This window comes from Xyrauchen texanus, chromosome 17, assembly GCF_025860055.1.
Source record: "Xyrauchen texanus isolate HMW12.3.18 chromosome 17, RBS_HiC_50CHRs, whole genome shotgun sequence".
NCBI lineage: Eukaryota > Metazoa > Chordata > Actinopteri > Cypriniformes > Catostomidae > Xyrauchen > Xyrauchen texanus.
In genome coordinates this window covers 28044061-28274135 of record NC_068292.1, presented here as the reverse complement: position 1 = coordinate 28274135, position 230075 = coordinate 28044061, and the positions used below count along the sequence as shown (strand labels likewise).

General features: G+C 37.7%; 12 protein-coding genes, 1 long non-coding RNA gene and 1 pseudogene across 19 annotated transcripts; 7 read left to right on the top strand and 7 right to left on the bottom strand.

Moving 5' to 3' along the window:
- Nucleotides 1-24829: 24829 nt before the first annotated feature.
- Nucleotides 24830-27227, bottom strand: LOC127657947 (induced myeloid leukemia cell differentiation protein Mcl-1 homolog). Its single transcript, XM_052146971.1, has 3 exons — nucleotides 26732-27227; nucleotides 26049-26299; nucleotides 24830-25823 (listed from the first exon to the last, which is right to left on the bottom strand). Exons 1-3 carry the CDS (start codon nucleotides 27120-27122, stop codon nucleotides 25707-25709), a joined length of 759 nt encoding a protein of 252 aa, XP_052002931.1. The 5' UTR covers nucleotides 27123-27227; the 3' UTR covers nucleotides 24830-25706.
- Nucleotides 27228-28015: 788 nt separating this feature from the next.
- Nucleotides 28016-35611, bottom strand: LOC127657874 (alpha-endosulfine-like). Its single transcript, XM_052146827.1, has 3 exons — nucleotides 35463-35611; nucleotides 33198-33311; nucleotides 28016-31534 (listed from the first exon to the last, which is right to left on the bottom strand). Exons 1-3 carry the CDS (start codon nucleotides 35517-35519, stop codon nucleotides 31361-31363), a joined length of 345 nt encoding a protein of 114 aa, XP_052002787.1. The 5' UTR covers nucleotides 35520-35611; the 3' UTR covers nucleotides 28016-31360.
- Nucleotides 35612-36984: 1373 nt separating this feature from the next.
- On the top strand, nucleotides 36985-41884 carry hormad1 (HORMA domain containing 1). The gene is made up of 14 exons (XM_052147608.1): nucleotides 36985-37017; nucleotides 37139-37283; nucleotides 37374-37434; nucleotides 38705-38741; nucleotides 38878-38898; nucleotides 39169-39195; nucleotides 39347-39414; nucleotides 39634-39785; nucleotides 40068-40225; nucleotides 40356-40445; nucleotides 40928-40979; nucleotides 41090-41152; nucleotides 41256-41338; nucleotides 41763-41884. The coding sequence occupies exons 1-14, from the start codon at nucleotides 36985-36987 to the stop codon at nucleotides 41841-41843; spliced, it is 1071 nt and encodes a 356-aa protein (XP_052003568.1). The 3' UTR covers nucleotides 41844-41884.
- A 22263-nt stretch (nucleotides 41885-64147) lies between these two features.
- Nucleotides 64148-68824, top strand: LOC127658484 (hepatocyte nuclear factor 6-like). Its single transcript, XM_052147804.1, has 2 exons — nucleotides 64148-65192; nucleotides 68514-68824. The coding sequence occupies exons 1-2, from the start codon at nucleotides 64148-64150 to the stop codon at nucleotides 68822-68824; spliced, it is 1356 nt and encodes a 451-aa protein (XP_052003764.1).
- A 3525-nt stretch (nucleotides 68825-72349) lies between these two features.
- On the bottom strand, nucleotides 72350-78072 carry ctss2.1 (cathepsin S, ortholog2, tandem duplicate 1). Of its 2 annotated transcripts, XM_052146589.1 has the most exons (9): nucleotides 77942-78072; nucleotides 77578-77691; nucleotides 76533-76658; nucleotides 76193-76315; nucleotides 75733-75885; nucleotides 73945-74169; nucleotides 73285-73450; nucleotides 73026-73128; nucleotides 72350-72821 (listed from the first exon to the last, which is right to left on the bottom strand). In XM_052146589.1, the coding sequence occupies exons 3-9, from the start codon at nucleotides 76650-76652 to the stop codon at nucleotides 72722-72724; spliced, it is 990 nt and encodes a 329-aa protein (XP_052002549.1). In that variant the 5' UTR covers nucleotides 76653-76658; nucleotides 77578-77691; nucleotides 77942-78072; the 3' UTR covers nucleotides 72350-72721. The 2 variants fall into 2 exon arrangements, with proteins under 2 accessions (XP_052002549.1, XP_052002548.1); XM_052146588.1 differs by lacking the exon at nucleotides 77578-77691 and having other exon boundaries at nucleotides 77942-78071.
- A 2803-nt stretch (nucleotides 78073-80875) lies between these two features.
- On the bottom strand, nucleotides 80876-87925 carry ctsk (cathepsin K). The gene is made up of 8 exons (XM_052146587.1): nucleotides 87777-87925; nucleotides 87228-87368; nucleotides 86634-86756; nucleotides 85999-86151; nucleotides 84469-84687; nucleotides 83965-84130; nucleotides 82099-82207; nucleotides 80876-81597 (listed from the first exon to the last, which is right to left on the bottom strand). The coding sequence occupies exons 2-8, from the start codon at nucleotides 87360-87362 to the stop codon at nucleotides 81498-81500; spliced, it is 1005 nt and encodes a 334-aa protein (XP_052002547.1). The 5' UTR covers nucleotides 87363-87368; nucleotides 87777-87925; the 3' UTR covers nucleotides 80876-81497.
- A 9513-nt stretch (nucleotides 87926-97438) lies between these two features.
- Nucleotides 97439-113701, top strand: lingo4b (leucine rich repeat and Ig domain containing 4b). 3 transcript variants are annotated; one of them, XM_052147349.1, is made up of 3 exons: nucleotides 97439-97834; nucleotides 107743-107858; nucleotides 110630-113701. In XM_052147349.1, exon 3 carries the CDS (start codon nucleotides 110642-110644, stop codon nucleotides 112454-112456), a length of 1815 nt encoding a protein of 604 aa, XP_052003309.1. In that variant the 5' UTR covers nucleotides 97439-97834; nucleotides 107743-107858; nucleotides 110630-110641; the 3' UTR covers nucleotides 112457-113701. The 3 variants fall into 3 exon arrangements, with proteins under 3 accessions (XP_052003309.1, XP_052003307.1, XP_052003308.1); XM_052147347.1 differs by having other exon boundaries at nucleotides 97439-97838; XM_052147348.1 differs by lacking the exon at nucleotides 97439-97834 and adding an exon at nucleotides 106448-106569.
- Nucleotides 113702-117968: 4267 nt separating this feature from the next.
- LOC127658478 (semaphorin-7A-like) lies at nucleotides 117969-144153 on the top strand. The gene is made up of 14 exons (XM_052147797.1): nucleotides 117969-118172; nucleotides 121726-121865; nucleotides 124029-124091; nucleotides 124814-124909; nucleotides 126421-126517; nucleotides 127880-127987; nucleotides 128513-128652; nucleotides 128751-128929; nucleotides 129177-129285; nucleotides 130496-130697; nucleotides 130804-130919; nucleotides 131120-131292; nucleotides 131416-131471; nucleotides 132966-144153. The coding sequence occupies exons 1-14, from the start codon at nucleotides 118076-118078 to the stop codon at nucleotides 133310-133312; spliced, it is 1923 nt and encodes a 640-aa protein (XP_052003757.1). The 5' UTR covers nucleotides 117969-118075; the 3' UTR covers nucleotides 133313-144153.
- A 9323-nt stretch (nucleotides 144154-153476) lies between these two features.
- On the top strand, nucleotides 153477-175174 carry tlr18 (toll-like receptor 18). The gene is made up of 7 exons (XM_052146517.1): nucleotides 153477-153647; nucleotides 155782-155859; nucleotides 156456-157427; nucleotides 158626-159796; nucleotides 161268-161747; nucleotides 174588-174734; nucleotides 174829-175174. The coding sequence occupies exons 2-7, from the start codon at nucleotides 155792-155794 to the stop codon at nucleotides 174976-174978; spliced, it is 2988 nt and encodes a 995-aa protein (XP_052002477.1). The 5' UTR covers nucleotides 153477-153647; nucleotides 155782-155791; the 3' UTR covers nucleotides 174979-175174.
- LOC127657909 (uncharacterized) lies at nucleotides 165432-166359 on the bottom strand. The gene is made up of 3 exons (XR_007972335.1): nucleotides 166085-166359; nucleotides 165691-165757; nucleotides 165432-165575 (listed from the first exon to the last, which is right to left on the bottom strand). It is a non-coding gene; the product is annotated as an uncharacterized LOC127657909 (long non-coding RNA).
- A 205-nt stretch (nucleotides 175175-175379) lies between the features above and the next one.
- LOC127657662 (methyltransferase-like protein 25B) lies at nucleotides 175380-179582 on the bottom strand (annotated as a pseudogene).
- A 216-nt stretch (nucleotides 179583-179798) lies between these two features.
- LOC127658429 (interferon-stimulated 20 kDa exonuclease-like 2) lies at nucleotides 179799-192003 on the top strand. Of its 2 annotated transcripts, XM_052147717.1 has the most exons (5): nucleotides 179799-179928; nucleotides 187457-187558; nucleotides 187638-188211; nucleotides 188758-188958; nucleotides 189584-192003. In XM_052147717.1, exons 3-5 carry the CDS (start codon nucleotides 187870-187872, stop codon nucleotides 189692-189694), a joined length of 654 nt encoding a protein of 217 aa, XP_052003677.1. In that variant the 5' UTR covers nucleotides 179799-179928; nucleotides 187457-187558; nucleotides 187638-187869; the 3' UTR covers nucleotides 189695-192003. The 2 variants fall into 2 exon arrangements, with proteins under 2 accessions (XP_052003677.1, XP_052003676.1); XM_052147716.1 differs by having other exon boundaries at nucleotides 187457-188211.
- A 1254-nt stretch (nucleotides 192004-193257) lies between these two features.
- On the top strand, nucleotides 193258-218102 carry LOC127658007 (brevican core protein-like). 3 transcript variants are annotated; one of them, XM_052147069.1, is made up of 14 exons: nucleotides 193258-193414; nucleotides 201143-201225; nucleotides 201563-201940; nucleotides 203141-203315; nucleotides 203510-203637; nucleotides 204118-204411; nucleotides 204736-205740; nucleotides 211606-212364; nucleotides 213791-213898; nucleotides 214077-214235; nucleotides 214890-214972; nucleotides 215494-215638; nucleotides 215716-215901; nucleotides 216369-218102. In XM_052147069.1, the coding sequence occupies exons 1-14, from the start codon at nucleotides 193410-193412 to the stop codon at nucleotides 216485-216487; spliced, it is 3627 nt and encodes a 1208-aa protein (XP_052003029.1). In that variant the 5' UTR covers nucleotides 193258-193409; the 3' UTR covers nucleotides 216488-218102. The 3 variants fall into 3 exon arrangements, with proteins under 3 accessions (XP_052003029.1, XP_052003027.1, XP_052003028.1); XM_052147067.1 differs by having other exon boundaries at nucleotides 211606-212592; nucleotides 216369-218101; XM_052147068.1 differs by having other exon boundaries at nucleotides 211606-212592; nucleotides 215719-215901; nucleotides 216369-218100.
- Nucleotides 218103-219012: 910 nt separating this feature from the next.
- On the bottom strand, nucleotides 219013-222611 carry hapln2 (hyaluronan and proteoglycan link protein 2). The gene is made up of 6 exons (XM_052147538.1): nucleotides 222480-222611; nucleotides 222281-222378; nucleotides 221768-222127; nucleotides 221010-221126; nucleotides 220589-220771; nucleotides 219013-219290 (listed from the first exon to the last, which is right to left on the bottom strand). Exons 2-6 carry the CDS (start codon nucleotides 222357-222359, stop codon nucleotides 219013-219015), a joined length of 1017 nt encoding a protein of 338 aa, XP_052003498.1. The 5' UTR covers nucleotides 222360-222378; nucleotides 222480-222611.
- Nucleotides 222612-230075: the final 7464 nt, after the last annotated feature.

The following is a 230075-nucleotide window of genomic DNA, read 5'->3' as shown; positions in this document are numbered from 1 at the left end:
TGGCTTATCCTTTGGGCCCACCACCCATTGGAGAAACCGCAGGAGTTGGGTGCGCTTCCATATGGGTGACAGTGAAGGCCGGGGGTCTCGACGGACCAGACCTGGGCAGCAAAGGTTGGCTCTCGGGACATGAAACGTCACCTAGCTGAGGGGGAAGGAGCCGGAACTGGTAAGGGAGGTGGAGCGCTACCAGTTGGATCTGGTGGGGCTTACCTCGATGCACAGTCTTGGCTTTAGATCTGTAATCCTGGATAGACCCATGGACTCTATTCTTCTCTGGAGTTTCCCAGGGTGTGAGGTGACGGGCGGGTGTGGGGATACTCCTGAGTCCCCGGCTGAGTGCCGCTACGTTGGAGTTTATCCCGGTGGATGAGAGGGTCGCCTCCCTACGCCTACGGGTTGTGGGGGGGAACTCTGACTATTGTCTGTACATATGCACCGAACAACAGTTTAGAGTATTCAGCCTTCTTGGAGACCCTTAATGGAGTCCTGAATAGGGCCCCAGTAGGCCACTCCATAGTGATGCTGGGTGACTTCAACGTGCACGTGGGAAATGACAGGGACACCTGGAGAGGCGTGATTGAGAGGAACGTTTGGCTGAACACGATTGGATGTTTGTTGTTAGACTTCTGTGCTAGTCATGGATTATCTATAACAAACACCATGTTCGCACATAAGGATGCTCATAAGTGTATGTTGTACCAGAGCACCCTTAGGCCGAAGGTCGATGATCGATTTTGTAATCATGTCGTCGGATATGAGGCCATATGTTTTGGACACACGGGTGAAAAGAGGGGCGGAGCTGTCAACTGATCTCTATCTGGTGGTGAATTGGTGGTGGGCAAAGATTCTGGACAGACCTAGGAAGCCCAAGCGAGACGTGCAGGTGAACTGGGAACGTTTGGATGAGGCCCCTGTCCGAGAGATCTTCAACTCATACCTTCGGCTGAGCTTTTCAGGCATCCCTGTGGAGGTTGGGGACATTAAACCAGAGTGGGCAATGTTCAAAGCTTCCATTGCCAAAGCCGCGGTGGAGAGCTGCGGCCTCAAGGTCTTAGGTGCCTCAAGGGGTGGTAACCCTTGAACACCGTGGTGGACACTGGTGGTCAGGAAAGCCATCCGACTGAAGAAAGAGGCCTTCTGGGATATGTTGTCCCAGAGGTCTCCGGAGGCAGTTGCAGGGTACTGACAGGCCCGAAGGGTTGCGGCCTCTGCCATGAGGGAGGCAAAGCAGTGGGTGTGGGAAAAGTTCAAAGAAGCCATGGAGAAGGACTTTCGGTCCGCACCAAAATGCTTCTGGAAAACCGTTCGCCACCTTAGGAGGTGCTGTAAGATCCAAGCTGTATACAGCAAAAATGGGATGCTGTTGACCTCAACCGAGGAGGTTATTGGGCGGTGGAAGGAACACTTTGAAGAACTCCTAAATCCCAACACTATGCACTATGCTAGAGGCAAAGCCGGAGGCTGATGGGGGATCAGATTCAATTTCCCTGGGGGAGGTCACTGAGGTAGTCAAACAACTCCGCAGTGGCAAAGCCCCGGGGATTGATAATATTCGACCAGAAATGCTGAAAGTTTTGGATGTGGATGGGGTGTCATGGATGACACACCTCTTCAACATTGCGTGGAAGTCAGGGACAGTGCCTAAGGAGTGGCAGAATGGGGTGTTGGTTCCCCTCTTCAAAAGGGGGGATCTCACTGGATCGCTTGGCAGTTGAGTGTGGTATTGCCCCAAGTGAAGGAGTTCAAGTACCTCGGGGTCTTGTTCATGAGGGAGGGGACAATGGAGCGGGAGTTTGGCCGGAGAATCGGGGCAGCGGGGTGGTATTGCACTCGCTCTATCGCACAGTTGTCATGACAAGTGAGCTGAGCCGGAAGGCAAAGCTCTCGATCTACCGGTCAATTTTCGTAATCATGAAGGCTGGGTCATGACCGAAAGAACTAGGTCGTGAGTACAAGCGGCCGAAATGGGTTTCCTCAGAAGGGTGGCGGGCTTCTCCCTTAGAGATAGGGTGAGGAACTCAGTCATCCGTGAGGAGCTCGGAGAGCCGCTGCTTCTTTGCATCAAAAGGAGCCAGTTGAGGTGGTTTGGGCATCTGGTAAGGATGCCCGAGCCAGTTGAGGTGGTTTGGGCATCTGGTAAGGATGCCCTCTGAGTGCCTCCCTAGGGAGGTGTTTCAGGCACGTCCAGCTGGGAGGAGGCCTCGGGGAAGATCCAGAACTAGGTGGAGGGATTACATCTCCACACTGGCATGGGAACGCCTCAGGGTCCCCCAGTCAGAGCTGGTTAATGTGGCTCGGGATAGGGAAGTTTGGAGCTCCCTGCTGGAGCTGCTGCCCCCACAACCTGACTTCGGATAAGCGGTTGAAGATGAATGGATGGATTGTCTGGCTTTTTTATCATTTTTTAAGGGGTTGTGTGTGGATGGATCCTTTGAGAAAGTGTGGGATGTGCAAAGCGCTGGCTGGGGAGGCATGGCCTGGTGCTCCATGTCAGGCTGATGCTGGGTAAGGGGAGGTGTCATCCTCTCCTGCCCTTACAGAATTACCGGTAGGGGATTTCCCACTGTAGCAGTCACAGACACAGGACACTCGCACGAAAGAAGATATAACCTTTTTTTGGTACCAAAGAGCGGTCTGGAATTGTTATTCCAGGTGTCTCATCATAATCCGTAACTTGGCACAGGGGAAAACCCTAAGCCTTCGTATGGCCCGTATCTATTGGCCAGGCATTCACAGGTATGTTTGTCGGTGGTGAGCAGCATGCCGTGAATTTCAGCTGGTGAATCCGACACCCGCTCCAAAAGTGCCATTGCGCCACCTCTCGTTGATTGCCCTTCTAACAAATTGGAATGAACCTCAACGGGCCATTGAGCTAGTCCTGGTGGATTATGCAACACAATATCCAGAAGCAGTGCCTCTGGGCAACATCTCAGCATGTACTGTAGTGTTGTGGAGGCACTCTTCAGAATTATCTCTCGAGTGGGGATTTCAAAAGAAATCCTCAGTAATCAGGGCACTGCTTTTATGTCATGTACACTACGCGAGCTGTACGAATTATTGGGTATTAAATTGATTCCAACAAGCGCGTACCATGCACAAATAGACATTCAAACGATTTAATAAGACCTTAAAGAATATGATTCGTAAGTTCACCAAGGGTGGTGAGGGTATGTGGAGGCGAGGGCTTGGTCGATCGTTTGTCTGGCGAGAGGAAGCGGTAAGGGTTTACACCTGAGATGAATTTTTGATAATTGCTGTTTCTATGTTCGCAGTGATAGAAGGGGGGAAATAAAAAGGGGCCAGACCTCAGAGTGAGGGAGAGAGAGCCCAGCTGACAAGCAACGTGTGTGCTGGCTGCTGCCATTTCCATTAGAGAAACCTTTGAGTGATTTATCTGAAGCTACACTGTTGCACATTCAAGCAAACGTGTTTGTGTTAATAATACATTTATCTTTGAGTTGTATTTGCTGTGTACCGCTTCCCCTTTCCTTGAACTTGTTACAGTGACAAAAATGTGAGTGGCTGAATGATGAAAAGGCTGAAAATTTGTTCAAATTATAGTTTTGTTTTGTTTTATTTTTTTCATTTTCAGCAAATGTATAGTATCCTGAGACCCCCCACAAAAAACACTAATATCAATATTGTGTTTGGTGCATTTTATGGTGTCTTTTGTAGGGGTAGTCAGAATCCAGTTTGTATGAAAATTATGGAATGCTTGTCCATTCAGAAATCAAATTTTAGGTTTTGTGATAATTTTATTCTTCCACACACATCCCTTATTTTTCAAAGAAATATGTTCTTTAACATTTTCACCCATAGTGTCACCTAATAGGTGAAAATATACTTACTAAGACCTGATATACCTAACAAAGGAAATCAATGTTTGTTGAAAATATATAAAATACTAATAATTACAAAATGATACACTTTTTTTTTTTCATTACATAAAATGTGCTGAATTGTAATGCACGGTCAAACTCCCAAATATTTGTCTTTTCTGAAAAGCCCAGGGTGTCCTCTTTAAAGGAATAGTTCACCCAAAAATGAACATCCTCGTTTACTCACCCTCAGACCATCACAGATGTGTATGACTTTCTTTCTTCTGCTGAACAAAGATATTTTGAGGACAATCTCAGCTCTGTAGGTCCATACAGTGCAAGTCGACAGGGTCCAAAACTTTGGGACTTATAAAGCATATGATAAGACAGCATAAAAGTAATCAATATGACTCCAGTGATTTAATCCATGTTTTCAGAAGAGATATGATATGGTGTGGGTTAGAAGCCAATACATATTTAAGTCATTTTTTACTTTAAATCTCCACTTTCAGACAGACCTCCTAAGTGCTCTTCTTTCCTAAGAGTGTTTTGTCGCTTTGTATTATTAGTGCATATCGCCACCAACTGGTCAGATAGGAGAATCTATAGTTAAAAAATTACTTTTTTTTTTTTTTTTTTTTTCTCCCCACACCTAACATTGTTGCTTCTCAAGACATTTTATGCTGCCTTTATGTGCTTTGTGGAGCGTCAATGTTTTGGTCACCATTCACTTGCATTGTATAGCTTAACAGAGTTCAGATATTATTATTAAAATATTTGTTTGTGTTCAGCAAAAGAAAGAAAGCCATTCACATGTGGGATGGCATGATGTTGAATAAATGACATTTTCATTTCTTTAAGATACACTAGGATTTACAATGGTACCTCTACAGATAACAAAAATAATTGGGTCTCAGGAGGGTTTTAGTGAAATAAATAAAAAGCACAATGATCTATGCCTTGACATACCAGAGAATCGTCTGATGGACTCGTTTCAAGACAAAAAAAAAAAAAAAATCAGGGTGACAGGACACATTCTTACTGCTAAAGTGTCCAAGCGTCATAAATGTATAAATATGCCAATGCAAGCCGCGCGCGCAGGTCATATTTCATCACTCACGTTGTAAAATCCTCCATATGTGGTCTTTTAGAACTCATCCTCCTCCTCTGCATCCAGCAGTCTGGGGAACCAGTCAGTTCTTCGGGGAGCACTGCTGAAAGCGGGACTCATTCTGGCATATAAATGTATTCCAGAATCAGCTACGTATCAATAATAAAATGAATATCATGAAAAGTTAATATAGACTAAAAAAATAAAAATCCAACCTGTTTCGTAGCAGCATAAACCCAAACAAATATTATTTTTTTTAATCTTAAATTCGGAACGCACTGTTGATTTTCTAAATATTATTGGAGAGATCATAAGGATCATCAGGATAAATGCATGACAGCCGAATAAATATCAGACTTGCTAGTCTAATGGGCATCGAATGAGTAATCAATGTGGGGATCTAGTTCATATCAAACTAGTAGAACTGCGAGGAGATTCATCGCACGGCCGCCAGATGGAGACACGAGTTCATTCAGTCTTGAATGACTTCTACACTAAAGCACCCCGTGTTAGGAAATAATTTTTCAAGTTCATCGTTATCTGTCGGACAGCCCATCGAAATGACCAATAAAATGATCAAGGAGGCCTATAAAATTTGAATAACTAATTTGCTTGCTAAATTTTATGGTTGGCAGGCAGTAACCATTTGCTAATAACAAACATGCTAATTTAGACTCAGCACTTCTCTAAAAATGAAATCACAAAGAAACCCATACAGCATCCAGCAGGAAACAATGACATTTTAATGTAAGAAAAAGTTCGTGAGATGTTTTTTCCTGCGAATTTAAATTCCAAGCAAAGTTAAATGGAAATTATGTTTCGTTTTGACATGCCATGAATAGGTGGTATTCTTTTGGTGTAGTAAAAGAACTATGATGTCAGAAAAGATACTTTAGTGAGGAAAAAAGTGTCTTTTATTTCAGAAATGCAAGCATCAACAATTAATTAAGGGAGACTGATTGTTTGTTTAGCAGAACTGTGGAGGAAGGGCTGCTCATTCATTAATATCTTAAAAATGGGTTGTTCACTGCAAAATAATATAATTGTCTAAATGAGTATTTTTGTCTTGTTTTCTGCTAAAAAAAAATATTTAAACATTCTTAAAACACGATTTGTTGACTTGAGAATCAAAATTATATTAGATATGTTTCCTTGTTTTCAGAGAAATGGAACTAAACAAAGTAATATTTATGCTTATAACTAGAAAAAAAATAAATTGATTTTTCTCACCCAATTGGAAAATAGTTGTTCTTGTTTTCATCATAAACCCCCCCCCCCCCAAAATTGTGCTAGATTTCTCTGAAAGCAAGACTTAATATCTTATGCCATTCTGCTTCTAAAGTTTTTATTTGTATTAGAAACTATTTTTTTTTATTTTTTTTTTTATGTTTATGGACCACCGCTGAGAAGAATGTAGAATGATGCAAGTTTGAGGCCAGTGATTTTAAATTGGCCTTGGTACTGCTCCAATTATTTATGGGAAATTGATTTCAGGGTACTTTTTTTTATCTTTGTGGACTTGTGGGAGAATGCCAGGCTGGGTGTATAACAACAGCAAAAGTTTGTAAAAGTCCATGAGGGGAACCTTGAGACCGACAAAGGAAATTTTCAATAATTTTACTGAGCAGTTGAATAACACCAAGTATGTCAAACTATGTTATCTTTGGATGAGAAACAAGGTAATCATCACAGGGTTAAAATTGAAATGTACCTTAAACATGTATTGTGTTTTAGCAATGAATTAAAATTCCAGTTTTAGGAAGAATTCCCCAAAAAGGTAAATATCACATGAATTCCAAGGTCCCATATTTGTTTTCACTTTCCTGCTGTGGGAAAGGATAAGGATTTGCCACCCATGCAGATATATATCTCTCTCTCTCTCTCTCTCTCTCTCTCTCTCTCTCTCACACACACACACACACACACACACACACACACACACACACACACACAGAGAGAGAGAGAGAGAAGTGGTAAAATGGGATTTCTCTGTTCAAAATTCCCTTGATGTTCAGTGAAAAAGTAAAGAATAGTTGTTACAGGGATTTTCAAAGAATACTTAATTCTGTATTCTCTTTTGCAATGGAGCCAAGGGTATTTTTTTATTATTATTTTTTATTTTATTTCTTATTTACCAAAGACAATAGGTTTTCTTTGCTTGGAAGTAAATGAAGTACTGACAGAATGCAGTTGTCCACGGAACAAAGGTGTACTGTGTGCTTTGTGCAAACATTATATGCCATTCCTTCTCAACAAATTTACATTCATTTGAAAACCAAAAGTAAAACATTTAGACACACCCCCACTTCGTATTCTTTACTCTCCTGTCCCGAACTGAAATTGCCAACATGGTCTGTCATAGTATTTTCACAAGAAATTATACCTACATTTTGCAAATGTTTAAAAGTGACAAGGAAAGTGCACTATCAAAGTGTATTGGGAGTAAAAGTAATGTGGCATCCCAAAAATAAGTTAAATGTATGGTTTAAATACTTTGAATACTTGAAGGTTTAAACTCTCTTAGTGTTCTAATCTAAACCATAAGGCATTTAGATTTGTTCTGAATGAATATAGTTAGTCAAACATTACCGGTTTATTACCTTGATTAACAGAGAATGCATACTTTTATATCCTCCCACACTGATGCTTATTCACAGTAGAGGCATGTTTGCATATTTCAAAGCAGAATAAGGAAGATGCTATTTCCGGGACACTCCCCCAAAGTTCAATAGACTCTACATTAACATACAGTTCTGTAAATATAAGGCAGATATAATCCTTCTGCGTCAGATTACAACATTTCTCAGAACAAGATCGTAGAACATACCATTCTAAAATTATATTCACAACTAGTTGAAGATTCTTAAATTGCTGTATGGAGAATGAGCAGGTTTCAGCTTTAAGTAAGAATGTTGATGTTGGAGCCATGCCCTCAAAGAGAGCTTTGTGTTTGGAATGGTATTTGGTTTCTATTTTCTTTGATGTCTGGTTTTACTCTCCCGGTCTCTCTCTTTCTCCCTCCTGCTGTCTTGCTATGTCTTTGGAATACAAAAACATCTGTGAAACTAAGAAGGGACACTCTCATTCACAGAAGAAATAGAAGCGTACCCTAACAATGTTGCATTATATTGCTGTGTACAGAATAAATTGTGTTTGTGGTTTTGTGGCACAGAGCTCAAAAAGGCTCTATAGTGGGCAGTATAATTGGTACCATATGAAGTACGTAGTTGTTTGGGCCCCTCTGAACACAGACATTATTATGAGAGCTACAGTGGAAGATGATCTCATAGCTCAGGAATGTGAAAATACACTGTTGCCGGTAATCAAGCTTTGGGGGGGTGTTACATATCTGTTCCAACTCAAAAAAAGCCTAGACTGGAATACGGATTAGACGCTACTGAAATTTAACAGAGATGAGATGAGACAGCACACAATAAAACAGATTAAGACAAAATTAGATTATAGGAAAAGAAAGAAGATAAGTTCAGAGGAGATGTGATGAAAATCAAAAATCTCCAGACTTAAGAAACGGATTAAAAAAGTGTTTCCATACAAAAATGTGTAACGTAATCAAAGGGTGTGAGACTGAGAGGATCATTGTTTTTAAAGAGTGGAACACAATGGACATTACACAAGTCCAGTCTCATTTCAAGGTATTTAAGTTACGTAACATTGATGAGTCTATACATTTAGTGTGTTGTTGTCTAGTTTTGGTTCAGCCTGTCTCTCCCTTTTACATGCTTCTATCTCAAAAGCATTACATCTGTGCATTACATAAGGCCAGGGATCCTGTTTGAGCATGTTGAGAGACCCATGTTTTGACCTCAGAACAGAATGTTTTTGCCTGAAACATGGTGACGTACCATCTCAGACCTGCAGCCCCCACTCGCATCATGACCTAATTTTGTCCTGAAACACAGCAGAATTTACCATTGTCTAAAATCCATTCTTGTCAATTCAATTAAGATTAAAATCAAGAGTGCATCAGTGTCTTAGTCACTTCTGTCTATTCATAACAGAAAATGTAATGGAAAAAAACAGACATGAATTATGGATGCATTTGTGGAATAGTTATATTTGGGTAATATATATATACAACTTTAATGGAAGACTGGCCGCAATTGCTTTTGTATTTATTGGTTTATGTTTTTGAACACAGTATTAGCTATACATTGTAACAATATACAAAATAATAAAAGGAATATTAACAAAAACTAGACTTCATAGGTGGAAGTGACATGTTAATAGTTAACTAATCATTATTGGTTTTTATGAGAATAATTTACTTGCTATTTGTTATTATCTGATAATGGCTTCTTAACCACACAGTTAGAAGGATTTGCGTATGTCCATATAGCATCCAACATTTACATCCATCAAGTCAAACTAGATAGGAAAAAGTTTATCAAAATAATTTTGTTAACTTGACAAGCCCTTGTCTGAAAGCTTAAATTTATTTAGAAAAATGTGAAGTTTCATAGGCCCGAGAGTCAGACAGACAGAAAGTCAAACAAAGTCAGACAGTGTATGACTAAGTTGGTGCTTTGTCATTACTTGGGTCTGTCTGGATGCTAGGTGTTACAACAGGGTGTTCAGGGCTGCTTTCCCAAAAGCATTGGAAGTTTAAGTTGATCTCAGAGACCACTGGCGCCAATGGTTTCTACGGTATACTTAGGCTTACGATGCTTTTGGGAAATGCAACCCAGGCTGGCTGCTAAGCATTTCTAGGGTGTTCTGGCTGTTTAGCAGGTGTTGTAGTGGTGTTCAGGGTGTTTACTAGGCACTGAAGGAGTATTTTATCAGGTTGCTAGGCATTGCTAGTGTGTTCAGACTGATTGCAAGGATGATGGATGGATGGATGGATGGATGGAGATGTGTTTAAGGCCTTGCGCATGTGCAGACTGACCTCACAGTGAATTCAGAAACAGTAGGTTGCCAGTGTTTTTGAACGTAAGAGTACATTGGAGTGGTGGTGGCGTAGTGGGCTAAAGCACATAACTGTTAATCAGAAGGTCGCTGGTTCAATTCCTACAAACACCACCACTGTGTCCTGAGCAAGGCTCTTAACTCCAGGTTGCTCCGAGGGGGATTGTACCTGTAATAAGTGCACTGTAAGTCACTTTGGATAAAAGCACCTGCCAAATGCATAAATGTAAATGAGTACATGTGAGCTCCAGCTTCATGGTGACATAGGGATGCCAAAAATTAGTTGTTTTTAGCTGTAAAGGATGTAATACAGTGAGGAGTAGGTTTGGGGGAAGAGTAACTCTCTACCCCTAAACCTGTCAGTGGAGTAAAAATTTAATCTTATATGGAAAACCTAATCCCAGAATCACGGTTATCATTCATTATGTGATTGCGAATACTCCCTGGTTTCAATGCTGCCACAACACGCTTTCACATGCTTTGTGGTCGCACCACAGGAGAAGGTAAACATATGCCAGATTGCCAGGGTACTGGAACATTCTGAAGCAACATGGCAACTTCCTGTGTGAGAGGTTTGACAGTTGAAGTTTGAAATTGAAGAAATTGTGAAAGAGGCTAGTTTGAACATTTCATCAATGGAAGCGATTTGTTTAGGGGGTTTTCAATTGTCTGTCAGAGGGAAACTGCAAGTCTGATCAGTTAGAAAAGACAACCCAATGTCAGAACAGTTTCAAGGTCTGTGCCAAGTTTGGTGGATGTAGCTTAAAGGATATGCGAGGAGATAAAATTTATATTTTATTGTCTTGGTTTAGGGATTTTTGTGAAAAGCTGTAAACTCACTTATCAACATAAACATCATGTATAAATCCTCATGTAATGACTCTCTTAAGTGTGAAAAAAGTGTCATAAATCAGTTTAAAAGTGTCAACATCACAGAGTGTAAAACATAGCAGGTACAGGAGTAAACACCACAGCAGGTGGAATCTGGCATATGTGACTGAATGGTGGGCAGTAAAACTGAAATGCAGGTGGTTCTATGACTGCAAGAGATATCGCATACAAACATTCACAATATGCACACCCAGTTATAACAATATAGCCTCTACTCTATATGTCAAGCACATACAAACACACATAACCTGCCTTTTGTGCAAATGTTAATGTTGCCTAAACAGTGAATTTCTTTAAAAGCTATAAGCAAGAGTACATTTTACTGTTGAAATGGTTTGTAGTTGGTTATTTAATTTATTTAAAATTTGCTTTAGTCCATCCTCACTATTTAGCAGTCCAGGTATAGGAGTGCAAGTACTCGCATTGAAAAATACAGAGTAGTTTAAAGGGTGTGGAATACATTCCTACCATAGTACCAACAGGAAGGCACTAAGCAGCTATATTTTTAGGCAGTCATAGCCACACACACCTGATGTTTGTCAACAAACAACACCCATCTTTTAAGAACTATGGAAAGAATTTAGAGTAACTAAAGTTAATCTTTATACATGCTTCTACTTCCTGTCATACCTTTTGAAATAAACAAACTCTGATACACCTTTTAGAGTTTATTTGCACTTTGTAATGACTAATAACGATCTGCAGATAACTTTCTAGATGATAGTCAGAATTTAACTTGTTTTTTCTTCTGTGATACAGAGGATCCAAAATGTGTCAATACTTGAATGTATACCAATAAACATGTATATCCATATGTACCATAAGGGAATATTCTGTCATAATTTACACTAAACTAGTATGATTTTCTTTTGTTCTATGGAACACAAAACAAGTCAACAAGATCAATGCCAAGTTTCAGTGACATCAAAACATCAGGGCGTCACTAACGAGGAATAGATTTAAAACAATACCCTCTGGTATCTTCCTTCTATACAAACACAACAAGCTGTGTCATGTAGAAGAGTGCTGTAGGCGACATTACAGAAACTGTACTAAAGCAATGTCGCTATGTTGTCAGAGCGGGCTCTAAAACCCCAGGACTGTTCTCAATGCACTGAGATTTTGAGACGTATAAGGTGAGAATGATAACAAACCCCATGAAAATGTGTTTCTGAGTCCAGCATGGGAAATGAGATCAGCTGAAATAGGAGTCGGCCATGAGAACAGAACAGTGACAAGTTCTCATGTGTCTATAGTTGCACCATTTCACTGTCAAGGTCGAGGTCAATGTCCTATCAGAGTATTATAAAATAAACGTTATTTTGATGTTACTTTTGATGTCCACTTCAGTGGTCACAGGGATTGAGTCCATAGCATATAATCCTATTTTGTGTTTTGTTTTGTTTTTTACAGCATGAATAAAAGGGGGGGTTGAACTGTCCTGTGAAGTATTTAAAAAATTTAAAAACTATTTTCTAAGCTGTAAAACATAACACATACTGCATATCTGAAAACATCCCCTCCATTTTTTTGGTAACACATTTAGGGAGGTACTTTGGTAAGTGTACACAAAAGCTCTCGAACTATGAAAATTCTGCCTCTTGAATCTGATTTGCCTATATGGAATTTGAGACTGGTAATCCAACACAGTACTCAAGCTGAAAAGGTGGATAAGGAAGAAAAAGTTGAGCTGAAACGGTTGAATATGTCAAATAAGACCACAAGGAATTTGTTGAGAAACTAGAACACAGAATAGAGTGACAACACATATATGCTGCTTCACTGCAAAATGAGAAAAACAGAGGAGATATTAGAACCTGTATTAGCAGGTTTTTGGAGTGTAAAAATCCCCACAACATTTACAAGAAATATAATCATAGCAATACTATATAACGACCCCATACACACTGTCTCGGTGCTGTAACAGCAAAAAGTTAAACACTCTAAATAGCTTGCATATTAAAAACAACACAGTCATACAGATGAGTAAAAACAAATAAACAAACAAAAAAACAATCAGATCTAGAATTGTCACAAAAGTATGCAGAAGTTTGTGTCTGTATACACATTTAACATGAGGAAAATTGCTATAATCTTTAATGGGGGTTCTTGTACTGTTTTTTGGAGCATCATATTGTTTGTTTGGAGCCTGCAGCAGCACAGAATCCTTTATTCAGCAGAAAAATTATTCAGCATATGCAAAACAACTTACAGACAAGGTGAAATTGGCTTGACCCCTCTATTTATCATGTCTTTTTGCATGTGCAAAACATTTTATCATGTGCATGAAATATACACTCACCTAAAGGATTATTAGGAACACCATACTAATACTGTGTTTGACCCCCTTTCGCCTTCAGAACTGCCTTAATTCTACGTGGCATTGATTCAACAAAGTGCTGAAAGCATTCTTTAGAAATGTTGGCCCATATTGATAGGATAGCATCTTGCAGTTGATGGAGATTTGTGGGATGCACATCCAGGGCACGAAGCTCCCGTTCCACCACATCCCAAAGATGCTCTATTGGGTTGAGATCTGGTGACTGTGGGGGCCATTTTAGTACAGTGAACTCATTGTCATGTTCAAGAAACCAACTTGAAATGATTCGAGCTTTGTGACATGGTGCATTATCCTGCTGGAAGTAGCCATCAGAGGATGGGTACATGGTGGCCATAAAGGGATGGACATGGTCAGAAACAATGCTCAGGTAGGCCGTGGCATTTAAACGATGCCCAATTGGCACTAGGGGGCCTAAAGTGTGCCAAGAAAACATCCCCCACACCATTACACCACCACCACCAGCCTGCACAGTGGTAACAAGGCATGATGGATCCATGTTCTCATTCTGTTTACGCCAAATTCTGACTCTACCATCTGAATGTCTCAACAGAAATCAAGACTCATCAGACCAGGCAACATTTTTCCAGTCTTCAACTGTAAAATTTTGGTGAGCTCTTGCAAATTGTAGCCTCTTTTTCCTATTTGTAGTGAAGATGAGTGATACCCGGTGGGGTCTTCTGCTGTTGTAGCCCATTCGCCTCAAGGTTGTGCATGTTGTGGCTTCACAAATGCTTTGCTGCATACCTCGGTTGTAACGAGTGGTTATTTCAGGCGAAGTTGCTCTTCTATCAGCTTGAATCAGTCGGCCCATTATCCTCTGACCTCTAGCATCAACAAGGCATTTTCGCCCACAGGACTGCCGCATACTGGATGTTTTTCCCTTTTCACACCATTCTTTGTAAACCCTAGAAATGGTTGTGCGTGAAAATCCCAGTAACTGAGCAGATTGTGAAATACTCAGACTGGCCCGTCTGGCACCAACAACCATCCACGCTCAAAATTGCTTAAATCACCTTTCTTTCCCATTCTGACATTCAGTTTGGAGTTCAGGAGATTGTCTTGACCAGGACCACACCCCTAAATGCATTGAAGCAACTGCCATGTGATTGGTTGATTAGATAATTGCATTAATGAGAAATTGAACAGGTGTTCCTAATAATCCTTTAGGTGAGTGTAGAATTCCTAAATTAAAGACTTCATTCAGCAGAGAAAGTTCAATTATTTTCTACATTTCTTTACAAGCAAGTCATCTTACTCAGAACAAGACATTTGTTGTTGTCTCTTTTTTGGTCCATCACATTTTGCATTTTGACTGCATGCATGGATATTTTGTCACATTGGAAAAGAATGCTAAAACACATGTCTGTTTGCATGTGCAAACATTTTATCATGTGCATGAAACATAGAATCCCTGTCTTTTGACCAGTGGGGATTTCTTTAAGACTGCAAGGGAAGCTCAGCTTCCCCTATAATATCAAAAAAATAATGGTCAAATATGTACTATTGTGTAAACAATTTATTGACTAAAAATGCGTTAGAACACGTTCATCTCGAAGACGAGTTCGTTCAGAATCAGCTACATTACATATAGCAGGTCGGCTGACTCGATTTACTTCTCATACATTCCCGTAGCATCAGTGCATTTCCCTGTTGAAGCCGAAGCGTCCATTGACTTCAATGGGGCTGCTCTGAACAGTTTTTTCAGTGCTCCGAAAATAGACGGTCATTGGATAAATGCTGCGATTATGTCCCGCCCACGGACGCTCAGCGTCTCTGGGGGTGAATGAGGAGTGGGCTGGCCCGGACTCGGGCTTCAGCGTGATGATTGGAGGATCTGTCGAAAGACTGCATCTCCTTTTGATTGACAGCGAATCTCTACTAAAAGAAGTCACTGAAGCTATTTCAAGCTCAGTCCCATCGTGGATTTCTCAAGTGTAGTCGAAAGACAAACTGCTGCAACATATTTCTTTATATTTGTTTGGCGAAATTGCTAGTCAATTTGCATAATACATTTCACACAATTATACACCACATTCCTTGTTTCAGTTTTACCAAGTTTAATATATTTTGTTTTAGAGCGTTCGTTCGTTCGTTCATTCATTCATTCATACAGTAGGCTAGGCTAGCGTCGTATGGGTGAAACTGCGCACGATGGCAGACGGTGCTAATATTGTCGACCTGATTTTGGCGAAGCCATTTGAAAGTCTTCCTTACAAGGAAAAAATTAGAATTAAATAGCAGGGCAGATCAACACCTAAGATTGATTTAGTGCAAAAAATAGGGTAAATAAGTTTATAATGTAGGCCGAAAATGAGCTTCCCTTCTTTGAAAGACCAGCAGCCGCCACTGCTTTTGACGATAGATTCGGCAGACAGTTTAATTGCTTTCTGCACTTCTTCACAAGCACACTATCTTACCCAAACCGGAACAAGTATGCTGCAGAGCAAGACATTTGTTGTTGCCTCTTTTTCTAACATTGCATTTGGGCTACATGCATTGAAATTTTGTGACATTGAAAAATTATGCTAAAAAGCACACAGACATATCTGCTTGAAGAAACAACAAACATTTTATTTTTCTCACAGATGTAAATAATTCCAAATGATATGCTGGGAATTCCTGGTTTCAAATTGCTTCCTGGAGGTAACTGGGCATGTTGTTTGGCTCTTACCGTTTCCTTGTACACAGATATTCCTAAACGTTTTATGGACTGCAAATACAATCAAACATCTCTCAATTTTGCTTGTGTTAAACACGATAATTGAACATATGAAGCTTGTATAAGATTAAACTTTTTTTTAAAGCACATTTTCTATTTCTCTTTTTTCATGTGACAGTATGTGGCAAAATGCTAAAAGGAGAACCCTTTAAACCTCAAAAAATTCCCAAAAGGACTGTATTTTTTGTTTCCTCTTCTAACATGATCTCATCCTGTAAAATAAATAAATAATAATATACATCATGAGTGTGAGCTGTCATTTATGAGTTTCTTTCTGTCACGTTTCCTCCCTTTGTTAATTACAAACACTCTACTTGCATTCAAAGCAAATATTTAATCATATGAGGTCAAGAAAGAAAAATATACATATGATAACATCTTTACATATATATATATATATATATAGCGTTTCCTGTGAGAGTATGTATGATCCTATTGTCCTTTGACTTAGAGCAGCATTTATTGATAAGTCTTGTACTAAATCAGTATACAGTCTATTTATTAAATATTCCATTCTTATTGGAGAGTTTAGGAAGAAGAATTAGCTCATGGGTCAAAGTACTGCCTCTAAACTTCAACTTGTAATGTATAGTGTAGTGACAATAAAAATACACACTCACAATAGAACTTTAAGACCTTGTCAGATCACAAGAGTGCCAAATGTAGGCTGACATCATCTCTGATCTCACAATTTAATAAGGGACTGTGATGAGGAGGAGGAGGGCGGGGCCGTGACTATGCACACCTGCTCTAGCTCTCTAATTGCCGCATTCCACTGCACTTATCTCTTTCATGGGCTGATTAGTCCAATTAGGGACTGGGCATGTGAAGTCACGTCACGGCCCGGCCCTCCTCGTAGTCACAGGGACTTATCAACACGTGTTTAAACCCTGCAACAGATTAATGAGTAAGTGCCTGAATTTTTATTTACAACAGTATAGGCTAAAAAAAGTATTGGCAGTGGCCACATAGAGCTTTAATCAGCTTTAGTCATTCAAATATAAGACGAGCTTTGATAGCCAACTTTATGAATAAATATTTATATATACACTGTAAACATTGTTTATTACATTATACTGTATGTAAACGCTAGTAGTGTAAATAACTTGTACTTCATTACTATGTTTTGGGGGAATAAGGCCTACTCTTACTCTATTATACATATCCAAGTTAAAAAACACTTTATTTCCTCAGCGTATATTTTTAAAGCCAGAAATGTTTAATATTGCTTTTACTTTTGGCTAGATACTTGGGTAGACTTCAAATGTATTCTGATTTTGAAATAGGTACCCAAACAAAAGAGTAAAATATGATAATATTAGCCGAATACAATTTCTCTTTTTTTACACGCATAATATTAATTATTCATAGCCTGCAAGTCCTTTTTTCTGACACATTTGGTTAAGATCTGATCAAAGAGTATTTTCTGGTAAAGGGCAGTGGTTAAAAAAGTATCAGGAAGTCAATTATCCCTTCCCACAATCTCATTCAAATAAGTGAAAGTCAATAGTGAACTCATGAAAGCTATTTAGACTTGCATTATTAGCATTGATTATTTAGCAGTTTAGGATAGGCTATATGGTAAATACACAGCAGACTTAAAAATTATGTACAATACAACCTACGACATGAATTATAAATGCTTGGAAAAAAAAATATTTTCATACATTTCATAACTGATACATAAAGAAAAAGACATTAAAACATTAAAAAAGGTGTATGTAAAGGTCATTGTGGATGTTTAAGTAAGTGATTGTGATTTTCTGATTAACAAGCCCACCTATCAAACAATCCTGGTTGATAACTCCTCTACACATCACTGATAATAAACGCTGCACCTCGGATACCAACTTTTCTCTTGGAACGGGAGATTGAGGATGCTACAGTACATAAGGAACAAATACAAATGCTCCTTTATTCCAGAGTACATTAGATTGATCACTGAAAGAATGTTTGTTCTTGTTTTTTTCGAATTAGGTAGTTGACGCATGATGTGTCCATGTAATCTATTCCACATCGTAGGCCACATAAGAATATAAGCCATCATTTCCATAAATAAATCAGGAGAAGTGTACAGTATGTCTTAGGTCCAGTAGCTGGTCACCATTTCTTTTATCACTTATTTATATAATATGAAAGTTAAAAATATGCTACATGCATAATAATTAGAAAAGAAAAATATTGCTTACAATAAATTAGAGTACAGAAGTACATGTCGGCGTTCCAAAGGTATGTCAAATATGATTGATGATGATGATTCTTTGTTGCTATTCTTATGAATGCCTTTATTTTGTAACAGGTCTTAAATGTTTTATTTTGTCCTCTAGTTGTGACTATGTAGAACAAGAATACTATATAAACACATTTATGAGAAATGTATTATAACAAAGTGTTATTATGCAGATTATGATTATGAAATGTACATAATTTCTCTGAGATTTTAAAAGTTAGAAAAGCATTTTCTAACATGTAATGTAATGGTAAAATGTAAACATGTAATATTTTGTTTGTAAAACTGCATGAGGTGAAAGTTCAGAAAAAAACACTTTAGCAATTTACACAAACCTCAACTATTACAAATACAGAAAGTATAACAAACTATTTTAACTGGCTCTTTCACTGCTAGGTTTAACTTAAGAGAAGGTTCCAATTCCTGCCTGTATAAAAATACATTTGAACCTGATGATGAGCAAATGTCATGCAGTATGACTTGCTTCATCAATGAGCTATACCAGCACAATTTCCATGGTCAACATGTTTCACCATGAAAGACAAAGAAAGCTAGACCAGCACTAAACAAGTACTAACCAGCCTAAACCAGCCTGGACCAGCAAATAAATGAATGGTGGCATAAACAGGGATGCCAAGAAACCATCCATCCATCAATCCATCTTCTATTTCTGCTTGTCCTATGTAGGGACCCGGGTAGTGCTGGAGCCTATGCCAGATATCTCAGGCTGAAGGCAGATAAACAGCCTGGACAGGTGGCCTGTCCATCATAGTCAAGAAACAGGATAGGCTAAATTTATTGATATGGTGTATGCCAACTGACTGCTAATACTCATGTTGAGTCTTACCTCATGCAATGTGTACATAAAACAAAGCCAAGAACACTTAGTGCAAGAAACACAAGTCAGGCGACTCCAGTGACTCATTTTTTTGGTAAACAGGTGACTGATATAAACCATTAGGAACTGATTACAATTCAATCCAGAAGACATATTTAACACATAAAATCACTAAAACATAAAACAATTACAGTTACCTGAGGTGTTAGAAACTGAAACACATTTTCTGACTTCAGGGCTGTTTTATGACAGAATGTGGAAGTGACACTATTTTTCCTCATGGAATCATATGGGGGAAAGGTCATAGACTTCATTCTGCAACTGTCCGCAAGGACTAGCAGATGTAGTACACTTTCAACTACTAGTCTACCAGAACATAAAACCTAAAGACTATGGACAAAATAATAATAAATAGTAATAAAGGAAACAAAGATAAGTCCTAAAATCAAAACTTAGCACTGGATCTTTTTATGTTTATGGCATATGTTAGGTTAGATCTGAGACCTACTGTAAGCAGGATCAAACAGTTAAATGATAAGGACATTGATCGAGCAGGGACAATAGCTTCTTTCGCAAAACATCCGATGGGACCATTTGGACAATCATTTATAGCCACAGCTTTAACCAGTACAATCAAAGATAGAGCAAGATCCAAAAGTCAAACACTGAAAAGTCATCATACTGAAAAGGAAGGATTGATAATCTGCTGTAGTTTTAGGATTTTTTTGAAAAATGTTAAACAATGAAATATTATGAATTAAAATGAAAAGAAATACGTGAAAGTCTGCACTATTTATAAATCACTGATCAAATAAACAAATTTGTAACATTGACCATGTTGACTCCTTTGTACAAAAAGGGTCAGATTTCCTTGCTTCCATTGAAACACAGGATGATATTTTGAACATCATAACATGGATAATCAGGTCTTTGCCAGCTTGAATGCATGTTGTCATTAAAGGAAACAGGAGACATTCCAGAGACTTAAAAATATTTGTTTTTATCCAAACGTTCATGCTGATAATATCAATTGTAATGAAAACATTTGTATATTTTAGAAGAAGGCAGTTCTGTGGACAGAAATGCCTTGTTGATGAGAGTGGTCAACAGAGAATGGCCAGACTGTTTCAAACTGACAAAATCTAAGGTAACTCAGATAAACGCTCTGTAAAATTGTGGTGAGATGAATAGCATGTCTGAATTTTATTCTGAGATGCAGGTTGGCATTGTTTTGGTGGCATGAGGGGGACCTACGCAATATTAGGCAGGTGATTTAAATGTTGTAGCTGATCAATATATGAGCAATTAATCTGCAATTCTTTTTTTAAGAGGCATGTTAATTTTATTTTTTACTTGTATTTGTTTATATTTATATACACTACCGGTCAAATGTTTTGAAACGCTTATTCTTTACTATTATTCTAAAATGTGATAAATTATAATAAAGTCATCAATTATGTTGTGACTAAACTAAATCCAAAATAAATCAAAACTGTGTTATATTTTAGTATCTTCAATGTAGTCACCCTTTGCCTAGAATTTGCAGACATGTACTCTTGACACTTTCTCAACCAACTTCTTGAGGTATCACCCTGGGATACTTTTTAAACAGTATTTAAAAGGCATTTATCTATTTGTGGCACTTATTGGCTGCTTTTCTTTATTATTTGGTCAAAGTCATAAATTTCAAAAACTTTTTTTTATTAAATTTGAGTTTTATAAACTAAATAAATGAATATGGTGTCACAATGATATTTTTGTCTACAAAACTAATTTAAAACATTTAAGCATATGCCTTTAGATCAAAACATTTCAGTCAAGTGTTTCAAAACATTTGACCGGTAGCATGTGTATAAATTCTGGTCAATTTTGTTTTCATTGATTTTTTTTGTAAATAAACATTTACACAAAGTTATTTGGGTAATTGACATGCAATTTTAAGCATTGTCATCAGTGTCCTGCTGTGTAACACTTTCTTCTTATAACTATTTTAAACAACCTTTTATGATCTTGTATAGCTATATACATATATACACATATATAATATATTGTTATTATATTTTTTTCCCACAACCTCACGTTAACTAAGACAATAGTTTATTTGCACTTCTGGAAAAAAGTTGATTAAGATCTTTAAAATGTTTTGAAGAAATGTTGACTTGACCTAAAATACACACTTTTGTTTGTACTTTCATGTACATTTTAAATATCTGTATGTTGGAAAAGAAAGTTTTCAGATATGTTATTTGTCTGAAATATAAATGTCTTATTTTAATGCTTTCTCTAAAAAATACACTCATCACATGCACAATGGTTTAATATGTTTTAAAGTTATGACAATTTTTGCACTGGTGGGGCCCGTTGTCGTGACTAGCATTCAAAAGAAATGTATTTTTGTTCCAACACAAAATCTGAAATATAGCCAGAAAATTTAATAAATGATCCGGTGTAATGTGTTTGGTGGGCCGCAATGGGCCATAAAGTCCAAGGCCACTTTTAGTCCCAGTGCGCCCCCGTTTGATAGTGCACTAGACACTGTAGAACAGCAGAAGATCCTGCAACCCTGAAGAGAATCTACACTGTCATTAGCCCATTTAATCCCACCAAATGGGGTGAAAGGGGTGTAAAAGTTGTTGATTTATTTTACACGTAGTTGTCAATTGTAAATGACAGTGCAGACTTTTTTCACATGAGTGGTGCAAATAGTCACATTACCAGAGCTACTTAATTCCACTGTGCTCCTCTAAACATTATGTCTGTTAATACACACCAACTCTTTTGGTAAGGTAGGTTGTGTGTAAATGACTGAAAAACAATAAATACATCTGAATGAAGCATATTTTGTCCACTCATGAGATATTGCAATTAACTACAAGAAAGCATGTGATTAATCACAATTAAATATTTAAACCGTTGACAACCCTATGAATAATTTCAGTCTGTACCAGTCTCACTTGTTTTTTGGGTTGTTTTTCATGAAGCTTCAGGTTTTTCTACTGTAGCAAAGACTGTAAAGATTAAGACACGTGTCACATGGCTTTACCTGTATTCCACAGAGTTTAACAGCCATGTGCTGCCTGGCTCAGGTAACCACAGCAGGTGCTGCTACAGTGAGCTGGAGGATCAGGTGAGGCCCTGTGTTTGTCATTACCATAATCCTCATTAGACCCCACGGATGGCCTGTAACAAGACACAATGCCAACTGAGCAAACAAGAACACTCACACAAATATTGTTGAGCCTAGCCAGAAAACCAACAACAGGCTACTTCCAAATGAGGGGACTCATTCAAAGCTTTTCAGGACAGGTTTGTTTGCTTATGGATCCCCTATTCAAATAGGCCCAAATTGTCAGGTTTTCAAATAATTCCCCTTTAAAGTAGACCAAATTGTTGACAGTTCCAAGGAATATCCTAGTTTATTTTTATTTTAAATAAATAGTTTGTTCAAAAATGAAAATTCTCTCATCATTTTCTCACCCTAATGCCATCCCAGATGTGTATGATTTTTTCTTCTGCAGAACACAAATAAAGATATTTAGAAGTATATTTCAATACTGTAGATCCTCAAAAATCAAAGTGAATGGTGGCCAGAACTCTGAAGTTACAAATATCAAATAAAGGCATCATGAAAGTAATCCATATCATATAAAGAGAATAGTAAAGTATTAGCTAGAGTATTATCTTTTTAGAAGTTATGGTGGTGTTAATCGTTTTAGCTTCTGTTATTAATTTCTTAACTTTTATGTGATGTTTGGACCTTCAGATTTCTGGCTACCATTCACTTGCTTTGTGAGGAACTACAGAGCTGAGATATTCTTCTAAAAAAATCTTCATTTGTGTTCTGAAGAAGAATGAAAGTCATACACATCTGGGATGGCTGAAGAGTGAGTAAATTATAAGAATTTTCATTTTGGGGTGAACTATCTCATTACAGAAGTTAATAATTACTGTTAAAAGATGTTTTGACCAGCAAATTTCTGGTTTCAGGAGTTTATTGCATTCGGTTGTATAATATAGCGATGCTAATGAAACAAACTCTTAATGATCCTTTCTACCATTTCAAAGAAAACATCACAGCATTGCGCACACCTGTTCTAGGAGTGATGAACCATGACACAAATTACATTTTTCAAATAGACAGATCATGATGACACCCCTTTGGTCTCTTTCTATTGAGGAAACAAAGAATATTCTCTGACAGAGGTCAATAGATGTCCGTAAGATCGAATAACTGTCTTCTCACTGAACTCTCACCTGAGATCCATAGTCTGGTTCAAGGTTCATCAAACACCTGCAAGGAAACTTTCAATCAACACACTTTTAAACTTACCTTTCCTTATCAAGGGTATGACACACACATTTGCAAAGCTCTCAAAAGCCATTTCCGGAATGTCCATGCATTATGAATCCCTTTTTAACTATGGAAATTAAAATTCTCAACTTTTTATTGAGATGTAGAAGTTCAAGTAAGTGAACAAGCCTTTAACATGTTTTGTGGAAAACAAATTTAGGTTTAACATTGTTTGGCCAGGAATAACATGGGCTCACAAAAGTTCAAATGTGTGCTGGAGTTTATTATCAAGAGAAAAACTAATTGCTGTATTCATGAAAAATATATTTGGGGGAAATAAGTTTATAATAAGGTATTAACATTCACAGTTAAAGATATCATTCACGTTTTTTCAGGGAACACAAATTATTTTAAGTTAGAAAAAAAGAAGAAACTAGTAGTTAGGAAGAATGCTATTCATATGAAAGTTTCGTAAATCCAGCCCCAGAACACTCTCGTTTGAAATTTGGAAAAGGTGCCTTTACTGTATATCCAAAGGTCTAATATGATGGTGGAAAGAACTGTCAGAAACTGCTGCTAAGGTTTCATTATGCCTCATGTGATCTTAAAAATAGGTCCATTCAGCATTAAAAGGTGAGACGTGTTAAAGAAGTGCAATGTCAGTTAAATAAATCACATGATTCCATAGTGTGACAGTCATGTTTTCAAAAGCTATGCCCTCCACGTTACACCAAGGGAAAACTGGCACATTCAGCACCTTCAGGCAAACTGTGTCAAACAGAGAGATTAAGAAATCAATTGAGAAACTTCCCCTTTAAAGGAAAGAACAGAAATTGATGATAAATACTGAGGTTACATTTACTACGTAATGTTTCCTGTAGATTAGTAACAATACTGTCTATCTCCAGTATCAAATGTTCTTTCCTTTCTAATCAAGAGAACAAATGTTACACCTCAGATGTGTGTTTGTAAGGTGTATGACATTCACATTTTGTGCTTGTGTTCTTCACAAAATAAAACTCTTTTTGGGACAAGAACAGATTATGGAAAGGGGACAGTCTTAAATTGACAGCAGTTGAGAAGTTTGGTTTTTAACATTAATTATAGTTATATATTCTTGTGATGACTGGGAATTGACAGAAGGGTGGGTGTCGTTTGAATATTTATAATAAAGTGTTAATATCCTTAGGTTCCTTGGGTGGAGAGTGAATCAGCAATATGTGACTGAGTAACACAATACACTCTTTGAAATAAGATACGTACATTTTCCCACTCACCAAATGCCATTCACAAACATCAATGAAAGACCGTCAAACCTCCTAAAATGGCCGCAGAGCATAGTGCCACTTCCTTTTTCTAAAGGATGGGAACCTGCTTTTAGTGAAATGGCAGTTTACACAGGAAGCTTTAGAAAGATCCCAGAGAAGCTTTGGGCTAGAAAAACTTTAAAGCTATGATTAATGGGCCACATTAACACAATTTATACACTCTGTCTTGCCACACATTAAACTGTGCACTAGAGTGGCTAAACTGAAAAGTATATAGATTAAAATTCCATGTGGCAAAGGATTAACTGTAATCTTCATCTAAGGAATTAACCCAAAACACCAAAATTACAATTAAACAGAGCAGATTCCATTGTTCTGAAAAGACTTAAATGCTACAGGTATCAGCTGCTTAAGTTTAATGTGCATTATGCAGTGAACAGAATATTCAGAGGTATAGTGATGTATAGTAGCATTTTAAATGCAAAAAAAAAAAAAGTGCATCCAGAATGTCAAATCCCTGCTAAATAAAAAGTTTAGCAGCCTTGCGTGGTTCTCAGTTGCCATAATTGTCCCACATTACTTTTTTTTTTTTTTTTGACAGAAAAGCTTGAAGGACTCAAAACAAAAATCACCACATTCAGATTACAAGCCTTTTAAGACTAAATTATCAGATAAAGCCAGGAGATGTTGATAAAAGCACCTCAGGTCTAAATGAAAGATATTATGTGTAGATTACTATTAAATGACAGAACAAAGATTCCATTCTAGAATAAGGAAGTGACATCAGGAAAAGTTTTTTTTTTTTTTTTTTCTTCCCCCACAGTCTTTTCCTATGGCTAGTTCTTGCCACAAGACCCTTAAGAGTTGTAATGTATGATAGTCTTTCTTAATCTTAGCATTAATTCAGCTAAAAGAAAAAAAAATTGTGAACTCTTGCTTGTATGCAGAGCGCAGCCAGAAGTGGGCAGAACACATAGATCTCTAGAATAGAATAGAAAATTTCACATGTAATTCCTGTGTAAACACTAAAGGAAAGAGGAAAAAAAAAAAAAACAACTGGCACTGAAAGCAAGCCTTCTGGCATGTCAGCAATTCAAGGACTGCACAGCTGAAAATGATTTTTAATTTTTCATAAAAAAATACTTTTGATGTAATAATAAAATCATTTTTGACCAGATTTTATATACAGGTGCCATCCATAGAAATCTGTTAGTTTGTAGTCCTGAATCCTTTTCAGTTTTCAACATTTGTCAAAAAAATCCAAATAGATTCACCGTATCCAATAGACAAGTGCAGCTCCAACAGTAGCCACACTACCAATGGCCATCAGAGTGTTTCTCACAGTTGCCTCTGTATCCGGGACATGAAAAAATTCCACAAAGCCATCCTAAGGAGAAAGATTATATCTATGTTAGGACCGGTAATAAAACATCATGCAAAAGTAGCCCTTAAAACCAAACAACATTTTTCCAAACAAAATTGCACATTTCACTTACAGCTGCTTTGAAACAACGCCATAGAAATCAATTTGACTTGACAACATAAATGTATCCTCTATACACAAATGGCACAATTCACAATTAGAGTAGCCTCCATGAGAGCACGAACTCACCCATGCTTTGTTTTTTAGCAGCCAGTCCCGTTGGGCTGAGAGAAGATAGGAAGAGATCTCTTCCCCCACCAGACTCACACACTGGCTCCGTCCTCGGTCATTTTGGTACTTGCACACCAATGCTCCGAAGGCCAGCAAGCTGGCAATACGACCCCAGTTAGTGATGCCGTCGCTGAAGAGCTCCTTGGCAACATTCTTGACGAAGCTTACATCATCCCCCTTCTCCTCCAGATTCAGACGCGTGATCATACCTGAGAAAACCAAATATTAGTCTACACAGGAAGTCATGAATGACCAAGCTTGAGTCATGAATGATGTGGCGCAACCTGCCGGGCCAGGTGCGCCTTTAGGGCGAGGTTGACATATACCACAGATTATGTTAACAATGGTTGAACTGCTCTTATCAATCGCTGAACAGAGTTTAAAGGCCTTTCACAGCAAACGCAAGGTGTCTCGAGACGCAGTTTTAACTAGGCAGAGTGTCTAAAAACGCGTTTGTAATCATGTTGTGAAGACGTCCGTTTAGAGCATATTTACATTAAAAAACAGCGCAGGTGAATGCAAATACAGATTCGGTGTAAACGGCCCCTTACAATAGGCCTACATAAGCAAAACGAAAGGAAAACAGCAGAGGATGTTCATTTTTCATGCAAAAATGAAACCATATTGACTTCTAATCTTACCTGTATAAGCGATTTCGTGCTTTACAACGAGACTTGCAACAACTCGCTTCATCGTTGACAAAACCTGATTTTTCCCAACCTTAGCATGAGAGAGTGCGGTAAAATCTTTCAAGAAAGTGTTAATAATCTCTCGTGTGTACATATTCAGGGCTGTGTCGGTGGTGGACGTGAAAACATCATCTATTTCCTCGCCGTCCGACCCAGGTGTGGATGGTTCCGAGCCTTGGAGCTCGCCGCCTGTCAATCGGATCTGACTTTGGGGCTTCAGTTCTGGAATTTTCAGTTGGTTGCGAACAAAACCGACCGAGTTTTTTGTAAACGCGTTAAACGTTGCTATTCCGATGCATGGCAATAACCCGTTGCTGTTTGAAACTTTATTTGCAGCATCCATTTTTGCAAATTTACATCAGTGCCTTCAATCAAGTATATCGACGATGCATTAGGGGGAAACTGTCTTCCTTCAAAGTTTACTCTCAAATTGTTCACTACATTTTTCTTTGCAAACGCGGAAGTGTTTATTCAGGAAGGGCTTTGTATTTATACCAACGACGTGGGCCTGGTCTAATGGGCGTGTCTAAAGCGAGTGTCTTGTACTGGCCAATCATTGACAGCTTTGATAAGGGGCCCTGGGAAATCATAAATATATTAAATATTCAAACATTTAAAAGAGACAGGATTAATTAACAGGATTTATGATGTGATTTTTTTTTAACGTTGGGTTGCCAACCGCCATAAAACTCAAGCAGAAGAAGAGTCATTGACACGTACTGAACGTGGATCACACATAGACAGCGGAAGACGCTTTCGAAATGTTGTGTACATCTAATTCTGCACGTAAAAACGCAACAAATTTACGTTGAGCTCTCATATAAGTAACAGTGAAAATACTAAACGCTCTTCGAGAAACTGCATCAAAGTGCACGTACAAGAGGCAATTATATTTAAAACGATGCTATAGGACTTTATGACCATGCTATGCTAAATGTCAGAAAGCAGGCTGAGTCTAGTGTTTGGGTTCAAAAAGTTGCCTAAGCCCACCCATTTTAGTTTGTCAAAGCGTAGTGCTCCCTCTAGTGTCAAACAAGGAAGACGTCACTTTACTTGCCTTGTCATGGAATTGATTGGATTTTTTTAAATTCAATCCACCTAGCCCTCACTCTGTCAGTGGTGTCTGCTTGCATGGCCAAAGCACGCATAAAACAAACCAAGAAACGAAAACACAACATATGCTAAAAAAAAAAATTAAAAAAATAAAGCTTCACAAATACCCCTCAATGTTTCTGCTATTTATGTAAAACTTTATTTGAGGTTCAGACATTGCTCCAACATTTATTTGGACTTTGCAAGTCATCATCTTTCCATGTAAATATGATTTGTAACTGCCCAGATGACACTGTAACCTCTGGAAAAATCACTTTTTAAACACAAATAATTCAATCAAAACATCTGAAACAATAATGCTTTTATAAATTGGGCACAAAAATGATATAACACAAAATGCTTCTTAAAGTAGGTAAGTCATGAATACATGCTTGTGTGTCTATGTTTATAGAGCCTTGCGTTTCAAGTTTAGAGTTCATATATTTAGTTACAAGGAATATCACATTGCGATGTAGTGGAAGGTTTCACATCAAGGTAGTATTTAGTTCAGCGAGCTGTCTGATCAAATCCATTAAAAACCTTCTTTATTACAATCCAAAAATCCTTAACCCCCATATTTACATAAGATACTGACACTAGGCCAACTGGAGATATTCTTGACATTATTTTGCATTGCAAAGTAGAGAGAGAGTGTGTGTGTGTGTGGAAGATATTCAGACACCCTACATAAACAAAGAAGAAAGAATACACAAACTTAGTGAATATTGGTAAGACTATTTTCTAAAGAAAACAAAGTCTGATAATGCAAGACAAATGCACAAATATTACACCAAATGCAGTTTAACTATTTACAATTTGGCTGCAGCACAAATAAGATTATCCTAGCATTGTGCAATAACGCATTCCTCAAAGGAAACATTGTACATCCACACATACCATCAAGTCACAAATACTAAGTGCAAGATATCATATTTCCCTTATGTATTGCCAACTTCCACCAGCACCATAACCTTATTTAAAGGAAAGAATAAAAACACATTCAATCCCTAGTAAATCCCCTTATAGTTACATATTTTTTTAGAATAACATGCAGTAATATACATGTTTTTGGTAACATAACATGGTTACGCAATTTTTTTTTTTAAATCTCCAGGCCATGTGCAGGTAAAACTTAGATTTTAGAAGGGACAACTCCTCTTTTCAATTAGACAATGCAAATCCTGGAACAACCCACACAGAGTTTAGAGTAGATTTAATCAGTGAGGGTAGTTGCTCACATATAGACACATGCCACTAACATAGTCTTACAGCCTTGATTAAATTAGCAATTAAAAATATATTTCACCCAAAGATGAAAATTCTCACATCATTTACTCACCCTCATGCCATCTCAGATGTAGGACTTTCTTTCCTCTTCAGAACACAAACTAAGATTTTTAGAAGAATGTCTCAGTTATATTGTCCTAGAATGCAAGTGAATGGTGACCAAAACTTTTCAGCTCCAAAAAGCACATAAAGGCAGCATCAAAGAAATCCATATGACTTCAGTTGTTTAATCAATGTCTTCTGAAGCAATCTGGTTGGTTTTGGGTGAGAACAGACCAAAATGTAACTATTGTTTAACTATAAACCTTGATATCAGCAATCTAGGAAGCGTAATCAAGCTTAAATCATGATTGTGCCTAGAGACTGCAATGGCAAGATGTACAGTGAAAAAGGAGTTAAACTTTGGGTAATTCTTACACAAAACTGACGGAATTGCTTCAGAAGATGTGGATTAAACCACTGGGGTCTTATGGATTACTTTATGCGGCCTTTGAGCGTTACAGTTTTGGTCACTATTAATTTGCACTGTCTGGACCTACAGAGCTGAGATATTCTTCTAAAAATATTTGTTTATGTTTTGCAGAAGGAAGACAGTCATACACATCTGGGGTGGCAAGAGGATAAGTAAATGATGAGAGATTTGTATAAAAAAAAAAAATGTAGGTAAACTACTTTAAGTTCCATTACAATGTTATAAATGATTTAAAACAGCCCTGTCCAGACTTCTTTAAACCTTGAAGAACAAACTGAGTTTTATTGATTCATGCCCTTGAGAGAAGGACACTTTAATAAGAGATGAGTAGAGTATATCTTTAAAGACCACATAAGAAAAAATAGGTCAAAGATATAATATTCCCCAAAGTCATCAGTAAGTGTTATGCTTGTTCATAACTTAAATCTCACATGATGCTACGCTAAATGTCAACAAATGAAGGTTTCATGGTGTAAACGCAATCCATGGGTAATTTGAACATCTAATTCAAATGGCAAATTCAGTAGATAAACACATTACTATCCAGATTATTTTGTAATTTTTCTGCACCTTAGTCCTCAGGATTTACACTCACTGAGCTCTTATCACATCAGGGTTTAGGACCAAACAGACTCAATTTGTTATGATAAACAAGATGATTACATCCTATTATCTCTGATGATCAAAGGGGTCATAACACTACATAAGAAAAGAATCAGATATCACAAAATAGTCAAACATTAATCCTATTAATAAATACACTGCTGTAGTTGTTTACAGGAACACTGAATGGCCTATTCAAAATATTAGCAACTACCTTTCATAAACACCTAAAAAGACTGAAAATGTTTTATGCAGTTATAAACAGGCATGCTCAGGCTTAAAAAGAGAAACCATATACCATGGCAAGATACATTGTTAAGCCCCTTTGATTATCATGCCACATATAATGACCATTTTGGCTCTTGTCTATTATCAGTGAATTACAATAGTCACTGTTTACACCCAAAAACTGTGATTACAATAATATAATCTGGCTGGTTGTAACTGCTAGCTCAGATTGGTGGGTGAAGGCTGTGAATAGTAAAATAATCCAGTCTGTAAGCAGCTGTTATTTGGTTAAACTGAGCCATACTTAAAGAGTGAGAGGTAGACAAGTGGATAAAGACTATACAACTACCCACCTACTCTTTACCGATATTAATCTGATCATTAACAAATTCTTAGAAAACATTCATTCTTTTATCAAGTGTTACTGCGATTAGAGGGCTGCTGATGTACATCTGGGACCAATGGCTGTCAAGTATTATATCTATAAAACAATGCCTCTTTAAATGATCTAAAATAGTCATTAGTTGTGAATAATTTGACACATTAATATTAAATATTTTAAAGCATCTAACAGCATTTAAGGAAGTCTTCAGGGTTTTGTTCTTAATGTTACTGATGTACAGGGTACACAGAGTAAAGTGCATCATGCTCCACTGGGGCTTGAAAAACTGAGTGTTTAGTTTTTCCTTCCCTATGTGGGACACTGCAAAGGATATCAGAGATATTGGGTTAGTGAGACCTATTGAAGTGAAAGGGAAAGGGCAGTAAACCTCTACACCCTGAACAATTAAACAAATAATAGATAACCAGTCCTGATGAAGCTAGTCAGGTGGGGCTGGGGAGGTTTTGGGAAACATTTTGGAAGTTTGGAAAGAGGTTTTTTTAACCTATGGGGGATGTTAGCTGGCCAGTTTACTTGTAACCAATGAGGACTTTCTTTGTGGAAGGTCTTGAGGAGTTGGAATGTGATCCCCAGTGACGATGTTCTTGTCTGGACCAGCAGCAGCAGGCAACTGTTTGTTCTTCATCTTTGCCTTGGCCATGTTGTAATCTCCTGAGTCAAAATACTTTTGCTGGAGGAAAAAAAAAAAAAAGCATTATTTGAATTTATTTAAAAATGCAATGCATGATTTGGATTAATAAATGTTTTATGTTAATTAGTTAGGGTTAGGAAAAGTCCCTATACCACTTTTTGGAAAACGAGTATGAGTACTGATACTTCCTTTTGGTTCTCGCAGACCTGTTTTTTTCTCTCCATATTCCATATTTAACAGTTTATTTTAATTTTATAATTAAAATGGTGTCATGAATGAATTCAATAAAACTTTTATCACATGAAAATAGAACAATTAATTTATTAATATTGCATAATTTTAATAAAATGAAGTGCTTTTATACAGAGCCCACAGCACAATGTAAAATACAACATTGGAGTTATTTTTAGCACAACATAGCATCATAGATGCGAGTGAGATATTGCTTAAATATAATTATTTATTAATAATATTGTAACTTTACTATACAGTATAAATAACTGTACAGTAGTGATACATTTCAATCATACTTTTTCCCCTTTAAATTGAGCTTTTATTTTGGCAGAAGCTTTTATTTTGGAATAAGGTTATTTACGATTCGGTGTGTTTTTGGTCATTCCATTCATAAGTGACCAACCCTATGCCCCATCTTGAAGAATTTATCATCCACTGTGAGAACTTTGGTAGGCTGAAAGGTACGGGGCTCTAAAATATGTTCATTCGGAATTCACCTTTTTTCATTCAGTTGAAATTCAGTTTGAAGCGAACTTACAGCATGACCATCATGATTGTTCTCCCTTCTAAGTGCCCTTCCAATGCTACTTTATCCAGTTAGGAATGCATGGCCAGTTTGATTATTAAATCACAAAAGGCTGTTATGGAGCTGTTCAGATTATAGTAAAAAAACTGAAAGAGAATTCACCATGGTTTCCCTCTGGATTTTCAGAATGGCAGTTTTGGATTTATGAGTAAAATAAGGTCTGTGTCTATAAACATTCCTTGAAGACACATGGACATTTTGTTCTACATTATAAATTACACAGTCATACTTCAAATGTGAATTTTGAAGCCATATTGTAGCAACATACAAATATAAATTTTCTAATGCATAGCTATCTTCTTTTGAACGATCTCTATATCCGTTCTTAAATCCCAATATCAATCTTTTATTCCATGTGCAACCCTCCACTACAATGAAAGGAAGTCGCTCACATTTGCAACCACATTTCCTGCTATGTGGCTAAAATGAATACATTTTGCAACTGGCAGGTAAATGATTATATTTCACTCACCAGTAATTGTGTAGTTTAGTGGTGGAGTATTCATATTGTTCCGTGAAATTGTGTCCAAAGACAAGATCAACGCGACACATTTGAAATTGAATAATGTTCTTTTAATATCCTTTCTGTTCTCTACAGTCAGTTGTTAATAAATAAAACAACAAAAAAAATTAACATTTATCCTAATTCTAATCATGCATACATCGTATCAGAGCATTTTTACGAGTACATGAGCGTGGTATAGGAACCAATTCCGAAACCAGTATCAGGACACCCCTAGTTAGGGTTGTTAATGCTAATAAGAATGATCCTAACTAATTTGGGATCTATCTTGTTTATTTTATGTTAAGTTTGTTAATTGTGCTATGGTCATGTTGTATGTTTCTTTACAATACTCCTTTTTTTATTGTCTCTATGCTTACCCCTTTCTGCAGCCTCTTCATCAGGAAGTCTGAGCCACCTGGCTTTTGTCCCAAATTGGGATACTTGACTTTCAATTTGGCCTCCTCTGTCCAAACAGGGTTTGAGTTTGTGTCCTGGGAATCAAGAGAAAGATTTTTTTTATTGGAATCTGTGGCGATGAGTAAAAATGTTTTGTTTTTGAAGTATATTTAAACATCCTTGTTTAAGAATGAAAAGCATTTTTATTCTTTTTAAACTAACAATTATTTTAACCAACTGAGTTTTTGCCTTACTTAACCACAAGGAAGATGGAGCAAACTACAACATCACTATCAACTTGGTAAATAAAAATAATGTCATACATTTTTACAACCACCATATAATCAAACAACAATAAAATACAATCCTTTTGAACATGTTATTGTTCTTCCTGCAATTCCCTAAAGGTGTGGACACTTTATCAAATATCAGGGCAATGTACAGTCAGAATAATTAGCTTGGTGTACAATTTCAAGGTGTTTTTATTTCTAAAAGCCTTCCTTACATGAAAACATCACAAACATACAGCTGGATTGGGAAACTAAAAAATTCAGTCAGTGAGAATAGTATTGCATTGCATTGCCTAAATGCATGCTAAACAATAAACACCACATATAGAAATGATGTTACATAAGCAACTAAATGTAAGATGATGCAACTGTAAACATCTTCAAACACTTTGTTGTGGGTTAAAATGATGTGGAAACTCCCTGGCTGTGTGGATGTTTTAAACAACAGGAAAAAGAAATTAAGAAAAAGGCCTGAATAAAAGTGAATGAACAAAACACTGCCTTGATGGAAGACTAATGAAGTGGACTGCAACATTTTCGCTTAAATATACTTTCATTTAAGACTATACATGGCTAGAGATCAAGGCCATTTTTTGCAAATGACTAGACCGTGCCTCAACAAGTGGCAGGTTCTTGAATACATGCAAGGCTGGTTAAAATACAAATACATTTGCATGACTGTCAAAGGCAATTCACCAGAAAACATGTTTGCAAGACCTCAATTGCATGTCTGCAGAATGAAACAGACACTCAACTCAGTTAATGTGCTACATGATACACCCAATGAGTCACCAACAACTCATCGAGCAGTATTGTAAAACACAAAGGCAAAATCTACATGTTTCTTATACCAGTTAACATCATCTCTACTTGGCCCAAAAAATGCTTTTAAAACTCAGAGCTCTGGCCAGAAAAATGAAAGTTTAATCCTGTCTGCACTGTGAGATGCAAAACAGCCACAATTCAATGTTCAAAATCAAAAGGGTAAAAACTATTTTTGCCTTCTGGAAACAAAATAATGTGAGAAACAGATTTTCCGAGTTCATGTGTTCAGAGAACGAGGTAATTTTTTCAGTATAGACATCGAGTTTCATTGAGTATGCCGATTCAATAGGCTCTATAACAATACATGTATGAGTTGCTATATTCAGCACCACCTGGGGAAAAAATGCATGGAAGGCCGATTAGTTGCTACGGACAAAACTACATGTTCTTCTAACTTGTGACATTTTTTTCTAGCTGATCGATTCAACTTTATCACAAAACTGCCAAAATAGTCTTTTTTTTTAGGTATGCAGGACTTTATAATTCGAATATGGTTTCTACGCCCAACAAAATTAATATCAGACGCTGTTATAAACAATCCTATATCTGTAAGCACATTCAACTTTACGGAAATACATTAAAAGTATGGCGACCTAGTTATTTTCGTGAATAGCAGGTTAGTGTAGGTGTGACAAATCCGAAAGTGACAGGATGGACCAATCAAACACCAGTATTTCGTGACGTTCGAACACACTGACGAATCAAAACAAGGCTCGTGGTTGCGAAATGCTCCTCGGCTATCCTATCCGCTTGATCACCTCATGCTGGTGACAGTTTAGTATTTCAAATGGCAGAGAATCCAATGAGATTTCTATGTTGACTGAGTCAGTAATAGATGAGCCAGCAGCATTTTATATATATTTATATACATATACACACACACATATATATATATATATATATATATATATATATATATATATATATATATATATATATACACACACACACACATATATATATATATATATATATATATACACACACACACACACATATACATATATATATATATATATATATATATATATATATACATATATATATATATAAACAGTGCATTACTGTAGCTGCCAATTTAAAGACACCACAAGAGACTAACTAGCGAGGCGCAGCCCCAACAGTTCCCACCTGAGTCTCGTCCAGCTGTTCCGTCTGCGTCTCTGTGTCCTGATTATCAGATGACATGACTGTTCAGCTTTTGCTGACCAATAATCAAAGTACCGGAGTGCTAAATTTGCAGCCTATCCGTGCTCGATCTGATCCACCAACGGTGTTTACCATCAAAATGGCGTAAGTTGCAGTGACGTTATAATGTAGGACGATCTCATAGAATGGAAGCCATTCAAAACCTGGCTTTAGATTTGAGAGGCAGGTGAGTCAGCCAGTAAAAAAAAAATCGAAATAAGTAAATGAACAATTGTCGTTTACAATTTATTTATGTATTTATTTATTTATTTATATGCGAGCACACCAAATAATAAAAATGATATAGATCAAATGAAATGGGTACGGGATATTAAATTCAAAAGGGGAAAAGTTAAAATATATATTTTTTATGATTTTCAGTGAATATCTATGTGACTCGTTCTCTAGGAGTTATGATAAGTCGGACATTTCATCAAGGCCTCCTTCATACCACAATCCATCATGCAATTGTAATCTTTATGTTTGAAGAATAATGACAAATTATTATATTTATTTTATTCTGTCAGCGACCTGCACAACCAGAGATCTTCTATACCATATGTTTTTACTATAAGACAGTTCAACTACCATGTTACGACAGTAAGTCCCCATTTGCGGATCCCATTTAAATGAATGGGGGGGGCGTAAACTGACACCTACCTGTCGAAATAATTGTCCGTGGCTTCTCTTATAAAACAGCAAATTTATCACAGAAAACTCCCCACATAGTTCACTTCAAAAGGATTGTTTAGTGTAAAGAATGTTGAAGATTAGCGGATAAGGTCAATTAATTAAGTTATGAGCTGTTTCCTCACAAAATCAGTTTATTCAGCGCACTATAGTATCTCCTCTACAGACCTGGGTCCCCTGCGTTGTGCTTTGCTTTGCTAACCTTGTAGGACTCTCGCACAACCTCCCTATTTCCAAGGCTTGACACGCTTCAAGCAAGAATGAGGGCTATTTAATACTTTAACGTTGTGAAAACATATTATGCCATTTTATATCACATAATATTGAGGTGAAAACGTGTAAAGCACAGATATAAATGTTTCAACAACTTTCCCACGTTCTCTTGACAAGACGTCACATGGACATTTTGTGGCGGGAGTCTCGTGCAACTGGTATGTGGATGGCGCGCGCGAGTGACCTTTTAAAAAAACTAAACGGTTGAGATGAGGCAGGTCGACACAGTCGCTGTTATCTTTGATTAGAATATACGTCTGTTTATTTTACAATTTAGCTGGCCTCCACAGACATTAAAGATCTTTCATCGGCCAGTTTTATCTGGTAGGATAATTATATTTATTACACGAATATGTATTTGACAAGCATATTCTTCGATAATCTACTGCTGTTATTCTGATGCCAAAGCAGTTATCAGTTGCTCACAATCGCACTTTATATTTGTAATGCTAATTGTTTGGTCTTATGTATATTCAGACTCTGACGAACTGTCACAGTCATCATGACAAGTGAACAGAAACGGCGCCTCGTTCAGGTAATGATTGGTCTTCCCACATTACCAACAAGTGCGTGACACTAAGGTTTTAGCTGGCCTACCTGTAAATTGTAAATCTAACATTATTCTGCTTAGTGAATATGTGTTTGTGTGTTTTCAGAGCTGCCAGATGCTGCCCGATGTGGTGTCCACAGAACAGCAGTCTCTGGTGCTTGTGAAGAGACTTCTGGCCATTGCCATCTCAAGCATCACTTACTTGAGGGGTCTTTTCCCAGAAAAGTCCTATGGGAACAAATATGTTGGTGGTAAAAGTGATTTTTCAAATTGACCAAGGAACAGAATCCCTGAAGCATTAACGGCTGTATTAACTATGTGTTATTAATTTCTTTTCACAGAGCTGAAAGTCCTGATACTGCGAGAGCATAGCTGCCCTGGCGCTCAGCAGATTGTTCAATGGTAAGTATTTGGAGGTTTAATATGTTTAGACAACTACTCAGCCAAAATGCAGTATCTAGGTCAACATTGTAACAGAGTGAAACAAGGCTTTATAGATTACAATTTCATACCCCCCAGCTTAGTTGAACCAAAGTGGTCACTCATAAATGAAAATTTGCTCATAATTTAATCTCTCACATGCCATCCCAGACGCTTATGACTTTCTGTATTCTGCAGAAAATAATGAACATTTTTAGATGAATATCTCAACTCTGTAGGTCCATTCAAAGCAAGTGAATGTTGATCAACATTTAAAGCTCCTTAAAGCACATAATCGTAGCATAAAAGTAATCCATATGACTTGAGTGGTTTAATACATGTCTTCTGAAGTGATCCAATCAGTTTTGGGTGAGAACAGAGCAAAATGTAACACATTTTTCACTATAAATCTTGACAGCAGTCTCCTGGTCGATCATGATTTCAAACTCGATTAAACTTCCTATTGCAGTCTAGTTCTCTGCACAGCCCATTGTACAAAGGTGCCTCTGTTTGTTCCTGGCAGTAACCCAATCCCAACCACGTGGAGTGGTGGTGGTGTTGTAATGGGCTAAAGCACATAACTGTTAATCAGAAGGTCACTGGTTTGATCCGCACAGCCACCACCATTGTGTCCTTGAGCAAGGCACTTCACTCCAGGTTGCTCCGTGGGGATTGTCCCTGTAATAAGTGCACTGTAAGTCGCTTTGGATAAAAGCATCTGCCAAATGCATAAAATTAATTGTAAAATGGAGCCTATAAGGCTGAGTACGCTGCCAAGAACAACCTGAGGCACCTTTCTCCCATCACATTCTGGACATGTGTCAATCACTAGGAAGTGTAATCGAGCTTTAAATCATGATCATGCATAGAGACTGCAATGGCAAGAAAAAGGAGTTACATTTTGGTCTGTTCTCACCCAAAACCGATTGGATTGCTATAGAAAACATAGATTAAACCACTGAAGTCATATGGATACTTTCATGCTGCCTTTATGTACTTTTTGAACATTCACTTGCATTGTATGGACCTACAGAGCTAAGATATTCTTTTAAAAACCTTTGTTTTTGTTCAGCAGAAGAAAGTCATCAACATCTGGGATTGCATGTGAGTAAATGTGAGAATTTTCATTTTTGGGTGAGCTATTCCTTTAACTAAATTTTGATAATTGCAGTTCCTGTGTTTTGCCTTTGAATGGTAGTACTGATCTAAGCTAATCAAAAAGCAGCACATGATCTCACCTCTGTTATTTCAGGTTGCAGGGATGTTTTGATGCTCTTCAAAGAAGATATGTAAGTCTGTCTATTTATACTCTCCTGTATTATTTTACACATTTCTATTATGTTTCTCAACCAGTTACATTACTGCTTGTAACTATCAGTACCCATGGAACTTTTTGACCTTTTGCATCTGCTTTGCTTTTATCAGCTACGCATGGTTCTTCTATCAGTGAGTATTTACTAGTTGATTGAAAATAAACAATTATTAAATAAAATATTAATATTGCAAAATAAATCAAAACAGGGTGATCTTTTAGCATAGCTACTTCACAAATAACAGAATAAATGTACAAAATTAATTATTTTTTATTTATTAATTATTTTTTATAATTATTAATTAAAAAAAAATTATTTAAAAAAAACTGTACATTGAAAAATAATTTTCAAGTTTAAATTCACTCACATCATTTTTTTTTTAAATATATCTCAATTTTGCCAGATTTATTGTGATCCAGACAATCCACAGGTGATCTTCTTTGACCTCCCTCTTAACATTCCCTCTTCTTTCAGTTTAATGCCATACATCTGTTAGTTATGCTTTGAAAGTGTCATGAATCAATTTTCATTTATCAGTGCCTATAGAACTATTTTTTACATGTTTTTCTTTTACATTGCAGAAAGTAACTGAATGTTACCAATTTAAAATCAAGTACACAGAGAAGGGTCCACAGATGGACTTTGAGAGGTTGCACATAATTTCAATTTGTCTGTTTGTTCAGTTATCTAAAAGTAGTTGGATTACAACAGTGGGGCTACACTCTTGAGATCAGCATATTATACTATTTTATCCTGCATTATACATACTACCTACTACTACCACATATCTACATACTGACTGTATGTTTTGTAAATTTATGTTTTTATTTTATTTTCCTCTTTTTAAATATGTATCCTGTGTTTCCAGCAAAAACGGTGGAAGTATGACTAAATTAGCCTGTGAAAATACACAGACGTCCAGCATGCTGTTGGTGCGTAAGCTTTACATGCTGATGCAGAATCTCGGCCCGCTGCCTGACAATGTCTGCCTTAACATGAAGCTCTTTTACTATGATGAAGGTAAATCTAAGATTGCAATATGCTTTTCCATGTATGTGAAAGTGCATTGTTTGTAATTTTATCGTTTTTAGTATGTGATATAGTTGTTTTTGCTCAAATATTATCTATTTAAATTTATTTAAAAGCAGTTAATAATTTGTCGATCTTCTTGTAGCACTTGCACATTTGACAGGAGAATATTTAATATTGTATTCTAAGAATCAGTGTAATGTAATGTCTGCTTTTTGCATATTAACCTCTGTTCCAAAAATAGTATAAAATATTACTGTCATTGCATTTCAGTGACCCCTCAGGAGTATCAGCCACCTGGCTTTAAGGAAGATGATAGTGAGACGCTGTTATTTGAGAGGGAACCAGTAAATCTGACAATGGGTGAGGTGGTTACACCGTTTCACAGCCTCCGAATGAATGTTACCACTGAGCGGAGTAGACTTGAGCCGGTGAGGAGAGCAACTAGACACCTACTGATCTCACTGGACAGAAGATATCACATCAATGATGTAAAGCAGTGATGGATGTGATGGACACCGTGATAGTTACAACTATACATTTGTTTATGTGTGTGAACAGGTGGATGACGAGGTGGTAGTATGTGGAAGTACAAAATGGTCTTTGAAATTGTTTGAGGATGGAATAATGTCTGAGACCTCCGTTCAGCAGGTGGAGCCCTTGTAATAGTTAGCAGATGCTAAAGTTTCCTCTTAAGTTATAAGTAAATTTACATTAAAGAAATAGTTCACCCAAAAATGAAACTTCTGTCATGATTTACTCATCCTAATGCCGTCCCAAACATATTACTTTTTTCTTGGTGGAACACAAAAGGTGAATATTTGAAGAATATCCTGGCTAATCTTTTCAGTAGAATGATAGTGACTGAGTGCTGTCAAGCTTCAGAATGACAAAAAAAGCACCACAAAAGTGGTCCAAATGATGTATGTGCTATCTTCTAAAGCCATACAGTACCTTTGCGTGAGAAATAGACCATAATGTCATTATTGGCCAGGATATTCTTTCAAATTTCAGCTTTTGTGTTCTGCAGAAAGCCATACAGATTTGAAATGGGTGAGGAAAATTATGAAAAATAAAAAAATAATTCATCTTTAAGTAGTTTCATCTTAAATGTTGAGCTTTTCTGCTGACAGGAGTACCTAACAAAGGAGAAAGTCATCACTGATGCCGGCATTGAATACTCGGGTGAATATTAGACTCTGTTCTGCCAGTTTGATTACATTGACATGAATCCAAGTGAAGGAAATCACTGCCAGCTCCCAGTAACAAACCCCTATGGCCTGTCACATTCACAGAAACTCAAGAAAGCCCTGAACAGGCTCACAGAAGGAACAAGGAAAATCTTATAACAAATGCCAAGGAAACGCTACAGAATTCACCACACTCACAGGTAAGTTACAAGTCTGCTGTTGCAGCCTGTGTATAAAAGGAGGTGGTGTTTAATTACGTGATGTGTATTTCAGATTGACAATCTGGTTAGAAAAACTGCTGATCTTAAGGTGTGTGCAAGGAAGACCAGGAGTGGACGCATCTTTGAGCCTCAGGTAGGAAAAAAGTGAATTTAAAACTATTTGCATATTCATGTGTTTCATGCATAGTGTACTCCATATTTGTGTCTCTACATGACTGCTTCCTTTATTGACTATCCACAGCCTGTGTTTGTGTGTTGTCGTATTTGTTGGACTTGGAGTGATGCATCAGTATAATGACTGGTGTGAATACCTTTTTGAATAGTTTCTTATTAATTTGTTTAATTTGTATTCATGAAATAGACGAGACGTGGTTCAAAAGTGAAATAATTTGAAAACCGTATTTAATAGTATTAAAAATTTTAGTATTTACAGACGGCTCCTAAAGCCTTTCACTGTGATCAGAGCCAGAAGAAAGTGTTAAGTAAAAAGAAAAGAGTACAAATCTGGTTGTTCTAGTGGTCTTTTTCTTTTATCTAAACTAAGTTCCTTTCTGTAGATCTCACAGTTTGAGTTCCCGCTAAGCCAAGAACCTCAGCCATCTGTCCGGAAGAAGCGCAAATTCAGTGTACCTAAATGACACTAGTGACACATTGACAATACTTACATTAGTCAAATTGCAACATACTGATACATACTACATGCTGTGTAGCTTCATTTTGTTTGGTTCTTTTAGTTGAGGAAATGCATTGCAAATGTTAATAGTTGTAAAACAAGTTCTGGTAATGTGTACCCAATAACATGGTGAGTGCAAATATTATTTTAAATAATCATTTAAAAAATGTGTTATTATTGTTAGTATTCTATCAAATAAATTTATAAAGAGTCAATAAAGAGTCATAATTGTGCTTCCAGTGCTGAATGTAGTTGCATTGGTGGATTTTAGTAAAAATGGAAAGCATCTATTAGCCCACAAGATGGCAGCAAACAATTTGTATGGAGGAAGAACATAGCAACCTTATACAGTACAAACTGCATATTTGTATGAAAACAAAGATTGTAATTAAATAACATGCAATTGAATGTAGTAGACATTTTTAATTGCTGTGTTTGAAATTGGGTCATAAAATGTGATGACTGCATTTTGGATATGTAACTGGAGGAATATGCGCATACAATTCTTTGAGCTCAAGAGTACTAGATTTGGCTTTTTTTTCCTCATCCTGATTTCCTCCCTAATATAAAACAGTCATTTTAAAGTGCTGTGACCATGGTTACTCTGGCTTGCATAGCCAGAGTGAGAGTCAGACTTAATTAAATACTCTATACTGTATATTTACACACTTGAAATACATTTTACTGTGCTCTCATTTTGGCAAGCAATTTGTAAGTGTTACAAAAATAATTATAAACCAAAAAAATTGTTTTATCACACCGACTTAAAGACGTAAAAGCTTTTATGAGTAAACTATTCTAAAACTATATAGCAACAATAATATGTAATCAATAATTAAAATCCTTTTTAAGACATAAGGCCCTGTAAAGTACACAAACATACCTTCCAGAATATTTTGTCATTTGTTGACTCATTGCCCAAATGTACTGAGAAGTTAGCTAAAGACAAATGTGCATCCATTTTAATCCTATATCTCAAACTTCAATTGCTGATTTGCAGTTTCAGGTCTGGCTATGAAACAGTCTTTGGTACCTTATCTGTTAGAAACAACAGAAACCCCTTGGCTGCTGTTAAGGCTGTGTGTGTATGTATGTATGTGGGGTGGGGGGGTTATACCCCTCAGGGCTACTGAGAGGGGGAGCTTCGGACATTTAGCAGGGGACTGTGATCCCCTGACCTTGCCAGAAGGGTAGAACATTTTCTGTTGCTGATTAGCAATTCTTCACCTCAGCAGCAAGGCAAAACTTCATTCTTTTTAGGATACAGTTTATTATTACTATTATTTAAGAATGGCAACAAAAAGGCTGAAAGAAGTTAGGAAAACAATTGTTGATAACATTAAGTCATTTTTATTTATATAGACCTTATTCACAGCATTGCCATCTTTGATTTTTGAAAGGAATGACAACGAGGCTGTGAGGAATAGACATACAGTACCATGGGCTGTTCTGCAGTTTAAAGTGTTCTTGGAATGTTCTGCAGACAAAACATTGAAACATTTATTTCCAAGAAAATTCAGTAGACAAAAAACATGAGTTGTGGAAAATCTTATTAGATCTTGGAGCTTTATACAGGTTTATTATAGCTTTTTTTCTCAATATAGGATTGTTTTACATTTTTACAGAAGTTTTTGCAGGAAAAGATTTAAAGAAATCCTTAAAGCCTTAAATGAGCACATAACTGGTAATCTGGTAATCAGAAGGACACTGGTTCGAACCCCACAGCCACCACCATCGTGTCCTTGAGCAAGGCACTTAGCTCCAGGTTGCTCCAGGGGGATTGTCCCTGTAATAAGTGCTCTGTAAATCGCTTTGGATTAAAGCGTCTGCCAAATGCATAAATGTAAATGTATCTCAGTAGGTCCTTAAAATGCAAGCGAATGGATATTTGAAGCTCCAAAAATCACAGACAGTCAACATAAACATCATTCATACAACTTTGTAATACAATCACTTTTGGTGTGAAAAAAAGATAAATATTTAAGTACTTTTCAAATATAAACCTTTGCTTCTGTTAGGTTTCATGAGAGGGTGGAGTACAAGTGGTCTCTTGTGTGAGATATTCGCGTTAGCATGTTACAGAGGTAATCTCATGTTCTCCACTTGGCTGAGACATCCAGGATGAGCACACAAATTTACCATTGTGGGTAAAGAAACAGATATATACACTGTTAGCCCAGATACGTTCATTGTACAATTTTTTTTTTTTTTTTTTGGGTTGATTCAACTTATCTTAGTTTTGTTATCTTTGCTTTGACTGAAGTTACATTGATATAAAAATAACTTTTTTTTTATTAAACAAATGAAGTGACCTGTTTTGTTTAAATAACATAAATATATTGACACTTTTTAAAACACACTTGCATTTTATTTGCATACTTTAAACCATGTACTCAATATTTGCCTTTTAAGACAGTAGTAGATTGCTAAACCAACAAAGTAAAGATACTGTTGATTGAGAGGGAGGACCTCAACAATCAACAAGCATAATTAAGTAAAAAGATGAGCTCTGAACATCATCACACAACTATTAACTAACAGTGATGACAAAAACAACAAAAACAGGAGAGGGGTATTTCAGAAAGCATGGTTATCTTAATGCGACATAAACCCTGAACTCTCAGTTGATTAATCCAAAACGTGCTAACTCACAGTATGTGGGTTTCAGAACACCTGCACGGGATTAGCTCACTCAACCTTGAGTTTGAAACTCAAACTTTGTGCGCGATGAACTCAGAAATGCATTCTCAGCAGAGCGCCGAATTCTCGAGTCACCATGGAAACAGGCGTTAAGAAGAAATGTGCATCATATTTCAGTGATGTAGAACATGAAGTTTTAATTACTGTAGATGAGCATTTTTACTTTATGTTATGTGAACTGAATGTATTTCCTTTATTTTTAATAGTGGGGTTTCTAAAAACTTATATCAATTTTAATTTCCCACAGTTGCTAATAGTGTCATTATATTAATAGACCCTCTTTCAATTGTAGGATATTCCACAGTTTTCATTATTTTCCATAGATTGAATGTGTAATTCATGTGCAATATATGATGGAGATCTGCAGTAACAGAGGTGGAAAATGATAGGAGTTACATGTCCATTATGATCTTTTCTTATTTGATGTGGTATTAAAATTTGCTTGTTGTCTTGTCCCCTAAAAGTCAATGGCTGTGCAGTCTCATGTACAGTAGGATCCATCTGCCTCCAGCAACTTGGTACTGAATGAAATGATGTTGTTTTAATTGAATATCATGTGTCTGATTATACATGTACAGCTTCGCTGAGCATCAGAAAGATACATTTTTAATTGAATTACTTGACCGCCAGCTAAATTATGGCACTGTAGTTTACTTTAAATAACAGCATGTCTCATTTTTATTTTCAGATAATAGAGTACAATGGACAAGTCTGGAAATGTGTGCATTTATATGTACAGTACATTATTTAAAGTGATAAGAAATACAAATATATATATATATTGATAATGTGGAATGTCATTTTTATAAATAACATTAGTATTTATTGACTTAAGGTGTAGAAATAATGTTGGTATTAATATTACTAATATCATGAATAAAACTTTTTTTTTAGAAGGGCTAAATATAAATACATAAAGCCCTCTCTTTACAGTGTGGAGGCCTTTCCAATGTGGTCTGCGTTAAAAATATTACAGGAATAAAAACATCCCATTAAAAGTTAAAGCACAATGTGCACTTTTGAATGCAAATCTGCTGTGTTTGTAAGACTGGAAATGCCGGAGTAAAGAAGATTTGGGAAGTATAGTAAAGATTACAGTTTACCGTAATATTGCTTTTAAAAGTATAATATTGTGCATAATCTGAACTTCCACCCCCACTTTGTCACTATTAAAAGGGCATGCACAGAGAACCTCTGAAATTTACTGACATCTACCTGAAATAAACTAAATCTGGAACATAACCTGCTCCATAGCAAGTTGCTATGGCTACTAACATACCCTGAAAGTTACCTCAGTGTTTGGAACAGAAAGCTGATGTTTTCTGCTTTCTCTTGCGTAAACTTACTCAGGGAAGTTGCTTAACCTGCTTTCTGGAATACCCCTCAGCACAGATAAAGTCTACAAACAATAAGCTTGTAACATTAAACTAACAAACACACTCTGCGAAATCAAAACTGTCTATTCAAATTACTTTTCTAAATTTGGCTAATTCGTATGATATTGTGCGACTTCACTCGTTTAAATTCCCAAGTCTTTCACTTCAGCCAATGACGTCGCTGGACATCGTTTCCATCTAATAAGTGCCAATTACTTGATTCTGTCACACACAACAGCTTCCTATCATGTTTCCACACTACTGAATGGTTACGTTTAGATAAGGGGTTGGGGTAAGAGTATAATATTAAAAAGCAATTCCTTAAGGCCTCATGAGCGAGAAACTTGTGCTTACTCTCGGACATCTCGGAATTTGCATGTGATGAAATACTGTACAGTTTAAGCTTAATCATAAATCAAATTAAAAACCACCTCGTAAATATGTAGGACTTTTCATGAGATCGAATTGAAACTAACCATAAAAATATATTCATACCGCAATGCATGCAGGGACCTGGCAAATCAGCAACATTGTTCAATATTAAATAGTTTCATTAAAAGAATTGTTACTCTAATAATAAAGTTCATTTCCAAACTCAGAAAATATAGTGGAACATAAAATGATGTCCCTGAAAATCACTGTTGTAGCCATTTTATGAAAAAAAAAATTATGAGATTGTGTTAAACCATCTATAGGTCATGGTTTATTTTTCTATTATTATTATTGTTTATATTTACAATTGTATTTATGATCTAATTTGTATTGGTATTTTTTCACCTGTTGTCGTTGAGTGATTTTTAAGTCCCTGGGAAAAGGGGCCTGTGAAGAAGGTAAAATGTTTATATTTAGTATGATTTTCTGACCACTTGAATATATTTTTGTTTCGTTTGAAGTGTAATTTGTATTTAGAAATATTTTTTGCTTAATTTTTTAGTGTTTCAATAAATGAATTTAAAAAAAATTTAATCACAACCGACCATTGTAGTGTAGTGCATGCCGATGCAATCACTGTTTTGCCATGATTTGTGTCGTTATGAAAATTATTAATTATACTTACATTCTCTTTAATTTAACAAAGCGTACATCCAAATTCTAATGAGAAGCACAGTTTCCATGCATTTAAAAATAGCGTGTCACTGTCATATAAATATCCCCAACAATCATCAAGGACACAGTTAATACACAAAAGAACATAATTTTCAATTCTTCTAATTCATTGCATACAGTCCATTTACACTACCAACTTCTTATGAATGTGCTGTATTTTTTATATCGCTGGTGCATGAGGGAATGGACTATACTATACGATGCAGACGGTGGAATAACCGGAGAAGAACCTCAGAATTATATTGCAATTGACCCAGCCCATTTGCACGTTGCACACATGATTTTGCCAAACTCACTAGTGCCTAGACTTGGCGTATGCTTGCAAGAAAATACCAAAACTTCATGGCCATGCCCACTGACTGCGCTTATGACTTACAGTAAAATACTGAGATGTTTGAGATATGCATTTCTTTTTTACAGACTCATTCTGTAATATAAAGAGTTTAAAATAGTCTATTTTAAATATAAAGCCCATCTAAAAAAAATGTGACCACAGTAATTGCTGTTTAAAAGAGCAACTTTCATTGTCATATCCACTCACCTTCAGTTCTGAACAAACTAATTCCCTGCCATTTCACACATCACATTTTTTTTTCAAATGATCCATTATCAGTCAGGTCTTCCATTTTATATAATATTACAATAATAAAAATCCCCCAATAATATTGAATATTTAGCAATAGTTGTATTCTCCAGATAGGCTTCCACTTTAAAAAAAATAATTAGTATCCAAAACTGGAGATAAAATGCATCAAACCCTGCTGATTTTGGGCTTGGCGTCTCAACATGACAGAGTGTTTTACACATGTGTTCCTTCTGAAATAGCAGTACCGTATACTTAACCTTGGGCTGGATGTATGCGCCTGTGAGCTGTGGACCATCACTCCTGTCAATGGAGTGTGTGTCTGACCTTGGGCTGTAGTTAGAGACTTGGCACTGACTAATTTCAGCGCTGGATTTCATATCGACACTGCAGTCGCTAATATGTTAGATGATAAATAACTATCGACTGTGAAGTGAATGGAGCTCCTGGTTAAGGCTTACTAAAATGGACCTCAAGTTGAATACAGAAGCTGTCCACCCACAGAATCGGGACCAGTGCTATTGGTCGCACATTACACTACAACCTGCATTTTAACTGATTTTGGTTCTGTATCTATTTATGTTTTGTAACTTATTTGCAGGTGAAATGAATATGCATACTGAATACAGGGGAATTTACTTTTAGTAGCTGGTCTTAACATGTTTTACACAGGGTCAAGATTAGCAATAGCTCCAAGGTTTGAGCTCTTTACTTCCAAATTCCGTAACACAATCAATGACTCGTGATAAACAAACACACTATGTTATGGGTTATGTAATTTAGCCTACAGGAAAACTTTTGCACCTAAATTTACATATCTGTTTTTCAGATAGAAACTGTGTCCGAATGTGATTAATATTACCTATAAGTAATGCAAATGATCAAGAAATTTCAAAGCAAAGTAAACCCAATGAGAAACTATTCGCTACACAATATGTAGGTGAGCAAAATCTCATATTGGAGAGCCAAAATTCAAGGCAACGCAGCTGACAAATCTTGTGAATCCTAAATCACAAATCAAGGCACATCTCGTATTAGGATGCAGTGTGCACGTCTGTTTCATAAAGTTTTGAAGTGTGCTGCCAAGTTCACTGCAGGCTCTCACTCTCACAACATATGCAGAGCGCTGGAGGCAGAGAAAACTTTCCCTCAATCACTCCTCTCTCCCACATGCCCGGCCCCACCGCGGCTGACTTCTGCCCTGGTAGCCGCTGTGCCTCTCCAAGTGGATGAGTTTTCATCTCGCAGGGATGCGAGGGCAGCCACTCAGATCCCCCTCACACTCCATCCCCGCAGAGCACAGATTTACATTTGTACCGCTGCACAGAGCTCTGTACTGCAGGCAAAACCACCAAATTCATGCAGCACTGGTATAAACACAAGAACAGCTTGAGTGACTCAAGTCTCCAGAGATCGAGGACTCCTCATCATGTGATGAGGGAAACTCTGAGACCATTTTTTTTTCTTCTTAGGTCTGTAAATAAGCATGTGTTTGATATTTATGTTTGTACTGTCAATCAACATGAGGAACATTCTGAGGAAACGTATGGAGTTATTTGCATTTCCCAACAAAAAGTTTAAAGGGATAGTCCACCCAAAAATGTTAATTCTGTCATCAATATCTCACCCCCATGTTGTTCCAAAAGAATGATTTTCATTCTGCAATGGAACACAAAAGGAGACGTTAAGCAGAATGTTCACCTTGGTCACCTTTTACTTTACATGTATAGCAAAAAAGATGCAGTAAAGGTGAACGGTGATGAAGGGTAACATTCTACATAATATCTCTTTTAGTGTTCCATGCAAGACAGTAAGTCATATGGGTTTGGAACAACATTAGAGTGAGTAAATAATGAAAGAACATAATTTTGGGGGGTAAACTATCCCTTCAGTAAACATGGGTCTGTACTCTTTTTAATAGGTTTCACCTCTGAGAAATAAATGTGTAGGCTTTATGAAAAATAAATATAATTAAGATTTTGACTGATTTATAATTTCTTCTTAAACTTACACTAGGGTGTTGTTAGGGAGGAGAGAGGCAAAAAGAAAGATGTAACGGACATCTCAATCATTTGAGTAATTTATCTGAGCAGTGGCCATAAGCAAGGAAAGGGCCTTTGTCCTAGCCCTGCTTTCATTTCCAGCACTGCAGGAATTGTGATGGCTGTGCCTCAGGGCAACAGAGGCACCTTAAGGAGCCCCACCTTTAATTCAAGTGCACGGTGACTCCAACCGTGACCCCTAGCTGGAGGGATCCCTCAGGCCAGATTTAAACGAGCTCCCGCAGGTCCTCCACCATACCTCTCCCTTCTTCACGAGTGTTTGCTGATTCGGTATAGCCTGGGCTCTCTGGATGTTCTGATTTGTATAACAGTCAAAGAAATTGCTGGAGTGAATGGTCTCACATTAGGTAAATGGCGTGTGGCTGTTCGCATATGCAGAGAAGGAGATGTGTGGGAAAATCAGATGTGACATTTCACGTGCTGGAGAAACTGAATTCCACGTGGGCCGCACTGTAGAGCCTGGCAGCGGGATGTAGAATTCTTAGGAATTCTGGAGTGCCAATGACTAGGAATAAAACAAGCAAAATGTCACGATGACCCTCCGTTGTTTGAAAAGAGATTTTTCTTTTCATGTGTGACCAAATAGATCCAGCTGTGATTTCACCATCGTTCCTCGTCTTTTTCATCCTCTCTCAATATCATTACCACTATTATGTAGGCCATGTGAGGTGCAAGGCAAAAGAGGCATACAATATCAGGTATTGATCCACACCCATCACCACACAGAGATAAAAACTGGGTTCAGGGGCTGCACAATTCTGACTGGACAGTGCGATCGATAGGATGCTCTATCAGCCATTACCATGGCAACTCGCAGAGCAAGGACAGAGCCCCGCCATTTATTTACACCTGTCTCCTACTCCCTGCCATCTTGTGCTGCTTTAAGTGCCATCTAAGAAAAGGGTGAATATTATGTATGTGAGTAATCTGTATACATTTTGTATTGTGTATGTTTCACATTTTTCTTGTCACATTAAAGGAATATTCCAGGTTCAATACAAGTAAGGAATAATTGACAGCATGTGGTATAATGTTTATTAACACAAAACAATTATGTAGACTCGCCTCTCCTTTTAAAAAAAAAAGAAAAACGAGGTTACATTGAGGACAATTTTTGGAGGATTTGAGGCAGAAATATGAACATTACTTCTGTCTTCTATTTGTGTATTATTTGAGCTGTAAAGTTGTTTAAATCATTGCTTTTGCAGGATTACAGCATTACATCGTCATAGCAACAAAGTAATTAATTTGAATATAACTTTACACAGAAAAGATTAGTAAGCAATTTGATCACACTAAAATCATGTTAACATGCATATTGTTTAAATCTTGTGGCTATAATTTTGAAACTGTATTTTAACAACAGATTGGCCCCATTCACTTCCATTCTAAGTGACACAATGTAACTGATTTTTTTGCTTTTTTCAAAGAAAAGGAGGGACACGACCTAATAGATTTTTGTGGTAATCAACAATATTCCACACATTATGTCAATTGAACTTTACTTGTATTGGAATCCAGAACATTCCTTTCTTAATCTTAAAAAAACTAAAACATTTCCACAATATGTGTCCATTATTTGCCTGTGTTCTTTGCAGAAGTGCGCAAGTCTTTACTTTGTGTTGACCCCAATTTGCAGGTCAAGCAAACATGTTCAACATTGCAGCTGTTAACTTGATGAGGTCATAAAAAAGTGGGCTAAAGCTTTTTTCAATGAGTGCATGAGTGAGCATACCACTCCAACAAAGACCGGATCAGCAGACAACTTAACACAAGAAATCCTCTTATCCATGCGAATATGGACATGCGCACATTCTAAACGTGTCTCTTAGTTCTTTATATAAACTGAAATGAGTTGATGTGTAATGAAGAATAATCAACCTGGGCATAATGGAGATTTGGGAGATCTTAGTTAGAAGAAGATGCATTGAAAGTGAATGGTGACATATCTGTATGTGACCCATGAAGGAAAGAAAGCCGTATGGTTTGGTACAATATGAGTAAATTCTGACAGAATTCCATTTCTAGACGAACTATCCATTTAAAAAGATCTACATCTTTAAAATGCACTGTTCCATTTAAGAATGGAGAGTAAGAGAGTCTGAGATATATACAGTTGAGATTGTGTGTTTTGAGCTGTGACAGAAAGGTTACCGGCTAACCGAGATCCCTCGCCTCTGAAGTATGTGTGTGTTTGTATCTGTTGTAAGTGTGTAAGCATTGCTGAGGCCATTTTGAACTCCCTACTGCAGTGTTAAGAATGAAGGTGAGCCCCATAACCTCACAAGCATACACATCTCTGACAGTCGGTGCTCTCCCTACCCCCTTCAATCAATGGTAGTTTCATGTGGCTTCTCAGCCCTGCAGTGGCGTGTGCATGTGTGTGCGTGAGTGACCTATTGATTTATTGACTGTCTGGCTCAGCCTGGCCCATGGTACTGGACAGCCTGGAGCTGTGGATCATTGGACCTGTGCTATCCCTGCAGTTGCTAGGGTCTGTACACACTGTGCTAACTGTAGCTAGTATGCTAACCCGACGCACTGGTACTCTACTACATGTCATGGAAGCTGCAATGGTAAACAACACAGGTTAGCTCTCAGCACACTCAACCCTGTCTCATTACAAATCGTAATAATAGTACGAAATAGCAAAACTGACTCAAAACGTATGACGTACTCCCATAGAGTAAAATGAATGAGCTAAAGAAATATGTTATCACTATTTTTCCTAAGTTAAACCACAAACCCGAACCTAAACAGAACCATAAAATGTAACCCCTTACCCAAACCCTAATAATAACTATAATTTTAAAAGGATACTAACTTTTTTGCAGTAAGAAAGATAAACATCAGTGTTTTGAACAAGTGTTGTTAAGCTTAACCCCTTAATCAAATCCCAAAACCTTACCATGGAAGAAAGAAAACAGCATTTTGGAAACAAGACAAGAGTTGTGTTTTACAGGTTATTGGCATACAGTACATCAGTAATATTTATTGCATAAATAAATATGGAATGAGTAACTAAATTTGTTTACAGAGATTTTGTTTCTTAAAATAAAGTGTTGGCTAGCTAAAATTTCAAGCCAAGTCGTACGATGTCTTACGATTTTTCCATCTTGTACAAAGTACGAGCTGTCATGAGACTGTTTTGGCACTTGGCACACCCCAGAATGACATAATTCTAAACTGTATATTTTTTTCTCATCATAATGCTATAATATCTTTGTTTCTATTCATTCCACTTACAATAATTTTGGTAATTTCTACTTGATTTTATGAGTTTTCAGAGTCTAAACTTGATTTTCTTAATCAGTAATTCAATTATAATGAGTAAAAAAAAGTACACTTAGTGAACTTTTAGGACAGATTCTATGAAAAATTTCTTAAAGGTGCAGTATGTAAGATTCAGAAACCCTTGTTATTAATGACATCTGTGGCCATTAAGTGAACTGCAGCCACCTGTTGCTCGTGATTCACTGACATCATGCTGACAGATGAGGTAGCATAATTAAATTACACAGTTATGATTGTTTTACTAGAAACTTTGAGACTGCATATTATATTTGACTCTCCAGTGCTGGAACAGGGCTAAAACAAAGTGTGGATATAGGTCTGACTATGCGAGACTGTAGTTTGAAGTAATCACTTTTCTTTGCATGATACATTGACTGCATTTATTCGATAGCCTATATCGGCGTTAGCTAGCTAGCCAGCTTCATCAATAGCTGTTAGCTATTGGTGGATGATGACAGTAGCTGTTTATAAAACAGACTGTACATTATAAATATGTTGACAATTCAGTATTGATGTGATTTCATCACAACTGTCATTTTGATTTATTGATACACTATTGTTTTATGATTATAGCATGTATCTATTTTCTGTGTAACCAAGTTACGTTACACTAACGAATGGAGCTTTTTGCATGGTCTTGAACATTGTCTAGCATTCATTTAATGTATTATTGTGGTTTACCTTGCTGAATAATTACAGATTAACGTTGACATTAACTTGACTTTTAGTGTGAAGAGAAGATTGTTGAAATTATTTGAAAGTTACGAAGCAGGGTAGCTTGCAATTCGTCAGCATTAGCAGGCAAGATCAAGTTTAAATTTGATGAATGTCTAAAATTACACAGATCAATCCTTGTGGCCTTATGTAAGCTTACCTGTCCAATAAGAAGCCAGTTCAGGGTCGGTTTTGATCCCCAAAACCGAATGAAGGTTCCTCCAGGAATCAAATGCCCTGCCGATGTTCACTCTAGTTTTCGCTCGACCACGATCACCTTCTCGCTTAGCTAGACGGGATTCAGTAGATAAATGTTTTTTTGGCTTACTCTGAGTTTGTGCAGGAGTCAGTTTTGTGCTAGGAGCTGGATATTTGCTGTATTCCATCTCTAAGATAACGTTACCTAGTGTTGCAGACTGTCTGTTCAAACTGTTGAATAGAAGTAGAAGCTACTGTCTGAGGCAAGGCTCTCGGGATCGCGCATAAACTTCACATTCTTGGGATTTTCCCGGCAAAAGCGACCCACTTCATTTGCATGAAAATCAGTCTACAGGCTTTAATAGGCAACCTAGGATGTCTGGGAAGGGCTAATTTTTAAGTTGCGTTACAAGCCATTCACACGTTGGCCAAAAAATAAAAAAGCTGAATATTACATGAAAATTTGTACATATTGCACCTTTAAGGTTCTATCGTGGAGCACATAAGGAGAGGTTAGGCAGAATGTTTAGTCTCAGTGACCATTTTTTTTCTCCATATGAAAGTGAATGGCGACTGAGGCTGTCATTCTGCCAAACATTTAATTTTATATTCCACAGAGGAAAGGAAGTCGTACAGGTTTGGGGCAACAACAGGTTTGTGTGTGTGTGGATGAGTGAATGAATGATGAGTAATTATTGGGTGAACTATCCCTTTAACGTTTCAATTTTAGTGGGTTGAAATTTTTATAGTGTACTGTTATGTGTTCCAGCCGAGAGTGCTTGAAAATCAGAGGGAAAATAAGGCAGCCAAAGAAAGCCAGCCAAAAACCCTAACTTGGTTATTGCCTCTCTGTGGGGTCTACGTGTGCCAGGTTTTTTTTGTCCAATTTCTCTCTCTCTTTTTTTGTAATTTGAATTGCTTTTATCCACACTAGGCTATTTACCCCACCCCAAGCTCCCCACGTGTACACACACTATGACACCCCTCCAAGGAGGCAAGAGAGTGGCGAGTGTCCAGCTGTCTTCTACCCCAACCCATTCTCTGCCTTTTCACTGGTCAGTGTAGGCAGATTGAGGGGGCCTAAGGGTGTGTGTGTTTTAGAGGAGGTACCATTAGCACAGAACTAGTAGCAGCTGGCCTGAAAAGAGGGATTGAGTGTCACTGACCTGGCCATAGTGTCCAGCTGAGGGTCACTGCTCTGCCCTCCTTCAGGCACGTGCTGACCAGCCATCTGTGTGTGTGTGTGTGTGTGTGTGTGTGTGTGTGTGTGTGTGTGTGTGTGTGTGTGTGTGTGTGTGTGTGTGTGTGTGTGTGTGTGTGTGTGTGTGTGTGTGTGGTTGTGGTTGTGTGTGCACAGAACTGCCTTTTCTATAGGATTTCTGAATGGAATGACAGTTGCTTAATCTTTGAGCATTTCAGTGACAGACACAGCAGCTGGCCTGTTAGCTCTTCATGTGACACTTCATAAAGCAGAATGCATTTTGTTGTTAAGGTCAACATCACTGTGAAATTTCTGTATTATAGCATAAGGTCATAATTAAGTTATCGTTATAAATTATAACTACACTCCTCTTGGATGTCGTCTGAAGGTGCAGAGGATTACATCACATTTCCCTGTCAGAAAAACGAAGCGTAGCCCAGATGGAGGTGAGGTGGATGTGTCTTCTTTCTTCTGGGCTTCTTCATCCCTCCATTCAAGGCGTTTCAGGCCCTGATCAATGCACAGATTACTGATGCATCTGTATGATCCATCCATTCTTCCATTTCTTCCTCGCTACTTTTCCTCCACCTCCCTCTTTTCATTACCCCTTTCCACCCCGACGTGCTGCCTCATACTGTTTAAGGTGATTGGATCATGCCCATCCTCCCCTCATGGTCAGCTGGGGCCAGAGGTCAGCGACCTTTGCTTGATTGGACGAAATAGAATGGTCATCATTGCTCTTTGTTTTCATTCAGTAGATAACAAAAGAAGAGATTTCACTGTCAAAAATGTATGTGCAAAGAATATTGCAATTTATCAATTCTTAAAACCAATACGATTTTTGGTTTGTTTTTGTGCTGAAATGCTTATTGCAATTCTGAGGTTCCTGTGGACAGTGTTAGGCAAGCTCATTTAGCTAGCTAAGACCAACTACTCAACAGAAAAACTAGTTAATCTAAGCTAAAAGCTACACTTCATAAAAAGCAGCAATTTACACTACAAGCTGCTGCCAGGTAATGGCACATGTCCCAAAAAACGTGGTAATGTCATAGCAATTTTTTACGTGTTTTTGTGTAGGCTAATGCATGTTTTGATACTCTTTTGGTTGGAAATTTTCTTTAAATGCAGAAGTTGTTCTTAACTTAATAAAGACGATAGGGTTTATTTGTAGGTTTGGTTGCCATTGATTGATTGTAGAAATATTGCAACCAGCGTTATCTTTATTTGTCTTGTTATAAAATATTCCATGAGCTTGTTGACAAGTGAGAGCATGCGCCAAATTATTCAGCAGCGCAAGCGCAAGCGTTCTCTGTCATTCACATTTAATCGCAAACCGATTCAGACCACTTTCCTATAACTTGTGACCAATTCATTGTAAAGAACAGACTCAAATAAGAGATTAATTTGTGATTTAGTCCGGATTCAAAACTGCCATTAGTAAACACTGGGTACAAAGCATGATGTAGCGGTGTAGCTTTTGTCAACGCTACACTGCTACCATGTCATAAATATAGTTTTGCTACTGAAAAGCTACTTGATTTTAAAACTAGCAAAGTTACCGTCTCGCTACTCAAAAATGTGTTTAGCTAATAGCTTCGCTATGTGTATCAAAGCTACTGCCCATCACTGCCTGTGCATGTGCAAGCATGTCTGCTGACAGTCACATGTGTCATGACTTATTTCCTTATTCCTGCACAGGAAGACTGGACATTAATTGACAATGTTTAAATGAAGTTTTAGTCTATAAATATATTCGAAGTGTATACGTGTTAACCTCTATATACAGTATGTGCTTAGAATATATGAAGATGCTTTTACAAACAGTATTCTTGGAATCTACATTAATGGATGCTAGTGTGTGTAATATCTGCAATAGCTCCTGGTCTTTGACTAGTAGGCCTCTGTTGCTAGGTGACCGCTGCATTTCTGATGGAGGTTTGGGTTGTGGGGTGGCAGTTTAAAGGGAGGTCAGGGGGCAGTGGTCACTCTAAACCTCCCAGGGGACACTCGCCACACACGCCAGCCTCGGAGAAAGCTGTGAGCTGAAACACAAGCTTGCATCAGCACCAGAAATGTGATAGGACTCATATCAGAGTTTCCTGTAACTTATTATTATTTATTTTTTTCAATTTAATAATTCCAAGAATGTAAATAAGCTACTTTTGATGGGTAAATCCTCACAACGCTGTATGTTTTGAAATAAAACATGCAGATAAACAGTAACAGCACCTTTGCTGTGCACACACTGTAAAAAAGCAACTATGAAGAAAAGGCAAGACTGCGGGTCTATATATCAGCTTTAAAGGCCATTCTTTGTTTGTGTTTGCTTTTAATGTTTTTTCCCCCAAAACACTTTCTTCTGTAAGGGAATTCTCTTTATCCTCTGCCATGTTTCTCTTTCCACCCTGTTGGATGGAAGATCTTACCCTGGGGTAGTGAAAACATGTTCTTAAAGACATTTTTACTCTGGGTGTTGATATTGGAATACAAGAGTATGTCTATGTGCTTTGATATAATCAAAAAATTAAATAAAAATAAAAATCCTGGTGTTTGCAGAGTCCTCAGATTTAATAGCCTGAATACTTGAAATCCCTTCTATTTTATATTTTCTCCACAACCTAGATTCCTTTAATCCTAAAAGGGGCAAGAACATAAAGATAATAAATAAAAAACTTTTGTTATTTTCCAACACATTAGGGCCCAAAGAATACATTTATACATAATACATGTTTTTCTTTAAAATATTGCTTTTATTTTACATTTTACTGCTTGTAGAAGTCATGAAAATAACGATTTGCAAAGACATTTGCTAAGAGGTCTGTTGACTTTCTTGAATGCTGCCATTTTACATTTAGATAAAGATGGCAGATTTGCAGGGACCCCCTATGCAATAGTTTTTAGGGTTAAAGATGTTACATCTCTTCCCAAGACCAAACAGAGGATTTGTTTTGTGTGTGTGTGTGTGTGTGTGTGTGTGTGTGTGTGTGTGTGTGTGTGTGTGTGTGTGTGTGTGTGTGTGTGTACCAATCGCCAGGCCATTGAACGTATTGATTAGTTACCTTTCTTATTAACATGCTGATTAAAAAGAGTAGGAAGAGAAACAGACTCTAGCCACACACAATGAGACAGGGAAGACGCCACATCGCCGGACAGGGAAGAAAAAGCAATGGATGCAGGAAAAATGGTATGGATATAAGATGGATGCATGGCACAAAAAGGACTCACAAACTGGAAAGAAACAAGTGAATTCCTGGGGTCTAGAGAACACTGCCTGATGATAAAATGAAAAAGAGATGGGAAATGTGAATGCAAGCATCATCACACCCCAGGAACCAAGAGACAGAGAGAGGGGGGACGAAGAAAAAAAAATGGAAGAATGAGGAGCAGGGAAAAGGATGCTTACTGCAGGACAATATCAGACCTTCCATCCACCCACTAAACATATATTAGACTGGATACCTTTGTGCAGAATACAAGCTCTTATAAACAAAATGCTGTGAAACCCTCACACAACACACACACTCACAGACTGAAGATGTGTGACAATTCTGCTTGGACAAAAATAACAGATCATGTGTTGCATATATGTGTTTATATTGTTAATTTCTGTTAATTTCTACAAGTATTAATGCATGTGAGTGATTGGAATGCACAACTGTTGTTGTTGTTGTCGCCATGTGCTTCAATTAGAAAGAAACAAGCCATATAGGTTCAGTTGATCAGCCATGTCAAGTGTTGTGTTTTGAGTTAGTGGAGGGAAGAGAGAAAGACAGTGCTTCTTATTCTGATGGGCAAGATTAAGAGTTGTTTTAGCATTGTTTTAGATTGGATGCTGGTCAATGACAATTTATAGTTTACTTGCTGACCTCTACATTTTAAACATTTCAAAATTTGATCTGAAGAAGGCCCTTGCTGTTGTATCATTTCACCTAATAGCATAAATCTAACACTATGTTGTATTCTTTTTAAACTGCTTTTTGTTAAGTTATTTAAAGAGGATTTAAAGACATCGGACATTATTATCAACGAATGAATCTGGATTGCATCATCTTTGTTACACTGATGTTTTTATTATTATTATTATTATTATTAAGTTTTATTGTCAAATGTCATAGGTTTAGTTGAATTTAAACGCTACATACAGTACAAAATATTAAAACGTCAATGCTATTAATTTATATTAAACAAAGTATTATATATGATATTAGGAATACGAGTACTAATAATTCACATTGGTAATAATAGATTGCCATCCTGCATGTTGGCAGCACGCCCACTTTTCCGATCGATAAACAGAACCAAAAACACGGGCGCCTATTTGAATGCGGCTGAACAGTTGCTGTCGCTCAGAGGTTACATCCTAAAATCATAGAAAAAATTATCATTTAACACTGTGGCTGAGTTTGTGAATGTGACTAGTGAAACATTTCTTAAAATAAAAAATGAGCATGACCTTGTTCCCATAGCCTTGTGAGAATTAAAATCCCACGCACGAAGTCCTAAAACAGTTCTCATATATACCTCTATTTATATAAATACATTTTATAAATACATAATTCTTGTGAATTGCAAAGTCTGAGAATCCAGTTTCCTGATCACCTTACATGAAAAAGCGTTATGAGTCTTACAGGACATACTTAAAATGGCCTATAAATTCCCTATAAACAGTCACTTTTCAAACAACACAATAATGCATTCAGTGGACATAAACATACTGTATGCAGATGGTTCGTGTGTAATTTGAGATGTAAGCCCTATATTTTGCATAGTCAAATAATGTTGTGATTAGAATTTTGATTATGAAAGTGCAAAAATTACAAATTTCAGAACCTGTTCATCTGAAACAGTGATATAATTTAAACTGTAGTTTAGATTACAAAATGCAAAGTTTAAAAGATACCGTGAGGTTCCTGGATAGCCCACTGAAATTAATAAATGTGTTTACAGCTAGATTGATCAAATAAATACAATTAAATTCAAATACAATTATTTTAAAATATTACATGTATATTAAAAAATATTAAATAAAATTTAAATATATCTAAAACATTTATTAATTTATTAAATAATCCTACTCTAGAAATGTGTTTAATCGTCAAGTTATAGAGTGTTACAGTGAGGCGCACAAAGTTTTATTTTCATGTTATTTTCTTTGCTGTTTTGTGGGCCTGTTCTTCGAGAGATTCGGCCATGTTAATTGAGTTATTGACTTTCTTTATTGATCGACTTCGTTTTATTATTCACCATGCGTCCTATTATTTTTGGACAAAATTCATTTGTTTTTGCCCCTTGATATTTCACGTTAAAATGCGTGTTTTAGGTTGTAAGTTGTAGTTTTATTTATTTGTTTACCATTAACAATATATTTCCGAATCCTAAATAATAATATTAATAGTAACAATAATAATAAATATTAACACTAAATAGGAGACCAAAAATACGCATGGTATTGCCGTACTTACACAAGCCTAAAAAAATCGTGGCTCACATTTCAGACTACTTAAAAACTTCTCAAATAAATTAAACTTGTTGAATTTAAAAAAAGACCAAAAAAGTAGATCAACAGTAGTATAGCCATTAAGTACAGTAATGTATTAATTAGATAACTATCGTTATTAGGCTATTATTATTATTGTTATTATTATTATTATTATTTACAATTTCATCAACTAGTTATGCAGGGCACATTTATTCCGGAATTAACCAGATTTATATTTATTTGTATTTTTTTACATAGGCCTATTGCTAATCATTTTTAAAGGAGGTATTGAAGGCTGAATATTTTTTCCCTATAACGCTGCAAGCAAAGAACAAACTACAGTCTTAAGCTACTAATACAAACAGTTAAAATAGTACAATATTTTAAAACAATATAGCCCTTATTTAAATACAATTTGCCACGATAAATTGCATATGCACAGGTATTTATACGTGACATGATTGTTTCTTTATGCTCCTTGAATCGTGCAGTGTATCGACAATATTTTCTTTTTTTTTACAAAGGTTTCAAGACCCAAACAAGCATGACAGTTTGCAAATGTGATCACTAACATTTATCTTTTGAGACTTACCAACAGGCCTAAAATACCAAAGCAATGGAAAACTGATCTCTACCCATAATACAGATTTTTTTTTTTTTTTTAAATCATCTATTGCTTGGCATTTTGGCGAGATGGCTGTTATGCCGTACAGATATTTCGGGGAGTCAAATTTAAAGTCGAAATGTAGCCTACTTGTGTCTGTCATTCTCTCTCCGCTAAATATGTGGTTCTGTCGCATCATTTCATTTATTCAATTTTACATATTTAGGCCTATACTTCGGATAAAATGTTTTTTATTGTGATATGTACTCCGTGATATAGGTTTACACTGTAGGCCTACATATTTGTCTCTACATGATGTGAAGGATCAGCAGTCTAATAATAAAAACTTTTTTACTGTTTAGCTTCGAAGGCCTATATACGTGTTAACCTGCAGGCCTCTACATGTCACTCGGGAGAAGGACGTGGACTGATCAAAGGCTCAAAGAACTCAATAGACAGGTATAAATAATTTACTAACTTGCTGGCTGCTGTTTTGATTTCCAAGGCTTGTTTAGATCATTGATCATTGATATGTGTCCCAGAAATAGAAAGAGAATAGGTGAAAAAAATCATTCCGCGATGCTTTATGTTGCTGGACTTGTATGCTATCAGAGAAAGCCCCGTGTAATTTAGGCGAAACAGAGAAAGCAATTAAAAAACACAAAATGTATTAATAATAGCCTAATAATAATAAAAACAACGCACTAATGCCCTGCAACAAAGTCAGAAGGGAACGCCATTGTGACACAATGATGATGATGATGATGATCATGTTTACTGTTGTTTACCTTACTATAGGCCTAGATGTAGGCCTATGTTTTTATTTATTTATTTTTTTGACTTATGCTCTTTATGCTATACTGCTTTCGCCTATAAATTCATGACTTCTGTTTACTGACCAAATTAAATGTTGTCGGTTAACACAATTATATTTTATTTTAAAATAATAAAACATTTATTTTATTAAAAATGGCAAATTATAAAGAGTGTAAAGGGTCAACACTTCACTCTGGATCACAAGTGTTTTCATTCAAGTGTTCTATCTATCCAGCCGCAGTGAGTGGACTTTCACCTCGACCCTCAAACGGACCATTTTTGCGGTAAGAGCTGACCATTTTAACTCCAGCCACACACTCTTGCTCCACACACACACATACACATACACCCCTCCTTCCCCTAGCCCCTAGATCGATAGTGCAGCATCTGGTGCGGGAAGACAGCAGTCCCACGTCGCACTGGAAAAAATTTCAAGCGCTAGAATTGCTCATCTCTAAAAATTAAACTGACAGATAGAAATGATTAATATTCCAAGTTGAAAACACCTCCTATCTTCCTATCTCTCTCCCTCTCCCTCTCTCGGACATATAGCCTATTCACGGAGCGCTATTTAAGGCTAAATTACCGACATTTGTAATCTTGTTGTTTATTAAGCCGCGTGTACTCTCAGGAAGAGGGTCATAGGTGCAGACTGAAGCACTTCTGTGATTGAGAAGCAAACTCTTATGTTAACTGTCCACAACTATGTAAGCTGACAGCTGATAAGAACCTCTTTCTCTGTCACTGCGCTTTGTTCCTTCAGTTAATTGCCTTTAGCAAATAAAAATGCAGTTAATCCTAAATAAATGCTTTGGCATTATAATTGGATTAAGTTGAGATCTCTTTTTTTCTGTACATTTTCATAATTCTGAATTTTCTTGATAAATGCTTAAAGAACCGGAAAATATCAACAATACAATGGCAAGAAATAGCCTACACTGTAGGCCCTACATAAATAAATAAAAAATTGTGACAAGGATGATTAAAGTAATTTACTAATACGAAGACTTGGCATAAACTTGGTGTCAAGAAAAATCCTGAATTTCAATAAATTGTCTGTGTGAGCATCTAACTCGCCGTCGCCCCACCTAAGACAATGGCCTCTCGAGGTCCGCAGGAGGGAAGGAGTTAACGAGGGTTGTAAATTCACCCCACATCTGTCAGATTTTACGTACAGAGAGGGGGAGCTGGATGAAGAGAGAGAGAGTTGGGGCCGAGATCGATGAGGATACAGAAGGAGGAGAAGGGCAAAACCACAGAGATAGCCTAATGACAGAGAGGCAGTCCGATGCTTAGACAGAGATCGGCGCTCATTTCTGACACGGTCGCGGCATAACAAAGTCTGGCCAAGCGACTATCGTACATCCTCACGCGTCATTTGTGTTGCATCCTCGACAGTTCTGGTCCAGCGGAAATCTAGCAGATATCGAGGACGGTGCTTTCTTTTGAGCGCCGAAATGTCCTGATGATACACAAATGTCGCTTTTACCTAAAACCGATTTGTAAATTCGGGATTTCTGGAGGTGTGAGATTAACATACCACATTGGCGGCTTTTAATTGTGTTTATTTGTGGAGGCTGCCTCGATTGTTTCTCGTCCATCCAGTCGCATGCTGTGTTGTGAGGTAGGCAATTCTAACTTAATTCTGTTCAAGCTGTTTATTCTACATAGAGAAGATTGTTGACATTATTTTTGAATGTTAATAGAAAGCATGCTATCAACTGACTTAATGCAAGTTATTAACATGTGAATACAATCAGATTGTAAGTTAATTTAATATCAGAGCTATTAAACAAATATACATTTAAATAAAGTCTAAATAAATGACCAATAACAAAATCAGTGATCATGATTCTCCTTGTCTCTTTTACAGCTTTCCGTTTACAGTAATCACCCAACCAACAGCAAAACGCACAGGGATGAACACAAATGCATCTATGGAGTGCAGAATTAACTTCTATGACCTAACATGGTGCTGTTGTGATGAAATGTCTCTGAGAAAACACTGAAATCTGATTTGAAATTCCAACAGATTTATTTTACGCACAGGAACTATATTTTTAAATCAATTTGCAGAAACTGAGCAACGCATTTAAGAGCAACAGATATTTGTGACATACGAAGTGGTAAAGACATGGATGGTAATATGGGAGAGATGTCTGTGCACAGTCATGTAGAGCTGGCACACAGTCAGGACAGCAGAGCCATGCTGCACTCTCGGGATCTTACGGCTGCCTTCCCTCGTCCCTGTCTGGGGGGCCCATCCATGGGCCTGGAGTCAGAGCACCAGAGCCCTGGGTACGACCACAGCATGACAACTCTGGGGTACGGTAGGGATGCACCAACCAGCTGCGGCAGCACCTACACCACGCTGACACCTCTTCAGCCCTTTGATGACAAATTCCATCACCATCATCACCACCCTTGCCTGCCCGTCAGCAACGTCATCGGCAGCTTCACTCTCATGCGTGACGATCGAGGTCTGGGGGGAAACTACTACACTTCGTATGGAAAAGACTTTGGTATAGGACAGGGTCTGTCTCCTCCACTGGGCAGTGCAGGCCTGGAGACCGCCATGCATGGCTATGGTAGTCTAGGGAGTCAGAATGGACATACTAGCCAGTTACTTCCAGGTGGTCATGAAGTCCATATGGGCAGCAATGTGGGGAACATCTGTCGAACAGTGCCAGACTTTGGAAGGGAGATGTCACCAATCTCTCTGGGGGGAGAGCATGGGGTCAGCCACCAGCTAAACAAAATGGATGCCCATCAGCATACTCCAACCTATCACCCCCATATATACAACCACAGTTATCAGCACCATCTCCCTAGCCAACAGGCCACCAAGTTGGGGGAGCTTCCTTCTTCCTCCCCATCCTCTTCTGGCTCAAGCCTGGGAATGGAGGGCATGCTAACTAGTTCCCAGAACAGTGGTGCAGGAGAGGAGATTAACACCAAAGATGTGGCACAAAGAATCATTACAGAACTAAAGAGATACAGCATTCCACAGGCCATTTTCGCAGAGAGGGTTCTGTGCAGGTCTCAGGGCACTCTGTCAGATCTGCTCAGGAACCCCAAACCTTGGGGGAAACTCAAGTCTGGTCGTGAGACCTTTAAGAGGATGTCCCGCTGGCTACAGGAGCCAGAGTTTCAGAGGATGGCCTCATTGCGTCTGGAAGGTAAAATCCTTTAGCTTGTTTAATTGAATTGTAAATGTATGCATTGTTGCTAAACAATGAGAAATCCTTATTAAATTAGCTGTACTACATATGGGTCAGTATTGATAAAGTGGTACATAATCTATGTGATTAGCCATAAATAGAGTGAGCATGTTTTTAATTTTAGTTGGTCATTAAGTCACAATACATCAGCAATCTCTTTGACCAACAATTGCTAAACATTAATTAATTTTATTATATGGTAAATCTGGAAAATAAATTACTTGTTGAAATAATGCCAAATTAACATAGTGTATACTATAGAGTGATTATTATCACTATAGTCATATTATTCAGCACATACCCAGTGCGTCACGCAGTGTTACAATGTTTTGACATTAACAAGGCTGAAATGGCAACTGTTGTCCAAAGCACACAAAGAGATCCAGAGAAAAACAGTAACATGAGAATAGACGAGGGGGTGGGGGGGTGGTAGCGATACAGGAATGGGGCGGTTTTCAAAATGTCGGCTGGCGTGCTGCAGCAGCCACTGAGGATTGTGGGGTGGGAGAGAAACGCAGATTGCACAGATTTTACTAAATCTTTCTGAATCCCAAGCGATCAATCACGTAAGCTTGAAATATGCTTCAGAATGAATTATTCTGCTTGCATTACCACTACAGATATTGATTGGTGACCACTGTGCCCTCAGTTGGAGGGGTGTCCCATGCAATGAAATACATGGAATCAATCAATGCCCTGTTGGCCCGAGTGCTGCTGGGTCCTACTGTTGTCTTTGTGGTAGTCACTAAACACACTATTGTGGAAATTTTGTTGATTGGCACTACATTTTCATTATGGATTATACATTATCTTGCAACAATGTAAACACAGATTTTTTATTTTCTGTGTCCTATCATTTTACTCTAGTTCAATGGACTCAGACTCTATATATATATATATATTTTTTTTATTACAGTACCTGTATCTGTATCTGTAAACCAAAAATATCAGATTTGTCTGATAAAAATACTTTCTTGAAACTTCTTAAGGCTTTTCTCAGTTTCTAGCCATAACACAAATAAGTGCACAAGTGGACACCTCTCTATTTCCCTATATAACCCACTTTCCATGAGTGTTGACTTTTCTCATGCCCTTTGTTTAATTACTAGCTAGTATTGATTTCCTTGGGAAAGCAATGCAGAAGGCTCCTGCACACACCTCCTGTGAATAAGACGGCGTGAGCAAAATTAGAATGCATGCTACACGCCTCCTCTCTCAGAGACAGTAGTGTAACTTACAGACACATTTAATGATTATTCAGCTTAATGCAGTTTTTTTATTTATATAAAACATATACATTCTTTTTTAATCCATCCATTTTCATTGTGGTTATTTGGAAGCTGAAATTATTAATGCATAGTGCAAACAGGCTCACAGATCACACTGCACATTTGTTGCACTATAAATTCATTTTTAAAACTTTATATTATTGGCTTGATTTGTTGACTACATTATTGCCTTTTTATCAATCTTAATTTTGGGACTAATTTGTATCCAGTTTTTCCAGGATATCCTATGTCCTTCTTTTCCTATGTCCTAACTCGTGTCTTTGGTGTGGATGTATCTCATGTCGATATGTTCTCTGGGTTGTGTCTGTGTACTTTTGCAAACTGGCTGAGCTTTGATTGGGAGAGAGAGAGATGAACAGAGAGAAATTCAGTCATAGGGCAGGGTAGAGATCATTACTCTAAACCTCAGCACTTGGACAGCATTGGGATTTCACACACAAGTACTGAAGTCTAGAGCTCTTGTCTTAAAGAGTCAAATAGATAAAAACAGCCTAAATATCAGAGGCTCTTTCACTGGTGCTGTGAAATTTTGTTTGATTAGCAGCTGTACACAATACAAATATACCCCAACCCCCCACACAATTATTTTTTAGCCCAAACTATTTTTATATAAAAGACTGCATAGTTTCTTTTCTTTCCTCCTTGATGGCTGCAGAGACTGAATTTAAACGTTGTTTGCCACATAGAAGCTTCCTTTTCATCCAGCACTAAAGGGGTTAAACCTCCTCTATAGGTTGGGTAGTCTGAGCAGCACAGATTTAATCAATAATTTCTATCAGCCCCTGGCCAAAAAAAATCAGCAGGGGGTGGAGTAGGCAGGGAGCAGGACTGGGGGTGGTAATAGGCAATTGGGGGGTGGGGGTTGTTTATGAAAAAGACTTTCGATCACGTTTCAAATACATGAGACAATTGGCATACATAATGATATGGGCCTGCTCCCACGATCATAAGAACTCTATGGGGGGATGTTTATGTCTGTAAGTGTGGCGCAGTGCGCTGGATTTATAGCATGGTAATTCCTACCGTTTACACATTTTACTCATCAGGAAGCATTTAGTCAATGGTCACTATTATACTGGCGATAGCAGGTCAGGTGGATCGAGAGAAAGAAACCGAGTTGTTTGACTAAGATTAGTATGAGAAAGAAAGGTAAAATGCTGGGCATGTGCATGTGCATGTGGACTATGGTATTAGCCTTTAACCCGATTAGCCTGAATTGAATCTGCATATAGTGCTGCTATAAAAGACACTGGGATCGTGTATTTTTCTATCCTGCATTTTGAGGACAAGTGACTTTTTAATGTTTTGTTTTTCTCGTTGGTGTTAATTAAATGAGTCATGGTTTGTTCATCTGTTTTATGTGTTATAATTGTTCAGCACGTTTACAGTCTTTTCCCTTCTCACTTAATCTTCATTATCCCGAATTCCCTCTCAGGGATCAATAAAGTACATTTATCTATCGTATCAAGTTGGCAGTTGTCTGATAGAGACTCTCTTTGGTTTTCAGGCAAAAATCTGGTAAACTCCCAGTTTGGTATTTAATTAAACAGGTTATTATGTTACACGAAGAGCTGTATATTATTGTAAAATTAAAAATGCAGGATACAGAAAACATCTGAAATTGATCTTTCACTTAATCACCACCAAGCTTGTTACATCTTACATTCAGGGTTTTCTGTTTTGAAGATGCTGAACTCATTTTAGCTTGCAACCATAATTTCCTTAATAAAACCTATTATTTGCACAACTGTCTCTCCCTCTTTCTATTTTTTTTCTACAATGCTTTATATTGTCTTTAAAGACACAAGCTATATATTAGAATAGCCTCATGGAAATAAATATTCATCAAACATGATTTTTGATTTCTGAAGTTAAAAAACTGTAGAGGCCATCTGATACTATAATAACAAAGAAATAAACAAATTTAGATTTGCAAGCCTTATTTGTATACTGCTAACATTCTCTCTCACTCTCTCTGTCTATGTTTCAGCTTGCAAGCGTAAGGAACAGGAGCAGTCTAAGCTGGAGCGAAACCAGGGGCCGAAGCGTACCCGACTAGTCTTCACAGACCTGCAGCGTCGCACACTTTTGGCCATTTTCAGAGAGAATCACCGACCTACCAAAGATCTGCAGATCACTATCTCCCAGCAGCTGGGCCTTGAACTCTCCACTGTAAGCAACTTCTTCATGAACGCTCGCCGGAGAAACGTGAACCGCTGGACTGAAGAGGGCCGTCCATCCTCCACTGGCTCATCGGGATCCAGTACTGCCTCTCCTGCTGTGACCTGCTCCAAGGCATGATAGGAAAACCAAGCATTTTTGCTCTGCACAGGTTTACCTGTAGCTGAGAATGTTTGAGATTTTTAATCAAGGATGATTTTATTTAGAAATCAAAAGCATATGATACCAAAGATAAAGTCTTTACAAGGGTGATTTCCAGAGTTGTCTTGGTGAGACAGGATTTGATTGTAGATTTAGTGATTATTTTAGCTTTACTTGCAAAGGATTAAAGCCCAACACATTAGGGCTCATAAAATCATTCACAAATCGACTTAGTCTCTGAGGACGTTTATGAGAAGATAGCAAACAGATATTAAATCGTTTTTTTTATTATTTCATAATCTGCATTACATTACAGTTTAAAATCAGTGCAAGTTCCAAACATTACTGATTTTAATTTGTTGACGGTGACAGATGGAAAGTGATCGTCAAAATGATATAAGGGCATTGAAGGTTCTTAAGAATGAAGATTTTTAGATAATTATGACCAAAGAAACAAAGCAGAATGCAAATAAATCTTTCAAAGATTATTTTATGGGGAAAAAGTACTGGACAAAGAAACTGCAGCTAAAACCAAAATATGAACACATTTTTCAAGAGCTTGATTTCTTTTTTATACTCAAAGTTGAAATCCTGCACCAATATTACTGACAGCCAAGCCACGTTTCATAGTCCACTTTTCAAAAAAGGCATCTGCTTTGGGACAACTACAGTCTCAGCACAGGATGGAATATTGTCCTCTCAAACAATGAGGGTGAACTGAAGACAGTGATGGGGGAGGGGCAGTCATTACACTTTCAAACTTGGCAGCCTTCAAACTTAGCCGATTGATTGATGAACCTCATGTGACTCTGCTGATTGGCTGCAAGGAGGAAACCAAAAAGCTTTCTCCTCTGGCATCAGTTAATTTCTGATACACAAATCGTTTCTTAGATGTCACACTGAGGATGGAGACATTTTCCCCAATTTTTTTGTACAAAGTTCCAAGCACACAAGCTGTCTGATGGCTGTTCATCCTGGAAAGCTCAGAATGTCCTTAACCACAATGGAAAAAAAACTAAACGCAATGTTGAAACTTGAATTGAACATGAACTGAAATCCAATTTGTGTATTTATAATTATTTATGTATTTATTTCCAATCTTCTAGCTATTTAATTAATTTATTAACTAGGTACCGTCAGTATGTATTTCTGTGTTGTTTGTGTATGACAATGACCCTGTCTCTGATAGGAGTCCAATACCAAAGATGAATATTTGTCCTCCCTGAATGTCCAACTTTTCTCATCTCCTGAACTCTGTGTTCATATCTTTATATCCAACCTAGTGTTAAACCCATCCATGGCTCCTACTTCACATGTGCTGCATGTTAAGACCATTTACTTCACAGCCTAACTGAACAGACTCATCAACAGATTCTAGAGTTTTCATCCAGCTGTGCATGAAAACCGCCCACAAATGGCTATAAATGCCAGAAGATTCTATATTTAGACCATTCAATCTGGCTGGGCACTGGGTGCGGATGTTTAACTGTGAACTCCTGCATTGCAGTTCACATTTACTGTACGTTGCTCATAGGTGCTGCTCCCCAGTCTCGCGGTGTGGGCTGTCTTGGACGTTGAGGGATAAATCGTACCTTTTTCAATGCTCTTTCTCATTCCCCTTTGTTTAAACTTTGCAGGGTATGTAGTGAGGCCCCTTCACAGCATGCACTTGAAAGAGGGCCCATGAAAGAGGCCATCGACTTTTGCCAACTTCAAAGAGGCCCTTTTTATTTGTGTCCTCTCGGAGGCTGTGGCCGGCTCTCGGCACTTGGTCAGACCCATGGGCTTATGGGGAGGGGTGCAGATCAGAGACTAGCTGCATTACCAAATCATGGCAAGAAAGAGGTGGGGTGGGAGTTTGGGGATGGGAATTAAAGTTTAATGAGCAACAATTGTAAGCATGCTGTGCACAGGGCAAAGGGTGTCAGCATGTGTTTGTCTCAACTCTCCAGGTCACCCTGTTGCAGTTGTGATTTGCCAATCCTCTCTTTTCTTTGAGGGTTAATGATTTAGGTAATTATAATTTCAAAATTACAGTGGTAGATGATTAGAGATTACACGCAACCTGTAGTGTCTTGATGGTTACATTTAGCATTTCAGAGCCAGCACATCATGGAATATGCTTCTGAAGTAATTTAGTTTTCGGTGTCTCCTAGTGGGCATTTTATTCATACTTACTGTTGAATACTCTTAGGCTACATCCACACTAATAGTTTTTCGTTTGAACGAAGAATATGATGCCCTAATATGGAGCATTTTCATTGGAGGCAAATGCCATTCTAGTGTGGATGAGAGGCGAAAACGTAGCAAAATTGGTGTGGACCCGGCCTTTATTTGTAGAGAGCCACAAATAAAACCCATTCTAAACAAGTTCCGGGAAAGGAACAATGAACATGCCATGTTCCTGCGTTGTTTGTTAACCTCATAAGTTATATTTGAATCCGACCCCATCAGGTGCCCGTTATATTACAGACTTTGAACTGTGGCATTCTGTTGTGTTCTGGCCCTGTGTAAATCTGAAATAATATTTATATTCCACAGTCCATCAAGGGGATCCTGTTTGGCCCTTTTGTTCTGCCCAACAGTTCTAATTTAATCTACCTCAACTGTATGTGATGTGTTGTGTAGCAGAGATGTAACTGTACCAAAGATCCCATCAGTTCAGGGAGTGTTTGTGTGCTTTAAGTTTTTATAGCCAAGTGTGCTGGAATCAATCCGTTAACACAAATAATCACAGCCCTACCTGCAGGCAGAGAGAACCTTATTGTTTGTCTATGTATGAGTGTGTACGAGTGAGTGGGAGAGATTGCAGAACATTTCAGTATTATGACCAAATGGGAATGACAATCGAAGCAAGAGAGGGGGTCTTGCTGATCTTAAGATTGCTTATCCCTTCAAAACAAAAACAAATGTAGAAGAGTTAAAAGGATAGACCAAAATATGTCAACTATGTCTGAAATGGTCTCTACAAATGCGATGCAATGATATTCTAATTCTGTCAAAAGAACCAATTAACTCCGGAAGAAAAATAAAACCAACAAGATCCAGTCTTTTGTTGGATCACAACACAGGCTAACAAAATTCTTCCCTGTAGAGACAGGGCACTTAAACATAGTGTCTAATTTATGGTTTAGATAAGCAGACTTGAAAAGGTAGCAAGTCCTTTATATTTTTTTAAAGTCATCACTCATCTAAAATCCTTTTCTGCTGGTGTGAACATTTGTCATTTTATGCCATTATCCCCTTGTGTTACCTTATGAATGTGGCTAATCAACCAAAGGTGTAAAAATCACAGCAATCTAAATGTCAATCATAACTGGACATTGTGTGCAGATTTAAAAAAAAAAAAAAAAAAAAAGGAAATCCTTTAATACCTCATGTGAAACTGTTCGTTGTGATGTTGCACTGAATAAAAAAAACTAAGTCATTTGTAAACTTACTGAAGAGTGAAAGCCCATTTCGTCTTTAGGATTTAGAAAATGCCAAAAGAAAACGGTTCTAAAATAGAATATTTATTTTGCAAGATATTCAACATATTTAAAACACATCAGAAATTAAAAAAAAAAAAAACACATTACATTTAGAACACACAATCACATCCTAGAAATTTGATTATACAATAATTTTCTTGTGGCAAGTTCATACATTTCAACAGTGTTTGTTACATAACTGGAAAGCAGGCATATGAAGCAATTCCACACATGTTGTTCATACATTAACAGTGTTTGTTACATTACTGGATAGCAGGCATATGAAGCAATTCCACACATGTTGTTCCACACATGTTGTTCATACATTAACAGTGTTTGTTACATTACTGGATAGCAGGCATATGAAGCAATTCCACACATGTTGTTCATACATTAACAGTGTTTGTTACATTACTGGATAGCAGGCATATGAAGCAATTCCACACATGTTGTTCTGATTTCGGGCTATACGGATGTAGCCACCATCTCCGAAGTAGAGGCCCCAGCTGTTAAGGCCAAAGACAGATTACATTATGTATCAATACTTCAAAATCACTACTTCAATGTTTAGCTAGTTTTACTCTAGAAGTATTTTCCATACAAGTGTTGATCAATTCATCCACTCCTCATGAGTCCCAAAGAAACAAACAAAAGGACCCAGTAAATTATTGATTTGACCAATTGTAAAGAATTCAGATTTTATTCCTTACCTGTTTTTGACCAACCAAAAGTCCTGTCCATCCATTGTTCCGTATCCCACAGCTAGCACGGCATGGTTCACTTTTTTGGTACAGGTTGGGTCATTGTAAACTCCTGCGAACATTTGACAGATTTGAGGTAACCGCACAATAGATGGCAACAGATGCTGCAGCGCATGCACACAAGGTTGAAGATTTTAGAAAGCAGAAGTAGCCATGCCACAAGAGAAAAAGACTACCCAAACTGAAATATGTATAAAGAAATACCTACCACTGCGGTACATGACAAACTGAGGGCGGGTGGCATCAATGGCTACTGAAATGGGCCCAACGTTAGCCAGAGCCTGCTTCAGGGCCTCCTCATCTCCTTGTCGAACGAAATAGTACTTGGTGCAGTTTGCGGCATGCTGGATTGGATTGTATCTGCACTGCTTTTGCTGTAGGGGACACACACACACACACACACACACACACACACACACACACACACACACACACACACACACACACACACACACACACACACACACACACACACACACACACACACACACACACACACACACACACACACACACACACACACACACACACACACACACACACACACACACACACACACACACACACACACACACACACACACACACACACACACACACACACACACACACGATTTTACATTAGACCCATAAGGATAATGGAAAAAAAAAAAACAAGCTAATCACATTTGTTGCATGAACCCAGTCACTATGTGCATGCTTCAAAACAACCCATGACCACCCCATATCTCCAAGACCACCCTCATATCTCAAGGTTAAGAGGTTTTATGCTTGACCCACAAATCATACAAAGAATAATTTATACAATCATATTCTAAAAGAAAATTCAATCTTATTGGAATGGTTGCTAGACTAGATAAACACCTTACCACTCCTTCATAAGGGTAAGATGACTCCGCGTCTATTCCACCATTATCAATGACATACTGGAAGGCAGAGGTCATAAATCCACCATTGCAGCCCTTGTTGCCATATTTCGAGGAACAATCCACCAGGTTTTGAGGACTGAGGTCCACCAGGTTTCCTGTGGTCTTCTTCAGTTGTCCTTCAAGAGCCCCAACAGAACTAAATGCCCAACATGAACCACAAGCACCCTGAAAGCATATAGTAGCATAATAAATCTACAAGAAACACAAGTATTGTATTGAGAGAGTATTCTCTCTGTACAAGCTACACAACTGCTCGTTCAGTCACTTGTAGTAGTCCACTAGACTGGACTACTGTAACGCTCTCATTGCAGGCCTTCCTGCATGTTATATTAGACCTCTCCAAATTATCCAGAATGCAGCCTCTCCAAATTATCCAGAATGCAGAAACTTTGTTTCATCATACCACGTTGGTGGAATGACCTTCCCAACTCAATCAGTGAAGCTAACTCACTCTCCATCTTCAAAAAACAGCTAAAAACACATCTTTTCCAAAAGCACTTAACACTTTTTTTTTTTTTTTTTTTTACAATTCTTGTTGCACTTAAAATCTGTTTTGTATACTATTCTGATGATAGTGAAACTTTGTAGTATGGCACTTTTCGTACCACTGCCTCCTTAAGATGATGATTCGCTTAAGTTTTCCTCTTTTGGAAGTCGCTTTGGATAAAAGCGTCTGCCAAATGAATAAATGTAAATGTATTGATATTAAGGGAACTTCAGTTTCACATGGCTGAAGAAACCACATTCTGAAACGCAGTCATGAAGAAGTTTTAGCAAGTTGCAATTTCAATATGGTTAATGAAGTAATTTCTGGTTTGCAAGTGGAGGGGAAGCTATAGGAAAGGGGAAATATCCCTCAAACACTGACGACAGAAGAAAAAAAAAAAAACAAACAAAACAAAAACAAAAAAAAAAGTTACTTACATAGTCAAATAAAGAAAAGCCTCCATCACCATCATTTACAGCAGGAATGCTCACAGTTCTTTGGAATGAGATCCATTTTTTTTTTTTTTGCAGCAACATCTACCATGTACAGTACGATATATACTTTGACACAATACCTATATTTCAGTGGTGAAATTTGACGATTTTCAATACCAGCTATAATACCATGACAACTAATAACACTCAATTGTTTATTATTTATTCATTTTCAAGTTCTCAATTATTCAAGACTAGTATACTTGATACTGCTGTTTACAAGTAAACATTTAGAATGAAATGTGACAGAACTACTACTGGTCTTCACTGTATAATAAAAATACATTAATACTTTTAAAGTTACCCAGCCAAGAGCAGCAAGTAGTTCTCATTTTTTTAATGCTTATTAATGGCACAAGACAGCAGCAGGTCTATTAGGTAACATTAACATGTCTGAAATTTGTTTCAAATCCACTTTTACCCCATTGTTTGTTTACTTTACAGAACTCGGTTCACACGAACACCTCAATAAGACAGGCATTTGTGGAATTTTGATATGTATTTTCAGAACACACACACACACACACATGCACACACAATACACATTTTACAAATATAGCAGATAATTTTCTCATCATTTACATTTTCATCAGACTACTTGGTCGATCAGACAGGTAAAATTATTTCACTTGCCCCTTCAAAAATCCACTTGTATAACAATCGGATAAACGTTAATGTCAAGACCTTCAAAACGCTAGTTGAGCAGAAACCAAACAGCATTCTATAAAAATAAAATGCAAAGCATACCTGCATCTTTACACTGGTGACATAGCCCTTCTCTCTCCAGTCCACAGAGTCCGGGGGAGGATCCCCAGAAGAGCCCACAATATTTGCCGTTTGCCTCTTAAGGCCAGGAGGGATACGGGTCATGGCAAACGTCTGCATGATCTCCTCTGTCGTCTGCAAGTCAACACAGCACAAAAAAAAAAATCTTTTTTTTAAATATTATTTGTCCACTTCTGGACTGAGGATTATTAGTGTTCTGAACATTTATTGAACACTCATATTTAGTCACCCATCCCAAACCAAAACCCCAAATATGCATTATTCAGATCAGCGGAGGACACATTTAGGTAGTTTGTGTCTAAAGCGCACACACAGGGACAAGAATTTGTTCTTGTATGTTGTTCTTTTACACAGTAAATAACTACAGCTTGAATCCCACATTAACTTAATTCTCAAATTAAACATGTAAAGTAGGACTCACCAGGTCACCCATTTGGTTCATGCCCAAATCATAGGTATGCATGCCCATGGAGGCCTCCAGGTTGTGGAGTGTGATAAGCTGAATGTTTCTCTCCCACAATTCCCTCCTGCCCAGTTCCTCAAACTGCAAATAGACACATGCAAAATAATGCTGAACATAAACTTTTACACCGACACCGGTGTCTACATCGCTGGATTTATTACAGTTATTCATTTTAAATGCTTCCATTTCAACTAGTTAATGGAATCAAAATTAAAAAAAAATCAAAAATATATATCTACTGACAGCCCTAATTTTAACACATCATAACATTCTAATACAACCAGGTTCATATACTCACCTCACTGGAGTAAATCTTGCCATGAGTCTTCTTCCACATCTCCCAGTGCTGGTCTAGATTGGAGTTAAAATGGGCCAGTGCTACGCCACAAAACACTGCAAACAGCAAGCTCCCAAACATCTTTGCCTGACAAATGCAAAACACCATGATGAACAACCACTACATGCATGAACACATCTTATATGCTAATATATTATCAAATTATGTATCGGCAACTGGCCTAAACATCATTCCATCTTTCGCATTATAAAGAGGATGTCATTTCAGTTGAATGGTATTTCTGAAACATATCTACTGGTTAAAGGGTTAGTTCACCCAAAACAGAAATTTCCCATGATTTACTTACCTTTAAGCCATCCAAGATTGCTGTTTGAAATTACCTAACTCTCGCGTCAGGTTCATTCCTCTGTTGTAAAATGTAATGCGCGCTTCCAACTTCTCGCATGAATGTGCCATTGTGCTTATGTCAAGCAACAGTAATGTGATGCGTCGACTGCTGGCAGGAAGTGATTTTTAAAAGTATTAATTATCGATTAACTTTTTTAACAGACGTATTGATTCGGTTCAAAAGACATTAATTTAATGACTGGAGTCATGTGGATGACTTTTATGCTGCCTAAATATGCCTTTTGCACCATCAAACAGCCTGATGACACCCACTTACTTCCACAGTATGGACAAACACAGCTGAAATTAGCTTTGAAAAAAAAGATTAATTTCGGTTCTGCTGAAGAAGTCGTACAAATCTGGGATGGCTTAAAAGGAAAGTAAATCATGAAAGAATTCAGATTTTTGGATTAAGTAACCCTTTAAAAGATCCATGCCATGAGATATGTGGACATGCATGCCTTCGAAAAAGTTGCCTTGAATCCTTTAAAATTAAAGGGCTACAACAACAGGAGTTTGTTATTGAAAAGTTCTCATTTCTGTAATGAACCACAGTGACTTGCAGATTTGAAAGAAGGAAACTAATTCCAAGTAAAAGGAAGTGAGAGTAACAGGAATGGACCAACACACACACACACACACACACACACACAATAACCCGAATTGAGGAAGCAACGACTGTTAGATCGACTCCACTTGATGCATCATTGCATTATTAAATTGTTTCTCAATTTTCTTCAGTTTTTCTTAACACAAACCCACAGATAGCCACCTAAAAACGACGATTAAACAGTATCATACACAAGAACATTTTAAAATCTCAATAAGGAAAAGCTCTCATGAAAAACCTACAACCACTACATCAAAACCGAAAGAGAAAGCAAAGTGTGAGAGAAAACGCCGACTAGAAAACTTTTATTTAAAAGAGAGAAGAAGAAAAAAAAAAAGAAGAAAACGGAAACATATACATAAAAAACATGAAGGACAGTAGGCCTACATTTCTCAGATATGGCTTGGCTCACCTGTGCACTCTTGCTAAGCTGCACTTCTCGTCGTTTGAAGAGGATGTGAATAACAACGTTGGTGAGTTCCTGGTTGCTTTGCTTTTATTTAGCTCAATCACGTGTTAATATCTGCCTATTGTCATGTGGCTAACTTTTAGTTTCGCATAGGAAAAATAAATTAATAAACAATTAGGCCTTATTTTAAACGCTATTATTAAAACATATTCATATCAATAATTAAATAAACTAAAACTGTGCAAACATATAAATAAATAAAAGTAAATAACTAAATGTCTTACAATTACTTTTTTATGGTCACATTAATATTTATGCCTAATTGCAGCCTAGTGTCTTATATAAAACAAGTGAAATCCTTCATTTAAGATATTGATTAATTTCGATGTGCTCTGAGTCAATTCAGACCTTAAAAATCACGTTGCAGAACGCAGGTGAAGAGGACGGTCAAAGACTGCCGTCTGTGGACGGCACCTTTGTTTCCACATCTTAAACCAGCGAATACCTTTTAACTGTAATGGTAACCCCTGTACCTCAGTTTAACTGCTAATGAAACTAACAGATAAGGCAGGTGTCATTTTATTTTTAAAGCAGAGGAAATAGCTACACGTTTGCTAGAGACAAAATGTCACTAGGCAGCTCACTAGGTTTTGAGATATCTTTTACTTAATCCCTCTGCTCGGCTGAATTGAGTTCAGAATTGAGGGTAGTCGGCGTTTCACACGCTTTTCAGTGAATGCTTTTAAAGATAGATAAAGAAGTTTCTAATCTGTGACCATTTATTATACACATTTATTGAGACTAGCTTCTCTGCAGAACAAATTTGTATTTTCCAGTCAGTGAGCGTTTTTCAACCGCTATTACACGATTTGCCTGGTTACATTGAGATTCGCTACTTTCATTGGATAGTTGAAAAATGCCCACAGATTGAGAAACGCCCATTATTGTTATTCGACTGTCCTTGTATTGTTTGTGTCGTCATCTAGCGACATTACTGTTAGATTATCATTTGGCTACTGAACGAGAAGGATATTCCACGAGACTAAACTGCACAATAACAGTTTCAACTTTTAGACAAGAGTTGCAATGGGAGTTTACATCCATATTTACAAAGTGTTAGCAACGTTATCTGAAGTTCACATTTTATACATTAAATAGAAAGATATTCAGGGGAACTGTGGTTGAACACACAAATTAACCATGACTGCCCATCACCTATAAAAACACCAATGAGCTGTCAATCCTGAGTTAAATTTAGGTTTTGAGAGTATACAGGTCACAAAGTTTAGATTTTAAATGCATATGATGCTATCTTTATAAATCACATTCCTTACCACTGAGCCAGTTGGTTAAGGAGACACCTAACCACTTTAAGGTACAGAAACAATGAACCTAAACTCCTAAATGGAGTTTTCTGATAAAAATCTGACTCATCATCAAGCTTTAAAAATCAATTGTGCTGACCTGGTGCTGATTTTTGTTTCCTTATTTTAAATGAGGAATTATTATCTAGAACTTTTACATTTTGAATGCTAAGATGCACTATAACACTTTGTCTCCAAGAAAAACATTGTAAATTCTACTTATTGTTTAACAATTCATCATGCTGTTGTTATGTGTATGCGCATATTATGAACACAAGGAAACTATTAATGACAGAACAAAGACTACCACATTTTTACAGAGCTGGGGTCAAAACCAGATCTGCCAGATCAGTCTGATATAAGATGAGATTCAGGTGACTAGACTAAGACACAGATGTAAAGGGATACTTCACCCAAAAATGTAAATTCTCTCATCATTTACTCACCCTCATGCCATTCCAGATGTGTATGAATTTTTTCTTTTGCAGAACACAAATGACAATTTTTAGAACAACTCTGTAGGGCCATACAATGCAAGTGAATGGTGACGCACCAAAAAGCACATAAAGGCATCTTAAAAGTAATCCATAAGACTCCAGTTGTTTAATCCATACATTCTGAAGTGATCCAATCGGTTTTGGGTGAGAACAGACCAAAATATAACTCCTTTACCACTAGAAATCTTGACATCACCAGTCTCCTGGGTGATCATGATTTCAATCTTGATTACACTTCTAGCACCATCTAGCACAGAGCAGGTGTCTTCAAGCACTAAAATTGAGCTTGAATTATGATTGTGCGTAGAGACTGCAGTGACAAGATATAAAGTGAAAAAGGAGTTACATTTTGGTCTGTTCTCACCCAATACCGGATAGATCACTTCAGAAGACATGGATTAAAGCATTGGAGTCATAAGCTGCCTTTATATGCTTTTTGGTGCTTCAAAGATCTGGCCACCATTCGCTTGCATTGTATGGGCCTACAGAGTTGAGATATTCTTCTAAAAATGAAATATTTGTCTTCTGCAGAAGAAAGAAATTCATAAACATCTGGGATGGCATGAGGGAGAATAAATGATGATAGAGTTTTCATTTTTGGGTGAACTATCCCTTTAAGGTGTAATATATTTAGCTTAAAATCAATTAAAAATTTTAATCACCAATCTCTAAAATCATTAATATCAAAGCTGGGTGATGCATTCTCATAAGCTTTATAAGATCTCTGTTTAGTCATTCATCTGTTATGCAGATGAGGAAGTGGTTCAGTTAATGTCATATGAGTTTTTACCACAGAACATGTCACGTCATTTCTAAAACCCCAGAAGAAAAAAAAAATCCAGATTTTATGGTTGACGGAGGCTCTCAAAGATACACATTTGCAGTTTTGGCGTAGACCTTTGTTCCTGTCGCCCAGTTATTTGTTTTTCTTTTCTTGAATTCTCTTGGTTTTGTCTCCGCCAAATCAAGGCACTGGCACTTTTATTCCCCCAAATCAGCAGAACAAACGCAAAGGCATTATAACCTCAAGAACATCTTACACCTATGTTTCAAGGAAAAGATCTCAGAATTTGACATTTTAATGGTATTTTATTCTCTTAATTTTTTTTAATAGTGTTTCAGTACAAAGAATAGTAATTATTTAATTACTAAACTAATTGTGTGTTAGTGTGATCGAAGTTTACAGTAGAAAATTGATTAAAGCATATTATACATTGAAATAAACCATTTATCAAAGTGACAGTAAAACACTATTTCGGTATAGTTGAGTATGGTGTCCTCAGAATTTATATATTTTATTTAATATGGTCACAAAGAACCTTGGTAATCTTTTTAATAAAAACATCATAAAACAAGCATTTCAGAGACCAGATCCCACCAGGGGCATCAGAAAACAACAATAAAAAAAATTAACAGACTGTATACACAATATAAAACTTGCTCGTGTCACATATTGCACAAAACAGCTGCAATTGCAGTATTTGGTAGGAATAAGAACAAGTCATCTTTGGTAAAACAAAGAAAGAGGTAAAAAGAAAAAACTCAACCTTTTTGTATTAAAATCCAATGCTTGTTTTAGAGAGTGTTATTATTTGCCCCAATTACTATTTCATGTTGGAGCACATCGTAGTGGCGATAATAGTCCCTTTTGTTATTGGTCTTGTTGGTTTCTTTTGAGCTTCTGTTACTGTCCAACTCTCACATGATTGGGAAACTGGCCAGGTTTGCAATGCCACATGCGTTGTTACGGTTACGAGCCATCAGGATATACCCCTTCTTTCCCCAATCTTCACCCCAACTTCAGGAGGAGAAAAGACAGATGGATTAGGAGGGAAGACTTTGTTAAGTGCTGACAGTGACAACATGCATATTTCAAAATCATGTAATCTTTAGTAAAAACAAAATGGATCTGAATAGTCTTAAAAGTGTCATATAATGATGAGGAATCAAATTGTCCTTGATCACTGAAGATAAAAGAGTTAATTGCACTAAAAAATTACACTGCACTAAAAAAAAAACCTCTTCCCAACTCCCACGAAACTGTTTCTTGAAACTAAGTAAGAAAAACAGCCATTTGTTGAGTTTCTGACATCAGAAACCCAAACTCATGAATGCATGACTACCCACATTTTCACAGCAACAACGCCAATGGGGAAGTTCAAAACTATTGACAGTCACCCCCAGCTCATAAATGAGCTTGTCCTGCTTCTCATTTCTCATGTGAAGGGGACATTTCTTAAAGGTGCAAAAACAAATTGTTTTGACTAATATTATAATTGGACCAGTGGACATTTCTCACCTGTTCTTCACAATCCAGTACTTTTTGCCTTTCGGGTTGACTCCATACCCAACAGCTAGCACTGCATGGTTGATATCATCCTTGTTGCAGTTGGGATCATAATAAACACCTAGAATAGGTTTGAAACACAGTACACAAGAAAAAGTTTAAGCTTTTGGCCTTACAAGGGACCTTCACTGCAAACATTTCTGCACAGCACAATCATCCTAACTGAGAAAAAACACAGGCCTACTCCTCTAAACTGGTCCATTACTAAACATAACTACTGGAAAATGCAAAAATGGTCTATGACTGCACACTCAGATATATAAAGATGTAACAGTATAAAGATGGGCAAGGAGGAGGTGGGAACCGGCTGAACAGTCAACATAAACGTTTAATGATGAATCCCAGCCAAATAGTTGCTTTTTGGAACTATTGTTTATCTGCTAAATTGGTTGTTCAATGATGGTTCTCCAGTATAACAGCGGCCTCTAGAGGTGAAATAAAATCAATCACTGACAACTCCTGGGGATTTGCAATATCTCAATATGTCATCATTGAAAATATTCATCCATATTTTTATCTGATTAGTTTAAACTTCGCTCTGAGATAAGACGTGGTTTCAGGAAAATAGCAAACTGCGCTTTGCACCACTTCAATACCATAAAATACACCCACAGTTTGTGCACATACATCCACAGAATGAGCAAACACTCCCACTCACACCCACTTGCACTTAGAATTAGCGCTATTACGAAAATGGGCGGTCACACTAGGCTTTGAGCACACTAATTTTATTTCGGACAACGTAACAAACCAGGATATGATGTCATGCCAAATGGCTTTAGGTGTACGTGAATAAATACATCACAATATATATATTGTGTGTTTTGAACTGTTTTGAATATTTTTTATATATATATATATATATATATATATATATATATATATATATATACATATATATATATATATATATATATATATATATATATATATATATATATATATATATATATATATATATATATATATATATATATATAAGTTATGTATTGTTTACTCACTTTCCTGCAACAATAAAACAAGCAGCTTTAAAATATGTATTCTTTGTGTTGAGCCAAGGTCAGGATGTGACGTTTCGATCGTCTATTGGTCAAGCATCCTCTCATCATATGAACTCACAGTTCAGAGTTCACCAAGCTTGATATTTGGTACACCAGGTCATGCAAAACATGTATTTTTTTGCTTACCCCCCCCCCACACACACACACACACACTTTCAGATGCGTTTCAATGGGAGTGAATGGAGCATGTAGTGTAGTGTGACCGCCCCATGAGACGTTGCGCACGGTTGTAATGAGCTGCGTTGTGTTTTGTGCACTCACAAATATACAGACCCATATCTTATGAATAATAATAAACCATATTCCATCAATAAACATCATCCTGTAAAATAAATAAACAAAACCCTTCATCTGGTGAATATTTAGGATACAAAATTTTACTTAACTATAGAGCATTGTAATAGACCCAAGTCTCTTTCATCAAATAAGAGTTGCTGATGTGTTTTGGGGTTGATTACAGTCCCAGAATAAAAGTCCCGGGCTGTGTACAAAATCATAATATCTTTCTGGTTATTATCGGCATTTTGAATGCACAATAAACTGCTTTTGGGATTTTATTCATTTTTAACTCTTGCTTCTTTGTCTCTGCCTCTCATAGTAGGCAAAGAAATTTTCTTTTTTATCGTTCTATAAACCAATTAATCAGTTTTCACTCTTTTCCACCACCTAAGTTATCGAATAAGCAAAATCCACTATTGGTCAACCTCTAATAGATATAGTTTGTTGTTACAGAATAACAAAAAGAGATCTTAAGTACCGCTTTTGTAGTACAGGAAGGTGGACTGCATGGCATCTATACCCACTGACACAGGTCCCACCTTTGCCACAGCGGTAGTCAATGCCCTCTCATTACCCTGGGGTATCTCTTTGTACCCTTTACAATCGGCTGCTTTCCCTGACTCATTGTAGGCACACTGCTGATCCTGCAAGAGGCAAAAATGAGAGGGAAAACATGGAAATTAACAGTTAAATCATAGATCGGCATGAATTATAATTGTATTGTAAAGATGCACTCCTTAATTTTTCCCTCATTACAAATCTTTACACATAAAAAATTAAATGTACTTCTAAAAATATGTTTAAATTAGTATATTGTACAGTCATCTGACCAGTTGAATTTTACTTGCTTCATCTCAGTTATCCCCATTATAAGTGTCAGCGAAACATACAAAAATTAATGAGTGCACCTGTAAGCGATACAAAAATAGCTTTGCCTAGTACATAAGGACGTCTAAAAAATTAAGCTGACTGTTATAATTACAATTCCAGCATAGGGGTAGCTCTCCTCAGAATCAATGCCATTGTTGTTTCTGACGTATTTGAATGCATTAGTCATATATCCTCCACCACAGCCATTATTTTCAGTCACACAGTCCACCAGGTTCTGAGGACTAAGATCCACCAGGTTACCCGTGGTCTTCTTCAGCTGACCTTCCAAAGCCCCGACAGAGCTAAAGGCCCAACAGGAGCCGCATGCACCCTGAGGAGAGCAGTAAAAAAACACAGGACTGAAGAGCAGTCAAAAACAGCCATATTGGTACCCATGAAAATTCAAAGCTATGCAGGAACAGTTCAACTAATAATAAAAATAAAAAGTCATACATTTTGGACTATTTCTCATTAAATCCTATTTGATGCCAAATGAAGTCTTGTAATATGATGAATGGACTGTTTTTGTTAACTCTATTTATACCTGGTATTAAGATACATTTCGGGTGATCCGATCACATGTGGTCAGCACTTAATACAGGTCTAAACGGGATCTAAAACCTTTTGTGATCAAATCACAAAAAACAAATTCGATGGTAGTAAGAAACACGTGACCACATCGCATTTGAGGTGTAAATTCGAATCCGTCTTGTATGCATCCCTGACAGCAGCAAAACACCACCCCTCACCTGTAAACTGCTTGTTTAAACATGAGTGCAGCCATTGGAAAATGGATGAATACACTAATACGAGAACTTCACGAATCTTCTTCATTGTGTCTGAGATCAACATGCATGGTGACTTATGAGAAGCACAAACATCTGAAGCTACTTTAATACAGGAAATCTACGAAAATAATGGATAATTCTGCTTGAAATGTTGCGTTTGTGCTTAGATAAAATTTCAGATGCATCTGAAACAGCACACCATTTTTTTCTTGCTTTCTTTGTCTTTTCTGACTTTTTTGCACTTTAATGTCATGCAGTAGCATGCTGACATGATTGATGTATGTCGTGATGGTCTCAGGAGACGCATTTAAGTGGCCAGGTGTGAGCAACAGTGATGTGTCTCGCCTGACCACATGTGATCAGATAAACCGAGATGCATCTAAATACCAAGTTTAAAGGGGGTCTTACACTTTTGGGTCCTTTTTAAGCTTTAAAGTGAGTCTCTATCAACTGCCATTGTATTGAAAAGAATATTACTGGAATATTAATTAAAAAATGTCTTTTTTGTGTTCGGCATAAAAAAGAAAGTCATATGGGTTTGGAATGAGGGTGAGTAAATTATGACAGAATTTTCATATTTGGGTGAACTATTCCTTTAACAGTCATATTTTTCACCACTAGATAGCACCCAAGCACAGTCATAGCTGTATTGGCAATGGCTAGAGTTGTAACTCTAGTACAGCAAAATCTCTTATGAAAGCGCATTTGCTGCTAGGGTTAATCTTGTAATAGTTTCACAGAGCATGGATCACCATCTAGCCACAAACAAATGCCAATTGTTACTATATTATTAGATTTTTTTTAGTTGTTGTTGTCTTTAATATCTATAGGTTTGAAATGTCTGGTTTCCTCACCTGGTTCTTAACATTTGTGACATAGCCCAGTTTACGGTAGTCAATTGATTTGGGCAGCTTCTCCACTGTGTCCCCAGGCACATATGTGTTTGTAGGGTCACGGAACATGGGCATTTGGAGTCCCATCATGTTCTCAGCGACTTCTTCAAGTGTCTGTAGAGAGATGCGCATTAGGGGGGAAATTATCTTCTAATCTCTTTTCAATATGCTGACCATAAACCCAGAATATTGTTTGAAAATTCTGTATTGACAATGTTGTTTAAGACAAGTTATCTCGGATCTAGTTACAGTGAACAAACTTTTCATGATGTATTGCTTTTGTGATGCTTTTGTGATGAGTCTGCAAACAGATTTACCAAGTAAAAGTGAAAAACAGTTTAACATCCGGTTAGAGTAGCAAGAAGCCTCTTAAATTCAGAAAACCTTTATACATTGTAAATTTATTCTTACTAAGGCTTTTCTGAACTCAAGGGGGTTCTTGCAACTGGGATTTTACACCAGCCTGGACACTTGGAGTACACTGGCCAGTATCACATGTTCTTACAGCTGTTTCTCATTCTGAATCAGCTTTTAAACAACGTTTTTAACATTTTCCAGCATTGAAATATTAGAAGACTGAGTTTGGGTTTACTGACCATATCTCCAAAGTGGTTCATCCCTAGATTATAGGTATGAATCCCCAGTTCATACTCTTTGTTATGGGCCTCAATAAACAGCATGTTCTTCTCCCAAATGGTCCGTCGAATAGACTCTTCATCCTGCCCGCCGTGCAGCACACATACACACAAACATTTTGATATGGAGTGATGTATAAAATAACTCTATACAATAACTTCTTATCTTACAACTCTAATAGGGTGCAAAATTAAGCTGAAAATACACCATTAGGTATCCAAATTTACAGGAGGAGCTACATTATCAATACTTTAACTGATTTAAAATCACTGAAAGATTCTAAAGCAACCTTCCCTAATATATTTTCCTCATTCTTTATTAGGAGCTAGAAATAGAAAAGATAGACCCCCCGAAGTCGCATTAGCCAGTGAAATTCAAATCAAGGTTGTCAAATAAATACACAACTAAATAAAAGAAAGAGAGTTTAACCCCTCTCTTTTTTAAAAAAGAATGAATTGGATGGATCTTTCCTGGTGGTGATGAATGCTCAAACTTAGTTTTAGTTTGTTTACTCTTTTAGCACCCTGAGGACACTAATCGGAGTGGCTACTCACCAGGCCATTGTATTGTCTCCTGTGGGTGATTTTCCAGCTGTCCCATGCTTCATCCAGGGACAGATTAGACAGATCCAAAGTGTGAGCTAGTGCACACCACACCATCAACAGAGGTATTCCACAGAATTTATACATTATGCCCTGAAATACAGACATGCCCTCAGATGTTTGAAACCACAATAAATACAAACTATAACATACAGTCACATGCAGTGGTCCTAAAACGTACGCGGTGTGTTAACACATGAAACCCTCAGTGCTTGTTTAGGCCAGAAGAGAAGTATTGAGTGGTGATTTCTCTGAAATGAGCAGGAGGGAGTTTGAAAAGGAAAAAAGTAGGCTATTCAAAAAGTTTGAAAAGTTTCAATTTTAAGTGTTTAAAAAGAAAACGAAAGTTATGCAATACAAGACAGACTGAAACAGTTGTAACAGTTTTAAAAATCAACATTTACATTGCAGCCTACTTCGTGGCACATTTAAATGAAAATAATACACAGTTTAGGAAAAGATAAGCCCCTTCCACAGAACGACAAAGCACATAACAGTTACCTGGGCTCGATGATTCCTTAAAATGCAGCACAAAAGGTGTCAGTCCCGGTTTGAAACTGGGTTAGTAGACTACCTCTTTATATACGACCATTTTGAGGAAGTTCCTCCTATTTGAGGGAAAAGGGAAGAAGACCGTTTGCATCTGGAATCGCTTAAACTCCAGCTCAAAGCGATGATGTCATGTGTCGGGTTTCAGGAGGCTATTGCGAAAAAACTGTATTCTGCAGGAGCTTTTATATTTCTATAATTGAACTATAGGATATCCCTGGTATAAAGCAGCTAAATAAATATAAACACAACCATGGTATAGTTTGGGGAAATTAGATTGAACCGAAGCTATTGGCTATGTGACCGCGACAGAGCTGGCCCGAGTTATGTAAACGCTTATGGTTAATTGTTATTCAGACTAAAAGTTCTCATACATTTTAATTAGTTTATAATACATACATACATTTATTTTCCAAATCTATATAACCATCTCTTTATAATAAATGTACAAGAACTCACTTGAATGTATGAAGAACATTTAATCAGAATCAGAATGAGCTGTATTGCCATATGCTTACAAGGAATTTGGCACGGTGACATGCTTCCTGTGCACAAACAATACACAAACAAGACAGAGAAAATAAAAAAATAGAATAAATAGAAAGTATATATAGAAATATACAAGACAAAATTATATATATATATCTGTGTGTGTGTGAGAGAGAGAGAGAGAGAGTGTGTGTGTGTGTGTGTGTGTGTGTGTGTGTGTGTGTGTGTGTGTGTGTGTGTGTGTGTGTGTGTGTGTGTGTGTGTGTGTGTGAGCGTGTATTTATCACTTTGTGGGGACCAAATGTCCCCATAAGGATAGTAAAACCCGAAATTTTTGACCTTGTGGGGACATTTTGTCGGTCCCCATGAGGAAAACAGCTTATAAATCATACTAAATTATGTTTTTTGAAAATGTAAAAATGCAGAAAGTTTTCTGTGAGGGTTAGGTTTAGGGGTAGGGTTAGGGTTAGGTTTATGGGATAGAATATAAAGTTTGTACAGTATAAAAACCATTATGTCTATGGAAAGTCCCCATAAAACATGGAAACACTACGTGTGTGTGTGTGTGTGTGTGTGTGTGTGTGTGTGTGTGTGTGTGTGTGTGTGTGTGTGTGTGTGTGTGTGTACACATAGTTCAAGGGAATTGTGGCAGGGCGGAGGGCAGGGCCGGGTCGGGTCATGGTCCTACACACCCGGTCCGTCCTCTGTCCTGTCACAGGAATGTAATAGCAGAAGAGGTGGGGTATGTTGTACTAAGCTGTGTATTGCACATAATTATTGCTCAATGGTCTCTATATTCCCTTCCCAGCAAAGGTCCTGATAGTATGTAGCTTACATGGTGTCTTTTTTATAGTTTTAACAGTTCAGGTGGATACCCTGAGGGAAAAAATTGTTCTTGTGACTGATAGTTCTGGTACTCAGTGCTCTGTAGTGCTGGCCAGAAGCCGTCAGTTAAAAATGGTAATGGCTTGGGGTGATTGAGGTCCAGAGTGATTTTTCCAGCCCTTTTTCTCACTCTGGAAATGTATAGTTCTTGAAGGGAGGGCAGGGGGCAACCAATAATCTGCTCAGCAGTCCGAACACTCCTTTGTATGTCTGATTTCATAGCTGAACCAAACCAGACAGTTTTTGAAGTGCAGGGGACAGACTTGATGACTGCCTAGTAGAACAATATCAGCAGCACCTTTGGCAGGTTGAACTTCCTCAACTGGCGAAGGAAGTACAACCTCTGCTGGGCCTTTTTTTACAATGGACTCAATGTGGGTCTACCACTTCAGTTCCTGTGAGATGTTAGAGCCCAGAAACCGGAATGACTCCACTGCTGCCACAGTGCTGTTCAGAATGGTGAGCAGGGTCAGTGTTGGGGTGTTTCTGTTAAAGTCCATCATCTCCACTGTTTTGGGCACGTTCAGCTCCAGGTTGTTTTGACTGCACCAGACAGCCAGCTGTCCAACCTCCCTTCTGTATGCAGACTCATCATCATCCTGGATGATGCTGATGACAGTAGTTTCATCTGCAAACTCCATAAGCTGGGATGATGATGTTGAAAGCCGAACTGAAAAGGATCCACAAAAAGGATCCTTGCATATGTCCCTGGTCTGTCCAGATGTTGTAGGATATGATGCAATCCCATGTTGAATGCATTATCCACAGATCTGTTTGCCCGATAAGCAAATTGAAGGGGATCCAGAAAGGGTCCAGAGATGGCCTTCAGGTGGGCCAACAACAGTCTCTCAAATGACTTCATAATACATCTCTGAGCAATTTGAAACTTTGTATTGCAGTACTTCTCATGTTATTGCCTTAGGACCAATTGTTGCTCTTTTCCTCATGTGTATGTCACTTTGGATAAAAATGTCTGCTAAATGAATAAATGTAAAAATGTAAGTAAACTAGCATTACACTAACTGCTGTCTCATATACTAAACAAACATGTAAATGTATAGTGCAGGGGTACTCATTTAAAGTTCCAAGAGTTCTGGTCTCTACATTTCCTTCCCAGCAAAGAAGGATAGTATGTAGCTTACATGGTGTCAGTAGTTATATGGCTAGGAATTCTTTTTTTATATAGTTTTTATAACTTGCCATGTTGACAGCAATTGTACTTTGTAAAAAAAAAAGAGAGAAAGAAAAATCCTGATGAGAACATTGGGGGCCCAGAGATAGCTAGTGTGGTCTGAAAGATCTTTTCTACCAAAATATTTAAATATTTCTTCAAGACTTCATCAGTCGAGGGAACTTGGATGTGAATTTTAAAAGATAAGATCAACAGTTTGTTTTGAAGCTGAATGACAGCAGTCCAGTTTTGTTGAAATATTTTTATATTCAGAATCTATGCATGGGACATAGGAGGCCTTTTGACAGATTAAATACTGTGGGTTCAGGGGTGTGCCCTGAGAGAAAATTTTTAAAAAATGTAAGAGCCTGAATAGACCATATTTATATTTTCCTTAAAGTGAGAATCTACTAACAACGAACAAACATTTACACTGAGATGTGCATGGTTGCTGTAGCTACCTCAGCTGTCCAAGTAAGCAGTTGCACTTGTTATCAGTTTCTAATAGCCAATCATGACACAGGAGGCAGGACTTGTCGGAATGCGGTTGGAAAAGCAAACGAGCAGTCTAGAGTTCTGAGTGCATGCATAGGACATACAAGGGGAGTGAGATCTTGCATGCAAAGAATTTATTAATCTTTGCAAATAGTTCAAGCACGTACAAAATAACTTTTTGTGTGCTTAAAATATCATCTTGTGCTCACCAAAAAATGTGTGTGCTCAAAATATCATCTTGCACACTCAAAATATCATTTTGCGTGCAGAGAACATTTTTGTGTGCTCAAAATATCATTTTGCACATTAAAAATTAAATTTTGCGCCCTTTTTTTTTTTTTTTTTACATTTTGCATTTTTGCAAATATATAACTCCATAGATCTGGCCCACCTGTGTTGAGACGTAATCGGCCCTTTGCTTTAACAGCCGGCTGCGGGTATCACTCGGCCCGGATCATACCTGAAAAAGCCGAGTCTGAGCTGCAACCACCACTAAGCTACCAAGCTCAGGTCGATTACTACTTGCTACCTGGTTAGGCTATTATTATTATTATGTATTATTATTAGCCTATATAGGCTATCATGAATAGCCTAATGTTAATATAATAGGCTAATAATTGAGTCATTGTAATCAAAGGAATATTCCGGGTTCAATTCAAGTTCATCTTAATCGACAGCATTTTTGGCATGTTGATTACCACAAAAAATTTCAATTTCAATTTGTCCCTTTTTTTTTTTTTTTTTTTTTTTAAAGAGCAAAAATCTGGATTAAAGTGAGGCATGACTGGCACGTAGCGTACAGTGGAAGCGAATGGGGGCCAATCCATACATGGGACCCTGCAAATGAGGCCTGTTTTGTGCTGCACCCTTGATGTTATTAAAGTATGCACATTTTGTCATCCTGGGCATTAGAGTTGATTGAGTCAAGCTTATAAGGTGTTGGTGTAATAGGATGGTCAAGTTGGTTAGTTACTGACAGAGGTGATAGACCATGCTGGTCACACTAATTATAAGGTGCTATACCAGCTGCACTGAATGTCTTTCTTTTTAAAAACTAAATTAACTGACTTTATGGCAAACATTTTATATATGGCAAGGTTGAATCACCCTTTCTACATTAGGTTACACCAACAAATCAAATTAAAAAGGGTTAGATCAGGTTGAAATACAATATTAATATTAGTTAAAAACATAACACGAAGTTACTTTTACAGCATTTATTAATCTTGGTTAATAGATTATTTTCAACATATACAAATACATTTTTTAAATCAAAAGTTGTGTTTGTTAACATTAATTTGTGCACTATGAAGTAACATAAACAATAAACAGTTGTATTTTTATTAATTAACATTAAGTAAGATTCATAAATGCTGTAAAATGTAAAATATATATATATATATATATATATATATATATATATATATATATATATATATATATATATATATATATTTGTAAAAAAAAAAAATGTGTTCATGATATCTAATGCATTTTCTCATGTTAATGAATGGAACCTAATTGTAAAGTGCTACCGACTTTCTTACTAAATTAAATTGAACATATTAATAAATTCTTCTCTGAGCATCCTCCTCCTTGGGCCCTGTTGTCATAAAAACTTCCCCATGTTAGTCAACAACTTGAGTTCCTTGTGCAATGTGTCAGTGTATGATGTCTACTGTATAGGCATGCAGTCAGCACTAAAAGGATATAAATGTATGTCGAGAAAAGTCCCCTCAGTGTTAGTTGCTCATGCTATATGCAGATTAGTCACAAACATACAAGCATTGCCATAAATATCATATGCCGAAAGCAGCACAGCCTGCTGACATGATGACAAATCTGAGAGCTTATGAACATGTTCAGCTTTTGTCTATGGGTTTAAAAGTCACCCCATAACCCAAATCTAATCAAGACATCACAAACCCAGAATTCTCCCACCAAAGCACACAGAGATTGGATTAGCTACATTTACACAAATGTTGTGTGGGACACATCTGCTTCTACTCATTTCAGTTCCCTGGATTTATCCACAAACAGCACTTCAATAAACTCAACTATTATTTTAATGTAGCTTAACATGACGCTGCAGGATTCTTTATAAAAAAATTTTTATAAATAATAAGATCAACATAGACTCCACTAAATCAACAATCAGGCATTGCCACATTATACAAATTATTAAAAAATATCAGCTGGTTTACTGCAAAGTTTTTTGGTAATAGACGAGTTTTAGGATTGACTGATATGCACACCAACTTTTTCATGCAGCATTTCAAACTTTTAGCTGAAGCACTGAGGACTATGCCTTGAATATTTTATAATACATTTCATGTCATTGAGTCCAGATACATTACACTCAGTGTGAAAGTTACACACAAATAAACTTAAATATTTTGTCATAAAACAATATTATTATTCATTGTACATAAGAATGAAATAATATTGCAATACACTGCTTATATAAACTGATGTCTTGTATGTGCAATATTAAAAGCTAACAAAATAATGATATACAGTACTGTGCAAAAGTTTTAGACACTTGTGAAAAATGTTGCATAGTGAGGATGTCATAAATAGTTTTCATTGATCAATTAACATCATATAAAGTCCAGTAAACAGAAACAGAGCTAAATCAATATTTGGCATGTCCATCTTTGCCTTCAAAACAGCACATATTCTCCTAGATACACCTGGACAGAGTCTTTCTTGGTTGTTGGCAGATAGGATTTACCAAGCTTCTTGGAGAATTCGCCTCAATTGTTTCTGTCTCTTTATGTAATCTCAGACTGACACGATGTTCAGTGGGGGGCTTTGTTGAGGCAATGACATCTGTTGCAGGACTCCATGTTCTTCTATTCTATTCTTTGCAAAAGTAATGTTTGGGAGTCTAACATTTATATTTCTTATTAACACACTAAAGCTGAAGATATAAATAACCATCTTAAGACAAATGTTTGTGTGAAACATCTTATGTGCCTAAGACTTTTGCACAGACCTGTATTTTAAATCCAGTGTCATAATGTTCAGTGTCATGTTACAGACATAAGGGGAAAAAATCCCTCCCCCTTTACTCAGAGCTTCATCTCCAAATTCAACATCTGTTTCCTGTAACTTTACATATTGGTGTAACTGCATAACTGGAGAAACCCAGAATCCTCTACTGCAGTCATGTGTCTGCTCCCATGACTATCACAAGACTTTTGATACAAAGTTTTTATGGTTTATTGTTCAGAATGAGAATCACAGAACTATGACTTCCACTGTTGTGGACACTAGCTTATACAGTGTCACTTTTATTATTTAATTCATTTATTCACTTGAATTAAGTCACATTAATTAGAAAATGTGACTAACAGTTTCACTTTTTATAATGTAAGAATCATGAAATACAAGATGATTGGATTTTTAGCACACATCCTGATCAGGTTTTAGAGTACAAGAGTTGTATAGAGTTGCAGCAGAGAGATACCATTTATAAATCTCAGCAAAGGGGCTTTTGATGTTTTCCCTGTGCCACCACCATTGATGAACAGATGTCCTCATGCTGGGGATTAAAGATCATACACAGGGGGGCTGGCAAAATATACATTATGGCAGAGTTAGATTCACATTCACAATTTCAGACATCTACCATTTGCTACGTGCACACAGATCAAGGGTTTGTGATGGTGGTATTTGACAAACACAAATCAGTGTGCAGCATGTCTTACTTTAAGCCAAGTGCAGTACAGCATTATACACAGCAGGTCATTGTAGGTTGTGTCTTTGGATATACATAAAATCAGCTAAAGACATTCAGTTTTTTTTTTTTTTTGTTTCAGAGGTTTCTGCTGGGACAAGAGAAGTAAAGATCCTTTTTTAAACAGTAAAGATTTTTTCACAACATGGAAGCTTTTAAAACATGGAAGAAAAAACTAAAAGCAAATAATCCCTATTCTTGGTTTAATACCAAGACAGCTCTGCAGCAGACATCCTGAGAAAACACTATGAATCTTTATATTTGCTGTAGTAAGCTATCTTACAGTCAGGTCCATAAATATTGGGACATCGACACAATTCGAATCTTTTTGGCTCTATACACCACCACAATGGATTTGAAATGAAACGAACAAGATGTGCTTTAACTGCAGACTTTCAGCTTTAATTTGAGGGTATTTACATCCAAATCAGGTGAACGGTGTAGGAATTACAACAGTTTGTATATGTGCCTCCCACTTTTTACTGTATGTTATTTGACTCAGAATTCTTCCCAGTTGTTAAAGCTAAAGTCTGCAATTTCTGCATCATGAGCTTATTTTCAAAAAGCTTTCCTGAAAAACCCCACCCCACCCCACCCCACCCGACCACTCTCCATAGTGAAATCACAAAAGAAATTGCAACCAAATATGGCACAGTTACTAATGCTATTCATATACAGACAACCAAATTACTTAATTGTTTGTTTGTTTGTTTGTTTGTTTTTAATTGTCGAGCAACATCTCAAAATTACACTTGGGGCTGAGTCCCTATAAAGGGTTGAAAGCTTAAAAACACCAGTGGCAACACTACTTCAGTTACACAACACTAACATGAAAAGACAAAGGGTTTGGTAAAATAGGTCAATCTTGTTGTGATTTTCATGAAGTTTAAGAATTTGCTCTAAATGAGGATAAAGGTGAATGTTTCCAGGAGACTTTGCGCTCAATCCCTTACTTCATTTGAAATGTTTTCCCTCTAGTGGCCAGATTTAATTAAATTCCTAAAGGCAATATGGAGGGTGTTACTGTTCTCTCAAACAACTAATGTATGCCACTCCAGTGCACATATCTCTCTTTCCATTTCGCATGCACTTACTCTAGGCATGCATTGTAACAAAAGTAAATAACCTTGTGGAAATACATCTGATCTCATTAGGGAACCGCCTTATAATGCTTGTAAACAAATGGGTAATGTCAATGGCAAGACCTGCCTGATTCATTTCTGTTGGGCAAAATGTGGGACTAAATATCACAACTCTGTTATTTATGTGTACATTGATTGTCAAAATGTGTGTCAAATCTGTCTTTCTTACAAAAATGAGAATAAAAGAGGACAGATTCTATATACATTTTGCACATTTGTGTGATGTCTATTGCACTGTGAATAAAATATAGTTTGAAGGCGAGAGATAAATCCCACACTACCCACTAGTAATTCTGTGGCTTCTCAGATGTTTTTCATCTTTGCTCGGAGGCTAAAGCTACCACAGTCTTTTTGACCACAGAGATGCTCTGTCCCAAGTTTTGTAATGCTGTTGTCTCTCTAGAGATGGATTTTCTTGAATTGTAAAATAAAGGTGAGTGGCTACAGTTCTAAATCACTATTTAACTAAAGCTATTTCAGTCCAGAACCAAAAAAAAAGAACCCTGCAGGACAAGTTCACACACACACAAAAAAAAATTCTCTCATCATTTACTGACTGGGTTACTCATGCCATCCCAGATGTGTATGGCTTTATTTCTTCTGCAGAACACAAATTAATATTTTTAACAGAATATCTCAGTGCTATAGTCCATACAATGCAAGTGGTAACCTATACTTTGAAGCTCAAAAAGTACATTAGGAAGTAATCCATGTCTTCAGAAGGGATTGAATCAGTTTTGGATGAGAACAGACAAAATAGATTCATCTAGTGCTCTGCTCATACGTCAAGCACTAGGAAATTGTACACAAACTAACACGGGGCTAGTTGTAACACATGTGGTTTAAATGCTTCCACAAACGCGGGTAAGACAAAAGTGCATTCGTTTACTTGTTGCCATATCAACACTGTGTAGAAATGTGTTTTTTTTTTTTGGCAGATTGCGAAAAAAGTATAGGCTGTATTCATGAAACAAGACCACATATATGTAAGAGACACGTGTGGAATTAATGTGAAAAAATACAAATACAAACACATCGCACCCCAAGTACATTTACACAAACTTAAGGAAAACAAAAAGTGTTAGTTTGTTCCCCGCTCTCCCTTACTTTGAAAAAAGATATACATTTTGGTCTGTTCTCATCCAAAATTGATTGAATCCCTTCAGAAGACATTTTGGAGCTTCAAAGTTTTGATTACCATTCACTTACATTGTATGGACCTACAGAGCTGAGATATTCTTCTAAAAATATACATTTGTGTTCTGCAGAAGAAAGTAAGTTAACCAATGATGAGAACATTTTCATTTTGGGTTGAACTATCCCTTTAAACCTCTGTTCTGGGAACGTTTGGGGAACCAAAATGTAATAGTGGGAGAATAGTTTGTTTAAATTTATTTTCGTATAACTTTGGATAGCCTACTGCTCCATTTCAACAAAAATGACAGCCAGTTTAGAACTTAAACTTGCCGAGCTTTCCAGTCTATAAATATGTTTAACAAAAAACATAATTTTAGCTGAACACTGAAAAATGTTGTACCTTTTAAAATACTACTAAACCTACAAGCCACGTGCCTCATTCAGGCAACCATCTGCTGTTTACCTAAATCCAGAGATTTGGCCAAGCCGCGTAAATATCTGTTATTCTCTCTCAGAGTGAGCTCTCGTCACACAGATGTGTTGTCCTCGATAAACTCAGCAGCGATTCTGCTGAATAACACAGCAAACAGCGAACTGCTCTGTAAAACCACTGTGTTTTGCATATTGAATTGTATTGAAACGGGCAGGTGCACGAGCTTTGAAAGTTAGAAGAGGAGCGCGAGCAGAGGAGCGTCAGTGCAGAGAACAGCCAACCTAAATTGAGGTTACAATTATCCTCCTACAGGACCCTGTAGGGATGTGTCGTAGACAGCAGCAATTAATGAAGGAGCAAAACGATTAAAAAAACATTCGGGTCTTGTCTCAAGACAGGCAAGTCGAACGTGTTTGAGGACATTGTGCACAAGTGAAGAATTTTGAACCGACGGAGGAAGACTTCGCGAGATACAGAATGGCATCGCTGCCATGGAGATATTGTAAAGCAAAGGAAGTGGGTGAGTTCCGCTTTTTGTTATTGTTTTGACAGTTTATATAGGCGAAATATGTAGTAATATATTATATATATATATATATATTGTAGGCTCACTGATTAAAATAATGTTTGTTCGGATTAATTATGGTAATGATTAAGTTTCAAGTTATTTGTTTTATTTTCGCCACATCCATCCTTTTTACTCGTGTCTAATGTCCAGTAATGTCAAGAAATTTTGAGTTTAATGTTTTTCTGACTAAAAATCCAGACAAATATCAGATTTGTGTAAATAATTCAAACACGTCGCTTTCCAAACCTCCAAGTGTGTGCAAATGTGTTTATTGGAATATCTTCTGGTTTATTTACATTTAGGCTAAACCTTCACTTGTGTAGATGTTCTTTAAAGTATAATTCAGAATGATCTCCTCAAACACGCACTTGATAATTGTAGCCAGTCATTATGCTTAACTGCAATGGGACAGTGTTCTCGAGATTGATTACATGATACCAGGATATATATATATATATATATATATATATATATATATATATATATATATATATATATATGAGCTTTTTAAAGTTACACTATTTGGGAAAATATAGGTTACATGTAATGTTTTGCAATAAAAGTTGCATATATGTACAAGTTTGTGACCTTTCTACATCAGTGAAAACCACATAAGAACATCTATTTTAAATTGGTGTGTTTTGCATTTATTGCCATATCAGATATCTGCAATGGTCATTCATTAACTGTGTCTGCCAGCTATTTGAAATCTGTATTAATGTAAAAAAACAAAAACAATTTTTCAAAGAGTAGGCCTTTTGTTATTACCAAAAAAATATCTGAGGTAATTGGTAATTGTTCATTTATTTGTTTGTTTAAGCCCTCTTGACAGTCTCTTAATTGGCTCTAATCAAGCTGCACACGTTCTTGCTAATGAGAATTCAAACAGCATCCTGCAATGTCAGTGATGTGCAGCACAGCAATTTCTCCTCGACCCCGTGTGAGTAAAAACACTAAATGAGCACAAGGTTTGGGACCGGTCCAGATGAGCACTTTAATCAAAAGGGTTGTAATGCACAGCAGTGCTTGATTTATCACCGGTTGATTGGGTGGAGCAGTAAAACACTTACTTGATCACTGGTTTGTTTTGCTTGGTCTCTCTATAGACATTCTCATCATGCCCTCATACTCTATGTATCGGCATGTGATTTATTGGGTCAACCACAATGTCATCTTTTAGCAGGGGTTAAAAACCACTGAGCAGGTGTAAATGGCCTGTTTTACCCAAGTTTTGCCTTTTTAATAATGCATGGCTGTTTCCCAAGGACTAAATTCCAAAATGTAGATTTTAAATGTTTTTGAGTCTTCTTCACATCATGATCAGCATCCTGGTTCTTTGTGTAATCCTGCTGCTCTAAAACAGACCTATTTAGGACTGCTTAGGCACTGAACTATCCAGGGCATCATATGACCCTGCTAATGGGTGTCCTGTATTACAGCACACAGCCAGAAGCAGAGGGTTGCTGGGTCTCACATGTGATACTGTAATTTCCCCAAAGATCAGACCCATCCTTTATCTATGCAAGAGACATACTGTTTGTCCTGTTTCGTTTAAAAAGTGGATCTATGTCCCTAGATGGCAATATGGCTGCACTGCTGGGTTAACCTTGACTAACAGATTTAAGTATATAGTCGTCTGATAGTATTCAGTGCTTTTCATAGATAACAATGACACAGGAGCCTTAAAAATGTAGTTCAGCCAAACATGAACATTCTTTACTAACCGTCAATGCACCGCACTGTAATAGCAATCTCAAATTGTAAAAACAATTGTTTACTCAACTTAAAGAATATGATTTTGCTAATATTACTAGTTTTAATTAAGTTACCTATACTCTCTTAATCCTAAGTTGTCATTAATAATAACATTTAAGTGGTCCTAATTAAACTACTTGAAATGTCACATTTTGGAATCATAACTCAAATATATACGTTCTTTAAACTTTGGCTTCACGTCCTACTAACTCAAAATGAAGTACAAAATTGCAGTTGTGAGGAATACCTATAAGCATTTGCACTTGAATAAATAAATAATGAATGTTTGGTCAAAACAAGGGAACTTATGTTAAAAAAAAATATATATTGTTAGTTCAATAACAATTATAAATTGTATTTATTTTTCATTCTTATGACTATTGTTGTTGTTGTTTGTTGTAGCTGGCTGCAGGGGCCTGGCTGGTTTCTGTTAAGTCAACATGAGGGTGATTAGTGTGAACTTGAAGCCTGTTAAGTTTAAGTTTAAGTTCTTTACTCAAATTAACTTTACAAAAGTCACCATCAGTCACCATTCACTTGCATGAAAAAAACATGCAATGAAAGTGAATGGTGACTGAGACTAAGATACATCCTAACATCTCCTTTTGTGTTCCACTAAAGAAATAGAGCAAAACAGTCTGGTTCCGGAAGTAAAATTCCCTTTAATTTATCCAATAGACGAATTGATTTTCAATGATAACTTATCAACCTTTAGAGGCAGAACTACCGTGAGCAACAAGGTTGTTCATCGATGGTATGTGCTTCCGATTAAAATAATCTGTCTGCGTTTGCATTTCAACTTCATTGTTTAAAAATTATGTTTGTAGCGGAATTCATGGTAAACAACTCCATCACCCATGGTCCAGCAGAGAAAGCTTCACTAGTCAGAGAACCGCAGCCAACAAAGCTTGCGAAACCACAATTCCCATGGCACACTGTGAAGGATGTAATCGAGTCAGTGTCTATTCACCATTAAACTACTTATCTGTTTGTACATATCGGAATATTTTGCATTGGAGGTAAAATATTTTGTATTATACTTAGTCAACAAACCTAAAAGCAATAGTTTTATATATTCCCATTGTTTTTTAATTCAAATGACATAATTTGCAGTAAGAGTCGGTAAGTAAACAGCTTTGTACCTTTGACTTTTTGTCCGATTTTCGAATACTTTATTTAGCCTCAAAACAAACTTTGGGATGTTGTTATTTACCTCGGAGCTGATTGGTTTGGTTCATGGCTCGCAGCTCTTTTATGGTGGATTTTATGAAAGTCTATTGGAAAATACTGTACTTCATGAACCTATGGCTAAAAAAGTAGGCGAGCTCTGTTGCGCTCTATAAGGTCACATTTGTTTGGACTCCTTTTATGTTTACATCTGTGATCTCTTCTCAAACTAAATGCTACAATCTTTAAAGGCAATGGACAGGGTTGGGAGGGTAACTTTTGAAATGTGTTCTATGCATGCTGTAAAATGTAATTTGTAAAGTATTCCGTTAGATTACTCAAGGTCAGTAACGTATTCTAAATTCTTTGGATTACTTCTTCAGGACTGGTTGATGTTTTCACTTGTTTTGACTATAAAAACTCTGCCAGTTCAGTAAGACAAAATACTCATGTTAAAAATACATTCTCTGAAAAACCTAAATATCTTATGCAGTGTTGTTACTAAAACAATATAAATCAAATTGATCTTATTTTAAGGATATTTTTTTAGATATTTTTACAGGAAAACAATAATAAAACAAATGATCAAGAATACAATTTTTGCTCTAATATTAAAGGTCTTTAAAAAAAAATTATGAATCCAATGTGAATTTTCTTAAAATCACCTTTTTCTTAATAATTTCTTAATCATCTTTAAATATGATTGTGTCTGGTAACATGTGCATGTAAACATGGCTAGAAATAGCACTTTAGCTGAGCATAAACAAGGTTTATTTCGATTTCTTCTGCTCCAAACTTACTTCAAACATACTTCTCTGTCTGCTCGTATGAATGTAACACATCATAAGAAAGTTTTTCCACCGCTGTTCAAATGCACTATAGGATTGCATCATTTATAAATGCTTTCCATCTGAAAGGATTAAATATTAAATTAAACAAATACTTTTTGAATGTAACTATCTAAATACCAACGATTTAAATTGTAACTGTAGTGGAATTCAGATTCATATATTTTGTATTTTAAATATGTAATCCCGTTACAGGTATTCCGTTACTCCCAAACTTGGATCATGTGACTTACTTCAAGACATGTTGTCATTACTGGAATTGAACTAAATCCAGGCCTTGACAAATAAATGAACTCCCCAGTCCCACCAGTATGTTCATCAAATTACAGATGCATTTGATGATGCATGTTCAAACAAAGTAAATGCAAATGTAGGGGTGTTTGTCATCCACTCTCTCCATAAACTTGCAAGGCCTCAAATTAACAATGAACCTGAGCACATGTGCAATGACCTAATTACAATAATGAATTTAGTTTAGCCTGAGGTAATCCCATATTACTCCTGTGTCCTTGAAAACTTACAGTTAAAGTCAGAACATTAAAGTTGAAAATTTGCAGTATCAAAGATACATGTACATACATTTAATTTACAGCTTGAAATACATTCTCCTTCCATTCATTTCATAATTTGTTAAAGAGTTAGTTCTCCCTAAAATATGAATTCTGTCATCATTTCCTCACAGTCATGTCTTTCAAAACATTAATTACTTTCATTCCCGTAGAACACATAAGGAGATGTTATGCAAATTGTTAGGGGCTTACAGCCTCAGTCACCATTTGCCTTCATAGTATAGAGCAAATGCAAATGGTCACTGAGTCTAACAGCCTATCATCTTCTTTTGTGTTCCAAGGAAGAGATAAAGGAATACAGATTTGGAACAACATTGTTCAATTGTGCACAATGTAAATGCAGTGACTAAAGTGACCAGCACAAAGCTGAATTATCATAATCTGTCCTTCAGACTGTTGTGATCTCTAAACCCTGATTTGAACGCTCTCAGCTGCTCCACATAATCATGAAAAACAGAGAGGCTTGAAAAGTCATATTTTCAACCCAAGCAAAATATACACAAGCCCATCCATGTGAAGCCTCATGTAGATGCAATGATCTACCCAGAGAATGGAATCTTCTAGAGCACAATTCATCTCAAAATTGAATTTCAAAAACTATTCACAGGACAATTCTCTTTTTATAAATGTGCTACTTATACGCATGTATATACTGTACATATATGTGAACCTAAAAAATAACAAAAAGACAATTGCTTCTCTTCCCTATGCATATAAATTCAAAGAATATAAATTCAAAGATAATTTATATTTAACAAAATAAGCTTGATCTCTCTCCTGCAAAATCTCACACAATTAAACACAAACAAGAAACTACTTTTACCCAACCCAACCCACAAGACAAAAATAATGTATTACAGCCTAGAGTGTACACTGATGTGTGCTACATGAACTACCTAGGTAATCATATTTTTTTACAGGCATATAGCCGCCCATTAGACTAGGTCTCTCCTTTTTCTTCCTCTCACACTCCTTTAGACTACAGCAACAAAATCAGTCACACTTCAACAGAGGCTAAGACTATAAATGCTTGTATTATATGCTTACAGAGACAAGCACACATCAGAGATGTATTTCAACTCTGTCCATAATGCCTTAAGCAAAGGCAGATTAGAGAAGGATGCAGAAATGAAATGTGCTTGTGCTTGGCATAAATTGTTGTAAATTCAATGTGGGCTTCAGAAATTAAAACGATTTTGAGTAAAGAAACTAAAGCATCTGTGCTTTGTGCATGCAAATGTAAACTTCTGCTTGCAAAATTCTCTTTAGCATTCAGTTACTCAGTTGTGTTTATTTTTCCCTTGGTAAGCCTGAAGGGTACACATACCCCATGACCTCCTGCAGATTTGCCATCTCTCCCATTGCTGAACAACACCTGTTTTGGAAAGCTTTTAATACTTGCGTTCATTCGCATAGCTGCATTTGGTGGTGGGGGTGGAGGCAGAGCTGGGGGCTAAGAGCCAGAAACAGCCTCTTCTCACTTTGTTGCAATTGTTGTTGAGAAGTATTGATCTGAGGAATTCTAATTGGGGATTGGGGAGCAGCTCTGGGTCGTTTTCACCCCGGTGGGATAAGAATAGCACACAAGTGAGACTGTGAGAGTCCAAGAGACAGCTGAATTCAGCCTTAAGTCAGCCTGGTACATCCCCTGTCTGCACGCAGAGGTTGGAGGTCAGGTTAACTATGAAAGTCAGAGACCTCTGACACTGTCACCGAAGGGGTGCTGAAACTTTATAAAACGTTAGTCTAAGAACAGCAATAAAAGTAAAAAATATAATATATGTGTGGTGAGTTAAGAGATAGTGTTTTGGTTTTAGCTGCCATTTTGTATCAGAATGTCATCTAATGGTGGGGTTAATGCACAAAAACTAAAACCCTGGATTCCCTCATGTGTCTGCTGAGCACGTTCCTCCCCTGACCTTTTCACAGAAGACTACGCACACAGCCGAAGCTCAATATATTCGTCTTTTCTTACTGTTACGAGGCTGTCTTGAAGTGTAAATTGGAGTCAATCTAAAGAGGCTCTCAGTATTGCTAGTATACTGATGGGAGTCAGGGGAACAGCAAGTGACCTGTGTGTCCATGCAGCAAAGTAAGGCTTTACTTTGAGGGCCTAGCCTCCCATTAATATCTGGCAGAGGTCTATGTCAGTTACTGTAACCTAATGAAGCCTGTCGGACCCTGATGAGTTTTGATTGTTGATGTGAAAATTTGAAAGTCAGGCCCAGTAATAGTTTGCACTGAATGAAGTGGGAACAGCACAATATGTGTGTGCAGCTATTTATTGAAGACTAACCTTGATGACATTGCATCAGACTGACAAGAGCATGAGTGATGTTTCTTAGATTAGAGCATTGGTGTGTACACAGTTGTGGTTGGTTGTTAAGCTTTGTTTAAGTTTCACCATTAGGTATTTTCTTGATTATTGGCTAAAACAATTGGCAGTTTCAAAGCCTACAATGTCAATAAAAATGATATTTTTAGTTTATTCTCAATGTAACCTGTCAGTTTTAATGTCAGCTGACAAGATGTCACAATATATAGAAATAGTTTAGTTAGTATCAAGTTTCAGCAATTAAGTGTTTCATAGGGGGCCTGGGTAGCTCAGCAAGTAAAGACACTGACTACAACACCTAGAGTCGCAAGTTCAAATCCAGGGTGTGCTGAGTGAGTCAGTCAGGCTTCCTAAGCAACCAATTAGCCCGGTTGATTGGGTGGGTAGTCACGTTGATTAACCTCCTCGTGGTCTCTATAATGCAGCTGCTGCCCATGTATTTTAAGTCTAGGCCTTTAGAGTGATTCATTGTATTAAAAAAAAAAAAACAGTTTTACAATGAATAAGACACCGTATGCCTTACAATGAATAAGACACATCATGCATTATGTGGCAGTCAACTAATAATACCAATTGACATTTAGAAAAAATTTCCACGCATGAAAGCCAAAACCAAGGAGGTCTAATACCAAGAAAAAGCTCTCTAATAATATTTGCGATTTAAGTTTTGCTTGCAAAAATGTTTGTTTTATCAGGGTACACGGTAACTTTTCAAAACTAATTTACACTTAGACAACTCCTGATGTTACTAAAACAATGCAAAAAGCACTTACCAATTTACTTGAAGAGAAAATCAGTCCTCCTTTCCTGTTTAATTAATCAATCGCTCGATCATGCAGAACATCTCAGATTTTTAAATCCATAAGGATCTCTTTCTCAATGGTGATGTGGCAATGATAGTCAACTCGTCAGCAAGATCTCACGCTCTTAGATTTCAAATTACGGCTAAGGATCATGGCTTCGGGCATGCGATTTGTGAAACAGTTGTCACAATTTGCTTGTAAGCATCGAGGAATACATTTGGATTGGATAAACTTTTCATCTTTTGCTATTTGTTTGTAGATGATTTAGGAGTGGAAAGCGATTGAAAATACATAGGCAAAAAGGTACGGTAAATGAGAATGATAGGATGAAAAAATATTTATTTATTAGGCATGTTACGACAGCAGAGAAGACCTTGCTGGCCCTGAGAAATTGCCACTGCTATAATGTGGTTCTCGCTCTCGGTGGGGCACGTGGTGAGTTGTGCGTGGATGCCGCGGAGAGTAGCGTGAGCCTCCACAGGCGCTAGGTCTCCGCGGTAACGCACTCAACAAGCCACATGATAAGATGCGCAGATTGACTGCCTCAGACATGGAGAAGACTGAGATTCATCCTACGCCACCATGAGGCCATAGAGCGAATTGGGCATGCGAAATTGGGGAGAAAAGGGGAGAAAATCCAAAAAAGTGATCCATGAAATTAAATTAACTTGGACAAAGGTTTTCCTACTTTTTTTAGTACCGGTCAAGAGGAGCTTATTTGTCAGATAGCATGAAAATGTAGCATGCACACAAAAATAGATAGATAGATACATATATATATATATAGAGAGAGAGAGAGAGAGAGAGAGAGAGAGAGAGAGAGAGAGAGAGAGCATGAGTTTTGTCACCTAGAGTACATGTCTTGATCATGTACACCTGCTGGACTCTGTCTTTCACAAGTCAACAGAGAGGGATTAACACCTTTAAATTGAGTAAGCCATGGCTCTCTGCTGCATGGAAAACCAATATGGTGTCAAAACCTACCAGCAAAACAAGGATTTACTCTCTCTCTCTCTCTTTTGTTATACAGCATTGTGAGTCAGATTATTTAGGCAGTATAAGGCCTTTGTGTGTGGACAGGGGACAGCACTGGACTGGATTTTCTAAGGGAAAGCAGTCAACAACATTTTAAGTATTTTCAGCAGGAATAGTTCTCGAAGAGGCTTTATGTATAAACAAAATATGTGAGAAACCAGACCAGCACAGGTTTGCTGTATCTTTATTACTTATGAATATACAGTATTAAGCAAGTCATCTGTGGTAGTGTGAGTTGTAATGCATGACTAGATTAAGTGAGAGATTTAATTCCATTCATTAGTAAAGAACTAAAGTTTATGAAATTCAATCTACTGTAACTGTGCTTTATTAACCAATTGAATGGCATTTTATTTTAATTTTATATTTGAATATAAGCCAGCTAATGTGTTTTATGTGATGGAAATAAATATTTGAATAATGAAAATTACTTTTAGTTGCTGTATCTCCTAGTGACTAGAATTTGACATTTCTAGAACACTGCACATAATGTTAACCTAAAAAAACATGTTTCATGTGTAACCTCTAAAAAACTGGTTTTATTCAACACAACGTAAATATTATTTAACATCAATAATTCAGCCTGACTACATTAAGTTATGCCAAAAAAACTAATTTTAAGGGTTAGAGCAGGTAGAAATAATTATGGTAACAAATGCGGGTTACTAAATGTCCTATTAAAACAGAATGGACGTTTGCTTTCAATGCTTTCAAACCTCTGGAATACCAAAGTTACTTTTTATCCTGTTTGTATTTAGTGAATTACATTGTTTGATTTTGTGTAATGACAATATGATGTTAATAAAGATATTTTGTGATGAAGATAGCGGCTCACGGCTGCTTTCCTAGTTTTTCTCTTGAATCACTGTTTGTCGGTTGCATTCAGATCTCTCCCTGCTGTGATGTCATTTTGCTCTGCTGTCAATTAAGCAATGGTAATGTATTTACTTATTTGGGTCTAGTCCTGCCACATGGGTTAAGCTTGGCTATAGTGACCGTGCTCTGCACACTTGTCCTTTCTCTTCAGACCTTCTCGAGCTGTACATGCTCTCCTCCTCCAGCTGCCACATTTTCATCCTTTTTAATTACACTAAGAGTCCATCTTCAGCTGATGGCAAGGGTTTGATTAGACTAAATGTTGCAGTCTCATACCCAAACAGTTCTTGAATCAGTTGCTATATAACAGTACTAGAACAGTTGCTCAACTTTTCATACCCTTCGGCTGTGTCTGAATCAACCTGGATCATTCAATCAGCCTAAAAAGGCAAGGATTGAAGAGATTGTTACACATGATAAAACAGACTCAAACATTTGTGTTATTTATTCCCCTTTCTCTGGCTTTAGGCTTTTGGAACTGTGGCTTCTAAATGTGACATGCATCTCCAGTGAACACTGAGCCCATCATAGATCCAAACTTGAAAATATCTGGTTATGAGAACTGGCACTACAAAGGTCCCTTGGTAAGCTTACTGAATTGCTCACATAACTAGATAAATTAAGTAATAGCAAAAAAAATATTGTTTTTGTTGTTTTATGTTCCTACAATTCAATAAAGTTTGTGGGTGATTTTCACAAAACCAAACAAGACAATGACCGGGTGCTATTTTACTCCTAAATCAAAAGAAATTATAAGACTAGTTTTTGGGTCATTAAAATGTTATGCATTATGACATTATGTTTATGAGAGTTATACACATCGCACCCCTCAATTCTCATTACTGCAATGTGAAAAATGATAGCCATAATGATATTCTCATTACCGCACCGGGAAAAATTATATATTTTTAATATACATCGTAGAAGTACTGCCTTCAGTGCCTTTCATTTCCTCTGAGTTTAATTAAAAAACTCAATGTACAACATCTTTTTTATTTATTTTTTTTTTGTGAAATATACAATGTAGTTCCAGTGATGAGAATCTTTGAAGACAATGGAAATAGTAAAAGAAAATGTTTCGACACTGTAACACAGTTAAAGGATGGGCAAGGAGGAGGCGAAAACCAGCTTGTCAACATAAATTATATTTAATTAAACTCAAACCAAAACCACAAACATAAACACACACATGACGGACATGCCCGTAATTCTCTCTCTCTTGAACCATCGTCACCGGCCGCCTTTATCCCTCGCGCGCCTCATCAGGCCGATTGGGGACCGGGAGTGCGATATTCCAACCCGGCCCCGCCCCCCTCCGCTCCACACTCCTCCCGGTGTTATCTCAGGCCGGGGTGCCACAGGCATGACGTACATCCCCCCCTATCTCTGGGGCGGGGTGTATCTTGCGTCCCGTGTGGTTATCCCCGCCTTCCTCGCCCTGGGAGGAGACAGGAGATTTGGAGTATTGAGATTTGAGGGGTAAAATGTTCTTACAGGGATAGTTCACCCAAAAATGAAAATTCTTACATTGTTTACTGTGTTTGACTTTCTTTCATCTGCTGAAAACAAACAAAGATTTTTAGAAGAATATTTCAGCTCTGTAGGTCCATAGCTACACTTGAATGACAAGTGAATGGGTGCCAAAATTTTGAAGCTCCAAAATCTACATAAGGGCAACATAAAAGTACTCCAGATGACTCCGGTGGTTAAAACTATGTCTTCAGAAGCATTATGATAGATGTGGTGAGAAACACATCAATATTTAAGTCTTTACTAAAAATTATCCTCTCTGAATCTCTACTTCACTTTCACATTCTTCTTCTTGTGTTTTGGTGATTTGCATTCTTCATGCATATTGCCCCTACTGGCAGAGAGGAGGATTAATGGTAAAACTGACTTAAAGGTGGGGTATGTGATTTGCAAAACGGCCAGCAGATTTTGAAAATACGCAACTCATAAGGTCCTACCTTCTCTCCTCCAACGCTGGCCCTGACTCCACCCATTTGAAAAACATGGACTGTAAAAAAAAGTTTTTTTTCATAACTGTAAAAAAAAAAGAACATAGCCAGCCCTGGCGTCTGTACAGCGGTCTTCTATTCAAAACAGGATTCATAGAAATGTGGAACAACCCCACTAGCACTATAAAAGCTCTATTCTCCATACATAAATACAATCGCTCACATCAGCTTCCTCCCCAAACAGGTTGTTTAGCTAGCTAGTTCATCATATGGCTGGGCTATAACGTTAGAACAGCTACAATTCTCATGCGCATATCGTCAGTAAAGACAGTTCCCTGATTAAATACTACTAGTTAATCGGCTTCTCACCTGTGAAGCAGAAAAAATTCCACAGCCGCATCTGTTGGTAGTCCTTCCTGGTCCTTCAGTTGCCGCCAACGTTTAAAAGCATCGCCTAGAATGACCCTTGTTTTTGACCTTTCTCTTTCGGCCGTTTTGTTCGCAATTGCTCTCTCGAAAATAGATTTTCTTTTCTGTGATGGTGTCTTGTCTGCCATTCTACAAACGGAAGCAACTACACCTTCTCCTTCTCTCTCTCTCTCTCTCTCTCTCTGTACCGGGGCGACTTGCACTTCCTGTTACTGGGTCACGAGCTTTGAGTATGCGCACGAACGGGACACGCGCTAGGGTGGTGGGGGGAGGGGGGCATGGTACGACCGGTTGATTGTCACATTTTCTGTCCAATGATTCTAGATGGTCTTGAAAATGATCGGCTGGAGTTTTTCGAGTCCTGCCTGTTCCACAGATGATTAAATTGCTTAATTTTCATTTCAGTGCTTCTAATTTACAGCCAGTAAGTGGGTTAGGAATAGGATTTCAAGTTATTTTGAAAAAATGGTCAAAAAAGAAAATCACATACCCCACCTTTAAATATTGTTTGTTTCTCAACCACATCTATCATATCGTGTCTGAAAACATGGATATAACCACTGTAATCATATGGATTACTTGTATGCTCCATTTATGTGGATTTTGGAGCTTCAAAATGTTGGCACCCATTCAGTTGCACAGTGAGGACCTACAGAGTTGAAATATTTTTTTAAAAATCTTAATTTGTGTTCTGCAGAAGAAAGAAAGTCCTACACATCTGAGATGCAAGGAGGGTGAGTAAATCATGAGAGAATTTTCAGTCCCCCCCCCACCCCCCCGCATGTATTCTACAATAATTGCATTTATACAGAAACAATACTTGTATCTGTAAGATAAATACATATATGTTATTACAATAATTTAATATTAATTTCTCTTTTTTTTTGTTCTTCTTGTGGATGTATTGTACATTAATACTTGGTACTATGCCATGTTTTGCTGATCAAGGTGTATTTCCATTTTTGCAGGAAGGAGGTAAGATGTTTATGGAACTGCGTGGCCAGTGGGGCGCATGGACGATCCTGCTGCTGTGGTGTATAAACTTATCAGCTGCTGATCTCACCTGCCCACAGAAATGCATTTGCAACCGTGACACACTGGAGGTCAACTGCTCCTCAAAACACCTCACAGGTGTGCCTGAGGGCCTGCCCATTAATGCCAAGCGCCTAGACCTTTCTGGGAATCAACTGAAAACACTGGCCAGGTGGCAGTTTTCTGGCTTGTCCAAGCTGGAGGACCTGGACCTGAGTGAAAACATCATCTCTATGATTGAGGTGGAAGCATTTGAGGGACTGAAGAACCTGCGATACCTCAGGCTGAAGAACAACCGCCTCAAGATCCTTCCAGTTGGGGTCTTTTCAGGCCTCTCCAACCTTCGATGTTTAGATATCAGTGAGAATGAGATCCTGGTTTTCCTGGACTACACATTCCAGGACATGATTAACTTACAGCAGCTTGACGCGGGAGAGAATGACCTGGTGTTTATCTCACAACGGGCTTTTGTTGGGCTCCAAGCACTCAAGGAGCTGAACGTGGACAGAAGCAATCTGACATCTATCCCCACCGAGGCTCTGTCACAGCTTCAGAGCTTGACCAAGCTGCGTCTGCGCAAACTGACCATTAGCATGCTGCCAAATAATGCTTTTCACCGTTTGCACCAGCTACGCACTCTACAGATTCTCCACTGGACTTCTCTTGAAACGCTAAATAGTAACAGTCTGGTTGGCCTCAACCTTACCACTTTAGCTTTTAGCAACTGCAACCTGAGTGCAATTCCTTATGCTCCATTGCGCCATTTAGCCTATTTGCAATACCTGGACCTATCCTACAACCCCATCACCTCCATACAGGGCAACCTACTGGGAGAGCTTCTCCGACTGCAAGAGTTGCACCTGGTAGGTGGGAGCCTGATGCGTATCGAGCCAGGTGCCTTCAGAGGTCTGGTCAACTTCCATCTGCTTAACGTGTCCTCTAATCGTCTGTCTACCCTGGAAGAAAGTGTCTTCCACTCTGTAGGGAACTTGCAGACACTGCGGCTGGACAGAAATCCTTTAGCTTGCGACTGCAGGCTACTCTGGGTGCTGCGACGCCGCCGGCGGTTGGACTTTGATGGCCGTCAACCCACCTGTTCTGCCCCTAATCAGCAGAAGAAAGCATTTCGGGACTTTTCGGAGGCTGAACTCCCGGTTATATTTATATGCAAACAGGCACAGATTCTGAACCGACAGCTGCAAGATATGAGTGTGTTGGAAGGCATGAGTGTGCGGTTTGACTGCAAAGCAGATGGCTATCCATCGCCTTCTATTACCTGGCTGTCAGTCCAGCAGTCTCTACTTAGCTCTGTGGGGAGAATACGAGTGCTTGCTAATGGGAGCTTAGAGGTGCGTTATGCACAAGTACAAGACAGTGGAACTTATGTGTGTACTGCAGCTAATGCAGCTGGTAATGACAGCTTCTCTGTAAGTCTTCAAGTAGAGGGTCTCCCACAAAACCACACAGCATCGTATTTCTCAGACGAGGGATGGATGGAAACATCATTGCCTCCCTCTATCAACTCTACAGCACGGGTGTCAAACCCTTACCCATTTGATGCTAAAACCCTCATCATTGCAACCACCATGGGCTTTCTCTCTTTCCTCAGCTCTGTGGCAATCTGTTTTGTGTTTATGTTTTTCTGGAGTCAGAGCAAAGGTCAGATAAAACACACTGCCACTATAGACTTTGTGCCACGATCGTCCCTGGGTGGAGGTGGAGAAGGTGGGAACACAGGAAGATTTACAATGAAGCTTATTTGAGCTGGTTGCAACATCATAGAGAATTAAAGAACTTTGAGGAACTGATAGGTATTAGCTGATCATTTACTAAGTACTGTTGCAGCTTGCAAACATATTATATGAGCAAGGTATAAAGCTTATTACAAAATTTGCAAGCCTGATTGACATTATTGATATATGAACTTTTCTTTATATTAATGTATTTTAGCAGTTCTGTTAGGTAGTTTAGATCACTATATCAAAGTCAATAAGTTAGTATGGTGGGTTCAGCAATGCAACTGCCTAAAGTCTGATACAGCACAGCAGACAAACAAAACTCACAGACTTTCAGTGGTTGTATGCATGCAGGCTGGGTTACATTGAAACTCTAGAATGAAGTATTATAGTATATTACTTATATTAATAGTTTCTTTCAAAAAAGCAATAACAAATTGTATTATTTGACTTTGAACTTTCTATGTCCATTGGTATAATAATGTTTTGTTTTGTGTTTTGTTTTTTGGAAACAAATTATAAAGTGTGTATTTTAATCATATTTGACCATTAATAACAACTGGATATTATTGTTGTGTGCCATTGTTTGTCATTGCTTAATTTTAGGCTCACAGCTCTTAATAAAATTAATACTAAAATAATTTCCTTGGTAAGGGCTCTGGCACAGTTAACCTTTATATTGTAAAAATTATATATTTCATTTTTCTGACTAATGAACCCAATACAGGCCACACATTGATGTATTTGATTACAGTTGCAAAGCAGTTTTAGCTTTTGTAACTTTTTTAACACAAATGCAAATGTAATTTGTGCAAAAGATTAAAAAACATACAGTATGTGTTAGCTTAAACATTCTAACAGGCTCTAAATGTCCATAGTACAGGAAATAAAGTAAATAAAGAGTTAAACAAGTGAAGTATTTGAAATATACAGTATATGTCTTGTGTGATATTGTACATTACAGCAAACAATGTTATTCTTATAGGTTACTGAATATAGTTAAGATTATAGAGTTTTTGCAGGGTCATTCAGAAATGTCTTTTTTATTTGAATTAACCACATCAAGTGAAGTTATGCCATGCCAATGACTGATGTGTGTCTATAATGGCTATGCACAAATGTTATGAAAGCACACCACATGTTGATGGTTATTAAAGATGCTTTGCATATTATCTAATGTATATATTTCCACATTTTTATGTTTTTGCTATGCATTTGTAACTTAAAAATTTTGCAGTGAACTATTAAAGACTATGCAAGTCTGGCTGTTAAGAAAACCATATCGCCTCCCAATCTTTAATCCAAAGTATTCCATTTTTAACCTCCTCATTAAAAATTCAAGATAATTTCTGAGGCCAGAAAGTCTCAGTAATTTGCAGCTTTCAATAATACTGTTTTAGTCTACTTTCTTGTGCCTCTTTAAAATAGAAGCAGGGAGTTAGACAGCTATCATTTTAAAGGACACTACGACCATACCTCTTTTTTCCTATAGTATCTGCATTATACCATTGTCCAGATGGAAGCTCCATCTGTTTCATCAGTGCAGCACCTTTAAACTTGACTGGCAGCAGGTTTTCTCCAGCTCATCTGACTGTGGAAAGTAAATGACATGGCAAGTAACTGTGGTGTCAAAAGAGAATAATCTGCATAATAATCTGCAGCAGTCACTGTCTTGTTTGTTACGCCCTTTAAACTGAAAAATACATAACTTTCTCCTTCTGCCTTTCATCTGATCACCAACGATTTATGTATTATTTTACATAATTTATCTCATTCAGTCTCATAAGATAGTGAAATTGATCTGTGAGAGGTATGTTTTATTACGCTGAAGATCGATTATTGTCTGCGAGCACAGGAAGGTACTGACAGTAATGTTTTAGGATGGCTGCCATTCTGTTGGACAGACAATTCCCAAGCCGTTTCGGCTTTAACTGGATTTCACAGAGAGAGAGAGAGAGAGAGAGAGAGAGAGAGAGAGAGAGAGAGCGAGTGAATCGTTTCTGCTGTTGCCCAGAATAACCCATAAAAAAGATGATAATCACATGTACGACCAGCGGTTTAAACCCTTTAGGATTACCTCTAGATGTCTCAATCTGTTATATAGGTCTGTCTGACTATGGGCATGCATTTATGAAATAAAACCACTTTTGAACTCCCCTATAATAACTAAATGTGGTACAAAGTTCACACACATTGTACCATTTTCATTTCGTTATTATAAAAATTAATAATTAATTTGCCTGTAGTACAGATGACTGAAAACATACTATACTGTTTACAACATTTACAGAGGTCAAATTAAAGTGTAATTATGTTCTGGATGTATTTTCAGATGTTTCTGTTCTTTACCCACAAAAGTGAGGAAACATTTTAGCACCACTTGACAATAACCATAGTACAATACAGTATATATCACTTTTGCCTTTTTGCCACGAGGTGGAGCAAAAAACAACAACAACAAATAAAAAAGAAGGCAGGTTTGAGGCAATAGCCTGATCTGGGCAACACTGCACAATTAAAAAGCTTTGATTATTGTACCACAGCAGAAATTTCACAGAAAAAAAAAAATGGTTTACAAAAGCCTCAGTCATCACACCATTTCAAACTAATGCTAAACTGGTAATCTACAATAAACGATGAAGAGGCAGATGTGTTTCCAAGCATCTTTTCAGTATGTGGAGAGCACAGCAGTGATCACTCACATATCTGAGCTCCAAAAGCAATGAGGCTGGCCAGTAAGTCAATAAGATGCAGCGTGAGCTGTTCTCTGATGCTGATACGGTCAAATGCAGAATACTGACAGAGTAAAACAAGGCAAAATAACCACCACATTGAAAGTACTATCGTTGATTAAAAGATACAAGTACATTTTATGGTTCACATGAAATTAGTGTAAATTTACATTGACTTTCTTCTGGTATTCTTTTTCTACAGCAATTTTAATACCTGACAGGTAGAGATTTTGAAGAAGCCTGGAGTTGAAGTTGAACAACGAACACAATGAGTTCTGTTTTTAAGGCCTATTCCATCTTCCATACCACTTTAGGCAGATAATGTAATGTAATGTTTTACGACATCTATAAGAAAAAGGCTTTGGACTCATAGGCTAGAAGGTTTTCACTGAGACACAAGAATTATTGTTTGATGCAAACAAAATACCTGTGCAATAAAAAAAAATAATTCCTTGTTTTACCTGCAAGAAAAAAAATATTATAGCCCTATATAATATGTGTATGTCATGTGTGTATACAATATGTGTATTTTAATATGTGACTTTTAGGATTTCATTTTTTGAAGGTCCAAAATGCAATTAGGGTGCATCAAAATAATCCACAAGACTCAAATCGACAAATAAAGTTCTTCTGAACACAAACGTTTGATTATATACTGTTTAACTACAAATTTTCGCTTCCGTACATCTCTGTGATGTGCGCTCATGAGAGGGATGAGGTAAGCTCATTTAACTAACTTCAAACTATAGTTAAGTATGCACTGGTATACTCTCTCTCTCTCTCTCTCTCACTCTCTCCTGCTCTATCTCTTTTACACACACACACACACACACACACACACACACACACACACACACACGTTATTGCAACTTTTTGTTTTCAACATAAATTCTAAAAAATATTTCAGCTACAAATATTTCAGCTACTAGGACCTACAAAGCTGAAATATTCTTCTAAAAATCTTTGTTTGTGTTCTGTAAAAGAAAGAAATTTATACACATCTGGGATGGCATGAGGGTGCAGTAAATTATGAGAGAACTATCCCTTTAATTCAGAAGTCATCTTTATACCCAAACCACTTATCTAAACATAACCATTCAGTAGAGTGTGTAAACATGATAGGAAGCAAGTAATTGTTGAGTATTAGCTGTAAACGATGTCCAGCGACGTCATTGGCTGTAGTGAAAGTCGTAGGAATTAAAACGAGTGAAGTCGCACAATATCATACGAATTAGCCAAATTTAGAAAAGTAATATATTCCTGACGATTTCTCTGTGAGAATGTGCTTCACAGTGTTACAATTATTTGAGTACATCGTTGTTGTTTTGTTTGTTTGTTTTTGATAAGACAAAAAGTGTTAGAATAATTCTTCCCTACATGTACGTGTGCATCTCAAAAAACTGGAACATCGTGGAAAGGTTCATTTTATTCCGTAATTTAATTCAAAAAGTGGAACTTTCATATATTCTAGATTCATTACGCAAAGTCAAATATTTTTAGCACATTTTTTTGTTGTAATTTTGATGATTACAGCTTACAGCTCATGGAAATAAAAATTCCGGTATCTCGAAATATTACATTAAAGAATTTATAATACAGTAATGTCGACCTTCTGGAAAGTATGATTATTTATGCACTCAATACTTGGTCAGGGCTTCTTTTGCACAAATTACTGCATCAGTGTGGTGTGGCATGGAGGCAATCAGCCTGTGGCACTGCTGAAGTGTTATGGAAGACCAGGTTGCTTTGATAGCGACCTTCAGCTTGTCTGTATTGTTTGGTCTGGTGTCTCTCGTTTTCCTCTTGAAAATACCCCAAAGATTCTCTATGAGGTTCAGGTCAGGCGAGTTGGCTGGCCAACTGCCACAGTAATACCGTGGTCAGCAAACCAGTTACTAGTAGTTTTGGCAGTGTGGGCAGGTGCCAAGTCCTGCTGGAAAAGGAAATCAGCATCTCCATAAAGCATGTAAGCAGATGGGAAGCATGAAGTGCTCTAAAATCTCCTGGTAGACAGCTGCATTGACACTCAACATGAGAAAACACAGTGGGCCAACACCAGCAGATGACATAGCACCCCAAATCATCACTGACTGAGGAAACTTCACACTGGACTTCAAGCAGTGCCTGATTCTGTGCCTCTCCACTCTTCCTTTAGACACTGGGACCTTGATTTCCAAATAAAATGCAAAATTTGCTTTCATCTGAAAAGAGAACTTTGGACCACTGAGCAATAATTATTTGCAGTAATTTGTGCAAAAGAAGCCCCGACCAAGTATTGAGTGCATAAATTAACATACTTTTCAGAAGGTCGACATTTCTGTATTATAAATTCTTTATTCTAATATTTTGAGATACTGGACTTTTGATTTTCTTGAGCTGTAAGCTGCAATCATCAAGATTACAACAAAAAAAGGCTTTAAATATTTCACTTTATGCAAAATGAAAAAAGTTCCACTTTTTGAATAAAAACATTTCCACGAGATTTTTTGAGATGCACCTGTATATTCTGCAAAGGCTATAATATTATAATGAAACTGATAACTTAAAAAGTCTGTATCTAGAGAGTCTGGGGAGTCTACATACTACATGTTAATTTTATTACTGAATGGGACGAAAATGCTCCGCACATCCGTTAAATAGCCTCCGATAATATAAAAAGAGTCTGTAGTTAAATCTGTACTTGCCAAGTTGTGCAGTTGCTGTTGTGGGCGCATGTCTGCTCTCCCCTTCCTCTCTCCCCTTCCTCTCTCTTTCAGAATGTGTGACGTGAAGGCAGTTACCCCATAGATGCTCGTAGAGGTCTGAGGGACAGGCGGAGCCCACTTATCACACGCGCACTTCTGCAAAACAAGACAATCTGAGAACAGTTTTTTTCGGTGTGGGGGACTCTTCTCTCATCACGCTAATTAAAACAATGCCATCAATGAGCAACATGAATATATTCATTCTGGCGGCACTTTTTTCTATGGTTTTGGCCGAAATATCACCTCGGCTGAAATTCACCGTATTGGGTAAGAATACTTTTTTCAATTATAGACAACATACGGATTATTGGACAGTGCTGGAAATGTATCCTACCTAAACCGCACCGGTCTCCTATGTCTACCCTTAAAGATTATTTTATCCTTGAAAAGCGTGTTAAGCATTTTTTATTGCGTATTATATCAGAGAAAATATCAAATGATATTTCATCGTTACTAAATGGAAGAAGGCCTAGATTCATTGCTTAACATTGTTGTTTTGAAAAACGACTTAGACTCATATTCACGTCATGACTACATCATGACGTGTAGCCTGTGTGATATTAACAATGATGAATGGTATTATGTATTACCACAGTACATGCAGAGCGTCAATTACTGACATGTTCTGACTTACTTATTAAACAACATTGGATAAAAGTGCTGCGTAGTGCTGGTATATGTCCAATAGGGCCTACGTCTTTATAAAATAAAATCGAAGGTTTAAATAATGGAATGGGATTCTTTTTTTACCGTGTATAGCCATAGTAGCATCCCTTTAACATATGTTAAGGTCCGTTCAGATAGATCGCGTTCTTGCGTTAAAACAACATGACGCAGTGCAACGAATAGCCTAATGCTGCAGGTGTCTCGAGGCGCGCTTTTAAAAGCTGACGTATTATGTCTGGCACGGCGTCTATAAGCGGTGTTCATGCGCGAGACGCTTAAACAACAGCAAGACGCGGCGCAACGGTCAAAGTCGTGGACAAGCAATTGAAAAACACAACAGGAAAAAACAAGTTTCGTGTTAACGGCCCCTTAGTTGTGTGAGGATTGGTAAAGTGTGATTAGTTACAGTGTTGGAACGTAGGAGTAAACCATTCCTCTTTTCTAAACATGCCATGGCTATTTTGAAAATAAGCTTTTTTTTTTTTTAAATGCACGTTCATAAAGAATAGGCCTGCGCTGCATGTGGGTTTGTTGTAAGAAAAACACAAGCGCATTCTACAGAGCTGCTGTGCAGGTGCACGAGCTGACGCAAATGACGGCACTGCTGCAGTAACTGGGGCATTTCCAAAACACAAGGCAGAAATGCTCACTCTTGCAAAGGCAGAACTGGCCATGGAAAATTCCACGAAAATTAACAGTATTGTTTATTCCAAGCACGTCCACAGGCTTCGCAATCGATACAGCCAACGGGGTTCACGCAATTCACGACTTATGCTCGTTTGAAAACCTTAACATGCTAACAGTTACCCCTTAGTGGTACGTGTTATTACAACCATTCACAACTACAGATAGAAGAAACACAACGTTTGACTAAGTGAGAGATGCATTTGTGGTTTGGCGTAAATCTCCCTGACTCCCACAGGCAGCAGGCTGCTGGTCATGACCGCCCACTTCAGCACCCTGGATAACGACGTTTCTCGAATCCCCAATTCAGCGCACGTCTTCTCTGAAATCACGAAGGATGCGGCGGGGGAAACAAATAATTGGATGAGCTAAAGAACACGGTGTAACAAAGAACGTCAACCTTAAATGCAAATAGAAACCGGATCAGATTGCTTTGAAAGATTTTTAAGATCGACCTTATCGAAGCCCCCTCTCCAAATCGCCAAATTAGACCGACATAAACACCTGTTGCAACGTCATAGTCTACTGTGGAATAGCTCATCTTGAAGCATGTTTATAGGCTACAGTTCGGTGAAAATAATTTATAATTTTACATACAAAAGTAGCCTACCCATGACTACATTTGACAGTTTTGGGAAAAGGTTAGTAAAGGAAGAATGCGCACAAATGTGACATAAGCCCAAAGTAGGCTATAGGCTACATCGGTTTTGACGCGAACGCTCAGCGTCAGTCGAACGCGAGACTGTCAAAATAGACTCAATGGCTGTCTCATTTGTCGGCCGCATACGTCATCGAGGCTGTCTCGTTTCAGAAAAGTGAGAAGGACACTTCTCCAAATAGACTTGGAATGCGACCTTCTTTCACGGGACTTTTGAGGATGCATGAGGTGTAGGCTATCCTTTGTGGGCACTCAAAACCCACAATTATTTGCTCAACGGAAATGGACATCATTTGTCTAAATAAAATTATTCCAGTTTGCTCGGAAAATGATGTTCAAACGCAAGTAGGCCTAATGTTTATTCCCATGTTGAAGTACCTCAGTAGATGGGTGCAGAGTATATAATATGTATAATTAAAGTCATATATTATTAAAATAAAGTATTATAGACTAAAAGTACACCTCTAAAATCTATTTTCATTTCTCTCTACATCATTAGGCTATAATATTCCCTTCCTAAGGGACTTTGTTTCCTTATCACTGAAAGCACTCGCGCTTGTTAAAGAGTGGCGTGTTGTCATAGCAACCGTGTTACATTCTGTTTCCGTTTGTTTTACGAAGGCCGTCTCGTTTAAACAATACTTGTTTAAAGAGGACAATCGGTATACTGCAGTCTTCAAAGAACGTGTCCTACCTAGCGGCCTTTGAAACGAGACACAGCCACAACCAATTTGACGGTAATCAGGCGCATGCGTGTTACGGCACGCTGGACAATTTCTCTTCTGGTGTAACCACTGATTTATATATATATAGAATGTCTTATAAGAATGACCCATAAGAATGTCTTTATATTCCTTCAGACTCAAATTATACAAATGCAGGTATATCCTGACCTCCTTACACACTTTGTTGTTTTGACTTTTTCTCCTGTTATTTATTGGCGATTTCTTCGTGACCGCAATGGCTCAAATATGAGTTTTGCCACCTTGTGGCTCCACAAATTCATGCAAATAATTACAATACAAGCGCATTCTGCGCGTTCAAATAAATAATTGGTTGCATGCACTGATCTATATATATATATATATAGATCAGTGGCTGCATGCCTTCAGTGCTCGAGCACTCTACTGATGACGAGATTTGCGTCACTCAATCTACAGCATTTGTGGCATAAAGTTGATTACCACAAATATTAATTTAGACACTCACCTCCTTAAAAAAAAATAAAAAGCAAGGTTCGAGGAAAATGAAAGTGAATGTGGCCAATTTCTGGAGGGTTTAGGGTTTACTTATAATTTTATAAAACCACAAATTATTCTTCTGATAAATCTTTTAATAATTTGAGATGTTACGTTGTTTAAATTGTCATTTTTACAGTTAATTTAGGGTTTAAGGGTTTGTTGACATTACATTGTTACAGTAACTAAGTTGTAAGATATAACTTTACACAGAAAAGTTTAGTAAGTAAACTTATAAAATTAAATTAATTTTACATGCATATCCTTTATGTGAGTATGTTAACATGAAATATTTGGTCCCAATTCACTTACATTGTAAGTGCCTCACTGGAACCCAGATTTGTACTTTTTTTAAAGAAAAAGAGGGGCAAGTCAAAATAAACTTTTGTGATAATCAATATTATGCCACAAATGCTGTCGATTGAGCTCAACTCTTATTGTGGCACTGCGTCTAGTTTTCTTTGGCGCAAGGATACATCAGTGTGAACAGCCCCTTAGGGATTTCAGGTATTTTACCAGATGCACATTATACATTTTCACTATATTTCACTATGTTTGTTTGTTTTTCTTTTAGAATCACCTCGGTTTCACTTCATGAAACCAGAGAACTACACAACGATGTACCACCAACAGGGATCTGATGTCCTATATGTGGGGGGCATGGGGGTAATCTATAAGCTCACCTTCAGTGACAAAGGAGTGCATGACATGCAGGTATGGGGGTCTGACACCATAAACTAGAACCAAGCTAGAACACTGCTCTAAATCCTGACCTAGATAGCTGGTATTCTCTATGCAATACAAAACTGTGCTATTATTTATGGAACAGAACAATAACTTAAAATGGAAACTCTGTGAAATAATTATTTATGGTAACATAAAAGCCTAATTTCTCACCAAGGAGAGATAATTACAGTGCAGTCTCTCAAAAAGTGCACAAGGGATGAATGTTACATAAAGAAGGTATGAGAAATCACAAAACATAATGTAACCAAATTCTACAATTTCCTAAATAATAATAATAACTCAATATGTTAAACAACCATCATGTTAATTAAGCCTTTATTATTACAACTGTAATACAATAATACATATAAGAAACAACCACTTTTAGTGTTTGAATCAATCATATCACTCACTACACACTGTGTGAAATGTTTATATTTGCTTATTTTATTCCGTTTACATGTAGGAAATGATAAACAGTTTGCTTAATAATTCCACATCTGGATAATTGCTGCAATATCATACATGGTAAATTTCCTCCTCTATGATATTGCATTATATTAGTTGTGTACAGTATGTTAACTTAATTGCAAAAATACTTGAATATCCATGAATGAGAATAAACCTGAAATAGGAATGTGTTTCAGTCACAATTAACATTCTGTAGTTTAGAGATGATTTAGAGACATTTAGAATGTTACAAATTGCTATTTCTATTAAAATAAATGTTGTATTCTTTACATGTTCAGTTTTCCAAGAATTTTCTTGCAGCAATGCAGGTCTTTGGCATTTAGAAGCTACTAGTCTGTTTCTCAAACTAAAGACTGTGGTTTACTTGTTTTTTGTCATGCATCTGAACCGTCCTCCTTCCTCTCTATCCTGGTTAGAGATAATTTTTTTCATAACAGTAATACATGGAATAGCCATCATCTCTCTAAAACAATAGACTTTTGGAGAAAATTTAATTTGTTTTTGCCTATTTTTGAAAAACTATTTTACTTGCAAGCGTAAAGCCACTTAACAACTCAGCAAATGGGGAAAGGAACCATTGTATTTTGAATTTTCAACTGTTCTAATAATAAGAACATTTTATTAAAGGGTAACTAAACACCTGCTCAGAGTCTGACTCCACCCACTAGAAATATTTGAAAATGCTGGAAAAGTGGGCAGACCCCGGCAGGGATAGAGGGAACGAACCGAGTGCGGGGGGCACCTGAGACTCGTAGTGACGGATTAATTGACAGCTGTTGTCAGACTCTATGTTATTATTATTCCTCACACGGTCGCAAGACGACATGTACATGAATCTGGCGTGGTGAGCTGGAACCTGCTTACGTCAGCTGTCACCACTTACGTCACGAAGTACCGCAACAGCCAATAGGAAAATTCAACTGCAGTAGCCACCTTTCAACCGGAAGAGGGCAGCACTCAGACGTTTTTACACCATATATTGTACAATTAAAACACTTTATACACAAATGTCAAAAAAATTACTTGAATCAATGACCAGTACTAATAAAGCCCCATGCTTACAGATCATTAACTAAAAAAAGTTGGTTTAGGGTTTAGTTACCCTTTAAGTACCAAATTAGCCCTTTAGAATACTTTTGTAAGGAATAGGTGACACAGTATATGTTTGCTAACACAGAAAAGATTGAGTAAATACCACTTCAAATCGTTGCAATGTACTGTTTTCATTAAATGAAAATAATAATTTTCATTTAATGATGTTGGCAGTATTTTTGATCAATTTAATGCATTGTTGGTGAAAGGAAGCATCAGTTTCTTTCATGAACAAAAATGTTTTTGTGTTCTAAATATGGAAGCGTAAATACTATACTTTATATAATATAATTTTCATAAAGTAACTTGAAACAATTGCTTGAATAGTTTTTTTGCAAACTACTTATTTATATAGTCATAATCTTTCTCAGTAGTTCTACTTGTACTCAGCTGAATTATTTCTTCAGTAGCAGTGCTTTTAATTAACTAAATGTAATATGTACTCTTTCCACCACTGTCAAGAATATAGCTCTGATGATATTAGTACATTTCATACATCCACTGATTTTTTTTCTAAGAAAGGATTCTAATAATAGAGTATATACTGTATGTACAAGGCTATGACTAGTAATGCTGATGTGCACACAGATCCCTGTGCTGATGGATGAGAATGCAAAACAGACATGTGTCTCTAAATCAGCAGCACGGAAGGTAAGAGAGACTTTCAAACCAGTTCTAGTATTTCTACTTCAATAATAATAATACTTGATATTTTAACCTACAGTATATTGTATATTTCATAGTTCCCCACGTTTTACAGTGTAAAAAAAAAATCTGTTCAAAGATGTCAGGAGGCAGATGCTGTAGCTTCTAACAAAGCTTTGTGATTCAATTTACTCTCAAACCTGACAGTGTAAAAGAAATTACAACTGAAATGAGTCCAGTCACCCATTTATTATAAACCATCTATGTGAATTACATTCAGCAGGTTTAGTTGGATTATAAATACATATTTAAGTCTGAAATTCAAATGTTTTTGAGCATAAGTTTATAACCAGACTCTACTCATTAGGGTAGCTGGAGCCAATCTGGATACACATTATACAGAAATAGTCATCCATGATGAGCAGTTCAACACTCAGACTTGACTGAATGAGGCTGTTTTTTAAGGTTAATGGCACAGACAAAAGGGCTCCTTTAAAAGAGAAAATGAAGATGGTGGCTTTTGCTAAGTCATTTATGTAAAAAATAAAAATAATTAAATATAGAAAAAGAAAGAAAAAAGACCATTGTGCCCACAAAAGGATTATATGCTGTTATGAGTGATTGTATTTTCTGCTATTTATGATATATAATTTGTTAGATTTGCTGTATATCAAACCATACTTAAGCTTCCCATAAATTTCAAGTTGTATGGTTTCATCTTTCTGTAGCATGAGTGTGATAATTTCATCACTGTAATTGAGAGAGTTGGCGACTCCTTCGTGGTGTGTGGGACTAGAGCAGGTGCTCCTAAATGTTGGCTCCTGGTAAGATGCATTTTCACTAATTATCTATATGTATTTCAGATGTGTAGACAAACCCACAGGTGTTCTTAAGATTAGAATGTGTCTTTCAAGTCCAGAATTACAGAAACAACAGCACTTAATGGTGAAGTGTGTAACCAAATAGAATTGCAAAAATTATAATTGTTTTCAAATAGATTTTCCAAACATTCCCACCTTCTGCATTTAGTCGGACAAACAGACAGTCCCACCCCAAACTCACGCTATTGTTTGAGCCAAAGTTGGTGTGTCAAGCTGGTCGGTATGCTCAAACAAACAGAAATTATTTCAACAAATTTAACAAACTACAAACTTCAGCTTTAAAACACTAGAATATCTGTGTGCACACCCCACATTTGGTACTTATTGATGCATTTCTAACTAAGAGCTAAAAGCATAAATATCATGTTCCTTTAAAGAAATAGTTCACCCAAAGAAATTTATTTTTGCTCACCCTCATGCCATGCCAGATGTGTATGGCTTTCTCTCTTCTGCTAAATACAAATTCATATTTTTAGAATAAAATCTGTTGGTACATTCAATGTAAGTGAATGGTGATAATGAAACTCAAAAATCATATTAAGGCAGCATAAAAGAAATCCATATGACTCCAGTTGTTAAATTTGTGTCTTTAGAGGTGATATGATAGTTGTGGGTGAGAAACAGATCAATATTTTAGTCCTTTTTTCTATAAATTTACCTCCTAAGGTCTCTTTCTAAGTTCTTCTTTTTTGTTTTGGTTTTGTTGATTATAATTCTTTGTACATATCGCTACCTACTGAGAAGAGAGGAGAATTTATAGTAAGAAAGGACTTATATATTGATCTGTTTTTCAAACACATCTGACATATCTCTTCTGCAGACATTGATTTAACAACTGGAGTCTTATGGATTGCACATACGCATCTGGGATGTCATGAGGGTGAGAAAATTATGAAAGAATTTGTATTTTTGGGTGAACTGTTCCTTTCATTTCAAAAAGCATTATCAGTGACAAACTTAAGAGATGTTAGATATTGCAGTTGTAAACTATTTTGAGCACTTAAACTGTAAGCTTTACATTTAATTTCAATTAAGAGAGAAAGCGAAAGACAATGAGAACTCGGAGCTCAGCATTCAAAGAATATACCGTATGTACCTGTTACTGTGCATTATCATACAAATTCTCATGACCTTGTGTGATGTCACTCTCACCCTCTTTGCATTGGGTATGAGTGGGTTTCCTGAATCACTGTGCTGGGATTAGAACCTGACAGAGCTGAAAGCAATATCATAAAAATAACTTTTGACTTCCTGAAATGAGGGACACACATTTAACTGATTAATAATAATATGGAAAAGAAGATGGGAACATTTTAATTTTTCTAGCTGTTTCAGCACATCCTGATCATTTCCTCTTCTTGCTAGAATTTTCAAGCTGCAATGTGTGTGGTTTTCTTATAAAAAGCCTAGTACTGACAAACGTACTGATTAATCACATCACCTCTCTTACCCAGGTGAATGACAGTGTACTGATGGACATGCAGCAGGAAATATCAGTGTCTGAGATCTTGGCACCTTTCCCCTCTCAGCGCTCCATCAGTCTGTCAGCAGGTAAATGGAGAGGAATTGAGGGAGAGAAAATGAAGATGTATAGAGGAAGATTTATATTCATGTTTTTCCCCATTGCAGTGGGCATTTGCTGCATAAAGAGCTCACCCAAAATAACAATTCTCTCATCAGTTACTCAACCTCATGCCTTTCCATATGTGTATGACTTTCTTTCTTCTGCTGAACACAAAAAAAAGATTTTTAGAAGAATATTTCAGCTATGTAGTATGTCCTCACAATGTAAGTGAATTGTGACCAATATTTTGAAGCTTCAAAAGCATGTAAAGGCAGCATAAAAGTTATCCATATGACTCGGGTGGTTAAATCCATGTCTACAGTAGTGATATACAACAAGTTGGGGTGAGTAACATATCAATAATTAACCCCTTACTATCAATCTCCACATTCACATTTTTTCTTTTGTTTTTGTTAATACATCTTCTTTGTGCATATCGCAACCTACTAGACAGTGAGGAGAATTTCTAATAAAATCTGACTCAATTATTGATCTGTTTCTCACCCACACCTATAATATCACTTCTAAAGAAATGGATTTAACTACTGTAGTCGTATGGATTACTTTTATGCTGCCTTTATCGGCATTATGGACGTTCAAAAGTTTGGACAAATGGACCAGCAGAGCTGAAAATATTCACAAATTATAATTTGTGTTCTGCTGAAGAAAGAAAGTCATACACTTCTGGAATGGCATGAGGGTGAGCAAAATGATGAGAGACTTTTCATTTTGGGGTGAACTGTCCCTTTAAGTGCAGCAGATGAAAAATATATGTATTCTCACCTGGCATGATACAACCTCTCTCAGAAAAGAGATAATGATTTGTTACACACAAAATATATAGACAAGCAATAGTTATGATGAGCAATGACTTACAAGGACTGAATGTATGATGAGGTGTGCATCAGAGGAAATAAAAAATGAACCCTGTTGAATATCAAAAAGAGAGATCTCACCCCCATCTTTAATCTGCTAAATGTCAGATAAAAGTGTATTATTTTATTTGCCATGTGTGGTTAGCAGAGCTGAAAGGTCAACACTGATCCTGAAAGAACTTTGTGCCTTCACAATCTCTCTATAAGTCAGATGCGTAAAGTAGAAGCATTCGGATGAACAGACAATCAGTGATGTCTGTTAAGAGGGACAGGGTTTAAATCTTCTAAATGCATGTCACTGCTTTGTGTGTGTTTACTGCCCTCTTTTTAGAGTCAAACATTGGTTGAAATTCATTTTGATCAAAGTTTGTAAGAAACTTAAAGGAGACTTTGATGGAAGGAATTTGAAAGGACATCAAGTCACACAAGTTTGGCTAATAGATACACTTTTCTTTCTCTGCCCCTCTCTTTTAGGTGGAAATCTGCACTCTGCCCTATCAGCGGTTGCCGGGCAGACTGGCTCTATCCATCGCACCTACGGCTCCAAAAAGCTGTTGAAGTCAGAGAGTAAATGGTTACAGAGTGAGTAGGCCGAGTTGTTCTCCACACTGCATAGCAGTTTACTATTGTAGGATTTGTAAGGGCCAAGGGCTCCAAGCATGTTCTGTCAGCTCACTCTATTCTAGTTCACTGGCTTATTTGTTTGTTTTTGAAAATAATCTGGAACTGGCCAAGTTTTATAGTGTAAAAAACATCTGTTGAAAGATGTCAGAAGGCAGATGCTGTGTCCTTTGTTCATGTTCCACCCTTCATGTCAGTGGCTGAGTCAATGTTCCTGTGTTGGGCTGTTCACATAAACAGATGTATATGGGAAGTGCCACAGAACCACAATGTTCACATTCTTCTGGGAAATCTACAAATATATTATTTGCAGTTGTTCTGTGCACTAAGCATTATGCTGGGATAGGAGTATTTTTATATTTGAAAAAAATCACACATATAAGTTAAGGTTCAAAATAGTGGCTTTTAAATCCAACACAAATCGAAGTTTTATTCCATGAAATCAAGAAATGTGCTCTCGCCCTCTCTCTCTCTCACCTATCTCAGATCCTCAGTTTGCAGGAGCTGCTGTGATTCCACACAGCGAGAAACTCAAAGATGAGATCTATTTCTTCTTTAGTGAGGTCAACAGTTCAGCAAGTCTCGATGAAGTGCCATACAAGGCTCGGATAGGACGTGTCTGCATGGTAACAAGCTGCTGCTTTAACCATTACTTGTTCATACAAACTGCCATGAGGACTCAAGATTTCTGATAACCTTGTGTGTGTGTGTGTCTGTGGCTCAGGTTGATGAGGGAGGTCTTCCGAATGTATTGCCAAACTCCTGGACTACATTTCTGAAGGCACGTGTGATGTGTGGGAAAGCTGAAACTCCTGTTCAGTACAACAACCTCAAGCAGACGTTCGTTCTGACATCTGACCATCTCCGCATTGGGGTGATGTACGGCCTCTTCTCCAATGCCTGGTAAGTGGAAGTTATGTCAGAGACAGTTTTGGCAAGCATTCATCATCAGGCTGTTGATTAATACCTCTATCTGGCACTGGTACACTAAACACATAGTACACCAAAAAATCTAACCCTGCCAATTTTTAACTCAAACGTTGATGTCAACATTGTTAGTTCCTCAACAAAAACATAATTTCAAGGAAATTGTGCTGTGTTTATTGTTGTGTAGTGTGTTTCCATGTTTATGTTTATTTTATTATTACAGGAACACAACTGTAGTTTGTGCATACTCTATTGAGGACATTGACAACTCCTTTTCTACATCTAAACTGAGGGGCTACAACTCACCATTGGCTTCACCACGTCCTGGAACGGTAGAACGCACCAACACTCAGGGGTTTTCAAACAGGGTTCCAGGGACACTTAGAGAGCCACAAGGGGGTGTTAAGGAGTCTACAGAAAATTTCAGAGAAATAAAAAAAAAAAGCTTCATTCTCTTTCAACAACTGGTCAGAAATCAAGAAATTAATTACAATTATTCAATTTTATTAACAAGACCATTTTTAACAGTAAAAATAAAATAACAAATCTGCATATACTTTTTTCTCCCAATATGGCATGCCCAATTCCCAATGTGCTTATAAGTCTTCGTGGTCGTGTAGTGACTCACCTCAATTCGGTGGTTGAGGACGAATCCCAGCTGCCTCCGTGTCTGAGACCGTCAACCCACGCATCTTATCACGTGGATTTTTGAGCTCGTTGCCACGGAGATATAGCCCGTGTAGAGGCTTCACGCCATCCAACACGTCATTTACGCTCAACTAACCATGCACACCACCGAGAACTAACCACATTATAGTGACCATGAGGAGGTTTCCCCATGTGAGTCTACCCTCCCTAGCAACCGGGTCAATTTGGTTGCTTAGAAGACCTGGCTGTTGTCACTCAGCACGCCCTGTGAGCGAGCTCCAGGGCTGGTAGCCAGCATCTTTACCACCGAGCTACCCAGGCCCCCCCAACAATTGTCTGTACTTGTTATGCATCTTGAAAGGGATGTTCTCCTTACCGTGTTTGCCTTCAGCTTCATCAATGGGGGTTGTTAGGTAATATGCTCCATAAAGCTGCTTTGGAACAATATCTATTGAGAAGTAAATATTTTCCTGATAATATTCTTCTTTAAAATATCTTCTTTTTGCTTTAGTACATTATGACAATATAAATGCTAATAGTTTAATTTTGGAAACATAACACTTACTACTTTTCTCAAACAGTATAAATGGGGCTTTAAACATTAAAATATATATATAGCTACCTTTATATTTGGGAAGGGGTTCCCTTGCAAGGGGATCATCATACTTGGGAACCTTGGCATGAAAAAGTTTGAAAACCCATGCTGTACAACATTAACCAGAAAAGGCTAAATCAGGTGCCAGTGTACAAATGTACCAACAAGCATATTGAAATTCACATTATGGATGTTAAACATGTGTTATATAATTTGTTTAGCTGTATTATATTAATATATTTAACATTGGAATATTCTGTTTTTTGTTTTGTTTTGTTTTTTGGTCTACTTTTACCCAGTGTGCTTTCAGGAATAACACAGCAGCTCATAACCAGAAGATTCTGAATGTGATCAAGGATCATCCTGAGATTGAGGACATGATCAGGCCAGTCGGGGATGGTCCTCTGGATTTGCCATTACAAGACCATTTCACCTACATTGTGGCCGACACAGTCCTTGCTGTCAATGCTGAACACTTCACCGTCATTTATCTGGGCACAGGTTCTGAGAATTGCAGAAAATGTTTTTAAAGCTAAAGAGTATTTAATTATTTTTCAATACTATAATATTTATTTTCCAATACAATTTTCCTATGTCCCTTGTGCAGAGAGTGGTAAAGTCCTGAAGGTGCTCCATACCATAGAAGGAGCCTTTATCATTGCACAGTATTCCTTATTCCATGATGATAATCCCATCATCAACATGGCTATTGACTCCAAAAAGGTAGAGGTGCACTTTAAAGAGGCTAACCTGCAGTGGTAGGACACATTTTACACTGTAATCTTGTATCTTTAATTATATTAAGCTTAGAATCACTACTACTTAGTTTTACTCTGCAGTGTCAAGACTAATATATATATATAAAATTATGTTTGATAGGAGCCAGGTGGCACCTTATATCTCTGTATTCTGCTTTGTGCCAGGGTCATCTCTATGTTGGCACAGATATAGAAGTTCAGCGCCTCCCTCTGGCTGACTGTGGTCATTATGGGGTCAGCTGCCGGGAATGCATCCTTTCTCGAGATCCATATTGTGCATGGAATGCGAACAAGAGAAAGTGTACTGCTATCCCAGCAGACTACAACTTTAGCACTGGGTATATACGCACTCACAACTATCCCAAAACAATAATATCGAACATGATTTCAATGAGGGCATTTGTTTTGCAGCCAAAGTAAACTAATTTTCATATTGTTATGTTTTCCCTTTTTGAAAACAGGATGCTTATTCAGACCCTTGAACACTCCAATGCTTCAGTCTGTGGAGAAGTTATAGGTAGGTTGTACAAAAAGACTGAAACCCCTTTAACATGGCAACTTGTCTAAACTAATCTAATCAAGAAGTTTTCAAACTGAGATCCAAGGACCCTACGGGGTGCTAGTGGGTGTGCAAAAAGTTTCAGAAAAACAAAATGGAAAATAAGTTAGCATTTACCAAATTTGATATTTGAATTAATGAGATTAAACATGATTATTTTATTCTATTGGCTTCTGCAGTTTAAAAACAAATAAAAATGACATATATTAATCTGCATTTAGTTTCATATATTATAAAAAAAAAAAAAAAAGATAAATACCTTTATTTCTAAGTGAAACAACTTCTTGCAACGTACATAATTTCCAGAATAGTTTTTTGTGTTGTACTGTATCTTTCTTCTTAACATGCTCACTGTGGGTTCTAAGGCAATATTTTAAGCTGTTTTTCTATTTATTCTGAAAAGCAGAGAAATATATTTGTATTTTTTAGTTAAAATAATTATCTTCAGGTTTATATGTGGATAAACTGTCAACTTTATATGTAATTTATTTAATCAAATCATTTCAAAATAATAATACTTTTAATTAACTTTGGCTGTAGTACAATGACAATATAAAAGACTATTATATAATTTCAAAAATAACATGTTGTGTTCATAATATCACACTTACTGTTGTACTCAAACAGAATAAATTGTTTTTTAGAGCCTTTATTGTAATATTTTAGATAAGGGGTTATCGTTCTTCATCATGTTTGTGGGTTCTTGGCATCAGAAGGTTTGAAAATCCCCAATCTTATCAATGAAAGCACTGAAGAAGTTAAAAGATTTCCAAATAGTTTTTCTTTTCTGCTCACTGAAACCCAGTCTAGCATTCCTTCTAAATCTAGCTTTTATTACATTTCTAAATATAGCTTTTTTTCCCCTTTCACCCTGTCATTTATGCCCAGTACTATTAAATATATTTGTTTGTTCAAGACACAACAGGATATTCATCATTGTTCATGCCTTAGAAAATAGCTTCTTTCTGAGCATATACTTTACACAATGTAGGGCAAAATAAAATCCTAAAACTGAATCATAGCAATATTTTTTTTCATATTGGTCATGGTGAATGTCTGGGAGTTGAGAGAAAGGTTTGATCCGGGTAAAATTAACCATGGTTTTACTGTAGTAATATTGAAGTAACCATGTTTATTTCTGTGGTTACTATGATTTTACTACAAAATGTCATGGCAATACTATTGTTACTGGAGTAAAATCATGGATAATTTTTGTAAGGTAAGATTATGGTTAGGTTTAGAGGTAGGGATTAGTGTATGTTATCAATGGTACTCTAAATAAACACAATAAACTATAAACACACTGCCATTTAACTAGGAGTACAAATAGTATCTGCCTCTATTTGCACCGGGATGTAAATAGCATCAAACTCTATTTATACTTGGTGCAAATAAGATGAATTTTTAATAAAAGTATTTTACTAAAATTTTTACTTTCACCCTGGGGTACAGCTCCAAAGGCACGTAGTACCATCCCAAAAGAGGTGTTAGTGGATAAAGATGGACCAGTACTGCTACCATGCCCTGTGCATTCATACCATGCCACATACCGCTGGGAGAAAGACAACTGCATCAAGCTATATCCTTGCACCATTTCTGGCTCTTCCTGCATGCTCGCACCAACCCCTGACCTGCCCCTGAAGGAGGGCGTGTTTCGCTGCATGGCGGAGGAGAGTGGGCTGAGACAGGAGGTCGTGTCCTATAAGCTGGTTTTCAACAGTGGGCCCCTCTCCCCCTCGCTAGCCTCCACTGTGGGATCTGCTCTGCTGCTGGCTGCTGTGGCACTCTGGCTCCTGTAAATCATCAACTAAATGCTGAGGGGTGAGAAGGTAAAAAAGACAAGTGGAAGTTTTATGCTAAGGTCAGCAGAGCATGAGTACTAAGGCCTGTCCAACTAAACTGCAGGGGATCAGCTGATCTCTGTATAAACTCTATCTCTTGTTTTGTATTTGGAGCAATCACACATTTTTTTTTTTAAAGGCCGAGAAAATGCCTGAAATAGTTTCATTTTGCAAAATGCTATCATACCAATCATACCAACTCCAGTGTTCTGTACTGTATACACAAACTTATCTAAACTAAATATTTAATGCCATGCGCCTGAAAGTAAACATTTAGCTTTCAACTATACTGTATATTCATATATCTAATACATGGGGGATTTATACTTCAAAATACATGCTTGCAGAATGTCAGTGTCATCCTACATCCTGAGAAACCATCAGACAGTTTTTGTCAATTTCATTTCATTTCATTACTACTGTAGAATTGCTTAAGTTACAGGTGCATATTTGTTGGATATGCTGTTTTAAATCCTTGTATTTTCCATTGTGTGCCATAAGTTCTAATGCCTTAAAACAAGGATGAGTCCCTTTAAGCTGTAAGGGCCCCATCCTAAGCACAACTTGCAAACTGAGCAAAACCTGCAGAATCTGCTGTCTTTTATCCTAAGCATTAAGTATTCCGGCCTGACATTGCTTCAGCATCAGGGCTCAATGCTAAGGATTTTTTTCTACTGGACTGGTTGGGCCAGTGCTATTACTGGCCCTGTCAAAATTGAATAGCTGTTTTAACCATCATGGCTTTAAAAAAATATATCCGAAGATAAATAGTTTGTACATATCTTATGTTTTTAATACACTGTCCCCCAGGGGCCTGGGTAGCTCAGCGAGTAAAGGTGCTGACTACCACCCCTGGAGTCGTAAGTTCGAATCCAGGGTGTGCTGAGTGACTCCAGCCTAAGCAAAAAAATTGGCCTGGTTGCTAGGGAGGGGAGAGTCACATGGGGTAACCTCCTTGTGGTCACTATAATGTGGTTCACTCTCGGTGGGGCGTGTGGTGAGTTGTGCATAGATGCTGCGGAGAATCCTCCACACACGCTATGTCTCCACGATAACGTGCTAAATAAAAATGTGATAAGATGCATGGACTGATGGTCTCAGATGCGGAGGCAACTGAGATTCGTCATCCGCCACCCAGATTAAGGCAAATCACTATGCCACCATGAGGCCTTGGAGTGCATTGGAATTGGGCTTTCCAAATTGGGGAAAAAAGGGGAGAAAAAATACAAAATACATTGTCCCCCAATTGGATCACATTTATAATTTGCAAGACATGATTTATGCCTTATGTAATCCCATATATGCGCTTTACAGATATAAATTCATAAATACATCATATAAACCTCAGCCGTCCTGCCATTTACACATGTGTTTTTAAGCTAAGAGTTCTGTGGAGGAGATGATGGGTCACCCGTTTAGTCATGCTGTCATGCAACTTTAGCCCATGTGTAGTGTTTTCACAAGAAGGATCAAAGATTTAGTCACTGAGTTAAAGATTTGATTATTGGCTGAGAGAACAGACTTGCTACTAAATCGGTTGTGATGTGTAATATACAGTAGGTAGATGTTAGGCCTAACCTGTGAATTAATCAGACAAGACCAATACAGACTGATATACAAAGAACAAAAACAAAAATACATGTATGGTCTAGAATTGAGAAATGTAACAGGTGTTTTATGAGGATGATATGAAGTAGACTGTTTCAAATATTCATCTTCACCCTGCAGCCGAACAGATCTGATAATAATAACCTACTAGCCATAGTGATCTTGCTTCTTTTCATATCAAAGAGCATTATCATCTCGGATTAATGTTTACGTTTTGAAGCATTACCTAATTAAATGTACTGTATACTTGTATTTTGGATATTGAGCAGCTCGTGATTTCCAGACATGTGTATAACTGGGGTTTCACTAAGTTTATTACATCTCATTCGGTGCTTCATCTATAAAGGCGAATTAATGTGAGAAAATATGTTTATTTTTTACTGTGGGAATAAAACTAGCGCTCTGTCCCTTTACGAGAGCACATGCATATTAAACAATCTATGCTGCATGGAGAGTGATAATGAGACATGGATTTTCAGTCCTATAGAAAAAAATCTGTTGTTCCCTTGTGACTCAGTCCACTTGACATTGCGTATATTAACGCATATGGGGGAGTGCCTTCATACATGACCTATTTGAAACCTCTCTACAATAACGCCAATATTCTAATATTGGCTTTGGTGTTTGAACACCGCCTGTTTTGGCGCAAAACTAACCGCTATAAAAACAGGTGCACAGACACCATTTCCTCAGAATTTCTTCCATCATGACAGCATTCATCTCTTGTCTCGAAGCCCTCTACCCTTCGCCATCGATACACACAAGTCAGTGGACGGAATCTTCACGGCAACGAGAAGACGCTCCACTCCCCTGCAGTGCTCTGGCGAACATCTCCTCTTGTGAACCTTCAGGTATCACAGTAGGAAGGCAGAGTAGGATTAATTTTAGGTGGATTTCATTGGCGTGTGGATTGCACATGCCGCATGAGCCCCTCAATCTCCACGAAGTGCATGTTTCTCAGTACGCTATGTGCGAGACCAGCTCCAGCCCTCTGAAGGAGTGTGCGGCCTCATCTGGTTTGGCGGATCTGATGCTGGGGATGATGACGATGTTATGTCTCTCGCCGCATCAGGCAAATGGTCAGTGGATGATGCTGCCGCCCCTGCCCCCAGAGAGGGTGAGGAACGTGTATGCGCCACTGACGGGGAGATGCACCACGTCCTTACAAGGGCGGTCGAAGAGCCTCACCCTGACTGGTCTCCTCCAGAGGAACCTGAACAGTCTCAGCTCGATGAATGTTTCCAGCAGTCCAGACACCGTCAAACAGCAGCATCCTGCACAATTCTTCCCTGAAGTTCATAACGAAATATCCAAGTCCTGGTGCGCAACCTTATAAGGCGCGCTCGCACAGTGACGCCATCGTCTTTCATGTGGATCACGGGAAAGAAAACGGTCATGCCCAATTACCGCCTGTGGAGGACGCGGTAGCGGCACAACTCTGCCCAGCGAGTAACATGTACATTCTTCCGAACAGTGTCGACAAACGTCCGCATTGGCGGGAAAAGCTTACCAAGCAGCAGAATAACGTGAATCAGCACTCCACTCAATGGCGGTGCTCCAGGGCAGAAATGGGTAATAAGGAAAAAGCTACTTTTTGGATGCTCCAGTGTTTCGAGCCAGCGCCCCACTAAAAGCCCCATACCTGCTGCCTCACAGGCACCTGCATATCAGCATGTGCAGCAAAAGCATCCTGATGGGCTCAACCCTTTGAAGCGCAAAGCAGAGCCCACAATTCCCTCCGGGTCTGGTCCAAAAAAGGCACGATTGGAGATGCAAAACACTTTTCCCCCATCTCCCCACCATTGTTTTGTCAGGAAAGGAATATTTTTGTTCATAATATTGTTTAAAATGTTGTTTGTGTCTTCCACTCAAATAAATGTAATAAAAAATTCAATAATTGCAAAAAAGATTACAGCATTTGTTGCAAATGCACGAGATGCTCACACATTCTCAATAAAGAGCCCCTTTTTCCTCTTCAAAGCACACACATTATTCGCAACTGCTTCCCTATAATGAGCGTCGCATCATATCATATGGTGAGCAAACCAAATTGCCCTCTATCCCATTACGCGGATGTGTGGTGAGCCCTAACGGGTATTTCAGAATGGGTGCAAAAACGATCGAACATGGTTATACGATCCAATTTTGCACACTGGCCACCCCGTTTCAACTGCGTTTCTGTGTGTCGAGCCGAAATAAATCGATCGTGAAAAAAACTAGAGATTGTGCCAAATTGTCAAACACAAAAAGGGTTTTACAGCCGTTATTTTCTTGTTCCAAAGAAAGATGGTGGGCTTCGACCAATTCTGGATCTGAGACATTGAAATCACGCACTCATAAAGAGCCCATTCAAAATTATTACTCCAAAACTGATCTTATCGCATGCCCACACAATTGGTTTGCATTGATAGATCTGAAGGATGCGTAATTTCATATCCAAATTGTACAACATAACAGGATGTTTTTGAGATTCGCGTTCAAGGGAACAGTGTATCAATTCTAAGTCCTGCCCTTCGTACTTTCTTTGGCTCCTCGCACATTCACAAAGTGCATCGGTGTGGTTCTCGCCCCTCTGAGACCGAGCAGCATGCGCAACTTGAACTACCTCGCCGATTGGCTGTTACTGCCGCAATCAGAGGCTTTGTTATGCCAGCCCAGACATACTGCTTCAGCCATTCTACAGTGTCTGTCTCAGTTCAAACTGGGGAAAACATTTCCACTGAAACTTGTTTCAGAAAGCATTGGGATTCCCGCATTTTACCAGTGAGGTGTCGTGTTGGGGCAAGTTGTCACGCAGTGCCTAAAGCCATTGGCTCTATTTCTAGCCTAAAATCTTTTCAGTCAGAAATATAAAATTGGCATGTCCTGGATCGCTCGGACAACATGACCGTTGAGGTATATATAAACCGCCAAGGCGGAATTCAGGAGACTTCACCCTCAAACTGTATTGAGGATTTGGGAAATATCTGGCAAAGCAGAAATCGATTTATTTGCCTCAGTGGAGAATACCCACTGTCCCCTCTGGTACTCAAAATCCCAAGTTATCAGGCAGAAAGTGGTGACCGTGAATGCTTCCAACACAGGTTGGGGGGTGGTGTGTGATGGACACCCAACTTCTGGCACCTGGACAGGTGTGAGGAGGGCGTGGCACATCAACCACTTAGAGCTATCATCTGTAATTCTAGCCTTAAAGGCTTTCAGTCAGAAATAGTGAGCTGTCATGTCCTGGTTTGCTCAGTCAACATGACAGTCGTGGCATATATAAACAGCCAAGGCGGATTTCATTCACCGGGACTGTCGAGAATGACACTTTGCCTCCTCCTATGGAGCGAGCATCATCTCTCCCTGAGAGTGACATATGTCTCAGGCCACCTGAATTACGCCGCAGGCCTATTGTCATGCTAAGGGTTGAGACCGGGCGAATGGAGACTTCATCCTCAAACTGTACTGAGGATTTGGGAAATATTCGGCAAAGCAGAAATGTATCTATTTGCCTCAGTGGAGAATGCCCACTGTCCCCTCTTTTATTCGAAGTCCCAAGCCCCGCTGGGAAGGGATACAATGGCACACAAATGGTCGGCGAAACACAAATAAGCGTTTCCTCTGGTATGCCTGATCCACTCTGTCATATGCAAAGTCTGAGAGGACAATGAAATGGTTCTATTAGTTGCACCTAAATGTCCCAACCAGTCATGGTTTCCAGAAATGATGAGATGCTGTACAGCTCATCATGGGAAATATCACTGAGGAGGGATCTCCTCTCTTAGGCACAAGGCACAATCTGACATCCCCAGCCCCAGCTGTGGAACCTGCATGTGTGACCCCTGAAAGGAGTGCACTATACGTGCCAGAACTGATGCATTCTGTCATGAACACCATTTTACAAGCCAGAGCACCATCCACAAGCCTCTATACACTAAAATGGAAGGTGTTCACTGATTGGTGTCTCTCACACAGCAAGGACCCAGTAAACTGCCCCATACATCATATTCTAATATTTCTTCAAGAGCGATTAGACACAGGACTCACCCCATCAACGCTCAAAGTGTATGTGGCAACTATATCTGCGTATCACGCACATGAAACCAGTACCTCTATAGGCAAGCATGATTTAATCATAAAGGTAATTTAAGGAGCAAGACGATTAAACCCACCTCGGCCGGCTACAGTCCTGACTTGGGACTTAACTTTAGTCCTAAAAGCGCTTGCAGGGCCCCCCTTCGAGCCTTTGGACTCTGTTGACTTGAGCATGCTCTCCACTAAGACCGCACTACTGCTGTCTCTGGACTCAATAAAATGGGTATGTGACATGCATGCATTATCAGTCGACAATTCATGTTGAGTTTGACCCCGGTCTTTCAAGAACCACTGTCAAACCCAGGAAAGTCTATGTACCCAAGGTCCTGACCACACCCTTCAAAGCGCAGGTGGCTCAACTTCAGACCTCCTCCATTTAATTCAGATGGATTTGTTATGCCCGGTGTGGGCGCTACAAGCATATGTTGAGTGCACCCACCAGTTCAGACTATCTGATCAGCTCTTTATATGCTATGGAGGATGCACTAAAGTAATGTCCGTCTCCAAGCAAAGACTTCTCACTGGATTGTCACAGTGAGCATGGCCTCCTCATGGGCATAGATGAATGGTGTGTCCTTACAAGACATATGTTTTGCAGCAGGGATAGTCCTCACAAAACACATTCCCAAGGTTTTACAACCTAGACGTAACGTCTCTTTCTTCACAAGTCCTCTCTGTTTAGAGCACTTGCTATTCACTGGCCATATATATATATATATATATATATATATATATATATATATATATATATATATATATATATACTTATGCCCTTCCCTTTAAGTATGGGCTCCCCATCATTTACACAACTGCCTGCATTCAGGCTGTTATAATTCCATAAAGTCACAAGCACTTTATTACAAATAAATTCCCTTCCCTTCTGGGTTCATAAGGAGTTCATTCATATTATATGACTATAGTTCATATATTCGTTATGAGTGCTCTCCCCCTGGCCATCACGAGTATCACTCACTGCAGCATAATCATGCCGTCCCATAAGGCTGATAAAAATACATTCCCGGCTTGTATAGCTAATGTGCATGTGCCTTCTAGAGTTAATTGACAGGTGATGTCTGTATCTAAAAGGTGATTGGCTCTTTTAACTCTAAGGCAGGACTTACTTTTTACATTCATTGACCGTTGACATCTAAATTATCTCTGTTTTAAGTAACAAGTCACTAGCTGACCGATTCAATATAAAAAATAAATTAGACATAACAAAGCAGACAGTTTATACTGAACCAACACAGATTCAACTGCTTTTGCTCAGCTGGTGAACAGGACAATGAGAGGAATTAGAGAGTTTATCTTGCGTCACTGTGTTTAAAAATAAATAAAAAAAAAGACACTCTTGCATCCTTAATGCCTGTGCTTTTCGCAACATTTTGATTTTTAAAACTTTTACTTTGCGTTCATATGAACTGAATTATTGGGCAAATAAGCTTAAATAGGTGTGATTTAGAGTTGCATTTTGTAATTGCAGTGAAAAGAGGGTTGTGATCAGTCTTAATTATAATGTTGATATAATTGTAAGTCTCTTAATATGCTGTACTTCACCATTGATGCCTATTGGAATAGAGAGTATTCTGCACTAGTGTTCAGAGTGTACATTTGTTATGACATTTAATTTCAACATCAACCACCAATAAAATCCTATGTTGGCTAAAGGTATGGAAAAAATATACATATAGTAAAAGTAAATATGCTCTCAAGAGAACTTTATAACTAGCACAATTGCCTACAGTAGCCCACTAATTGCCTACACCCCTAATACCACCCCACCATCTACCACCCTTTCTCTGTTTTTCTCTCTCTCTCAGAGCTGACCCCAAATGCCAATTCTATTTTTAACCTATTTTTGAACTTGTTCTTCACTGTATGAACAGGAGTGAGACAACGGTTTTGTTTAACAATGCAATTAAATTAAATCATCACTAATCAACAGAAGGTGCATTTTATTTTTACACAATGTTGGTTAACTTTTATTATTTATTTGTAGTTGCTTGTTTTGTGTACATTTGTTTCTTACTCTATTCCTTCATTTTATATGTAATCTGATTACTCACAATCTTGAGCAGGAATATGTATAAAAGGAATGGTCTTTGCTTAATCAACAGTTTCATTGTCTTATACCTTATTACGTGTGTCATAAACAAAAGCCATGTAAATAGTCCTTGGACTGAATGCAACATTAATTTACACATTAATGCATTAGCTACGTATGCTAGCTTGTGCTAACCTTCTGTTTGCATGCTGAATGCCACAGCTCTGTGTACTTGTACCTCTGTCTCTTGGTCCATAATGTGCAATAGGCTACTGCACTAAAGGTTTAGTGCCAAACAGATGTTGTCTCATTTTTGTCAGAGAGCTTACTGTTTCATTGTGCTTCTAAGCCAAATGTTTAATTTTCTGTTACACATATTGCAGAATACCAGCCGCGGTCCATGCATTTTAAGTCCAGGCCTTCAGTGTGATTCATGCCGTTAAGAAAATACAGTTTCACAATGAATAATACGCCCTCTGCCTTTGGGCATCATACATTATGTTGCAGCTAAATAATAATATCAACTGACATTTTAAAAACACGTCCACACACGAAAACCAGAACTTGAAATGATACTTAATGATCAAGCAAGCCTAATTTTAACTGCAGCATGATTGTTTTGTGAAATGAACGTCACAAATCATAATTTTTCATATGAATCTACCAAGGAGATCTATAATGCCTGGAAAAATCTATCTAATAATATTTACAATTTAAATGTTGCGTGAACCCTGTTTCGTCAGGGTTTCATTTTCTGTTACACATATTGCAGAATACCAGCCGTGGTCCATGCATTTTAAGTCCAGGCCTCTGCAGGTTATGTGCGTTCCATTCAAGTTGGATGAGGGATATTCCTACTTGATATCTCTGACCGTAAATGCATTCCATTCCCTGATATTCTGAACTGCAACGCTCCCGTTAGCTAAGCAGGGGTTTGACTCTCATTGGAGATGTCTCCTGGAAACCCAACTGATAAACAATACTGCAGCGCTAGCATTTGTGCTTCAGGAGTACGATTATCAAAATAGATTATAATGTTTTATACACCTGTTTCTGCAGGCGTTTGTTAATCTTGCTTTAATATCATGTAATGTGGAAACAAACTCATTTATCGATATTACTTGATAAAATACAATTTTATCACTTCATATATCTCCCTGAGTGTGTCCTGTTTGTGTGACATCATGCCCCTGCATCTCGGTGAAATCGAAGTTGACAATTTCTGCACGAGCCTACAAGTTGTAATTCTTACTTCAAGATGCATTCCATTGCACTTTTCCTAGTAGGAAGTTGTAAAATCTGACTTTTCGAATATAATGGAACGCAGAACTACTTTTCAAAACTTGATCCAACAGTATTTGTGCATTCTATTTGTTTCAGAAGTCAGAGCTCCGAGTTATTTTCAGAGTTACGAGACCGGAACTGACAAATGCAGCGCCCCATGTCAGAATTCTTTCTCAGATGAACTCAGAGGACCACGAGTTTAGAAAGCAAGATGGCTGCGATCGTCTGTAGTATGCTGTGGGTCTAAAAAAAAATGTTGGCACTTTTGTGTCCAATTTAGTATGTCGCATACACAATACTATATTACCATTGCCTATAGGCATGTAGACTACTGTTTATGTTGTTAGACTATTGCTTTGATATAGTTTCAGCGGATTCAAGGGCTATACAAAGGGAGGTTACTAGCTTACACAGCTTTATTAACAAATCTAAAGATCTAATAATGTAACAAGCATTTTGGTTTAAGAAGACAGTAGCTACTTCACTCCTGTTATCATTATTTAACAAGTTATCCATAATGTTAACATACCTTCTCCGCTTTCTGTCATCTTCCTCGAGGTCTCTTAGGTGAAGGGCATACTTATTTTGTAGCTCTCTGTACTGCGAAAGAGCTAGTGCAACAATTACTTTCCTGGAGGCATCCATCTTTTTTTACGTGTGTAAATGGAACGCATCCAACTCTGATTTCTTTTTTCTTTTTTTTACGGATATGAAGTCGATCCGAGCCCCGTGCTCTGACTTCCGAGTCAAACGGAATGCAGAATTCTCCAGCAGTCTAATTTACATTTACAAAACTCCTGATGTTGCTTTAACAATGCAAAAAGCACTTACCAATTTACTTAAAGTGAAAATCCATCCCCTTTCATCACATGGTCATGCAGAACATCTCGTGTTTTTAAATCCATAAGGATCTCTTTTTCAATGGCGATATTGGCAGTGATGATGAGCTTGTGCTCTTTGCTTTCAAATTACTTACATCACTTAAAGCATGATTGCATCACTCAAGGCCAGCTAGAAGGCCTCGACCAGGACATTTCCTAAAGATCACACCCACCAAGAACAAAAAAATCAATCTGATTGTCTGATGAATCTGTCAATCTGAATTTAGTTGCACATTCATTTGCACTGTTGAGGGATTCTGTGGAAATTCTGAAGCCCTAATGGGGTGGAACTCAGACTCACGTGCTGCTTCGGATTCGGGCATGCAATTTGTGAAACAGCTGTCACACTTCGCTTGTAAGCATCAAGGAATAAATTCTGACTGGACCAACTTTTAGTTTTTCTCCATTTGTTTGTAGATTAATTAAGAGTGGAAAGTGATTAAAAAAACATATAGGAAAAAATGTGATTGCGAATGAAAGGATGAAAAATATGTATTTATTTATTTGGCATGTTAGGCCAGCAGAGAAGGCTTTGCTGGCTCTGAGAATTCGCCACTGCAGAATAAACATAGACACATACATACTCAAAATCACTTCCGGCATTCTAAATGACACAGGATTCTTCAATGTAACATTAAAATGTGTAGATCACATAAAGTAATAACAATGAAGAAAACTTTTACATCTTTCTTTTTTAATTTTGTAAAGTTATAATCACTGTTAATCACCTGTCATCTGCTATGATGTGTGTTTTTTGCCCAAGACGCTTGCCACGGTTGACTGCTCAAAGCATCTCGCAGTTGCATAGGCTTGCACTTATGGATTCGTATTCAATAAATGGTTGCCAAGTCATACATTTTTTAAAGGGATCAAAAACCTTGTTATATACAGAAACATATACATTACTGTGCATTAAAATAAATATAAAAAAATACTCCCCTGCAAGCGTTAATTTCCTTCAGTGTGAAATATAGTCCTGAATATGCATCATTATTTCAGAGAAGCAGCATACAGTAACTTTTGTGCTGATGAGTAATGCAGAGCAAGTTGAAGTCTCTTCAGCTTTCCTCAAGTATATTAGATGTTGACTGTACATCTGTTGTTTTAATTACTTTGGTATGATTTTCACCAGGGGCGATTCTAGGGTCAGAGCTTTAGGGGTGCTGAGCACCCAATGAGCCCCACTGCCACCACCCACCCTCTTTTCACACAAAAATAAAAAAATATGTCTTTTGAAAAATAACTTTATCATTTTAACATTGGTTCAACTAACTCCAAAATCACACACAGACAGCCCCCTGTAACAAACACAAAACCTTCTTCACTCAGCTGGTTTTCCTGACTGTTAACTCCATGTGCCTCCTTTTGTATCAACAGTCATCAGATTGGTTAGATTAGATTCAACTTTATTGTCATTGAACAAAGTAACAGGTAGTTGGACAACAAAATGTAATTCATCTTCTGTAAATTATTTACAAAAAATGGTTCTTGAAAGGCTCTTTGTAGTGTGCCAAACTGAGTATGAGGGTATTGAGACAGCTTTAACTGTTTAGGACCAGTGTCCTTATCCCCCAAGCCTGAACAGCTCTCTTCTGTCTCTGCTGCTTTGGCTTGGTGGTCTCTATGTTGCACTCCCTCTGTCTCTTCATTTCTTTCACTAGTCAATTCCCTCTCATCCCTTATGGACTCTCCCTGTTGTTTTCCTCCTCCTTTATTATGAAAAAATGTGGTGTAAAATAATGTTACAAAAAGTAAATGTAATATAGGCTACTTAATGCCAATAAGTTAGTATAGGAGTATGAGTAGTTACTCTTTTGCTTGCCACTATTCACTATATGTCAATTTATTGTTGTTGTTTCCTCACCTGGTTCTTCCTGCATGCTCTCCCTTTCCCTTTCTCCTTCTCCATCTCCCTGACTTGGCACTGACAATCATACACAAATATATTGTAGGCAGGAGAGTTGAGGTCAGTTTGTCATGTCACAAAAATGTTATGGAGACCATTTACAGATTCTAAGGATATGATCAAAAGGCACACAGAGGCGTAGCATTTTAAATGTCTTTATTATTATGATTATTGGGCTTAGAAACTTTTTTAAATCACAAATTCCTTTCACAAGAGAAGCTGTATTCTCCATTGAGGGTTTGAAATAAATAAAAAAAATAAAAGCAGGGGACCATTGCCTAGATAAGTAATTTGATACAACAACAGATAGCTGGTTTGCATTATCTGTTACTTTAGCTTAACACTTTTCAGAAGATCAAAAAAAAACAAAAAACAAGACAGAGGTCATTATGGACTGTCCCTAGTCTCTCACCTGAATCTGTCTTCTTTCTTTTAAAGAACTGTCGTATGTCCATTGGTCACTGGCAGGCCACACACACACACACACACACACATGTTGTGTTTCCATGTTTTATGGGGACTTTCCATAGACATAATGGTTTTTATACTGTACAAACTTTATATTCTATCCCCTAAGCCTAACCCTACCCCTAAACCTAACCCTCACAGAAAACTTTCAGCATTTTTACATTTTCAAAAAACATAATTTAGTATGATTTATAAGCTGTTTTCCTCATGGGGACCGACAAAATGTCCCCACAAGGTCAAAAATTTCAGGTTTTACTATCCTTATGGGGACATTTGGTCCCCACAAAGTGATAAATACACGCTCACACACACACACACACACACACACACACACACACACAGAGAGAGAGAGAGAGAGAGAGAGTAATGCTAGGAGTTCAGGGGTTAAGCCTGGTTCAGGTTAAATCCTCTGTGTGTGAGGAATGAATAAATACAGCAAAAGAAAAACATTAAACTGTCTTTTATTGTCTAGTTTGATAGTCAGCCACAACTGAAAAATAACAGATATAAATCTAGGAATGAATAACAATTCATTTAAAAAGCCACAGTGAGTGTTTTCACACATACTGGTGGTATACAGTGATATGTTTGTTTTACTCTGGTCCAAACACCAGGGCTTCATGTTTCCATGACGACTGACCAGAAAAGATGCACGTGATGTCATGTTTACATGACTCCCGATTGTTAAAATGAGTATCAAATTAACAATAAACCATTTGCTAAGCGGGGGTGTTTTCATTTTCATCCTTAACACATACATTTTAAACCACAAACTACAGAGTATGTTTTGGACATTATTTAACCTTGTCAAAGATGAACAAAAATTTTAGAATAACAACATTTCTTACTCCAAGTTTTAGGGGTGCTGAGCTCCTTCTTAGGGGTGCTGAAGCACCCCTAAAAAGGGGCTAGACTCGCCCTTAATTTTCACAAGTGGTACATTTTCAAAAATCTTAGTACAGAGCTATAAAGTCATCATATTGTAAGACAAACAGTCATATTGTAAGACAAACAGACTTGCTATTGAGCAATCATTAGGTAGTAGGTGTTTCCTTTCTCAATACCTTGAAAATAAACTCTCATACTAAGAATTTAGGAATAAAAAGTTACCAATTTGGTGTATTGTTACCACGTGAAAATAGTACTAAATAGATTTAAGAGACTGCAATATGGCACAGGCTGATTTTTCACAATTTTTAAATATCTCCATGAGGGATTTTTCCATGGCTGGGACTGGGAGCAAGCAACATGTGATAACATGTCAGATGAGAAGATGTTCTTTGGCAAGCAATAGCACAAAAAAAAATTGGCATGCTTCCATAAGTCTAAGTAGTCATAAAAAAAAGCTACACCTTTGGTCTTTGCAGTTAAAATTGACCAACCATTGAAAATGAATGGAAAAGATCATAACACAGAGCAATTTTTTAATCTGTCAAATATAATCAATAATTAGCCACAATGCAAACACAAAACAAACACAAAAATTAACTGGTGAGACTATAACACATCCATAATGCAGAACATACATAGAGAAATAAATAGGTGAGGCTAAAACAGCCAGAAGGCAGAACATACGCGCGCGCACACACACACACACACACACACACACACACACATGTTGTGTTTCCATGTTTTATGGGGACTTTCCATAGACATAATGGTTTTTATACTGTACAAACTTTATATTCTATCCCCTAAACCTAACCCTACCCCTAAACCTAACCCTCACAGAAAACTTTCTGCATTTTTACATTTTCAAAAAACATAATTTAGTATGATTTATAAGCTGTTTTCCTCATGGGGACCGACAAAATGTCCCCACAAGGTCAAAAATTTCGGGTTTTACTATCCTTATGGGGACATTTGGTCCCCACAAAGTGATAAATACACGCTCACACACACACACACACACACACACACACACACACACACACACACACACACACACACACACACACAGAGAGAGAAATAAAGGTCTGCGACTGTCTCCCAAGAGACATTAAATCCAGCATGGCTTGCAAAAAATCCATCTGCAAGGTACATGCCATCATAACTACACACTGGTGTTACTCCAGTAACATGTTGTTAATAGTAGTTAATAGTAACCATGTTTAATTTTGTGGTTACTATGATTTTACTAGATAAATACCATGGTGATATTATGGTTTCTGTAGTAAAACCATGGTTAATTATTGTAAGGTAGGTTTAGGGTTTGGAGTAGGGTGTCTGTGGGACTCCAAATAAACACAATAAAATGCTGCAGTGATGCCACTTTACTGTATGTTATTATTTAAACAGTGATGTAAGAGTATCTGCCACAATTTGCACAAGAGTGCAAATAGCATCTAACGCTATTTGCACTTAGTGCAAAGAAGATGCTTTTTGTTGCTTTTTACACAGAGTGCCAACAGCCACTGCCTTACTTTTAAATCTGTTTCTGTATCTTATGACATAAAAGCACTTTTACTATAGCGCATGTCTAATTTTAGCATTTACATAAGCAACTATATTTACAAGCTTGATCAAATTGCACGGTAGCTCAACTGATAAGAGTGTTGCACATGCGATACAAAATCCTGAAGAGCACACAAGTCGACACGTGAGCCTAAAGTGTCATATAAGCAGGGGTGTAAAGTAAATACAATTACAACGAATTACATATACTCAAGTTACTGTAATTAAGTACTTTTTCCCAGGAATTGTACTTTTTTAAGTAGTTTAAAATTTGTATATATTTACTTTTACTTGAGTTCGTTTGAAGTACTGTAACTGCACATTTACTGCGCTATATTCCCACCATCTCTGTTCGCTACTTCCCTGTCCTGATTTTATTTTTATCTATCAACACGACTGGCTAGGGAGAATCTCATGACTCCTGTCAAATCACATCACACACTTGAACGGCAGCTCTAGATCTGGCGCATACTGTGGACGTTGCCTCAAGTACATTTCAACACCTGAACATCTTGGCTGCACCCGAAAGGGCTTTTCACAGTGAAAAAGGACAATTGCTTGATTGTGTCATGTGAGTTTAACTTGTTCAAACCAGATACCAGCATTTATCCTGCCTCTAATTTGAAGAAACATATCAAGGTAAATTTCATATTTCTGCTAACTAGATTCTGTGTGTCTATAACATAGCCTGCAATTTAGCTATATCTCACTGAGATTATTGGGTTGATGTGAGAGATTAATGCAATGTTATCAATAGGAATGGGTGATAAAACAATCTTGATGTTTATCTGTAAAATAAAAAAAGAGAGATCGATATCGATGATAAACTTTTGAGTAATTTTCTATATTTAGCCTATGTTTTACATCTAGAACAGGGGTGTTCATTACATCAATCGCGATAGCAAGAGCACCACTGGTTGGTTGATCTAGATGAAATGTAAAAGATTGACTTTTTATTTCCTGACATCTGTAGCTGCGTGCTGCGGCTAATGTTTGACCGCTAATGATCAAATACACTTTATAATTCCCGTCTTGATGAGGATTTAATGTAAACGCAGTTGGTTTGGTCTAAAGTGAATAAAAAATAAAAAGCATCGAATTGAGCAATGTCTAGTATTAATCAAACAATAAAGGGGCAGTGGTGGCTCAGTGGTTGAGGCTCAGGGTTACTGACCAGAAGGTCGGGGGTTCAAGCCCCAGCACCACCAAGATGCCACTGTTGGGCCCTTGAGCAAGGCCCTTAACTCCAGGTTGCTCTGGGGGGATTGTCCCTGTAATAAGTGCACTGTAAGTCGCTTTGGATAAAAGCGTCTGCCAAATGCATAAATGTAAATGAAATAAGAGAAAACCACTCAGTACTTTTGGCTGAATAACTTGAGTAGCTTTAAAAGTATTAATGTAACAGAATAAAACAGTGATAGTTTTTTTTTAATACTACCGACCCCTGATGTAGACAGTGATTGAAGAAAAGTAGAGATGATAAAATATTTTATAATTATGCTAAGCCTTTATCAAGTTTTTCTAATGCCTGAAAGAAAAGTATCAACCTTTGCAGAGCAATACTTCAGCAGAATATTCCACCAGTTACAAACTTTGTGCATCATGCATTAGAATGAGAACATAACTATTACTGGGTTTAAAAGATACAAGAAAAAAAATATTGTGGAATGTTAGATAACATGTTTGTTTGTCTCAAAAGGAGGACAATGTGGCCCCCCATGCGCTATTTAAAAAATTTGTTTACTCAAAATGAAAATTCTCTCATCATTTACTCACCCTCATGCCATCCCAGATGTGTATGACTTTCTTTCTTCAGAAAAAATAAATTAAGATTTGTAGAAGAATATTTCAGCTCTGTAGGTCCATACAATACAAGTGAATGGATGCCAATATTTTGACACTCCAAAAAGCACATAAATGCAGCATAAAAGTAATCCAAATGACTCCAGTTGTTAAATCTATGTCTTCAGAAGTGATATGATAGGTGTGGGGGAGAAAAAGAAGAATGAAGAATGTGAATGAAGAATGTGAATCACCAAAAACAAAAGAAGAAAGTTAATTGACTGAGCAGGGAGGAGAATTTATAGTAAAAATGTACTTTAATATTTATCTGTTTCTCACCCAACCTCTCATATCTCTTCTGAACACATGGATTTAACCACTGGAGTCACATGGATTAGGCTACTTTTATGTTGACTTATGTGATTTTTGGAGCTTCAAAATATTGGCACCCATTCACTTGCGCAAAAATAACTCTCTCTGTCGGTATTAAGGAACATTTAGACCCAACACAAACTGATTTTAATGTAATTGTTTCATACATTAAGATATTGAGAATAACTTTCATGTTTTCATTTCTGTAATCATGTCGCCCTTTAATTTATTTTTTAAAATCAGATTCATGTAGTGTTTACAGTGTCATAGATGTTGTCAAACACAAAAACCTATAAAACATTTTTTAAATATTTTTTATTCTTTCTGTCAAACAGTCATAAAAGGCAATGTAAATTACAGTATGTGTGCTACATTTTTAAATTGCTGCATAGAGTTTTTATTTTAAAGGGGCATAGCTTTTGCATGTCAGTACTCAATACTCACTACTCATGAGTACTTTTAAATGAGCTACTCTTTTACTCTTACTTGAGTAGTTTTTAGGACAGGTACTTTTACTCTACTCATAATAATGTTTTTTAAAATGTAACAGTACATTTACTTGAGTATTATTGTTCAGTGCAAAATCACACAATCATGTGGTTTCTTCAGAAATTGTGTTTTTCATCTCACATTTGCTTTTTATGAAACTATCGGTTAGGTTTAGGTTTAAGGTTTAGGGTAAGGAGGTCAGTTTTGTTGATTTAAATCTTGATAGAACATTAACCTTAAAAACCTCATCTGTTCAGGAGAACATTTCACTCCCTTTAGCGCCACACAGTGGACATTTCACTTTGGAGATGACCTGAGACGTGTAATGAACCACGTAATTTTATTTAGCAAAAACGTTGACACAGTCAAGCAATGTTCGTTGCATGGGGAGATGGCACTCACGAATTGCGATGTCAGAGCACCCAGTCCCTTGAGTCAAAATAAATAAAAAATAACAATTCAAAGCTTTTAAGAAAGTTAGTAATGTTGTTGGTTTTGTGAATTATATTCTGAGGTTTTCAACCAAACCTTGCTATTGAGCAGATGGATGAATTAAAGAAAAATTATAATTAATATTTACTCTGATTCCATTATTTTAATTATCACTATTATTATTATCATAAATATGATTTAAATTGTAGACATAAATGACATGTACACATTTAATTACAAAAGACTTTTGTTTATATTTATATATGTTTGCAGCATGAATGGTCATTTTTGACTTCATATCTGTCCAATATATAGAAGTAACAGATGTTTGGAATAAAGTTTTGGAAAAAACCCATCAGTGTTTCACACTTTGTGCTCAAAGTTTTGAATTAATTCATTCCATTCAGTCAGGCGGTCATATACGATCTAGTTGCACAAATATTTCAACACATCCGAAGCTAAGTGGGCCTGGCTCAGAGAATATTGACGATTACTACCACACCTGGAGTCGCAAGTTTGAATCCAGGGCATGCTGAGTAACTCCAGCCAGGTCTCCTAAGAAACCAAATTGGCCCGGTTGCTAGGGAGGTTAGAGTCACATGGGGTAACCTCCTTGTGGTTGCTATAATGTGGTTCTTGCTCTCAGTGGGGCGTGTGGTGAGTTGTGAGTTGTGCGTGGATGCCGCGGAGAATACCGTGAAGCCTCCACACGCGCTAATAATTCTCTGTGGTAACGCGCTCAACAAGCCACGTGATAAGATGCATTGATTTATGGTCTCAGACGTGGAGGCAACTGATATTCGTCCTCTGCCACCCAGATTGAGGTGAGTCACTACGCCAACACAAGGACTTAGAGCGCATTGGGAATTGGGCATTCCAAATTGGGGAGAAAAGGGAGGAAAAAAAACATATCCGAAGCTCAAATCAGATCTGAAATTCTGCCTCTGCAGATTTGGAACTCCATTTGAAAGACCTCTGGTCTGTCATCTGTCATTTGTCAGATGCAGTGAAAAGGTAGCTTCAGTCCAGTAAGACGAAAGAAAATGATCTGCAAAAATGTAACGGATACTTTTCATTTTTTTATTTTCTTTGGAAATGTAATTAAGTAAAGGTACAATTATTTTGTTTAAATCGCACTCAAGTAAAGAACAAATCCGAAAAAAATTATACTTAAGTAGCCTATAGCCTAATAATTAAGTATTTTTACTCAGTTACTTTACACTCATGCGTAATATTATTATTATTATTTTCAGAGAAGCCTACCTTTTTTATGTTACCGTAAATGATTAATAACTGTATCATTCACTGGGGCTGTTCATCACAGCGCACAATTGGCGCAGAAGGACATCCATGCAGAGGCAGTAAGGGGAGGAACCCAGAGGTAGGGATGGGCAATACCACTTATTTTCTTTTCGATCCGATACCAAGTACTTTTAGGCCAGTATGGCCAATAACGATACCAATACAGATACCTCTAATACATTTATTTTTTATGAATTCTTTGGATAAAATTTGTAACTTAAATTATTAATTACATTTTTTATATATTTATAGGCCTAAGTAAATTAGGCTGCTTTGTTTTCCTTTTAAAAATTAGTAAGTATAAGCAACATATAAAACCACAAAATTAACCATAAATATTATTATATGGTTACTATTACTAAAACCAAGTTACAATATGGATACTACAGTAATGCTGTAGCAAAACCATGGTTAATTGTATCAAAACCTTGGTTAATGACAAAAACAACAACAACAACAACAACAACAAAACATGTTTAATACAGTCGTGGTTACTAGTCATGGTTAATACAATATTACTACAGTAAATGCATTGGTAGTTTTTATAAGGTTCTCATTTATTAACGAGGATTAAAGATAATTGTCAATGTTTTAACTCAATACACCTGTAAAAATGATCACACAAGCCCATTATAACACGTCACATCTAAGTTTGTCATTACTTAGTGTGAATAACTCCAGATACTGTTTTTCTGTCATTACCTCAGAAAAGCACTGCTCCCTATTTTAACGAGCGCTATGTCTGAAAGGGTCGGTGCTGCACTGACTGCTGGTGTACTTTAGCATTTCTGTGCGTCACGTGAGCGGAAGAAAAAATAGTTCTGGTGCCATGCAACAATTCGCTAATATAATTATTTTTTTCCTCTTCGAAGCTTATGAGATGCTTTAATATTCATGTTATCTAAATAAAAGTATCACTAGTTACAAAAACAACAACTTCAGAATCGATATTGTTATGTGAGGATCGACATTCTTGATACCGTATCAGTATCGGTAGTATCAATCCGCCCATCCCTAGAGGAACTCAGGAGAGTTGGAACGATGTGCTTCAACACACAGGCATGCAGATCACCCTCTGAATTTTTTTGGCGAGAATTTACTTCTGGACTGCGTAACTGGAAACTTCTGTACCAACCTTTTAAAAGTGGTTCATTTTACAAAGTTTGGCAACTTTTTATTTCTGTTCGCATAGAGGTAAGCAGATGTGGTTAGTGTTGCGTTAAAAAAACAAACACAAAAAAATAGTGCTTTCCGTGTTTCAACCGTGGTTATTCATAATTCGGTAGATCATTTCGAAACGTTGCGATATCTAAAAATAAACGTAGGCCTACAACCACTGATCTATATTTATGTGCCTACGACTGATGTCCATTGTTAAAAAACTTTATGGTGTATATAAAACAGGCGTGTGTGTGTGTGTGTGTGTGGGGGGTGTTTGACATTTGAAGTGGTAGAAGCTAATTAAACTAAACTACATATGAAGTTGAGAGTGACTTGTGTTTGTACTAAAGTAAACACAACATATTGCATTATAAACATTGCTCATAGTCCCTCTTCTGAGATTTCCTAAACAGGAACATGCTGATCGTTATTTTTGGACGCCGGTCTCTATATCATCACAGTATTTACGATGTTGTTATAGTTATTCGAGTGTTTGTGCGATACACACAGCTGTTGGATCTTGCACTCATTTCTCAAAGGTGAACCTTTTTTTTTTTATCAAACTACATTTATGTTTGTATGAGTACAGAAATATAAGAATCTGAATATTTTGAGCAATACTAACATCGCTTAAATGGGCTACTCGCATGAATAAAGCTTTAAAGAAATAATAGGTGTACTCTTGTTAGTAATTTAACTGTTTTGGAGGGTGTTTGTTCATTTAAAAAAAACTACTTCAACTTAGAGTTTCTCTGTTAATACAGAGATCATCTATGTTTCACCAGGTTTAGTCTTCCAGGTTTAGTATTTAGATTTACAAGAACAAAAGTATTGATGGATTTTTAAGATATGTTTGATTTGTGTTTACTATTGCTTTGTGTCTTTTAAACCAATAGTTAATTATTACTTTGATTTCAAGCTTTGTGAATTGAAACATCCCCCAAAGTTAAATTTAACTTTAGTTTGCCATCTGGAAATAATAATTAATCTGAGGTTATGATAAAGTAAAAACCAAGTCTGGTAGAATTTAGTCACAAGCACCTAAACTTGGATTTATTGAAGACGTTGTGCCACTTACCTAAGGGGCTTTATCACAGTTATGTTATTGGAAAAAGTGCTGTAAAATGGGTTTCTCTTTTACTACTGTAAGTTGTTGTTTTTTATTGGACTTTTCTTTTTTTCTTTTCTTTTTTTGGACAGAGTTGAGATAAGATGGGGCTAAATGCCAGCGATTGGAGCGTGACTATGCACTTCTAGATTTCAGCTATGTTTCTGTACATTCTTAGCAAGGATCATTGTTTTCTTAGACTCCACCTGTAAGACGTCTATCAACAGTTAAATAAAGTGAACAAATGTGAGTCACTCACAAAAATCTAAATTCATTAATCTTTTACTCACCCTGTTTACTCACTCTTTCAAGCCTTATGTTCTTATACAACATGTAGCCTCTGGTTTAAAATATTTGTTAAGAATTATTTCTAAATATATGTGGATCCCTTGTGTCCTAGAAAAGGTTAAAATCCTGGAATTTATAATGTGGTTTTCCCAATCATGGAAAATGCTAAAATTAGCTGAATGTCTTGGGAAAACAATTGCAATTGTTGTCCTTAAAAAAATGTAGACGGGGCATGACCTATCAAAATCTCTTTTTGGTTGAGACAGGATACATCCCATCCAGTCACATTTTCAGTTTTTTGCTGGTTATCCCTCTTGCCTGTAATTGGTAAAGGTTAAGCCTTAGTCACATAAACTTTTTTTGGAAATGTTGTGGAATATAATGTCATGAAGAGTGGCAACCCTAAAATACCTTTTTAATGTTCCATTAAAATAGACAATTTTATCTTTTGTGAAACGTCTATATGGACAGATCAGTTTTCATTTCACAAGTTATCACCTGTGAAGGAAAAATGCAAAGCTTATATTCAGGTAAAACATCCCTCAAAAGTGAATTAAACCCATAACGAAGGGTCTGTTCTAGAGGGAACAACAAATTTCCTTTTTCAGTCCCTGGCAGAAATATTGCTTTGAGTGTTTAGGTCATGTGACAAAAAAGATACATTGTATTATTATTACTCATTTGCTTGTAATGAGCATTGCACTCTCATTTATAAATAGGACCAAGGTAGAAAATATATAGCTTTACTGACTTGATCACTTTCTCCTACAGATGAAGTTGAATGGTTGATTGTGTATCCCTGCTGCTCTCAAAGATACTGTACACATATGATTTTTCAAAATGTAAAAGGTAAAATGTGTTTTTAATTCTTTGTGAATATTCTGTATGTACTATTTTTGTTTTAGAGTGTAAGAAGTAAGCCATTCATAATTGTGTTATTTAATTGGTTATTTTGATAAAACGTGGACATATTTCCACATTGTTCACATAGGGACATGAAGAGGTTTTCATCTGAAGATGTTTACCTTTTGAGAACTCAACATTAGAAGTTACTTTTGACCGCAGAGTAATGCCATTGTGAAATCTGCTGACATGCTGCAGATTTTATTTTTCCAGGAACTGAAAACAGATATTCTGTTTGAGTTAAGATGAAACAAAAGCAGTTGTTGTCTGCCACACTGCCAATAACATCTTCATTCTCATTTCTTCATTCTTTATCAGCCATGTGTACAATATATATTACCCTAATGACATAAAAAAGTTCTAATTATTTATTTGCCTTTTGGGTAAAAACCACAATTAACAAACTCGTAGCTTTGTTAGCTTACTGCACATATGTAATCTAATTACTGTAAGCATCCTACTGCTTTCACACAATTTTAAGATTAAACTGAGAGATCAAGAATGTAATAACTCATATTTGTTCCTATTTTTTTTCCTTGCAGATCTAAACAAAGTTTGAGAATGTTTGTTTTGCTTGCTGTCCTTGTCAGCCTCCATGCTTTTCTGCAAATTAAGCCAGCTAAATCCAAGCAGTCCTGTACAATATCAGCTGATGGGTGTGCAGCAGACTGTAAAGGCCTGTGGCTAGGCCATGTGCCTGTAACAGAACTTCCTGCCACTCTGGAAGAGCTTGACCTCTCTTTCAATATCATACAGGTCATCCACCGACACGATTTCTTCAATCTTAGTCACCTGCGAATCCTCAAGCTTAATTTCAACAACATCTCACTGATAGTGGATGTGGCCTTTCAGAGAAATCTTCTGCTAGAGGAACTACATTTATTTAATAACTCTCTGACAGAAATTCCTTTCAAAGCACTTGAGCCACTCACAAAGCTGCAGGTTTTAGAATTGTCCAATAATTTGTACACACAGGCAACTCTTTGTGCTATTTTTTTAAATTTAACTCAGTTGAAAGTGTTGTCCTTTGGTGGATCCCTGGTCAGTGATTTGGGAAGTAGTGACCTATTTGTTTTGAAAAACCTCTCATTGGACAAGTTTGCCATTAAAGCTGGCACTAGCCTGAAAAGGTATGAACCTGGGTATTTTAATACCCTCACAACAAAAAACTTGTGGCTGGATATAGCTGTAGACAAAACACCTGATGTGCTTCCTATGATACTAAAAGACCTAGCAAACAAAACATTTGATGTTCTACGTTTCCGAAACCTTTTTGAATTTCAGTACTATACTGGTAAACAGGATATATTTTATGGCCTGCAGTATGTAAAGGCTCAACTGCTGACCTTCTATCGAGGTAAATTCAATGAGGAGCTTCTGAGAATGGCTCTGGTAAATGTAGCAATCAGTCCAATAAAAGCTCTGGAACTCTTGTTTATCGACTATGCACGCTCACAGAATATAATACAGGGACCAAGTGTGACAAACCTGACCTTGGAAAGGCTAGTTCTCTCGTAAGTTTTTCTAACGCTACTATAATTATGAGTCAATGTCAATAAAATTGTTCAAATGAAGTTACACATTTTTAATCAAACTGTGCAAAAATGTGTACAAGTCATGTTGGCTACTCCCTCATGTTGTTTCAAACCAGTGTGACGTCCGTGGAACAAAAAAACAAGATGGCAGGCAAAATTTTAGCCTCACCATTCGCTGTCATTTATTTATTTTTTTTGTCAAAAAAAGATGCAAACAAAATTGAATGGTGACTGATGCTAACATTTTGCCAAAATCTCTTTTTGTGTTTTACAGAAGAAAGTCATACAGTTTTTGAACAACATGAGAGCAAATAATGGCAGAATTTTTCTTAGAACTATCCCTTTAAATACACACATAAATCAAAAGGGATAGTGCATCCCAAAATTATAATTCATAATTAACTCACACACTTGCCATGTCAAACTCTCATGACTCTCTTTCTTCTGCAGAACACAAACAGATATTTTGAAGGAAATGGTATAAAGGCAAAATAGAAGTAATCCAAATCACTTCAGTGGTTTAGTCCATGCCTTCTGAGGTGCTACGTTTAGTTTGGGTAAGTAATTCAGTCCTTATTCACTATATATCTTGACTTCCACAATCTACTTGGAGCCCTGTATATGAACCAGACGCCGTGTTGCCAGGTTTGCGGTTATGATGCCCAGTTGGGCTTATTTGATGCTCTATCGTGCAAGTGATAGAGTTGTGGGATGAGTTTTTTTGGGATAATTAATACATGTTATGTAACATCTTACTGATGTATAGTGATACAGAGATTAAGACCTGGCAACTGTGTGCTCCATCTTAAAGCCAGAATGGTATTCCAATCAGGCTGGATGTGAAGATTTATTGTGAAGAAGGACTTCATTGTTAGTCTGTTTTTCACCCAAATAGATTGTATCGCTTCAGAAGACATAGATTTAACCTCTCAAGTTGAATGTATTACTTTTATGTTACCTTTATGCCCGTTTTGGATCTTGAAAGTTTTGGACCCCATTGATGTAAATTGTATGGATAAAAACACATCAGACATCTTTCAAAATGTCTTTGTGTTGTGCAGAAGAAAGAATGTCATGTGAGTTTGAGATGGCATGTGGTTGAATACATGATGAGAAAATATAAAAATGTTTAGGTGAATTATCACTTTAATAGTGATCTTGGTGTTGTGTTCTACAGGGACATTAGTAATCCAGATATAATACGCTTTGACTGGCGCTTCACCTGGCTTAATAACATCCGCCAGTTCATTATATGGAATGTGAACTTCAACTCCGTACCATGTGACTCATGGCAAGAAATGAAAAATATTGAGCTTCTGGACATCTCTAACAACCAGCTGTGGGACAGTTATATTTATAATCCCCTATGTGACAAGAGGAACACAATGCTTTCACTTCAGACCTTTAACATCAGCCAAAATCGACTAACCAGTCTCAGTGACTTGGCATCTCTGACTAAGTACTTTGTGAAGCTGAAAACAATCGATATGAGCAACAACCAGCTGCGATATGTAGGGAGTCATGTCTGTCACTGGAGACAAACCATTACCAAAGTAATTGCTCATCACAATAGCCTGATGAGTGACAGTTTTAAGTGTCTTCCAACTTCTGTAACCTTCCTCGATCTATCATACTGCAACCTTGACCAACTTGACATGGACTATTTTAATAAGGCTACCAACCTAACAGAGCTCCTACTCAGTGGCAACAAGATCAAGTTCATCCCGTCTGGCTGGAGGAATCTGTACCTGAAAGCGCTCACTTTGGATGGAAACTCCTTTGGTCTCATTAGCATGACATCTTTTAAGGACATGCCTAGCCTACGTGTACTGACTGCAGGCAACAACCCTTACCACTGTACCTGTGAGCTACACAAATTCATTCAGGAAACCAAGGGCAAGGTGAACATCTCTGACTGGCCATACAACTACAAGTGTTACCACCCAGAGAGCCTTCTAAACACAATGGTGTCACAATACTTCCCCGGCCAATTAGCTTGTGATATTACACTTGTTATTATCATCTCTGTGTCAACAACGATGGTTATTGTACTTGCTATCACCCTTATGTGCTACATTTTCCATGTGCCCTGGTACCTTAAAGCAACATACCAGATCATCAGAGCTAAGTACAGGGCCCATAAAGAAGGTTCAGATCAAGATATGGACTACACCTTTCATGCGTTCATCTCTTACAGCCATTCGGATGCTGACTGGGTCAGAGACCAGTTGCTGCCTTGTCTAGAGAACATTAAGCCTCCTTACCGGCTTTGCATCCATGAAAGAGACTTTATTCCTGGGAGGTGGATCATTGACAACATCATTGAGAACATTGAAAATAGTCGCAAGGTGTGTTTGAAAAGAGCTATTTTGAAAAAGTCGATTGAATTTAAGTATTGGTTTTGTATTTGATTTTGGGCTGATTTTGAGACACATACATTTAAGTTCTTGGTTGAAAAAAAATACTTTTACCGGCCTATAAAGATGGTTTGCTGGGCTTAACTGGTCAGCTGGTCAGGTTGTAAGATTAGCTAAAACCAGCTAACCAGTTTAGGCTTGTTTAAGGCGATAGTTCAACCAAAAATTTAAATTCTCTCATGATTTACTCACCCTCATGATATTCCAGGTGTGTTTCACTTTCTTTCTTCACCAGAACACATTTGAAGAAAATAGAAAAATGTCTTAGCTCAGTGTGGTCCTTAAAATGCAAGTGAAGGGAGATTTCTCATTTGAAGCTCTAAAAATCACAGACAGTCAGCATAAATGTCATCGATACGACTCCAGCAGTTAAATTAATGTCTTCTAAAGCAATACAATCATTTTTGGTGTGAAAAGATAAATATTTATGTACTTTTTAATCCAATGCTTCACGAGAGGGTGGAGTTCAAGCAGTCTCTTATGACGTATTCGAGTTGCCATTATACAGACGTAGTCTCACAGTCTCTTCTTGGTTGAGACATCCAGGATAAGCACGTAAAACCACCATTATGAGTAAAGAAACAGATAAAAAAACCATCTAAACCTAAACCAAGCTACTGTACAGTGTTCCTCCTCAATTGTAAACAGCACTGCTCTTCCGGCTGTGACTCACGTGCCTCAGTTCTCATGTGTATCAAATGGCAATAAGATTATGTCACATGCGCATACCGCTGCTGGACGGAAACATGATTTGGAGTTAAATACGTACTTAAATATTTATCTTTTCCTCACCAAAATGTCGCTTTAGGAGACATCAGCTGGTGTCGTATGGATGAAGTTTATGCTGACTGTGATTTTTGGAGCTTCAAAAGAGAAATCACCATCCACTTGCATTTTTAGGACCTATTGAGCCAAAATATTTTTCTTCAAATGTATTCTGATGAAGAAAGAAAGTCATACACACCTGGGATATAATTAGGTTTAAGTAAATGAGAGAATTTTCATTTTTGGGTGAACTATCCCTTTAAGCATCATACAATGTCCCCATCCCAAAACCATCTTGGCCAGGTTAGGAGACCATTGTTATTTGCTAAGTCCAGCAAACAGCTTAGGCTGGCTTAAGATGTTTTTTTCCTGCAGGATTCTTTGCAAGGCATTATACAATGTCCCATCCCTGGAATGAATGTAAAGTGAGTCACTTTAGATAAATAGCATCTCTTTTAAAGAGGAGTACTTTTCACAATACTACCAAATTGTATTTTTTTCCCTTAATAATTGTATAACTTTTTTAAGAACTCTCATCAAATTGTAGAATAAAACCCAAAGTGCAAACATTGATATATAAACAGACATGCTTTCTACAGTTTTTTGTTGCATTCTAACCTGTTTTCTCATCATTAAGGTCATCTTTGTGTTGTCACGGAATTTCGTGAATAGCGACTGGTGCAACTATGAGCTCTACTTCACCCAGCAACGAGCCATTGGAAAGACATTCAGTGATGTTATCTTGGTCGTGAAAGAACCCATTGATCCTACTTCTTTGCCCAATAAGTTCTGCAAGCTCAAAAAAATGCTCAGTAGAAAAACCTACCTGGAGTGGCCTCAGCAACCCACAGAACAGAGCTTCTTCTGGGTCCAGCTGAGGACTGTTCTGGGCAAACCAGATGTAATAAGAGAGCGCACTGCCAGTCGGCATAGTCGTCTGTCTTCAGTGAAGTCAGTATCCTTGATTGAACTACCACTTGAGAACCAGAGGTCTACAGATACTGAAGGAACAGATGAAAATGGCCACTACATTTGCAATCGGCCCTCCAATAGGAGAAGTCCACAATCTTTCAGAAAACATGCGGAGGGACCAATTTCACCAGTAGCAGAGATGGCCTGATCTTGCTACATTGAGAAATGTACACATTACTGCAGATTTTTTTTTTTAAATTATTTTTATGTTTTGTTATTTTATGTTTGTTAATTTCATCCAAAGATGAAAGTTCTGTCTTACTGTCTACACACCCTTATGTTGTTCCAAACCCATATCACATTCTTTCTTCCGTGGAACACAAGAGGACACATTTTTAAGAATGTGGACACTTTTATCTTTTTTTCAGCTGTCAGTCCCTAATATTCTGCCTTTATATCTCCTGTTGTGTTCCATGGAATAAAGAATGTCATACAGGTTTGAAGCAAGTTGATTATTTGAGAATTGTTGTTTTTGGGTGAGCTATCCCTTTAAGGTTTGTCTAAATGGTTTTGTGTGAATCATTGATTACCAAATTGGCCTGGAAAATATTGCTGCAATTTATTCTGACTCGGAGGTTCAGTCAATGAGCAAAGCAAACAAGTCAGATCTTGTGATCTACTGACCCAGTGGCCCATAACATACACAACACACATGTTCAGTTTGACAGTCAATACATTTCTATTTACCTTGGTATGCAAGCATATATACTTCATTAGGCCAGTATATATCAATCCTGTTATCCCATGTATGTTTACAGAAGCAAGTAATATTATTCCAATAAAATCATGCTGTTCACAACAACACTATTTGCTCAGAAACTATCAATTTATATCTGTATAGAATTGTCTTATCAAATCATGTTGTCCAAAAATTCAAATGAAGAATTTTATGCAGTAAACAGAATCTGTTCATCATTTCTATTTGAGCCCCTTGAATCTCACTTGGAAAAACATTTCCCGTATGTTGTACCATAATGTGCCTGTTTAGGTGATACTTACTTTGTTTGGATTGTTTTGCACAAAATTAATTTAAAAAAAAAAACATAATGGGGAGGTAATGATTTAGAAAGACAGAAACAAATGTGCCTATATGAAAAATGTTAACTTTTTAATATTATGGTTACAAAAATTAATTGCGTTGTTAATATAAAATATATTTATGAAAATATATTAATCTACTATGCACATATCTATTAAACATAATCTAATAATCCTTCTTGAAAAGGCATAATTTAAATTAAATTAACAGCACAAAAATTTAATTCAAAGTGAAAAAAAAAAAAAACTTAATTCCATTATTTTTATTACAAAAATGTTATCTGGGTTAAGCCTAACCTGTGCCCCTCACTCCAAATTCACATTCAACACCTATTATGAAGTATGATGTTTTTTCTATTAACTTTTCCATTGTAAATCGTTCAATTTACAGTGTTTGCTTGCCAAACAAGTATTGGTGACATATCCATGTTATCTCAAATAGATGACTGTAACTGCAGATTTTCTGCATCACAAACCAAATCCAATTTATTTTACGGAGTGGAAACGTGTACTGTACAGCCCAATAATGAATGTGGCCTACTGAGTCATGTTTTGTGTGTGGGATGGGGGATTATTACTTAATTTACAACCACTTGTTTTCTCTTGACAGACCTAAACATTGAGGTCTTTTCAAAAACGTAAGGAACTGAACACATAATTTTACTGCTGATACTTTGCTTCATATTGATTGTAGACTCTGAAATCAATTAAATAAAAGAGAATAACAGTATTACAAAACATAACATAACCTATATATAACCAAATGAATAATCTGAACAAAGTGCTTTACCTGAATGTAAGTGAATACTGCTCATTATCATTAATAGATTAATTATGGCAGCATTTATTACTGAGAGTGAAACCACAAACATGCCTTACTCCTCACCTCATAATATTGCACAACATTAGATTTAATTCATTTTCAGACAGAAATGTAATAGCCTGACAAATCACATATCAAATTACCGCAATCCTTGGAATGGACCAACAAAAAAAACATCATAAAATGAAAGGTGAGTGATTTTTGTACCCAAGTGAGATGTGAGATGAAATCATGCCAGGAATTAAACTATTTACTATAGTTAATTCACCTTTAGTTGGCTTTATTCCTGGTGAAACAAGACAGCAATGTTTCATGTTCTATCACAGGGGTAAAAATAATTGTAAAAAAAAATATCCTAAAATAATCACATTTATTTTGAGACAAAACTAGTCATTTTCAGTTTTGTTCAAGGTGATTAAATCAAAATAAGTGAAAGGATAGTCTTTGGTGCCTTGTTACAGGGGATAAAGACCCTCATAAAGCAAATTGCTTAAAAGGGGAAATAGATTTGTTATGAAAGCGTGTCATCGACTCCCCTGGTAAAAGCTCCCCTTACCGCATTTTTATTTAATTTAATTAAAACAAACTTCCCTTATTATTTCTTCTAACATCAATTATGTTGATCCAACAATATTCAATAAAAAGAAGTATAGTCCACTTCCAATTTCTATACACTTTGCAACAAGAAAAAAAGCAAATTTTCCTTAAGGGGTGCTGTAGGAGCCAAATGAAATGATTGTTTAATCCATTAGATGGCAGTGTGGACCAGTGGTGTGGGTGTGGTCACCTGTTAATTTAGCTTCTTATTTAAACTTCCCATGGGTTGTATCTTGACACAGGTGGCGGGAACATATGGTTCTTACCATAGACCAACGTGTTACACTCTGTAAGATATATATTTATCATTAAATGGACAACAAAGCAGTTGATATGGATATCGATGTGTGGACATTGTTTATTACAAACTATGCGTAAAGAACATCTTACCACGTGGCCCTGGCTTATAGGAAAAAGCTTCTACAGCTGTTATTTAGCCTAGTTGTACTAGCTATAAATTGGTTTTGATCGTTGGGTTTAAATGTAAAAATGTTAAAACATTGTTTAAATAAATAGTGACGCTATATAAAAATCTGATTACATACATATACATACATAAATTATTCAGTAGACAAAAAAATCCCCAAAAGTTGTAAAAATAAGATGTGATCTAGGACCTTATACAGCACACAGTGTTGAGAGTCTGAAGTCCTCTTATTCCCGTCAAAAATTCAATATGGCGCTATGTGAATAAGGTTGTCTTTTGGTAAAGCATTTTTATTTAATTTTTTTTACTGTTTTTGGTTAAGAATGTATGTTAGCCTATGTCAATAGTTTTTTAGGCTATCCTGGTTTAACTGAAGAAATCAAGACACTATATGATGATGATGATCAGATGTTTGAGGACAGGGCCATGCAGAGAACTTTGGAGGGGCAGGTGCTCAAAGTATAAAAGGGGCAAAATATCAATACAGTAATATTCAATACAGTAAAGTGCTCAAAATATCAATACAGTAATATATCGTGACACATTCCTTGCTGATTCGCGTATCGATACGGATGATTCTGTATTGATATGGCAGCAAATGCTGTGATGCAGTTTTGGAAAAGAAACAGAACAGAAAACAAATTTTAAGTTTAAAAGTTAAAAAAATATTTTCTGTCCAGAATAATTAGAAACTGAAGTGTCTTAAGTTGTACCAACCTGATGGCTTTTTCTTCTCTGTTATACAGAATAATTAAGAACAGCCGTTATAGTAAAAACTATAGTAAACGTTATAGTAAAATCAACGTGGCCCATGTTTCGTACAGTATAGTTTTATTTAATGCCATGTCAGCATTTGTGGCTATTTTGATGGCAAAAACTGAATTACAAAAATACAGTTCCATTAATATAATAAAAACAAAAACAAAGCAAACAGAAAAAATACAGCAATTTTATTTTACAGCAAATACAACAGATTTTTTACATTAATGTGATACCTGTTCTGGTAAAATCTTACTAAATTCCTTGAGTGAGTATGCTGCCTTTGCTGTTGTTGTTGCTGCTGCTAATACTGGAGTTGATCTGAGAGACTGTAGACATTAAAACAACAAACATATAGGAGATATATTAGCTGATTAAACAATTGTTATGTTACCATGACAAGATGTAAAGATTGCTGAGAGTGTTTGGAACTGGCTCACTGACCTGCCAAGGCTGACTGCTCCAAGAAAATAAGAGGGAGATGCTCACAGAGGCTGCTGCACACCAAGAGCTGCAGGTAGAGAAAATAAGATACCAGATTCAAAAAGTAAAATTATCTGAGAAAAATAAAAAAACATTAATGGGGGATAGGATGATGGTGGCCATGGCAGGGTGAGAGTGAGACACAAACGTCTATATAGACAGAGGTGTGTGTGCTTGTCTGTCTACAGTACACAATACTGTGATCATGATTTCAAGTTGCATTGTGACTCTGAGATGTAGTTGGATTTTGATTGATTATGTCTAATCAAAAATATAAATAAAGAAACTAAAATGTGTATGTGTGTGTTCATTCTGTTGGCACCTACTAAAAATCACAGTGTAGCATTAATCTTACCAATAAGTGGAGGATGAGTTGTTGTAGACTTTTATAACAGAAATTTCCTGTTGGCCATGTCCCTAAAACTGTTAATGACATTATTGTCATTTATTGGAATGTCCTTCTCAATGGCCAACAGAAGAAGGTCAGACAATCTCTCCTCTTTGCAAAGGCTGCGAAGTTTGGTTTTCACAAGCTTCAGTTTTGAGAAGGAACGTTCCCACAGTTGCTGTGGACACCGGAAGTTTGCCATATGTCTTCAGCAGCAGAGTCATGTTGGGGAAAACTAGATGTGCATTGTTCTCTTACGAGAGGTTCTCTCGTATTGCGTAAGCTAGCTTACGCTACGGGAAAGATTCATCTTTTCTGAGATATTGAAGCCAAAAAATTATCCTTAATTTTTGTATCCATTGTCAACGCAGTGCGGCAGCTGCAGACCTTGAGCGGGCTATCTAGCGAGCTCATAGGTTGCTCTGCGGCAACTGCTGCAGCCTATAGACGAGCTTGGGCGAACTCGCATCCAATGAGAGGCGTCCGCGCTCACTGCATCAAAGCCCGCCAAAATGGGCGTGACTAGAGTGCACATAAGCGTAGTTCAGTAGGCTGGAACCCTGATTTTCATCTCTTCAGCGAAGCTCTTCGCATCACTGAACTGGAAGCCGCGTCGCCGTTCGAGGGGCATCAAGCAAGCGTGGACAGCGCTCGAAGAAGCCGGCCGTCTTCGCCACCTTCAGCCGTCCTGCGAGCTACGCCATCCGGCGACGTATCCTTTTAAAAGCAAGCTAGTTCTTAAGAACTTCACAAAAGAGTACGAGCGTCTTTTTAAGATGCCTCGCTCACTTGCGCCTCATGCCGCGCTCCTCTCAGCACCGGAGACCGCCACATCATCTGCGCTCTCTGCCTGGGACTGGGGCATGCAGAGCTCGCCCTCGCCGAGGCGGATGCGATTTCTGCGAGGAGCTGCCGATGTCGACCCTGCGGGCTCGACTCGAGCGCTCAGGACCGAAGCCGCCGCGCCTTCCGTTCAGCCGTGCAGTAAAAGCGCCGCTCTCAAAGGCTGCCGGAAACAATGGTAGAAGCGATTGCCTCGCCGGAGCCCATCCCTCGAGCATCGCCTTCACCCTCCCGCCCACCGGGACACGCAGTTGCCGCCGGCGGCTGCTCTGCTGCCATCTCGGACGAAGAAGCGGAGGATAAGGGCTGTTCCATCATGGCTTCGGACAGCGAGGAGTGGTCAGGCTCACACGCCTCCTCCTCGGCCCAGGAATCCAGCAGGACCCGCGCCGGAGTCGAAGGGGAATTAACACGCCTCCTCACACAGGCCGTCGACCGCCTCGGGCTCGAGTGGTCACCGCCCCTTGAGCAGGCACCCAACAGACTTGACGGCTGCTTTCTACAGAGCTGCCGCCGCGCAGCACCTGCTACCCGGGCCGCTCCCTTCCTGCCGGAACTCCACAACGAGCTTTCCAAATTATGGAACGCGCCTTTCTCGGCCAGGGTCCGATCCCACGTCTCCACCTCTGTTGCTTGGTGGACGGCGCCACTGAGAAGGGCTACGCTTCCATCCCTCCGGTCGAGGATGCGGTAGCAGCACACCTTTTGCCCGCCCTCCGCGAGATGGCGGTCTAATCCAGTGCTCCCGTCTAAAGGCCTGCAGAACAACTTCCGCCTGTGTTGGCCGCGCCTATTCCGCCGCCGGCCAAGCTGCATCTGCTCTGCACTCTATGGCCGTCCTACAGATTCTCCAAGCGGACCTTCTGCGGGAGTGGGATGAGGAAAGTAGGCATCCAGAGGCGGTTGCAGACATCCGGAGTGCTACGGACCTCGCCCTCCACGCTACCAAAGCTGCAGCCCAACCTATAGGGAAGTGCATGGCCGCTGACTGTGACCGAGAGACATCTGTGGTTAACGCTAGCTGACATGGGAGAAGCAGAGCGCTCTACGTTCCTCAACGCACCGCTCTCTCCATCCGGTCTCTTCGGCTCCGCGGTGAGTGGTATCATTGACCGGTTTTCAGAGGTCCAAAAAGCCACACAAGCCATGAATCTCTTTCTGCCTCGTCGCGCTAGCTCACGTGATCAGCCTCCTGCACGAGCCTCTTCACAGCGCCCAGCTCAACAATCTCAGACTTCTCAGCGTCGACAGGGCGGCCGCCCTCGATCGCGCTCAGACAGCCGCCGCAGACCGCCGCCCCCCCGCGGGCCTCGATTTCAGGTAACGCTGAAACCCGAGCAGCCGAAGTCTTTCTAACTTTGTTGAACAAACGACGGCTCAGTCCCGCCGCGGCCGGACCACCGTCAAAGCTTTGCCCCCTGTCAGTCCCCTTCTCTCAGGCTACTACAGTGGTGAATTTAGCAGCCAACAAGCCGGTGACACTGCCCGCTTGCCTGCACTCAAACGGCGACCCAAATAAATCTTGTAAAGAGCAAACATGTCTTATGTGTAGAAAATGTGCCCACAACCCAGTGTTCGCCCCTACACACAAGCATAACACATCCCGTGCCCCTATCAGAGCACGCTCTCATAAAGCGGTTACGAACCGCTCGAGCGTCAGAGTCAATGAAGGCGCCCACAAATGCGTGCGCGCGCCCATTCTCTGGCCGCTCTGTCACACGACCAGCCCTATGTGTAGAAAATGTGCCCACAATCCAGTGTTCACCTCTACACACAAGCACTGCATGTCTCTTGTCCCCACCAGAGCACGCTCACATAAAGCGGTTACGAACCGCTCGAGCGCTAGAGTCAATAAACACACTAAACGCGCTCACACATTTTGTTCAGCGCTCTGTGTGCGGCAATCAGAGCGAATTGGCCATTCACCCTCTAGCGTTACGCTTCAAAGCGTGGGAAGCTATTCCAGGGATATCCAAGTGGGTGTTAAGCACAATACAACAGGGCTATTTGCTACAGTTCGATCGCCGCCCTCCTCGCTTCAGAGCGTGGCTCGAAACCACTGTGAACACGGAAGCAGCGTGCATGCTTCGTTCAGAAATAGCAAGCCTTCTGTGCAAAAGGGCCATAGAAAAAGTGCCACCCTCTCTGAGTGAGTCGGGGCTTTACAGCCGTTATTTTCTTGTTCCCAAGAAAGACGGCGGCCTCAGACCCATATTAGATCTCAGGGTTTTGAACAAGGTGCTTGCAAAAGGCCGTTCAAAATGCTTACAATCAGGAAACTCCTCGCGCATGATGCGCCAGGGGACTGGTTTATTTCTCTCGATCTGAAAGATGCATACTTTCAGATTCAGATAAATCCCGTCACGGGCCATTCTTGAGATTCGCCGACGGCCAGGTTTATCAATACACTGTCCTCCCGTTCGGCCTGTCCTTAGCACCCGTACTTTCACGAAGTGCATGGATGCGGCGCTCGCACCCCTCGCGGAGTCAGGGTTTGCGAATTTTGAACTATTTGGACGACTGGCTGATTATGGCACAGTCACATATGGAGCTTCTGTCTCACAGAGCAGTTCTCCTCAGCCATCTGAACAGTTTGGGTCTTGCAGTCAATTGGACCAAGAGCTCACTACAGCCCAGTCAGACCATTTCCTTCCTTGGAATAGAACTAGACTCCGTGGCAATGACGGCTCGCTTATCTACACAGCGCAGCGCCGTGTTCAGCGACTAGCCGCATCTTTTCAGATGAACAGCCTCACGCCTCTGAAGAAATTCCAGAGAGTGCTAGGTTACATGGCCTCAGCCGCAGCAGTACTTCAGCTGGGTTTACTGCACATCGCCCGCTTCAGCATTGGCTAAAACACCCAGCGTCTCGCCGGGCTTGGGCCACAGGCCGCCAGCCCATCAAGGTGACTCAGACCTGTATATCAGCTCTGCAGCCCTGGACAGTGGCCGAATGGTATCAGCAGGGAGTGACAATGGGAGCTGTATCTCGCCGAAAAGTCATCTCGACAGACGCGTCCAACACGGGTTGGGGCGCGGTCTCGCGAGGGCTCTCCGTTTTGGCCTATGGTCAGTTCAGGAAAAGCTCCTTCACATAAATTGTCTGGAAATGATAGCGGTCGAGTGCGCGCCGCGTGCTTTCTCCCAGTCATTCAGGGTCACCACGTCCTGGTCCGTTCGGACAACAGATCTGTGGTATCCTACCTAAACCGTCAGGGTGGTGTCAGATCCAGGAACCTCTTCCATCTGACTAAACGCATACTGAGTTGGTCCCAGTGCCACCTGCGCTCGCTGAGGGCGACGCGACGTGCCAGGCCACCTGAACGACGGCCCGGACAGACTGTCCAGAGACAATATTCCCCAGGGGAATGGTCCCTGCACGCTCAAACAGTCCAGACGTTATGGCACCTATTCGGCAGAGCAGAGATAGACCTCTTTAGCGTCCAAAGAGAACTCTCACTGCCCAATATTTTTCTCGAGCGAGGACGCAGCTGGCCCAGGACTGGCCCAGACGCCCGCTTACGCCTTCCCTCCCGCCTCGCTATTGCCACAGGTAATGCAGAGGATCAGGAAGCAGCGTCACTCGGTGCTCCTCATAGCCCCGCGTTGGGAGAATCAGACATGGTTCCCGAGCTTACGCAGCTGTCACTGACAGCGCCGTGGCCCATCCCAGTGAGAGCAGATCTCCTCTCTCAAGCTCGCGGCACAATCTGGCATCCCCACCCAGAGGGCTGGCGCTGCATGCGTGGGTGGTCAACGACTACCGTCGCTCTGCCAGAAGGAGTAATAAACACCATCATACACGCTAGAGCCCCTTCCACGAGAAGACTCTATGCGTCAAAATGGTCTGTGTTCTCAAAATGGTGCACCGACAGAGACCTGGACCCGCGGACATGTGGGGTGTCATCGCTGCTCGTATTCCTACAAGAGCTGCTGGATAAGGGCAGATCCCCATCCACGCTCAAAGTGTATGTGGCGGCCGTTGCGGCGTTCAGCTGAACCCCTGCACGGTCAGTCATGGGGTAAAAGCGAGCTGGTCATCCGGCTTCCTCAGGGGAGCTAGAAGGATGAACCCCTGCTCCCTATCGGTTCCTATCTGGGATCTTTCTATAGTTCTCGAAACTATGAAAGCCCCCTTCGAACCACTTCAATCCGTGGATTTGAAATACCTTTCACTCAAAACCGTTTTTCTGACTGCCCTGTCATCAGTCAAACGTGTGGGAGACCTTCACGCTGTCTGTCAGCTGCGTGTCTTGAGTTTGGACCAAGTGACTCCAAGGTCATTTTAAAGCCTAGACACGGCTATGTTCCCAAGGTGATCGGTACTCCTTTCAGATCACAGGTCATTTCCTATCGGCGCTGCCAGCATCCGATAGCTGAACGTAGCGCCACTCTCCTTTGCCCGGTCAGAGCACTGAGATTGTATACTGCGCGCTCCGCCGCTTTCAGACGCTCTGAGCAGCTTTTTGTTTCGCTCGAGGGCGCACCAAAGGTCTCGCGCCTCGAAACAGACACTATCTAGATGGATAGTGGACGCTATTGCTGCTGCATACGCGTCAAAAGACCTGCCATGCCCGTTGGGCATTAGGGCTCACTCCACTAGAGGCATGGCATCCTCGTGGGCATGGTCCAGCGGGATTTCCATTCATGACATATGTGTGGCAGCGGGATGGACTTCCCCCTCCACCTTTGTCAGATTTTACAATATGGAAGTGCCCGCTCTGCAGGCAAAACTACTAGCGGTTTAATACGCTACAGCTCCCCTGGTGAGCTGCACTAATGGGTCACATTCCACACAGACCGGCACCGCCGCTCTGTCGTTCCCTTCCCACTATGTGCTTATGTATTACACAATCAATGACCCGCATTCTTGCCGGCCAAATATTATTTCCCCACTCATAAGGGCTCCCGGGTCCCCCTTAATTCCCTGGGGCTCATACAGTGGATGCTTGGCACGCACGGCGTTGACAATGGGTTCCGTGAGCGTAAGCTAGCTACGCAATACAACAGAACCTCTCGTGAAGAGAACGTATCGGTTACCTAACGTAACCTCGGTTCTCTCTAGATGAGGGAACAGTATTGCGTAGCCGGCCGTGCTCGCCCCACGGCGACTTGTCGCTTCAGTCAATGAAAACCAGGGTTCCAGCCTACGAACCACGCTTATATGCACTCTAGTCACGCCCATTTTGGCGGGCTTTGATGCAGTGAGCGCGGACGCTCTCTCATTGGATGCGAGTTCAGCCCAAGCTCGTCTATAGGCTGCAGCAGTTGCCGCAGAGCAACCTATGAGCTCGCTAGATAGCCCGCTCAAGGTCTGCAGCTGCCGCACTGCGTTGACAATGGATACAAAAATTAAGGATAATTTTTTGGCTTCAATATCTCAGAAAAGATGAATCTTTCCCGTAGCGTAAGCTAGCTTACGCAATACTCGTTCCCTCATCTAGAGAGAACCGAGGTTACGTTAGGTAACCGATACGTTTTCCTTGACCACTGACAGAATAGAAGACACATTGGCTGGTGGTGGGCATGAGTATGACGTATGGAAGACCTTCAATTCTGTCTGCAATTTGTCATCATCTTCAATATTGTAGAACTGGCACAGTTTCTTCACAGCTTGGAGTGCTGCTGTTGGAATGCTAGCTGTTTTCCAGTTCTCTGGGACTGTCAGGCAATGGAAGGCATGCAATATTTCCCATTTGGAATTATCTCCTCCTTTAAAGCGTCTCTGAATAGTGGTCTTTGCTGTTGTAGAAAGAAAATATTTTTGTCATTTAAAATATAATTATATTTTAATCCTGTTCTGAATTGTTTTATTTTTATAATGATAATTCAGAGAATGAGAAAATCAGTATAAGCCTTATCAGTGTTGTTGTGATAATTATTTTAAGGCACTCTACATTTTTTTTAAATAAATACTGAAATAATAATAATAATTTAGTCAAAAGGCATAAAAAAGACAAGACCCCTCGACGCCTGTGAGTGAAACTTTTCTCCCTCAAACAGCAAGCTAACGTAACGTTACTTCTACAGGCTACACACAGCAATATATACAACATATCTGCATGCTCTCTTCACGTAGTTCTTGTAAAATAATAATAATAAGTAAATAAACATCAAAATCACTTCACTGGGAATGAATCCCCATTTACCAGCTGCCGCGGTCGCGGTGTTGAAGATATCTTCCGGTAATTAAAAAAATGCGCGTGCTGCGGCCGTGCGGCGTGAGGAATAGTCCCGGTCGGATGAGGTCGTCGTCAGGTGAAAGGTCATCATCTGGATCATTTTATTTAAGGCTAAATTATGAATCATACATTTTACTCATATTTAGATTTGGCATAGGCAGGCATTCACAAAAGGGCCTTTAATAAATAAAAAAAATGAGAGGAATTTTTTCTTTGACAAAAGGGCACTTTGGGCACCAAGGGGCAAAGGGGCAGGTGCTCAAGCACCCAACGCCCCCCCCCCCCGTGCCTGTTTGAGGACATTATTTAACGTGGAGATTTTCTATCGGATGAATTTACATGAAGAGGCGTGCTGCGGCTGTGGGAGGCGGCTCCACCAAATTGTGAACTGACGCTATTTAATATAATCTCCCAGCGTTAAATAGTCTACTGATTCGATTTACTCGGTAAGTTGATAAACGTTACTGTTTTTTCTTTATTATTTATTATTATATCATACTGGATTTAGAATAGTCACAAATTACATATAAATGTTTCGTTGCATAAATAAGCCTAATACAACTTTTAAGAAAAGGCTCGTGCACTTATAAACTGATGTCAGACGTAAATGTCCCTTTTAGCACAAAATAATTGGGAATATTGGCTTGCAATAGGCTGATTTATTGCTAACTGATGACTTCATGTTACAGGCATAAGTGTTTTTTCTTTTTAACACGTCATACTGCGGCATTACGATCAATATATTAAATGTTTGTGTAAAAAAAGAACTTTTACATAATGTTCTTGATAATTTTTTTTAAGTCCAGTATAGTTTTGACAATCTTGGTCTAAGTTCATTTCTTAAGTTGGTGTCTATTAATGTTGACTGTTTATATGAGATTTAAGCTTTTTATATATATATATATATATTTGATTGTTTGAGTCTATTAAATCTCTCTCATTTAAAAAAAAATAAAAAATGAGAGAGAGATTTAATAGACTTGAACAATCAAATATATATTAATAAAAAGCTTAAATCTCATGTATATGTGATATATATATATATATATTAGGCCTAATAGAAGCCTCCAATGTTAAATGGTCAGTCCCAGTGCCATTAGTTCATACAAAAGGCTGATTTAATAATTTATGTATACCTGTCTTCCCTCTCGCTGCTGATCGTCATCAATCTGCCAATGCCATAGGCCTTTTGGCTAAAAGATATTGGATCCCTCATAGGCTGTGTAACCCCATTCTCCAGGTAATTTAAGTGCTGGGGTTTGTACTGCTTCACAGAGAATGTGCATTGCAATTATTGGGCATCTACCACCAGCATCCTCGGGTGTTAATAAGTGGGCTATTGGTTTGAATTCTCCATGGCATTTTGGAAAATGTCAAGGAAGTGACCTTGAATGCTGTTTTGAACTTCTGTTTCTCTGCAGGAAACTTTTTATTTAATGAAGTAACGCAACATGGTTTCACAGCTTGAAAATGCAATGGAAGGCCTCATTAAAGTCTTCCATACATACTCTTCCAAAGAAGGAGACAAGTACAAACTAAGCAAAGCTGAGCTTAAGAGCTTACTTCAGGGAGAACTTGGTGACTTTTTAGCAGTGAGTTACTCCAAACATAGTTCCCCCTTTTCGATGATGTACGTATATAATTGGAGAAACATTGTGAATAACGATGTTCTGTGTCTTGTTGTAGGGGAGTAAAGACCCCATGGTTGTGGAGAAGATCATGTCTGATCTGGATGAGAACCGGGATGGAGAAGTGGACTTTCAGGAGTTTGTTGTGCTGGTGGCTGCTCTCACAGTGGCATGTAATGAGTTCTTTGTGGAGAGCATGAAGAATTAAAAGTCTCTCAGTAGCACCATCATTTGAAAGGAGACTATTTTGTAAGCTATATTTATCTGAAATAAAGTTTCTGGATGTGACATGGATATATTGTGTATGGAATCAATGTACAGAAATGCCAACTTGCATGCATGCACACGATTCTACGTGATTTCCATTCGATGTCTGTCTTGAAAAGGTAGACCTAATATTGTCTTAAGAGTGCCATCTAGAGGGGAAAATAAATGTAAACCCTGCCACTGAATTGTTTTTTTTTTTTTAATGCAGACATTTTTACTTTTGCAGCGACAGATTCCACGTCTCAGTTATGCCTTCAGTAATAGAGGAGAAAGACGCAATAGCTAATAGCAACCATGGTCTTGGTCTGCACTGGGTAGTGTATTCTGACCCTTTATACCCATTTATGAGAAGACTTCCAAGTGTGTAAAAATGTAATTTATAAGTTAAAACAACCTCGGTAACAAATCAAGTCTGATAACTGAATTTACCAGTAACTAAAAAGCAAAAATGGTGGACTGAAACTTTGCTGTACTTTTAAGTTTAATATATTTCATACTAAAATCATATATTAAGAAATTGCAAGCTGACAAAAGAGTGATAGGTATAACGTCCCTGTCCACTGCAATTCAGACAAAAATAATTTAAAATAGGACTGTAAAACATGACCGAGGTTACATTTACATATGCATTTGGCAGACGCTTTTATCCAAAGCGACTTACAGAGCCCTTATTACAGGGACAATCCCCCTGGAGCAACCTGGAGTTAAGTGCCTTGCTGTGGGGCTTGAACCCGCATCCTCAAAAAAATTACCCTCAGAACTGATAGTTCACAAAGGAAAATGCTCATCTGAAAAAAATCATCATTTGAAAAAAAAATAATTCAACTAACAATTCAAACCCCTTATTTCAGCACCCAAACATCCAATTGTTTGTGTAGCAATAAATAAAGGGCTAATAAATAATTTATAATGCCTTCTGTGATTATTTGGAAAGGGCTTTACTGCCACCAGTACCAGGTACCATGGGGAAAAAGCAGCATCAAAGAGTGGAATGAGCTTGCTCTGAAAATGAAAACAGAAAATATTTTAAATATTTCTGCACATATTAATATAGATCCTATTCATGTAGAGTACATCTCATTAATAATTAACTAAATATAACAATATTAAATAATCCAGTACAAAATGTTCAATTACATTTCCAAACAGGTCACAACAGAGTCAATGCAGTAATCAAAATATCCTGAGCTAGTTGATAATAGTTCAGTTGCCAATGAGACAAAAGGTGTTCAGTTTTACAGTTCATTAAATCAGATAAGAGACTGGCTCTGCTCTACTTACCTCTCTCCTGCAGGAAAATAATTCTGTCCAGTAATACCAGAGTCTCAACCACAGGTGCAAGCAGCAGACTCAGGCTGAAGTACACCACCACTCTGCCCTGCTGTGCCAGCATCGCATCCATGCTGGAAGGATCAAATGGGAGATCAATGGGCAAGCCAACCCGTGGAAAAGCCACATGGGCATACCTGTGAAAACACAGAGGCGATTAATATAATGGAGCACTAGAGCCTGTCCCTTAAGATGAGGGATGATATAAGAAATTAAGTTGGTGATTAGGAAAGAGTCTAGAACCTTAAACTAAAATAGTTTATATGTATTTAAAAGTAATGAAATAGATTTTCAGGCTAATATATAGTCCTGGACTACAAAGATTTTATGACTGACAATTTAGGCAAGGAAATAGATTTATTAGTTTTTAATAAATAATCTATATATGCAACATATCTGTTAGCTGCTATTTAGAACTTTATTTTTAGGTTAAAAAAAATAGCTCATAATAGAACAAATGTAACGGGTTCCCCTTTTTAACCACTTGAGTCGGCATGCTTGTACGCTCTCTCTTTGACGACTGTGCTGTTACTCGCTTTGACCTCGGTAAAGCATGTTGGGGATCTTCAGGCCTCCGCTTTTCAAAAGCCGTCCTTAAGGTTAAGAGGCATGTTTATGTGCCTACAGATTTGACAACCCCTTTTAGGGCAGGTAGTCATTTTTAATTTGTCATTCAGTGTGTAAATGGTCCGATGGAGTGGATTACTTGCATTGTATGGACAAACAGACATCATATTGTCATTAAAATATGTGTTTTGTGTATGTATTACGTTTGTGTTCAGCATACTTATGAGTTTGAGATGATATTCTTTTAAGTGACTAAATAGGAGAAGTGGTGACAGAGCAAGCATGCTATAGAAATAATGCTCAAGTTCCTGGAACTGAAGCTCAGTAGTGAGTCTGAGACTTTTCAATCCATGAAAGCTCATGATATTCCAAAATCTCACAATAAAGACATGATACTAACTTAGCGAATGACAGTTTGTGGGCTTTTTTGACAGTCTGAACTCCTGGTCTGCGCAGATCAAGCCTCTCCAAGCTAATGATGCTTTCTAAGATAGCTCTGTAAATGTGTGTCTGCAGTAGCCCACTCTCCTCTCTCAGCCTATGGAGCTAGTCCTCTACTGCATGGCAAGCCCCCTCTCTTACCTTGTAAGACAACTGTTGCCCTGTCAATTCATGTTCCCAGTCACTCGATGGATAGCATATTCTGAATGGGACTCTATTGTAGTGTCTGAGAAAGGGGGTTACATTACACTTTGGGGGTTTGGGTTCTCTTGGGTTGAGATTTTCATGTAGCAACAAGCAACAGAAGTGATGACCTGAACATGAGGACAGCTGGTAAAATGGCAAAGAAGTGTTGAACTAAGGTCTCCACAGGTGTGAAGACCCTGTAAAGACAAAATAAAAATGACTGAGTACCAAATTACCTTTAGTAGCGTAACCAACATCAGGGATTGTGGAAGTCACTCCAGACCCAATAAAGCGTTTGCTGCTAATAAGTAATTTATGTGCATTGGTGCTACTCGTTTCAGGTTCAAGATGTCCTGTTGGAAGTACCACAGTGTTTATTTGGGCTTTAAAGTCAGTCCTCTGAGTCTGAAGTGTAGTTTCTAACTCCTCGCCATTAGTTTGGCAGGATTTCTGCTCCAGTTTCAGCTCTGATGGCACTGATACCAGCTGTTTCTTTTCTTATGGCCCAGTGGTGGCCACCCCAAGCTGCTTGATGAAGACATCCCATGAAGCCTTTGGATTGACCCAGCCCACCACATGGCAAGGAGAGAGACAAGGTACAGAATACACACCCTGAGGTTTTCCTGACTACAACAGAAATGCACATGAAATTTATCATTGCACATTCAAAAACTGTTGTGTGTCACAGTAGTCATGCTTAAGCCCCATGAATCTGACGACCTCAAAGTTTACACTGGGCTATGACAACTGAGAAATATTGTTCCATTTGCTTGAGGTGTTGCAGGTTTTACAGGAAATACTGCAATATATGCAATTACAAAAGATGACAACAAGCTTGGCAAACATAACAAATATTTAAGATTTGGGTCATACCCTTTGACTCTCTTTGACCAGTGTTAACAGGAGCTGCCTATCAAATTTGGTGGCCAGGGAAACACGGTCAGCCTCAATTCCAGTGACATTCAGGCCCAAAAGATAGAAACCATGTAAAATGGCCCTGCACAGATACAATCAAAGTTGGTAAGAGCTAAACAGCCAAACTGGTTTAACTATAATACAGAATAAACCTTATTAGCACAACATAACTGTACCTGTCCAGACCCAAAATTCACAACATAGTTACTGTTAGCCTGGTCACACAGCTCCTTAAACACCTGCGTTCTGAGTGTGTCCACCTGGCCCTTTACGTGAAAACAATTGAGCATGAGTTGCTGTTCGCAGTGTGAGTTAGGAGAGAGGCCACACAGATGGGTATCTAAAAGACAAAAAAGGAACAGAAGCCTGTTAAAAATACTTTTCAATTTTCATGCTAACTCTTGATTTTCCCTCCCCCCAGCTGTACAATTTTGTGAGTGCTAGAGACTGGTTACGCTATAAAGCTGTATGCATGTCTTTCTTCTGTGGAACACAAAAAAGATATTTGGAAAAAAAAAGGTCTGGTTTTTGTCCATACAATGAAAATCAATGGGGTCCAATGTTGTTTTAGATCCCAATGACTTTCATTATATGGACTAAAAGAATTTAAACATTCTCCAAAATACATTATTTTGTGTTCTGCAGAAGAAAGAAATGCATACAGGTTTGCAGCAACACTAGGGTGAGTACATTATGATATAATTCTCTTTCTTTTTGGTGAACTGTCCCTTTAAGTTTAAGACAAATTACTTATTTTAACCTTTTCTTACCTCATGTGTTGTATCTCTTTATCCAGCAGCAGCAGGTCAGCGATCTGTGGGGGTGTAAAATCGCCGAGGGCTTTCTGCCAGCTCACAGGCAGTCTCCCACAAACTCTCACTAAAGAAATCCTGCGTGGGAGGAGAAACAGTGATTCACTTACAAATGTGCATTAATATTGCAGGATGTTCTCGCAACAAACATGAATATCATATGACATAAAATCGCCCACGTCTTTTATTCTAAGTTTAACAGATTATCTGTTTACTGTTACACTTAGAACAGACACAGAACATGTATATTACAAACTGTAGCGCTGTATCCCTCGCACACTCCGGCGACGTTCATATTGACTGATTCCAGTTCATTTAGTGAACATTCATCTTTCAAATAGTTTGAATTCACCTTTAAACACGGCTACTTTTGAATGGCTGTCTATGGAGAAACGTACCTACTTTAATCCATCGGGTGGTGTAGTTCCTGCAACTACCAGCATATGCTAACAGGGACCTGGTAACCTATATGGCTCTGCTGGTAACCAGCCAATTCCTCTGACCCCCTGGTTCACAAGCGAGCCACCGCCTTCTCGCCTGCGTTGCCATACGACCCGGAAGTACACCAAGCACGCTCACGCATGTGGCGTGCGTTCCCGTACCTTGAACCAGAGAATCATATAAAATATCAGCCAATAATGGTATGTATTTTACATTTTGTATTGTTTTAATGGAAATACATGATAGAATAAATTGACAGTTTATTTGGATATAAACGGTGTTGTACTCTTTTTATCTGTATCGGATAGTTAACGTACTCTCGATGATGACAATGCGCTATATCACATTAAATTTAACGTAAAGGAGTTTATGGACTCCTCACATTTGGAACGCTGCAGGAAACGATTGTGGGGTAGAGACAAAAACAAATATTTTCTGTGTTCCCATTTGCCCCAAAAGCTTAAGAAAATATATCTACTCATACTGCACGATTTCCCGATTTCCACGATATGTATTACGACTGGCAGAAGAGAGAAAGATGCCAACTTTACTCTTTAAGCAGTTGTAAAAAAAAAAAAAAATCCCATCGCAGCAGTGGTAACTGTTTCTGTTATTATTATTATTAGTATTATTAAGGTCAGGGTAATATAAAGCTAATGTTAAAAAGTGACACTAAATTTGTAATTATAAATGTGTATATTAGATATGCAGGGTTTCCGCTGGTCCTTAAAGTCTTAAGTTTACTTTTAAAAATTCTCTCGTGCATCCGTCATTTAGCAGCTGACGTTTGAGGTTAGTGTGAACGCGCTCAGGGAAGCGCATTTTTACTGAACGTACGATGTTACACAGGTATAAACCATAACCTAGAAATGCAAATAGTGTTATTTTGCGTCTCTAAAGCTGCGTTCACTCTGCAAGCTACTTTGTCGCTGCATGTCGCCAGTGACTGGCGGTTAGGTCGCTAGTGGTGTGTATGGAGATTCTAAACAGCAGTGTTTTTTAAAGTAGTTAATATTCTTATTAAAATATTAGGATCACATGAACTCTACCATCTTCTCTCCATTTTGGCTATTGCTCCCGAAAGTCGCTCTTAATTTGCATAAAGTTAAACAATTCTCAACTTTGTCGTCGCTGGACACGCCCACATCTGGTCGCTAAAGCTACGTACACACTGCCAGCGACTTTATCGCTGCAGGTCGCCAGTGGCTGGTGGTGAAGTCGCTAGTGGGTGTTCCCACTACTGGTTGCCTAGTAACGTTTATAAATGACATTCACGGATGTCATTCCATTGCTGTTGACAGCGAATCTCTTTTCTTGCCACTAAAAACAAACATTTTGTAGGGAAAAGACTAAATATAAATGGAATCAGTACATAAAATGCTTTATATCAAAGATGAATGAGAAACAAGGCGTGCTGTTTGCCAGAGCGGCTGTTTATCTGCGCGTAAAATGCAAATGTCAGTCTGTATGGGTCCATAAAATCCCCGCGATCTCAGATACACCTTTCCACGCAGTATTTTTCTTTAAAATGTCCTTGTACGTGGGAAGAGACATATCATAGAGCACTGGAACATTTCTAACAGCAAGAATTAGCCTTTCATCCATCTTTCCGTTACTGCAGGAGCTGAGAGAAAGAGAGAAGGATCACGTGAGCTCTCCGTCGTCTCTCCTATTGGCTGTCGCTTCGTTAGTCGCTCCAAAGTTGAACTTTTCTCAACTTTGTCGCGTCGCTGGACACGCCCACATCTAGCGCCAACGGTCGCGACAGCTCGTATCGCCGGAAGTCGCTGTGCTCGCATTGAAAATGAATGGTATTGAGTCGCTGTCGCGCGCGATGTCGCTGGCAGTGTGTACGTACCTTAACGGTCGCAGTCGCTCGTGTTACCGGAAGTCGCCAGCTCTCATTGAAAATGAATGAGATGAGATCGTTATGTCGCTGGCAGTGTGAATGCAACTTAAACAATCCAGTATTGAAAAATGTCTTGTCATTCGGTACCAAATTTCGATACCTAAGGGGTTAATCTCGTCAACATCAGTAATAATCATGTAGCTTGATAGATGTGCCCAGATCTAAAAGTGCTGGTGATTGGCTGTGTTTAGGCATCAAGGAAAAACACTAGTATCAGAAAAGGTTGGAGTTCCAGGGCTGAGAAAGAATGTTATCAGTAATATTGCTAACACTGTTCTACATTACAGAGAAATACTAAACCGTAATAATGAGCCTTTAAAATATAATTTTTACAAGCGCACGCACAAAGCGAGCTGTAACGACACCGGTAAAAGCGGTAATGATTCTGAATGTGTCAGAAAGAACAGCAAGAGACTGTCTGAGCATTTTGTTAATTTATAGAGAGAAATGCACATTCTGGTTGAGCAAACAGACGATGATCTCGGGATCAATGATGGTCAGAGTGATCGCCAATAGCTGATGCCTTTGACCATGTCATGATGATATTTGGCTCGTTTTCCCTTTAATCTATTAAATTATTATTATTATTAGACTATTATTATTATCAAATTCATATAACAAATAATTTGCCCGTAGACACAAAGACACACGTTTGAAGAAACACTCTTTATTATATTATTAAGTACAGATGGCATACATTGGCATATATGACGCGCTGATATGGAGGCATGCAGTCTCGTGGAACACGCACATCTAAGGATCTCACACGTTGTTTCTGTCTTCTGATTTTTATTTTTTATGAGTGCTGCAAATTACCTCAGACATCATTTCAGGAGGTGATTTGAGTTCAATTCACTTTATTTCCACAGAGCAGTTCATTGTGAACGCAACTCTGCAGCCTGTAAAATAATACAAACTATATAAAATAATACAAAATGTATAAAATAATACAAAAACACGTTCACCTCGAACCATGATTTCTTTTTTAGTGATTATTATCATCATTATAATTATTCTTTTTACATTTATAATTGTTTTTATGTCTTCATTTGTATAAGTAATTTTCCACCTGCATATTTAGACGGATTCTTGCCTGACGGTAAATGGAAAGGTGGTTACGTGTATATATATATATATTATTTTATCACTTTATTATTTATTACAATCTGAAGTTAGAAATGTATTTGATTTTAAGTTTTTTTTAATAAATTATTAAATTTTCAATGCAAAATCAATAAAGCAAGAATATTCATGTAATTGGATAAATATATTGTGAAGGAGGGAACAAAACGAATTTATTCACACACACACACGATAATGAAATACCCGACAGGTAGAGAATGCACGGATGAAGCTTCTTTGCCAGAGAGATGTTCACAACTGTTGTAAAGCCATCTTTCAAAAAGTTGAACAACACATTTTAAATGCACATATTTTTTTTTCAGTTTCATTTGAACTTTTAATTAAAATAAATAAAGTTCAAAGTTTGAAATCATGGTGTCTTGCTTTATTGTGTAGGGTTAACCCTAACCCTGCTTAATGAAAATGATCCCGTAGTACCACCTAGCGTCCAACCAGCGGTAATACCGTTGTTTGTCGTTTTCCTGCAGAGTTTTTTTACCAAAGTATCGAAAAAAGTATAGTTTAGGAACCACTATCAAAGTCAAGGTATCGATATCGGAAGAAAATTAACGATACCCAGCCCTAATCACTAACGCTCCTGTTTATAGTTGGGATAAGCTGTCAGTGTTACAACTTGCAAGTGTGCGAGGTTGCGGCGGTCTTTTGATGCCTTTCAAATCTTGCTTCTTTTACATCACCTTTTACAAGAATTTTAAAGATAACAGCTGCAGATTTACACCTGTTATATCTCTCTTGAGCTCCATCTGACATATACCGGTATTTTCTCTGCCATCTGAATCTGTCAATTTAAAAAAATATATAATAATATACAAAACAATAATAAGATAATTATAATATACATAATATGAAAATATACTATCTATGTTTAATATTTAGTATATAATCTGTTTTCAATATACATTATAACTAATTATGCAGCACAGTTCTCTCATAATTTAATCTGTTAACATTCTCAATACATAACTTTAAACAGCCATGTTTAAGGTAACTGAAAAGTTTTGAATTTTAATTGAGATATTAACACAAAAATGAAAATTGTCATCACTTATTTATCTTCATGCTGTTGCAAACCTGAATGACTTTCTTATTTCAGTGGATATCAAAAGGAGATTGAATGAAAAACAAGATGCAGTGAATGTTGACTGAGACTAAACGTTTTGCTTAACATCTTTTTTCGTTCCATGGCAGAGAAAATACATACAGGCTCAAGGGTGACCAGTGATGATAGAAACTTAATTTTTAAATGAACTGCCCTTTAACTACATGTATAATGTAAGGTATCTGCCAAGAAACTAAAAATATAAATGTTATTCAGCACATGCTAGACCTTATTCACAGCAGCGCCATATACATTTTTGATGAGAATGACAACGATTCTGTTTGATTTTTAATGGGAATGGAAATTGAGCTGTGAGGGATAAACATACAGTCTCTTCAATGGGCTGTACTGCAGTTCTGCTGACAAAAAATTGGAAAAATATATTTTCAAGTACACTCTGTAGACAAAAAAACTCCAGACTACAGGTGTTGTGGAAAATCAGATGGTATTCTGGAGCTTTTTACAGATTTATACTGTGCATGCCATTGAAGAGATGGTATGTCTATCCCTCACAGCTTAATTTCCATTCCCATTAAAAATCAAACATGACACACGGTGAATAAGGTATAATCCAATCCTCTTGTTTACAAAAATGTCAGCGCATGCGCAGTAAATTGTGGGAGAAAGCCCGCTGACTGTTGTGTTAGATTTGACAGATTAGATGATTAAACAAAAGTATAACACAAAACCATCATAAATGCAAACATATTTAGTGATACAATTACTATTATAAAATTAGTTAATAACAAACATGTAACTGTGTTCGCTATACATTTTTGCTGCAAAGTTGTGAGTCGAAATGATCTCAGTCCAGTCAACTCTGTTGATGGCTTGAAGCCACAGCAGTCAACTAGAGCCCTCAGAGTCATTTTTCAACAACGTAATCTGATCAACGTTTAATGGTCAGTGGTCTTTTATTTGGCCTTAAAGTCTTAAGACTTACATTTCATTCCTTTGAACCTGCAGAAACCCTGATATATGCATACATACAGTGCTGTGAAAAAGTATTTGCACCTTCCTGATTTCTTCTATTTTTGTATATTTTTCACAATAAATGGTTTTAGATCTTCAAACAAGATAAAACAAAGACAACCCGAGTAAACACAAAATACAGTTTTAAAATATATATATACACATACTCATTCTTTATTATATATATTATAATTTTTTTTTTTTACTTTTTAGAATAATAGTAAAGTCATCAAATTTATGGAATAACATAAATGGAACTATGGGAATTATGTTGTGACTAAACAAAATCCAAAATAAATCAAAACTGTGTTATATTTTAGCATCTTCAAAGTAGTCACCCTTTGCCTAGAATTTGCAGACATGTACTCTTGACACTTTCTCAACCAACTTCTTGAGGTATCACCCTGGGATGATTTTTAAACTGTATTGGAGTTCCCATCTATGTTGGGCACTTATTGGCTGCTTTTCTTTATTATTTGGTCCAAGTCATCAATTTCAAGAACTTTTTTTTATTATTATTACATTTAGTTATATAAGGAAATTCATTAATATGGTTGCACAATTATATTTTTGTCTACAAAAAGCTAATTTCAATCATTTAAGCATACACCTTCAGATCAAAACATTTCACTCAAGTGTTTCAAAACTTTTGACTGTGTGTGTGTATGTGTGTGTGTGTGTGTGTGTATATATATATATATATATATATATATATATATATATATATATATATATATATATATTATAATTTTTTATTATTATTGAAGAAAAAAAAAAGTTAGCAAAAGTTAGGTTCCTGGGCCGGTGCGAATTCTTAAACTGTTATGTGCATTTCCACCGCAGAAAAGGCCATTCCGGAGCCAAAAACCTGGTTATGCACCTGCTGGTCTCTATGCAGGAATCGATTACGTCAGGGACTGAGGGCGGGATAATGTTTAATCACCATGGTTATGTTTTCCCAAACAACAACTGTAGCTACCTTCTGCAGCAAGGAGTACTTTGCTCTATAACAATAAAAAACCCACGAAATTATCAGACATCAAAAGTGTTCAGGTAACACGATGAAACAAGTGCTCTACTTGCAATATGGTATTTACGAAGATCCAAGATAAACTAGAGAGTTTGCAAAGGAAAAGAAATACTCTACAAAAATGAAAATACAGCATAATTGCATGCCGCTTTTAGTTGGACAATTGACAAAGTCATAAACTAATTGAAAAACACTGAAGAGAGTACAGAGACCATAAGAAGGACATAAGCAAAAGTGACTGTGGACAGCCTGTTAACTAACTGGGGCATTGAATTCAAAAATCCAAATACAGCCATCTGCTACATCAATGTTAATAATAATTTCACTGTAATAGTTTACAGAACTTGGCAAGTTAAGCCATAGTTTATACAATATAATGTACTAACATTATCTATCTTCTTTAGTGTAGATGTTTGTCTCTGACAATCTCGCTGAGCATTGTAATAACGATGGATTGCATTCATCCCTATGTTTAAATATGACTTCAAAAACAAGAGGAAAAGCTGTATACAAACACACTGTGACGCACCATATTTGTTTATATTTGAGGTAGTCACATGAAACTACCACATAGACAGTAAACTGTTATGTTCGGCTCTCAGGTCAGTGGAAAAGCATGGCTGCTTTATGATAGGCTCCAGATTGCCCCAGCCGTGAATCAGCAGAGCACAGGCTCGGCACGAGAACATCGCCAGTTTTGTTGGAAAAGGGCTAACTGTGTTTTTTTTGGAATCCCAGAGCCTTTGAAAAAGCTTTGTAACCCTTCCCAGACTGCTGTATTTCCATCACCTTTTTCTTCATCATTTCTGGAATTTCTTTCGACCATGGCATAGTGTGCTACGGGGTGAGCCTTTTAGCCAACTTCATGCTCTTGAAAAAGGTCTATTCAGGTGTTGATTTGATTGAAAAGGGCTTGCAGTAATCAGGCCTGGGTGTGTCTAGTCCAGCTGATCCTCATTATGAATGCAGTTTCATAGATTTGATGATTTAGAAACTAAATCATTAGGGGGCATATATTTTTCACACAGGCCCAGTGGATAACTTTTTTTGCTTCAATAATTAACATTATCATTTAAAAACTGTATTTTGTGTTTACTCAGATTTCCTTTGTTTTATGTTAGATTTTTTGAGATATACACAAAAATAGAAGAAATCAGGATGGAAATCAATAAATTTCCACAGCACTGTGTACACACACATACATATTTAATTTGCTGGAGTTACGCTGATAAATAAGGCCGAAACACATCTGTGAAATGGGTCCATTGTTTTATTCACATTTATATCACATTTATTCACAAGACTCAAAAATTGTAACTTGGTTTATTTAATCAGTTTCTGTTAGAAATAATTAGAAAATAAACTGTGAACCTGCCATTTCCCATCTTGTGATGTTTAATTGTTTACTCCACATGGTGTAAAATAGCTGTTTATATGGATAACTTTTGTATAAAATGTTTAGGCCTAAAATGTAATCTTTATAAGGCAAACCGTTAAAACTCAATGATGTTTTGTTGTCACCTCACAGGATTTTAAGTTCTTTTTCACTGTTTTTCTCCCTTTCTCCTCTTCAAGACTGAAAGAACATTGATGAATCACCCATTTTAAAGCCCTGATTTCAGAACACCTAATACTGAAAGTCTTGAATACAGTATAACTACAACATATATTTAAAAAGTAAGATTTAATTTGGAATCAAAATTTGTGGGTGTGCAAGTATGTCAGGGCTTATGTTTAACATGATTTGTGATCCCAGTCAAGGAGGCAAATCGAATAAATCCAAAGGAAATGAAAAACACGAACGTTTTCTTGGAAGGAGACGTTTTCTGGAACAAAAGGGTTTTTTAAAAGACAAACAAAACAAAAAGCGAAATGAAAAGAACAATAAGAAAAAGAGAAAAAAGCAGAGGCACACGCAGATCAATGGAGGGGATCCATCGAAACCAGGTGCTATTTTTCCTCAGTTTACCACCACTCTGCATGTTAGGATGAATGAGCCTTCCTGTTCCACACAAACACTTTCCCAGAAACCCTCATCTTCAGTTTCATCCACTGCCTGCACTTCTCCGGGAAAACAAACGCACAGGGTGGCGCCCCGCACTGTTGGACCTTTAAAATACTTAGCAATGGATTGTGAGATGGTGGGAACAGGACTGAAGGGGAGCATCAGTGAGCTTGCCCGCTGTAGTATTGTCTCCTACAACGGTGATGTTATTTATGATAAATTTATCAAACCCATCAACCTTGTCACGGATTTCCGTACACGCTGGAGTGGTGTCAGGAAGCAGGATCTACGCAATGCCACACCATTCAGTCAGGCACAAAAAGAGGTATGAGAGATAGCGTTTGTTTTTAAATTATGTTTATTCATAGGCCAGATGATTTTATCAGAGGTGAATTAGTTCATTCAAGGTTAAACGTTAAAAATATGTTAAAGGGATAGTTCACCAATATCAGTTACTCACCATTTTGTTGTTCCAAACGTTCTTGACTTTCTTCTGTGTAACACAAAAGGAGAAGTTTGGCAGAATGTTAGCTATAGTCACCATTAAATGGGACACTAACGCCCATTAATGACTTTGTATTAAGACTTTAGGTGGACAGGCTTTGGTTTTTCTATATTTGCTGATTCTCACATCTGGTGAAGCAAAATCCTAGATTCATTAGGTCACAGAATCTAATATAATACAAATTTAAAGTAATTGTTCCAGTGATTCATGGAAATGTGTCAAAATCTTATGGTTGTCTTTCTGTATAACATTTTTCACACTATTGTGTGTGTTCAAAATCTGTTTTCCTTTTTTAAGTTTTGACATTTTAATGGTCTAGTGAGTTTTGTTTGTGTATATAAGCACCATTATACACTTTGCACACAGATTGTGAAGATAATGACAGGAAAAGTGATTGTGGGCCATGCCATCCAAAATGACTTCAAGGCCTTAAAATATTTCCATCCTGCCTGCCAAACACGAGATACCTCACGGATTCCGCTGCTAAACCATAAAGCTGGACTTCCTGTGCATGAAGTTGCTTCTTTGAAGAGGCTCACCAAGGCTCTCTTCAACAAGGACATACAAGTGGGTATACATACATTTGCCTATGACTGAGTCATCTGAATATTTTGTTGAGTTCAGAACTCAACCATACAGTATATGGGGTAAAGCTGGAGTTCAAAACTAGTTTTTGGATTCTAGGATTAATATTTTAAAGGAATATTTCACCAAAAATGTATTCCCCCCACCATGGTTCTCGTACCTGATGTTTGTTCATTATATGTGGTATAAGCCGTAAAGTGCTGTATACATGAGTTTATTAATGATTTGACTTGAGAGTGAATAACAACTTAAATTTCAGGCTATTCATCAAACTAAATGATGCCTTCAGGAGTCTTCGAACAAGTCACATTGACTATTATGACACTTTTGGGTGTTTTTTTAAGCTTTAAATTGAGGCACTTTTAGCTGGTATTGTGTGGAAATAAGCAATTACATAATTCCTAAAATATATCCTTATGACATGAGTTTGAGGGGGAAAAAATTACAATACAATTATTTTGGTGTACTATTTCTTTAAGAAAGAGAGGAAACAAGTGTAAGTTTCAGAGTCTATGATGAAGGCTATTTTTATTACAGTAAAATTAACAACTTGGCTTTCGATTGTTTTATTTTTTTTTTCCACTGAAAACTCTTCCTATATTTTCAGACAGGGAAGGGAGGCCACTCATCAGTGGAAGATGCCAAAGCCACCATGGAACTTTACAAAGTAGTGGAGGAAGAATGGGAGCAAACACTGGCTTCTCAGCCTGTCTGCTAGAAACAATTCATGTAGCTTTGAATCAAAGAACAGTACGAAACAAGATCCTTTTCGTATGCATCCCCAGTCCTATTATTTTTCTATCATTAGTATTTTCAGAAACAAGACTTGAAGCTCTGCACTATCTTTTTGTAACACTTGAACTCCTCAGCTGCAGAGGTTGGGTTTGAAATCCACTATCGGGTTCTTCAGTTCCTATACAACAAAAGTGATGATATTTTAACTCATTTTATTGATTCTTTTTTATCTCAACTTTTTGTCACTTTGAGACAATTTAATTAATTAATTTGCTAAAAACAATTTGCTAGCTGTTCTCATGGATCACTTTTGTTGTTCTGTTCAGAAACTCAAGCAAAACTAAGTTCAGAGTGTCTCCAATAAGTGCAGAGGGGGAAAAAAGCTCTCTGCCCATCTTTATTTCTCAAGTCTGATGAAGAAAACGAGTCAGCATTTCTCTTCTATTGTGAATTCAACACTACCACATGATCTATATAGTTCCTTCTGTATTTATGTTCAAATCAACAGTGCCTCAACTGATTAGTCAGATCTCTTTTCCCTCCAAACCCACTCAAATATCAGTAAGTCTGTGTTTAGAAATCTGGTTGCACCACATTGGTAATGTTTGGGAAATAGACAAATTTTCCTTGCCCAGCAGTTTCCCAGGAGTTAAACAAGCTTGTTTTAGATTAAGCTTAATCTGTGAGTAGTGAACCAGAAAGGTTCAATCTGAATGGTGAAACACAATCCAGATCTTACATTAGAGTTAATGGTCTTCCCTCTGAGCATCTTTTCTGTTGGAATTTTTGTCATAATCAATTAGATTTTACCTCTTTTAAAGATGTGAACATATAACCTGCAGGGGTCCACAAACTTATTTTTAATATTTCTTATGATCACTATGCCATATCTAAATGTAATTTTAATATGACATCGCGTTAAAATAAAAGTGATTTCTAACTGTTTTTAATGCTGTTTTACCATCTTCTCAACATACTGATCTCACAGTAAAAGTAGTTGGTTGATTATTTGTAAAAAATGTTTTGCTGAAATCGGTATTTGTTCACTGAATTGCAAAACAGTTTTCCCTCTGGCCAAAGTGGGTGTAATGTCCACAGTGGGGCGCTAGAAGCGAGTACAGGCTGTTATACAGTGAAGATAAATGCATATTTTATAAACTATCTCTAATCCTAACCAGCAGTGGCATACAAATGTAATGTTAGAGGGAAAAATGCAACCTTCGGATTGAGTTCATCACTTATTATCCGAACATGATTACTTCCTGGTTTTAACATGGGATCTGAACCCAGGTCTACCATGCTCCTTATGCAACGTGCTTCTGGTCGCACCAAAGGGGAAGGTAAACACTCTGGAGCCAATTCAGAAATATGTGATGGAAGATGGTGATTGTCGGACTAATGTTGGCTGATCCTAGGGTACCTGAACTCTCGAAAACAACATGCTGACTTTGTGTGATCATGTTGTTGTAAAAATAAAAAAAAGTTAATCGTGATTATTTTAGATAACTCTCCAATCTCTTACCTCTCTGATTTGCTTATTTTTAAAATAAACATTGAATGAATACATTTAATAGAACTTTTTCATTCTTTGCACTGCTGTGCATGATAAACCTTCAATGTGTTATTGGTGGAGTATCTAGTGTTGCTGACGTAGCAAGACTTTGCCAGAAGTGAAAAGACTGACCATAACTTGTCGTTTAATGAAATCCAACAGTTTTTGGCTGAAATCAGGGTTAATGCTGTAGAGAGGCAAAAGTCAGTGTGACATTATATTTTCCCAGTCGTGGCTTGGATATGGATGGTAGTAATGTCTGTAAAACAGATCACGTTTTTATATCCTCAGTGGTTGGCAGGTAGAGGTAATCTTGCTCATTACCAGATGATTATCATCATGCAAGAACCAATATATAATGCACTGTAACTTATGTAACATTTAGTCTGGTCTTGACACATATAATGAAGAGAGAGCTCTAGATGTTATCTGTGTCTGAAGACAAATTCACTTTGTCTTAAGGTCCTTGGGTTGATTCAGCATGGCCAAATGTTTGTGATCACCCTATATATTTTACCTTTTTTCTTTTACTTTTTTTTTTTTTAAATAAAAAGATCAGTACTTTTATTGTTTCAGTTGTTAAATTCTGTGTGCCATTCAGCACAGTTGCAGGCCTACAGTATGTAGATGATTAATGCATGGAAGGTGTCAGATACAGCAGACTGATAAATATACCTTTAAACAATGATTTCAGGATTGTCTATCAATTCTTTTTACGTTGTGTTGACCATTTGTCAAAATGTGTGGGTTGTATGTGTATTACAATGTGATAGCCCTCTAAATAAACTTGGATGAGATCTGTTTCCGTTTAGCCTCAAAGATTAAAGACCTACAGCATAGTTGTAGGATTTGTGAGGCATGGTCTCTTGACTGCTGTGTTGGTTTGTTAAATTCCTCTAGTACCTGACAGTGTCAAAGAGTATGTGACTTGCAAAGCCGTATTCATCCGCCTCTCTCCATGTTCCCTCTGAGACAGTAATAATCCTCTGTCTCCATTTCGGATTGCTACTGTTTCACCAGGAGGCTAGACTCTGGTCTGTTATGTCCACCTGCGGTCAACTTCACAAACATGACTCACAAATGGATCAGATTCAAATTTACAGATATGAACAGGCAGTGACTCATATCTAGACATTGAAAACTGGTAATTTCTCAGAGCTGTTGTCTCATCATTACTGTGGTATCTGGTCATTAGAGGTTACCAATATTTACACAAATTACTCTTTGTTGGGAGAGCAGCACAGTTGCGCTTCCAATGATGATAAGTGTAAGTAGGCCCTACAGGTCCGTACCATGCAGAAGTAGTAGGGTTCAATAGTCAGTTTCATCCAGCTAACAGCCTTGATAATGTTAATTATCTAATAAGATGCTTGCAGAACTGGATGTTTACTTAACCATTTAGCCTAATTTTCATTTAACAAATAGTTTATTGATTTAGTAGCCTATAAATGAATTGAAGCATTCAACCTTGGACTCTTGCTTAATACAATGTTTATCCTTCCTTAAAAATAAACGAGTGATTAATTGAACCTGTATTTCCTTAAAACTACGTTGTAAAACGATTCCCAAACATTTTGCAGTGAAAGGAGGGGTTGATTTTTACTCTTTCACAGTGTAAGACCATCCAAATAATATTTTTACAGGTCGTTTTAAGCATAAAAACCTGCATGTCGTGCCTTATTTCATCTTGGCAAAGGCATGATCTTTATACGGAACATTCGGAAAACGCGTAAATGGACGCAATTCGCATTCGCTGCGTGAACGACCAATAAAATTACTCCCGTGGTTTTATTTATTGAGAATAACATTTCATGTGTGAATGTCATTTTCATAAAATGGGGATGTGGAATCACCCACTCTCTTTGTCTTTATTCGTCTCCCTGTGTTTGAATTTTGGTAATTTGAACTTTTCCTCCGTCCCACTTTGTTCATCGCGCCAAGGGACAAATAGGAAAATGTACCCTGTTGGTTGAAGAGAGTGGGTTGATCAAAGATCATTCTGGCGGGTTTATTCCTCCACTCTGTCATCCCCTCTCTCTTTCTTCTCCTCTGGTCGGAGCACACAGCCTCCATCATCTTCATCTAAGCCGGACTTAGACAAGATCTCTCAAGACTTTTCCACAGAATTATCACCTGAATATTCGGAATGGGGTAGGCTATGTGGCTTTAAATCGATACAGCAATTTGACAATAATGATTACGTATCAGTAAATTCTATTTTGCAGACTTATATTTTTGGTTTCAAAATTTAAATTCACTAATAAAATGTTTATTTTTATTTTTTTTTTTACTTTTGAAATATGAATGTTGACTAAAAGGTGATATGCTGCGAGAGAGAAGAAAAAAAAAACACTACATTTTCGTTAAGTTTGATACAGCAGCTCATATAGAGGAAAATGAAGGACATACCGTGTGCCGAATATTCATATGGCATCCTCTCTGTGGATTGGCCATTAGCCTGCTACAGCCGAACCAAATGCTCAATGGCATGCTTTGTTAATTTGCATGCCAAGATTATATGGAACAATATTCATTTAAAATGTTGTTATAATATGATGTAATATTTGTTCGTTGATGAAGGACATCTTATCATATTCCCGATTTTTTTTTTGTCAGAATTAATTTTAGAATGTGTTTGAAAGCTTGTCAGTGTTGGACAGTGCTTACTCTTCACAGACTGAGCATTCTGTCAAAGAGAAGCCACCTGTTTCTGACATAAAGTGTCATGTATTGTAAAGCTTGCTCTTATAATGAAATATAGAGTGCAAGGAAGATATGTTAAGCTTATATTGCAAGTGCCTAAAACTTTTGCTCAATACTGTATATATTTGTCTTTATATTTTGGTTTTGCTGTCTTAAACATGTAGAGTAATTTTGTCCATAGCAAAGTTACTGGACAAAAATGATCAATTGCACAAGGAGGTTTGTTAACTGAAGATATTTAACTGACACATAACTGAGTGTTGGAAAGTTCTGTTAAAGTTCTGCAACTAAATCAAGTGGTTTAAGTCCTTCAGGTTTTTCCCCTATTAATGCCAAACTATAACTAACATGATATAAAAATGGCTCTGAGTAGTTGGCTTGTGATGTTGTCCGGGTTAGGACTGGATCCAGTATTTTAATTTTCTGAAGTGTTAGTTGTCAATGTTAATTGTCCGTTAATGGCAGTCTGCTGTTTGAAATGCCCAGTTTCTTTCATATAATTCTTTCATTTACTCACCCTCATGGTATGACTTTCTTTCTTCTGCTGAACACAAACGCAGATTTTAAGAAGAATATTTCAGCTCTGTAGGTTCACACAATGCAAGTGTATGATTACTAATATTTTAAACCACTTTTTTTTATTAAACCACTGGAGTCTTATGGACCCAGTTTACACCTAGGTATTAAGATGCATCTTGGGTAATCCGATCACATGTGATCAGGTGAGACATCGCTGTTTACACTTGGTCGCTAAATGCATCTCCAGTGATCACTTGTGTTTGGATTTCAAGGGGAGGGCCTTAGTTTCTTGACGACATCAATCAAGATGTCTGCATGATATTAAACTGCATAAAAAAGCATAAAAGACAAAAAAAGCTTGAATAAACCTGGTGCGCTCTTTCTCCCAGGTGCAGCTGAAATATAGTCTAATTAAAAACGCAGCAAATCTCTGTTATTTTAGTATCTGTATTAAATAAGCTTCAGATGTTGGTGCTTCCCATTTGTGTCGCTGCATGTTGATATCTGACAAGATCTATGAAGTTCTTTCACTTGTGTATATATCTGCTTTTTAAATTCAGGTTAAATGGTTAAATGCATTTTTTCTGCCCTTTCTCTCCCAATTTGGAATGCCCAATTCCCAGTGTACTCTTAAGTCCTCGCCTCAATCCGGGTGGCATGAATCTCAGCTGCCTCCATCTGAGACCGCGCATCTTATCACATGGCTCGTTGAGCGTGCGACCGACCACACAACTCACCACGCGCCCCACCGAGAGCAAGAACCACATTATAGCGATCACGAGGTGGTTACCCAGTGTGACTCTACCCTCCCTAGCAACCGGGCCAATTTGGTTGCTTAGGAGACCTGGCTGGAGTCACTTAGCACACCCTTGAATAAGAACTAGCAAATTCCAGGTGTGGTAGCCAAGGTCTTTACCACTAAGCTACCCAGGCCCCTGGTTAAATTAATGTTTGACCACATTCGTATGTCTTAATACCAGGTGTAAACGGGGTCATGTACTGGCTGCCCTTTTGTGCTTTTTGGAGCTTCAAATGTCTGGTCACAATTCACTTGCATTGTTAGGACCTACAGAGCAAAAATATTCTACTAAAAATCTTAGTTTGCCTTTAGCAGCTGTCTCTGTGTGAAGATTCAGTAATTGAAAACCCCACATTGATTAACCACTCTGAATTTTGAGGGGGCTTATTGATGGTAGTTATAGCCCTGCGTTTGACCAAATATAAAGACTACAACTTATACAGCTTGAAAAAAAGTAATACAGTGAATTTAAACAGGTCAATATTATTATAAAGGTTTTATTTAATGCTGGTACAGTTTATTCAGTAAAGCTCAGTCCACCATTCAGATCCATTTTCTTCGGTTTCAGAGCTCAGAGAGAATGACTGCATGCCTGAAAAGTCAGTCTACTCCACAAATGAGCACGATCTACCACAGCCTACTTGGCTAATAAAACCTCAGACATCTGCAACCTGGGAACTACTGAATTTCTCTCTCTCTCTCTCTCTCTCTCTCTCTCTCTCTCTCTCTTTCCATGAGTTCTGGTTGATCTGTGTTTCCTGGGGTTGAATTTGTTGCCCATGGTAATGGACAAAGTCACACTGAGGATGTGTCTGAAAGCTAAGGCAGCTGCCTTGATGCCTCAATGTCAGTCAGTAACTTCACAGGCATACTAAATTGCTTACAAATTCACAACGTAAGGATTCTGGTTTCAGATAGCCTTTCAGAAGGCACCATAATGTCATGTCTAATGATCAAAAAGTACTTCTAGTGAACTTTAGATCCAAGCAAACATTTAGAAACTGCAATGCTTATTTCTTGCTAGAAATTGAGTCATGAAAAGAAAAAAAAAAGCTGGATATTTATAAACAAATTTCTGCGTTCACTCCTCTGCTGTCACTCTTTGCTCCATCAGATTCCAGGTTTATTCTTTCAGCCAACCACACCACACCACATACACAGGATTTTGGAATATCTTAGGCAGCAAAGGCTGGATCTATGCTGCCTTCAAAAACTGACCAGATGAAGGTATCTCAGTAAACAGGATTTGATGCAAATATTTGATTCAGACATGCCTTGATACATTCTTATCTTCATATTCATGTCATCTTTTTGCACTACTGTGTACTGGTCGGCGCTGCACTGTCTCTCACTGTGCCCATTGTCCTGTTAATTTTAATTAATTTATTGTACTGTCCCGTACTTTTTGCACACGTTTACACGTGCACTTTATATAGGTATGCTATTTAATCTGTGTAGTCTCATGTGGTTCTGTGTTTGTCCTATGTTGTTTTATGTAGCACCATTGTCCTGGAGGAACATTGTCTCGTTTCACTGTGTACTGTACTAAATGTATATTGTTGAACGACAATAAAAACCACTTGACTTGACTTGACTTGACATATACAACCTCCAAAGTTGTATTTTCTGATGCAGCCAGAGTCATGCAAGGTTAAGAAGGGAGTTTAATGGTTGGTGTGGCATTGAGAGAGTAATTGTAGTGTCCATGCAAGCTGACAGACCAATATATGGAAAAACAGAGACATTTAAAAAAAAAAAAGACAGCAAAAGGAAAATGCTAAACAGAGCTTCATTCCACTGATGGAGAGAGAAAGAGTGGGAAAGCTGTGTCTGCTCTCTTGTATGAGACTACAAGAAAATGTCTGTCCATAAAGATCCACTATGGGTGTGATATGGGAAATAAAAAAACAAATCTGCAGCACAGAATTGTGGATACAAGGGACATTCACAGCTTCACACATATATCAGCTTGTGAAGCCACAGTGACTGCAGATCAACAAATTTTAATAAGAGTTAACGATTTCTGTCAAAAAAACCTTGACAAAAGCCATTGGCAATGTAACAACGTTGAGCAGAGTTGAAAGCAAATGAGAAGCACTTACTACCATAAAGAGTGCAAACATTGATCCATCACCTGATACTGATACTGGTGGCAGTCAAGAGGGAATAACTACTAGCAATCAACATCGATTTAATAATGTGTGTGTGTGTGTGTGTGTGTATGCCTTCATGCAGTCTGCATAGTCAATGGTGTGATGTCAGTAAATTGGCGCCTCCCTCCTCATCTCCCTTTCTATTCAGACTGTCGTGACCTAAATTATGAAGGCATGGACTCTCTCCTCAGCTGTTTGTAAAGTTGAAGTAATTCAGTATTCCAGACAGCAGGCGTCCACGGAGATGCCTGCCTAAGCACTCCTGTGGTTGCTGGGCCCTGTCTTCCATGTTTCCATTTTTGGCAGCTTTCTGAAAACTGCCAAAAATATTGAGCTTTTCTCCTTAACAAAAAGACGTAGATTATAGTCTAAAAGCACTTTTAGAGGATGTATCTGAATGTGCACACACCCCCTCTTCTCCATGGCAGTAGTCTTTAACAACCATAATTCACCAAAGTGGCATTCAACTGATCACAAAGTATGGTCAGGACATTACTGATATAAAAAACAGCACCATCACTATTTGGAAAAAGTAATTTTTTATCAAATCTAGACAGGCTTAATCCTTGAGTAATCATGATAAATTGCTAATTTGGTACTAGAAAATCACTTGCCATTACATCAAACACAGTTGAAAGCTATTTGGTTCAGTAAATGAAGCTTAACATTGTCTTTGTGTTTGTTTTTGAGTTGCAACAGTATGCAATTGACTGGCATGTTTTAAGGTCAATATTAGGTCAAAATGTTTTCTCTAGAAACTCATCAGTCAATCATTGTTTTGAGGAATGAAAGCTATACAATGCTTGAAATTGCACACTACAGTCTTCAAAGACAATTGCACACTACAGTCTTCAAAGACAAAGGACAACTGGCTCTAACAAGGACAGAAAGAGATGTGGAAGGCCAGATGTACAACTAAACAAGAGAATAAGTCCATCAGAGTCTCTAGTTTGAGAAATAGATGCCTCACATGTCCTCAGCTGTCAGCTTCATTGAATTCTACCCGCTCAACACCAGTTTCATGTACAACAGTAAAGACAAGACTCAGAGGTGCAGGACTTATGGGAAGAATTGCAAAGAAAAAATACACTTTTGAAACAGAAAAACAAAAAGAATATGTTAGAGTGGGCAAAGAAACACAGACATTGGACAACAGATAATTGGAAAAGAGTGTTATGGATCTTAAACCTTTGAGCTTTTGAGGGATCAGCTAGACTGTAAGGTGGGTGAGAAGTTGCCCGACAAGACAGCCACATCTATGGCAAGTGCTACAGGAAGTGTGGGGTGAAATGTCACCTGAGTATCTGGACAAACTGACAGCTAGAATGCCAAGGATCTGCAAAGCTGTCATTGCTGCATGTGGATGATTTTTTTTTTTTTGTGAGAACTCTTTGAAGTAGTTTAAGTAGTAGGTTTTTTTTCAAATTGTAATAGTAATTTTTCACATTATTAATGACCTGACTATACATTGTGATCAGTGGAATGCCACTTTGGTGAATAAAAGTACCATTTTCTTTCCATAAGAGCAAAATCTGTTCATTATTCCAAACTTTTGGCAAGCAGTGTACATCTGTATGAGCATTCGCGTGGACACATTTCCAAGAATGTGTAAAGCAATTTTTTTATTAGTCTACAAAAAGAATCAAATCTACACAATTACTCTTAAGTGCCCATTCACTCATGTGCCATCTGTACCCGAAAGCCCTTCACACATCTGCCCAAAGTAAGGTATGCCTATCATCATGCTTTTGCCTGTGATATGCCCATTGTCACACTTTTAAATCTTTGCAGCAGTGTCATTATGACTTACAATAACAGTGTATTCAGTGCATATTATGGACACGTATAGCATGTTAGCATATTAGCACTATGAGTTCAAAAGGTAAACAATACAAATTACACATTATATACTGTATATATAAATTACTTTGAATCATCATCAAATAGTAAAAATAGCTTCTTTTAATGATCTTGTGTGAATTACTAATAAAATGAGGCATGAAGTCAAACAGATTTTAAAGTCATATTAGTTGATATTTTATATGCAATCTTGTGCGTCCTCATATTTAAATGTACGTCTAAACCCATTCATCCGTAATTTCTGAATTTGGTATCCCAATCTTCCTGTCCGCATACCCAAAGCAGTAGTAAACAGATACATTTTTCAGCAGACCAAAACGCCTGTTCTATTGCATATCCATGTCTCTCTGTTGATTAAAACTAACATTGCATCTGTAAATTTCCATTCCATCAGCCTGAGCTCTATTAGATAACATTACACATGGTATTTTTCCAAAAATGGAGTCTTTAATTTCACATCTGGTTCATTGAAAAAGATTAAATGTGTACAGAGAACAGTAACAATTAGCTACTTAAATGGCGGCTTATTTTAGATAGACATCTTCGTAAACATCCTGTCATTAAAGTCATTTCACCTCAATGATATGTTATCATGTTAAATTGATGTAATCAGCTCATTACCTTCCACATCATTTAAATTGTGATTGCAGTCCAATGTGGAAATCTAACAAAATTTCTTGTGGTAAACGTACTGCTGAAACTTACTCTATTTTGTTGGGTTTGTTAAATGTCTCAGGGATATTTAAATTTTTTCAAAGTTACTGCAAATGCCTGTGCACCAATGTTATGTCTAGTTTGCTGTTTCTGGCTCTTTTTTCAAGGTATGATTATGCAAATTCATTCAGTTTTTACAAAGAGTATTTCAGTGGATCTAGCAGGTGGCCCTTTATTTTTTTCCCCCAGCCAGTTACTTAGAAACCATCTACCCATTAAAAACATTCCCTTTCTGTCTTGCTTAACACAGCCTATATTGTGCTCTCTGGTTTAAGGGCTGCATAAAGATGACATTAGTGGACATGGATGTGCTGGTAAAGACATGCTCATATCTCGAAAAGGAAAGCTAGTCTGTTTGGTCAATCGTCAGTATTCTGAGCACATACAAGAGCTCCCAAAGACTCCAAAGTTCTGAATCATGCCAGCTGGGCATAGCACAGGGTTGCCAAATCCTCTGCTCAGCAAGCTCTCAACTAACCTCTGTAATAAAAAAAAAAGGCTCGTAAAAATGTAAAGCCACAATAAATTTGCCTTCAAGTCTAAAGTTTGCAGAGTGTCCTTGTGTAAAGAATAAACAAACCCTCTAAAAAGATGTATAGTGGGTTTGCTTTGAAAATGTTTAATGTGCTATTTGACATCTTTGTGTTATGTTAAGAATTGCCGGAAAGCCGTTCTGTTCCTGCTTTTAAACAATGATTTTGCTTTTCCTTATTTTAACAGATTACAAAAGGCATAATGCTATTGCCATAACTATTAAAATTAGAACTACATTTAGAATTTAGTTTAAAAGGGTCTTATGTCAAACTTCCAATGTGCATGATAATTCAAGCAATCTGGCAACAGCAAAGGCACAAATAACTTTTTAATTTTTTAGCTTTCTCACACAAGGCAGTATGCCATTTCCCCCATGAATTTCCATGAGCTTGCACTTGAACAAAATGTAGTTAAATTACATGAATTACTGTATAACAAAGAAATATGTTAATTTTTATCCATAGACAATGTCTATTCTAGTGTCTCACTGAAGTAAATTCTTTTTTTTACTCCCATGTAAAATTACATTACACTTTTTACAGAACCCATTCAACTTTGCAATGACTGTTTCTTTTTACTATCCCACTCCTGTCTTAGACCAGCGATGTGCCTGCATCTACTGCTGTGTGCCATCTGTCTCTTTGTCCTGTCATCTTCAGCCGTCCACTGTTCTGCGGCAGGTCTGTCTCACCTCTACCATACATTAATGATAAATAACACTTAAGGTCAAATGCACCTCTTAAAGCTCAAATGAAACATTCACACTAGATTCCATTTTAAATGGCCTTGTATGTTGCACTGAATGGTAGGTCAGAATGAATAGCAATCATTTCAGCCACTGAGTGTCAGAAAAAATAGGTTATATCTCTTCAATTGCTTTCCAGCAATGCAAAGCCAGTAATGTAAATGCACACTAGAATTTCTTTAAAAGCTTTGCAAATTGGAAAACTCACAGTGAACTCAAGCTTTAAGCATTCAGCTAATAAGTATCTCATTTGTTTATTCATTTTCCTTCAGATGAGACTACACTACAAGTGACCATTCCTGATAGCTCCCCTGTGTCAGCCATTTTGGGAGGCTCCCTGACTCTGCCCTGCCTGGTGACTCTGTCCCGGCCTCTCTCTCTGGGACGGCATGCGGTACTTACCCACCCACGAGTCAAATGGAGCTTTCTTTCATCTAACCAAGAGACAGAGATCCTCGTGGCCCGTGGGGAGCGGGTAAAGGTGAGCGAGCTGTATAAAGGCAGGGTGTCACTTTTGAACTATGCTGCCTCTTCAGTTGATCTCACCCTCAGACTGGATGACCTGATACACAACGATACAGGCTTCTACCGCTGCGAGGTCCAGCATGGCTTGGAGGATGCTCATGACCAAGCCCAGGTCAAAGTAAAAGGTTAGGGTTATTTTATTTTAAAGCCACTGTCTGTGACAACTTTAGATTTTAACTTGTTGTCAAGAAAATAAAAGACTTTAGTCAGGTGAGATGCCATATTACATTTTTAGCGATTGAAAATGAGGCTGAGAGGGATAGACGTTCATTGGGTATTGTTGTAAAGTAAATGTTCTAGATAATCACTGCATTCGAATATGCATACTCACTCCTGTAGTACGCCAAAAACTATGCTGAATTCTCAGTATTCATAAACTGTAAGCAAGAAATACCTGGAAGACCTACTATTCAGGCTAGTTTCTGAAGGGAATATCGATTGGACACTTTACTATCCCATAATGCCCCAGGAGCTTTAAAAAACAGTGGAAAATCGCAAGTTGGGTGGCTCTTCTCAATTGTGTGTGCTATATATACACCAAGAAGTTGTTCCATGTGCTTAAATGGTGTTTGTTTAAGAAAAACAAGAATACATTATTTTTGCGGTTGTTTTTACGTCATATATTCAGATAATGGGACAATGCTCACGTTCCTGATTGAAGCATGTCCAGAAACTATTTGTACTACTCACCTGCATACTTTAAGAACATAGTGTTTTACTAGCAAAAAAGTGCATCCCACATCAAAAAACAGTACATACTCTGACATTATGTGATTTCAGATGCAGCTTATGTCTATATTCTAACCCATGTTTTCCAGAGATTTTTGTCCCCTTGAATTTATTTGCCATAGTGTATTTTTAATTTCATTAACTGAATGATTAACACCAAAGTACATTGAATAGACTGTACGAATATCCCTCATAGCCTTGGTTTTATTAACCAAAAATGTTATTTGGTTTAATTATCCTGACAAAGGCATATTAATATGGCTTTGAAGCTGAAGCCTAAGTCAGGGGTTCCCAAACTTTTAGGTCAGCTGAACCTGATATTTACAGATCTGAATGCTGAGATTTCAAGTAATGTTAACCTTTCAAAAAATTATCATATTAAATTGCAATATGTTACAATATAGTAACTTATCCTGAACACAAACATAAAAAGCAAGATTAATTATTTCATGATTCATTCAACATGTAGACTTGGGGTTATTTTAATAATGTTTATATAAATAAATTCTATACAAGAAATTTGTAAATAACACTTACTAAAAGTTCCAAAATATTGATATGCAGTATGAGAGCACTGATATGCTGCTTGTTCTTAGGTGTCATCTTCCTCTATCGCCAATCCTCCAGTCGCTATGCCTTCACTTTTGATGAGGCCAAGGATGCGTGTAAGGACATCGGTGCTCAGATGGCTTCTCCAGAGCAGCTGTTGGCCGCATATCACAGTGGCTATGAGCAGTGTGATGCTGGCTGGCTTTCAGATCGCTCTGTGAGGTGAGTGGACTGACACATCAAATAACCAGTGAAGCCAGCCTGTGAAGCATAATACTTGCATAAGATTTTGATCAATGAAATGAAACAGATGAAGTCATAATGAAATAATACAGATATGCCTAGTTGGTTTCAACTAATGGCAAACACAAAAACATAGTATCTTGATTATTCATTTCAATGTAATGCCTTCTCAGATACCCAATCCAAATTCCTCGTGAAGGCTGTTTTGGAGACATGGATGGATTACCAGGGGTTAGAAACTATGGCGTGATGGATACTGATGAGCTCTATGATGTGTATTGTTATGTGGAAAACATCCATGGTAAACCACTTATTTAGTCTCAATATCGCTGATATTATAACAACACATTTGCAACCAGTCAAATGATATGCTTATGCATTGTATGATCCACATTTCTAACCTGTGGTTTTGGTCAGTATCTAATTTTCTTTTAGTACATTTTGATACTGACAACATTATTTTGTTCATCCTTTGATGGTTGGGATTTCATAACCCATTTTATAAGGTCCTATCTGGTATTTTGGTCGAAAATTAAATAAATTCGCTCATACACCAAGTCAGTGAAGGACACTTTATGCTCTTGTGTGACTGTTTTTCAAAATGATGGGTCTAATATTTAATATTCATATTTTATATTGGTCTAAGTCAAAACATTTTATCTGTGTCTCTCAAAATGGGTCTGGGGGCAGATAGAATATAATACTAAGGCCATGGTTTTTGTGAAAAATGTAGGTCTTTCAAAAGCTCTTAATTGATTCTTTGAAAAAAAAAATATTTCAGGGGAGGTTTTCCATGGGCCGACATCACAGCGCTTCAGCCTTTCAGAAGCTCAAGTGTACTGTGAGCAGCAGGGAGCTCAGCTAGCCACCACAGGCCAGCTATATGCTGCCTGGAATGATGGTCTGAACCATTGCAGTCCAGGATGGCTAGCTGATGGAAGTGTTCGCTACCCCATAGTGACCCCTCGTGAGCGTTGCGGAGGCTCTGAACCTGGTGTCAAGACAGTCTATCGTTTCAGCAATCAGACAGGTTTCCCTGAGCCACACACTCTTCATGATGCCTACTGCTTCAGAGGTATTTAAAGATGTATTTTCAACCTAAAATAATTTTATAATTAATGTAGTCTACTATAGAATAATTGCTTGAAAGTTTTTGATTGTCCAGCCAAATGTGGATTATTAAATGTGGTCTCAATCAATTTTCTCTGAACGTATGCATAGTTAGGCCAAACCCATCAGATCATAGTCTAAGAGACCCGTTTTCAGTTATAACAAAATTTTGACACTGCATGAGATGGGAGTATAGAGTTTTACTTTTGTGTTGTCATGAGGTTCCAATTCAGCTTATTGTGTTTTGACAAACTGCATCAGTAACACTTGGATAAATGTGTCTCTGCAGCTAACAGCAACTCTCAGACAGTCCCTCCTATAGATCATATGGCAACAGAGCCAGAAGACATCGACCAGCATATTGTGACTTTAGTTGACCCCCAGGAGGAGTACAGTGTGGATCAGGTCACTCAGAAGTCAGAAAATGAGGCTCAGGGTGCTGTTGAGTCCATTTATAGCAAACAGACTACTTTAAAACTAGGAGAACGCAATCAGACCCCAAACCCTCAGGATGATGTCACTGCTAGCACCAATAGCAATCTCACCATCCCAACTAGCACAGACAGAGAACTTGAATCCACTCAGGTCACCAGGCAAAAAGAGATGAGCCATCCCATTAATGCTGAATTTGTTCCAGAGATTTATATGGAGCCAAATCACAACCATTCCATGTCAAAGGGAGAATCAAATGTATTGCAAGCTTCAACAAGTGATTATGTGACAGACAGCAATCATGGGTATTACCAACACATGCCAGAGACAAACTTTGAGCCAGAAGAGCCTACTGACAACATCCCACCCTCAAAGGCTCAGCCTGAAGCAAAAGAGGAACCATCTTCTGAATTAGAAGAGATGGATGGGTCCAAACATTTCCAGCCCATGCCTAACACCAACCTGGAGGATGACAATGAAGATAATAAGCATAGTGAGATCTCCATGACCACTGAGGTAACTACATTGGAATATGATCCAAGCAATGAGACAACAACTCAGGAACCTACTGTCCAACCAGGTCCCTCAACATATCTTCCTGAGGGTGAGAGTATTGCAGAGAATATTACAGAAACTCCAGAGCCAGATGAAGACCTGGGTCTAGATCACACGACTCAGTCCACCTTAGTTAGCCCATCCAGCACTGCATATTTAGAGGGTTCAGGTGAAGATTTGAACCTTTTGTTTACAGAAGTGACAGAACGTCTGATCACCGCAGATAAATCGGAGACATATGGAGCATCTACATCTGAGACAACCACAGAAACCTTCTCATTAACAGATCTGAACAAGACTAGTCTGAGTAAGTAGCTTGGGTGTGGTTTCTAATAACAGTCAATATGAGTACAGGTACATTAAGAGTAAGTTGCCATAATACATTTGTTAAAGGGATAGTTCACCCAAAAAAACATTAAAATGTATTGCATTACAAGTTATACACTATAGTAAGTGTTTTTAAAGTCGTAAAGCAGCATTGTGTGAAGAACAGAGCAAAAAGTGTTAATGAACTGATAATCTGTTGTTTTACTCGTGATTTGTGTGAAAGGAAATGAAATGTTGAAATGAAGTGCTTATTTTAACCAGGAAAGTGCCATGATACATACAATGAGCCATGTCAACATAATTTGGCAAAAATGTAGGTATAGTAACATGTTTATGAAACCAGGTAGTCCAGACTTGAATTACTTTCTTTCTTCTGTGGAACACAAAAGGAAGTTCACAGGGATATTCATGAAATGTTCTAGTTTTTTGTTCTTCATAAGAAAGTCATGGGGGTTTAGATTAACATGAGCATGAGTGAATTTTTACAGAATTTTAGTTTTAGAGTGAAATTCACCCTTAAATGTATGGGCTTTTTGCCAAAAATTATTACATACCTCAGGTGCAGAGGTGGGTAGTAACATGCTACATTTACTCCGTAACATTTACTTGAGTAAAATGTACTTTTATGAGTATGTTTTATGGTGGGTACTTTTCACAATTACTCAAGAAAATTTCTGATGGAAATTTTGTACTTTTACTTCATTACAATGGGTAGCGTTCCTTGCGTTACATTACTGGTTTTAATTTAATAAGTGTTAATAAATGTGTAATTTATTGAGATATTTTAATGGGACTCTTACAACAGCTGAACTTCACAGCTGCACACAGTCACTCGAGTCGCGTTCAACACTACAGCAATTTATATTCGAATGTAAAAATGTTTGTACTTTGTTTACGCTCCCTAATTAATTCAATTAGGAATATGGAATGCTGCTCACATTTTCACATGCCTATTCGTTTTGGAAAACGAATTAATGCCTGAAATTCTTTCTTTATTTATTTATTTTTATTTATTTTATCCCCTTTTCTACTAATTTGGAATGTTCATTCCCACTACATTGTAGGTCTTCGTGGTGGCGTGGTTAGCTACTCACCTCAATCCGGGTGGCGGACGACAAGTCAAGTCAAGTCTCAGTTGCCTCCTCTTCTGAGACCGTCAACCCGCACATCTTATCACATGGCTTGTTGAGCGTGTTGCCATGGAGACATAGCACATGTGGAGGCTTCACGCCATCCATGCTCAACTCACCACGTGTCTCACCAAGACCACATTATAGTGACCACGAGGTGGTTATCCCATGTGACTTCTCCCTTCCTAGCAACCGGGCCAATTTGGTTGCTTAGGAGACCTGGCTGGAGTCACTCAGCACACCCTGGATTCGAACTCGTGACTCCAGGGGTAGTAGTCAACGTCAATACTCGCTGAGCTACCCTGGCCCCAATGGCTGAATAAATAAGGCATGTGCAATGTTGTGCACAATTTTTCCAACATAATGACACTTATTTGGAGTCTGTAGCTCAACTGTTTTGAAAGTGATTGAGGTTTGACAGCACAAATATCCGTCGAATATCCAACCTGAAACTGTCTTTACCTCGGTGCGTTTGACAGATTCTGGCGGCTTTGTCTTATGGACAACAATTTACCCTTAGTGTACAGAATGAATTATCTAAATTCTTTGAACTAAATTCACGCAAGATACAAAAAGCTGTGATGTCTAAAGGCATGAATAAAGAATGATCTTGTTTCTGTGTATAAATAAACATTATAAATAATTTGGGACTGCGTGACATTTTTCCACCATAATAATTACTAGAAAAAGGTTTCCAAGTGTCCTTAAAGTGATAGTTCATTATATCATATAATATCTTAATTTCCCCGTCCTCATGTTCTTCCAACCCCATGAAAGTTTCTGTATTCTGTGGAAACCAAAAGATGTTAGACAGAATGGACTGACAGTCTCAGTCACCATTCCCTTTCAAACTATGGAGGCGGAAAAAACATGCAGTGAAATTAAATGATGATTAAGGCTAGCATTCTGCTAGCATTTACATCTCCTTAAAGGAATAATTAAAATTGAAAATTCTCGCATCATTTACTCACCTTCATGCCATCCCAGATGTTTATTTGTATTTTCTTCTTCTGCTGAACACAAAGATTTTTAGAAGAATATCTCAGCTCTGTTGGTTTATAGAATGCAAGTGAATGGGAACCAAAACTTTGAAGCTCAGAAAGCACATAAAGGCAGCATTAAAGGAATTCAAATGACACTGGCTCAGTCTGTCTTCAGAAGGGATATAAACATGGGTGAGAAACAGATCACTAGTTAAATCCTTTTTTACTAATAAATCTCCACTTTCTCATTCTTGATTCAATTCTTTGTGCATATCACCATCTACTGGGCAGGAAGGAGAATTATTAGTAAAAAAAAAGAACTTTATATATTATTAAGTTATAGATATTTATCTGTTTCTCACCCAGAATAATCATATTGCTTCTGAAAATCACTGGAGTGGTTTATGGAGCTTCAAAGTTATAGTCATCATTCACTTGCAATTTGAGGAACAGTAGAGTGGAAATATTTTTCTAAAAATCTTAATTTGTGTGTTTTTGAAAGAAAGTCATGCACATCTGGGATGGCATGAGAGTGAGAAAATGAGAGCATTTTAATATTTTGGTGAAGTTTCCTTTTAATATGATGCATGGATGAAAAATTGCATATGGTTTGGAACAACATGGTGGTGAATGATGACAATTTCCATTTTTAACAAGAATATAATAATAATAATAATAATAATAATAACAATAATAATGATTATTATTAATAATCATTCTGTAGTGCATGTTAAATGCGTATTGGAATATAGTACATCAATTACGTCATATATGAAAATAACTATTTACTCAATACTTGAGTATTCTTTTTATTGGATACTTTCTAACTCTTACTCGATTCATTTTTAACATTATTACTTTTAATTCTATTTGAGTAATTCTTTTTTTAAAAGTAATTGTACTTTCACTTTAGTAAAGTTTTTGGCTACTCTACCCACCCCTGCTCAGGTCTTTAGCAATTCGGCACTTATTTATTTTACAAATGGATCTACAAAATACCCAGATAGTCTAAAATAGTCAAAGCATTTTAAGACAACTAGAAAATAATAGAACAGAATATATTTGGTTATATTTAGTGTTTTATTTTTTCATATATCAAAGAGATGACGCAACAAATGATAGAATGGTATTCATGTCTTCCACAATTCCATTTTATGAGATTCAACTGACTGTCGAACGCATATTGAGCCGCACTTAACACATAAGCTGCAAATAAGTTACACATATGTATTTTCTCAGGCACTTCTTAATAGTAGGGATGTCCTGATACCATTTTTTTTTTAGGAGTACGAGTACCGATACTTTCTTTTTGGTGCTCACTGATACTGAGTCTGATACCCATTTCTTTTTTTAATTCTATACGATTCCAACAATTTATTTAAATTTTATCATCAAAATGATGCTTACATTTAAAACTTGAATCAAATGAAAGTATAACAATTTATTTTCAACATGATATTTCTATTATTTTTATCAAATGCAGTGATTTTATACAGACATGACTTTTCGTCTTTAAAAACGGGACGATCGGGGCCTGGGTAAAAACGCTGACTACCACCCCTGGAATCACAAATTCGAATCCAGCCAGGTCTCCTAAGCAACCAAATTGGCCTGGTTGATAGGGAGAGTAGAGTCACATGAGGTAACCTCCTCGTGGTTGCTATAATGTGGTTCTCGCTCTCATTGGGGCGAGTGGTGAGTTGTGGAGAATGACATGGAGAATAGCGTGAAGCCTCCACACACGCTATATCTCTGCGGTAACACGCTCAACAAGCCACGTGATAAGATGTGCGGATTGACAGTCTCAGATGCAGAGGCAACTGAGATTCGTCCTCCACAACCCGGATTGAGGCGAGTCACAACGTCACCACATGGGGTGAGGGAAAAAAAACGGGATGGTCCCTTATTTTAGCTTTGGAATAGATGATGGACTATCAATAAGCAGTAAGGATTAAAAGTGTTTCAGTGTTTTTAGATGAAAGCTTTGACCTAGTAATTTCTGTTGATTTAATGTTAATTAATATTCGTAATGTTGCTATTGTTTGCACTTAAAATTAACTTGATGTCTCAGTGTATCGCCATGCACTGTCATTGCTGTAAGATTTAATGTTTATTTCATTCATGTAATGAAAAATGCACTTTTTTAAAATGTCAAAAGGAGCTCTGTTTATGAGGCTCTTTTTGATAGTAATAAAGAATGGAATACACTTTCTTCCTATTTGTACTTTGATGTTAAAATGTTTATCCTACTCAAATGCATGTAAATAAAACAGTCTGAAAATAATCCAAAAGTAATCAGATTAGATTACCCCAAAAATGTAATCGATACTGATTGCATTTTTTTGTCATATAATTTGTAATCAGTACCAGATTACAATTCACAAGTTTTCCGCCCAGCACTGTCTATACAGTCGTGGTCTATTTCTGTCATACATTTTTTCCCTTAATTAAATTGAGCTTTTAGTTTGGCAGAGCTTTTATTTTAAGTGTTTCTGTTTTGTTAAGACCAAGGAGTTCTGACGTTATGATAGTCCTTCCCACTCTATTGGAGCATTTTTACGAGCACGAGTACAAGTAAATGAGTGCTTTATCGGACCCGATTCCTGTACCAGTATCGGTATAGGGATATCCCTACTTTATAGACATACAATATACTGAATTTCAGTAGTACACCCAAATGGCAGTATCAATCTCAGACTGTTCATATATTGTACTTGCTATAGTTTACTTCCATGTTGCTTCTTTGTCAAACAGCAATGTCAAAAGTCAATCACTGAAACAATAGTGCAACCTTGAGAAACAGATAACATGTATATGTACTGTACAGTATGTGTACGAGCATATGGGATAGGTCTGGGTGCTATGGACCAAAAATTATTTATCTGTATTTTTAGGCTGAATGGCAATACATGATATATATCTCATCATATATATAAATGCTCAGTTATAAGTAAAAGCCACATGTGAGATGGTAACTGAAGCTTGCAACATGCTTTGTTTTGGGGCAGAAGACTTTTCAGGCTGCAAAGGCTTCGCAGCCAGGTTTGCAGCAGCAGCAGCATGAATTTTAACACACTCTTCGTACTGCAGTTTATGTTTGCTCCCTATAAAATCCCACAATGTACTGTAAAAATCAGGGAGCATCATTGCTCACTATGTTCCCTTACCGGAAATGTCCTTGTGTCTTCTGAAGTCTCTCACATCGTTAGATGATGGGCACAAGTGTAAAACTATGAAGTCCAAGCATTATTTTCTCGTAAAAACAGATGTTGTTTGTAATATTTTGTAAGTTGTTAAAAGATGGTTTAAAATACACTCCTTTATATTTTTATTTCTTTATGCCATTTATCTGTTATAATTTTTCACAGACTGTGATGACACGTTTTCGCATTATTTATCAGCATAAATATCTCAATTATTATTTAAAAAATGTATAAAAAAAATATATATAATTTTTTTTTTTATATTGGGTGTAAATTTAAAATATTATGCTTTGTGTATATACTCACCCTTTTTTTGGTTAGACGATTCAAGATTGTAAGAGAAAGAGAATACTAAAGAAATTGGGGTATAACTAAAAAATGGATGAGGTAAGGGGTGGAATGAGGTCCAGGGTCTTTAAAGATCTGAGGTATGCATTTAATGGTTAAAGAGTTTAATCCCCCTAAAAATGGTGTACCTTTTGATTTATCCCTCAATTAAAATTGTTGTGTTTTATTTGTTCGCTGGCAGGTTTTAAATCCAGATTTGAAGTTTCTAGTGTTATATATCAGAACACTTCTGAAGACCATCATATTGGAGAGATCTTGGCTGAGACTGTTCCTGTATCTGCAGTTGATTATGTCAGTGATCACTTGACTACGAGCATAGCACTTGACAGTGTGAAAGAAACTGAATCATCTGAAGGCTCCGGTGATCATGATGTCCTGCCTGTAACACTGTTGACCACCCCTATGCCTCACCTGTTGGGCACCCCATCCGCACATCAGCCTGTACAGGTAGAAATAATTTCTCCACGGGAGACTGAAAGATTCTTCCCTGAAAGCAGCACCCATTCTGGCCTGGGCATTGCAGAGGAATATCTGGAGAAGGTTAAGCAGGAAGGGCTTGGAAAAGAACCTAATCACGTTTATACCACATCCACAGAGCTTAATAATTCCACTGTAACTTTTAGCTTGGTTGGTAGTTATGAGGATGAGTCCTCAGGAGGAGAGCTGTCAAGTAACTGGTCTTCGGTTACTAAGCATCCATACTCAAATATGGCCACCATTACACCCTCCAGCCCTACAGATATACAAGACAATGATCATGAGAAAACGCAAGCAAGCACTGTGGATCCCCCTACAGTTCTGGAGGTCACATTGCTGCCTGATGTGACCAAAACACCCAGCTGGCACACTTTGTCTTCTCCTACAAAACCAGGGCAGTTCCGGGCTGATGTAGAATTCAGTGGAGAGGCTTCATTTACTACAGATAACATCAAAACCTTTGGTGAATCTGATTCTACTAATGCCCCCACCACTAAGCAACCAGACCAAGCTCAAAAGACATCCACCACATCAGCTGGCAATGAAAACAATGAAGATTATGACCATATAACTATAAAAGAAGACACTGAAAATATGGAAGATGATTTTGAAGCAAAAACCCCATCTGAGCCTGCCACTCTTAATCACAGGCCAACACAGAGAGTGTTGGTAAGAACAGGCAACAATTTAGGTAAACTAATCTTTGTATGTGAATCAACAATATTATGGTCATAATTTTCTTGTTCCAAATCCAAGAACTTTCTTTGTTATGTGGAACACAAAAGGAGATGCTTTTAATGAATATCACAGCCCTTCTTTTCAATACAATTTCAGTGGATATTCTGACTTTTAAGCTTAAAAAGGGATATAAATGATAATTAAACAGTCTATGCGATGCGTACGTCATTTTCCGAATCTTCTGAAGGCATGTAATAAATGTTGGTGTGAAACAACCTGAAATTTAAGGCACACTGAGTAAACATTTTGTGATCAGTTGTGTTTTTATGAGTGCATTAGAAAAGCTTGTTCTGGCACGTGTGTTCATGCAAGAACTTGCATTGTGTTTAACACTAGTGCTACAGTTTTCACATGAACATGTGAACTACTGTGAATAAACATCTCATGTGTACCTGCAATATTCATTAAAACGTCTGCTTTTGTGTTCCACATAAGAAAGGCTGAATTATTCCTTTAACTTTCAGACTGCAAGTCCTCCATTTTGTTTAAACCTTGACTGGAGACCAAGAAGGCTTGCTTTATGCTGACTGCATTCTTGTTTTCTCAAACTACATTATTATTCAATCCTGAATACTTTCAGATTGTTATTTTAGGCAGTTTTTGCGGCTTTTATGCATAATCTCAGAAAAACTCTTCTACGTGGCTATAAATTTATGATCGCAAAATGATTTATTGTTTTTTTAATTTACTTAACATACCATACTTAAAGTAACATACCATATGTTCCCAGAGGGGAGCACTGTCTCATCCCACACACGCCATCCAACACATCTCTTTAAACAATTGGAAACTTGGTAACTGACATGCACTAGTCTGTAGAAACTGATTAGCACGTTTTTCAAGAACTACATTGCAGGCAGATAAAGATGGAAATAAAATGTATCTGAAGTGTGTGCAACCCCATCATATGAAATAATTTCAGTCATGCATGCAGTAGGAGTTGGTTTAGTGGGGACATAAAGACAAGAAACTGATAACAGAAAAAACAGAGCCCCAGTTTTTAGTGCTAGCATGTTCTTTGAACTTTACAAGGCTTTGTCCTGCATAGTAGCACCATCGTGTGGTTAGTATGATCTTGAAGGATAAAAAAAATATTTAGCCTAACAGCACTGAAGGGGATTGAATTTAAATTAGTGTGGTTGACCTTTTAGATGCATGTATGGAAAACCCTTGTGAAAATGGAGGCACCTGTGTGGACAGTGGAAATGGTCCTAAGTGTCTCTGTCTAGCAACCTATGGAGGAGACTTTTGCCAGACAGGTGAGTTACCTGTACACCTCATTATACTTGTTTAGTAATGATCAAACTAACTGCAATGTCTTCATGACAGACTGCAAGACTGAAAAAATCTTTAAGACTACATTCTGAAAAATCCAAAATCCCAAAATGCTGTTTAAGCTTTCCTCTCTTTTCATGGTTCTTGTTTCTCCCTACAAAGATCTGGAGTACTGCGAACCAGGCTGGCAAAAGTTCCAAGGCTTCTGTTACAAATATTTCACTAAACGGCAGAAATGGGAGGTGGCAGAGCAGCACTGTCGCATGTATGGTGGGCATTTGGTCTCTGTTATGTCACCTGAGGAACAGGAGTTCATCAATGGTATGTTTAAACAGCTGTTCTCAGAAGTGGCTCTTTCCTGCTGATCCGATCAGTTTGACTTATCGTATGATGTTAAAGATTTCAACTTGGAAAGAACACAGAATAGTTTTCACCAGGTGCCATTATCAGGTTAAGTGATAAGTTGGTGATTGCAGAATTGGAAACATTTTAGGAATGTACTATTGTATAAATACAGCATTGTATATATACAGTAAGTGGTGAAAAACATACCTTTTACTGTTAATTGGAAATTATGCCAGTTGTTCACAGCTTGACTGATTGATTTATATGTCTTTAAAGTGGTTGAGTCCAGTACACACAAAAGATGAGTCAAAAAGAGGTGTGTCAAACTGCTTCAGCATGTTTTGCCTTCAGTACATAAAGGAACTCAGTAAATGACAAGGTTTGTTTACATAATATTGAGAGTTCCTGCATTCTGTTCTGCAACTCTGTAGAATCACCAAATTGTTGGAGTACTTTGAACACATCCCATCTTTGATTCATGTGAGTGATTGAGGATCAAGTGTATAAGGGCCTGTGTGTGTCTGTTGAATAAGCTGCATCCGGGTGTTAAGCTGGAATTAAAATGTATGTTTTGTCTTGTGTCAGTGTATGCTGGTTATTTGGGATCTCTGTGCTTTTCTTTTTCCATAGATAAATACAGGGAATATCAATGGACAGGTCTCAATGACAAGACCATTGAGGGAGATTTCCATTGGTCAGATGGAAGCCCACTGGTGAGCCCAATGTCAATGGTTCTGTTTGTGACGGTTCTCTTTCATTATTCTCGGTTGAAGAAATGTGACAAGGAATATGTTCATTTCACACTTGTCAGAGCCTTCTAAATAAAAATCAGGGACTTGTAAAACATCTAAAATATTATAATCAAATATTTGCAATTTACACGATGCTTGCAAATGTTTTTTTAATTCAACAGCTTTTTTATGGCCATCAAATGTGAAAAATCCTTTTGTAACAATGTTGTAGTTGGGGTTAACTGGAGCCTGCCAAACCCTGACTCCTTGTGCATGCAGTACTCAAATGCATACTTTTAGTGCATAATATAAAGTATACAAATTAGAATGCAGCCACTGACTGTTCAGCATCTCTGAGAATGAATCTGTCAAGTGTACAGATTTCATATTGTAGATCATTTTGTGTTTATCTCTCTCTGACAGCCATCTAATCTACCTTTTCTCTGTTTACACCTCATTCTCTTTCTGATTGTTCCTGCTTTCTCTGTCTCTTTCTCAATCAGCTATATGAGAACTGGTATCGTGGACAACCAGACAGCTACTTCCTGTCAGGGGAGGATTGTGTTGTCATGGTGTGGTATGATGATGGCCGTTGGAGTGATATCCCTTGTAACTACCAGCTCTCCTATACCTGCAAGAAGGGCATTGGTGAGTGCATCCCCTTCTGCAGGGGCAATGCAGTCCAATGGAGGGACAAGTTTCATCATCTATTGGTTTGTCTTTAGCAGCTTTCTGTGGCCATCCCCCTATTGTACTCCATGCTAAGATGTTTGGACGGCAGCAACTGAAGTACAGGGCAAATTCACAGGTTCGCTACTACTGTGAGTCAGGCTTCATCCAGAGACAGAACCCTGTCATCACATGTCAGATCAACGGACAGTGGGAGGAGCCTCAAATCACCTGTACACCAGGTGAGAACATGAATGATGTCTTGGAGGGTACCTTTCTGAGCAGCTCCCTGTACTATATTTCCCTCCCCACCTCACTTACTAGAAGCCAAACATGGTGGGGTGGTGTACAGGACATGTCAAATTAGTTAAGCAGGTAATATCGCAAAATAAACTGAACATTTAAATTGCAATGTAAAACATTTCCCACTTTTCAAAATGCAGTGTACATCAACATATACAGTATATATCACCTAGATAGTACAAAAGGGATTCGTTTTTATTGGATGCATACATGACACATATAGTGGGAAATTATGAAAAGTTGCTGGGTTATTTTTTTAGTCCCAGTAAATCACTGATGTAATACAACATAATTATTAGAAAAGTCAGTATTTGAATATTATAATACACATGTGCCTAAGATCATTGAATCCAAATAGCTTATTGATCTATCTTTGTTTCATGTATTTTACTCACTTTGGGACCAGCGCACTCAAACAGAGAACTGGTAACATGGCCCACTGGTCAGAACAAGGAAATAGTCATAGAAGATACAACAACAGAAAAAACAACACCTGAATATCTGGATATAAAATGGAACTTTTAAAACACTTTTTTTTTCTTTGTTTTTCTTTTCATTCCCTCCTTATCATGTCAGCCTTTCATTTATCCTCCTTAGAGACTTTAATTTGTCAACCCCACCATATTCTTTATATAACAGCAATGTTATTATAGGAAATCTGTCCCACCTTAACTAAGTTCTTTTCTTCTTCATTTCCCTTTGTGTACACCATGACACTGAGTTACATGCTTTGTAACTCTAAGATAAAAGCACAATTAACTGTCACCCTGTTTTATAAGCATACTTGATGGAAAAGATTATAAATGTTGGACCAATCACGTTTCATTACATCCTTTTTTATCATTCCTTTTTTTCTTTTTGTAAATTATAAGATAAACCTATGAAATAAATGCTCTCTAACCTCAGCTGGTCTGAATCATGTTTTACATTATTCCCCTGTAGTGCCTAAACATACCAGTCATTCACCATGTCTTGTGTTACTTAGAATTGTTTGCCTATCAAGACTCAACGTAAGTTCAGGAATTTTGTAGACTAAAGGTAGACCAACATTTATTTTATTTTTTATGTGGACACAGTTTTCTGTAATACACAATAATATTTGTATACTTTCTGTTGGTATTAGAATATTGGAATTAAATGTCCAAAAAAAAAAAAAAGGCATTGTAAGCCCTGCCTTTCAAGTCATGTAAGACACAAACCTATCCCTTTTGTTTGTTGATGTATGTCAAAATGTTGGGCCAGTGAAGCTTTATGAAATAGGGTAGATTCTTTATACAATGCACAAATGTTTCTGAGTTCTAAGCCCAAATCTAGATTGAATATTTTTTTAAGAGAAGATGGTGCTCTGTTTTTCATGTTTATTTCACACTCTTGGGGAATGGCCATTTTAGACAGACTATTACTAAACATTACAGGGATGCATCACTAACAAAATCACATTTTAGTTTTTGATGGCCTGAAACCAGGGTGTATTTCATCACTATAGAATCATCAAATGAATTACATTCCAAGCAATCACAACAAAAAATGGAGGTCACATTGCTGCCTGATGTGACCAAAACACCCAGCTGGCACACTGTGTCTTCTCCTACAAAACCAGGGGAGTTCCGGGCTGATGTAGAATTCAGTAGAGAGGCTCCATTTACTACAGATAACATCAAAACCTTGGTGAATCTTAATGCCCCCACCACCGAGCAACCAGACCAAGCTCAAAAGACATCCACCACATCAGCTGTCTTGCAGTCATATGAAATTACACTAAATTTGGGAGATTTGTTTGGCTGAATCAAAAATGAAAATATTTAAATATATGTGTACTCTTGGTTATAAAGAATTAGATTAACACTAGAATTAGATAATCTGTGGTTAACACTCGAACTAGCATCACTATGTAATGTCATACATTTGTGAAGTGGATTCATGGGAATTGTTTTTACTTGATTGCTTTTTGTCATAGTTTAGAGACACTGCATTTGTATGTAATTTACAAGTGATACAAATAACTGTAAAACAGAAACTGAATATGTTTAAATACACATTAGGTATTGTCATTAGTAATTATATTTACAATTTTGTTCTTTGACAGTGCCAAAATAAAAATAAAAAATCGAATTATGAGGTACCAGTATATGGTGTCACATAATACATCATTTAGGACACTGTGGTCCTCTGGATTTGAAAAAATAAATAAATAAATAAAAACAAATGTTAACAAAATAAAGTTTTTTCCCCTCTTTTAAAAAAATATTTTTTATTTTATTAAAATGTATATATATATATATATTTTACTGAATTGTGAAATCTATAAAGTGACTATTTATTGTGTACACAATGCTGTAAGATAGATATGTGTCTAGTCTCTGGCTGTAATCCAGACATTTTATACTAAGAGAAATATAGCAGAAATATTTCTGAAATATCCATCTCCTATGGATTTTATTATAAATACAAAACGTGAATAATTGTTAGACTTGGTTTATATATTGTTCTTGCTGCTAGTAGTTTACACTGTAAATTGTTATTTCAGACCTTATGTTTTACTGGAAAACCACAGCCACAAAGTGTGATAAACACTGCCACCAAAGTGTTTAGTACCTATTGCTTTAGTTCTTGTGAACAAAACTGCAATATTGCATATGTGAACACAATCTGTTGTTGCAGATGAGTTATGAATATGGAACTAGCAGTAACTTTAGAAGGAGTTTAAGTGGAGTTAATGTCATTCTTGAAATTTCCCAAGAATTATATATTTTAGCTTGAAAGCAATTTACATTCTGCAGGGCTATTCTAAACTGAGCTGTGATATTACTCAGACAATTATCTATAAATGCTAACTGTAACCTAAAATGCTAATTGTTGCTCATACATTCCCTTACCTCCCGTACTGCACTGCAGAGAGTCTGTAGTGTTGCCCATATCCTTGTGTTCTGCACAAATGAACGGTAGGCTACCTGTAAGAGTAAGCCCTACAGAACCAACTCTTATGGGACAGTAGTTGACCTGTAAAAGGTAAAGTGCTACCCTTTAGGTTGATATGTCACCTGCAGCAATTACCTGTAGCAATAAGCCCCATAAAGACGCAAACCTTTGCTGGGATACCCAAAGCTACGAACGCCCTGTTCTGTAATCCCTACACAACGTCCCCTTGGTTTGATGATAGGGAATCGTACACTGCCATCAAGCAGCCAGCCTCCATCACAGCGGTCCAGCCCCAGAAACTTCCAGGAGGAGTAGACCTGACCAACTCTCGCTAGATCGGCCCCCTCATGTCTGCAGGCATGCTCCGCCTCAACAAAATTCAGTGGCCCCGGAATGTAAAACACAGAGCCTGGGAATAGAAAAAAGAGGGGGTAATTCGCTATGTAAATATTTTTAAACATTCATGCATTTACAAAATAAACAAAGATATAATAACTATGTTTAATATGCACAACAATAACCCTCATAACTATTATTTTTCAAGTCAAGGGATGAACAGTGATCTGATCAACCAATGGAACTTAGTAGTCTCTGTCAGTGGCATTCAACTCTCCAGTGCAATATATACAACAGCCAGTCAAATGTGGGTATAGTGGGAGCTCAAATGTCACTCTACAGAGTAACAGACTCTTCTGTCTTTTGTGAACACAAAAACGAGAGCTGATTGTTTGCTTGTCTCCAAGACTATTGGGCAAACAGCAACTCTCCGTTTCTAATGAGCCTTTGTTTTAAAAAGCAACAGGAAAGATCTCTCCTAGAGTCTCCTTGCACTAGGGTTTCAATTTACCTGTCAACAGTTTTTTAAGGAAAGGACCACCATTAATCAGTTACATGGGTGTTGAAACACTTGGCCCAGATAAGAGTCTTTCCATGTACATAAATCTATAGATTTATAGAATCTATCAAATAAAATCACGTCATCTGTAGCCCTATATGGACGGTAATTGTTTCTCAGGAAGATGTCTGTTAAAGAGAATTTCCATGGCTCCTCTGTGATTAAGGAGCCAATTAATTCACATTGGAGTAGCCAGACTTGTGATCCTTTGAAACTGGAAATTTGCTTCTCACATGGTCAACCCATTGGGTTGGCATGGATGCCTACAATTCGAGAATCTCGTGAGTTTTGTTGGGCTTGCTTGTTCCATATGATGATATCTGGAGAAAAAATCCTCAGTCCACAAACTGCATCCTGTGTATTTTGAGAAAAAACATTTTTAGATATAGGCTATGCAAATATGTTTGAAATCATGCTAAAGTGTAGATAGAGTGAACATGGTGCTCCTGCTTTCACTTTATAAAACATTTTTGGATTGATTCCTGCTTTTAAACTTCACAAAGAGATATGGATTTGGATGGAAATTAAATTACCACATGATTTTGGTGCTTGTTCAAAAACCAGTGGATGATTTGGCCATGAATTTTCTCAGGTGGTGGGAGAAAAACAAAGACATTTCGCATTCGGATGGCAATAATGACAAGCCCCTTGCTGTAAATGCTGTATTTACCTCACGTCCCTATTTGAAACAATTACTTTCCAACTAGGATTTGAATTTCAGATGACATCAGAAAACATCTTTTTATTTTTTAATGCCATTTAATGCTCAAATAATCTGAATCCCATTCACACTAGAATCCATATTAACTGACCCTTGGTTGTAGAGGTGAAGCAGAAAGCATCATACTGTTCCCGTATTCTGTGACGGGGCCCATAACTTCGGATACCTGGTGGGAGATCACCTCCACAGGCCAGCCGTGGGTGAAGGATCGGGTAGTTGACAGTTCCATCATTCAGCCATCCAGCATTACACCAGTCCAATCCTTCAGTCCAAGCTGCAAAACAGGAACATATATTAATAATATCCCAGAATGAATTCAATTGGAAAGCACAAAAAATACTACAAAGATGCTAAATGTCTGGACATCTCAGTTTTTAGATGTCAAATTAATCTTTGGACTGTATTGCGGTTATGTCCAATCGAATGTTCAAACCCAGTGGGAAGATAACTAAAACTTGTAAGAATTTTTCAAAGTAAATGATCAACAATGCATGTAAATATTACATTCTTACCCCGATAAAGCTGCTTGTAGGTGGCAAGTACTGCATCCTGTTCAGCGCAAGCCTCTTTTGCATCAAAGTATGTAAATCTATACCGACTGTGGTGGCTTTGATAAGGAAATACAACCCCTGAAATGCATGAGCAGTTTATCGTTTAATATAATGTAAAATATTATATATTTATAAATTATTTAAAAGCTTTGAATTTTATTAGAGGTCTTCAACCTGTGAGGTGTTTTATAGTGGTGGGAATTTTTATTAATTCCAAGTACATTTTTATTTAGATTTGTTCATTAATTCATTCAGTAACCATTTCTGCACATTAGGCTTTTATAAGTTCTTTTATAAGTTCTTTTATAAGTATTACTTTAATAAGTTTGTTAACTCCAATGGGTTGTTACAACTGATACAATGGAAGTGAATGAGAATGATTCGATCACTTAAAACAGTCATTCCAAAAAATAATAATAATATAAGCGATTTGTTAACAAAGCACCAAAAGTGTTTTAGACTAAAGTGAGAACAAAAAGACTGAACAAATGACAGCATGATGAACAGTAGCCTACATAAAATTTGCTTGCAAACTACCAAACAACCAACATTCCAAGGTAAAATGTCCTGAAAGGTTGGAATCCCATGGATTACAACTGTTATTGGGGTGTTTTAACTTATTGACAGTCACGTTTAGTGATTTTTAATAAGAAGAATCACTGTCACCACATCTGCACAAATAAACATAAATTCATTATAGTTTTGATTGACTGTCCTACCTTCAATCCTCAGAGTAAGGATGACAATTTCATCTTCAATTCCGTCGATCAGTTCGCAGCGATATCTGCCATCATCTTCCAGCTCCAGATCGGCGAGGCGAAGGGAAATATCTAGATCATGTGCACGTTGAAGAGAAGCTCGAGGCCCGATTGAACCATACTGCTTATCTGCATGTCCATTCGTGATGAGCACTATATTTTCCACTCCTCGACTGAGGGGTTCAATCTTAGTCCACTTCACTCTGTAGTGCGGTAATTTGAACCTCATCATACAGGGCAAAATAACTGCTTGTCCACGACGGGCAGTGACCTCAGCATATACCAGTGGTTCCAATAGGTACTTAAGTTCTTTGTCCTTCTCTGCAAACAAATGTTGTGAAAACATTGTGTAGCTAAATATTACACTTTTGAATGTGTTGAAACGTAGAATAATGGCTTTCAAACAATGTTTATTTTGTAATCACAGTCTGTAGTCTTTAGTATCAACTGTAGTTTAGAAAAGACATTGCCTACCTTGATCATGGTAGTGATAATTTGCAGAGGTCCAAGAGACACAACAGACTGTAACCACCAGGAGAGCTATACAGTTCATTGTGGAATTCACTATTTCCCTAAAACAACATAATGATGATGGTTAGAGTTTCATTATTGCTCCACAATTTGCTAATGCACTGCAAGTAAACATAAAGCTGTTAAGAAAATGAAATAACACCTCAGTCTTCAGCCTCTTTTCTTCAATCTAAAAATGAATATATCCAGAAAAAGATGAGTCACATTTAATCCATATCTTTTCTTCCAAAGTTGTTCCACAGTTGCTTAGGCTACGGTGGACAGGCACACCGATCAGGGTTATCTGGCAAAGGGTTGGATGTGTTAGCAGGCTTTTCTCTCCTCTGCTCCAGATGTTAATGAGAATCACACAGACTCCCATTGTTCCTCGCAGCGACAAGATGAATCAGGAACACCTGAAATCAGGAGGACTGCATTTAGATGATAGAGACAACTTCATATTTTCTGTGGTTGTCATCAACTAACACTTTCCCACAGGAATACTTTTATATTTTCTTTTCACTCAGTTGTTTTATTTGAATAATTCAATCAGAATGTAACAGGCTTCTGAGCAAAACAACGTTTCTTGCTTGAATTTATGAATATGACTTTTTGAAGTTTTATGAAATATTCCTGGTTCAATACAAGTTAAGCTTAATCAACAGCATTTGTGGCATGATAGCTGATCATTGTTGATTACCACAAAAATACATTTTGATTTGTCCCTTCTTTTCTCAAAATTTTTTGTAAAAACGTTAATAAATTAAAAAAATCAAGATTACAGTGAGACACTTACAATGGAAGTGGATGAGGCCCATTGGAGGTTTAAAAGGCAGAAATGTGAAACTTATAACTGTATAAAAACAAAAACATACATTTTTCAGATAAAACTTGTGTTATTTGAGTTGTTTAAATGTACATTTTTGCGGTCGTTTTAGGGTTTACAGCCTTAACGTTGTCATGGCAACAAAGTTGTAAAATGTAATATAATTTTGGACAGAAAGGTTAGTAAGCGATTTAGTCACACTAAAATCCTGTTAATATGCATATTGTTTACTTCTTGTGGCTATACTTTTGAAACTTTTTTGTATTTTAATGTTTACATATTGGCCCCAATATGCTTCCACTGTAAGAGTGTCACTGTAACCCAGATTTTCTTTCTTTCTTTTTTTTTTTTAAGGAAAAAAGAGACAAGTCAAATTAATTTTTGTAATATTTAACATTATTCCACAAATGCTGCCTATTAAGCTCAACTATTGAAGCTGATATATTCCTTTAAAGGGTAGCATTTAGATGGTCTCATCTGATCAGTCTGTTCATATCAGGTTGTGCAGTCATAATTGGTTGCATTGGTAAAGTAATGATCACAGTCAGTTTTAGCCATATAAAATTAGTTGACAATTTTTCACTGCTGGAAAAGAAAGAGAAAGAGAAAGTGGAATGGGCCCCAGTTTGTCCTCTCTTTTCTCTCTGTGTCTCTCACTAACCTGGGAGCACAATGATGGCTTTGTCACTAAACTCCCCCAGCACTGACCCAAGGACAGCAGTGAGCGTGCAAACACGAAAAGGAAACAAGCAGTTGGTGGAGAAATGATATAACACGATTCAAGCATTTCTCAGTGTACTTTGCATTGTACTGCTCCATCAATGGGCCTTTTTGTCATCTCCAACTGTTTGTGTTCGCAAAGGCATGTCTAGGTGACCTTTGTCTCACTCTCTGTCAGTTTTCCTCTCTCTCTCTCTCTCTCTCTCTCTCTTTCACACACTCCCAGTCATCACACCAGTCCTAAATTTCAAAACTTCTTACATAAAGTGCAGTATTGTTTTTTATTCACCAATATACATTTTAGGTAATCAGACAAGTGATCACAACAGATCACAGAAAATGGCAAGGGCAGCTATTAAATGTATGCCAATATACATCAGTTGATCAATGACTATCATCACGAACCCCCAACGCATGCACAGACATACACACATACCCGGTCTCACTCTTTAAACTCATGTTAACCCAGCCCCTGGGAAAGTGGGGTTCAAGTCAAGGTTGTTTAGTTCTGATGATGCATGCGCTTTCAGCTAAAAGAGACAGTGGTTGACAGATTACAAATTTGCCCCAGAGGATAACGGTCTTGCCTAACTCTGATATCAAGTCTAAGCTTGCTGTACCCTTGTGGCTCAGCACCCTCCCCGCCAACCCTTACACATTTTGCTATGTGTCCCAAATTTTTCCATCAATCAAACAAGTTCTACCAGTATTGCATTACTGTGCAATATTTGTAGTTTTGTAGTTTTTTACAATAATTCATGGAAATTGGATAATACTGTAAGTTCAGTCCTACAATGCTCATATCTGAACAAATCAAATAAACTGTTTTCAAATAATAAGTGTAACTACAATTTGTACATAGCGCTAAGAGGCCTGTGCTCTCTCTGTTTAGTTTTAACACCCTTATCCATGCTCATCACTGATCAGATATCAATGTGGATCTGTCATAACCAAACATGTTATATCTCTCTCTGTATGGACAGTAGCAGGTTAGTCAGGCTCTACCAACATAAAGTGTGACCACGTGTACATGTGACAGCATGTTCATTCTATTTGGTGTCAAGCTAAAATTATTTATTTAAGCAGATGATAGAAAAGCTATGCTGGCTATAATCTTTACAGTGTTATGAAGATCAGAAATGAAATGCCTAGTTAAGTGAATTGAATTAATGAAATGTAGTGTTCCTGTAGCTCAACTGGAAGAGCATGTAACTAGAAATGCCAAGGTGGATTCAATCCCCATGTTAAGCAGATTAATACATATCTATATTATGCCTTGAATTGATGCTCGCTTACAGAACAACTGTAAGATGCAAATACAGCTACTTCAAGTCTGTGCCCTCCAGAAGCTTGTGTTCAGTGGGTGGTGCCATCTCACAGAGGCACAAAATCCCTTTCCCGGACTTTCACTTCAACTGTTCATTGCAGGTGGAATGACCAGCCAAACCACACCTGAGCAGCCAAATTTCTAGTCACCTTTAAGAAACATCTTAAAAAACATATCTTTCATGACCACTCAGCCCAAATCTACTAATGCAAAAACTCTTCAATCTCTTATTTTACATAAGTCTCTCACATTCCTCTCTACTAGCAATTTGCAACTTTGTTTTACAGCACTTACAGCCTTGTTAGAATAAAACACTTCTGTTATATTCCTCATTTGTAGGTTGCTTTAAATAAAAGCATCTGCTAAATGAAAAAACGTCAATGTAAATAAATGTATGCTCTAAAACGCCTTTAATATACCTTGAATGCAGTGTAAGTTGCTTTGGATAAAAACGTCTGCCAAATGGTGATTTCAGTCATGTGTTTTTTTCAGTGATATGGAATTTTACCATAATTTTTTTCTTTCATTACCTAATCTAAACCTGTATTTATTTACTCATTGAATACTTTTATGAATGTGTCTTCAAAGAGTTTTTATTTATACTTAAGTTTTAGAGCAAAAAAACGATATTTATAGAATGTTTTGTTCCCTTTTACTAGTGCATATCTCTGTGTTATGTTTGCAAAGGGTCGTGTAAACCACTTTGTTTGAAACTTGCTTGTGGAGCACTGGGGCAGATTGTTTGAATTACACAACTTCTGAAAGGAACATCTCAAGGCATCTTTTCACCCCTTTCATCAGTAGGAATTCAATTCTTTGCTAAATAATTTGCAATCCCCACTGACGGGCTGACTGATAATACAGGCTATCTCCACACATTCCTCTATGAATAGCTGTTTCTTTATGTGTTTGGTCATATGTTCATTGTCTGTAAGTAGTTTGATATTCTGTAAGTAGATTGGTGGAAACTATTGGTCAGATAAAGTTCTGCAGAGTGAATGTGTCATTCACTAGTGTGCAAAGTCTGCAGTGTAAGAACACACCTTTTCAGGTTTTACCGGGACTAAACTGCACACTTGACTAATCGTAGTTGTCATGCTGCTACTGATTTCACTTAAAGCATGCAATAGTTCTATGTTCCTTATTATACCACTCTGGAGCATATAGTGTGCTCACACAATGGTTTTCAGGGATTCTTTTATTATTGATTTGCCAAATCACGTGTGCTGTGTGAATTGTTCCTTCCTTGCATTACTTGCACTTCTGCAGTCTGAAATTAAAAATGCATTTTTCATCATTCATTATCTGTCATGATATTGGATTGTATTGTCTTACTGTATTCTTTTAATTAATTTTTTTCTGCCCCTTGAGGACAGTTTGAAAACCACTTTCAATGAAAAGTGTTTAACTGTGGATAGCTCAGTTGTGACCATGCTGTGTCATGTTTTTCCACAGCAATAAAACAGCATTCCTTTGGCTCAATTTTATGTCTAATTATTCTGTCAAACAAATGAAAACAAGCCGTAGTGTAAAATCATAATTTTTAATTATTGCTATAATGTTGTAATTAATTTTGTGGCACATTTTTTGGCCTGTGTGTTTCCATATGACAGTCCATGTGACTGCTAGATAGACATCTCTTTCTTTCTCTCGCTCACACACAAATGGAATCTCACACACATTACAAAGCTCACCTATCTTTCTCCCTGAAGCAATGTTCATTCATTAGGTCTGCAGAATGCACCTGACCAAAGCAGGATTGAGTAACTGTGAAAAAGAGAACAGAGGAAAAATGTTTATGAGGAATTAATGAGCAATGCTGTAATACAGTATCAAGTGATCTCCCTTTTCTCTTTTGCCCTTTCTGCTATATATCCTACTCTCTGTTGGCTTGATTCCTACTTTAAAGCTGTGTATGTATCTGTTATGTTACTGGCAGGTCCTGTCATGTTCTCATCTCCTGTGATCTTAGCTGGCATCTCCTGTAGCTACTTCTGTTACCTATGTATTCCTCACATTAGTTCCCCTTTGTCTAATCTTCACTCACTGATCATTTGATTTTGTTATGTCAGAAAGATATAATGGAAAGATTAAGTAAAGTACACTCACACTTCACAGCAATCTAGCCACCTTAAAGATATGTGTTCATGGGATGGGGAGGGGATTAGTAAGGCATATGCAATGTTAGAATCTTCCTCATTATAAAGTAAGAAATTGTATATATGTATTTATCTCCCATTCAGATAAAGTGTAGAAAATTATGAAGTTACAACTGTAACCCTGGGTCCATAAAAGGATTAAATGAGGGGCAGCATCATTGCTGAAGACGCTATGGGGATCTCAGCAGGATATAAAATCTCTGAAACTCTTTAAAATCACTAAAATTTTAATAGGCAGATAGCGCTTTGTGCTCCGAACCTTCGCGAGCATCATCAGCTTTAAATAGCAGCACACAGCACTATTTTGGCAGAATATTCAGCTGAAGTGTACAGAGCGATAATCCGCCCTTGTAGCGAAGATTAAGTAGTGTGGCCAGCATATGTAGTGTTTCATTCCCTCTTATCAGGGAACTATGTTTACAGTCATAACCTTATCTTTCCCTTTCAAGTCTGCCATTTCGACGCTGCGTCATTGCGGTTGCTATGGGTAATGTATACCATCACGCCGTGCTACTGATTTGCACAAGCAATGATGCCTTCTAGCCAATGTGGTAGTTAAAACACCGACAGAATCTCCTCCCGTATCGTAATAAGTTGGGAGGAGCAAAATGATGAAGGATGGATATGCATGCTGATGACGCTAACCTGTTCGGGTAGCATAACATTGCAGGATACCTTAAATCACTAATGTCAGTTAGCATGGTATATAGGCACTAGCCAGGAAAATGTATATAAAGTGACCACTGGCTGTGGCTTGGGGTAATCAAACCTAGCAAACATGCTAGGAAAGCCCAACCTGCAGCTATGCAGATGTCTTCTGAGGAAACACCATTAGATCATTCCCATGAAGACACCTTAACTCTAGTGGAGTGAGCTTTAACATCAATAGGGCACCATATGCCTTGCGAGTCATATGCGAGTGCAATGGCATCTACAATCAAATGTGAAAGCCTTTAAAGCAGACTGTGACAAGCGTCACGTGATGCCATGTGAGGTTTGGACGTGAGAACAGTGGGAGATGTTTAGAAATGGATCGATTATCTGGAGACATCAGAGAGGGAATTAGCTGCTAGACCAAGGTGGATTTGGAGCGCATCTGGGAGAAGCTGGAGGACTTGTAGAACCGTAAATGGTGGAATAATGTCTGAATTGTTGGAATTCCTGATGGCGAAGAAGGTCGGGATTTCACGTTCTTTGTGTTTAATCTGCCTATTGGCAGGAGTTTGTTTTATAGATTATTTTCTGTTGTGTAATTCTGTCTCACAAAATATGTACAGAAACACCTTCTGATTGCATCTGATGGCAAAGTTGTCAAGGGGGCTCTCGTAGGCACACATTAACTTTTGGAGTTTAGAGGGATGGCGCTGCCATGCGTGGGGTTAATGCACATGTTTTTCTTTTTTTCCGTTTGTTTGGTTCGGGGGGAGTTTGGGGTTTCATTGTTGCACTAATGTTGGAATGTGGTCTTAATAATTTTATTTTTGACACTAAATCTATTTTCCTAATATTTCAAAATGTCAAATGTTAATATGAGTGGATTGTCTCTCTCCATGTGGAATGTGAATGGGTTGGGGCACCCTATAAAAAGGAAGGTTATTTCTCTTCTTTAACATAAGAAATATGAAAAAGTGTTTTTCCCACAGGAAGCTGGACATGTTTTTTTAGTGCTGGCACAAGTAAGAGCAGGGGAGTCACTGATAAGCAAGCATCTACAATTCAAATGTCTCAAACAGATTAAAGATAAATTAAGAAGAGTCATTATTGCTTTAACAGACATTCAGAGGCAAATGTTGCTTTTGGCAAAAAGGCATTTGATATGGTAGAATAAGATTATCTTTTTAAGATTTTGGAAATATATGGGTTTGGGAATACTTTTATTGGATGGATTAAGTTACTTTATAGACACCCGGTAATGGCGGTACAAACAAATTGATTAATTTCTGATTATTTTACTCTGGATAGGGGCACCCGGCAGGATTGCCCTCTTTCCCCATTGTTGTTCTTTCTTGCCCTGGAACCATTAGCTGCCGCGATAAGAAATTAAATGATTTTCTATGGGTTGTTGCAAGAGGTATGGCACATAAGCTTTTGCTTTATGCAGATTTTATTGCATTATTCGTCTCTGACCCCACTAGATCTGTGCCTTGCCTCCAGAATTATTCATTCCTTTTCTAAGTTCTCAGGATACAGAGTCAATTGGTCTAAATCCAAAACTTTGGCTCTAACAGCGTACTGCCCAGCGATTACTTTTCAGCCAGGCATCTTTCAGTGACCCAAACAAGGCATTAAGTATTTGGCCATTTTATTCCCAGCAAATTTGTGTGATTTAGTTAATTTTTACCACTTAATAAAAAGGTTTTCTAGCGATGTGGGCAGGTGGGCTTCATTACATTTATCTATGATTGGGAAGGTTAATGTATTAAAATGAATTCTATTCCAAAATTTAACTACCTGCTACAATCTCTTCCTGTAGATGTCCCCCTCTCTTATTTCAAGCAATTTGATAGCATAGCAAAGTCCTTAATTTGGAATGGTAAGCGTCCCAGATTACATTTCAATAAGTTACATAGGCCGATTGACAATGGTTGGCTATAGGCCTATCCAAGATTTAGTTTTATTATTATGCACTTGGCTCATAGGTCGCTTCCACCTGAGAGAGCCTCTCCCTGGTTTTAAATTCAGAAAAAGCAGCCTGTGACACAGGCAAAGAGCTGATCCGACAGTCTC

Coding starts and splice junctions, on each gene's coding strand:
- lingo4b (XM_052147349.1), top strand. CDS start 110,642: ATGTTTATGGAACTGCGTGGCCAGTGGGGCGCATGGACGATCCTGCTG.
- tlr18 (XM_052146517.1), top strand. CDS start 155,792: ATGGTTGATTGTGTATCCCTGCTGCTCTCAAAGATACTGTACACATAT. Junction 157,428..158,625: donor TTGGAAAGGCTAGTTCTCTC/GTAAGTTTTTCT, acceptor TGTGTTCTACAG/GGACATTAGTAATCCAGATA. Junction 161,748..174,587: donor CACCAGTAGCAGAGATGGCC/TGATCTTGCTAC, acceptor TTAATGAAGTAA/CGCAACATGGTTTCACAGCT.
- LOC127658429 (XM_052147716.1), top strand. CDS start 187,600: ATGTCAGGGCTTATGTTTAACATGATTTGTGATCCCAGTCAAGGAGGC. Junction 188,212..188,757: donor TCAGTCAGGCACAAAAAGAG/GTATGAGAGATA, acceptor CTTTGCACACAG/ATTGTGAAGATAATGACAGG. Junction 188,959..189,583: donor TCTTCAACAAGGACATACAA/GTGGGTATACAT, acceptor CTATATTTTCAG/ACAGGGAAGGGAGGCCACTC.
- LOC127657947 (XM_052146971.1), bottom strand. CDS start 27,122: ATGGATGCTGCAAATAAAGTTTCAAACAGCAACGGGTTATTGCCATGC. Junction 26,300..26,731: donor GCACGAAATCGCTTATACAG/GTAAGATTAGAA, acceptor TGGTTTTCTCAG/GTATGATCACGCGTCTGAAT. Junction 25,824..26,048: donor TGCTAAAAAACAAAGCATGG/GTGAGTTCGTGC, acceptor CTTTCTCCTTAG/GATGGCTTTGTGGAATTTTT.
- LOC127658478 (XM_052147797.1), top strand. CDS start 118,076: ATGCCATCAATGAGCAACATGAATATATTCATTCTGGCGGCACTTTTT. Junction 124,910..126,420: donor CTCCTAAATGTTGGCTCCTG/GTAAGATGCATT, acceptor TCTCTTACCCAG/GTGAATGACAGTGTACTGAT. Junction 130,698..130,803: donor CGTCATTTATCTGGGCACAG/GTTCTGAGAATT, acceptor TCCCTTGTGCAG/AGAGTGGTAAAGTCCTGAAG.
- ctsk (XM_052146587.1), bottom strand. CDS start 87,362: ATGTATAAATTCTGTGGAATACCTCTGTTGATGGTGTGGTGTGCACTA. Junction 84,688..85,998: donor TCACAAATGTTAAGAACCAG/GTGAGGAAACCA, acceptor TGCTCTCCTCAG/GGTGCATGCGGCTCCTGTTG. Junction 82,208..83,964: donor CTTCCTGTACTACAAAAGCG/GTACTTAAGATC, acceptor AACCTATTCTAG/GTGTTTATTATGATCCCAAC.
- hormad1 (XM_052147608.1), top strand. CDS start 36,985: ATGACAAGTGAACAGAAACGGCGCCTCGTTCAG. Junction 37,284..37,373: donor TGGGAACAAATATGTTGGTG/GTAAAAGTGATT, acceptor TTCTTTTCACAG/AGCTGAAAGTCCTGATACTG. Junction 38,899..39,168: donor TACGCATGGTTCTTCTATCA/GTGAGTATTTAC, acceptor CAATTTTGCCAG/ATTTATTGTGATCCAGACAA.
- LOC127658484 (XM_052147804.1), top strand. CDS start 64,148: ATGGATGGTAATATGGGAGAGATGTCTGTGCACAGTCATGTAGAGCTG. Junction 65,193..68,513: donor GGCCTCATTGCGTCTGGAAG/GTAAAATCCTTT, acceptor TCTATGTTTCAG/CTTGCAAGCGTAAGGAACAG.
- LOC127658007 (XM_052147067.1), top strand. Junction 213,899..214,076: donor AGGAGACTTTTGCCAGACAG/GTGAGTTACCTG, acceptor CTCCCTACAAAG/ATCTGGAGTACTGCGAACCA. Junction 215,639..215,715: donor TACCTGCAAGAAGGGCATTG/GTGAGTGCATCC, acceptor GTTTGTCTTTAG/CAGCTTTCTGTGGCCATCCC.
- hapln2 (XM_052147538.1), bottom strand. CDS start 222,359: ATGAACTGTATAGCTCTCCTGGTGGTTACAGTCTGTTGTGTCTCTTGG. Junction 222,128..222,280: donor TTATCACTACCATGATCAAG/GTAGGCAATGTC, acceptor ATTTGTTTGCAG/AGAAGGACAAAGAACTTAAG. Junction 219,291..220,588: donor CTTCACCTCTACAACCAAGG/GTCAGTTAATAT, acceptor TTCTATTCCCAG/GCTCTGTGTTTTACATTCCG.
- LOC127657874 (XM_052146827.1), bottom strand. CDS start 35,519: ATGTCATCTGATAATCAGGACACAGAGACGCAGACGGAACAGCTGGAC. Junction 33,312..35,462: donor AACAGCTGGACGAGACTCAG/GTGGGAACTGTT, acceptor CTTGATTCCCAG/GACACAAACTCAAACCCTGT. Junction 31,535..33,197: donor TGAAGAGGCTGCAGAAAGGG/GTAAGCATAGAG, acceptor TTTTTCCTCCAG/CAAAAGTATTTTGACTCAGG.
- ctss2.1 (XM_052146589.1), bottom strand. CDS start 76,652: ATGTTTGGGAGCTTGCTGTTTGCAGTGTTTTGTGGCGTAGCACTGGCC. Junction 76,316..76,532: donor GCAAGATTTACTCCAGTGAG/GTGAGTATATGA, acceptor GTCTATTTGCAG/TTTGAGGAACTGGGCAGGAG. Junction 73,451..73,944: donor CTTACCCTTATGAAGGAGTG/GTAAGGTGTTTA, acceptor TGTCCCCTACAG/CAAAAGCAGTGCAGATACAA.